A 288358-nucleotide genomic window follows, 5' to 3' on the forward strand; every position below is an offset into this window, starting at 1 on the left:
GCCGGACATGGAGGGTTTGTCGGGGTTAATAAATTGGTAAAGAGGGACTTTGTTAGTGTTTTTTATTTCTAATAAAGGATTTTTCGGGTGTCTGTGTTTTTTAACTGTAATTTACAGATTAATCATGGAAGGAAACTCGGGGAGACGCCTGACATGATTAATCTAGGATTTAGTGGCAGCTATGGGCTGCCATTAACTCCTTATTACCCCGATTTGCCAACGCACTAGGGTAAATCGGGAAGAGCCGGGTACAGCCCCAGAACTGTCGCATATAATGTATGCGGCAATTCTGGGCAGCTGCTGACTGATATTGTTAGGGTGGGGGGCTCCCCATAACGTGGAGCTCCCCATCCTGAGAATACCAGCCTTCAGCTGTATGGCTTTATCTGGCTGGTATTAAAATTGGGGGGACCGCACGCCGTTTTTTTTAATTATTTATTTATTTTACTGCACAGTATAGACCCGCCCACCGGCTGCTGTGATTGGGTGCAGTGTGACACCTGTCACTCAGCGTGGGGGCGTGTCTCACTGCAACCAATCATAGGCGCCTGTGGGCGTGGAAAGCAGGGAATATGAGATGGCTGTGTACAGAGCACAGCGCGCCCGCCGGTATAAAGGCTCGGTCACGCTGTGCGGGCCGGCCAATCACTGCAATTCCACAACTAACAGGGCTGTGGCATTGCAGTGGTCTGCCAGCCAATCCCTGCATGAGGGCTGGCTCTCAAAAGAGCGCCAACATGCAGGGATGAAGACCACGAGTAAAGCACGAGTATTGCAAAATTACTCGGTACCCGCCGAGTAGCCCGAGTACAGTCATACTCGTGCAAGTACCGAGTAGTAACAAGCATACTCGCTCATCACTAGTTGGCACTATAGAAATAAATATTTTGTAATAATATTATTATTATTATTATTATTAAATTTTATCTCTTAATATATTAGTTAAAAATGGATGAAACTAGGATGTAACTGTGATGTTTAAAGTATGTCTTCCTAGTTTCATCTCATAGACTTTAAGACTACGTTCTCATGATAAACTTTTGTTTAGCCTTGTGCACATAATGACTATTTGGTGAGTTTTACCTTAAGGGCGCTTTACACGCTACAATATATCTTACGAAGTGTCGGCGGGGTCACGTCGTAAGTGACGCACATCCGGCATCGTAAGTTACATTGTAGCATATAACAGCTACAGTTAGGTCCAGAAATATTTGGACAGTGACACAAGTTTTGTTATTTTAGCTGTTTACAAAAACATGTTCAGAAATACAATTATATATATATAATATGGGCTGAAAGTGCACACTCCCAGCTGCAATATGAGAGTTTTCACATCCAAATCGGAGAAAGGGTTTAGGAATTATAGCTCTGTAATGCATAGCCTCCTCTTTTTCAAGGGACCAAAAGTAATTGGACAAGGGACTCTAAGGGCTGCAATTAACTCTGAAGGCGTCTCCCTCGTTAACCTGTAATCAATGAAGTAGTTAAAAGGTCTGGGGTTGATTACTGGTGTGTGGTTTTGCATTTGGAAGCTGTTGCTGTGACCAGACAATATGCGGTCTAAGGAACTCTCAATTGAGGTGAAGCAGAACATCCTGAGGCTGAAAAAAAAGAAAAAATCCATCAGAGAGATAGCAGACATGCTTGGAGTAGCAAAATCAACAGTCGGGTACATTCTGAGAAAAAAGGAATTGACTGGTGAGCTTGGGAACTCAAAAAGGCCTGGGCGTCCACGGATGACAACAGTGGTGGATGATCGCCGCATACTTTCTTTGGTGAAGAAGAACCCGTTCACAACATCAACTGAAGTCCAGAACACTCTCAGTGAAGTAGGTGTATCTGTCTCTAAGTCAACAGTAAAGAGAAGACTCCATGAAAGTAAATACAAAGGGTTCCCATCGAGATGCAAACCATTCATCAATTCCAAAAATAGACAGGCCAGAGTTAAATTTGCTGAAAAACACCTCATTAAGCCAGCTCAGTTCTGGAAAAGTATTCTATGGACAGATGAGACAAAGATCAACCTATACCAGAATGATGGGAAGAAAAAAGTTTGGAGAAGAAAGGGAACGGCACATGATCCAAGGCACACCACATCCTCTGTAAAACATGATGGAGGCAACGTGATGGCATGGGCATGCATGGCTTTCAATGGCACTGGGTCACTTGTGTTTATTGATGACATAACAGCAGACAAGAGTAGCCGGATGAATTCTGAAGTGTACCGGGATATACTTTCAGCCCAGATTCAGCCAAATGCCACAAAGTTGATCGGACGGCGCTTCATAGTACAGATGGACAATGACCCCAAGCATACAGCCAAAGCTACCCAGGAGTTCATGAGTGCAAAAAAGTGGAACCTTCTGCAATGGCCAAGTCAATCACCAGATCTTAACCCAATTGAGCATGCATTTCACTTGCTGAAATCCAGACTTAAGATGGAAAGACCCACAAACAAGCAAGACCTGAAGGCTGTGGCTGTAAAGGCCTGGAAAAGCATTAAGAAGGAGGAAACCCAGCGTTTGGTGATGTCCATGGGTTCCAGACTTAAGGCAGTGATTGCCTCCAAAGGATTCGCAACAAAATATTGAAAATAAAAATATTTTGTTTGGGTTTGGTTTATTTGTCCAATTACTTTTGACCTCCTAAAATGTGGAGTGTTTGTAAAGAAATGTGTACAATTCCTACAATTTCTATCAGATATTTTTGTTCAAACCTTCAAATTAAACGTTACAATCTGCACTTGAATTCTGTTGTCGAGATTTCATTTCAAATCCAATGTGGTGGCATGCAGAGCCCAACTCGCGAAAATTGTGTCACTGTCCAAATATTTCTGGACCTAACTGTACGTGTGATTGCGCATTGAACGGTAAAACGTTCATCGCATACGTCGTTCATTTCCTAAAAGTTGAACGTCAGGTTGTTCATCGTACCCGGGGTAGCACACATCGCAGTGTGTGACACCCCGGGAACGATGAACAGATCTTACCTATGTCCTGCGGCTCCCGCAATGCGGAAGGAAGAAGGTGGGCGGGATGTTTATGCCCTGCTCATCTCCGCCCCTCCGCTTCTATTGGCCGGCTGCCGCGTGACGAACGTCCCTCTCACTCCAGGAAGTGGATGTTCGCCGCCCACATCGAGGTCGTATGGACGAGTAAGTACGTGTGACGGGGGGTTATTCGTTTGTGCGACATGTTCAACAAATTGAACGTGCCACACATACGATGGGGGCGGGTACAATCGCATACAATATCGTATGCTGGATCGTATGGTGTAAAGCAGGCTTTAGTATTGCAGCCTAAAACCAGGAGTTGAACAGTCAGACGAAAAGTATAATAGACATACAGACACCATTTCTGTATTTATCACCCACTCCTGGTTTTGTTTCACAAATACTGAGGTAAATACCGTATCTCACCAAATAGTCAATGTGTGCATGTCGCCTTATGTAAATTATATTACTTGTGTTTTTTTACATGCGTTTTTGTCTGCAATTTTTTTGTGTTTTCATCATAATTATGACACTATTTTTTGTCTTTTTTTTGTTTATTTGTCTGTCATGTTTTTAATTAAGCTGGTTTGTTTTTGATATTTCATGGCTTTTGGTTTTGAGAAAACTTTACATGTTTTTTATGGGTTTTCGCTACAGAAATGAACTAAAAACACGTACATTTTTTACCTGCGGATTTTCTACATTTATTGCAATTCTATGGGAAACATCTGCACATAAAACTCAGCTTCCCCGCTTGAGTAATTGACATTGTGTATTTGAAATGCACACCACAGGTCACTTTGCGCTGAGTAAAAAAGAAGTACAGTGGACATGAGATTTCTGTAAATCACACCTTCTTTGCCGAAACTGTAAGACGCAGTGTGACTTAAGGTGGCTTTACACACTGCAACATCGCAAACGACATCACTGTAACGTCACCGGTTTTGTGACGTAATAGCGACCTCCCCAGCGACATTGCAGTGTGTAAAACACATCAGCGACCTGGCCCCTGCTGTGAAGTTGCTGATCGCTACAAATCGTTCAGGACCATTCTTTGGTCCTTTGTTTCCCGCTGTGCAGCATGATCGCTAGAAAGTTTCAGTGTGTAAAGGGGACTTAAAACACTGGAAACGAGTGATGTGTCACAATATCTGTCAATCACTATTCTCTGTCAGTTGGTCTCTCCCTCTCGGTCTCTATTCTCTCTCTGTCGGTCCGTCACTATCTCTGTCCCTCTGTCACAGTCTGTCGGTCATTTTCCCCTCCTCTCTCATACTCACCGATCCCCGATCCCTGGCGCGGCGCTGCACGGCATTCACACTGCTGCGGCGGCTTTTACTATTTTGAAAAAGCCGGCCGCTCATTAAACAATTTCGTATTCCCTACTTTCCCCGCCCACAGGTGCCTATGATTGGTTGCAGTGAGACACGCCCCCACGCTGAGTGACAGGTGTCTCACTGCACCCAATCACAGCAGCCAGTGGGCGTGTCTATACTGTGCAGTGAAATAAATAATTAAATAATTTAAAAAAACAGCGTGCGGTCCCCCCCAATTTTAATACCAGCCAGATAAAGCCATACGGCTGAAAGCTGGTATTCTCAGGATGGGGAGCTCCACGTTATGGGGAGCCCCCCAGCCTAACAATATCAGTCAGCAGCCGCCCAGAATGGCCGCATACATTAGATGCGACTGTTCTGGGACAGTACCCGGCTCTTCCCGATTTGCCCTGGTGCGTTGGCAAATCGGGGTAATAAGGAGTTATTGGCAGCCCATAGCTGCCAATAAGTCCTAGATTAATCATGTCAGGCGTCTCCCCGAGATACCTTCCATGATTAATCTGTAAATTACAGTAAATAAACACACACAACTGAAAAATCATTTATTAGAAATAAAAAACACAAACAAATTCCCTCATCACCAATTTAATCAGCCCCAAAAAGCCCTCCATGTCCGGCGTAATCCACGGACCTCCAGCGTCGCTTCCAGCTCTGCTGCATGCAGGTGACAGGAGCAGCAGAAGACACCGCCGCTCCTGTCACCTCCACGCAGCTAATGAAGACAGCCGTGCGATCAGCTGAGCTGTCACTGAGGTAACCTGGATCCAGCGGTGGATGCAGCGGTGGCCGCAGGTAACCTCAGTGACAGCTCAGCTGATCGCGCTACTCACCTCAGTTGCTGCGTGGAGCTGACCGGAGTGGCAGTGAGTAGCGCGATCAGCTGAGCTGTCACTGAGGTTACCCGCGGCCACCGCTGCATCCACTGCTGGATCCACCGCTGGATCCAGTGACAGCGGGTAACCTCAGTGACAGCTCAGCTGATCACGCGGCTGTCTTCATTAGCTGCGTGGAGGTGACAGGAGCGGCGGTGTCTTCTGCTGCTCCTGTCACCTGCATGCAGCAGAGCTGGATGCGACGCTGGAGGTCCGTGGATTACGTATGTATATCGAATCACAATTACCAAATCAAGTGCAAACAAAAAAACAGATGGTACAAGGATGGTGTGTGTGCTATCCAATTTTTTACTCGCACCCTTAAACGTGCATTAGTGAGTCTCATGTGATATACGCATATAGGTTCTCAGCTAGAACCCTCCTGGCAACAAATAATACAAAAAATACCGACAGATAGATAGATATGTGGCACCCCTGAGTGTCAGGTTCCACAGGGTACTACATCTAACCCCGGATTCCTGGAAGACCAGTGCCGGTAAAACAACACACACACACAAATCCAGACTGGGTAGCAGGCTAGAGACGGAACTGATGGATGGCCACCCATTGGTCGAGACTCCAATCCAAGGGAATATCAGATTGGTAGAGACCAGCATCAGCCAGGTTGCAGACACTCCAAACCAGTGAGTTAAAGCACAGCTCCTGTGTTCTCTGAATTATTCCTATACGTTTGTATAACCATACTACAACCATCATCATCCTCCCCTGGGACCTAGCTCTACTTGCGGAGAGCCATAATATCTAAGCTGCCCAATACCACCAACCCCAGCAGAGAGAGACTTTGCAGTGGCGGCTTTACTCATATAGCAGCATACCGCAAGTGGCGTCATGAATAACACTTTAATTTTATTTTTCCCTTGTACAATTCCCCTTTTTGTGACCCCCAGGGTAACGGAACCGGGCAACGGCCACCCAGTAATATATAGCCCGGGACCGAGTGTCCCAAAACCCTGGATAGATAGATACAATAGATAGATAGATAGATAGAAATCCTGCTGCTATAATGTCATAAACCCCCAACATATTCTCACATTTTAGTGCCTTTCATTTGGCACTAAAGGGTATTTAGCTTGGTTTAACTGAACAAAAACATACTGTAAGTCACCACTGAGTTGTCCTAACTGCGTGCTATATTCCTGGCCTTTCTGTAACATGTCTGTGATCTGTTAAAAAAATCACATTGGGCCCAATATTTCTATAAATCCTATCCACTTTGCTACAATTGTAGGATGCTGTGTTTTTGCAAAAATAAGCTGAAAAAAAGCTCAACAAAAGTTCAATGTGGGCACACAGGTTGAGGGTCAATTCTGAAGTGAAAATGGATGAGATCAGGACACGCTCTGAATCTCAATGACCAGGGCCAGGGACCCATTGTTTAAGCTGATGCGTGTATGGCTCATCTAGCCAAATCAGATCGTTTGCTTTACACTGAGTAGGGGTAAGGCTATGTGCACACGGTGCGTTTTTCTCGGCGTTTTTGCGCGTTTTTCGGGTGCGTTTTTGGCCTCAAAACTGCATGACTTTGCTTCCCCAGCAAAGTCTATGAGTTTTCATTTTTGCTGTCCCCACACAGCGTTTTTTTTCAGCTGCGTTTTTGTGGTGACCACAAAAACGCAGCATGTCAATTATTCCCGCGTTTTTCACTGCGCTTTTCATCCATTGAGTTCAATGGGATGTTGAAAGACGCAATGATAAACGCAAATAGCTGCGTTTTGGTGCGTTTCTAAGACCAAAAACGCAGCTATAAGCGCAGGAGGTGGATAGTAAAGTGACGTGTACAGGAAGAGGATTCCTTCTGTCAGTATAGACAGAAGCATGAATCCTCCCGGTACCGTCACCGCCGCGTCCATCTCCCGTCCTGTGCATGTATGCTGCCGTGCGGCGCCATGTACAGGCAGGAGGTGGAAGCGGCTGCGAAAACAAAAGTTAACAGTAGAATAAAAAAAAAAAAAGTTATACTCACCTGTCTGCAGCCTCGCGGTGCCATGCCCGCTCCCAGCTCCTGTCACGGTATCGCCGCTCCCGCTCCGGCTGTGTGCAGTCTCCCCGGGGCAGGACCTTGCTTGCAGGACCTGGCGATGGATCACCTGATGCAGTCACCTGACGCATCAGCTGATCGAGTCTCGGGCTGACGCGGGCGCCCGGCCGGTATCAGCGGATGCGTCAGGAGACTTCATCCCTGATTACCGGCAGCTGCTGCAGCGATCGGAGGGGATCAGACTCCCGCCCCATCGCTCCGGGAGCTGCCGGTAATTCAGCACATAAGTGAGTATTATTTTTTTTTTTTTTTCTACTGATGCATCAGCTGATTGTATAATCGGCTTTTATACAATCAGCTGATGTGTGATGGGATTCAGGCCCTAGAACCTGACACATCATCTGATCGCTTTGCCTTCCAGCAAACCGATCAGATGATATTGGATCCTGATTGGACGGCGCGGGACCCTGACCCAGGATTACTGCGGAGGGGGGTTTATTTCAATAAAGATGGAGTCACTAATTGTGTTGTGTTTTATTTCTAATAAAAATATTTTTCTGTGTTGTGTTTTTTTTTTATCTTTACTAGAAATTCATGGTGGCCATGTCTAATATTGGCGTGACACCATGAATTTCGGGCTTAGGGCTAGCCGATAATATACAGCTAGCCCTAACTCCATTATTACCTGGCTAGCCACCCGGCATCAGGGCAGCCGGAAGAGTTGGATACAGCGCCAGAAGATGGCGCTTCTATGAAAGCGCCATTTTCTGGGGTGGCTGCGGGACTGCAATTCACAGCGGGGGTGCCCAGAAAGCATGGGCACCCTGCACTGTGGATTCCAATCCCCAGCTGCCTAGTTGTACCCGGCTGGACTCAAAAATGGGGCGAAGCTCACGTCATTTTTTTTTTTAAATTATTTCATGAAATTCATGAAATAATTTAAAAAAAAAGGGCTTCCCTATATTTTTGGTTCCCAGCCGGGTACAAATAGGCAGCTGGGGGTTGGGGGCAGCCCGTACCTGCCTGCTGTACCCGGCTAGCATACAAAAATATGGCGAAGCCCACGTCATTTTTTTTTTTTTGGGGGGCAAAGAAATCCTGCATACAGTCCTGGAAGGAGGATGCTGAGCCTTGTAGTTCGACAGCTGCTGTCTGCTCTCCTGCATACACTATTGGATGGAGGATGCTGAGCCTTGTAGTTCGACAGCTGCTGTCTGCTGTCCTGCATACACTATTGGATCGAGGATGCTGAGCCTTGTAGTTCTGCAGCTGTCTGCTCTTCTGCATACACTAGTGGAGAATGAAGAACACATTGAAGAAGGAAATGACATCAGACCTTTTTTTTTTTTGTTCACTGATAAAAAACGCAGTGAGCAAAAACGCAGCAAAACGCAGCAAAAAAACGCACCAAATCGCGGCAAAACGCGTGCGTTTTTTGCCGCGTTTTTTCGACGCAGGTGCGTTTTTCTGCGTTTTTAGCGGCCAAAAACGCACAAAAACGCAGCGTCAAAAAAACGCAGCGTGTGCACATAGCCTAACACTTGGAAACGTGTATGCAAATGGAGTTTCTGATTTGGCTTTATATACTAAGTCATGTGGCAAGGCTCATTAAATGGTTGATATGAGGAAGCTTACACCCAATAGATGGAACCAGGGTCAAATCCTCTTTTTTCTGAAGAGGCTATTTGCATGCTCAACTTAATGGAACTTGAAGTATTAGTGTGCTATCAAGAAAATGGACAGCACTAGATTTGTCATGTGCATGTGTGAATGTTACCTTCCAACTATGAATATTTGGGCTGCTTCTCACTTGCGAGTTTCTCGCAGTAGAGCAATGCGAGAAAAACTCGCATTGGAATCGGACACATGTTAGTGAATGATTCAGCTCTCATCTGCGATTTTTTTCTCAGTCCAAATCGGACCGAGAAAAAAATCGCAGCATGCTGCTTTTTTGCGAGTTTCTCAGACCATTTGTCTCAATGATTCCCTATGGAAGCGTGTTTTTTGAAGGCACACACACGCACAACACCGTTCAAATATGCGAGTTGGGCTGGTCCTATTTTAAATAATTAATTAACACATGTCTGTGCCATCGCACGTCATTGTTTTAATTAGGTTGCACTTGTGTATATTACCTCTCCAAAAGCACATGGCAATTGCTCCACGGATGCATATCCAACATGGCTAGGTACATCAATGTTGAAATGCTCATAATGCTCGTTCAGGAACGTCCGGAATTATGGGACAAGCGGGACAATTCGTATGCAGACCGGGCTGCACGCGATGCCTCCTGGTTATGGATCTGTCGCAAAATGTTTCCGCATTTCAACAATAGTACCCCAGATGCACAACTGCGAATGAGTGAGTTTTTTTTTTTTTTTATAGTTTAAATTCCCATTTTTTATTGTATAAATGATTTGTTAAAAACGATTAGAGGTTTTTTTTGTTTTCAGTGAAATATAATTTTTTTTTTGTTTAATTTATTTTTCAAATCTAAAAAATTAAAAAACAAAGTTACAGATATCACAAAAAGATGGCGAAGTGTACGGGACCAATTCAGGAGGGAAAAGCAAAGTCGTGCAGCAAGTGGTTCAGCAGCATCTAATAAGAGGCCATATATACATTATGAGCGACTTAATTTCTTACATCAAATTGTTGATTTATGTCCGTAAGTTTTTTTTTTCATTTATAGTTAAAAATAGCGTTTGTAAATTAATTTATTTCCTTTTTTTTTTTAAAAAAAAAAAAAATGTTAAATAATTTTGAGTCAAACAATCCAAAAAATCCTATAAAAAAAAAAAACATTGCTCAGATCATGAACATTCACTGGTAATTAGGCCGTTGCGACATTGTTAGCGATCTCGTTCACATTGTGAAAATAAATTTCGCAAGTGCATTTTTTTTTTTTGGCCCAAAATATCTTTGTACAACGTCAAACACAAGCACATGCAAACATTATTTTCACATCGAGACAAAGAATGCTAATAATGTCGCTGCATGACAAATGGCACTAATTGTGATGAACATAATTTAGTAATTGTAAAAATCCTTGTTTTAATTTTTCACAAAATTAAAATGTCTCCATACATTACATTTTCAGCACGGAATCAAATTTGACAGATAAAGACACAATATCAGAATCTGACACACAAAGGGAGACAAATCATGAGGATGGAGATGTACAAGATAACATGCATGAATTTGAAAATGAAGCCTCATCAGGACCAATTGTGGCTGGATCCCAGGAAAACAATGATTGTAATCCAAATGATGTAACTAATGAAAAAGATGATGATTTTGAAACCTCAAATCAAAACAGTGCACTAGATATCTCGACACATCATGCACCAACATACACCAGGGGTAGAAGGCGCAAAGGAAAAAATGTCACCAATACTCGTAGAGAGGTTGATAATGGGGTGCTTGATTACCTGTCTCGAACCATCAATGACGATGGAGAGGAGGCATTTTCACGCAGCCTTGCTCAATATTTGCGTCAAATTCCACGTGGAGTAAGGCTGCGTGCAAGAAGCTGTATGCAAACCATAATTGACGCATGTACCCCTCCCAATACACCACATTTAATTTTCAATTACATCGAACGCTGGCAATTATCTGAAGAAAATAAACTAGACAATACCCCTCCAAATATAGATGCTATAACATCAAACACCCTGCCACAGCCACCACACATACCAAGTGTCTGTGTGTCTAATCGCGACAATATGTCAGGATATGAACATACAAATGAAATAACACACAACCTACACATGAATATTGTTGATAATGCCCATAATGTAGTAAGACAAACATACAATCCAAACATCAATTCAAATATACATTATAGTAACCAAAGAGAACAACATTATGACCATACTCATGCATCATCCAATGCTAGAGAAATTTCATTAAGAAATTTCCCAGAACCAGCATACAGCCATCAAACTCCAAGCAGTTACACGAGCAAGGACAACAATCTAGTTCAACCAATCAGCACACGCCCTGAACAGCATCAGGACCACAAGATGCAAACCCCAGCAAGCCAGATGCAAAGATCTACCAATGTAACACCTAGATACATGAATTTATGAGTGTAACATTAGTTATTTATTTGTGAATATAACAAATAAGTGTGTTATAAAACCAAACAATATATCTTCCTGCATTTATGTATACCAAAACATATAGGTGAAGCAAAACATTTGTTATTTAAACCAAGAATCAGTTTATTAAGGGAAATTTGAACATTATACCTTATGTATCTTATTGGATAAGAAGTATTATCTGCATGATACCGTTTATTAGTTTTAATTTGGATTTGCATGTTTTTTAAAAGGACCAAAAAAAAAAATAAAATAAACATTATTTGGTTAACCATCATAAGTTTTTTTTATCATATTTTTTAAACGTTATTTAAGTTTGGTTGCCATGGAATTGATCCAGAAGCTGTAGTGAAGTAATTACATAGATGATTGCGCACTCTTATCCCTGACCAAAGTTGAGCAACATTTTGTGAACGAATTAACAAATGGGGATCTTGAAAAAAAGGAATATCTTGATTTACTGCATCAAGACATTCTTTTGTTCGTGTCACATTATGCAGAATTACTATTGCTTTAATTACTTTAATAACATTTTGTTCATTTAGCTGGATATGTGTGTACAGTATTCGCCATTTAGCACACATTATCCCAAAAGCACATTCAACTACCCTTCTGGCCCTCGAGAGTCTGTAATTGAAAATGCGTCGCATAGGAGTTAATGTACGTCTGGGATATGGTCGCATCATATTGCTTGACAATTTAAATGCCTCATCACCAACAAAATAATAAGGTATGGCGGGTCCCTGAGTACCCTCTAAAATTTGTGGAAAAGGAATATGTAAAGTAGATTGCAACATACGTGCACACATAGTGGATTGTGAGAAAATTTGGGAATCCCCAGCACCACCATAGGCACCAACATCCATTAAAGTAAATCGGTATGTCGCATCGGCAACAGCCAGAAGAACGACAGAGAAATAATGTTTATAATTGTAATAAAGCGATCCTGAGTTTGGAGGCTTGCGAACTCGGACATGCTTGCCATCAATTGCTCCAATGCAATTTGGCATTTGGCAGTTATTAGTGAAGCCCTTTGATATTTGAAGCCACATTTCTACTGTTGGTTCAGGCATCATTGTATTGTGCAGGTTATCCCAAATTGCTGCACAGGTTGTTGACACAATCGAACATATAGTGGACTTTCCAAGTAAAAATTCAAGATGCAAAGCAGCATATGAAAGTCCAGTAGAGAGATATCTGTATATAGAGAATATGGATTAATTAATTGTGTTATATTTTATCAATTTAAATTTGGCATCATTTGTATCGTGATGTTAATTTATAAATGATTTGCTAAAAAAATAAAAAAATACCGTAATGTAAGCAATAGCCGTTCCTCTGGGCATATACTTTTTCGAAAACGGGTGTTCTGTCTGGTTATATCAGGACGAATTTCTGTGAGGATGAAGTCAAATGTAGTCAAATCCATGCGACAGTAGGCATAAAACTTGTCACTGTGTTCGCGTAATTTTTCATAAAGACGGGTAAAATGACCTCTTGTTGCACGGCGACGGACAATTGGATGGAGCCAATATCTTCGCATAGATGTAAGGGATGGTTCATGATAGTATGTTCCAAAACGGCGTGAAAGTACCCAATGAAGCAATATTCTTTCTGTTGTATTGAATGTCAAATGATTTGACATTGTTCCTTTTTTAGATGACAATAGGATATTGCTTCAATGCAGAACGAAATCCAGAGTCTTGCGATGAATACAAAGCACACATGAGACCCAAAGCCACGTGGGGGGCTGGAACATTTAAATAGGCAAATTCCATGTGTCGATCATTTAAATTAAGTGAACTCTTGCAGATAACTCGCATCACAATCGCAACACACACGCGTCGCACACGCGAGCAAAAAGCATCGCACTTGCGTTGCACTCGCACCTAACGTGAACTAAAATCAGCCGAGTTTTTTTCAGCCCAGTCGGACCGATTTTACTCGCATAGATGTGTTTCCACCCTTTAGTGCATTTTTGATGCTGCAGATCTTCTTCTTTTTTCTTCCTCTTCCTCTTCCTCTTCTTCTTCTTCTTCTCATATTTTTATTGCAATGTTTCTCTTGTGGTATTTGTTTAATTTTGGCTTAAAACCACTTTGTGTTGGTAATTTCTTCCTTTCTGAGCTTTCATAAAACTTTACTAATTATTTATTATACATAACATAATGCACTAATTTTGGCTTTTTACGTTGTCTCTTCCTGATTGCCCTGGTGCTGTGCCATTTGGAATAATGGTTATTGGTGTTGTTGTATTGTCCAAAAACACTGCCTGCATCAAGTCCTGGTGTTTGTAATGGAGCAGTGTCTATCAGACATGCCCATTACTAACCAAGTAATAAAAAAAATGAAACACACACACCCAAAAATATAAGCTATTAAAAATAAAACATTCCTTGCCACTTTCCTTTCCCTATTTCACCACTTTATAAAGAAAAAAGACAAAACAAAAACAAGCAGGTAATCTTTGCACATCTTTAACACATGAAAAAGATTAATGTTTTTAATGCACTTAATTCTGGTACGTGTCACATGGATGGCACACAAATGGCACACAGATGTCATCCGTGTGCCGTACATGTTTTTCAAAGACCCATTGATTTCTATTGACCCTTCTCATATGTGCTGTTTGTAAAAAACGGACATGTCTCTGTGCGCATCGCATGAACAAGTGTGTGGTTTGCAGGGACACATAGTCCATGTGGAAACACGGAGATGCGAAGAGAGTTTAGTGAGTATGCATGTGAACCTGTCTCCAGTACATATGAAAAGGAATGTCACATGTAATGGAAACACTGATGTGTGAAGGGGCTATACCGATTATCATCACTATCCCCATTGAGACTCTCAATCTAAAACCTCTATAAGGCTACAGTCACACTTGCATATGACTCGCAAGAGCGCAATGTGAGAAAATCTTGCATAAAAGGCCCCATGTAAAGCAATGCTGCAGCTCAAATCTGCGTGTTTTTCCTAAGCCTAATTGGACTGAGGAAAAAAATCGCAGCATGCTGTGATTGTCTGCGAGAGCCATGTCACTCGCACCCATTCAAGTGTATGGGTGCAAGACAAACATCAGACTGCACTCGGATGTCATCCAAGTGCAGTGCGATATACGCACAGACTGACAATGGAGAAGATAGGGAGATAAATCCCTCCATCTTCTCCACAGCGCCTACCTTCAGCTTCACAGTTGTGACCCGATCGTAAGATGAAGTCGCATGACACTCGGCTCACGCTCCCAGCAGAGCCTGAGCCGGGGGTCATTAGCATATCGCATCCATTGCTCTCGCATTGGATGCCATACACTAATGTGACTCCAGCCTTATTATGTCTTTGGTGTGTGGGAGAAAGTTGCAGCACCCAGGGGAAACCCACACAAACACAAGGATAACATTCAAACTTTTGTTTTCTTTGGTGGGATTTAAAGGTAACCTGTCATCATGAGATGCATTCTAAACTGCAGATACTATGATATAGAGGAGTAGAAACTGAGCAGATTGATATATTGTTATATATAAAATGCAGAAAAAATGTACACAAAAACACAGAATTTCACTGGTGTTTTCTGGCTATAGCCTACAGAAAAAGAAAAATGCATCAAAATAGCTAAATGTGAACATTCTCTTAAGATGTATTTTAAATGTATTTTAAAATATTAAGTTTATGCGACAAATGTTGATAAGTGTTTTAAAAGTTTTTGGAAAATTTTGTTAGATAGTAAATTAATATCTTTGATAATTTCATTATGGCAATCGCAATGCATTGGTTTATACCTAGTATTAGTAAACCATATGACATAGTAATGATAGAGTAAAAATTATACTCTAATGACTGGATTGACTTTGTTGTATTATGGGTTTCTGTCTTCAAAAATTCATTGACTTATTTTCTTCATTAAGTCTTGCTGAGTCAGGTTGAAACTTTGCAAAAGCATCTAATTAGTTTCCTGGGCCTCTGGTTATAAATAGCAGCCACCATCATCATTGCCAGTCCTGCTACGTTTCATGATGTTTAAGATTTCATTGGAAGCGTAAAACCTCAAAAGTCAAACTATTTATCACAAACAATTATGGCGTGTTTAATCAGCTTTGTGACCTTCTTAATAGAAATTAAGTAATTTCTTCAGGAATGCTTTCAATTTAAATAAACGATCTATACTGGACTGCAGTATCCCTTTCAGCCATATTCTGGTAAATGAACTAAGCTACGTGCGATACCATGTCAAGACTAAATACACATATACAGTACGTCTCAGACACAGTCACACATCACTGACGACTGAAAAGTCTGTATCCTTAATAATGCATTATTGTACGGCAGATTAAAATAAGTATTGAACAGGTCACACATTTTTTAAGTAGATACATTTCTAAAGGTGCTATTGATATGAATTGTATGGCTAGAGTCCCTGCCTACATGCCTCTAATACACTATGCCTGCTCCAGAAGCTTACCTTACACTAAATGCAGAATAAGAGCAGTATTATTAGAATAGATTATTTTTTTTAGGTATCAACAGCATGCTGTGTAGGGTTTAAATCACTCCTTACAGCCTGTGATACACAATTCTTACTCCAGAATCTCAATCCAAAATTAATTACAATCTAAGTTCGGTATTATTAGAGAATAGAATTAATTTTTAGCTAGCAGCAGCATGGTGTGTAAGGCTACAATCCCTGCTTATATGGTCCTAATACACTATAAAAAAAAACCAAAGAGAAAAATTGTATGAAAAATACCCTGAATAATAATGAATAAAATGCAAGTGCTTAATAACAGGGTACTTAGTATATACATTTTTGCAAAAATGTTTTTTTTGTTACAGCTCAGTTTTTTGGTGTTTTTTGTCTGCTATCTTGCTTTGCTGCAGGTTGGGGGTGCAGCCCTCCTTGTGCTGAGGCTGGACGGCCAGTTGCTTCCCACTTTGTTGTGTGTTTGGTCTGGGACCCAGCTGACCACTTGTTACCATCCACATTGGAGTTTTGATAGACACAAGTCGGGTATGTGTGGTGGTTTTAACTTTAGTTGGTTAGGGACTGTCCCAGATGGGTACACCGTGACGAGGTGGGACGGCTTCTTACCTTTTTGCAAAAATGTATATACTAAGTACCCTGTTATTAAGCACTTGCATTTTATTCATTATTATTCAGGGTATTTTTCATACAATTTTTCTCTTTGTTTTTTTCTTGTCTAAAGGCTGCCATTTACATGCTTGGAACGTGCATGTTTACGTTTTTTTTTTTTGTTACAGCTCAGTTTTTTGGTATTTTTTGTCTCCTAATACACTATGCCTACTCCAGAAGCTTACCTTACACTAAATGCAGAATAAGAGCAGTATTATTAGAGAATAAATTGATTACATTTTGTAGGTATCAGTAGCACACTCAGTAAGGCTTGAATCACTGCCTACATGTCTCTAATACACTATGTCTACTCCAGAAGCTTGCCCTAGACTAAACTCAGAATAAGAACAGTATCCTTAGAGAATAGAATAGCTTAAAATTATCCTTGAAAAGGACTGCTTGTCTACTGTTGTGCCTGTGCTACTTTAGATGCTGTCACACTGTATCTCACTGTCCTTTCTGAAGCATAATCTCTTCCTAGTCCATACACTATTTCCGGAGTCCAGCAGAACAATCTCAATAATGCCAGTAGCAACATGGATATGGCATTACCATGGTTAGCAGGCAATCCCCCCATGTGTACTGGGTGATAAAAAGCCAGGGCGGGGACACGAGCATGGAGCCCAAGTACCAGAATACCTGATCCAGTATTGAGCATCTCAAGCACAGTCATGGTCGATCTAGTACTCAGCAATGGCAAGCACTTTCACCCATCACTAGTGATAAGTAATAATGAGAAAGGGCATGAAAAAAGGTATCGAACATGCTTACTGAAATGTATTTAGTACTTTATAGAAAAGCCTCAGCATCAAGATGCCTCCTGTATGGAAAAACTAATCATATGTGTGATTTTGGCCTTTTCTTCCACACAGACTCTCTTCAAATTCTGAAGGTTCCATGGGCTCTTTCTATAAACTCAGAGCTTTAATTTCTGCCATAAATTTTGTATTAGATTCAGGTCAGGTGATTGGATCAGCCATTCTAACAGCTTTATTTTCTTCCTTTGAAACCAATTAAGGCTATGTGTCCACGTTGCTTTTTACCTGCTTTTCACCTGCTTTTTTGCTGCTTTTTCAACTGCAGCGTTTAATGCCAAAATAGATGTGTTCTGCTTTTCAACCAAAGTCTATGGGAATTTGGGTTTCTTGTGCCCACTATGCAGTTCAAACTGCAGCCTTTTTGTGGCAGAACTTTGGACAAAAACTCAGCTTTGCAGTGCAAAACCCAAATGGCAAAAACAATTGACATGTCATGTGAATTTGTCTGAATTCTTGCATGGGGAGCACCTGGCCAGTGGGTTCTTTCCACTTTTGGATTATGGACCCAGTAGTGCTCACTGGAACCTTCACTAGTTGAGATATTCTTCTGTAACCAATACCATCAGCATGTTTTTCAATAATAATGTTGCAACGGTCTTGGGACAGGTCACTTCACCCATCATGAGATATTTCTTGTGTGGTAGATTGGTAATGACACATTTTTATAGGGCTATCAGTTGAACCAACTTATATTTCACTAAGGACATGATTGTTTTCTTATTAATAATAGATTTCAGCTGGTGTCACGACTTCCATGGCTTTTTGCTTCTCTCTTTCTTAATGTCTTCAATACTTTTTTTCCTGTGTCATTTCTCATTATTATACATAAGTTAATTTGTGGACATTTAAAGTTTTATTTCTTTGTATGTGGATTGAATGGGTTGATACTGACACATAATCAGAAATTCATATCCATAGCACCTTTAGAAATATTTTTACTAAGAAAATTGCTGACATATCCAGTACTTACGGTATGTCAACTGCTTTATTTCTTGATGCTGGCAAGGCTAGCTAGAATAGCTCCCGCCAGTCAAATATTACAAGTATAGTCTTTTTAGCAGAGTCGCAGTTCAAAATTAATATTTTAAATGTTTGAATTCAATGATTTTTCTTATAAAAAACTGTAAAATAATTCTTCTTACAAATTCTTCTAATTAGGTAAGTACAATCCCAGATGAACTTTGACTTGGCTTGAACTTTGACTGGGCTATTGCAATAGAGGTGAAGAAACAGAGGTGAAAAAAGCCATGAAAGTCATATCATCAGCTGAAATCTACCAGTAAACAGAAAGCAATCCTGCCACTTGATGAATATTAATACCAAGTTCAACTGATGGCCTATAAAAGGTGTCTCATTATCAAGGTGTCACGAAAGAAACATCTCACAATAAATAGGAAAACCAATGAGCTGTCTCAAGACCTTCACAAAATTATTGTTTCAAAATATGCTGACAGTAGAGATGAGCGAACTGGTCGTGGTTCGGCTCGAGTTCGGAGGTCTCGTTCGAGTTCGATTCGGCGAACCGCTCGAACCGCATAGGAAACAATGGGAGGCAATCACAAACACATAAAAACACCTAGAAAACACCCTCAAACAACAACAACTCACAACGTAACACAAACACATGGGAAAGTGACAAGAACAAATTCTCATGCGAAAACAAAACAGCGTTACGAGGAAAAAGAGGAGACACAGATATGAGTATATGCAAGGGAACATCGATGCCATTACTGTGCAACTTTAGCCTTGCTCATTTTAGGCTTCCAATCTGGATAAATTGCCTGAGCTCGCCATGTACGCCTTGGGGATCTTGTCGTGTCCTGCAGCCAGCGTTCTCTCGGAACCTGTCTTCAGTGCTGCTGGGGGTCTGCTGACAGATAAGCACACGCGTCTGTCCACTAACAATGTGGACATGGCTCTCAGAGGACTTTTCTTCCCCTGGGTCATCCAGGGGAGGCGAAAGGCACGCGTATTTTTGAGAGTGCTTCATGCAAAGCATCTTTTCCATTTTCAAAAGGGGGGTCAACTGATGACAGTCAAGTGGGGTGTGTGTGGCCCAAGTAGTGGCAACGAGGGAGACTGTGGTTGGAGTCCCCTCGCTGTTTTTTACATGATTTTCGAAGTGCATGACATGCCTAAGAGGTTTAGTTTCAGCATCTCTAACTTGTTGGCTACAGAAAGGCTGCCTTTACACCCTTTTGTCACCGAGGATTTTCGAGACCTTATGCCCATTGCAGTGCCCCAAGAGCCGATGGCCATTTGACACTCCTTCTCCAAGAAAGGGGTGCCCGCGCTAACACAGCAGGTCGCACACAACATCACCGCTTCCTTGAGAAACTCTGTGTGTGACAGGGTGCATTTCACCACAGATACTTGGAACAGTAAGCATGGACAGGGGCGTTACATGTCGCTGACTGGGCACACTATGGTGATAGATGGAGAAGTGTCTGCTGTACAAGTCTTTCCGTCCCCACGAGTTGTGTGTTTCAATCTTTCCTCTATATGTACAAGTTCCTCCACTGCTTCTGCCTCATCAACCTCGTGTTGTTCCTGCACATCAGCTCAAACCCTGTGTGGTCAGGCCACCCTTCCTTGTAACTGTGTGTGTTGTTGATCAAGGAATCCAACACACCTCCTTACTATGCTGGCAGCAGAGCTCAAGGCCATCAGGCGGTCAAATGTTTACTTTGAAATGTAGGGGAAATGTGAGACACCGCTGAGGAGTTGTTAGCTCTGTAGAGTGAGACTGAGTTTCATCAATGGTTGTCTCCACTCAACCAGCAGCCAGGGAATGCCGGGTGCGACAATGATGCTAAACAGTCTGCGGCCCTTCTTCAGGGCAATGTGACACACGTGCCTTGTATGGCTCACGTGTTGAATCCGAATCTCCAGCAATTTTTAAAACACTATCCGGCCTACATGTCCTTCTGTCGAGGGCACGGTGTAACGCCTGCCTGGATCGACACACTCAGACGGGCTGTAAAGGATTGGCTAGAGGGAACCCACTCACCAAGCTGGACCCCCAGAACCCTGAAACCCTTTAACCCCTATACAGTGATTTTGAATGACACAGGGCCCAAGTTGATCAATACCTGTGGAAGGCTGCAGTTCCAGAGAATAGTAGTCATGCAGGGTCAAAACATTAATTGAGGAAGAGGAACAGAATGGGAGGGACAGGACTTAATCAGAAAACAAGCAGAGGTGAAATGCAAATCTGCCAATGAGGTACCTAAACAGCAAGCAGGAAAAGTAGTCAGGTAACAAGCACACAAACTCATAAAACTAAACTGGGGATAACAGTAACCAGAGGTTCATAGCTATGTCTGGCAGTGGTCTTCAGACAGGAGGGGCCTAAAAAAAGGGTGTTGTGTCTTCCCATTGGTTGTAGCTGAATGATGGTACTTCATCTGTGAGATACCCACCACCTGCATTCAGCCATTGGTTCTGCATATGTCAAGGTAACACAGACCAGTGGGTGACCATAACCTGCATCCACCTGCGCCGATGGCGTCAACTCCTCTCCCATCATCAGCACTATGCACGAAAGGAACACGTTGTCACCTTGCGACAGGAGTACAAATTGACGTAGCGGACTATGGTGGTGACTTAACAGCCGTGTGCGGCAATGATGCAAACATCGCAGCGTGCCTTCGTCAGGCCAATGTGACACATGTGACTTTTATGGCTCACGTGTTTAATCTGATTCTCGAGAAATTTTTAAAACAACATCCCGGCCAACATGGCTTTGTACAGCGGGCACGCTTGCTATGTGCTGACTTCCATCGTTCGCACCCAGTAGCTCAACAACTTTCACCGCTCCTGAAGTCTTAAGGTCTGGCAGTTAAACGTCTGAAATGCGATGTTCCGACACGCAGGAATTTGAATCTGCACATGTTGCAGCGTCTGTGGCAGCACCACAGAGCCCAGTTGAAATACGTTATGATGTATACCCTGCGCTAACTTGATCCAGAGGTGGTGAAAATCACGCTACTGGAGTGGTGTCAGATCAAGGACATATGCACCGTTCTACACAGTTTACAAATGATGACGCAGATATTTAACACTGGCGATGACATTCTCAGCGTGACAATTTTGGACATCTACATTATAGAGCACACTGTAAGCATAATTCGTAGTCAGGTATTGGTCCAAGAGGAAGGGAGGAAGTACTGGAGGAGTCATATGCAAAAGGGATAACAAGATCTACAAGGTCCAGACGGTCAGCGGCACCTTGGCGGCAGTCATGGTACGGTAGGGGAGAGGGATTATCAAGGGCGCATAGTATCAGCAAAACAGTTCAGAAAGTTGCAGGAGCCCAGGAAGAAATAGAGGACGAACTGGCGATGGGCATGGAAGACTCAGCAGATTAGTGAGAGCTTGCTCACATTTCGGTTGTGCGAGGTTGTGGGGAGAGGGCAGAGGAAGGAGGCACGATTCTCACCTCTCCGCCACCAACACACCAAGGACTTGGTCCTCCTGGATGCACAAGGCACATGAGCGCCTTCTTGCTGCACTACCTACAACATGACCCTCGGATTGTACGAATTCCAAGTCATGCTGACTACTGGGTTGCCACACTGTTAGATCCCCGGTACAACACAAAATTTTGCAAAATAACTCCTGCCATAGAAAGGGACGCACGTATGCAGTAGTATCAGCAGAAGGTGTTATGCAATCTTACATCTGCTTTCCACTAAACACCAGTGGTGCACAGAGTGAATCTCAACGCTTTTTCATCGATTGGAGGAAATGGTCTTACTTGTCCACATCTGAGGGACCAAGGGCTTGCTGCTGTGCTGAGACGGCGTTGAGTACGGTGTCTCTGCAGAGTTGCATTTTTGGTCATATACAAACTGAGTTGAAAAAGGACAGATGCTGGTGGAAAGGGGAACAGGTGTGTTTGAAAGGGTAAAAAAGTTTGTGTCCGTGGGTTTGGTGGTTAAGCAACATTAACATTTGCTGAAGAAACAACATCTGGTATGGTGGGACTGGCAGATTTGGATAAGGTGGTATATACTATGTTACCGCTATATTAAAAATATTAAGAAGAAAAGAAAGAGAAAGGTAGATATCCTAATCGCCATTCGGTGTCCACCGTGTTCACAGATGGAAAAGGAGAGGTTGGCAACTGGAAGGTTAGGTGGAGGATACAGAGCAGGTTGACTCTCAAACAAATAGTAGCCTGAACCGAGTTAGACGCCACTCGGATCTGGAGACTTGGAGGCCTGTTAGCGTGACAGGGTCCACACGACCACCCAGCCCCGGAACTCCCTGTTAACAACACAGGGGCCATTGGTTACGCTGTCCGTGTGCATAGGGGACACACCTGTGGAAGCAGGCGCATCAGCAGCAGCAGGCCTGTTTATGCCACTGGGCTGCACTAGCAGGACTGGTAGGACAGGAGCTGTTCTTAAACGTTCTGCGTTAACAACTGTGGTGGCGGCCTGCATCGATGACCTATCCCTGCCTACCTCTGGCCTAAAGCCGCAATGTGTTCAACACATAAAGGTGTGCTCTTTCGGAGCATAATAGAAGACTGGGCAGGCACCTTCTTGTTGGCTCCAGCCCCTTTTATAACCGGGCTCCGCCCCAAACCAGGGTGGACCACAATGCACCTCCTGGAGACAAAAGCAGAGTGACACGTCATGAGTGGCATAACTAGCGTCCTATTTTGAACCGCCACTTGAATGATGACCTCATGGCTGCCACAACCAAAACACCTCAACAGTCAGCGTCTGACCAACAACAATGAGGTGACAAGTCATAGGGACGGGCCTCTGCAAGCCTGTTGGGAGTGGCCTGGCCAAATTGTCAGGACACCTGATGCCCTGTTGTCTATATGGGTGCCCCACATCAAGGGCAGGGACAAAGAGTTCATTACCCGACCTAGCCTCTGATGCAGTAAGTGCCTGAGCATGCTCAGTAGCATGAAATACAGTTTCTGAAAAAAAGACTATCCGCTTCAGCATGCTGTCTAGGCACAACACAGGACTTAGACCCGGCACGGAGTGCAAGTACCTGTGCAAAGAGGCTTTTCTCAGTCAGTGTGAAGCCCCACAGGTGTTGTGTTGGTGCATTACCTTCAGGGACTCCACGTGGAGGAAGAGTCTGGTCACACTTAGGTTGCTTCTTTATATGTATTTGCGTGACTCCACTCTCGGTACTGCGGTCAGTGGGGACCGCCACAGCAGTGTAAGGGGATACCTGGGGTTGATGTTGTGTGCAGTTAGTTTTAGTGGCCTCCCGAGAGTGACTCAAGTCCCAGGGCCCTGTGTAAGTGTGTTGAGCCGCAGGTCGCAGAATGACTCAGGCACAGTCCAAACAAGCAAGCGCTGTAGCCCAAAATTAAGACTTTGCCTCAGGAATGACACAGTCAGGCAGAGCATACTTAGTTGGTAAATCGGCACACAGGAAGGAGCAACTGCTGAAACACTTCGTTCAATTGTGAGGGGAGTCATTTTGGAGTTTGGTGAGGAGTACCGTAACGCCAGTGAGCAGTATCCTGTGCCACAGACCAACATTCTTCCAGTGCTCTCTATACTGTTAACCATGATAGGAGCGTAAAGTCTGTATTTATGGCAACTGGACATCACAGTACCCGGGTACGGTAGGCTGTGCAGCAAAGGAACAATAACTTAGTATTTCAGACAATTTTAGGATGGCAGAAAAAGTGTCAGCTCTTTGGGCAAATTAAATAGCGTGGCAAAAGTGGGCAGGTGGGTACAGTGGCCGTGTTCTGTGTGTACCAGGACAGTAAAGGAAGCCTCACTTTATATCCCTCCTAATGATTAAATGCAGCAAGGAATTCCCTGAGTTTGCTATAAAAATAGCGAACCAAAATGTGCTTGAGGGTGCAATGCAGAGGTGCTAGAAATAGCTTAGCACCAGTGGGGCACAAATGAAGTACAACAGCCACTTTTTGGATGCCACTAACTGGCAGCATTTTTTGCTATTATTATAGCTTATTAAAAAACAGAGCAGGAGGGAGGGTGTCATGCACAGGTGCTAGAAATAGCTTGGCACCAGTGGGGCACAAATGGAGTACAACAGCTACTTTTTCGATGCCACTAACTGGCAGCATTTTTTGCTATTATTATAGCTTATTAAAAACAGAGCAGGAGGGTGCAATGCAGAGGTGCTAGAAATAGCTTGGCACAAGTGGGGCACAAATGGGGTACAACAGCCACTTTTTGGATGTCACTAACTGGCAGCATTTTTTGCTATTATTATAGCTTATTAAAAAACAGAGCAGGAGGGAGAGTGTCATGCAGAGGTGCTAGAAATAGCTTGGCACCAGTGGGGCACAAATGGAATACAACAGCTACTTTTTGGATGCCACTAACTGGCAGCATTTTTTGCTATTATTATAGCTTATTAAAAACAGAGCAGGAGGGTGCATTGCAGAGGTGCTAGAAATAACTTGGCACCAGTGGGGCACAAATGGAGTACAACAGCTAATTTTTGGATGCCACTAACTGGCAGTATTTTTGCTATTATTATAGCTTATTTAAAACAGAGCAGGAGGGTGCAATGCAGAGGTGCTAGAAATAGCTTGGCACCAGTGGGGCACAAATGGAGTACAACAGCTACTTTTTGGATGCCACTAACTGGCAGCATTTTTTGCTATTATTATAGCTTATTAAAAACAGAGCAGGAGGGTGCAATGCAGAGGTGCTAGAAATAGCTTGGCACAAGTGGGGCACAAATGGGGTACAACAGCCACTTTTTGGATGTCACTAACTGGCAGCATTTTTTGCTATTATTATAGCTTATTAAAAAACAGAGCAGGAGGGAGAGTGTCATGCAGAGGTGCTAGAAATAGCTTGGCACCAGTGGGGCACAAATGGAATACAACAGCTACTTTTTGGATGCCACTAACTGGCAGCATTTTTTGCTATTATTATAGCTTATTAAAAACAGAGCAGGAGGGTGCATTGCAGAGGTGCTAGAAATAACTTGGCACCAGTGGGGCACAAATGGAGTACAACAGCTAATTTTTGGATGCCACTAACTGGCAGTATTTTTGCTATTATTATAGCTTATTTAAAACAGAGCAGGAGGGTGCAATGCAGAGGTGCTAGAAATAGCTTGGCACCAGTGGGGCACAAATGGAGTACAACAGCTACTTTTTGGATGCCACTAACTGGCAGCATTTTTTGCTATTATTATAGGTTATTAAAAACAGAGCAGGAGGGTGCAATGCAGAGGTGCTAGAAATAGCTTGGCACCAGTGGGGCACAAATGGAGTACAACCGCCACTTTTTGGTTGCCACTAACTGGCAGCATTTTTTGCTATTATTATAGCTTATTAAAAACAGAGCAGGAGGGCGGGTGCAATGCATAGGTGCTAGAAATAGCTTGGCACCAGTGGGGCACAAATGGAGTACAACAGCCACTTTTTGGATGCCACTAACTGGCAGCATTTTTTGCTATTATTATAGCTTATTAAAAACAGAGCAGGAGGGTGCATTGCAGAGGTGCTAGAAATAACTTGGCACCAGTGGGGCACAAATGGAGTACAACAGCTACTTTTTGGATGCCACTAACTGGCAGCATTTTTTGCTATTATTATAGCGTATTAAAAACAGAGCAGGCGGGTGCAATGCAGAGGTGCTAGAAATAGCTTGGCACCAGTGGGGCACAAATGGAGTACAACAGCCACTTTTTGGATGCCACTAACTGGCAGCATTTTTTGCTATTATTATAGCTTATTAAAAACAGAGCAGGAGGGTGTAATGTAGAGGTGCTAGAAATAGCTTGGCACCAGTGAGGCACAAATGGAGTACAACAGCCACTTTTTGGATGCCACTACGTTTCCTCAGTGTTTGCTAGTATAATGGCTTAGTAACAATGAGCTTGAGTGTGCAATGCAGAGGTGCTGCAAATAGATTTGCACCAGTGGGACACTAATGGAAGTCCAACTGCCACTTTTAGGATGCCACTAAGTTTACTCAGTGTTTGCTAGTATAATGGCTTAGTAACAATGAGCTTGAGTGTGCAAAGGGCAGGAGGGTACAGTGGCCAGTTGTGGGTCAGTGGACAGGGAAGGAAGCTTCACTTTCTATCCCTCCTAATGGTGAAATGCAGCAAGGAACTCCCTGACCTTAGCTACACAGACGCTCTTATCTGTAGCTGTTAAAATCTCTTTCCACGGACCTGACTGTCACCTATGGCTCTGAGCCTGCTGGAATTAGCCCTTACAAGGACTGATAGAAACTTCTATCCCTATTCTATATAGCGCTGTGTGTAGAGCGCACACAGCAGTATCGGAGACAGTAGCTGCGCCAGCGGTGACTGACACCCAGACGCAGAAGGCAGATAATGGCGTCCAGACGGGAAAATGGCCGTTTTTATAAGGCAAGGGCATGTGACATGGACAGCCTATGACACATGCCCTTGCTTGTCTGGCAAAAGTCCACTTAGCTGTGTGTGTGTCTAGGATTGGCTGACATGCTGGACCGCCCCACTACACGCGCGCTTAGGGAGGGAAGGAGAATCAGAAAAAAAAAAAATGGCAATCGCAGCATGGAACCTTCAGGATTTAAAGAGTAAAAATGGACCAAAGTTAAACCTGAGCAATGCATGTGAATAGCAGGGATGAGCAATGCTCGAGGTTCACCAATTTCATGTTCGAGTGATTTTGGGGGGTGTTCGAGACGTTCGATGAACTCGAGCTTTTTACTAAAAGCTCGAAAGTTCGAGTTACGTTCGAGAACGGTTCGAGCACCAAAAACGTGGCTTTTCACAGTAAGGCTATGTGCACACGTTGCCGTCTGCATGCGTCCTGCGTCCCCAGCACAATCCTTCTCTCTTTCTTACTCACCGATCACGGGGGTCTCGCTGCACGGCTGTCACAAATCTCCAGCGGCATTTCCTCTTTTGAAAATGGCTGCCGCTTCATTATTCAATTAGTTATTCCATGTTTTCCCACCCTACGGCGCTCATAATTGGTTGCAATCAGACACGCCCCCACGATAAGTGACAGCTATCTCACTGGAACCAATCACAGCCGCCGGTGGGCGGGTCTATATCGTGCAGTAGAATAAATAAATAAATAATAATAAAAAAAAATTCGGTCAGGATGGGGAGCTCCACGTTATGGGGAGCCCACCACCCTAACTATCACCCAGCAGCTGCCCGGAATTGCTGCATCCATTAGATGCAACAGTCCCGGGACCCTACCCCGCTCATCCCGAATTGCCCTGGTGCGGTGGAAATCGGGGTAATAATGAGTTAATCATGACAAGCGTCTCCCCGAGATACCTTCCATGATTAACCCCTTAAGGACGAAGCCAGTTTTGTACTTAATGCCCAGGCCATTTTTTGCAATTTTGACCAGTGTCACTTTATAAGGTTATAACTCTGGAACGCTTCAATGGATCCCGGTGATTCTGAGATTGTTTTTTCGTGACATATTGGGCTTCATGTTAGAGGTAAATTTAGGATGATATTTTTTTATTTTATTTGTGAAAAAATCTGAAGTTTGACAAAAAAAATAAAAATTTTGCAATTTTCAAACTTTTAATTTTTATGCCCATAAACCAGAGAGTTATGTCACACAAAATAGTTAATAAATAACATTTCCCACTTGTCTACTTTAGATCAGCGCAATTTTTGAAACAAAATTTTTTGAGGTTAGGAAGTTAGAAGGGTTCAAAGTTCATCAGCAATTTCCCATTTTTTCAACAAAATTTACAAAACCATTTTTTTAGGGACCACATCCCATTTGAAGTGACTTTGAGAGGCCTGGGTGACAGAAAATACCCAAAAGTGACACCATTCTAAAAACTGCACCCCTCAAGGTACTCAAAACCACATTCAAGAAGTTTATTAACCCTTCAGGTGCTTCACAGGAACTAAAGTAATGTGGAATGAAAAAAAATAAAATTTAACATTTTACCTAAAAATGTTGCTTTAGCACTAATTTTCTTACTTTTTCAAGAGGTAACACCAAAACTTGGACCTCACACTTTTTTACCCACTTTCTTATGAGCGCGCCGATATCCCACATGTGGTCAGAAACCTTTGTTTGGGTAAATGGGAGAGCTTGGAACGAAAGGAGCAATATTTGAATTTTGGAAAGCAAAGTTGGCTGAAACAGATTGCGGGCACCATGTTGCATTTACAGATCCCCTAAGGTACCTAAACAGCAGGAACCCCCCTCAAGTGACCCCATTTTGGAAACTAGACCCCTTAAGGCTTCTATCGAGGGGTATTCTGAGCATTTTGGACCCACAGGTACTTCACAGATTTTGATAACGTTACATTGTCATATTGAAAATTGTCATTTTTTTCTCAAAAATGTTGCTTTAGCATCAATTCTCTCACTTTTTCAAGAGGTAATTCCAAAAAATTGACCCAAATCTTTGTTATCCACTTTTTTATGAGCGCGGTGATATCTCACATGTGGTCTGAAACCTTTGTATGGACAAATGGGAGGGTTTGGAACGAAAGGAGCAATATTTGAATTTTGTAACGGAAATGTGGCTGAAAAAGATTGCGGGCACCATGTCGCATTTGGAGGACCCCTAAGGTACGTAAACAGCAAAAAACCACCACAAGTGACCCCATATTGGAAACTAGGCCTCTCAAGGAATTTATCTAGATGTTTGGTGAGTACCCTGAACCCCCAGGTGCTTCACAGAAGTTTATAACGTTGAGCCATGAAAATAAAAAAATAAAATTTTACCACAAAATTGTTACTTCAACCAGGTAGCTTTTTTTTGACAAGGGTAACAGGAAAAAAAATCACCATGAAATTTATTGTGCAATTTCTCCTGAGTTTGGTGATATCTTATATGTGGTGGATATCAACTGTTTGGGCACACGGCAGGTCTTGGAAGGGAAGGAGTGCCATTTGACTGCAAAATTAGCTGGAATCAATTGCGGACGTCATGTTGCATTAGGAGAGCCCCTGAGGTGCCTAAGCAGTGGAGGTCCCCCACAAGTGACCCCATTCTGGAAAATAGACCCGTCAAGGAATTTATCTAGATGTTTGGTGAGTACCCTGAACCCCCAGGTGCTTCACAGAAGTTTATAACGTTGAGCTGTGAAAATAAAAAAAATAAATTTTTACCACAAAATTGTTACTTCAACCACATAGCTTTTTTTTAACAAGAGTAAAAGGAAAAAAAGCAGCATAAAATGTATTGTGCAATTTCTCCTGAGTATGCTGATACCTTATGTGTGCTGGAAATCAACTGTTTGGGTGCACAGCAGGGCTCGGAAGGGAAAAAGTGCCATTTGACTGAACATTTGGCTGGAATAATTAGTGGACGCTATGTCGCATTTGGAAAGCCCCTAAAGTGCCTAAACAGTGGAGGTCCCCCACAAGTGACCCCATTTTGGAAACAAGACACCTCAAGGCTTTTATCTAGATGTATATTGAGCATTTTGAATCCACAAATACGTCACAGAATTTGATAAGCTTAGGTTGCCATATTGAAAATTTTCATTTTTTCACAAAAAGGTTTCTTTAGCATCACATTTCTCACTTTTTCAAGTGGCAACAACAAAACGTGGACCCCACAGGTTGTTATCCAATTTTTTGTGAGAGCAGGGATACCCCATATGTGGCCAAAAACCTCTGTTTGGATTAATGGGAAGGCTTGGAATGGAAGGAGCACCATTTGAATTTTGGAAAAGTTGAAATAAATTGCACGCACCATGTCACATTAGCAGGGCCCCTTGGGTACCTATACATCAGAAACCCCCCACAAATGACCCCATTTTGGAAACTGGACCCCTCAAGGATTTTATTCAGGAGTATAGTAAGCATTTTGAATCCACAGGTACTTCACAAAAATGTTGCTGTAGCAACAAATTTCTCACTGTTAGGCTATGTGGCCATGATCCAGCGACACGGCGTCTAGTACACAGTGCCAGCCTTCCTGCAGAGATGTGAGTGTTGTCCATGGGAGAACGCAGCTGCCCATGCCTACGATTTGGGTTCAGGCTGCTGTGGACTTTAGCTCTATTCTATCTGCACAGAACACTCATCTCCGCAGCATAAATTGACATGCTGAGGCTCGGGAAGCTGCACCACAGGTCGGTTTATGCTGCGGAGAAAAGAAGCACAGTGGGCATCAGATTTCTAAAAATCCTTCCACTGTGCTTCTACTGCACAACGCAGCGTTATGGACGCAGGGAAAACACTCTGCGCCCAAAATGCTGCAAACCCCGATTGTGGGCACACAGCCTAAAATGCTACAATGGATGAATGGATAGATGTCAAACATGTATACAACGTCCCACCCCCTGCATATTCTAAGCTGACGCCCTTTAGTGCCTTTCATGTGGCACTAAAGGGTGCCTAGCCTTGTATGTAGCCCAAAAAAAATAATTAAAATAAATGACGTGGGGTCCCCCCTATTTTTGATAGCCAGCTAGGGTAAAGCAGACAGCTGTAGCCTGCAAACCACAGCTGACAGCTTCACCTTGGCTGGTGATCAATTTGGAGGGCTCCCCAAGCTGTTTTGTGTTTTTTTTTTAATTATTTATGAATAAATAATTAAAAAAAAAAACAAACGTAGGGTCCCCCCAAATTAGATCACCAAATTAGATCACCAGCCAAGGTGAAGCTGACAGCTGGGGTCTGGTATTCTCAAGGTGGGAAGAGCCATGGTTATTGGACTCTTCCCAGCCTAAAAATAGCAGGCCGCAGCCACCCCAGAAGTGGCGCATCCATTAGATGCGCCAATCCTGGCGCTTCGCCCCAACTCATCCCGCGCCCTGGTGCGGTGGCAAACGGGGTAATAAATGGGGTTGATACCAGATGTGTAATGTCACCTGGCATCAAGCCCAGCAATTAGTTATGTCACGGCGTCTATTTGATACCAGACATAACTAATTGACAGTAATAAAAAAAAAAAAATTGACAACAAAAAAAAAATTTATTTGAAAAAACACTCCCCAAAAACATTCCCTCTTTTGGCCAATTTATTGAAAGAAAAAAAAAAAAAATCGGGTCCCTGTAATCCATTGTGAAAGTCCCGCGGCGATTCTGGACCTTCTAGAATATGATTTCTAGGAGTGCAGACCCTCCATTTGAGGTGAGTGGGTGCAAAGAATTTGCACCCACCCTCCCCGGGTCACAGCTGCAGACTCCGTGCAGCAGCAGCAGCCAGCGTCTCTGAACACAGGAAGCTGACAGCTGCGCTCTGCACATGTGACCGGCGTCTGCTGAGAAGGAGCCGGAGGAGGGGGCCGCGGGGGATCAGCGCTCCGACAGGTATGTAGGACACCGGGGAACACCGGAGTGGGGATAGGGGGTGACCTGGCAGGGCCTGGGGAGCAGGTTTCTGTCGTATGTGTCATAGCACATGCGACAGAAACCATAGGAAAGGGGGAAATGCGGCCGGCACGCTGCTGTGCGCGCCGGTATGTGCGGCGCCATGTTAGATTATCGGGAGGAGGGGGGGTGGGGGGACACTTTGGTGACACCGGGGGACCGGAGAGGACCGGGGGATGAGATTTATCTCCCATCTGACATGTTTGTTTATGCCAGATGGGAGATAAATGATTTTTTACCGGCGCTGTCATTTACTGTAACCTGATCATCGGTATACGGTGTATACCGGTCATCAGGTGAGCGGGGACCGGAAAAACCGGCCAAAATCATGATCTCCAGGGTCTCAGCTACGCCCGGCAGCTGAGACCCCGGATTTTTTCTGACTCTGGGGGGCGCTAGACCCTTTTTTCCGACCGCCGTTAAAAAGCGGCGGATCGGAAGAAGTACCCTAATTTGTCGCCGTTAAAAGGCGTATCGGCGGTCGTTAAGGGGTTAAACTGTAAGTGAAAGTAAATAAACACACACTAAGAAAAATCCTTTATTTGGAATAAAAGACAAAAATCACCTCATTTACCTCTTTATTAATCCCAAAATAACAATCCAGGTCCGAAGTAATCCACACGACACTGTCAGCTCTGCTACAGGAAGATGCAGGGAGCAATCTGTGCCCTCTCCACGTAGCACCTGAACTGAACCGCGCTGTAATCTGAGACTTCAGACTGAAATGCAAAAGTCAAGATTACCAAATCTGCCAATGTTTTTCATTAGAGCCAGTAGCTCAATGGTTAGAGCGCTCGACTCAGAAGCATTAGTTAACAAGTTCTAGTACCGGTAAAAAATTTGCCTTCCAGAAAACCGATCAGATGATATTGGATCCGGACTGGACGGCGCGGGACCCTTGACCCAGGATTACTGCGGAGGGGGTTCTTTATTTCAATAAAGATGGAGTCACTAATTGTGTTGTGTTTTATTTCTAATAAAAATATTTTTCTGTGTGTGTGGTGTTTTTTTTTATCTGTACTAGAAATTCATGGTGGTCATGTCTAATATTGGCGTGACACGATGAATTTCGGGCTTAGGGCCAGTTGATAATATACAGCTAGCCATAACCCCATTATTACCCAGCGAGTCACTCGTCACCAGGGCAGCTGGAAGAGTTGGATACAGCGCCAGAAGATGGCGCTTCTATGAAAGTGCCCTTTTCTGGGGCGGCTGCGGACTGCAATTCACAGCAGGGGTGCTCAGAAAGCTTGGGCACCCTGAGCTGCGGATTCCAATCCCCAGCTGCCTAGTTGTACCTGGCTGGACACAAAAATTGGGTGAAGCCCACGCAATTTTTTTTTTTAATTATTTCATGAAATTCATGAAATAATTAAAAAAAAAAGGGCTTCCCTATATTTTTGGTTCCCAGCTAGGTACAAATAGGCAGCTGGGGGTTGGGGGCAGCCCGCAGCTGCCTGCTGTACCTGGCTAGCATACAAAAGCATGGCGAAGCCCACATTATTTTTTTGGGGGGAAAAATCTCCTGTATACAGTCCTGGATGGAGTATGCTGAGGCTTGTAGTTCTGCAGCTTCTGTCTGCCTGTATGGAGGAGAGCAGACAGCAGCTGCAGAACTACAAGGCTCAGCATGCTCCATTTACTAGTGTATGCAGGAGAGCTGACAGCAGCTGCAGAACTACAAGACACAGCATACTCCATCCAGGACTGTATGCAGGAGTTTTTTGCCCACCAAAAAAATGATGAGACCATGATTAAGACAACTTGTTGAAACGCGTCGCTCTGAACTGGGGCTAGAATTTACTTTTGCATGTCCCTGGATTTTTTATTCATTCTATTATGCCAATAAAGAAAGAAAAAACTTTTTTATTCAATATAAGTCTGCGCTGGATTCATACATCTTTATAGAGATTCTTAATGTTAGGCAAGTTTGACCCGGCCATTAAGAATCTCCAATAAAGGATTAAAAAAAAGACACCACACAGAGAAAAAATACTTTAATAGAAATAAATACACAGACACACTTAGACGCTATGTTTATTACTCCCTGTCAGCCCTCCACGATCCATGGTCTTGTCTTCTTTCTCCTTCAACCCATGCAGCTCTGCTACATCAGACAGTGCTGCATGGGAGGAAGCGCGCTGGTGCTCCCTGTGCAGTCTACTCACTCAGACTCTGTAAAGAGCGCCCACATGCAGGAACGGGGAGTCGACCATGTGTCAGAGTATTTCGCCGATACACGGACATGCTGGAACGATCACAGCGTACTGGAGAGATGCACTGACAGGACCTAGCATGACGTCATAGCCATGTGACCAGTCTGTAGCCAATGAGATAATAGACACGTGACTGGTCACATGCTATTTTGACGTCATGTTAGGTCCTATCATCAGTGCTGGTTACCGGGAGAACACAGTGATTATCGGAAGGAAAAGCGGCGGGAGACAGAGTGCAGGACGCGTCGCGGGGACCTATAAGTGTAATGGCAATGTTTATTAACTGTATGTTTACATTTATAATGTGTTTTTATGTGTTTGTGTTTGCCTCCCATTGTTTTCAATGGGGTTCGAGAGGTTCGTCGAACGATTCGTCAAACCGAACTCGAACGGGGCCTCCATTCGATGAACCGAAATCGAGCTTTCAGAGGCTCGCTCATCTCTAGTGAATAATGTCTCTATGTAGGAGACATCTGTATTTCTTGTCACTGGCAAGGCTAGGTTAGAATGGTCCAGCCAATCACCTGACCTGAACCCAAAAGACAATTTATGGAAAGAGGTAAAGTTCAGAGTTTATAGAAGAAGCGCATGGAAGCTTCAGAATTGGATTAGTGTTTGTGTGAAATAATGTGCCAAAATCACACCTAAGCAATGCATGGGACTAGTTTCTCGATACTGAAGGCATCTCAATGGTGTCATCATCAACAAAGGCTTTTGAACAAGGCATTAAATTCATTTCAGTAAGCATTTTCAATGCTTTTCCATGTGTTATTTGTAATTATTATACATTACAAAATTTAACAGCCTCTATGGTTTGATTTCTTTGCCTTTGTGGATTGAATGGGTAGTTACTGACATTTGGTGAGAAATTCATGTCAATAGAACCTTCAGAAATATACTTGCGTAGAAAATTAGTGACATGTTCAACACTTATTTCACCCGCTGTTGGGAGGGCAGGCATAGGTATCATTGGAGGAGGGAGTGAAGAGTTCAAATTGCCTAGGAACTGCCGCTGGAATAGTTTGAAGAGAATGACAACTTCCAGCAGTCCATATTCAGATCCCTGTCCCACAATGCCAACAATTGGTACTTTGAAAAATAATTTACAAACAATTGTTTTCCTCAAAATGTTAAAACCTGGATTTTGGTGTGTATTTGGTTTTGGATGTCAGATCTATTTTCAAATGTCCTATACTTAGAACAATCTGTTAAGCATGCACACTCAACTGATATGGTTGAAATCTTTACACGTATTGCAAAAAATGTGATGTAATGTCCTTTGTAATGTCATGCTAAATCGTTTATTGTCTATGATGTCTCATAATTGTAAAGTGATAGCAATTACTATTGCCATTTGGAATTTACCTTTACAGCAATAAAGCAAGTGTGTAATTTAGATGGATGGTTGTTAGAGTTGAGCGAGTACCTAACTATTCATACTCGCTATACGAGTACTGTCTAATACTCGCGCATTCGTTTCGAATAGCATGTGCAATTCAAATCAATGGGGAAAAACTAACAATGTCATGAGTAACACAAATTCCGCACTATTCGCTACTCGCACTAAGAGTACGGCATTCGGGTTGTTCATTACTTTGTGAGTCTTTCCCCATTGACTTGCATTGCACACGCTATTCGGAATGAATACATGAGTATTAGACAGTACTCGTTATGAGTATAGTCAGTATGAATAGTTAGGTACTTGCTAAACTCTAATGGTTGTCAAATGTGGGAATGGGGTGGACACAGACAAAAAAGGGCCTTGTGCAAAAACAGTCAAAAAATGTCTTTGTGAGAGAAGCTGCTCCTTGATTTGTGGGTCAAAGTGGGCCCCTCACTTACAGGGCCCCTGTGCAGCTGCACTGGCTTTACCAATCTTGTATCTGTCCCTGATAGGAGTCTTGCTTTGTAAAATCTAGCTTCAAAGTCTTAAGGAGAACCACTGAATTGGATATCTGTGGTCTTCTATTGCCAAAACTCACATTAACAATGGCTGTTAGTTTTAGGTAGTATTGTATCGTTTTATCCAATAACCAGCTTAAAGTTTACATTGATGTCAAACATTTTCGACTTCCTTCCTATCTCTGATATTACAAATGTTTTATTTATTTCTTTACCACAAAATACTTTAACTACATTTTATTTTATTATTCTCAAAATCCTGAAATCCATTTGTCTGTTTAGCTGCATGTACTTCCTAATGAAAATCTGAAAGGTTTTTTGGCAAAAGTTAGACTTTTATTTCCCAGTGTTTTATGTACTGCAACTAAAAGATGATTTATATGAAATACTTGGGATTGTGCATGGTGCATAACAGTAAATGGTGAGCCAAAATAAAAAAATGAATTAAAAAAAAGGTCTGCAAAAAATGACTATATATCATAAAGTATTTCTCATAAAGTTTTTGAGGAAATCATTTCAATGAGAAAAAAATGAAAATTGGCAGAAAGTAAATGTTAAGTTGCAAGAGCTTTTATTTTAAAACTGAGCGCCCAGGACTTGCATTTGTTGTCAAAACTCACACCTGCTCCATTTTGTGTATGTTATTGCCAATGCACGGGATGTGAAGGCAATCATCCAAACTTGGCCGCTCCACACATATAGCCGTTTCTAGCAGGTGTTGTTTTGGAATGCAGGAAGCTGAATAATAATGCTCCAGTGTAAAATTACAGTATCCAAAATGTATGATTCACCCATATAACTCATGTTAGTCCAGGATGAATTTTGGACTACGATATAATGCAGGATAGTTCAATTTTATGGAATCATTTTGGCAACTTTAATTGGATGCTGGACTTTAGTGCAATATACTGTAATTACATACATTTTTTCACGGAATATAATGAGTTTGGAGCTACAGTGTTGTAGAAATATCTATACATGTGGTTTTCGTCTGAAACTCTAGGGATCAGCTGATACTTCACTGGTCCAAGCTTATGATGAGATAAAATGAAAAGCAACATACCTAGTGAGGTCTTCACAGTAAACCTCAGCTGCAGATCACATAATGTTGGTGTAACGCCTGCCTGGATCAACAGACTCAGATGGGATGTAATGGACAGGCTAGAGGGAAAACACTCACCAAGCAGGACCCCCAGAACCCTGAAACCCTTTAACCCCTATACAGGGATTTGGAATTACACAGGGCCCTGGAGATCACTACCTGTGGAAGGCTGCAGTCCGATGAGAGTAGTCGTCAGGCAGGGTCAAACCATGAATAGTAGAACAGGGACAAAATCGTCAGGCAAGGACATAATCAGAAAACTTAGCAGAGGTCAAATCCGGATCGGGCAGCGAGGTGCAAAAACAGCAGGCAGAAGGGTAGTCAGAAAACTCGCAGAAGTCAGCACACAGGAATCACAAAACAGAATATCTTCAGGAGCCAGGAAATCAGAACTACCTCTGGCAGAGGTCAGCAGACAGGAGGGGAACTAAGAAGGGTGTAGTGTCTTCCCATTGGCTGTAGTTGAATGCTGGCAACTTCAGCTGGAAGACACACACCACCCACAGTCAGCAAGTGGTACTGCAGATCCCAAGATAACCCAGCCCAGTGGATGATCGGAGCCTGCACCCACCGGTGCCACTGGCATCGACTCCTCTCCCATCACCAGCACCATCCACGGCAGGAACACGGTGTCACCTGGCGATCGGAGCAGAAGTCACTGGAGTGGACTCCGGTGGTGACGTAACAGTTGGGTGTTTATTGAGTTTTGTTAATGTTCCTAACAAATAATCTGTTAGAAGTTTTTGAGCTAATTGACTTGCCCCGCTTCCTTCCAAAAGTAACTGATTATACCACCTCCTCAAAATTAAACCGCTGCCTCCTGCAGGGCTAAATATTCAGTTTACCACTAGTGTTGAGCGAGTAGTTAACTATTCATATTTGCTATGCTGTTAGTGAGTATTGTCCACTACTCACTAGAGTTGAGCGCGGTTCGTGGTTCGTGGTTCTCCAGTTCTAGGCTCGAGTGATTTTGGGGCCTGTTCTAGATCGAACTAGAACTCAAGCTTTTTTGCAAAAGCTCGATAGTTCTAGAAACGTTCGAGAACGGTTCTAGCAGCAAAAAAACAGCTAATTCCTAGCTGGCTTTCTGCTGTAATAGTGTAAGTCACTCTGTGACTCACACTATTATGACATTTCAGTGTATAGTGTGCGTGAACAGCGCCTTCAGATCACTCCTGTTTGTATAATGGCGATCGCCATTTTTTTTTTTTTTCCTTGTCTTCCTTCTCTAAGCGCGCGCGTCTTGTGGGGCGGGCCAGCATGTCAGCCAATCCCAGACACACACACAGCTAAGTGGACTTTTAGCCAGAGAAGCAACGGCATGTGTGATAGGATGTCCATGTCACATGTCCCTGCATTATAAAACCGGACATTTTCCTCCAGCACGCCATTATCTCTTCTGCGTCCTTGGTGTCAGACATCACTGGCGCAGCTCCGTCCTGACTGAGTCCTATCGCCGATACTGCTGTATACACAGCGCTGGACAGCTTAGGGAGAGCACTTTCTATAAGTCCTTTTAAGGGCTCATACGGGCAGGGTCAGAGCCATAGGTGACAGGTCCTGAAAACAGAGTAGGTCAGGGATTTCGTCGCTGCATTTCCCCATTAGGAGGGAATAGAAAGGCAGGCTTCCATTCCTCTACCCAGAGCCCCACAAACCTGGCACTGTACCCTCCTGTCCTCTGCACACTCCAACTCATTATAACTAAGCCATTATACTAGCAAACACTCAGTGTACCTAGTGGCATCCTAAACGTGGCTATTGGACTTTGCTATAGTCCCACTAGTGCAAAGACATTTGCAGCACCTCTACCTGCATTGCACACTCCAACTCATTATAACTAAGCCATTATACTAGCAAACACTCAGTGTACCTAGTGGCATCCTAAACGTGGCTATTGGACTTTTGTCTAGTCACACTAGTGCAAAGACATTTGCAGCACCTCTGCCTGCATTGCACACTCCAACTCATTAAAACTAAGCCATTATACTAGCAAACACTCAGTGTACCTAATGGCATCCTAAACGTGGCTATTGGACTTTGCTATAGTCCCACTAGTGCAAAGACATTTGCAGCACCTCTACCTGCATTGCACACTCCAACTCATTATAACTAAGCCATTATACTAGCAAACAGTCAGTGTACCTAGTGGCATCCTAAATGTGGCTATTGGACTTTTGTGTAGTCACACTAGTGGAAAGATATTTGCAGCACGTCTGCCTGCATTGCACACTCAAACTCTTTTTAACTAAGCCATTATACTAGCAAACAGTCAGTGTACCTAGTGGCATCCTAAACGTGGCTATTGGACTTTTGTGTAGTCACACTAGTGGAAAGATATTTGCAGCACGTCTGCCTGCATTGCACACTCAAACTCTTTTTAACTAAGCCATTATGCTAGCAAACAGTCAGTGTACCTAGTGGCATCCTAAACGTGGCTATTGGACTTTTGTGTAGTCACACTAGTGGAAAGATATTTGCAGCACGTCTGCCTGCATTGCACACTCAAACTCTTTTTAACTAAGCCATTATACTAGCAAACAGTCAGTGTACCTAGTGGCATCCTAAACGTGGCTATTGTACTTTTGTCTAGTCACACTAGTGCAAAGATATTTGCAGCACGTCTGCCTGCATTGCACACTCAAACTCTTTTTAACTAAGCCATTATACTAGCAAACAGTCAGTGTACCTAGTGGCATCCTAAACGTGGCTATTGTACTTTTGTCTAGTCACACTAGTGCAAAGATATTTGCAGCACGTCTGCCTGCATTGCACACTCAAACTCTTTTTAACTAAGCCATTATACTAGCAAACAGTCAGTGTACCTAGTGGCATCCTAAACGTGGCTATTGTACTTTTGTCTAGTCACACTAGTGCAAAGATATTTGCAGCACGTCTGCCTGCATTGCACACTCAAACTCTTTTTAACTAAGCCATTATACTAGCAAACAGTCAGTGTACCTAGTGGCATCCTAAACGTGGCTATTGGACGTTTGTCTAGTCACACTAGTGCAAAGATATTTGCAGCACGTCTGCCTGCATTGCACACTCAAACTCTTTTTAACTAAGCCATTATACTAGCAAACAGTCAGTGTACCTAGTGGCATCCTAAACGTGGCTATTGGACTTCTGTCTAGTCATACTAGTGCAAAGATATTTGCAGCACGTCTGCCTGCATTGCACACTCAAACTCTTTTTAACTAAGCCATTATACTAGCAAACAGTCAGTGTACCTAGTGGCATCCTAAACGTGGCTATTGTACTTTTGTCTAGTCACACTAGTGCAAAGATATTTGCAGCTCGTCTGCCTGCATTGCACACTCAAACTCTTTTTAACTAAGCCATTATACTAGCAAACAGTCAGTGTACCTAGTGGCATCCTAAACGTGGCTATTGTACTTTTGTCTAGTCACACTAGTGCAAAGATATTTGCAGCACGTCTGCCTGCATTGCACCCTCAAACTCTTTTTAACTAAGCCATTATACTAGCAAACAGTCAGTGTACCTAGTGGCATCCTAAACGTGGCTATTGGACTTTTGTCTAGTCACACTAGTGCAAAGATATTTGCAGCACGTCTGCCTGCATTGCACACTCAAACTCTTTTTAACTAAGCCATTATACTAGCAAACAGTCAGTGTACCTAGTGGCATCCTAAACGTGGCTATTGGACTTTTGTTTAGTCACACTAGTGCAAAGATATTTGCAGCACGTCTGCCTGCATTGCACACTCAAACTCTTTTTAACTAAGCCATTATACTAGCAAACAGTCAGTGTACCTAGTGGCATCCTAAACGTGGCTATTGTACTTTTGTCTAGTCACACTAGTGCAAAGATATTTGCAGCACGTCTGCCTGCATTGCACACTCAAACTCTTTTTAACTAAGCCATTATACTAGCAAACAGTCAGTGTACCTAGTGGCATCCTAAACGTGGCTATTGTACTTTTGTCTAGCCACACTAGTGCAAAGATATTTGCAGCACGTCTGCCTGCATTGCACCCTCAAACTCTTTTTAACTAAGCCATTATACTAGCAAACAGTCAGTATACCTAGTGGCATCCTAAACGTGGCTATTGTACTTTTGTCTAGTCACACTAGTGCAAAGATATTTGCAGCACGTCTGCCTGCATTGCACACTCAAACTCTTTTTAACTAAGCCATTATACTAACAAACAGTCAGTGTACCTAGTGGCATCCTAAATGTGGCTATTGTACTTTTGTCTAGTCACACTAGTGCAAAGATTTTTGCAGCACGTCTGCCTGCATTGCACACTCAAACCCTTTTTAACTAAGCAATTATACTAGCAAACAGTCAGTGTACCTAGTGGCATCCTAAACGTGGCTATTGTACTTTTGTCTAGTCACACTAGTGCAAAGATATTTGCAGCACGTCTGCCTGCATTGCACACTCAAACTCTTTTTAACTAAGCCATTATACTAGCAAACAGTCAGTGTACCTAGTGGCATCCTAAACGTGGCTATTGTACTTTTGTCTAGTCACACTAGTGCAAAGATATTTGCAGCACGTCTGCCTGCATTGCACACTCAAACTCTTTTTAACTAAGCCATTATACTAGCAAACAGTCAGTGTACCTAGTGGCATCCTAAACGTGGCTATTGTACTTTTGTCTAGTCACACTACTGCAAAGATATTTGCAGCACGTCTTCCTGCATTGCACACTCAAACTCTTTTTAACTAAGCCATTATACTAGCAAACAGTCAGTGTACCTAGTGGCATCCTAAACGTGGCTATTGTACTTTTGTCTAGTCACACTAGTGCAAAGATATTTGCAGCACGTCTGCCTGCATTGCACACTCAAACTCTTTTTAACTAAGCCAATTATACTAGCAAACAGTCAGTGTACCTAGTGGCATCCTAAACGTGGCTATTGTACTTTTGTCTAGTCACACTAGTGCAAAGATATTTGCAGCACGTCTGCCTGCATTGCACACTCAAACTCATTGTTACTAATACATTGTAATACCAAAAATTGAGTAAACTTAGTGGCATACAAGAAGTGGCTGTTGTACTCCATTAATGCCCCACTGGTGCAAATCTATGTGCAGCACCTCTGCATGACACCCTCCTGCTCTGTTTTTAATAAGCTATAATGATAGCACAAAATACTGCCATTTAGTGGCATCATAGAACTGTATGTTGTATTTCATTATTGTCCCACTGGTGCCAAGCTATTTCTAGCACCTGTGCAGGACACCCTCATGCAGATTTTGCTACGCTAATGTTATATCAAACTCAGGGAATTCATTGCTGCATTTGATAATTCGGAGGGATAGAAAGTGAGGCTTTCTTTAGCTTTTCCTTCTGTTCATAGACAGCATCTCCAAGTCCACACCCGAAGAGCAATTTCTCCTCCACGTGTAAGTGTGGAGAGGCAGGTAGTGCGCATGCGTGTGCCGATTTACCCCAGCTGCAGCCTAACTACAGTGTTTCGCCTAGTGAGTATGCTCAGCCTGACTGTGCCATTCCTGACGCTAAGTCTTCATTTCGGGATACAGCGCATGCTCCCACACTTAGTGTGAAAACCCTCTTTGCACAGGTACTTGCATTCCGTGCCGGGTCTAAGTCCTGTTTTGTGCCTAGACACCATGCTAAAGCTGATAGTCTTTTTTCAGAGACTCTATTTCATGCAACTGACCATGCTCAGGCACTTACTGCATCAGAGACTAGGTCCGGTAATGAACTCTTTGGCCCTGCCCCTGATGTGGGGGGGCCCATATAGACCACAGGGCATCAGGTGTCCTGACGCTGTGGCCAGGCCACTCCCAAATGGCTTGCAGAGGCCCGCCCCTATGACTTGTTACCTCATTATTGATGGTCAGACGATGACTGGTGACGTGTTTGGGTCATGACAGCCATGAGGTCATCATTGAAGTTGCGGTTCCAAATAGGACGCTAGTTATGCCACTCATGACGTGTCACTCTGCTTTTGTCTCCAGGAGGTGCATTGTGGTCCACCCTGGTTTGGGGCAGACCCAGGTTATAGAAGGTGCTGGAGACAACAAGGAGGTGCGCAGTCTTCTATTATGCTCCGAAAGAGCACACCTCCATGTGTTGAACCCATTGTGGCTTTAGGCCAGAGGTAGGCAGGGATAGGGCGTTGATGCAGGCCGCCACCACAGTTGGTAACGCAGAACGGTTAAGACCAGCTCCTGTCCTACAAGTCCTGCTTGTGCAGCCCAGTGGCATTAACAGGCCTGCTGCTGCTGATGCGCCTGCTGTTCACAGGTGTGGCCCCAATGCACACGGTCAGCGTACTGAATGGCCCCTGTGATGTTAACAGGGAGTTCCTGGGCTGGGTGGGCGTGTGGACCCTGTGACGCTAACAGGGCTCCCAGTCTCAAGATCCGAGTGGCGTCTAACTTGGTTCAGGCTACTATTAGTTTCATAGCCACACAGCTCTGTATCCTCCACCGAACCTTCCAGTTGCCAACCTCTCCTTTTCCATCTGGGAGCACGGTGGACACTGACTGCTGATGGGGATATATACCTTTATCTTTCTTTTCTTATTAATTTTCGTTATATAGCGGTAACATAGTATATACCACCTTATCCAAATCTGCCAGTCCCACCATAACAGATGGTGTTTCTTCATCAAATGTTACTTTTGCTTAACCACCAAACCCACGGACCAAAACTTTTTTCCCCTTTCCAACACACCTGTTCCCCTTTTCACCCGCATCTGTCCTTTTTCAACTCATTTTGTATATGACCAAAAGTGCAACTCTGCAGGGACACCGTACTCAATGGCATCTCAGCACAGCAGCCAGCCCTCGGTCCCTCAGATGTGGACAAGTAAAAGACCATTTCCTCCTATCCATGACAAACCGTTGAGATTCACTCTGTGCAGCACTGGTGTTTAGTGGAAAAGCAGATCTAAGATTGCGTACCACATTCTGCAGATACTCCTGTATACGTGCGTCCATTTCTATGGCAGGAATTATTTCGCCAAATTTTGTCTTGTACCGGGGATCTAACAGTGTGGCAACCCAGTAGTCAGGATTACTTTGAATTCGTACAATCCGAGGGTCATGTTGTAGGTAGTGCAGCAAGAAGGCGCTCATGTGTCTTGTGCATCCAGGAGGACCAAGTCCTTGGTGTGTTGGTGGCAGAGAGGTGAGAATCGTGCCTCCTTCCTCTGCCCTCTCCCCACAACCTCGCACAACCGAAATGTGAGCAAGCTCTCACTCATCTGCTGAGTCTTCCATGCCCATCGCCAGTTCGTCCTCCATTTCTTCATGGGCTCCTGCACCTTCCTCAACACTTTTTGCTGATACTATGCGCCCTTGTTAATCCCTCTCCCTCACCATGACTGCCGCATAGGTGCCGCTGACCATCTGGACCTCGTAGATCTTGTTATCCCTTCCGCATATGACTCCTCCTGTACTTCCTCCCCTTCCTCTTGTCCCAACACCTGACTCCGAATAATAATTACAGTGTGCTCCATCATGTAGATGACCAGAATTGTCACGCTGAGAATGACATTGCCAGTGCTAAACATCTTCGTCGACATTTGTAAACTGTGTAGCAGGGTGCATAGGTCCTTGATCTGACACCACTCCAGCAGCGTGATCTGCACCACCTCTTGATCAAGTTATCCCAGGCTATATGTCATAACGTATTGCAGCAGGGTTCGGCGGTGCTGCCACAAACGCTGCAACATGTGCAGATTCAAATTCCTGCGTGTAGGCACATCGCATTTCAGGCGTTTAACCGCCAGACCTAAAGACTTCTGTAGCGACGAAAGTTGTTGAGCTGCTGTGTGCGCACGATGGAAGTGAGCACATAGCGAGCGTGCCCGCTGCACAAGGCCATGTAGGCCGTGATGGTGTTTTAAAAATTGCTGGAGAATTAGGTTCAACACGTGAGCCATACAAGGCACGTGTGTCACATTGCCCTGACGATGGCCCGCAGCCAGGTTTGCATCATTGCCGCACACGGCTGTTAAGTCACCAACGGAGTACGCTCCGTCAATTTGTACTCCAGTCGCCAGGTGACAACGTGTTCCTTTCATGCATAGTGCTGATGATGGGAGAGGAGTCGATGCCAGCGGTGCAGGTGGACGCAGGTTATGCTCACCCACTGGGCTGCATTACCTTGACAGATGCAGAATCTCTGGCTGATTGTAGCTGGTGGGTATCTCACAGATGAAATACCATCATTCAGCTACAACCAATGGGAAGACACCACACCCTTTTTTTGCCCATCCTGTCTGCAGACCACTGCCAGACATAGCTCTGCTTTTACCCCCAGTTCAGTTTTATGATTTTGTGTGCTTGTTACCTGACTACTTTTCCTGCTTGCTGTTTATGTACCTTGTTGGCCGATCCGCATTTCACCTCTGCTTGTTTTCTGATTAAGTCCTGGCCGTCTCATTCTGTTCCTGTTCCTCAATTAATGTTTTGACCCTGCCTGACTACTATTCTCTGGAACTGCAGCCTTCCACAGGTATTAATCACCTTGGGCCCTGTGTAATTCCTAATCCCTGTATAGGGGTTAAAGGGTTTCTGGGTTCTAGGGGTCCTGCTTGGTGAGTGGCTTCCCTCTAGCCTATCATTTACAGCCCATCTGAGTGTGTGGATCAAGGAAGGCGTTACACCGTGCTCTCTGCAGAAGGCCATGTGGGCCAGGATAGTGCTTTAAAAATTGCTGGACAACCAGGTTCAACACGTGAACCACACAAGGCACGTGTGTCACATTGTCACAGCGAAGGGCCGCACCCATGTTTGCATCATTGTCGCACCCGGCCTTCCCTGGCTGCTGGTTGAGTGGAGACAACCATTGATGAAACTCGGTCTCCAGAGCTAACCGTCCACAACTTCTCAGCGGTGTGACTCACATTTCCCATACATTTCAAAGTAAACCTTTGACCGCCTGATGGCATTGAGCTCTGCTGCCAGCATAGTAAGGAAGTGTGTGGTATTCCTTGTGCGCAGTTACAAGGAAGGGTGGCCTGACCACACAGGGTTTGCGCCAAGGTGGAGGACCCACACGAGGTTGAAGAGGCAGAAGCAGTGTATTAACTTCTACATACAGAAGAAGGATTGCAACAACTCGTGGGGACGGCAAGACTTGTACAGCAGACCCTTCTCCATCTCTCCCCACAGTAACCCATTGCCCAGTCAGCGACATGTAACGCCCCTGTCCATGCTTACTGGGCCAATTATCTGTGGTGAAATGCACCCTGTCACACAGTGTTTCTCAAGGAATCAGTGATGTTTAGTGCGACATGCTGGTGTAGCGCGTGCACGCCTTTGTTGGAGAAGGAGTGGCGCCTGGGCATCGGCTCTTGGGGCACTGCGATGGGCATAAGGTCTCGTAAATCCTCGGTTCAAAAGGTTGGAAAGGCAGCATTTTGGTAGCCAACAGTTTCCAGATGCTGAAAGTCAACCTCTAAGCCATGTCATGCCCTTCTAAAAGCATGTAAAACACAGTAAGGGGACTCCAACCACAGTCTCCCTCGTTTCCACTAACTGGGCCACACACACCCCACTTGACTGGCATCGGTTGAGCCCCCTTTTGAAAAAGAAAATGATGCTTGGCATGAAGCACTCTCAAAAATACGCGTGCCTTTCCCGTCCCCTGGCTGACCCAGGGGAAGAAAAGTCCTCTGAGAGCCATGACTTGTTCATCTTGGTTCTTTTAGAAACACAGCGAGGGGACTCCAACCACAGTCTCCCTCATTGCCACTAACTGGGCCACACACACCCCACTTGACTGGCATCGGTTGACCCCCCTTTTGAATAAGAAACAGATGCTTTGCATGAAGCACTCTCAAAAATACGCATGCCTTTCCCGTCCCCTGGCTGACCCAGGGGAAGAAAAGTCCTCTGAGAGCCATGACTTGTTCATCTTGGTTCTTTTAGAAACACAGCGAGGGGACTCCAACCACAGTCTCCCTCGTTTCCACTAACTGGGCCACACACACCCCACTTGACTGGCATCGGTTGAGCCCCCTTTTGAAAAAGAAGAAGATGCTTTGCATGAAGCACTCTCAAAAATACGCGTGCCTTTCCCGTCCCCTGGCTGACCCAGGGGAAGAAAAGTCCTCTGAGAGCCATGATTTGTTCATTTTGGTTCTTTTAGAAACACAGCGAGGGGACTCCAACCACAGTCTCCCTCGTTGCCACTAATTGGGCCACACACACCCCACTTGACTGGCATCGGTTGAGCCCCCTTTTGAAAAAGAAAAAGATGCTTTGCATGAAGCACTCTCAAAAATACGCGTGCCTTTCCCGTCCCCTGGCTGACCCAGGGGAAGAAAAGTCCTCTGAGAGCCATGACTTGTTCATCTTGGTTCTTTTAGAAACACAGTGAGGGGACTCCAACCACAGTCTCCCTCTTTTCCACTAACTGGGCCACACACACCCCACTTGACTGGCATCGGTTGAGCCCCCTTTTGAAAAAGAAAAAGATGCTTTGCATGAAGCACTCTCAAAAATACGCGTGCCTTTCCCGTCCCCTGGCTGACCCAGGGGAAGAAAAGTCCTCTGAGAGCCATGATTTGTTCATTTTGGTTCTTTTAGAAACACAGCGAGGGGACTCCAACCACAGTCTCCCTCGTTGCCACTAATTGGGCCACACACACCCCACTTGACTGGCATCGGTTGAGCCCCCTTTTGAAAAAGAAAAAATGCTTTGCATGAAGCACTCTCAAAAATACGCATGCCTTTCCCATCCCCTGGCTGACCCAGGGGAAGAAAAGTCCTCTCAGAGCCATGACTTGTTCATCTTGGTTCTTTTAGAAACACAGCGAGGGGACTCCAACCACAGTCTCCCTCGTTGCCACTAACTGGGCCACACACACCCCACTTGACTGGCATCGGTTGACCCCCCTTTTGAATAAGAAACAGATGCTTTGCATGAAGCACTCTCAAAAATACGCGTGCCTTTCCCTTCCCCTGGCTGACCCAGGGGAAGAAAAGTCCTCTGAGAGCCATGATTTGTTCATTTTGGTTCTTTTAGAAACACAGCGAGGGGACTCCAACCACAGTCTCCCTCATTGCCACTAATTGGGCCACACACACCCCACTTGACTGGCATCGGTTGAGCCCCCTTTTGAAAAAGAAAAAGATGCTTTGCATGAAGCACTCTCAAAAATATGCGTGCCTTTCCCGTCCCCTGGCTGACCCAGGGGAAGAAAAGTCCTCTGAGAGCCATGACTTGTTCATCTTGGTTCTTTTAGAAACACAGCGAGGGGACTCCAACCACAGTCTCCCTCGTTTCCACTAACTGGGCCACACACACCCCACTTGACTGGAATCGGTTGACCCCCCTTTTGAATAAGAAAGAGATGCTTTGCATGAAGCACTCTCAAAAATACGCGTGCCTTTCCCGTCCTCTGGCTGACCCAGGGGAAGAAAAGTCCTCTGAGAGCCATGACTTGTTCATCTTGGTTCTTTTAGAAACACAGCGAGGGGACTCCAACCACAGTCTCCCTCATTGCCACTAACTGGGCCACACACACCCCACTTGACTGGCATCGGTTGACCCCCCTTTTGAATAAGAAACAGATGCTTTGCATGAAGCACTCTCAAAAATACGCGTGCCTTTCCCGTCCCCTGGCTGACCCAGGGGAAGAAAAGTCCTCTGAGAGCCATGACTTGTTCATCTTGGTTCTTTTAGAAACACAGCGAGGGGACTCCAACCACAGTCTCCCTCGTTTCCACTAACTGGGCCACACACACCCCACTTGACTGGCATCGGTTGAGCCCCCTTTTGAAAAAGAAAAAGATGCTTTGCATGAAGCACTCTCAAAAATACGCGTACCTTTCCCGTCCCCTGGCTGACCCAGGGGAAGAAAAGTCCTCTGAGAGCCATGTCCACATTGTCAGTGGACAGACACGTGTGCTGATCTGCCAGCAGACCCCCAGCAGCACTGAAGACAGGTTCCGAGAGAACGCTGGCTGCAGGACACGACAAGATCCCCAAGGCGTACGTGGTGAGCTCAGGCAATTTATCCAGATTGGAAGCCTAAAATGAGCAGGGCTCAAGTTGCACAATAATCGAATCGATGTTTCCTTGCATATACTCATATATCTGTGTGTCCTCCTCTTTTTCCTTGTCCAGCTGTTTTGTTTTTGCATGAGTATATGTCCTTGTCACTTTCCCATGTGTTTGTGTTGTGTTGTGAGTTGTTTGTCACCTTTTGGATACCTTTGAGGGTGTTTCCTAGGTGTTTTTATGTGTTTGTGATTGCCTGCCATTGTTTCCTATGCAGTTCGAGTTCGGTTCGTCGAACGTTCGACGAGCTGAACTCAAACGGGACCTCCGTTCGGCGAGCCGACCTCGAGCCGAACCGGGACCGGTTCGCTCATCTCTACTACTCACATATTTGATACAACTAGCGGGCACAATGTAAGTCAATGGGAAATACTAACTAAGTAGTGAGTAACCCGAAAGCCGTAGTATTCGCTACTCGCATGAAAAGTACGACTTTTGGGTTACTTGATACTTGGCAAGTATTTCACATTGACTTACATTGCACCTGCTACTTGTAACGAATATGCGAGTAGCGGACAATACTCACTAACAGCATAGCGAGTACGAATAGTCAACTACTCACTCAATAGTCAACTACTCACCATCCTAGTTCTTTATCCAAATACCCTGACAAATGGAGGAAGGCATCCATTGTAAAGCAATTATAAGTTTATACCATAGGTTTGACCCTCAGAATAATATACTTTATGGGCACAAGTCTGGTACTGTTTAAATCATGAACGCTAAAACCAATGCATATTGTTTTGTGGCATAGAGATACAGGTGAATTTATTCAAGTGGAATTTAATTCTTTTTGTATTTTACAAGAATCCATATTTTCCAGAATGAAGATTATTTTGGGGTATTTTCCCTTGGTGAATGCAACAAAATGGCGGCTTTGTTTGTTGAACCATAGATGAATGGCAACCATAGAGGCCTCTGCTATTTTCTCTTCTTGGTTCTACTTATTATTGTTGCTTTACACTGAAACAATCAGCTTGAATTCATTTCCACTAAAACTCTTAGTGAGTTTGATGCTGTTGGCTTTGTTTGGTGTGGCAGATGGTAAGGGCACATTAATCTTTTCAAATGCAATGGCATCATACTCACAGAAGTAGTAGAAATACTGGATGGAAATGTCAAATAGATCCAGAATGCAGTGCTTGTGCAGAGCAAAGTGCAACACTGCAAGAAGCTGAAGCTCTGTGTCATCATCCAGGACTAGTATTCTCCGCTCCAGAGTTTCACAGACCCAGCCTGGTCAAGTAAGGGGTTAACTCCCATCAGCCTCATTCAGGATTCAGAAGACACTAGATCTAGTAGCTGCACTTGCATTCCTGTGCTGGTTATAGTTTTGCTCTGCAGCCTGTGACTGACTCTGGTGAGATTTCCTGTTTGATCTGACTCCATGTTACCGTGCCCTCACTTCTACCCTCCCCTGTTCATCCATCTGTCCCAGTCCATGACTTCATACTCCTGCCAGTTGTTTACCCATCCTGGTTCATCCTCATTTCCGTGTTTGTGTCTCCTCACCCTCCGGTCTTGGCTTTTGTTCCCTGTGCCCTTTGTGTTTCCCTCTGCATACCTGATCTTCTAGCATCCGAATTCTGTTCTGTTTTCTGACCTGATTTTTATCCTCCATTTACAGTGACTTAACTTTCCTGGCTAGACCCTGACTGCTTTAATACTCTATTGACTCCTGGTGGTTCGCCTGTGAACTGCTTGCTGAAGTTACTCTGCTGTATTTCAGCCTCCTTTCTGTTACAGTGTTACTTTGACTCTCCTTCACTACTCTGCTGCCACCTAGTGGGGAATATGCTGTACTACGTCTTATCAGCCCTTTGTACAGCATGACACTCTGCTTGCTTATCATGTACATGCAGGTGCAGTATAGCCTCTCTTCTTTGAAGAGCTGAAAGTAGATCACGACAATCCGAGGCAGTGGTGGACAAGTAGGATCCTACTCCTTATATATTGAAGAACTAGACACTAGGTAGTTAAATAAAGGTGATGTTTATTTGCAATCCAACATGTTACATTTTTGTGAGTAACTCAGACCTTATTCAGATATGAATATAGGAAAGGCACGTATGATAGAGAGAGAAGCATTAGGCTATTTGCCCACGCTGCGGATTTTGCGCGGATTTTGCGCGGATTTTGCCGCGGATTTGCCGCGGATTTCCCGAAAATCTGCAGCAGCGGCACTTCCAAGCCATTTCAATGGCATTTTGGAAATGCTGTGTCCATGCTGCGGATTTTTCCGCTGCGGATTTGCCGCGGATTTTGATCCGGAAAAATCTGCAGCATGTCAATTGTTTGGTGCAGATTTGGTGCGGATTTTTGGTTTTGAATGGGGAAAAAGGCTGTGTCCACGGTAGAATGTACCTGCGGATTTTTCTGCCTGAAAATCCGCGACTTTCGTGGCAAATCCGCACCCGCGGATTTGCCGCGGATTTTGATGCGGATTTTTTTTTTTTTTCCCATTCAAAACCAAAAATCCGCACCAAATCTGCACCAAACAATTGACATGCTGCAGATTTATCCGGATCAAAATCCGCGGCAAATCCGCAGCGGAAAAATCCGCAGCATGGACACAGCATTTCCAACATGCCATTGAAATGGCTTGGAAGTGCCGCTGCTGCAGATTTTCGGGAAATCCGCGGCAAATCCGCGGCAAAATCCGCGCAAAATCCGCAGCGTGGGCACATAGCCAAAAAAAAAAAAAAATCCGCATCAAAATCTGCGGCAAATCCACGGTAAATCCGCGGCAAATCCGCGGCAAATCCGCGGGTGCGGATTTGCCGCGAAAGTCGCGGATTTTCAGGCAGAAAAATCCGCAGGTACATTCTACCGTGGACACATAGCCTTAGTGGTAAGGCAGCATAAATGCAATGGTGAGGCACTTAGAAGGAGCCTGCAGCTTCAGTGTGGGTCTCCCAGCTCCTCTGTGATTGATTTTTATCTCTACAATTTACACACATAAATGTACTGCTAAAAAAATGCTATGTATCAAATCTATTCAAAGAAAACTCATCACAAATATAAATAAATTTGATTTTCCGATTTAGAACTGATTCACGGCCGTTTCACACATCCGGCTTTTTGCTTGATTCCTGGATTTGTCGCACTCCAGTACAGTGTATACAGTACAATGGCAGCGCGACAATGTCTGGTCACATGACAGCATGTGACCGGAGCATGTGACCCGGAAGTTGTCACGATGCCATTGTACTGTATCACACTGCACTGGAGTGCGCCAAATCAATACGCCGGCAAGCCAGATGTGTGAAACTAGCCTTACGCCTGCTTTACACGTTGCAATTAGTTGTACAATCGCATTTGCGATGTGACACGCCCAGGTTGCATACGGGACCTTATGAGATTGCACGTAGGTCGTTCATTTGCTGTCACACGAGCGTTAGTAGTCTATGTTAAATTGATCAATTTTGTGTGCGATCCTTTAGATCATGTGTTCTGTGACGTATGCATTGGGTACCTTTTTTTTTATTTATTGACTTGCCAAGCGTGTGTAATGTGTAGGGATGCGTTTTTACTATGTCATCTGCCATTCAGCTCTGCTACATGGCCTCTGACAGCAGACACAGACAGCCATGTAGCAGAGCTGAATGGCAGATGACAGCAGACACAGAAAGAGCCGCACGATCAGAATGAACTCTGGTTAACTTAACCCGACTTCATGGTCATGCTGCGGCTCTGTCTGTGTCGCGTCCTGATTAGTGGTCACCAGTAAAGGACTCACCGGTGACCGCTTAACTCCTGAGTAACTGAATTGAGCAGCCCTCTCTCATACTCACCGATCCCCGGCGCGGCACTGCACGGCATTCACACTGCTCCGGCGGCTTTAACTATTTTGAAAAAGCCGGCCGCCCATTAAACAATCTCGTATTCTCTGCTTTCCCCGCCCACCGGCGCCTATGATTGGTTGCAGTGAGACACGCCCCCACGCTGAGTGACAGGTGTCTCACTGCACCCAATCACAGCAGCCGGTTGGCGTGTCTATACTGTGCAGTGAAATAAGTAATTAAATAATTAAAAAAAACGGCGTGCGGTTCCTCCCAATTTTAAAACCAGCCAGATAAAGCCATACGGCTGAAGGATGGTATTCTCAGGATGGGGAGCTCCACGTTATGGGGAGCCCCCCAGCCTAACAATATCAGCCAACAGCCGCCCAGAATTGCCGCATACATTAGATGCGACAGTTCTGGGACTGTACCCGGCTCTTCTCGATTTGCCCTGGTGCATTGGCAAATCGGGTTAATAAGGAGTTATTGGCAGCCCATAGCTGCCAATAAGTCCTAGATCAATCATGTCAGGCGTCTCCCCGAGATTCTTTCCATGATTAATCTGTAAGTGACAGTAAATAAACACACACACACGAAAAATCCTTTATTAGAAATAAAAAACACAAACATATACCCTGGTTCACCACTTTAATAAGCCCGAAAAGGCCCTCCATGTCCGGCGTAATCCAGGATGCTCCAGCGTCGCTTCCAGCTCTGCTGCATGGAGGTGACCGGAGCTGCAGAAGACACCGCCGCTCCTGTCAGCTCCACGCAGCAACTGAGGTGAGTGGCGCGATCAGCTGAGCTGTCACTGAGGATACCCGCGGCCACCGCTGGATCCAGTGACAGCGGGTAACCTCAGTGACAGCTCAGCTGATTGCGCGGCTATCTTCAGTTGCTGCGTGGAGGTGACAGGAGCGGCTGTGTCTGCTGCAGCTCCGGTCACCTCCATGCAGCAGAGCTGGAAGCGACGCTGGAGGTCCGTGGATTATGCCGGAGATGGAGGGCTTAGTCGGGCTTATTAAAGTGGTTAACCAGGGTATATGTTTGTGTTTTTTATTTCTAATAAATGATTTTTTCAGGTGTGTGTGTGTTTATTTACTGTCACTTACAGATTAATCATGGAAGGTATCTCGGGGAAACGCCTGACATGATTAATCTAGGAGTTATTGGCAGCTATGGGCTGCCAATAACTCCTTATTACCCCGATTTGCCAACGCACCAGGGCAAATCGGCAAGAGCTGGGTACAGTCCCAGAACTGTCGCATCTAATGTATGCGACAATTCTGGGCGGCTGTTGGCTGATATTGTTAGGCTGGGGGGCTCCCCATAACATGGAGCTCCCCATCCTGAGAATACCAGCCTTCAGCCGTATGGCTTTATCTGGCTGGTTTTAAAAATTGGGGGGGACAGCACGCCGTTTTTTTTTAATTATTTAATTATTTATTTCACTGCACAGTATAGACACGCCCTCCGGCTGCTGTGATTGGGTGCAGTGAGACACCTGTCACTCAGCGTGGGGGCGTGTCTCACTGCAACCAATCATAGGCGCCGGTGGGCGGGGAAAGCAGGGAATACGAGATTGTTTAATGGGCGGCCGGCTTTTTCAAAATAGTAAAAGCCGTCGGAGCAGTGTGAATGCCGTGCAGCGCCGCGTCGGGGATCGGTGAGTATGAGAGAGGGGGTAAAAGGGATAGACTGACATGGACAGAGAGAGAGAGACAGAGATAGTGACCGACTGACAGAGATTAGTGAATGACAGACATTGTGAGGCGCTTCAGAATGCAGCTTTTCAGCTGCGCTCTGAAGCGGACCTTTTTGTAAGCTGCGGTGCAGAGCGCACACCTGCGCACATAGCCTCAGACATCAAAATCGTATGAGGGATGTCACACGTTTCAATTGACTAGGTTCGTGCAACAAAACGTTCAATTCTAGACAAAGATACGATGTGTTTGCGATCAACGGTTTTGCGTTAAATCCTGATCGCACGTAGATGTCACACGCAGATACCTCACAAACGATGCCGGATGTGCGTCACTTACAACTTGACCCCACCGACGGATTGTGAGATATATTGAAGCATGTAAAGCGGGCTTTAGAAGTTCCTTTATCAGCCCGCCTAAACAGATGATGAAAGAGCAAAGTGCTCATTTGTTGGGTGAGATGATTTTTATTTCAGCTGGCGAGGACATGTTGCCCTAATCAAACATCTAACATTTATTAATATGAGCATACAGGTTATAGACTGCTGAAAAATGTCATACCTTTCTGCCTCATATCAGCTGTCTTGTTGTGGATAAATCATCTTTTATCTCTTTATATAAATGAGCTCTTCCAGGCTATGGGCGGATGCTGCCTGGAAGATAACTCCGCCTCCAGAGATTATTTTAAATAGAAGGGGTGTTACCAATGTTAAACAACTAACTGGTACAGAATGGGAAATAAAATTTGACTTCTTGTAAACACATTTTTTGCAGCTCGCTGAGCTCTGCTTTATTCAAACAATATTGCAGCACTGTCTGCCTGTGAGCTGGAGGCTGAAGCTGAGAGGATCCTGCAGAAGTTTCAGTTATAATCACATACAGCTCAGTAGTGAGAGCAGAGAGCAGCCATCACACTGGTAACGCCCCTTTTATTTAAAACTAGCTGTACTACCCAGCTTCACCCGGGTTAATAACTGCTGTTAACAAAATAGAATGTATTAAGAAAAAATTATTCTGCACACAAAAACCACAAAACAAATAGAAATGTAATTATTAAAAGGCAAAAACTAAGCTAATAGAAGCATTTCACAACATATATTTCAACACCCCAGATATTCCACACAGATTTAACTAAATTGGCCAAGTAATGTGCTGCGTCTGTCTCTTTCCAGGTCTGTCTCTTTCCCTGTCTGTCTCTTTCCCTGTCTGTCTCTTTCCCTGTCTGTCTCTTTCCCTGTCTGTCTCTTTCCCCATCTGTCTCTTTCCCCGTCTCCCCACCGACATCTTATTACCTCACGTATAAGCTTCTTATACTATACATGTCTTTTGTTCCTATAGCAACCAATCACAGCTCCTACTAATAACCTGTAATTCCAGGCTCCATTTACTTTAATGGAGGCATGTTTTTTGGAGCGTAACTGTAAAACGCGGGGTTAAATTTTCCTGTCAAAACATAGTCTACGATGTTCCCTGGGTCACATGAGGTGTCTGTGCAAAATTTCGTGATTGTAAATGCGACCATGTGGATACACTTTTCGTTTCACTTTTTCCCCATTATGTAGATTAGGCAAAATTGATTAGTAAATTGGAACGCGCGGGGTTAAAATTTCACCTCACAACATAGCCTATGACGCTCTTGGGGTCCAAACATGTGGGTGTGCAAAATTTTGTGGCTGTAGCAGCGACGGTGTAGATGCCAATCCCGGACATACATACCGTGTTTTTCCAAAAATAAGACACTGTCTTATATTTTTTTTGCCCCTCAATAAAGCACTAGGGCTTATTTTTGGAGGAGGTCTTATTCTTGGAGAAACGCGGTTAGGGGTAAGTTTACCCCCCAAAAAAGCAGACCCCCCCACTTCCCAGGAGACTCATACTCACCAGACCCGGACGTCTGCGTGGCTCCCAGGTCCTCCCTGTGATCTCCGGTCGGTGATTCACGCCGTACTCCCCTACTGCTAGCTGACATACTGACACACACAGCAGATCGCAGACAGAAACAGCAGATCACACACACACAGCAGATCACACACACACAGCAGATCGCAGACACACACACAGCCGATCGCAGACACACACAGCAGATCGCAGACACACACAGCAGATCGCAGACACACACAGCAGATCGCAGACACACACAGCCGATCGCAGGCACCCACAGCCGATCGCAGGCACACACAGCCGATCGCAGGCACACACAGCCGATCGCAGGCACACACAGCCGATCGCAGACACACACAGCCGATCACAGACACACACAGCCGATCGCAGGCACACACAGCTGATGGCAGGCACACACAGCCGATCACAGATACACATACCCGAACGCAGGCACACACAGCCGATCACAGAAAAACACAGCTGATCACAGACACAAACACAGCCGATTGCAGACACACACAGCAGATCACAGACACACAGCTGATCGCACACATACACAGCCAATCACACACACACACACAGCTGATTGCGCGCGCACACATCACATCCAGCACTTACGGCCGCAGGGAATGATGAGAGCAAGTCACGTGTCCCGCGCGCAGGTCCTGCTCATTGCGGTCCCCCGCACAGCCTCTCAGGATTCTGCTGGCGAGAAGAGATCGATGTTGCTGCATGTGGTGAGTAGAGATGAGCGAACCGGTCGCGGTTCGGCTCAAGGTCGGTTCGCCAAACGGAGCTCCCGTTCGAGTTCGGTTCGTCGAACGTTCGACGAACCGAACTCGAACTGCATAGGAAACAATGGCAGGCAATCTCAAACACATAAAAACACCTAGAAAACACCCTCAAAGGAGTCCAAAAGGTGACAAACAACTCACAACACAAACACATGGGAAAGTGACAATGACAAATTCTCATGTGAAAACAAAACAGCGTTACGAGGAAAAAGAGGACGAGACACAGATATAGGCATGGCATGCCCTTCTAAAATCATGTAAAACACAAAAAACACCGCAAGGTGACTCCAAGCGGAGTCTCCCTTTTTTCCAAAAATTGGGCCACACAGACACCCCTTCAGTGGCAGCACTTGTGCCCCAGTTGTACACTTCACAGCTAGATTTGCATCAAGCACATTCAAAAATACGCCATACTTAACCGTCCCCAGGATGACACCGGGGTAGGTAGCAAACTCTTTCCTTATCCCAGCTCTGTTCATCTTGGATCATTTATAAAAAACACAGCAAGCAAGGGTTACTCCAAGCGGAGTCTCCCTTTTTTTCCAAAAATTGTGCCCCACACACACCCACCCATTCAGTGGCAGCACTTGTGCCCTAGTTGTACACTTCACAGCTAAATTTGCATCAAGCACATTCCAAATCCACAAGCATTTACTCTCCCCAGGATGACACAGGGGTAGTAAATTCCTGGTGGATCCATGACTTGTTCATTTTGATGAATGTTAGTGTGTCCACATTGTCACTGGACAGACGCGTGCGCTTATCTGTCAGCACACACCCAGCAGCACTGAAGACACGTTCAGAGACAACGCTGGCAGCTGGCCACGACAAAATCTCCAAGGCGTAACTGGAGAGCTCTGGCCATTTTTCTAGATTTGAAGCCCAAAATGAGCAAGGCTTCATTTGCAAAGTCATGGCATCAATGTTCATTTGGAGATACTCCTGTATCATCCTCTCCAGCCGTTGACTATGTGTCAGACTTGTTGTCTCTGGTGGCCTTGCAAAGGGGGGTCTAAAAAAATTATGAAAAGATTCCATAAAATTGCTGTTACCAGCACCAGATACAGTCCTACTGGTACGGGTAGACTGTTGAAGATGACGAGACCGTCCCATGTTTGTCAAGTTACAACTGGGAGAATCACTCTGTTACGGTTGCTGCGAGCACTGGAGACTAAGTCCAGATTTCTTACTACTGCACATGTGCGAGCGCTGGAGACTAAGTCCAGATTTCTTGCTACTGCACATGTGCGAGCGCCGGAGACTAAGTCCTATCTTGGAGCCATTGCACATGTGCGGGTGACATCATCGCTGACACGAGGTCACATGTCTCTGACACCTTCTATGCCGATTGGTCGCTGGTCATGTGCTTGTGATGGCTTGCTCGGTGATAGGCCAGCATGACGTCACTCCTGTCGTTCTGGCAGCGGATTGGCTCTGGTGTCCTCCATCTTGGATGAGGCACAGAGTCTATATAAGACCCTGACACACGCCGCATGGCGCTCAGTCCTCTTGGTTCATGCATAAGAGTAGACGCTCTGTGCACGTTCCTCTAGGCATTCCTCTGTCTATGCTAGGTGAGCGCTACCGGCAGGGTAGCGTTCTTATACCTTACAGCTTTGGCTGCTGTCCGTATCCTTACCTCTTAGGGGAGCGGACATAGGCAGGTGCCTGAGGCACATGGTCTGGCTGGGCCTTGTGGTTCGACTCGTAGGTGGACGTTGCCGCTAGGGTAACATTCCTTATACTGCGTCTGGCAGTTGTTCGTATCCTCGCACACTAGGGGAGCGAACAGAGGTAGGAGCTTTGTGCGGCTTACGCTGCTGTTCATCTCTTTTGCACCACTAGAAGAGCGGACCTAGGCAGGTGCCATATCTAGTGGTTCGTGTCCTCGCACACTAGTGGAGCGAACGCAGGTAGGAGCTTTGTGCGGCTTACGCTGCTGTTCGTCTCTTTTGCACCACTAGAAGAGCGGACCTAGGTAGGTGCCATTTCGCACACATTGCCTTTGTCTCTGTGATTATTAACAGAGATCATTCCACACACCCTCCAAGTAAGGGAGGAATTGCTTTACTTACTTATTATATCCTTCTGTGAGTTAACAGAGGTATTGCACTCTTCCATAGTCTGCAGCAGAGTCTTTGCACGGTGGACCCTGACTGTCTGATACTCCTTTAGGTTATCAGACAGCCCCCCGTAACACACTCCCTGCACCTGCACGGTTGTTTTGTGGAAAAGCCGAGCTAAGATCGAGTAACAGCTTCTGCTGATACTCCGGCATACGTGCATACCTTTCTATGGCTGGAATTATGTCACAAAATTTGGACTTGTACCGGGGATCTAATAGTGTGGCAATCCAGTAGTCATCATCACTTCTAATTTTGACAATACGAGGGTCATGTTGGAGGTAGTGCAACAAGAAGGCACTCGTGTCTTGCGCAGCCATGCGGACCAAGTCCACGCTGTGTTTGTGGCATAGAGGTGCTACCCGTTCTTTCTTCCTCTTACATCTCCCCCCAACCTCTTTCAACTGAAATTTGACCAAGGTCTCCCTCATCCGCTGAGTCTTCCATGTCCATGGACAGTTCGTCCTCCATTTCTTCATGTTCTCCTGCACCTTCCTCAACATTTCGCCTGCTACTATGTGCCCTTGTTGATCCCTGTCCCCCATGGTCCCATGCCTGCTGCGTTGGTGATGATGAACGTCTGGACCTTGGTGATGTTGTTGTCCCTTGCGCATATGAATCCTCCTGTAGTTCCTCCCCTTCCTGTTGTCCCACCCCCTGACTCCGAATAGTGTTTAGCGTGTGCTCCAGCATGTAAATGACTGGAATTGTCATGCTGATAATGGCATTGTCAGCGCTAAACATATTCGTTGCCATGTCGAAACTGTGCAGAAGGGTGCATAGGTCCTTTATCTGAGACCACTCCATCAGGGTGATCTGCCCCACCTCTGCATCTCGTTGGCCCAGGCTATACGACATGACGTATTGCACCAGGGCTCGGCGGTGCTGTCACAGTCGCTGTAACATGTGGAGAGTCGAATTCCAGTGTGTCACCACATCGCATTTCAGGCGATGAACCAGCAGGCTGAAAGACTTCTGGAGAGATGCAAGTCGCTCAGCTGCGGCGGTTGAACGGCGGAAGTGAGCAGACAGTTTTCGTGCCCTGGTCAGAAAGCCATCTAGGCCGGGATAGTGTGTTAAGAATTGCTGGACAACAAGGTTCAACACGTGAGCCATACAAGGCACGTGTGTCACCTTGCCCAGGCGAAGGGCTGCACCCAGGTTTGCAGCATTGTCGCACACGGCCTTACCAGGCTGCAGGTTGAGTGGAGACAACCATTTATTAAACTCGGACCGCAGAGCTGACCACAACTCCTCAGCTGTGTGACTCCTATTCCCAAGACATGTCAAGTTAAAGACCGCCTGATGCCGTTGCGCTCTGCTGCCAGCATAGTAATGAGGCGTGCGTGATTCCTTCTGCGCAGTGAGAACGCTGGTGGCCTGACCAGACAGGCTTGGGGCGGAGGTGGAGGACCCAGATGAGGTGGAGGAGGCAGAAGCAGTGGCGGAACTTGGACAGACAGAGGATTGACACACAAATCGTGGGGACGGCAAGACTTGTGCAGCAGACCCTTCACCATCTATCACCATAGTTACCCAGTGCCCAGTCAGCGACATGTAACGTCCCTGTTCATGCTTACTGGTCCAAGTATCGGTGGTGAAGTGCACCCGTTCACACACAGAGTTTCTCAAGGAAGCGGTGATGTTGTGTGCGACATGCTGGTGTAGCGCGGGCACACCTTTCTTAGAGAAGTAGTGGCGACTAGGCATCTGGTACTGGGGCACAGCGACAGACATAAGGTCTCTAAAATCCTGTGTGTCCACTAGGCGGAAAGGCAGCATTTCGGCAGCCAAGAGCTTACAGAGGGATAGAGTCAACCTCTTAGCTTTGTCATGGGTCGCAGGAAATGGCCTTTTATTTGACCACATCTGAGAGACAGAGATCTGGCTGCTGTGTGTAGACGGTGTTGAGTAGGGTGTCCCTGGAAAAATGCAGGTTTGTGAGGAAAGTACAGGCGGAGACATGATGTTGCCTTCATCCAACGTTGGTGCTATCGATGTCTGAGAGAGCTGTACACACTCGCTTGTTTCCCCTTCCAAACCAACTGACGACCTACCAAGCAAACTGCCTGTTGCGGTTACAGTGGTGGAAGTTGTGCGTGGAAAACCAGGTGTGACAGCTGTCCCCTCAGTCCTAGAAGATGAAGAGCGCGCGGATGCACTGGAAGGGGCGGGCCGTGGATGGTTCGCTCCGCTAGGCCGCATTGCAGCACGGTGAGCTTCCTACCGGGACCTATGATATTTATTCATCTGACGATTCATGGAAGAAGTTGTCAAACTGCTGAGGTTTTGACCTCTACTAACAGAATCACGACAAATTTTACACATCACATAATTTGGGCGATCTTTTTCTATGTCAAAAAAGGACCAGGCTAGGCAAGGGTTAGAGGGCATGCGACCTGCTGAGCCCCCCCGACTAGTGCTCAGAGGCAGAGTGGTGGCTGATGATGCAGTTGTAGATGTGCTACCAGTGCTCTGACTCTGTCCAGGAAGGCGCAAGGTAACTTCGTTGTCGGTTGCATCCTCCTCCACCGCCTCTGTTGACCTCCTCGAGTGCCTGACTGGGGGTTGACAGTAGGTGGGATCTAGAACTTCTTCATCAATTGTTGTGTCTGCACTCCCCTCCCCCTCAGACCGAGCCTCTTCTTGCCCTGACCGAATATTTAAGTTGTCATCCCAATCTGGTATTTGGGTCTCATCGTCATCAGTATGTTCCTCATTGTCTATAACCACAGGTGTTACAGTTTGTGACAAAGGGTCAACATTACGCTCAGAAACCTGGTCCTCATGGCCTGAATCAGAGTCACAAAGGTTCTGGTCATCACTGCAGACAATTTCCTGATCTGTACTCACTGTAGCTTGGGAGCAGACCTCTGATACCCAGGCTATAGTGTGACTGAACAGCTCTGCAGACTCAGCCATCTCAGTTCCACCATACTGTGCAGGGCTGATGGAGACTTCAGAGCTGGGAGAAAGCAAGTTTGATTGGGATGACAACTCAGAGGACTGGTGATTTTTGGATGCGGTACTTGAAGTGGCTGAGAGGGCACTTGTTGGACCACTTGAGATCCATTCAAGCATTTTCCTTTTTTGGCCATCATCTAGCTTTGTTCCTGTTGTTCGTGTCCGTTAAAAAGGGAGCACATCGGATTGTCCACGTTAAGTAGTAGACATCTTACTTTTGCTGGTAGATGGTCTATCTTCAGCAGATGATAATGGAGCTTTGCCACCTTCCCCACGGACAAACCCTTTTTTTCTTTTTCCACCACGCCTCTTCCCCTTTCCACCAGCATCTGTCATTTTGCCACTCATGTTGATTGCGACAAGATTGTGCACTGAAAATGTGGTAGTAAAAACTGAGAGGTGGTGTAGATTGCAGCGGTGGTCTAGCTTTATTAACAGCAGAATAATAAAGAATAAATATCCCTGACAATGAAACTACGGCCCTTAAACTGGCAGCATAAATTGCTAGTATAATGGCTTAGTAACAATGAGTTGGAGTGTGCAATGCAGGCAGACGTGCTGCAAATATCTTTGCACTACTGGGGCAATACAGCAGCCCAACAGCCACGTTAAGGATGCCACTAGGTTCACTCAGTGTTTGCTAGTATAATGGCTTAGCTACAATGAGTTTGAGTGTGCAGTGCAGGCAGACGTGCTGCAAATATCTTTGCACTACTGGGGCAATACAGCAGTCCAACAGCCACGTTAAGGATGCCACTAGGTTCACTCAGTGTTTGCTAGTATAATGGCTTAGTAACAATGAGTTTGAGTGTGCAATGCAGGCAGAGGTGCTGCAAATATCTGTGCACTACTGGGACTATACAGAAGTCCAATAGCCACGTTTAGGATGACACTAGGTACACTCAGTGTTTGCTAGTATAATGTCTTAGTTATAATGAGTTGGAGTGTGCAATGCAGGCAGACGTGCTGCAAATATCTTTGCACTAGTGGGACTATACAGAAGTCCAATAGCCACGTTTAGGATGCCACTAGGTTCACTCAGTGTTTGCTAGTATAATGGCTTAGTAACAATGAGTTTGAGTGTGCAATGCAGGCAGAGATGCTGCAAATATCTTTGCACTACTGGGACTATACAGAAGTCCAATAGCCACGTTTAGGATGACACTAGGTACACTCAGTGTTTGCTAGTATAATGGCTTAGTTATAATGAGTTGGAGTGTGCAATGCAGGCAGACGTGCTGCAAATATCTTTGCATTAGTGGGACTATACAGAAGTCCAATAGCCACGTTTAGGATGACACTAAGTTCACTCAGTGTTTGCTAGTATAATGGCTTAGTTATAATCAGTTTGAGTGTGCAATGCAGGCAGACGTGCTGCAAATATCTGTGCACTACTGGGACTATACAGAAGTCCAATAGCCACGTTTAGGATGACACTAGGTTCACTCAGTGTTTGCTAGTATAATGGCTTAGTTATAATGAGTTTGAGTGTGCAATGCAGGCAGAGGTGCTGCAAATATCTGTGCACTACTGTGACTATACAGAAGTCCAATAGCCACGTTTAGGATGACACTAGGTACACTCAGTGTTTGCTAGTATAATGGCTTAGTTATAATGAGTTGGAGTGTGCAGAGGACAGGAGGGTACAGTGGCAGGGTTGTGGGGCTCTGGGTAGAGGAAAGGAAGCCTGCCTTTCTATCCCTCCTAATGGGGAAATGCAGCGTTGAAATCCCTGACCTTAGCTACACAGACGCTGTCTCTGTTTTCAGGACCTGTCACCTATGGCTCTGACCCTGCCGGTATGAGCCCTTAAAAGGACTGATAGAAAGTGCTATCCCTAAGCTGTCCAGCGCTGTGTATGGAGCGCATACAGCAGTATCGGCGATAGGACTCAGGACGGAGCTGCGCCAGTGATGTCTGACACCAAGGACGCAGAAGAGATAATGGCGTCCGGACGGGCAGATTCTCGTTTTTATAATGCAGGGACATGTGACATGGACATCCTATCACACATGCCGTTGCTTCTCTGGCTAAAAGTCCACTTAGCTGTGTGTGTGTCTGGGATTGGCTGACATGCTGGCCCTCCCCACTACACGCGCGCGCTTAGGAAAGAAAGACAAGGAAAAAAAAAAAAAATGGCGATCGCCATTATCCATACAGCAGTGATCTGAATGTGCTGTTCCCGCACACTATACACTGAAATGTCATAATAGTGTGAGTCACAGAGTGACTTACACTATTACAGCGGAAAGCCAGCTAGGAATTAGCTGTTTTTTTGCTGCTAGAACCGTTCTCGAACGTATCTAGAACTATCGAGCTTTTGCAAAAAAGCTCGAGTTCTAGTTCGATCTAGAACAGCCCCCAAAATCACTCGAGCCGCGAACTGGAGAACCACGAACCACGAACCGCGCTCAACTCTAGTGGTGAGTATGTATGCGATTCGATGTGTGTGCGATCCGATGTTTGTGTGTGTGATTTGATGTTTGCATGTGATCCAATGTTTGTGTGTGCGATCTGATTGTGTGCGCAATCTGATTGTGTGTGCGATCCGATGTTTGTGTGTGTGTGTGTGTGTGAGAGATCTGATTGGGTGTGTGTGTGTGATATCTGATGTGTGCGATAGCTACAGGTCCTTCCGCTCAGCGTCGGGTGAGTGATTTCGGGGTGCCGCTGTCTATAATGAAGTGTCCTGAAGTATCTCTAACCTTTTTAGCTGCACGGACACTTCATTATTGATTCACGACTAGGGCTTATTTTCAGGGGAGGGCTTATATTTAACCCTTGCTCTGAAAATGCTGAAAATATCTGCTACGGCTTATTTTTGGGGGAGGGCTTATTTTTGGAAAAACACGGTTCATACATACACACATTCAGCTTTATATATTAGATAAGCTCTGGAGGAGGAGTTATCTTCCAGGCAGAATCTGCCCCATAGCCTGGAAGAGCTCATTTACATAAAGTGATAAAAGAGGATATTTCAGCGGCAAGGCATCTGATATGAGACAAACAAGTAGGACTGTATTCAGCATCCGATAACCTGTATGCCCATATTAACAGTTTAAAAAGGTCAAAGTGGTGACAGATTCCCTTTCATGATATTTCTGGGCACATGGAAGTACAGTTGGCCTGTCTAACTATACCATTAAATAGTTGTCAATTTGCTTGCCTGTAGCTTATCTGTGTTCATTGTAGAAGGGACTTAGTAGGTCAATTTATTGAGTGTTCATATCAAAGAAAAGCATTCATAGTTTCCAAGAACAGACAATTTCTTTTTAAATCTATTTTTGGAAACATTTTAGAATAGTTTGTATACGTGTAACGTGAATCACTGAATCCAGCACATTATTCTCTGTTCTTGTAATTGGAAATACATACAGTATCTGTGTACCACTACATTTCTTTAAACTGACACTAAAGGGGTCAATATATTACATTTACAGGAGTACTAGCAATAGTTATCACGCTGATTTTCTGTACAAACGTGAGAACCATAATACTGTATGTTGCAGTAGAGTGTATTTCTAGTCCCTGGAGGCGGCACTGTGAGAATGTTCTGTTCACGCTGGCACACTTTAATCACAGCCCTCGCAACACAGTCAGGCAAAAATACAATAGTTTTACGCACAGGATGCTCCTGATGAAGAGTGTAGATCCCAAAGTCAAGGGTTGTTCACAGTTTGTATGTTTTTCAAGGAAAAAGTCCTGATATCTATTCAGCTCAGCATCCTGGAAAAGGATGCTTCAGGTCAGCGGTAGGAAGGAGTCTCCCATCCTGAGGAACAGAGATGGCGATAATGTTGAACACACTACATTAATTGCATGGAGTTAGATAACTTTTAACAAATTAAGCATTTTTCAGAGAACACTTAAGCATGCACGGAATAAGCACAAAATACAACTGCTGATCCATTTTTTAACTGCACACTTCTTGAATCGTCTTGCTGGTTAGAATGTTCATCTAAAGAGTGTCAGAAATAAAATACAAGTAACTGAAAATTGGGCAAATTCCAATTAACTCTTTCTTAGTTGTCACTCAGGTTTCTCTGAACCTTAATAATGTTTTGTTATGCTGAGCAGATACTATTCAGTATTCTGGTAAACCAGGATGGCAACTGATGTGGGAACTCTAAAGGCAGTCATTTTTCTTCGCACTAAAAGCTAATGAGACTGCGATCATACTTTGCAGTCATGTTTTCATTTCTTCTATGATCATGGCAAAAAAGCATGCCATGTTCACAAAGTGAAGTTACTTTGCACGCTGCGACATCGCAAGCCGATACTGCGATGTCGAGCGTGATAGTCCCCGCCCCCGTCGCAGCAGCGATATCTTGTGATTGCTGGCGTAGCGAACATTATCGCTATGCCAGCTTCACATGCACTCACCTGCCCTGCGACGTCGCTCTGGCCAGCGAACCGCCTCCTTCCTGAGGGGGCGGGTTGTGCGGCGTCACATCGACGTCACATGGCAGGCGGCCAATAGCAGCATAGGAGCGGAGATGAGCAGGACGTAAACATCCCGCCCACCTCTTACCTTCCGCATTGCAGCCGGGACGCAGGTAGGAGATGTTCCTCGCTCCTGAGACTTCATACACAGTGATGTGTGCTGCCGCAGGAATGAGGAACAACATCGTACCTGTCGCTGCACCGGCATTATGGAAATGTCGGACCCTACACCGATGATACGATAACGACGCTTTTGCGCTCGTTAATCATATCAAAGAGGATTTGCACACTACGATATCGACTGCGACGCTGGATGTGCGTCACTTTCGATTTGACCCCACCGACATCGCACCTGCGATGTCGTAGTGTGCAAAGCCCGCCTAAGAGTTTAATACAGTGTGAATTTTTTTTTTTCCCTAGAGGATTATGCTAAAGTCTTTAAATGGATCTCACTTTTTAAAGCAAAAGTGCTCTTCTTTTATAAATATAGGATCTGACCTTCATGGAAGCTCAGTTAGATGATGGTGTGTCAAAGATGGGATTCCACTGTTTGTTTGTTTTTCCGTGCCAATGTTTCAGATGCATAGTGCCTCCCATAATAATAATAGTAGCCACAAACCATGGTGTACTGCCAATGGCAGCAGTTCACACGGCCCATGAGTCGGGGAGGCCCAGTATAAGTACCAACACCAGGCCCCTGGGGCCATCGTCATATGTACAGCTGTATCGGCATCCTAGATACCAATGCAGCTGACAGCAATAATGAAATAGGAAGAAGTCTGCTCCCTCCTCATTTATTATCCTGCTGCGTCGGAGATCTGATGTCTCAGTTCAGCAGGCATGATAATGTCACTACAGCAAACCTGCTGTGCTCAGATAAGCAGAATTGAAGAAAACTCGCAATGGAGACAGGAGCAGTGGAGGACTGAGGAGAGGTTTATATATTTTTTTTTATTTTTTTTAATTATTGGGGGCAAAAAAACTATTTGGAGGACTATGGAATTCATTATACTATGTGGAGGACTATGTGGTGTGCAGTATACTATATGGAGAACTATGGGGTGCCTTATACTATGTGGAGGACTATGGAGTGCATTATACTATTTGGAGGACTATGCAGTGTGCAGTATACCATATGGGGGACTATGAGGGGTGCCTTATACTATATGGAGGACTATGGAGTGCATTATACTATCTTTGAAGAACTATGGGGAGCATTATACAATAAGGTGCACTATGAGGAGTGCATTATTCTATATGGAGGACTGTGGAGTGTGCATTATACTACATGGGGGACTTTGGTGGGCATATTATAATACATGGAGGTTTGTGCATTATAATATATGGACAATGGGGTGTGAATTATACTATATGGAGGACTGTTTGGTGCATTATACTATATAGAGGACTTTGTGAGGCCCATTTTACTATATGGAGGTCTATGGGGTGCATTCTACTATATGGAAGGCAATGGGGGTCCATTATGTATTATGAAGGATTATAGAGGGTGCATTATACTATTTGGAGGCTATGTGGGAGTAATTATAATATTTAGAAGGCTATGTGGAAGCCATAATACTATTTAAAGGGCTATGTCGGGACCATTATAATATTTGGAGGGCTACAAAAGAGCCTTTATACAATATGGAGGGCTATGTGAGGGCCAATATACTGTATGCAAGCAAATATAAAATGTGAAGGTTTGTGAGGGGTCCATCATACTTTGCGGAGGCTAATATACTGTTTGGAGGGCTACTGGGGCCATTATATAGTGTGAAGAGGTGTTAGGGCCATTATACTTTATATAAATACACATTCAACTGCATGAAGGGCTGTGTGGGGGAGCCACAGTTGGGGATCATACTGTGTTGGGGTCAACATACTTTCCTGGGGGGGTACAATAGGGTCATCATACTGTGCGTGGGGGGTTACTGTAGAGGAATTCACTGTAGGGGTATCAAAGTGTTTATGGGGCACTTTTGTTGGCATCATACCTTATGGGTGCAATGAAAGGGGAATTTAGGGACTTCAATATGAGGAGCATAACTTTTAATGGCTGTAAAGTTGTGAGATATGCTCTTCTTTGACCTCAAAGAATATTTTTTTTTCTTTTGGGGCTCCCAATTAGAATTTCTGTTATGGGGCCTCATGATTTTTATGTATGCCTTCGCCTTATTCATAGACATGCTTAAGGCACTGATGCAAATGTATTTTTAATTGTCAAATTCACTTTGAAGAATAGCACAAGTCTCTATTAGAGCTGAGCGCGGTTCGCGGTTCGCGGTTCTCCAGTTCTAAGCTCGAGTGATTTTGGGGGCTGTTCGAGATCGAACTAGAACTCGAGCTTTTTGCAAAAGCTCGATAGTTCTAGATACGTTCGAGAACGGTTCTAGTAGCAAAAAGCAGGGCTTTTTACAGCTACAGTGTGCAGGAGCCATCGCTGGCAGCCTGCCACAAGCTGGTAACCAAGATAAACATCGGGTATCCAAGCAAAGCGCTTTGGTTAGTAACCCGATGTTTATCTTAGTTACGTGCAGGAAGCCCACACTTCCCCGCTCAGCTCGCTCCGCCCCCTCCTGCCCGCGGCATGTACACATACATACATACACACACACACACACACACACACCCCGCTCGGCTTACCTGCGGTGATGAAGTCCCGCCATCCCGACCTCAGCGCTGTCACTGTCCTCCATGGCCGCCGCTTGTCACATCACCTCTCGCTTCCGACCCGAGACTGACTAGCGGTGACGTCACGGACCTCTCGCGATACTTGGTGTGAAGGCGCCGGTCATTGAACTCAGTGACAGGGGCTGTCAGTGTGCTGGAGATCAGCGCAGGTAATGTACCTCGCTGACAGCAGCACTTGTCATGCCCTGCAGTGACCTGGGCTGACCCATTGATGTTAGCTCAGGTCACTGCATTGCTCTCCCAGCCAATGGGGAACATTCTGCTCTTCATTGACTGGGACAGTGTGGATCGTCATGGCAACCCCTTGGATTACACCAGACCTGGATTTGTTTTTCATTCTAATAAATTGGTTAAAGAGGGAATGTTTTGGGGAGTGTTTTTTCAAATAAAAATGTGTTTGTCGTCTATTTTTTTTTATTACTGACTGGGTTGGTGATGTCGGGTATCTGATAGACGCCTGACCTCACCAACCCCAGGGCTTGATGCCAGGTGACATTACACATCTGGTATTAACCCCATATATTACCCCGTTTGCCACCACACCAGGGCGCGGGATGAGCTGGGGCGAAGCACCAGGATTGGCGCATCTAATGGATGCGTCACTTCTGGGGCGGCTGCGGCCTGCTATTTTTAGGCTGGGGAAAGTCCAAGAACCATGGACCTCCCTAGTCTGAGAATATCAGGCCCCAGCTGTCTGCTTTACCTTGGCTGGTGATCCAATTTTGGGGGACCCCTACGTGTTTTTTTTTTAAAATTATTTATTTAATTTAAAATAACAGCGTGGGGTGCCCTCAGTTTTGGATTACCAGCCAAGGTGAGGTTGCCAGCTGTGGTCTGCAGGCTGCAGCCGTCTGCTTTACCCTAGCTGGCTACAAAACTAGGGGGAACCCTACGTCATTTTTTTTTTCATTTTTTTGGCTAAATACAAAGCTAAGCACCCCTTAGTGCCACATGAAAGGCACCAAAGGGTGCTCCACTTTTTCTCCACTTTTTCTCCATTTTTTTCTCCACTTTTTCTCCACTTTTTCTCCACTTTTTCTCCACTTTTTCTCCACTTTTTCTCCACTTTTTCTCCATTTTTTTCTCCACTTTTTCTCCACTTTTTCTCCACTTTTTCTCCACTTTTTCTCCATTTTTTTCTCCACTTTTTCTCCACTTTTTCTCCACTTTTTCTCCACTTTTTCTCCATTTTTTTCTCCACTTTTTCTCCACTTTTTCTCCGTTCTTTTTCTATGGTCGGTCTACCCATTAGCTCTGCCATGCATACTGTAGCTCTACACCTACTGCACATGTTACTTTATGATTGACATCTCTTTCGTACCAGAGCTGTCTAAGCCTACTCTGACCCCATATTTGTCATTACTATATTGTCCTTGTACTGTATTATGACATTTGTATCATGTGTTTCATTTCTTGCTGTGTTGCAATTTTTTTGCTGCATCCCAATTGTACCTCTACATTGTTTGAGTTTATGTTATTGTTCTCTCACTCTTATGTGATACTGATTATTGTCATTTTTCATGATGACATGCAGATAAGTCCAATCTGACGAAGGCTCAAGCCGAAACGTCATTTGTAACTTGTTTTGGACAAAAACATATATGCTTATGAAAAATTTTTTTTTCTTAATACGGACCAATAAAGAGTGATTTTGCATTACTATCCGTTGTGACTTACTGACTTAGTCTGGGAGATTTAGAGTGCCGAGGTTACTCACTAATTTTATCTATTATTACCTCTGAGCACCTATATACCAGTGAGCAGAGCTTCCTCTACAGTAGTTCTCCTGATTAGGCATGCCCTTACCTCATGAGCAGGGCATTGCAGCTTTGGTAGCAACCATTACGACATGGACTCTGCTGCTGTGGACCCGAGAAGAGTGAGTGCAGATTCATTACACCCACACTCCTCACATGAAGGGTCCGCACTCCTAGAAAATGGGGTATACGTTCCCTGAGTGTCTCCCCCCCATATTCTAGATGGTCCAGAGTCGTCGTGGGACCCCTTTATTTTTTTTCTTACAATAAATTGGTGAAAGAGGAAATGTTTTGGGGACTGTTTTTTCAAATAAATTTCTTTTGTCGATTTTTTTTTTTTTTGTTAGTACTGACAGTTTATGATGTTGAGTATCTAATAGACGCCATGACATCACAAACTGCTGGGCTTGATCTCAGGTTACTTTACAGCTAGTATCAACCCGATTTATTACCCCGTTTGCCACTGCACCAGGGCACGGGATGAGCTGGGGTGAAGCGCCAGGATTGGCGCATCTAGTGGATGCGCCACGTCTGTGGTGCCTGCGGCCTGCTATTTTTAGGCTGTGAAGGCCCAATAACTATGGACCTTCCCACCCTGAGAATACCAGACCACAGCTGTCCGCTTTACCTTGGCTGGTGATCCAATTTGGGGGGGACCCTACTTTTATTGTGTAATTATTAATATTTATAAAATAATTATAAAAAAGAGCCTGAGGGGACCTCCACATTGGATCCCCAACCACGGTAAAGCTGCCAGCCGTGGTTTTCAGGCTACAGCCGTCTGCTTTACCCTAGCTGGCTATCAAAAATGGGGGGACCCAACGTCATTTTTTTTTTTAACTATTTTTTAAATAGAAAAAATTAATGGGCTTCCCTGTATTTTGATTGCCAACCAAGGTAACGGCAGGCAGATGGGGGTGGCAACCCATAGCTGTCTGCTTTATCTGCGCTGAGAATCAAAAATACCGCGGAGCGCTACGTCATTTTTTTAAAGATTTTTTTTTACAGCACTGTGATGTCCAGCAATCAAAATACAGGGAAACCCATTTTATTTTTAGTTATTTAAATAAATAATTAAAAAAAATATATATGAGCTCCCGCTGCATTTTTTGTATTGCTAGCTAAGGGTAATCCAAGCAGCTACTGGCTGCTAACCCCCACTGCTTGGTGTTACCTTCACTGGCAATGGAAAATCCAGGGAAGCATTTTTTATTTTTTTTGCCAAAAAACTACAAAAAAAGGACGTGAGCTTCGCCATATTTTTGTATGCTAGCCAGGTATAGCAGGCAGGTGCTGGAAGAGTTGGATACAGCGCCAGAAGATGGCGCTTCTATGAAAATGCCATTTTCTGAGGCGGCTGCAGACTGCAATTCGCAGCAGTGGGGCCCAGAAAGCTCAGGCCAACCTGTGCTGCGGATTCCAATCCCCAGCTGCCTAGTTGTACCTGGCTGGACACAAAAATGGGGCGAAGCCTACGTTATTTGTTTTCTAATTATTTCATGAAATTCATGAAATAATAAAAAAAGGGCTTCCCTTTATTTTTGGTTCCCAGCCGGGTACAAATAGGCAACTGGGGGTTGGGGGCAGCCGTACCTGCCTAGCATACAAAAATATGGCGAAGCCCACATAATTTTTTCAGGGGGCAAAAAACTTCTGCATACAGTCCTGGATGGAGTATGCTGAGCCTTGTAGTTCTGCAGCTGCTGTCTGTCTGTATGGAGAAGAGCAGACAGCAGCTGCAGAACTACAAGGCTCAGCATACTCCATCTAGGACTGTATGCAGAATTTTTTTGCCCACCAAAAAAATGACGTGGGCTTCGCCATATTTTTGTATGCTAGCCAGGTACAGCAGGCAGCCACGGGCTGCCTCCAACCCCCAGTTCCCTATTTGTACCCGGCTGGGAACCACTAATATAGGGAAGCCCGGTTTTTTTTAATTATTTCACTTATTTCATGAAATAATTAAAAAACAAATGACGTGGGCTTCGCCCCATTTTTGTGTCCAGCCGGGTACAACTAGGCAGCTGGGGATTGGAATCCGCAGCACAGGTTAGCCCGAGGTTTCTGGGCGCCTCTGCTGCGGATTTCAGTCCGCAGCCGTCCCAGAAAATGGCGCTCTCATAGAAGCGCCATCATCTGGCGCTGTATCCAACTCTTCCAACAGCTCTGGAGCCGGGTGGCTTGTTGGGTAATCATGAGTTAATACTGGCTTTGTTTTACTAGCCAGTATTAAGCCAGAGATTCTTAATGTCAGGCACGTTTGACCCGGCCATTAAGAATCTCCAATAAAGGGTTAAAAAAAACACCACACAGAGAAAAAATACTTTAATAGAAATAAATACACAGACACATTAGAGACTCCATCTTTATTACCCCCTGTCAGCCCTCCACGATCCTACTCTTCTGTCTTCTTTCTTTCTAGTGTAGTAGTAGTGACGATTGTAGTGAGGATGAGGTTCCCCAGCCCATCATGGGCCGAGGCATCTCATCCTCACTACAATCCTCACTAGTGTAGTAGTAGTGACGATTGTAGTGAGGAGGATGAGGTTCACCAGCTCATCACTTGGGGCTGGGGAACCTCATCCTCACTACAATCCTCACTACAATCGGGAAGCAGCGTGCAGCCTTCACTCCGTGAGTGATCAGTGCTGGCTGTCAGCGGTAACAGCGGTATCGCTGACAGACGCGTTACCATAGCAACGGTGCTCTCGAAGCCGCGGTTAGCGGTGACGTCACCGCTAACTGCGTTGCTATGGCAACGGTGATCTCCGTTAATGACCGGCTGTGTCAGCCAGTCCCTAACGGAACGGGGAGTCGACCGTGTGCTAGAGCATGTCGCCGGTACACGGCGATACACATATGTGCACCGTGTACCGGAGAGATGCACTCGCAGGTCCTACATGACGCGTCATAGTCATGTGACCAGTCTGTAGCCAATGAGATAATAGCCACGTGACTGGTCACATGGCTATTTTGACATCACGATAGGTCCTGCATCTCTGCTGGCAGTGCAGGTCACCGGGAGGATTAAGCGATCATCGGATGGAATAGCGGCAGGAGACAGAGTGCAGAAGGGATCGCGGGGACCGGTAAGTGTTATGGCAATGTTTATTAACTGTTTGTGTACATTTATAATGCATTTTTATGTGTTTGTGATTGCCTCCCATTATAGCCTATTGGTTCGAGTTCGGTTCGTCGAACGTTCGACGAACCGAACTCGAACGGGAACCCCGTTTGGCGAACCGGCCTCGAGCCGAACCGGGACCGGTTCGCTCATCTCTAGTCTCTATATTGTTTGCCAACAAGCATATATCTAAAAAAAAATTTGTGACAAGCATATGAAAACATAAACCCATAAGGAGGCAGTGTTTACACACTTCTGTCTTAGAGAGATCAGAAAATTTGTCTGATAGCTTAACATTAAGATCTATTGGTCCCCACCTTGAAGTCTACTAAATGCCCTATTTTTCTACCATTGCTTTAATCCCTTCATAACCTATGACATATTGGTACTTAATAGGTTGTGTCACTCCCTCTGATGCGGGCTTGCACATGTCGGCTGACTTGATTAGCTGTCATGTGCCTTGAACAGGCACAGGTGGATGCATGTATATGTCACCAAAACCATGATTAGTACATGAATTCATCACCAGAACCTCCATGTCATACTAGGTACTCGAGAAGTACCAAGCAGATGGCGAAAGGGAACGGAATCCCTGTGTTTAGGGAAGGGGGAGATGTGACCCCTGACCAAGCCTACTGCTCAGCCCTGGGTTCCCTCACCACCCTAGATAGGTTTCGCACCTATGCGCCAAGCCAGATACATGACCATAGGCTGACCCTGATCTACGCCCTAAGTAGGGAGCGGATGGGATGAGCTCTTTGTCAACCCCACTAGGCACTAAAGGACACACAGAGATAAAAAAAACATGGGAAAACAACACACAAATTTATCTCTAGATAACACAGTAAGAAGTTCAGCAAAGAGCAGCAATGAGCCAATGAGCCTACTGATGAAGGCAGGCTGCCTGTTTGCATTCAGAACTTGTGGAGGAACTGAATATCACCAGCACAAGTCAATGGAAAATGAGAGTATTTAAACACAAGGGGAAGTACAGCTAATTAGCAGCTGAAGAGAGGATCTCCCCTGGGTCCTAAAGGGAAAAGGATGAAAATTCAGCAGAAGAGATACCTAGTACACTGAATACTGACAACAGAAATAATAGAAAGTCAGGGAGCATTTTGCGTAGCCAAACGCTGTGATTTTCTGTTGCCGGACATCACATGATTGTCTGTCACCCGTGTCACACCCATGCCACATCATCAGTACATTAATGCATTACCAAAACTTCAATCAGTACATGAATACATCAGAAGAATCACCATCAGTAAATACAACAGCGGTACCATCATCAGTACATGTACATGTCACCAGAATCATCATCAGTACATGAATATATCACCCAGCTTAGTAAAGCAATCTATTGTAATGTCAAGTCAGTCACATAAACATTTTTATCTCACAAACCTACAGCTCCAAGAATGTCCTTAACAATGGTGAGGAGATGCTGAGAGTTGCTGTTATCAGTAATTATCAGACTGCAGACAACACAGGAACCACAGTACTGTTGAGACATGTCGGCATCAACAAAAAGAATTTGCATTCAGGTACTTAAGAGGACACCTTCTCTGAGTCATTTCTTTCAGTTTACTCCATCTTGTCCAGGTGCTATAACGACTTTTCACATCCACAGCTTACTCTCCAAATTCCCTCTCATCAGGTCTTCTGCAGAATATCCCCACATAGAAACCTTAGGTGTGTTACTAAAATGCACTTATCATAAGAATATCTGACCATATTATGATCTAAATAACCCTCCTATGGTATATGGCATTTACAATGTCTACCCTAATAATCTATATCCACCCCAGTGTCTGCCATTATCAGCTATAACCATTACACCGTCTGCCCTTATGAACCTCATCCTACGCCATCGTCATGGATGTTCCCTCTTCACTGTTTTCTCTTACACTATCTATATTTCCACACTGTCTGCCCACCATTCTACCATTACCAACAGCAAGCACCATATATGTTTCCACAACCAGCCACACACATATCCCCACAGCCAACCCCACAAATGTCCCAACAGTCAATTTCACAAAAGTCCCCCCAACCATCCCCATGAATGTCCCCACAGCCAGTCCCACATATGTCCCACAGGCAACCCCATGTATGTCCCCCAATAGCCAGCCCATGTATGTTTCTACAGCCAGCCCCTCATATCTGCCCAGCCAGCACCTACTGTCCACAAAGCAAGCTCTCATGTCTCCACAGCCTGTCCCACATATGTCCCCACAGACAGCCCCTCATCCCCCCACAGCTAGCCCCTCATGTCCCCACAGCCAGCTTCACATGTGTCTCCACTGCCGGCCCCATGTATGTCACCATAGCCAGCCTCACACATGTGCCTCCCACATGTCTCCAGTTAACCTCATGTATGTCCCCACAGCCAGCCTTACATATGTCACCACAGCCTGCACAACATATGTCTTCATAGCTAACCACATGAATGTTCCCACAGCCATCCCCTCATATCCCCACAGCCAGCCGCTCATGTCACCACAGCCAGCCTCACTTATGTCCCCACAGCCAGCCCTTCATATCCTGACAGCCAGCACCATGTATGTCCCCAGAGCCAGCCCCTCATGTCCCCAATAGCCAGCCCCCTCTTATGTCACCACAGCCTGCCCCACATGTCTCCACAGCCTGCCCCATGCATGTCTCAACAGCCAGTCCTACATATATCCCCACAGCCAGCCCCATGTTTGTCTCCACAACCTGCCCCATGTATGTTTCCTCAGCCAGAGTGGGATGCCTTCTATTTTTCAAAACGAATAATGGTACAGCTGAGGATTGCGGCTGCTGCTGTACGTTTGCTGGCTATGAAAATTAGTGGGAATCTCATGTGGTTTTTTTCTCACATTTTTTACCTAACTCTGCTAAATACCTGTACCTGTACACGTACAAGCTCTCTCTTTATATATCACTTTATTATCTATCTATCTATCTAGAATATCTACTATCATTTTTCTGGCTTTGCCTAAGTAAAAAAACATTCATTTTAGTATCATGCGTTTATTTCCTGTACCGGTCACACAGATGTCACATGGATCTCAGACGGATGACACACAGATGACACAAATGGACACACGGATGGTCATACTGGTGTCCAAAACGGACTGTGCAACACATACATTTTTTACACGGAAGTGTGAAGGGGGCCTAATATATAAAGCACTGTATTAGCAGTTTTGCTTGCTTGACAATATTTTCCAGTGCCTTTTTTTTCCCTTTTATTTGGTTTCATTACTTTCCAGAAAATAATACCATTATCAAACATAGTGCATAGTAAAACCATCTGGTGAAGGAATTGCAGCAGGATATCTCCTTTCTAACGACCTGCCATATTCACAATAGAAAGTGTAACTGATATTTACCATTTATCTAAACCATTACAGCAGGTGGATTGGCCCATATTTTTGTCATTTTTTATCTTGTTCAGTGCATGGTGCCCAGTGGTTAGTACTGGGGTCTGAGTTCAAATCCCACCAAGGACAAAATCTGCAAGGAGTTTGTATGTTCATGTGTTTCTTGTTGTGGATAATTTCCTTTGTATGAATTCCAGATCTGTATATTTATTGCAGAACTGCCAATGATTAGCAATGCAGCATGGATAAATGCTTATTCCCGTAACACAGGCAGTACTGGTGTAGTCAATTTCCATTTTCATGAATATTCCACCTACAAAACACATTATTCAACATAATTATACCATGTACGATGACAAAGTCAAAAACCATCAATATTATTTAGTCACAAAAGATTTTACAACTTGTTGTAAAATCTTAAAATGATTGAGCAAAGGAGGAATTGAACTCCCACTGATCAATTTAGTAACATTTTCTAGCTGTCTAAACATGCTTAGCGCTCATGTCCCACTTGTGAATTATGCACACTTATAGACTAACGCAGCTGTGAAATCTAAAGAACAGAAAAATATTGCAGCTTATTTCTAAAAACTGTGCCACATCTGTGCTCAGGTGAATTATAGAATAAAATCTGGAGGAGATAAAATGGTGCAAATGGTGTATTATCCTAGTGGAGCGGGAGAAAGGATGTTCGGAAAAACTCAACTCTGGGAGTTGTGAGGGTCACAACTACCATAGGAGCATAAAATCAAACCATGTAGGCTGCCGCATACCCAGTGGATGCGAGTTTATAGCAGGAGACAGTAAAGGGTTAATCGCGCAGCCGTGGAGTTGTGTCGCCCCAGGGCTATGGGGTTCTCGGTCCCGGGCGATGTATTGCTGGGGGAATGTTACTGGGTGGCTGTTGCCTGGTTCTGTGACCCTGGGGGTCGCTTTTAAAAGGAGTAATATTTGCAGAGGAGATGAAATAAAAGTTTTTGTCATGACGCCACCTGTAGTGCGTGGCCAGGTAGGCGTCCGCCACTGCAGGGTTCTTCTCACCGGGTGTCGAAGTTGATTGCAGCCAAGATGGAGTCACTCCCCACAGGCGGAGTGGGTGCCCCAGGAGGATGGCCGGCTGGCTGGTAGTGGGTCGTGGGCGCTGGAGCACGGGACGGCGTCACCGGTAAATAATGGAAATGAGGCAAGAGCTCCAGTTCAGGTGTTTACTCACCGGTTAGGAGATTGCCCGAAAGCGTACTGGTTCACTGCTGGTAAGTCTCTGGTTATCCGGTGCAAGTTCCAGGTGGTTACCGGTGTCAGTGTAAATGTCCTGTTTGTACTTGTTATCAAACTATTGCGAGAAGGAACCTGGGCTTAACTCCAGCTCACAGGCCCCAGGCTCCACAATGGCAAGATAAGCTGTGTGTCTCACCAGCACTGGTGCTCTCGTGCACCCAGTCTGGTCTCAGGGGACTCCCCTCCAGCAAAGCTCACTATGTGTCATGGCTACCTCCTCTTATACCCCATATGGCACCCACCCCCAGTGGTTGTTCTGGTGACCGGGAAGTCCCATGCTACTGGATGGCTGACTCTCCCTGCCAACCCCAGTCCACTCCCCCTTGTGAGGAAGGCACCTAAGTGAATGTGAAATATGTCAGGTGTGAGCACTGGCAAACAACCTGTCACTTACCCCAGATAGATACTGCTCCTTAACTCAGTTGCAGTATTCTGTAGCGACTAGAGCCTCAGGGGCGCTACAGAGATAAATAGGAGATGAATCCAAGGGTTAATCTTCATGATTTGTATTATTCTACATGTTTCAGAGAATAAATCAGCCATCATGTGCAGGAAAAGATGTGGGCTCGGCCTGTGAACCTGCATAAAAATCAGGGACCCAGCATATTATGTACGAGTACACCATATGATGGTAAGGGGTTAAGTATAATAGTTGCGTTAGTCTTTACATTTTCAGACATTTTTTAATGTCTTTGACTTTTGAGCAACACTAAATTTAGTACAATTTATTTTAGTATCTTCTATATTCACAAAGGACATGTGCAAGACAAATATGTGGATAAAAGGAACAGACATGTATACTGTCATGGTCCTGACCTTCGGTGCGTTTCTGTACTGTGACTTCTATGGAGCCGGTATCTGCCTGTGTGCCGCATGGAATATCCTGCTGGTGTTCAGTGTCGTTCCGTAATACTGACACGGTCTGGTTCCCTGCGCCGGGTCACTTGCTGGTTGTGGGAGGGGCTTGCTCACATGCTCCGCATTCCGGGTGATTGCTGTAACTTATCTGGGAGCGTTCATGGTCGGGCGGTGCTAGTCGTATTTCTGTCTCGTGTATAGATCTTGGTACTAATCCTGGACTGTTTCCTGACTTTGTTCTGCCTCCTGCTCTGACCCTGCCCTACTGTTTGGCTGTTGACCTCTGACCTCGTCCTAACTACGTCTTTACTTGTCCTTCTAGTCCTTTAGGTTAACGATGGTCTGTACCTCGACCTCTCTTCTGTCTACACCTTGTGTTTACTTGTGTCTTCCAGGTTCTGACCTTGGCCTGCCTGACTTCCCCACTGCTCTCAGTATACACTTGCCATCTGGTGTATGATACCATATTTCACCCCCTAGTGTCAGACTCTCCCACCACAACGTGAGCATATTATCATTACATATTACATATACAGTTAATAGTGGGAAAGACATAAATACATTAAGGGAGTTGGTCAGTTAAAGTAAGTGAGCACCTTTCCCCTTGATAGGACGTGTTGATCGGTGAGTATCTCATTGGCAGACCAGAGAATTTTTATACCCAAGGATAATTATGTATCCTTGCTAAAAAAAACACAGTTTCATTTTCTGTGGGACTGCAAGAAAAAGCAGAGCACATCTCTCAACAGCGCCATAGGGAATGAATGGAGCAGCTGTTAATTATGTGCACTACCGCTCTATTTTAACAAAGATAAAAATTCCCCATTTTGCTGATTAGTGCCAATCCCAGGGATTAAAAATAGCCCATGTCCGGTGGAAAGATGACAACTTGCTTTCACCAACAACGCCTTTTAATATCATGGCATTTGAGTTATCTTTACATATTGCGTTCTTGTAATCACTTATATACACTGCATAATACCGTATTCTCCTACTTTACAGTCATTGGTTCTGTTTCATTTCCTACCATGCAGCCGTCCTGAGTATTGGTATGCAAGCTGTTTCCAGTCTCTGCTTAAAGCACTGCTTTGTTGCTGTTTATTTCCTGTACATTTTAATCACTGGAGAGTTGTTGAAGCGTTTCACATGAGCGATAAAAGTACCACAAGCATGGTCCAGGGGATGTGTAAAATGCATCCATGGGATAAGCTTCTCCATAGGATCCTATTATATTGCTATTACCCCATCACACACAATGTTGTAATCACTCTGACACACATTTTTCAACTGAATAAATTCCAATGAACCATCAGAACATTTTACCGGTAGCAATTAAAACGCAACTCAAATATCCAAAAGCTGAGCTGAAAAGCTACAAATATAAACACAGATGTGGACAACCACCCAGAAGACAGCAGAAGTAAGGCTCACACAGAGTGCCTTCTTTGTCTCCTTTGTACTTAATGGTACTGCTCCGTGAGACAGACACAGTCCATTTTATTAGTAGCCAGATTGCAAAACTTGGTAGAAGTCCTTTTAGCCTAACACATTACACTTGCAATTACATATATTTATAAATATTTATTACTTATGTATACATGTTCAGGAATATATGAAAGCACGCAAAGCTACATAAATATCAAAGTACATGCACAAATACATAACAAGATGCATAAATAACTACAAACATAAATAAATACAAATGTAAAAAAGATGCATTTATAACTACATATACTTATGGCAGGTGAAAAAAGTGTTGAAAGTGTTGAACATGTCACCAGTTTTCTAAGTAAATATATTTCTAAAGGTGTTCTGACATGAAATTCTCACCAGATGTTGTCAATAACCCATCCAATCCACACAAGCAAAAAATCAAACCATAGATGTCTATAAAAAAAAGCTATATATAATAATATAATATATTGTAATATATAATGTAATAATGAGAAATGATAAGAAAAAAATGAACACATAAAGAAAGAGAGGTGCAAAAAGCCATGGAAAGTCATTTTACCAGCTCAAATCTATTAGTATTTAGAAAGCAATTCTGTCACTCAGTGAAAAATAAAATCAGCTGGTTCAATTGATGGCCTATAACAAGGTGTGTCATTACCAAGGTGCCTCACAAGAAAAATTTCATGATGGAAAAAAACAGTGAGCTGTCTCAAGACTTTTGCAACCTTATTGTTGCAAACCATTCCAATGGTTTTGGTTACAAAAGAAATGTGTAGCGCTCGGCCCCGGTTCCAGGGTGGCGTCCACGCGTACCCCCATTTCCAGGCTCCGGCTGGGGCGTCCTCTCTCTCATCTGCCAGCAGCTCTGTAGCTCCCAGTTCCAGAGTGGCATCCATGCGCATCCCCACTCCAAGGCTCTAACGGGTGCATCCTGTCCACTTCCTACACAGCAGCTCCACAACATCTTGTCCTGTTATGGGGTCTGCTGCGACCTCTTCATGCTCTCAAGCCGCTCATACTGCTTCTGTAAATGCCCATAGGGTGTGCACGCACACGGCCACGCCCCCTTTCTTAAAGGGCTAGCGTCCCATTACCAGTAAGTAATTCCCAGAGGTCAATATATTGCTAAAAGGTATTTAAGACCGCCTCCCCCTACAGGAAGTGACTGAGCAACATGTCATGTTTGTCTATGCATTGCTATTCCAGGTCCCTTTAGTTACTGTGTCTAGTCTTGCTATTGAGTCCTAAAGCCAGTCTCCTGTTGCTAACCTCTGTTTCATCTTAGAGCCTGCTCTCTGCCATTGTCAGTAATCCATCATGTCTGAGCCATCACCAAAGTGCCACCACATCTGAGCCAATACCACAGTGTCATCACATCTGAACCATCACCAAAGTGCCACCACATCTAATCCAATACCATAGTGCCGTCTCATTTCAGCCTCCACCTCTGTGCCACCACATCTGTGCACTCCTGCATTGGACATTAAGACTTTAACCGTCTGTAATAGACTATCACCCCTGGTCCCTGGCTTCTGTGCATTTAGGCCTTCTGTTTTGAGCACCTCACACACCCTGTATAGGAGTTTGCTGCTGGCTGCTCCTTTGGGAGAGTCCGGTACAAAAGTACACGGTCCAGGGGGTCCACGCCTGGACAGTTGCCACCCCTTGGGGACCATAACAAAATGCTAAACTGCTGAAAATTCCAGTGAGCACTCTTCCAGCCTTAATTTGGAATCACCTGATCTGAAATAAATAGAAAATTTATGAAAGGAACTAAAGCTCAGAGTTCATAGAACGATCCCATAGAACCTTCAAATTTCTTGAGGTGTCTAGTTTTCAAAATTGGGTCACTTGTGGGGGTTTCTACTGCTTAGCCACATCAGGATTCTCCAAAAGTGACATTGCATCCACTAACGATTCCAAATAATTTTGTGCTCCAAAAGTCAAATGGTGCTCCTTCCATCCTGAGCTCTGCAATAACACTGTACTCAGGAGAAATTGCACAACACATTTTATGATGTACTTTCTCCTGTTACCCTTGTGAAAATGTAAAATTCGGGGCTAAATTAACATTTTTGCGGTAAAAAAGTAAAACTTTCCTTTTTTTCCTTTTACTTTCGTTTTGTTCCTGTGAAGCACCTGAAGGCTTAATAATCTAGTTCAATGTGGTTTTGAGTACTTTGAGGGGTGCAGTTTTTAAACTGGTGTCACTTTTAGGTATTTTCTGTCACATAGGACCTCAAAGTAACTTCAAATGTGTTGTGGTCCCTAAAAAAATGGACTTGTAAATTTTTGCTGGAAAAATTAGAAATTGCGAACTCTTTTTAACCCTTCTAACTTCCTAACAAAAAACTTATTTTTAAGAATGGTGCTAATGTAAAGTAGACATGTGTTAAATGTTATTTATGAAATATTTTGTGTCACATAAATCTCTGGTTTAAGGGCATAAACATTCAAAGTTTCAAAATTGGGAAATTTTCAACATTTTTGCCAAATTTCCGATATTTTACAAAATAAGTTAAAGCATCACATTGCAAGATATACAGAAGCGAGCATTTTGCTATATGAAAAGTCTAAGTTGCTGTCACGGTTCTAATGAATGGAGCATCTTGTGCTCTGTTGTGTTCTTCCATGCTCGTCTGTAGAGCCAGTACTTGCCTGCTCTGTCGTGCAGAACATTTTGCAGGTTTTTATGCTCTGCTGTTTGTCTTGAGCTCCGGTGAATGGGTTGTTTCTTAGCACTGGGTCATAGGCTGGTGCTGGGAGGAGCTTTCTCAGATGCTCCTCATTCTGCGTGATTGCTCTGCTTCCTTAGAGAGCATGCTCGCCTGGAACGTCGCCAGTCGTATTTCCTGGTTCTGCAGTAAGTGCTCTTGGCTCCCATTTGTGTACAGTTATCTGCTCTTGGCTTCTCGACCCTGGACTTTGGTTAACTTTTCTCTGCCTTCCCCCTGACTTTGTCGTTACTTCCTGGCTTCAGACCTTCTCCTGATCACATCTCCTCCTGTTCCCTGTGTCCTATACGTACTCTCCTGGAATACTGACCCTTGGCCTGTATCTTGATATTGTCTCTACCTGCTCCCTGTGTCCTGTCGTTTCCTTCTGGTTCCTGATCCTGGCTTGTTTGACTACCCCTCCATTCACACTGCACGCAAGTAGTATCTAGCGCCACCTAGTGACTAGCATCACGCTATGCCACATAGTGTCGATCATCACATTTCCTTATTAGATTTTTTGCACATGCATAGGTAATACATTTGTTATTGGGGAAAATCCAATTTAAGTACTTCTTGAAATGGTCGGATGACTTCTTTGCTCTTTGATCATTAATTGCTAACTAAGTACCTTATATTATTTACAGTGGAGTTCATGTATTGATTCATTGCAGTGTGCTACCACATGATGTTTGTATATATCTGTATATTGTTCATATAGTGTAATTGTTGCACCTGTAGATTAATTAATACTAAGGGGTACTTTGCACGCTGCGACATCGCAGGCCGATGCTGCGATGCCGAGCGCGATAGTCCCCGCCCCCGTCGCAGCAGCGATTTCCTTGTGATAGCTGCCGTAGCGAACACTATCGCTACGGCAGCTTCACATGGACTCACCTGTCCTGCGACCGTCGCTCTGGCCGGCGACCCGCCTCCTTGTTAAGGGGGCAGGTTGTGCGGCGTCATAGCGACGTCACACGCCAGGCGGCCAATCGGAGCGGAGGGGCGGAGATGAGTGGGATGTAAACATCCCGCCCATCTCCTTCCTTCCGCATATCCTACGGAAGCCGCAGTGACGCCGGTAGGAGATGTTCCTCGCTCCTGCGGCTTCACACACAGCGATGTGTGCTGCCGCAGGAGCGAGGAACAACATCGGACTGTCGCGTCAGCGTAATCATGGATTACGCCGACGCTGCACCGATGATACGATTACGACACTTTTGCGCTCGTTAATCATATCATCGAGCCTTTACACACTACGATGTCGCATGCGATGCCGGAAGTGCGTCATTTTCAATTTGACCCCACCGACATCGCACCTGCGATGTCGTAGTGTGCAAAGCCCGCCTAAGGGTGCGTGGACCTCATTTTTTTTTCTTGCATTGTCTAGGAGACACAAAAGAGGCAACATTATTTTGCAGGGGTATGACAATAAACATTATTTTTTCCATGTAGTTTCATAAAAGGAGTATTACTAATATGTTATGAAGGGAAGTGTCACAAAGTTGGTCATTATTGCTGTGTGAGACCTAATGGGGGCTTTATTATAGTTTGTGAGGAAGAAGATAAATATTAGTATGTGAGGACCCTAATACTGTGTTGAATGCAAAGGGTAACAGAAAAAGTTTGCAAGGTACAAGAGGACACTTTTACTATGGGCCTAAACTACTATCTTTGACACAATATGGTGCACTAGTTTTTACAGGGGTTTTGTCTATATTTCACAATTTTGGAGGTTGTTTTTGTTTTGACAACTTTTATTTACAAATACAGTATTTGAGGGCATTGTGCAACACAAAAGGTGCATTTAAGTGAACACATATAAAAATTTATGAGGTTTGGAAAAAGGTACTGTAGGTATGGTGCAGGAAAATTAGGGCATCAAAGATGTCCCTGAACTCTGCAGACACAAATCATGAGTCAGATGGAAAAGACTGGAAAAGTATACGTCTCAAATCAAAAAAACATTAACTGTGAGTTATTAGATGAAAGTGCAGTGCATTCACTAAAGGTAATTCCTGTGTAAAGCCTGCATTTGTCTATATGGTCACTGTAGGATTGTAATATTGATCTTTGTGTAGTGGTTTTTCATTCATTAAAAGTATAGGGATAATCGTAGAGCTTAAAATGTGATAACATTTTCACACCTTGTATTTTGTGCCATAAAAAAGTATTCAAACCACATGAAAACATTTTTTCATGTTATACCCAGAAACTTAAATTCATTTTAGGCTATGTGCACACTGCTTTTTTCATGCGTTTCAGCAGCGTTTTGAGCTGCAGCGTTTTAATGCAAAATTGCATGCGTTTTGATTTCCAGGCAAAGTCTATGGAAAATAGGGCTTTCTTGTGCGCACAATGCATTTACAAACGCTGCATTTTAGTTGCGGAAAATTTGTCAAAATCCCTACGTTTGAAGAAGCAACATGTCAAATGTTTTTGCCATTTTGGCAGCGTTTTAATAACATTGAAGTCAATGAGAAATGTCTAAACGCATATTTTTCAAGAAAGAATGCGTTTCACTTGCTTTTTACTAGCGATCTGCATGTGTTTTTGACGTAATAAACGCAGGTCTTTTGCTCTCTCTCTGTCGGTCAGTCTGTCGGTCGGTCTCTCTCTCTGTCTCTGTCTCTCTCTCTGTCCATGTCGGTCTCTCCCTCTCCCCCCCTCTCTCATACTCACCGATCCACGATCACCGGCGCGGCGCTGCACGGAATTCCCACTGTAGCGGCTTCACCTCTTTTGAAAATGCCGGCCGCTCATTAATCCATCACGTATTTCCTGCTTCCCCCGCCCACCGGCGCCTATGATTGGTTGCAGTCAGACACGCCCCCACACTGAGTGACAGCTGTCTCACTGCAACCAATAACAGCTGATGGTGGGCGTGTCTATATCGAGGAGTTAGGCTGCTTTCACACTACGTTTTTTAACATGCGTCATGAACGTTTTTTTGCTGCAAAAGCAGATCCTGCTTTTACAGCAAAAAAACTCATGCAAACGCATGTGTTATTTTGCAGGATCCTGTCACTTTAAGTTTATGGGCAGGCATTGGAGTCATGTGATCGGGAGTGAGGGGAACTGAACGTGAAAGACTGGGAGCCGGCATCTGACAACAGTGGAGGCTCGTAACCAAGGTAAACATCGGGTAACTTGCTTGGATACCCCATATTTACATTGGTTACGAGTGTCTGCAGCTGCTAGGAGCCGGGGTCCCTGCACACGTAACCAAGAAAAACATCGGGTAACTAACACCGCGGTTACCCGATTTTTACCTTGGTTACGAGCGTCCTCCGCTCTCAGGCAGGGGAGAGTGGAGAGAGAGGGAGGGAGAGGGAGGGAGGTGGAGAGAGAGACTGATCACGCGAGGCTGGTTTCTGTGCATGCTCAGTAGAGCAAGCAGGATCCTGTCTATCAGCATGCCAGTGTTCACATGTGTTTGCATGCTGTTTAGTCAGGATCCAGCAATTTGCAGTATTTGGACGCAGCTCAAAAACACTACAAGTAGCGTTTTTTGAAAAAAGTTAAAAAACTGCAAGTCGCTGGATCCTTACTATAACGCATGCAAACGCAGGTGTTGACGCGAGTTCATTGCAAATGCATTGAAATGAAAACGCATTTGCACTGGATCCGTTTTTTTGCGTTAAAAAACATTCATGACGGATGTTAAAAAAATGTAGTGTGAAAGCAGCCTTAAAAAAATAAATAAATAATTAAAAAAACGACGTGCGGTCACACCCCAATTTGGATACCAGCCAGGGTAAAACCACATGGCTGAAGGCTGGAATTCTCAGGATGGGGAGCCCTATGTTATTGGAAGCCCCCCAGCCTAACAATATCAGCCAGCAGCCGCCTGGAATTTCCGCATCCATTAGATGCGACAGTCCCGGAACTCTACCCTGCTAATCCCGAATTGCCCTGGTGCAGTGGCAAATGGGGTAATAAGGAGTTAATGGCAGCAGTTCATAGCTGCCACTAAGTCATAGGTTAATCATGGCAGGCGTCTCCCCGAGATACCATCCATGATTAACCTTTAAGTTAAAGAAAATAAACACACATCCAGAAAAACCTTTATTTGTAATAAAAGACAAAAAAAACCCTCTTTCACCACTTTATTAATCCCTCAAAAACACCTCCAGGTCCGACGTAATTCACGCAAGGTCCTACGACACTTCCAGCTCTGCTACATCGGAAGCTGACATGCAGCAACTGAAGTCAGTCACGTGATCAGCTGTGCTGTTACTGAGGTTACCTGCGGCCACCGCTCTCAGGTGGAGGACTGCAGCTGTGGCCACGAGTAACCTGAGTTAAAGCACAGCTGATTGTGCGGCTCACTGCAGTAACTCAGGGGATTTATGATCACAGGTGAGTCCTTCACGTGTGACTGCAAATCAGGCTGCCACACAGAGAGAGACGCGTGATGCAAGTGAAATCAGGTGAAGCTCTGACGTCACTGCTGCGGACTCCTGTGTCCCGGCACTGACCTCGGAGGTTCATCTGAGTTCGTGACAGCACACAGAGACAGAGCAGCGGGATGACAATGAAGTCGGGTGCAGTTCATCAGAGTTCATTCTCATCGGCCAACTCTTTCTGTGTCTGCTGTCAGCGGACACGTAGCAGAGCTGAATTGCTGCGGGAATGCACTGACAAAAATGCATCCAAAACGCATGTAAAATGCATGCAAAATGCATCCAAAATACATGCGTTTTGGATGCATTCTTTTTGTCAACATGCAGCGTCACGTCTGCCAGAGGGTGCATTCTTTTCCGCACTGGTCAGGACGCAATGTGCGCACATAGCCTTAATCTGATTTTAAGTGATATAAAAAATAATACAATGGTTTCTAAATATTTAAAAACATAAATCTGAAAATTGTGACGTGCATTTGTATTCAGCCCCGATTCAATACTTTATAGGACCATTTTTCACTGCATATACTGCTGCAAGTCTTTTGGGGTATGTCTCTACCAACTTTGCAAATTTTGATACTGAAAGGTTTACCTATTCTTCTTTTGAAAATTGCTGTAAAGGCCCCGTTACACGCAACGACATCACTAGCGAGATATCGCTGGGGTCGCGGAATTCGTCACACGCGTTCTTAGCGACGTTGTTGCGTGTGACACCTATGAACAACTGCTAACGATCCAAAAAGCGGCACAAATCATTGATTGTTGACACGTCGTTCCTTTCCCAAATATCGTTGCTCATTTGGGGCGCAGGTTGTTCGTCGTTCCTGAGGAAGCACACATCGCTACGTGTGACACCCCGGGAACAACGAACAACAGCGTTCCTGCATCCTCCGGCAACGAGGTGGGAGTAACCTTAATGCGGCTGCTCTCCGCCCCTCAGCTTCTATTGTTGGCCCGCTGTGTAACATCGCTGTGACGCCGCATGAACCGCCCCCTTAAAAAAGAGTTTGTTCGCCGGCCACAGCGACGTTGTTAGGAAGGTATGTGCGTGTGATGCGTACTAGCAATATTGTTCGCCACGGGCAGTTATTTGCCCATGACGCACGCACGATGGGGGCAGGTGCGATCTCTAGCGACATCGCTAGCGATGTTGTAGGGTATAAAGCGGCCTTTAGTCAGTGAGATTGGATGGAAAACGTCATTGAACAGCAATGTTCAGGTCTTGCCGCAGGTTCTCAGTGGGATTTCCGATCTGGACTTTGACTCAGCCATTCAGACACATAAATATGCTTTGATCTAAACCATTTCATTGAAGCTCCGGCAATATGTATAGAGTCATTGAAAATACTGTATACTCCAGCTTCAAGTCTTTTGCATAAGAGGTGTCATTAACAAGTCATTATTTTTGCATAAGTGTTTGTATGCCAAAGCAAAGAGTGAACCTTACAGTGAATAACTAATATTGAAAGATTGACACCTGTACTGTGTTTTGGAGACACTGATGTTTTTGGAATACAAATACTGATGTGTGAATGAGGCCAACCAGGTTTTCCTCTAGAATTGACCTGTACTTAGCTCCATCTCCGCATCAATTGTGACCAGCTTCCTTGGCCCTGATGAAGAAAAGCATCCCTACAGCATGATGCTGTTACCACCATGTTTAACGGTGGGAATAATGTTTTCAAAGTTATGTGCAGTGTTAGTTTTCCACAATACATAGCATTTTGAATTTGACCCAAAAAGTTCTACTTTAGTCTTATCTGGCCAAAGCACTTTCTTTCACATGCCATGTGGGGGACAAAGCTGGCATGAGGAAGTATGGGCTGTGCCATGCCTAAAAGAAAATTGTAGATATGAAATGTGAGACAAGTCTTTTAATTTTTGGAACAAATCATATAGAAAAGGCACTCTAAAATGACTATTGTATGAACAAGTCTGTTTGATACTTTCTAACATAGCAATTTTCCAGTTTTATGTTTTTTTCCTACTAAGAGCCATAACTTTTTTAGATTTCAATTCAAATAGACATAAATGGGCTTGTTTTTGTAGGAAAAGTTGTAGTTTTAAATTACACCATTAATTTTATTGTTCAATGTGCTGGAAAGTGGGGGGCAAAATATCCAAGCTCTGTGAAATTCTGCTAAATATGCAATTGTGAACTTGTTTTGTGTGTTTTGTTTCTGCAGCATTCATTGTTCAGTATTAACTACCAAATGTATAGTTTTTGAATTTAAGTGGTGAGAAAAAATTCAGAAACTCGTAAAAAAATGTTTTTATTTTTACAAGACCTGTAACGTTTTTACTACTTTGCCAACTGATCTTTGTAAGGGCTTGTTATTTTGCTTGGTGAACTCACTTTTTTATGAACCGCACAATTTAATCAATTTTATATTTTAATTTTTTATAGACCTGAATTTTACAAATGCAGATATACTGTATACTATATACTCAATATATTTTCAATTTTTAACTTTTTATATATTTTTATATTTTTATTTTATATATGTACAGTATATATATATATTATTATTATTATTATTATTTTATAAACTTTTTTTATTATTGTTTTGTAGTCCCCTTAGATTAAGTTCCCATCATGAGTTTTTGGCAAGTTTTTGATGCTGCATATTTTCAGTGTTCACAAATAACAGCATCTTACATTTACAGGAAGGTTTATGGGATTTACAAAAATGTCTTGCCCCCAGTGATCTATGCTGTATAAACTGACCTGTGGTGCCACATGTAAATTTCCTTTGTGAGTTCTCTGAGTTTTATCTGCACTAGATGAATAAAATATGCAGGTCAAAAGTGCATTTGTTTCATTTTTATGTGTTTCCACTGCATAAACACAGTAATCCGTACATGACTGTATCAATAAAGTTTTGTTAAAGCCAGTCTTGCAGCGCTGGAGTCCCGGGTACAAATCCCACCAAGGACAATATCTGCAAGGAGTTTGTATGTTTTCTCTATGGGTTTCCTCTGGCTGCTCTGGTTTCCATCCACACTCCAAAAACATACTGATAGGGAATTTAGATTGTGTGACCCAATGGGCGCAGTAATGATTACGTTTGTACAGCGCTGTGGAATTAATAGCACTATATAACTGAATAAAATAAATATTTAACAGGAAGTATAAAAAATGAGGCAGCTATATAAAGAATAGAGTGGTATGAAAAAGTGTTTGCTCCTTCGTTATTTCTTATTCTTTTCGATGTTTGTCACAATTAAATGTTTCAGATCACTAAGCTAACTTAAATAGTAGATAAAGATAACATAAGTAAAAACAAAACACAGTTTGTAAATAGTCTTTCTTATTAAGAGAAAAAGAAATCCAAACCCACAGGGCCCAGTGTGATAAATGTGATTGCCCCCTAAAGCTAATAACTGGTTGGGCCACCATTAGCAGCAACAACTGCAATTAAGCGTTTGTGATAACTGGCAATGAGTCTCTTACAATGATCTTGAAAAATTTTAGCTCACTCATCGTTGCAGAAAAAAAAGGCCAAATGGATCATTCTATATGAAGCTCAGGAAGGCTTAAGATACAATGCTAAAAACCATCTGTCTGTATTTTTTATAAGATTTACAAATCAGTAGGCGTATAGGGAAATTATAACAAATGTATCAATGTATTTTGTGATGTTTTTGCACATTTTGTTGTTAACTCACTTATGTTTTTAACATGTTAGTTAGGTGATTTTTTTTGATGTGTGGGCATAGGCTGCTTGAAAAAGAGGCCCAGCCATGTCACATGTTGCAGGACCTGTTGAAGCACTACCTGGCTGTAGTCCAAGTGTGCCCATCGCTCCCCCCACTTGTACTGTGTTATAAAGATGTTATAAAGACTATTAAATACTGCAACACATGATGAATGCTGACATTAACTGAGGCAAGAGAGGCCTGCAGTTCTTCGGATGTTGTTGTGTGTTCTTTTGTGACCTCTTTGATGAGTCGTTGCTGCGCCCTTTTTGGTTATTTTGGTCTGCCAGTCACTCCTGAGAAGGTTCACCACTGTTTCATGCTTTCTCCATTAGTGGATAATTGCTCTTACTGTGGTTCTTTGGAGTCCTAAAGCTTTAGAAATGGCTTTATAACCTTTTCTAGACTGATAGATCTTAATTACTTTGCTTCTCATTTGTTCCTGCATTTCTTTGCAATGTGGCATGATGTCTAGCTTTTGAGAATATTTTGATGTATTTTACTTTGTCAGGCAGGTCCTATTTAAGTGATTTCTTGATTGAGAACAGGTGTGGTAGTAATCAGGCCTGGGTGTGGGTAGGGGAATATAACGTAGCTTCCCAAGATGTGATAAAGCACAGTTAATTTATGTTTAAATAAGTGAGGGGCAATCACCTTTCACACAGGGACCTGAAGGTTTGGATTTCTTTTTTCTCTAATAATAAATACCGTATTTTTCATTTTATAAGATTCGCCTGATTATAAGACACACTTCAAATTTAGAGATAAAAAGATAAATTTAGAGACAAAAAAAGGTAAAAAAAAAATGTGGTCCGTCTTATACTCCGGTGTTGTCTTGCCGGAGGTGGCAGCAGTGGTGGACTGGGGTCAAAGAAGGCAGAGGCTGTGCTGGCAGTGGCGGTGGGTCAGTGGTGGAGGCAGCGGATTAGTGGTGGCAGTGGCGAGTCAGTGGTGGCAGTGGTGGTGGATTAGTGGTGGCAGCAGCGGTGGCGGGTCAGTGGTGGCAGCGGTGATGGCTGGTCAGTGGTGGCAATGGTGGGTCAGTGGTGGCAGCAGAAGTTGCGGTGGTTTTGTGGTGGAGCACGCCGCTGCAGCAAGTGTCCAAGTCTGTCCACGGTCTGGGCTTCAAAGAAATGTCGCCCGGAGCGGCACGTGTGCAGATGGAGCTCTCATCCAAGAGCTCCATCTGTGCATGCGCTGTCTCTCGGAGCCATCATTTGAAGCCGGGACCACAGACAAACTAGGACACCTGCTGCACAGCCACCGCAGTCTGTACAGTCACCTGGCTACACAGAGTGGCAGCCAGCAAGCCGCCCACCCGCACAGAGAGGCACCTGGCCGCCAGGACAGAGAGGCAGCTGGCTGCCAGCACCAACAGGCACCCAGCCGGTCGCATGACCTGACAGGTACCCTGATCGCTGCACACAGAGCCACACAGGCAGCCCCCCAACAATTCATCTCCTGGTAAGCTACAGTATATTCAGATTTTAAGACGCACCCCTCATTTTCCTCCCAAATGTTTGGGAGGCAAAATGCGTCTTATAATCCGAAAAATACAGCACATTCTTTTATAAACTGCATTTTATGTTAATGTAGTGCCCCTGAGATCATCAGGGTGCTACAAGGTTCTGCATCCCCGCCATAATGCAGGGCCTCCCCCCTTAGGGACCCAAAACCCCAGTGCCGGTAACACCAAAAAAACAGGTAATCCCAGTTTTCCCCAATAATCCCCACTACAATGGTACCTAGCTAGGGTGGGACCATGGATGGCCGCCTAAAGGTGCAGCCACTCAAGTCCACTAGTTGACAAAGTGGGAGGGGCAGACTGTGGAGAGTAGTCGGGAACACAGGAAGTCAGTAGTGAGAAGGGAGACTGCAGTAAGACAGAATAGTCAGTAGTGAGAAGGGAGACTGCAGTAAGATAGAACAGTCAGTAGTCAGTTCAGAGTTGACTGTGTAAGTGTAAAGGTGGAAGTGAAGCCACTCCCTGACTCGGGTTGACAATGATCTGGTACCCAGGAGAGGTAGTTGCCAGTGGAGTACGGTGGAGTACTCCCAGAAGTACACACTGACGGAATGCAGGACCCCAGGACAGGAAAGAGCTTCAAGCCAACCTGTTAACACCTGCACAGCAAAGGGGACCATCAAGGACTTTGCTGACCCTAAAGAATCTGAAGACTCAGTAGCAAAGGGAGAACCAGGGATAGGACCAGAGACTCCATCCCCACAGGGTTCACAATACCATCAGGCGGACTGAGGTGGACAAACCACAGAACGGGGACCCCCCAGTGTTCCATACCACGGAGATCCACTTACCAGAGACAGGTGAAGGGGAAGAAGGTACCAGAGAACCAGACTGGCACTGGAACGACGGGGACCTAGAGGCGAAACCAGCCGGCCTCGGGCAACCAGTTAACAACTAAAGTGAGTAAATCAGTTGCACTGAATACCTGTCTGGACTCCTTCTTCCGACGTCCACTGCACCATACACCTGCTGGGGTAATACCCTACTTGCGGAGGGCCCAAGTCATCAGAGCTGCACATGTCATCAGCCAAATCAAAATCTGCAGCAGCGGCTCCCTACACTTAGCCGCATCACCGCAAGTGGCGTCACGAATAACTTTATTCATAAATCCCCTGTAAATATCCCCCAGTACAAAAAGGGCCCAGGGCACGGAACCGGGTAACGGCCACCATCATGACATCCCCAATAGAGACACTGCCTGGAACTGAGTACCCCATATCCCTGGGTGTTACATTTACTTGTTTTATCTTTGTCTAATATTTAAATTTGTTTGGTGATCTGAAATATTTATGTGTGGCAAACATGCAAAAGAATAAGAAATCAGGAACGGACAAACACTTTTCACACCACTGTATAAGGTACCAAATGCACTCTTGTGTACAGCACAAACAATCAAATGATCACAGCTTGAACTCCACTAAGGGGACTAGAAAATACACTAAAAAATGTTGGTTTTTTTCCAAAAAATAAAAAAAATAAAAAAAACACAAAAGTTCAAATCATCCCTCTTTGAAAATAAAACAATAAGAATAACAAATGCACATTTGGCATCACTGCATTCAAAAATATCTGATCTATCAAAATGTAAAATTAATTAATCCAATTGGTAAACAGCGCAACAAAAAAAAAATCAAAACTTCAGAATTACATTTTTTTGGTCACTGCAACAATACATCAAATATACACAAAAATAACAACAATAAATTGTCAGATTATAGAGCAAAAGATAAGATGTCACTCAGCCTCAGATCCCAAAAAACAAAAATGTTACGGTTCTTGGAAAATGGAACCAAAAGCTAAAATGTTTTTATTTGTTTTTTTTATTTTTTTTTTACAAACTCCTTAATTTTTTTCACTAGTTAAACTGAAAGAAAAATATGCTTGTTTGTTATCTATGTACTGACCCGATGAATCATATTTCTAGATACGTTTTGCCATGTACTGAGTAAAAGTAAAAAAAAAAAGAAAAACAATTGTGGAATTGCACTGTTGTTGGTAATTTGACCACACTTGGAATTTTATTTCACATTTTTCAGTACATTGTATGGTAAAATTAATGGTTTGATTCAGAAGTTCAAAATAGTTTCATTCAAAAATATTGATGTAAAAAAATGTTATGGCTCTTGGAAGAAGAGGAGGAAAAAACAAAAGTGCAAAAACAGAAAATCACTGGGTGGTGAAGGGGTTAAAACGCAAATCCAGCGGTGCAATAAAAATTGTGAGGGTGGTGCGTTATAATAATTTGCTTCCTGCTATATGGACAATGACACCTAATGTGTGATAATCACATAAATTTGAGTAAAATGTGGAAATATAATTTCTATTCGTACATGATGATTTAGCTGGAGTCTCATACAGTATATAGTAAGCAAAATGTAGGAGAGGAGAAATTATAAACCAGACTGTTGAAATGATCTGCATGTCATTTTATATTAAGTTTCAACTTTCTTAACTTTCTAGAAATGTTCTTCTCAAATCAAAGATTCCTGAAATTTTGCTCTTTCCTCATCCCATGCTGAATGTTATGGAAATTCCTTCTGATTAAATAAATGGACAGTCCCGCTGTGCGTAACTAACAAGTGGTACACAGATAGATTACATTGCTCTTTCCTAATGGCATTTGTAGCTGGCCCTTTCTTTGTGCGCTAACTCACAGCATTTCCCCAGTTTTAGGTTCCTGCAAATCTAGCGTGGCAAATGTCAAACAAATTGAAATATAAATGACAATTGGAAGTGTGCTCATGTTAAATATCACAGTGTGGTTCAGCAGAATAACCCATCCAAATGGATGTAGAAAGCATATGTTTTCTGCTGAGAGCAGTCGAAAGCAAGAAGCTATTTTGTGAGAAAGCTGATTTACTGCAAATGAAAAACTGTATATTTCTTTTTGTCCAGCATTAAAGGGACCTGGATTTTTAAAGGAATTATCCAGATAAAACATACATGTTTTTAAAGGGGTGTCTACCTTTTTGGACTTTTTTTTCTTACTTAAATGCATTAAAAATTGGCTGACTTCCTGTTCCTGCACTGAGATGTGAGGAGGGGGAAGAAGCAGCTCCATACAGCCCCTGCAATATACAGCGACTAACAGAAGCAAACAGAACCCTAGACCAACATAAAGAGACTGCACTGAATTACCAGCTGTCAGTGCATGGATCGTTATCTCCTCAGAAGTGGAGGAACACCATTCAAGCCCAGAGCAGAGCAGAGGGAGGAGGGGGGTGAGTGCAGATAACATGGCACCCACAGTGAGGAGGAAGGAGGGGGAGGAGGGAGAGGAACCACAAGGGCAGCTGCAGCAATGTGCAGGAGGCCAAGATAACAGTAGAATTCAGGGTATGCAGAGTGGTACAGAGACATTGGGCTTGGGGGAAAGATATGAGATTGATTACAAAAGGTTGGCAAAAGAAGTGGCAGATCATTTGACAGCAGACATCAGAGAGGCAATAGCAACCTCAGTGAAGAAGGCTTTGGCTGCGCTGCAGGAGGATGTGGAGCACCATGATATGAGACTGACAGAGGTAGAGCAAAGAGTTTCTGATGCTGAACAGAATCTGACAAGATTGGAGGGCAGATTTAAGGAGCTAAACACTAATGCTCAGCTTATGAAGGATAAAATAGAAGATCTAGAAAACAGATCGAGGAGGAATAATTTAAGGCTGGTGGGTCTGCCTAAGACAGTGACAACAAAATATTTGGACTCAATCTGTGAAAAAGAATTACCCCAGGCTTTAGGCTTACCACATAGCTGCCGTGTAGAAAGAGCGCAGAGAGTGGGACCCACAAGGGAGCAAAGAGATGGTCACAGTAACAATGATAATACCTCCAGGCAAGGTGAAATGTCCAGAACAAGACAGGTCATTATAAAATACCTGGATTACAAAGATAAAGAAGAAATGCTACGGGCCTTCAGGAATAGGAAACAGGCACTATGCATTCAGGGACACAAGATTCTATTATTTAGCGACTATTCGGCAGAAGTCACATGAAAAAGAAAAGCATTTAGCCAGATCTGCACTGCCCTCTATCACAAAAACATTAAATTTCAGCTTTTATACCCAGCAATACTAAGAGTAAGAGGAGCAGATGGGGTCACAAAGACTTTTCGGGATCCTTCAGAGGCGGAGCGAGAGATACTACAGGACGGGAGAACACGGCGACAGGAGAGGAATGGAAAAGAAGGGACTTTCACTGATCCGAAACATGCAGATCCTGCAAACATAACATCTGCAGTTAGACCCAACAACGAGCCAGAGTGGAGTCAATCGAGATCTAGACCAACCAGTCCGAAGGAAAAGCGACAGATGACGACTTCAGCTGGGAAAAGAGGAGGAAGAGGCAGCAGCTCATGAACAAGCAGGCAAGACAAGGACTTAATTTGGGACTGCTGAATGGAGCCATATGGTGACAAATGTGCCTTAACTCTCTAGTCTCGCCTACCTCCTTCTCTGTTTCTTCTCTATCTCTTTTTCTTTCGCTCCCTTTTTCTCTCTCTCTTTTTCATGCTTATCACTTTTTCCCTTTTATCATTTACTAATGCTTTTTTTTTTCTCTTCTCTCTCTCTTTTTCTTCTCTTAATGACGGTTTTAGGAGCTTGATAAATTTATAAAGGCTGTTTAGGGGCAAGGAGTTAATAGCCAATAGAGGGGGAGAGGTGACTTAGTGGGGTGGCTTCATGGAGAGCTTGACTTAAAGCAGGGGTTTGAAAGAAGTCTCAATCATCTCAGAAGAAATGGAAGACGTTAATTGTATTTGTAAAGTTGGGGATGGGAGGGGTTATCCACAGTTGGGGGAGGGGAGGGGAGGGGAAGAGAGGTGGGGAATCCATGCGACGTGGCCTGAAAAAGGAACTGTTGATTTTGGGGATTATGGTTAAGCTCATTACGTGGAATGTTAAGGGACTCAGATCGCCGCACAAACGAAATATGATACTACGTTATCTCAAGAAGCTTAAGGTTGATATTGCTTTATTACAGGAGACGCACTTGCAAAAGGATGAGTTCTTCTGTATGAACAAGATGTGGGTGGGAAGGGTATATGGGTTGGCCTCAAAAGGTAGGAAAGCAGGGGTTCTTATTTTGATCAATAAAAACTTTGCACACGAGGTGGAAACACAAGATTCAGATGAAGAAGGAAGATACATACATATAAAGATTTCAGGTACTCAAGGCACTTTTAGTATCCACAATATATATACACCCAATACGGAACAAAGAGTTTTTTTGAACATATAGCTAATAAGATTTTGCTGGATGGGGATATATGTAAATTGGTGGGGGGAGACTTCAATATAGTGGTTTCTCAGGAAGAAGACAGGAGGAGTCAGGGGAAGCAGGGGAGGAACACGGAGGGGTCGCTGATAGCATTGTTAAATAGAACTACACTACAGGATTCCTGGAGATTATATCACCCGCAAGAGAGAGAATTTACACACTATTCCCACCCACACGACTCTTGGTCAAGGATTGACCTTTGGCTGACAAGTGAGAATTTATTGCAGAGGGTAGAAGAGATAGTTATAGAGACTATGGTAATATCGGACCAAAGCCCAGTGGTAGTCAGTATAGCTGACAAAGTTCAGAGAGGACAGGATTATATATGGCGCTTCCCCTCATTCTTGACTTTGGACGAGAAGTTCCATAGAATACTGAGAGAATGGTGGGTGGATTATACATTGACGAATCAGGAGCACAGTGGGGAAACACTATTGTATTGGGAGACGGCCAAGGCAGTTTTGAGAGGAAAAGTGATAGGATATACGACAAAGGCGAAACGACAGACACAAGTAAAGTTTCAGGAGGCTAGCCGGGCAGTCAGGGAAGCATATACTGACTTCTTAGAAAAACCATCAAGGGTGACAAAAGCAAAGTGGGTGGAGGCGAAGGGCAATTTTGAGAACTGGGTAGAAAGGAAAGAAGGTATGTACAGGACACAACAAGAGGCAGAGTTGAATCGTTTCGGGAACAAGGCAGGGAAGTTATTGGCAAATCTGGCAAGGGGACGACGACCGATGACACATATTATGACACTGAGAAACGCTGTGTGGAGTAAAACGACAGATCCAAAAGAGATAAACGACATTCTTGGAGACTTCTATGCAGGTTTATATAAAGAGGAGGGGTTAGATGATAGGAGAGAAGGAAATGAGTGGTTAAAAGGAACAAAAATGCCTACACTCACAGAGGAAAATTTACAGGCTCTGAATAAAGAGGTGACGGAGAAGGAGGTGCTACAGGTTATAGGAGAGTTAAAAACGACAAAGGCCCCGGGACCAGATGGCTTTAGCGGCAGTTTTTTCAAAATTATGAAGGATCAAATCTCACCTATACTGACAGAGTTATTCAATAAGATAATGGACGTTGAAAGAATATCGGATACACTTAATACAGCCTATATAAAGCTCATTCCTAAAGGAGGAAAGAATTTAGAAGACCCATCTAGTTATAGGCCCATCTCGCTGATTAATCAAGACCTAAAAATTTTAGCGAAGTTGATGGCAAATAGGTTAGCGGCAGTATTGCCAGAGATTATAGATCTCCCCCAGGCTGGCTTTGTTAAAGGACGTTCAGTGGTGACAAACATTAGGAAAGTAATGCTAGCAATTGATGTAGTAAAGCAGACAAGAGAAGGGGGGAGGGGAATCCAGCCTTGATCACCTTGGACGTGGAGAAAGCCTTTGACAATGTGAGGTGGTCATGGCTGGAACAGGTGTTAGATCACCTGGGCTTACACGGAGCTTTTAGGAATTTTGTGAGAGTCCTTTATGCAAATCCTCAGGCAAGAGTGAGTACCCCGGGATTTCTGTCAAAAACATTTCCTTTGATGAAGGGAACCAGGCAAGGATGCCCGATGTCACCACTATTGTTTAACTTGGCTATTGAACCACTGGCTAGACGTTTGAATGAGGGGTGGTGGTTTGAAGGGATCAAGGTAGGGAGGAAGTCATTGCACTCAGCCTTATTTGCTGATGATATAATCCTGTTCATGAGCAAACCTAAAACGCAATTGAGTAGAGCCATAGAACAAATTGAGGAGTTTGGGAGGTTAGCAGGGTTTAGACTTAACAAAAACAAATGTGAAATTCTCTTCTTGGACGGAAAGAGAGCGGAGGGGGAGAGGGGTGCATTATGTGACATTCCAATAGCTAGAAATACCATTAAATACTTAGCAGTACAGGTTGGGAGGGATACTAAGACCATATATTCATTAAATTATTCCCCTTTGATCGAGAAAATTGAACGTGAACTGCAAGGTTGGGCAAATTTGCCGTTGACTCTTCTGGGAAGAAATCATCTAATAAAAATGATGAGCTTTTCCAAGCTTCTCTATCCAATGCAGATAATCCCATTGCTTCTTAAACACTTGGATGTGAACAGATTGACAAAAGCGTTCTCACGTTTTTTGTGGAAGGGATATAGGCCGAGGATTATTGCCAAAAAGCTAATGTTATCAACAGAAAATGGAGGGATCAGACTACCTAAGATCAGGGGGTACAATTTGGCCTGTATCTTAAGACATGTAGTCGATTGGATTAGATGAACAAGTAGGTATTCTGACTGGGATATGGAGGCTGAATTTTGTAAACCTTGGGACCTGAGTTCAATCCTACATACCTCCATTCCAAATTTGCCACCCAACATTAAACACTCACTGATTTGTAGAGACACAGTGATGACTTGGAAGGTGGTTAGGAAAAAGTTCGGGTTAGCCTGGAACATCTCCAAATTCCTTAATATATGGGCTTGTCCTGACTTTCCACAGGGAAGGGAGAGACAAGTTACCGAATCTTTTCCATGATATAGCAATGATAAGTAAAAGGGCTATTCTTCAGAAGTGGCTGGTGAAGGAAACACCAACAAAAGAAGAACTTGTTAATCAATTGGAAAAAACGCTCATGTTGGAGAAGGTGATGGTGGAGAGGTGTAAAGAAAGGATGACAGCAAAATTTTTCAGTAAATGGAGAAAGTTCATAAGCGTTATATGTTCTAGAGAAGAAACAATACAAATAATGTCCACATTTGTGTCTACGGAATGGTACATGAAGGAAGACCTGTCAGGGTCCCTGTGCGAGCTGAAAGTATAGTTGGCCAAATTCTGGGTTGTGTCGCATGGAGAGGGGGGAATGGGAGGGATAGTGTTTACAAGTAATGTTTGTAACAAGTTATCAAGGAATGCTGAAGGGGGGTAGCGGAGACTGAATAATGGAAATATACATTGACGAAGAAGGGGAAGGAGCAAATTTGATGACCGTGACAAATATTTGATCGATAAATTGTAGAGACTATGTTATTTGATATTTTGATTTGTTGACCCTTATTTTCTTCATTCTGTACCCTATTTTACCATTACAAGAAAAGAAATAAAAAATTTGGTTTAAAAAAAAAAAAAAAATTGGCTAAAAATAATTTTTGTAATAGGGTTCTCTTAAAAAAGGTGTTTTCTCAAGTGGGATTTTAAAGGGAACCTGTCAGGTGCAGTATGCATCTAAAACCACGAGCAGTTCTGCGTTCATATTGCTAATCCCTGCCTAACTGTTCCTGCATCTAGTAGTATACATAAAGAGAGCTATAAAAATGTATTTCTAAAGATTGTTTATTATATGCTAATGAGCATGGGGACTAGTCGCAAGGGTGTTACTTCCCTTGGCTAGTCGGCCCACATAGCATGTTAGCGCACCCCTGTGGGCGTACTAATATGCTAATGAATGCGCAGTGATGCCACATGTACTTCATTCTTAATGACTGATGAGTGGAGGATGGATGTACACTACGCATTATCCGGAGTCCCCAGCACTTCCGGTCATGTGCACTATACCTCACTGAAGCCAGGAAGCTTACAGCCAGCATCGGTTTATTGCACATAATCTGAAGTCCCTGGGACTCCAGATCATGTGCAGTGCGCATCCATTGTCCGCCAGCCGCCATCAAGAGTGAGGTATGTGCAGCGTCACAGCGCATTCATTAGCATATTAATATGCCCACAGGAGCGTGCTAACATACTATTTGGGCCAACTAGCCAGGGGAAGTATCGCCCTTGTGACTAGTCGCTGGCCTCATTAGCATATAATAAAATACTTTTCTAAAGATCTCTTTATCTGTGCTACTAGACATAGTCAATGTTAGGCAGGGATTAGCAATATACGCCCAGAACTGCTCCTGGTTCTGGGAGTATATTGCACCTGGCAGGTTCTCTTTAAAACAGAGGAGGCTGAAGGACTGGTGATCTGGTCACTTCTCCACCAGCAGCCATTTTATGGACTGGAGAGCTGTTCAGTCTGTGAGGAAAACTGCACTTAAAAGAGCTTATAACTTATATTATAGGAAATGACACAAAATCATGTGCTCAACACATTAAAATAAAGATAATGTGGTGAACCCCATTAACTCTTTCTGCAGTCAGCAATAGTCAGTAAAATACAGCAGCAATAGGAGTCAAACTGGGTAAGATTTTTACTACAACCCTACTGAAAAAAATGATTTTTAGCCCCCATTGCATGCATTTAAGTAATATAAAAAAAAGTTGACCACAAAGGTGGACAACTAGTTCAAGCAGTCATAAAATAACAAGTTATACAATGTTAACATAAAAGGAGCTTCAATTTGAAGGTATCCACTCTGGTCCCTCATCTTGTGAGGTCCATTCTTGCTTGAGCTCAACAAAGCTTGTCATCCTTACTTTGCAGGAAGCTGGTGCAGGTACTGTAAAGTATTGACACCCTTGAAATTGTTCCAGAAAATAGAGTATTTCTCCCAGCAAATTATTGTAATTACATTTGTTTTGTTATACACAGGTTTATTTTCTTTTTGTGTATTAGAACAACGCAAAAAAAGCCTGGGAAAAAAAGACAAAAATGGGCTGGACAAAGTTGTTGACACCTTCAACTTAATATTTAGTTGCACATCATTTGGGATAAATAGCTTCAATCAATTGCTTCCTATAATCATCAACAAACTTCTTACACCTCTCAACTGGAATTTTGGACCACTATTATTTTCCAAACTGCTCCAGGTCTCTCATGTTTGAAGGGTGCCTTCTCCCAACAGCATTTTTAGCATCTCTCTACAGGTCATTGTCCTGGAAGACCTCTGACCTAGGATGCAAATATAGCTTTCTGACACTGGGTACTACATTGCAAGCCAAAATCATTTAGTAATTGTTTTCATTATGCCTTGCACACATTCAAGACACTAAGTGCCAGAGGCAGCAAAACAACCCTAAAACATCTTTGAACCTCCACCTTACTTGACTGTAGGTACTATGTCCTTTTTTGTAGGCCTCATTCTATTTTTTAGTAAACAGTAGAATGATTTGCTTTACCAAAAAGCTCCATTTTGGTCTCACCTGTACACAAAACACTTTCCTATAAGGATTTTTGGTTACTCAACTACATTTTGGCAAATTGCAGTCTACTTTTTATGTCTCTGTGCCAGTAGTGGGATGTCTCCTGGATTTACTGCCATAGCATTTAATTTCATTCAAATGTTGATGAATAGTTTGCACTAACACTGATGCATCTCGAGCCTGCAGAACAGCTTGAATTTCTTTTGCACTTGATTGAGGCTGCTTTTCCACCATCCAGACTGTCCTACGTTGTAACCTTTCATCAATTTTTCTATGCTGTCCATGACCAGGGAAATTAGTACACTGCAATGGGTTGTATACTTGGTGATTATGTTGTGCACTGTATCCAAAGGAACATCAAGATCTATTGATATGTACTTGTAACCTTGAGATTGTTGCTGTTTTTCAACAATTTTGATTCTCAAGTACTCAGACAGTTCTCCTCTGCTCTTTCTGTTTATCATGCTTAATGTGGCACACACATGCACACAATGCAAATATTGAGTCAACTTCTCCCCTTTTAATCTGGTTTCAGGTGTGATTTTCTTATTTCCCACACCTGTTACTTGCCTTATTTAAGTTTGAATAAGCATCACATGATAGAAACAAAGTCATTTAGCCACAATATTGGAAAGGTGGCAACATTTTTGTCTGGCCTATTTTTATTGTTTTGTGTGACATTTTGTCTAATTCGCCTTTTTTCTCTTTTATTTGTGTTGTTCCAATACACACAAATCACATAAACATGTGTATAACAAAATATGTGTAATTTCAATAACTTTGTAGAAGAAATTCTTCATTTTCTGGAGCAATTTCACGGGTGCCAACACTTTTGCCTATGGCTGTATAGATACATAGATCCTGAAGCTACAAAAAAAGACTAGTGCAGTCATACTGCTTTGCACCACACAGAGAAATTGCAGTACTGGCAGTACAGAGATACTCTGTGGCAGCATACAAATTTGGTGTAGGTGTATTGCCCAAAAGGGGAGGTTGGAATTAATATCAGGAGACTACAAGACTGCAGGTGTTCAGAGAGGCACAAGAGGTGGTCAAAGAGTGTTACTGCAAGTGACTAGAGCAGGCAGTGTGAAAATGAACAGTGAGACTGCAAAGTGGAGCAAATCATCATCCACCAGAGATCTCTGGCCAAATAAAGGCATAAACAGAGCTGTTATAGCTACAGATAGAAGGCAGCATGGCTAAATGCTGCAGAATACAGAGATCATTGCAACAAAAGTTTTAGATGAATTCCAGGGGACCCATCCAAATCCGTAGCTACTGTGAGAACGCCATGACCAGAAGCCAAGTGAAGAGCAATGCACAGCTGACAACAGCAAGACCAAAAGCACCTGGTGTTCATCAGAAGAATCAACACAGAAGCACAAAGAATGTACTGTTTATCCATTTAAATGATGGACAGTCATCTTAATATTAAGAACTGTAAATGTATATAGAAAACATACTGAACTTTTTTCTGTATATATAGATATACTGTTGATTGTTATGCAATGTTATTGCCACAAAGATTGTTAAAAGTGTATTCAGCTTATGTTCCTGTTGCTTCCTAAACCTGTTACTTACAAGCTCTGAGTAAACTTCAGTTTATCACAACTTTGTGCCCCTGTATTGAGAAGCAATTCCATGAAAACCTGTGTATGTACCATATGTAGTGTAGTGTACATGCATTACTATACTCACCAAGCGAGGTCTTCCCCAATTTCCAGAATGGCTCTGGTCCTCTTCTCACGTGACTGCGATTCCAACTTGATGGATCATGCTGAGTTATATTTAACAACTGGACACTACTATTTAAGTCTTTGGAGCATCAGGTCAAGGGTAGACTTGCATTGTAAAACTGGCTTCCAGTCCGTAAATAAAACTTCATGTGATCCGGTGACTTGGAACTGCTGTCAGATGAGTAAGAAGAGGAACAGAGCAGCACTGGAAACTGGGAAATACATTGATCCATAAATATATTAATACACTTACACTTCATTACATACATACTTACAGCATAAAACATTTTATTCACATGCAATCTTATCCACTGACCTCATCAGAAGTGTAACTGCAGGGAAATTAGGCCACAGCAGGTATGGCTAGCTAAAATATATTAATAAATGGTATAACTTATTATTTTGATTAAATGGAGTACTTGCTTAATGTTATGCTTACAGGCTTTGTAAATTCTAGCTCCTTTTTGTAGTTCTCTGGAGGAATCATGATATTGGACATACTGAATCATCAGGTACCACTTAAGCTTTGTCTTTAAAAGATAGCATTTGTACAGATTAGCATGTGAATTTACACAGGTAAAATCATCAGTGGATTAAAATATCATGAAAGTGGATAAAATCCAAGTTACAGAACTAATGACAGCACAGTAACCTAAAATCTTAACAAATTAAGGGTCTCCAAACTTCCAGTGGCCAAACGCTCAACTTCCAACAGATATAAGAAGCAGCCCTGAAAGGCATTTAATGTATTCTTACATGTTAACAGCAATTACTTTAGTTTTTCCATGGACCTAATTTGCTGTGAACATGGGTAAATGGAATGGAAATTGCATTAAATATTTCAAAGATCAATGTCATATAAATTTACTAAATTATTCAACTGCTCAAATTTTCTAGACACCAAATTCTCTATTCTATAATACACCACAACATAACAGAGGTCATCATTGAGGGAGAATTCTAAGCATCTCCTCCAGAGTCAAGTATCCTAATTTATCATGATGATGATCATAGATCATTATTCTTAAATGGCTAAGTATGGCATAAAAAATTGAATTCCCCTTTAGTGACCCAGAGATAACAGATGGTAGATGCTGAGTGCTCGCATACCTCATCTTCATTAGGCTGTGGAGTCATTAATGACTTACAGGCTACAGAGGGTTCAGTTCCTTCTGAATAGTTAGAGGCCCCACAATGTGACCCCCATAGTTTTGCTAAGTGAGGTGATAGAATAATAATCTTAATGTACATTTTGACTAGGTTTTCACTCTAATCAATTTAGCAACCTTAGGTTTCTATTGCTACCATTGGAAATCTCTGATTTGTTTGACCATTATTTTTCTACAACGTCAAGCTCTCTGCATGAGATATTTCCCCACTCTGCTCCAAGTCTTAATTCGGTAAAGAATGGATGGTGCCTTTAAAACCCAACAGATCAAGTTCTCTTGTAAATGGATTTGTTGCTGGGTAGAATAAACATGCCAACTAGGAAATTCAATTTAGGGGATTTTGGGGTCTGGAATTAAAATGATGACACATTGATTAATGTAAGAATCCAACAATGGCGGAATTTGAGTTAAGTTGATTAATATACTGTAAAAGTATGTTAAAATCCATTATTCTTTTGAAACATCACAGAGGTTCGGTGGCCTGGCTATGTTTCATTAATGCAAGAATTCTGCTGAGAAATGTTTTGAACAAAGGAGAAAATGCTTGTTGTTGTTTAACTGTAGCATGTTGGCGTGATTGTGACCTCAAAATGAAGGATGTGGGTATGGGAAAATATTCTTCCTTTGTGTTCTTGAATGGCAGCATGCTGGATTTAAATACCAGCTGTCGCTGCGTGAATTTTCTGGGATATTTATTCAACCCGTCCATCATGTCAAAGCAGAACTTCACTGGTTTCATCTAAAAAAATTGTTTAAAAGAACAGAGAGTCCTCAGTGGTTGATACCTTTTAATGGCTAACTGAAAAGATGGTAATAATTGCAAGCTTTCGAGACTACTCAGGTCTGGTTTCATCTATAAACTTAACATGGCCATTATCACAGGACCTTAGTACATTTTAACATGAACATTTGTTTTAACTAAGGAAGCTCCATGGTAAATGATGGTTCAATGGAAAATATTTTATGGGTTGTCACTGGGGTCAATTTGACCCATTTATTCTTGTAACTTCAAAACATATGCTTATCAGCAAATTGTCAAACTGAAAAATATGTTTTCTTCGTATAAGTGGCTATTCCTATGTGGACAAGTAAAACTATCTCTAGATTAATTAAACACTAACCCAAGTAAGCTGAAAGAATGAGAAAAACTACATTTAATAGAAATAAAAATGGGTTTTGTAAAATCGAGTTACTTTTTTCGGACAAATTCTAGAATTTACTAAAGAACACATTTTTATACAGTAAGATATTTGAGATTCATTATTCAAATCACTACTGTAGAATAAAATCACTAAATTGATGGACAGGTTTCTTGTTTCAACAGCAGTATATAATTAGTACCATGTCTACATCTATATAGAGATAACTATAGACAAAAATTATCTTAAAAGATGTGAAAAGTTAAAAAGTTATAGTACCATGAATGGCCACCAGATGTCAACCCTTTATTTAAACTATTAGCACAATATATTGCCATTAGAATATTTAAAAATGTTTATGAATGATTTACAGGCAGCACATGAGAGCATTGTGGCAGCACACAAGAGCATTGCCCATGACGACAAGACACCCCCATTCCATGTGCTCCATTACCATGTATCAGTCTCATATGGGGATAGATACTAGCTCAGTCCTATCTCTATGAGAAGTAGAACACTGCGAATAAAGAACATAAAGCATTAGCACTTGCCCTTCAGCTTTTTAGAAAGCAGACATCTTATACTACATTTAGCTATGTTACAAAATGCTATGGCCTGTCGATTTGGTTTGAAACAGTTTTTGTTTTAAATGCGTAAGCCATTTAACAAATATGTGGAAGTTATGCATTAAGTGCTAAAAGGTCATCGTAATCACTCTTCTTTTTTTTTATTATTATTATTATTATTATTAAGAATTTATTTCAAAAGAACCATTGATTCCATGGTGCTGTAAAGTGTACAAGTAAAAAGGGGTTAGATACAAGATGAGAATATACATAGCACAGTGGACAAAACTAACAATGACTGGTACAAATGGGAGATGGCCCTGCTTCTGTTGGCTAACAGATTTTTTATTATTATTAATAATAATTTATTTTACTCACTTATATAGCGCTATTAATTCCACAGCACTTTAAATACATTATCATCCCTTCCCCATTGGGGCTCACAACCTAAATTCCCTATTAGATTGTCTTTGAAGTGTGGGTGGAAACCATTATACCAAGAGGAAACATGAGCAAACATGGGGAGAACATACAAACTCCTTGCAGATTACATGAATTAGGGCAAAATGTGACACCATGTCAAATAAATATATTGGACTACACCTTAGAATCAAAATTGCATAACAAGAGAACTAAAGGGGAACGTAGTCATGGTCCTAAATGACCAAATACAACAAAAACAAGTCAACAGCAAACGTTTTGCAAAAATATAAAAGTATTTATTACATGATATATCCAAAAAAAGTGACATACAGATACATCAAATATCAAATAACAATTATCAGGCTTTTAAAGAGTGTCTCTGATGACGACTCAAATAGGGACAGCAAACCACAAGTGGCAAGGGTATAAGCACTTGCTTTAGTGTTCATTCGACCCAATGTAAATATAATTTGGTTTCTAGAAATGTGAAAAAGTAGAAGGAAAACATGCATATGTCTATTACATCATCTTTACCACATATTGAAGTACAAACATAGGCTAGATTAGGGTCTCCGTGGGGAAACGCCCATATAATATTCACTCCAAATCATTGCAATGCTAATTTACTAAGCCTATGAGACAATCCAAAGCAGTAATATTCACTCACCCATCGTGGTTTGTGATGCCCAAGAAATGTGCCCCGACGCACACGTTTCGATGTCTTCTTCGGGAGCCGTAGTGTGATATGCAGGTTAATAGCAGGTTTAAAAAGCCCACTCAAACAGCCGCCATGACTACTATTGGCTGCAGGCAGGGCAGGACTCTGGCAGAGATCCGCATCATCGAGCACTTCTCGAAGTGATGCGGGCATTTCCTGTGTCGTCACACAGGTTGCACGCATAACGCTGTATGGAGGCCGGCCGACGCAAACATGCTTGGAGTGCCACTGTGCATGCACGCCGTTATGGCGGACATTTTGACTAAGGGCAAACAAATGGGCAAAGATATAAAAATAACATATACAAAGGAAGGTAACCAAGAGATGCGAATCACATCCCGGACATACCGGATGCATATTATAACAAATATATCATAGGAATTTAGCAGCCTAAAGAAAAAGATATATATGACTTATACAATCAACGGAGTATTCCATTAGTCATATGAAAGGGAGCAGGAAACACAGTTCTCAGTATTACCAATGTGTCCCTTCAACAATACCAGGAGTTAATCCAAGTTGACAATACAATAATTATCTACTCACATATTTTCCATAAAATCCTAGTATAATAAATATGAAAAGAACAAAACACTCCATAATTTCACATAAATAGGTTGCAAGTCCTCATTGGTTAATGTTCCAGCTGTATAATTCTTTTTTCCAAGGTTGACACACATCCCAAATTCTGATGTATCAATCAGTCCCATTTGATATTTATTCAGATTAAGAAATCCATCGATAGACGATGCAAGTTCATATATAAACCTGGTACAAAAAAAACCTAAAAATAAAAAAGGGAAAGACCTGCAAAGAAGAAAAACACATATACACCAAAAATTACTAAAAAGATACCAAGGCAGCAACTAAAATACGTCCAATCAATATAAATACCAACCAAAAGTTGAATCTGAAGAGATTCAAAGAAATGGAGAGAAAGAAAGTTTTTCATTTAGTCCACCGGGTAACATAGTACCCAGCGTGACTATGCACCTGCCTTCAAGGCGCGCCAAAGCCTGTTGGTAGTTTCCTCCCCTTGAACCCAGGTGGAGTTTATCTATGCCCCGTACACTGAGGGAAGATGGGTTACAATTATGATGCACCTTGAAATGTCAGGGGATGGTTTTCAGGGAGTCCAGATCGACAACATCTCTCCCTGCTAGAATGTCCCTGACATGTTCACGCGTACGTATACGCAGTTGTCTAGATGTTAGGCCGACATATGACAGGTTACATCCACATCTTGCCAGATAGATAATATAATCAGTGCTGCAAGAGATGTACTGTCTGATCACAAACTCCCTTTGACTATCCGCCGACATAAACGAAAAAGCCCTTTCAATATTTCTGCAGGACAAACATGAATTGCAAGTAAAGCATCCCCATTTTGGTTTTCCAGTTTTAAAGGGAAGGATATCCCTGTGCACATAGTGACTATGCACAAGGATATCCCTCAAAATGTTTCCCCTACTTGCCATCATCAAAGGCCGATCTGGGAGGGCATTCCTCAAAGTGGGTACTGTCTTCAATATGGACCAATGTTTTTCCAGGATGTGTCTGATATCACCCCACTGGTTATTATAGGTGGATATGAATCTAATTGCTGGAGTTTTAACATCCTTTTTAGCTGGTATAGATAAAAGTTGGTTCCTGGAAGTGGCTCTGGCTCTGGAATGGCTGTGTTGGATGTTACGTGAGCCATATCCTCTGTTTTTGAACCACTGGTAGAGATCTCTCGCCTGGCTATCAAAAAATTGATCTGAAGAGCATATTCTCTTAATCCTCAAAACATGTCCCACAGGAACAGCCCTGATGGTTGAGGATAAGTGAAAGGATGTTCCATGTAGCAGGCTGTTAACCGACGTCTCTTTCCTAAAGACGTCAGTTTGAACAGACCTGTCTGGCTGGACAATGGTCTTGATGTCCAGAAAATCTATGACCTCTGTAATACCCCTGACAACCGAGCACTTCCAACTATCACGCTTGCTGCTTATTAGGGATGATTGAATACCTCAAATATTCGGCTTCGCGAATATTTGCCGAATAGGTCGCCGCTATTCGAGAATATTCGATGCGCAATCTCTGGTCTATGGGAAACCCGAATAACAACTATTCGAAACTATTCGGGCTTCCAATAGACTTACATTGCACATCAAATATTCGCATAGTGGCGACCAATTCATCGGATATTCGCGAAACCGAATATTTGAGGTATTCGATCATCCCTACTTCTTATAGCTTTTAAACTCTAGCTAGCAGCGTGCAGCCACTGCAGCCCTAAGCTACTGATAAAGCAATACCTCCTTACTCAGCACGGCGAAGCAGGCATCAGAAAGCTACCTAGCGTACCGCTCGCAGTATCCTGCCTTCAGCCTTTCAGCCTTCAGCGTGGAACTGCAGCCTACATCACCTGCAGATTGTGACTTTTCGCCTATTATTCAGCACAAGGCAAGGGGCTCTGAGACAAATTTTATTCTTGTTTATATGTTCCCTATTGCAACTTGCACTAGGTATAATCCTTATCCACTCTATTAACAGACCGACAACTTTGCTTACAGCATGCTAAGGGATAAGCAACGTATAGCTGTCTAGCTTTCCGCCCTTAGCACCCTACACCAGCTGCACATTGTGACTCACATACAGTACAGCACAAGGCAAGTGATTCTCTGCCAAATCTATCTTATTACAAAATGCCTATAGATGCTCTATCCTAGTGTAAATTGTACGAAGTATAACCACCTTATGTAAACCCCTTTTTTTTCCCTCTAGAAGTGTGTCAGCACATTAGGTTGCAATAACTCCTGAGGGGCATCCACTCAGTCTGCACCAGGCTCCAAATAGGGTAGGCAGTCACCTGTGACCACTATCAAGTGAGGCTATCATGGATTAGCATTTTGTTGGATTACCCTGAAATATTAATTTTATTTAATATTTCATTAATTTATTATTTATTTTGTCACCTAGGAGCCAGCACCTACTTGCCGTCTGTTGATCCAGTGTACATTCGACTAAATTCGAACACGTAGCCTACATATGGCCAGGCAACTGTGACAACATATTTTATATCGGTCACTCTGTCTGAGGTTAATAAAACAGTAGTGCGGTAGTACTGATTTACTTTGTACACTGTGTGCATTAGGCAAATTAGTATTTTGATCACATGATACTTTTTATACATGTTGTCCTACTTCAAGCTGTATAGGCTTGAGAACCAACTACCAATTAAGTAAATCAGGTAATGTGCATCTCTGTAATGAGAAGGGGTGTGGTGAAATGACATCAACACCCTATATAAGGTGTGCTTAATTATTAGGCAACTTCCTTTCCTTTGGCAAAATGGGTAAGAAGAGAGATTGACGGGCTCTGAAAAGTCCAAAATTGTGAGATAGATAAGAATGAAAAGGGGCGGCACGGTGGCTCAGTGGTTAGCACTGCAGTCTTGCAGCGCTGAGGTCCTGGGCTCAATTCCCACCAAGGACACCATCTGCAAGGAGTTTGTATGTTCTCCCCATGTTTGCATGGGTTTCCTCCAGGTTCTCCGGTTTCCTCCCACACTCCAAAGACATACAGATAGGGAATTTAGTAGAGATGAGCGAACCGGTCGCGGTTCGGCTCAAGTTCGGTTCGCCGAACGGAGGTCTCGTTCGAGTTCGGTTTGGCAAACGTTTGACGAACCACTCGAACCGCATAGGAAACAATGGCAGGCAATCACAAACACGTAAAAACACCTAGAAAACACCCTCAAAGGTGTCCAGAAGGTGACAAACAACTCACAACACAACACAAACACATGGGAAAGTGACAAGGACATATACTCATGCGAAAACAAAAGAGCAGGACAAGGAAAAAGAGAAGGAGACACAGATATAGGCATGGCACGCCCTTCTAAAATCATTTAAAACACCGCAAGGTGACTCCAAGCGGAGTCTCCCTTTTTTCCAAAAATTGGGCCACACACACACCCACCCCTTCAGAGGCAGCACTTGTGCCCCAGTTGTACACTTCACAGCTAGATTTGCATCAAGCACATTCAAAAATACGCCATACTTAACCGTCCCCAGGATGACACCGGGGTAGGTAGCAAAGTCTTTCCTGATCCCAGCTCTGTTCATCTTGGATCATTTTTAAAAACAATGTAAGCAAGGGTTACTCCAAGCGGAGTCTCCCTTTTTTCCAAAAATTGGGCCCCACACACACCCACCCCTTCAGTGGCAGCACTTGTGCCCCAGTTGTACACTTCACAGCTAGATTTGCATCAAGCACATTCAAAAATACGCCATACTTAACCGTCCCCAGGATGACACCAGGGTAGGTAGCAAAGTCTTTCCTGATCCCAGCGCTGTGCATCTTGGATCATTTTTAAAAACACAGCAAGGGTTACTCCAAGAAGAGTCTCCCTTTTTTCCAAAAATTGGGCCACACGGACACCCCATCAGTGGCAGCACTTGTGCCCTAGTTGTACACTTCACAGCTAGATTTGCATCAAGCACATTCAAAATACACAAGCATTTACTCTCCCCAGGATGACAGAGGGGTAGTAAATTCCTTGTGGATCCATGACTTGTTCATTTTGATGAACGTTAGTCTGTCCACATTGTCACTGGACAGACGCGTGCGCTTATCTGTCAGCACACACCCAGCAGCACTGAAGACACGTTCAGAGACAACGCTGGCAGCTGGACACGACAAAATCTCCAAGGCGTAAGTGGAGAGCGCTGGCCTTTTTTCAAGATTTGAAGCCCAAAATGAGCAAGGCTCCATTTGCAAAGTAATGGCATCGATGTTTATTTGGAGATACTCCTGTATCATCCTCTCCAGCCATTGACTATGTGTCAGAATTGTTGTCTCTGGTGGCCTTGCAAAGGAGGGTCTAAAAAAATTATAAAAAGATTCAATAAAATTGCTGTTACCAGCACCAGATACGGTGCTACTGGTACGGGTAGACTGTTGAAGATGACGAGACCGTCCCATGTTTGTCAAGTTACAACTGGGAGATTCACTCCCTGCACCTGCATGGTTGTTTGGTGGAAAAGCCGAGCTAAGATCGAGTAACAGCTTCTGCTGATACTCCTGCATACGTGCGTCCCTTTCTATGGCTGGAATTATGTCACAAAATTTGGACTTGTACCGGGGATCTAATAGTGTGGCAAGCCAGTAGTCATCATCACTTCTAATTTTGACAATACGAGGGTCATGTTGGAGGTAGTGCAGCAAGAAGGCACTCATGTGTCTTGCGCAGCCATGCGGACCAAGTCCACGCTGTGTTTGTGACATAAAGGTACTAACCATTCTTTCTTCCTCTGACATCTCCCCCCAACCTCTTTCAACTGAAATTTGACCAAGGTCTTCCTCATCCGCTGAGTCTTCCATGTCCATGGACAGTTCGTCCTCCATTTCTTCATGTTCTCCTGCACCTTCCTCAACATTTCGCCTGCTACCATGCGCCCTTGTTGATCCCTGCTCCCCATGGTCCCATGCCTGCCGCGTTGGTGATGATGAACGTCTGGACCTTGGTGATGTTGTTGTGTCTTGCGCATATGAATCCTCCTGTAGTTCCTCCCCTTCCTGTTGTCCCACCCCCTGACTCCGAATAGTGTTTAGCGTGTGCTCCAGCATGTAAATGACTGGAATTGTCATGTTGATAATAGCATTGTCAGCGCTAAACATATTCGTCGCCATGTCGAAACTGTGCAGAAGGGTGCATAGGTCCTTGATCTGAGACCACTCCATCAGGGTGATCTTCCCCACCTTTGCATCTCGTTGGCCCAGGCTATACGTCATGACATATTGCACCAGGACTCGGCGGTGCTGCCACAGTCGCTGTAACATGTGGAGAGTCGAATTCCAGCATGTCGCCACATCGCATTTCAGGCGATTAACCGGCAGGCCGAAAGACGTCTGGAGCGATGAAAGTCGCTCAGCAGCGGTGGTTGAATGGCGGAAGTGAGCAGACAGTTTTCGTGCCCTGTTCAGAAGGCCATCTAGGCCGGGATAGTGTGTTAAAAATTGCTGGACAACAAGGTTCAACACGTGAGCCATACAAGGCACGTGTGTCACCTTGCCCAGGCGAAGGGCCGCACCCAGTTTTGCAGCATTGTCGCACACGACCTTACCAGGCTGCAGGTTGAGTGGAGACAACCATTTATTAAACTTATTCTCCAGAGCTGCCTACAACTCATCCGCTGTGTGACTCCTATTTCCAAGACATGTCAAGCTAAAGACCGCCTGATGCGGTTGCGCTCTGCTGCCAGCATAGTAATGAGGGGTGCGTGATTCCTTCTGTGTAGTGGGAACGCTGGTGGCCTGACCAGGCAGACTTGGGGCGGAGGTGGAGGACCCAGATGAGGTGGAGGAGGCAGAAGCAGTGGCGGAACTTGGACAGACAGAGGATTGACACACAAGTCGTGGGGACGGCAAAACTTGTGCAGCAGACCTTTCACCATCTATCACCATAATTACCCAGTGCCCAGTCAGCGACATGTAACGTCCCTGTCCATGCTTACTGGTCCAAGTATCGGTGGTGAAATGCACCCGTTCACACACAGAGTTTCTCAAGGAAGTGGTGATGTTGTGTGCGACATGCTGGTGTAGCGCGGGCACACCTTTCTTAGAGAAGTAGTGGCTACTGGGCATCTGGTACTGGGGCACAGCGACAGACATAAGGTCTCTAAAATCCTGTGTGTCCACTAGGCAGAAAGGCAGCATTTCGGTAGTCAAGAGCTTACAGAGGGATAAAGTCAACCTCTTAGCTTTGTCATGGGTCGCAGGAAATGGCCTTTTGTTTGTCCACATCTGAGGGACAGAGATCTGGCTGCTGTGTGTAGACGGTGTTGAGTGGGGTGTCACTAGAAAAAGGCAGGTTTGTGAGGAAATCGCAGGCGTAGACATGATGTTGCCTTCATCCAACGTTGGTGCTATCGATGTCTGAGAGAGCTGTACACACGCACTTGTTTCCCCTTCCAAACCAACTGACGACCTACCAAGCAAACTGCCTGTTGCGGTTACAGTGGTGGAAGTTGTGCATGGAAAACCAGGTGTGACAGCTGTCCCCACAGTTTTAGAAGATGAAGAGCGCGCGGATGCACTGGAAGGGGCAGGCGGTGGATGGTTCGCTCCGCTAGGCCGCATTGCAGCACGGTGAGCTTCCCACTGGGACATATGATATTTATTCATGTGACGATTCATGGAAGAAGTTGTCAAACTGCTGAGGTTTTGCCCTCTACTAACAGAATCACGACAAATTTTACAGATCACATAATTTGGGCGATCTTTTGCTATGTCAAAAAAGGACCAGGCTAGGCAAGGCTTAGAGGGCATGCGACCTGCTGATCCACCCTGACTACTGCTCAGAGACACAGTGGTGGCTGAGGATGCAGTTGTAGACATGCTACCAGTACTCCGACTCTGTCCAGGAAGGCGCAAGGTAACTTCGTCGTCAGTTGCATCCTCCTCCACCGTCTCTGTTGACCTTCCCGAGGGCCTGACTGTGGGTTGACAGTAGGTGGGATCTAGAACTTCCTCATCAATTGTTGTGTTTGCACTCCCCTGACCCTCAGACCGAGCCTCTTCTTGAAATACAACAGCAAATCTGCTAAGCAGAAAAAGTGATGCCCTATAGTCCAAAAAGTAACAGGAATTACAGCAGGGACTAAAACTTAACTTTTACTAGTACATAGATAAAATCAGTAATAACAATAATAAGGTGCTTGTGCATAAATTGTGCAAACAACAGCAAAGTGCCACATGGCAGCGTATAGGCTTGATCTCAGCCAAGCTTCATCCATGGGCTGGACTGCACATCGGTCCCAAGGTGAAAGGTCACAGGCCGGAAGGATCAGGTGGACAGGTATATTAAAAACCCTGTTGTGCCCCGTGAATGAACTTCCGCCCTGACAAGGGCAGCACCCAAGTAGAATGTCTGCCCCACAACCAAAAAACAACAAACAATTCCTCCCGACGCGTTTCCCTCTCAGGAATGAGAGTTCCTCAGGGGAGACGGAGGAAAAAATTGGGAGAGATCAACCTGCAGTGGCAGGGATCAGCACAGACCAACAAGGTGATGGACCTATGTGTGCTAGGCAAATGGTGGCGCTTTGCTGTTGTTTGCACAATTTATGCACCAGCACCTTATTATTGTTATTACTGATTTTATCTATGTACTAGTAAAAGTTAAGTTTTAGTCCCTGCTGTAATTCCCGAGCCTCTTCTTGCCCTGACCGAATATTTAAGTTGTCATCCCAATCTGGTATCTGCGTCTCATCGTCATCAGTATGTTCCTCATTGTCTATTACAACAGGTGTTTCAGTTTGTGAATAAGGGTAAACATTATGCTCAGAAACTTGGTCATCACGGCCTGAATCAGAGTCACAAAGGTTCTGGGCATCACTGCAGACCATTTCCTGGTCTGCACTCACTGTAGCTTGGGAGCAGACCTCTGATTCCCAGGCTATAGTGTGACTGAACAGCTCTTCAGACTCAGCCATCTCAGTTCCACCATACTGTGCAGGGCTGATGGAGACTTCAGAGCTGGGAGAAAGCAAGTGTAATTGGGATGACAACTCAGAGGACTGGTGTTTTTTGGATGCGGTAGTTGAGGTGGAGGAGAGGGCACTTGTTGGACCACTTGAGATCCATTCAAGCATTTTTTTTTTGGCCATCATCTACCTTTGTTCCAGTTGTTCGTGTCCGTAAAAAAGGGAGCACATCGGATTGTCCACGGTAAGTAGTAGACATCTTACTTTTGCTGGAAGATGGTCTATCTTCAGCAGATGTTAATGGAGCTTTGCCACCTTCCCCACGGACAAACCCTTTTTTTTTCCTTTTCCAACACGCCTCTTCCCCTTTCCACCAGGATCTGTCATTTTGCCACTCATTTTGATTGTGACAAGATTGTGCACTTAAAATGTGGTAGTAAAAATTGAGAGGTGGTGTAGATTGCAGCGGTGGTCTATCTTTATTAACATCAGAATAAACAACAATAACTATCCCTGACAATGCAACTACGGCCCTTAAACTGGCAGCATAGTTTGCTAGTATAATAAGTTTACTCAGTGTTTGCTAGTATAATGGCTTAGTAACAATGAGTTTGAGTGTGCAATGCAGAGGTGCTGCACATAGGTTTGCACCAGTGGGACACTAATGGAAGTCCAACAGCCACTTTTAGGATGCCACTAAGTTTCCTCAGTGTTTGCTAGTATAATGGCTTAGTAACAATGAGTTTGAGTGTGCAATGCAGAGGTGCTGCACATAGGTTTGCACCAGTGGGACACTAATGGAAGTCCAACAGCCACTTTTAGGATGCCACTAAGTTTCCTCAGTGTTTGCTAGTATAATGGCTTAGTAACAATGAGTTTGAGTGTGCAAAGGGCAGGAGGGTACAGTGGCAGGGTTGTGGGTCTGGGTAGAGGAAAGGAAGCCTTCCTTTCTATCCCTCCTAATGGGGAAATGCAGCGAGGAAATCCCTGACCTTAGCTACACAGACGCTGTCATCTTGTGTAGCTGTTAAAATTTGTTTTCACGGACCTGACTGTCACCTATGGCTCTGACCCTGCCGGTTTTAGCCCTTACAAGGACTAATAGAAACTTCTATCCCTATTCTGTATAGCGCTGTGTATAGACCGTACACAGCAGTATCGGAGACAGGAGCTACGCCAGCGGTGACTGACACCAAGACGCAGAAGGCAGATAATGGCGTGCTGGAGGAAAATGTCCGGTTTTATAATGCATGGACATGTGACATGGACATCCTATCACACATGCCATTGCTTCTCTGGCTAAAAGTCCACTTAGCTGTGTGTGTGTCTGGGATTGGCTGACATGCTGGCCCGCCCCACTACACGCGCGCGCTTAGGGAAAGAAGACAAGGAAAAAAAAAAAATGGCGATCGCCATTATCCAAACAGCAGTGATCTGAATGTGCTGTTCCCGCACACTATACGCTGAGATTTCATAATAGTGTGAGTCACAGAGTGACTTTCACTATTACAGCGGAAAGCCAGCTAGTAATTAGCTTGTCTTTTAGCTGCTAGAACCGTTCTCGAACATATCTAGAACTATCAAGCTTTAGCAAAAAGCTCGAGTTCTAATTCGATCTAGAACAGCCCCCAAAATCACTCGAGCCGTGAACTGGAGAACCTCGAACCGTAACCCGCGCTCAACTCTAGAATTTAGATTGTGAGCCCCAATGGGGACAATGTTCCCAATGTATGTAACGCTATTGAATTAATAGCGCTATATAAATGAATAAATTATTATTAAAGGATATGTTATAAAGTTTTTAAATGTTTCTACATCGCAATCGATATAATAGAGGGGTGGGATGCATCAAGGGTTAAGTTCTCACTAAAGCAGTCATTGGTCAGTTATGTTATACCTGCCTCTTTAAATAACACTCCCTAATCCTCATTTGTTATCCACCTGATGAAGATATTGGACTGTATTGAAACGCGTTGTGGTTTATGTGAATTAATAAAAACCATTGAACTTTTACATTCCTGTAGCCTTCATAGCGCTTCATTAGACCGTGCTTCTCTTTTTTTTCTGCAAAATTGTGAGATGTCTTGCAGAGGGATGCAGCAGTCTTGAAATTGCCAAACATTTGAAGCATGATCACCGAACAATCAAGCGTTTCATGGCAAATAGCCAACAGGGTCGCAAGAAGCGTGTTGTGCAAAAAAAGGCACAAAATAACTGCCCATGAATTGAGGAAAATCAAGCGTGAAGCTGCCGAGATGCCATTTGCCACCAGTTTGGCCATATTTCAGAGCTGCAACGTTACTGGAGTATCAAAAAGCACAAGGTGTGCCATACTCAGGGACATAACCAAGGTAAATAAGGCTGAAAAACGACCACCTTTGAACAATAAAGATAAGATATAACGTGAAGACTGGGCCAATAAATATCTTATGACTGATTTTTCAAATGTTTTATGGACTGATGAAATGAGAGACTCTTGATGGGTCAGATGAATGGGCCAGAGGCTGGATCAGTAAAGGGCAGAGAGCTCCACTCCGACTCAGACGCCAGCAAGGTGGAGGTGGGGTATGGTATGGGCTGGTATTATCAAATATGAACTTGTTGGACCTTTTCGGGTTGAGGATGGAGTGAAGCTCAACTCCCAGACCTACTGCCAGTTTCTGGAAGACAACTTCTTCAAGCAGTGATACAGGAAGAAGTCGGTATCGTTCAAGAAAAACATGATTTTTATGCAGGACAATGCTCCATCACATGAATCCAACTACTCCACAGAGTGGCTGGCCAGTAAAAGTCTAAAAGATGAAAAAATAATGACAGGGCCCCCTTGTTCACCCGATCAGAACCTCATAGAGAACCTATGGTCCTTCATAAAATGTAAGATGTACAGGGAGGGAAAACAGTACAACTCTCGGAAAAGTGTCTGGGAGGCTGTGGTGGCTGCTGCACGCAATGTTGATCGTAAACAGATCAAGCAACTTACAAAATCTATGGATGGTAGGCTGTTGAGTGTCATCAAGAAAGGTGGCTATATTGGTCACAAATTTTTTGGGGTTTTGTTTTTGCATGTCAGAAATGTTTATTTCTAAATTTTGTACAGTTATATTGCTTTACCTGGTGAAAATTAACAAGTGAGATGGGAATATATATATTTTTTTAAGTTGCCTAATAATTCTGCACAGTAATGGTTACCTGCATAAGCAGATATCCTCCTAAGATAGCCAAATCTAAAAAAAAACCCACTCCAACTTCCAAAAATATTAAGCTGTGATATGAGTCTTTTGGGTTGATTGGGAGCATAGTTGTTGATCAGTAATAAAAAAAATCCTCTAAAATACAACTTGCCTAATAATTCTGTACATAGTGTATTTCTTTTTCTTGATAGATCTTGACACTGTTCCTGTCCTCTTCCAGCGGCTACCCCACTCATATTCTTATGAAATAAATAAAATTTTGTTATATCTGCGCGCTAGTGGTTTTTATTTAATTTTTCGCCCCAACAAATATAATAGCATTCACACAGCTCTATTGACCAAAAAATGAAAATATTACGTGTCTTGGAAAATGACAACATATTCCCAAAAAATTATTAAACAAATTTGCAACTTTTTTTTTTTTACCACTAAAATAAAATAAAAAATAATAAGTTTGGTATTGCTATAATCAAAGTAATGATAAGAACCATATTGCCAGGACATTTTTACCTCTCAATGTATTCTGTAAAAACAATTAAAAAAAAAATTATAATTGCATTTTTCTTTGCTATTTCACTGTACTTGGATTTTTTTTTTTCATTTTCCCATTACACCATGTGATAAAATGAATGGTGCATTCAAAAGTACAACTCTCCCTACAAAAAAAGAGCGCATATATTTCTATGTGGACCAAAAAATAAAAAAAAGTTATTGTTACGGGGGGACCGGCAGATTAGGACCAGGGGGTATATATCCCAATCGCCAATCGGGGCCCACAGTGCTCCAGATGGCAATGGAGCTGCTGGCACCCTGTGGGTTTTGCGGAGACTATAGAGCTGATGACTCAGAGATAACCCAGGAGACCTGGGAAACGGCCACGTGTCCGTCAAACCAGACGACAACCCAGTTAACGTTTCGGTGGAGTGGGCGCTACTCTGACCACGTGTGAAGGGAACACATCAGGCCGGATGGTAACCAGTTAGTGTTGACCGAGTGTGGCCACCTGTGTAAGACACGTCAGGCCGAGTGGTTCTCCGATTAGCGTTTCTGGTCACCACTCAACTGGCCACGAGTGTGAAGGACACGTCAGACCAGGTAGTCACACCAGTAGCATTTGACTTGGAAGCCAAGGAGGGAAATAGGGTTCACACACCCAGTCCAGGAACATCCTGTTAACTCCACAGGAATTCTGGGATACGCTGTCCGTGCGCGTAGAGGGCACAACCAGACAGGTGGCGCATCAGGTATGCTGTCCGTGTGCGTAGAGGGCACTCTCAGACAAATGACGCAGCAGGTATGCTGTCCGTGTGTGTAGAGGACACAACCGGACAAGTAACGCAGCAGCCACAGCCCAGTTAACGCCGCTGGACTGCTATAGCATCACTGGAATGGAAGCAAAGAAGCACGGCGCCTGACCCTGACGTGCTGAGCCACGAATCTTGGCGTGACAGGCACTGTTCACATAGCCCTACCTACCGCTTCCAACAAAGCTTATGCCACCATGAACTATAAGTGAAGACTGCACACCTCCATGTTGTCTCCAGCCCCTTTTATAACCTGGGTCTGCCCCAAACCCAGGGTGGAACCACCAAGGTTTAATAGCAGAGTGCCATGTTATAAGCGACGTCACCAGCGGCCTATCCGAACCACCACGTTATTGATGACCTCATGGCAGCCACGCCCCAAACACTTCACCAGTCATCGTTTGACGACCAATGGTGAGGTGCCATGTCATAGGGGTGGGCCTCTGCGAGCCAGTACGGAGTGGTCACATCATCAGGGCACCTGATGTGTGTCGGCCTATCAGAGCCTGCCACCTCACGGACATGCCCGAGGTCCATACCGGACCTAGCCTCTGATGCAACAAGTGCCTAAGCATGCTCAGTAGCCTGAACAACAGTCTCGGAAATCAGACTATCTGCCTGAGCATGCTCAGTAGGCACAACACGATGTCCAAGTACCTGTGCAAAGAGGCTTTTTGCACTAAGTGTAGGAGCATGCTCAGGAGCCTGAACCGAGGACTTGGCCTCAGAAATGGCACTATCAGGCTGAGCATGCTCACTAGGCGAAACACTGGACTTAGACTCTGGCTGGGGTAAATCGGCGCATGCATGCGCACTAGCCGCCTCTCCACACTTAGACGTGGAGGAAGAAGCAGCCAGCTGGACGACCGGAGGCATGGCCAAAAATGGCAGCCGGCGCCTGGGCGCAACAGGGACGGCAGCAGGCTGCTTGCGGCTATGGCGGCGCCGATTTGTAACAGTTATGACTCTTGGAAGAAAGAGAGGAGATAATTAAACCACAATAATGGAAATTAGTAATATTGGAAAGCAGTTAATGTCCCTTGCCACATGACTTAGAGTATTAAGCAAAACCAAACACTTCATTCACAGACATTTATTTTGGGATTATTGCCAATTATAATTACAAAGGAGGAGGTCTGATTTTGCTAGATTAGAGGACTCTGACATGTGCTCAAAGGCAAGAGTCACACTTGCGAGGGACTCGTATGAGCCTCACATCGCATCACCCAGCACGGCCGCATACTCTCCTTAGAGGAATGGGTCGGCTGCATGTATATGTATGTAGCTGCATACTCATGTCCAGAGAGCGTCAGGCCATGCTGGGTGATGCAATGCGAGACTTGTGCAAGTCTCTCGCAAGCGTGACTCCATTCTAAAGGAGAATGTTCTTTCAATTAGACGCAACCAACCAAGTGAAAGGAGAGTTATAGACCATGCTATGTGCCTCTTCAAATTTAAATATGCTAATAGCGTTTTCATAGAAAAAAATATTTAAATAAAAATTAAAAAAAAAAAAAACAGACCAAAAGTTCACCCTCTTATTCATTAGTGATCAGACAGACTGTTGTGCGGAAAACTGATAATGCCTGACAGTGTCGTTGTTGGAAGTAACATCATCCTGATGTGAATAAGACTCCCCATTAAAATACTTTTCAAAAGCAAAGGATGCCATTTGTGAGTTGCGTTTGGTAGTTGTACTACCTGTTCACTTGTTACAAAAATGTTTGTGATTCTGCTGCTGTTACTGGCTCTAACTAACTTAGCAGTGGTATATGTTTTTGAATTTTTTTACTACTGCGTCCGTTGCTATTGTCACTTTTTTTTCTTTTACTATAGACCTTGTACATTATACTTAACCTTTGCAATCTTTTCAACCCCAATTATTCAACTCTTGCCAAAAAAAGACATAGCAAAAAATACTAAAACAAGTCTCCAAAACCAGACTTGCAAATTAAAATGTTTTAATTTTTTGTCCTTTTTTAACAAAATTAAACTTCTTTCCTAAAAATGAGAAAATGAGAAATGTTAGCTATGTAGACTTACAAAAATCCAACACTTTTCACAGGGCACTGAATTGGTAATACATGTACAAATATAACGTTTGACTAGTAAATCAGATGCGCAAAAAAAATTGTTTGCAACATGCACGATTTATGAAGTAGACAATTACAGTATTATTTCTGAATTTGGGAGATTTCTTTTTACATTTTTAACAACTATGCTCCTGTCATGTCCTAACCGGAGTCCGCTCCTGTAACTTCTGTTTCGGTCACCAGGCACCGCCGAATTCCCGCCATGGACTGTGCTGGTGATAGGACAGGAGTCAGTGTCAGTGACTCTGGTGTGCGCAGGCTCCGCTCATCCACTAAGCTGGTTTTCCTGCAACCTGCAGTACCACAGGCTGACTGTCGGTGGCATGTGTCTTCCAGCAGAAGTTACCACTATTCAGCTACAGCCAATGGGAAGACACCACACCTTTCTAATTCCCCCTCTTCTGCTGGTCATTGCCAGACATAGTTTTGTATTCCTGCTAGTGTCAGGTTCTTGTTCTGTTCTGTATTGATCCCGGTGTTTTGACCTCTGCCTGCTCATTGCCTACTCTCCTGCCTGCCATGCTTGTACCTCGCTGCCATCTCCGGTTTTGACCTCTGCCGGATTTCCTGACTCTTGCCTTCTGTTTTTGCTCCTTTTTGTGCCTCCTGGTTTGGACCCTGCCTGACAACCACTCTTTCATGGATTGCAGCCTTCAATAGGCAGCAATCTCCTGGACCTTGTGTAATTCCAAATCCCTGTACAGGGGTTAAAGGTTTTCAGAATTCTTGAGATTCTACCAACTTGGTGGCTAGCCCTAGTCTGTCCATGACAGTCATCCTGAGTCTGTGTTCAAGGACAGATGTTACATCCCCTTCATAAAAATTTGAATCAATAACTCAGTACAGTCACTTGTGGCAAACAAGCACACAGTCGCTGGCTGACACTAATTTCAGATTTTATTAGCTGTTTTGCTGTTGCTTTCTAGTGTATAAAGGAGTTTTCTCATCATCAAAGTTCATTTTAAAGTTAATTTTATTCAATAGACCTTGGAGTAATAATATTAATAATAATAATAGTAAGTGCCACAATTGGATGTGTTTAAATAAAATATGTTCCTGTGCTGAGATAATCTTATATACTGTATGTGTCTGCTATGTACTTTGTAATGGCCATGTCTGACCGTACAGGACATGGTCTGATCATACCACATCTCCTGGGCCAGGGAGGAAACAATAAAGTATAAATACATTGGAGCACGGGATCTTAGCTGTTTCTTTTTGTGGGGTAAAACATTTATGTTTGTTTTTAAAAAATGATTTACTTCAAAGAAACTGGTCTACTCATCCCTAATCAAATCACAAAAAAATTGAGTTCCTGGAGAGTACATTTTTTTTTAAATGCAAAGTCAAATGGATTTGCTTCTAACTAGTGATGAGCGAGTACCAAAAAGCTCAAGTGCTCGAGGCTCGGGCCGAGCATCCCAAGATACTCGTGTACTCGGCCCGAGCACCGAGCCCAATGTTATCCTATGGCAGACCCGAGAATTTTTATGAAATGACCCCCGGCAGCATGTAGAAACCCTAAAAATGTCACAAAAGTCTTAGAAGAGTGCTCAAATGACATGGCAACAGCACGGGGAAGACCCCTTGAAGCATTTATCACTCAAAAGTCACAGCTGTGAACAATTTTGTCCGAGTTTTACGCCATTTTTACAGACTCACCAGAAAACCTTCCAAAATGACACCAAAATGAATTTTCATTGCGGAAATGTTAAGGGCACATACCCAATAGTGAGATAGACCTGGTGTATGTTACTTTTTGAGATTACATGAAAGATTTTACGTGAAAACATTGTGTGGCACTCTGATGTCCAAAACGCACGTTTTGTGCTTTTTACTAGCGATGTCGGTCATTTTTTTTTCATTCTATCTCCCTCAGTCCGTCGGTTGGTCTCTCTGTCTGTCTGTCGGTCTCTCTCTGTCTTGCCTGTCCCCCTCTCACAGTCTGTCGGTCAGTCTGCCCCCTCTCTCATACTTACCATTCCCCGATCACTGCCGCGGCGCTGCACAGCTGTTCACTAAACTCCGGCGGCTTTTCCTCTTTTGAAAAAGCCGGCCGCTCATTAAACAATCTCGTATTCCCTGCATTCCTGCTTTTCGGCGTCTATGATTGGTTGCAGTGAGACATGCCCCCACGCTGAGTGACAGGTGTCTCACTGCACCCAATCACAGCAGCCGGTGGGCGTGTGTATACTGTGCAGTGAAATAAATAATTAAATAATTAAAAAAAACGGCGTGCGGTCCCCCCAATTTTAATACCAGCCAGATAAAGCCATACGGCTGAAGGCTGGTATTCTCAGGATGGGGAGCTCCACGTTATGGGGAGCCCCCCAGCCTAACAATATCAGTCAGCAGCTGCCCAGAATTGCCGCATACATTAGATGCGACAGTTCTGGGACTGTACCCAGCTCTTCTTGATTTGCCCTGGTGCGTTGGCAAATCGGGGTAATAAGGAGTTATTGGCAGCCCATCGCTGCCAATAAGTCCTAGATTAATCATGTCAGGCGTCTCCCCGAGATACCTTCCATGATTAATCTGTAAATAAATAAACACACACACACATGAAAAAATCATTTATTAGAAATAAAAAACACAAACCAATTCCCTCGTAACCAATTTAATAAGCCTCAAAAAGCCCTCAATGTCCGGCGTAATCCACGGACTTCCAGCGTCGCTTCCAGCTCTGCTGCATGGAGGTGACCGGAGCTGCAGCAGACACCGCCGCTCCTGTCACCTCCACGCAGCTAATGAAGACAGCCGCGTGATCAGCTGAGCTGTCACTAAGCTTATCCGCGGCCACCTCTGGATACAGCGGTGGCCGTGAGTTACCTGACTGACAGCAGCTGATCGCGCTACTCACCTCAGTTGCTGTGTGAAGCTGACAGGAGCGGCTGTGTATTCTGCAACTCCTGTCACCTGCATGCAGCAGAGCTGGAAGCGACGCTGGAGGTTCGTGGATTACGCCGGACATGGAAGGCTTTTTGGGGCTTATTAAATTGGTTACAAGGGAATTGGTTTGTGTTTTTTATTTCTAATAAATAATTTTTTCAGGTGTGTGTGTTTATTTACTGTAATTTACAGATTAATCATGGAAGGTTTCTCGGGGAGACGCCTGACATGATTAATCTAGGACTTATTGGCAGCTATGGGCTGCCATTTACTCCTTATTACCCCGATTTGCCAACACATCAGGGCAAATCGGGAAGATCCGGGTACAGTCCCAGAACTGTCGCATCTAATGTATGCGGCAATTCTGGGCGGCTGCTGACTGATATTGTTAGGCTGGGGGGCTCCCCATAACGTGGGGCTCCCCATCCTGAGAATACCAGCCTTCAGCCGTATGGCTTTATCTGGCTGGTATCAAAATTGGGGGGACCGCACGCCGGTTTCTTTAATTATTTAATTATTTATTTCACTGCACAGTATACACACGCCCACTGACTGCTGTGATTGGGTGCAGTTAGACACCTGTCACTCAGCGTGGGGGCGTGTCTCACTGCAACCAATCATAGGTGCCTGTGGGCGAGGAAAGCAGGGAATACGAGATGGCTGTGTGCAGAGCACAGCGCGCCCGCCGGTATAAAGGCTCGGTCACGCTGTGCGGGCCGGCCAATCCATGCAATTCCACAACTAACAGGGCTGTGGCATTGCAGTGGTCTGCCAGACAATTCCTGCATGAGGGCTGGCTCTCAAGAGAGCGCCAACATGCAGGGATGAAGACCACGAGTACCGCGAAATTACTCGGTACCCGCCGAGTAGCCCGAGTACAGTGATACTCGTGCGAGTACCGAGTAGTGACAAGCGTACTCGCTCATCACTACTTCTAACCTATGTATCTCTAGTCATTCCTATAACGTTTTAATATAGGCACACAAGAAGTAAAATCCTTTCAATATTATTTGAGGAACGGAGACAGTATTTGTGCATTGCTACTTTCTTAGCTCTTTTCTCTATGATATTAGGCAGCAATTACCAGAGATATAAATGAATAAAATTGTTGACATTGAGCTAAAGTGCATGTATTTTCATTCAACTCAAAACCTACAGATTTTATATGGACTATGAACTTATTCCAAAGAGTCGCATGTAGCACCTGCTAAGTATCAATCTCTGTTCTGTTCTGTACTACACAACCCTCTGCTCTGGCTAGACATTCAAATCCAATAAGTCAGAACACAGACCAGAATATGTAACAGATACTCATGCTAGATATTAAAAAACACACTAAACACAAGAATTAATTGTTAAAGCAAATGTGCCCATGGCAACTCAAAAAACATTAATGGAAATACTCGATAAAAACCATACAGGATAGAAAAGTAGTAAAACACCCTACAGGTTTTGTATAGAGTGATTCTGGCAATGTGCAACACTGCATGCACCTGTTAAACAGCCATCTGTTGTAGTGATGAAGCGGAAAAGATTTCCGCATTGCAAATTCTAATGTCCTACATAATCACTGAACTATATTTATTTAGAAATGAAGACACCGTAAACTGAAGCAGCCAATGTTTCTAATTCTTTAAAAAACTCTTTCAATCTTTCAAAGGTATAGTGCTTTTTAGTAATGTTGTGAAGTAGTTCATTGCACTGACTAATAAAAAATTAATACAGTGGGGAAAAAAGATATTTAGTCAGCCACCATTGTGCAAGTTCTCCCACTTAAAAAGATGAGAGAGGCCTGTAATTGACATCATAGGTTGACCACAACTATGGGAGACAAAATGAGAAAACAAATCCAGTAAATCACCTTGTCTGATTTGGCAAAATCGTTTTTGCAAATTATTGTGGAAAATAAATTTTTGGTCAACAACAAAAGTTCATCTCAATATTTTGTTATATATCCGTTGTTGGCAATGCCAGAGAACAAACGTTTTCTGTAAGTCTTCACAAGGTTGGCACATACTGTTGGGGGGGGGGTGTTGGCCCATTCCTCCATGCAGATCTAGACAAGTGATGTTTTGAACCTGTTGCTGGGCAACACGGACTTTCAACTCCCTCCAAATGTTTTCAATGGGGTTTAGATCTGGAGGCTGACTAGGCCACTCCAGGATCTTCATATGCTTTTTACGAAGCCACTCCTGCATTTCCCTGGTGGTGTGTTTGGGATCATTATCATGCTGAAAGACCCAGCCACGTTTCATCTTCAATGATCTTGCTGATGGAATGAGGTTTGCAGTCAAAATATCATGATACATGGCACCATTCATTCTTTCATGTACACGCATCAGTTATCCTAGTCCCTTTACAGAGAAACAGCCCAAAAGCATGATTTTGCCACCACCATGCATCATAGTAGGTATAAAATAAAGTAAACCAATTCTGTAGTGGCCGCGCTCCCCGTAGTAATGATTTTAAAAACTCTTGTCCTCAAATGGAATTTATTACTCAAACATACGGAAATAAAAAACGGATACTAAAAACGGATTTGCATAGTAGGTATGGTATTCTTTGGATGCAACTCAGCATTCTGTCTCCTGCAAACACGACGAGTTGTGTTTCTACCTTAACAGTTGTACTTTGGTTTCATTGGACCATATGACATTCTCCCAATACTCTTCTGGATAATCCAAATGCTCTCTAGCAAACTTCAGATGGGCCCGGACATGTACTGGCTTAAGCAAGGGAACACTCCTGGTGGTGTAGTGTGTTACTGATGGTAGCCTTTGTTACAGTGGTCCCAGCTCTATGCAGGTCATTCACTAGGACCCTCCTTGTGGTTCTGGGATTTTTGCTCACCGATCTTGTAATCATTTTGACTCCATGGGTAGAGAGTCTTCCATTTCTTATCATTGCTCCCATAGTTGATTTCATCACACCAAACTGCTTGCCTATTGCAGATTCCGTCTTCCCAGCTTGGTACAGGGCTACAATTTTGTTTCTGGTGTCCTTACCAGCTCTTTGGTCTTCACCATAGTGGAGTTTGGAATGTGACTATTTGAGGTTGTGGACAGGTGTTTTTTATACTGATAACAAGTTCAAACAGGTGCCCTCACTACAGGAAATGAGTGGAGAACTGATGAGCCTCTTAATGAAGAAGTTACAGGTCTGTGAGAGCCAGAAATCTTGCATGTTTTTAGATAACTAAATACTTATTGTCCACTGTAATTTGCAGAACAAATCTTGCCAAATCAGACAAGGTGATTTTTTTGGATTTGTTTTCTCATTTTGCCTCTCATAATTGTGGTCTCACTATGATGTCAATTACAGGCCTCTCTCATCTTTTTAAGTGGAAGAACTTTCACAATTGGTGGCAGACGAAATACTTTTTTCCCCATTGTATATCAATTATGTAGTGTTCAGCTTGTCTACTTTGTACACATGATACAAAGAAAGCAATCACTGGAGAAGGACATTATGGTCAGAAAAATAGAAGGAACAAGGAGAGGAGGAAGAAAAGCAACTTGATGGCTTGATACTATCAAGATAACAGTTGAGAAGATCCTGGTTTAACCTTGCACAAGATTGATCTTTTTACATAGAGTTCATCCATCAAGTCACCATGGCTCGAGATCGAGCTGAAGGCCATTAAACAATAATAATATTGTTATTTTAATATTAAAAACGTGACAAAGATCAATTCATCAAGACTGGCATAGTGCACACTCATACTACGCCAATCTTGATGGAATAGAAAAGGCAAAAAATTCATTAAGATGTGCACGCCACTTAATTAACTTGGTGCCACCTCTAAATGACGTGCACCTCTAAATGACGTGCACCTCTGTTCACTGCACCAGAAATGCCTCTCGAGTTGGACCAGAGCAGCATTTATGGCATAAAAAATGCCTTAAGTTTTCATTAATCAAATGGTCAGGCCCCAGACCCTAAGCAGCTCTGCCCATTTTGACAAAGCTATTTCAAGGAAGTGTGAAAATAACAAAAGTTGCAAAAGAAATTAACTTTTAAAAAATTTTAAAACAGTTTTGTGGCTTAAAATCTTTGATGAACTTGCCCCACAATGGCTTGGAGACTAGCTGTCATTTCAGGTCGGTTTTTTTAGCTGAAATGTCTGTATGTAAGGAATAACATTATATCTGGCCATTATATAAATTGTACCCTGCTTTCAGCAGCTTTCTCCTCTGCATGCTTTCTCTCAGATTAGTTCTGAGTAAGGCTATGTGCGCATGATGTGTTTTTTCTTGCATTTTGGTTGCATTTTAAACTGCACTGTGTCAATGACAAAATGCCTGCTTTTGCTTTCCCAGCAAAGTCAGAATTTCCATGCGCATGTTGCAGTTTTTTTGTCAGTGTTTTGTTTGACAAATATTTTATAAAATCTGCAAAATTTGTCAAAATTGCGTTTTGTCAACATTTTCCACCGATTGACTTCTCAATCTGAAAATGTACTGTCCAAAATGTGGGCAAAACGCAAAACAAAAATGCTGTGTTTTTGTTTCTCAAATGCAGTGTTTACATTTGTCAAAAGTCTGCCTGAGGGAGCAGTTTTGTTATCAAACCAGAATGCAGCATGCGCACATACCCTAAAGGCCGCTTTACATGCAACAACATCGCTAACGAGATGTCGTTGGGGTCACGGAATTCGTGACACATATCCGGCCTCGTTAGCGACGTTGTTGCATGTGAAACGCACGAAAGATCGTTAGCGATCAAAAATACTCACCATATCGTTGATCGTTAACGCATCGTTCCATTCCCGATTATCGTTGCTGTTGCAGGACGCAGATTGCTCGTCGTTCCTGCGGCAGCACACATCGCTACGTGTGACATCGCAGGAACCAGGAACATCACCTTACCTCCGGCCGCCCGCAATGAGGAATGAAGGAGGTGGGCGGGATGTTCGTCCCGCTCATCTCTGCCCCTCCGCTTCTATTGGGCGGCGGCTTAGTGATGCCGCTATGACGCTGCACGAACCGCCCCATTAGAAAGGAGGCGGTTCGCCGGCCACAGCGACGTCGCTAGGCAGGTAAGTATGTGTGATGGTTTTAAGCGATGTTGTGCACCACGGGCAGCGATTTGCCCATGACGCACAACCGACAGGGGCGGGGAAAGTGCCCTTTAGTGTGTAAAGACTAGCTGATATGATATCTCCCATACATAGTGCACAAAGACAAATCCTGCTCTCATTTCTCTTTGCAGTACATGTTCAATAGCAACATCAGCATGGGAGACATAATACAGCAGAACTGGGTAGTTTCACGTTTTAGTATAAAACACTTTAACTGAAAGTTTCTTGGACTTACTGTATATTTCAGTAATCCGCAATAAGTAATAAATAATAAGTAATCCACAGGTGAGTTACTTTTGACCCTCTCCGAGGAATACCCAGTGCAATTCTGTTTTATACGCTTAATGAATGTAGGCGTTTTGCGCATAAATGTAGGCATTTCTTATATGATAGCAAATTGCAAAATTCACATCTGCATAATAAGTAAAAGGCATTTCCTCTCTTCACTTAGTTACACCCTTCAATAGTATATTTATTGGAACATTTTTACGAGTACTACCAGAAAGACAAATTTAGATTTTCTGACTCCAAGGGCAAGAATTCAGTTTGGCTGTCATTTGACCGCTTATATTTGATTTGACAAAACAACAGTAAAACATGCGTCAGGTTTATGGTAGCTGTGCGTTCCATACTAAATGATCATGCTTGACTTATTAGATCCATTGTTAGTCATATAGTTTCCTTTTACTGAACACTTATTTATACATCTTAAATCCTTTATATCAAATTGCTGTTAATATGTGATCTATTGGGGTACCCACACTCACTTATCCCCTACTTGTTTATCCATGCCTGTGTTAGTGGAATTAATTACATTTAAATTGGTTTTATATATTGTATTTAATAAAGGTTAATAATATTCCAATTATTTGAATTCGAAACTGTGGAATATATCACAAAAAACACCATCAGTACATTAATGCATCACCAGAGCCACCATCAGTACATGAGTACATCACCAGAACTACCATCAGTCAATGAATACATCACATGAGCCACCATCAGTACATGACTAAAACACCATAACCAATATCACAAAATGAATGAAGCACCAGAACCACCATCAGTACATGAATACATGACAAGAACCACCATCAGTACATGAATATATCACCAGGTCTACCATTAATACATTATCAAATAACAGGAACCACCATCAGTACATAAATATATCACCTGTAACACCATCAGTATTTAAATACATCACCAAAACCACCATCAGTACATGATTCTATCACCAGAACCACCATAATTACATAAATAAATCACAAGAACCACCATCAGTGCATTAATGCATTCCCTGTACCACAATTAGTACATGAATATACAGTTGTGCTAATAAGTTTACATACTCCGGCAGACTATTTGCTTTCTTTAAGAGAATATGAATGATAACACAAAATCTTTTTTTCCACTCATGGTTAGTGGTTGGGTGAAGCCATTTATTGTCAAACTACTGTGTTTTCTCTTTTTAAGTAATAATGGCAAACAAAAACATCCAAATGACCCTGATCAAAAGTTCACATACCCTGATGATTTTGGCCTGATAATATGCACAGGAGTTGACACAAATGGGTTTGAATGGCTAATAAAGGTAACATCCTCACCTGTGACCTGTTTGCTTGTAATCAGTGTGTGTGCATAAAAGCTCAATGAGTTTCTGCGATCCAGACAGACTCTTGCATATTTCATCCAGCCACTGATGTTTCTGGATTGTGAGTCATGGGGAAAGCAAAACAATTGTCAACGGATCTATAGGAAAAGATAGTTGAACTGCATAAAACAGGAAAGGGATACAACAAGATATCCAAGGAGTTGATAATACCAGTAAGCAGTGTTCAAACTGTGATTAACAAATGGAAAATCAGGGGCTCTATAAAAACCAAACCACGATCAGGTAGATCAACAAAAATTTCGGCCACACTGCCAGGAAAATTGTTCAGGATGCAAAGAAAAACCGACACTGAAACACAGGACTCACTGAAAACTAACAGTGTGGCTGTTTCAAGATGCACAATAAGGAGGCAAAGAAGGCAGAAGAAAAATGGGCTGAATGGTCGAGTCACCAGAAGGAAGCTATTACTGCGCAAATGCGACAAAGTATTCAACCTATAATACACCAAACAGCACAGAGACAAGCCTCTAAACTTTTGGAACAAGGTAATTTGGAGTTATGAGACCAAAATCGAACTTTTAGCCACAACCATAAACGTTACATTTGGAGAAGTGTCCACAAGGCTCATAATGAAAAGAACACCATTCCTACTGTAAAGCTCGAAGGTGGATCACTGATGATGTGGGCATGTGTGAGCTGCAAAGACACAGGAAACTTGGTCCAAGTTGAAGGAATGAAGAATGCAGCACATTATCAGCAAATACTGGAGGCAAACTTGCACTCAGCCTGGAAGCTGCGCATGGGACGTACTTGGATGTTCTAACATGACAATAATCCAAAACACAAGGCCAATTCGACCTGTCATTGGCTACAGCAGAACAAAGTGAAGGTTCTGGAGTGGCCATCTCAGTCTCCTGACCTCAATATCATTGAGCCACTCTGGGAAATATGAAGCGCGCAGTTTCATGCAAAAAAGCCCCGTAAGTAACAGGAACTGAAAGCTTTTTGCCAAGAAGAATGGTCAGCTTTACCATCTGAGAAAATAAAGAGCCTCATCCACAACTACCACAAAAGACTTCAAGCTGTCATTGATGTTAGAGGGGGCAATACATTAAGTATTAAGAACTGGGGTATGTGAACTTTTGATCAGGGTCATTTTGATGTTTTTGTTTGTCATTATGATTTAAAAAGAAAAAACAAAGCAGTTTGACAATAAACGGCTTCAACCAACATGAGTGGAAAAAAAGATTGTGTTATTATTCATATTCTCTGAAAAAAAGGCTAAGAATGCAAAAAATCAGCAAAGGTATGTAAACTTTTGAGCACAACTGTACCAGTAGGACCATCATTCATTAATTAATTCAATACGAGAACCAGAACCAACGTCAATTCATAGTACATCAAGTATAATGTCAGGACAAAACCATCAGGCTGAGATATTAACCCCTTCACGACCATGGACGGAAAGATCCGTCATGGTGCCCTGGGCCTTAAAGACCAAGGACGGATCTTTCCATCATGGCGGAATCGCGGCACCGGAGCCCCCGGCGACTGCGATCGGTTAACACAAACCGCAGATTCGGGGAGGAGTGGACCTGTACCTGACCTCAGGAGGGGTGGTGCCTCCTCCCCGGGTCTACGGAGGCTGTGATTGGCTGACGAACGCTGCTCAACCAATCACAGCCACTGTAATGTTCCAGCCATTTAAAGTGACTGAAACATTGAAATCCAGCCATGGTCAGTGCAGCTGTAGCACTGGCCATTGGCTGGAGCTGCGTGACATCACTGGATCACCCTCACCCAGCTCCAGTAGCTCTGATTGGAGAGATCGGCCTTTTGACCGATCTCTCCAATCACAGTGGACCTGTTGCCGGTAACCGCCCCAATCAGCTTCACTTGTCGGTCCCTGCAGCACACCAGCACAGTGAGTGTATACATTGCAATGGCAGGGCAACAAGCTCCGGTCCCATGCTGTTATGTGACTGGAGCATGGGACCCGGAAGTTGCCGCGCCGCCATTGCACTGTATGAAACCAGTGAAAAGCCTCCCGATCCGCCGCCGCCCTCCATCTGCCACAGTGAGACCGCTCCCCCCGATCTGCTGCCCAGCCCTTCCCCCTCATGATCGGTGCCCGCCCCCTCTCCTCCGTTATGTGCTGCGTGCTCCCTCTCCTCCATTATGTGCTGCCCGGCCCCTCCCCCTCGTGATCGGCTGCCTGCCCCCTCTCTTCTGTTATGTGCTGCCCGCCCCCTCTCCTCCGTTATGTGCTGCACGCTCCCGCTCCTCTGTTATGTGCTGCCCGGCCCCTCCCCCTTGTGATCGGCTGCCCGTCCCCTCTCCTCCGTTATGTGTTGCTTGCCCCCTCCCCTCCGTAATGTGCTGCACGCTCCCCCCCACCTCTCACCCCTGTGATCGGCTACCCGCCCCCTCCCCTGTCACCCCCATGATCTGAGCTCCCTCCCGTCACCCCCGTGATGTGTGCTACCTCCCCTGTCACCCCCGTCATGTGTGCTCCCTCCCCTGTCACCCCCGTCATGTGTGCTCCCTCACCTGTAACCCCCGTGATGTTTGCTCCCTCACCTGTCACCCCCATGATGTGTGCTCCCTCCCCTGTCACCCCCATGATGTGTGCTCCCTCCCCTGTCACCCCCGTCATGTGTGCTCCCTCACCTGTAACTCCCATGATCTGTGCTCCCTCACCTATAACCCCCGTGATCTGTGCTCCCTCACCTGTCACCCCCGTGATCTGTGCTCCCTCACCTCTCACCCCCGTGATCTGTGCTCCCTCCCCTGTTACCCCCGTGATGTGTGCTCCCTCCCCTGTCATCCCCGTGATGTGTGCTCCCTCCCCTGTCACCCCCGTCATGTGTGCTCCCTCACCTGTAACCCCCGTGATCTGTGCTCTCTCACCTGTAACCCCCGTGATCTGTGCTCCCTCACCTGTCACCCCTGTGATGTGTGCTCCCTCACCTGTCACCCCCGTGATCTGTGCTCCCTCCCCTGTTACCCTCGTGATGTGTGCTCCCTCCCCTGTCACTCCCGTGATGTGTACTCCCTCCCCTGTCTCCCCCGTGATGTGTGCTTCCTCCCCTGTCACCCCCGTGATGTGTGCTCCCTCCTGTCACTCCCGTGATGTGTGCTCCCTCCCCTGTCACCCCCGTGATGTGTGCTCCCTCCCCTGTCACCCCCGTGATGTGTGCTCCCTCACCTGTAACCCCTGTGATCTGTGCTCCCTCACATGTAACCCCCGTGATCTGTGCTCCCTCACCTGTCACCCCAGTGATCTGTGCTCCCTCACCTGTCACCCCCGTGATCTGCTGTCCACTCTGCCTCCACCTCTCACCCCCGTGATCTGTGCTCTGCTCACCTGTCTCCCCCCGTGATCTGCACTGCGCTCCTTCTCCCACCTCTCACCCTCCCTGATCTGCTGCCTCCTTCATCTCCTGTGATCCTGCTGCCTAGATCCATCCTGTAGGGTAACTATCCCCAATCTCACTGCCCACTCCCCTTCCCTCCCATCCCCCCATCCCCCTTCGCCCCATCCTCTGCTGCTCCTGCATCCACTGTGCCCTCTCCCATCTGCCCCCACCCTATCCCAGCCACCGCCGTCTCACATTCACAGATGCTCCCTTTATACGCCGCTGCCCCCCATCTGCCGCTGTTCTGATCCATCCTGTAAGTATTGTTCGTGGCTCTTTTCTAACTATCCCCAATCGCATCTCCCACTCCCTCTCCCCCCTCCTCCCCCACCTGCTTGCCGCCAAGTGCTGATCAGCTACGTGATTGGCTGATCAGGTACATAATTGTTGCTCTAGTTTTTGGGTTTTTTTGTGCACCTCAAATAAAAAAAACAAAAAAAACAAAACTTGATCAATTAGGTACCTGATCAGCAATCGTCCTGCAGTCGTACTCGACTTTGGACAGGACTTCTTTTTTCCATCCCACCCTTTTTCGCAGAACATTTGTGTGTGCGCCCTATTTTTTTTCTATGCCATGGGGGTCTAGTTTCCAAAATGGGGTCACATGTGGGGGAGCTCCACTGTTTCGGCACCTCAGGGGGTCTCCAAACACAACATGGAATACGCTGATTATCCCAGACAATTTTGTGTTTTAAACGTCAAATGACGCTCCTTGCATTCTGAGCCCTGCTGTGCACCCAAACATTTGATTTCCACCACATATGAGGTATCTGTGTACTCAGGAGAAATTGCACAATACATTTTATGGTGCAATTTTTCCTGATACCCTTGTGAAAAAAAAGCTACCTGGTTGAAGTAACAATTTAGTGGTAAAAAATTTTTTTTTTATTTTCACGGCTCAACTCTATTAACTTTTGTGAAGCCCCCAGAGGTTCAAAGTGCTCAATAAACATCTAGATAAATTCCATGAGGGGTCTAGTTTCCAAAATGGTGTCACATGTGGGGGAGCTCCACTGTTTAGGTACCTCAGGGGCTCTCCAAACGCAACATGGTGCGGCTAACGATTCCAGCTAATTTTCTGTTCAAAAAGTCAAATGACGCTCCTTCCCTTCCGAGTCCTGCCGTGCGCCCAAACAGTGTTTTTTTGCCACATATAAGGTATCTGCGTGCTCAGAAGAAATTGCCCAACAAATTTTGGGGGTTCATTTAATCCTGCTACCCTTGTAAATATGCAATATTTGACGCTAAATTAACATTTTTGTTGCAAAAAGTAAAATGTTCCTTTTTTCCTTCCACATTGCTTTAGTTACTGTGAAGCATCTGAAGGGTTAATAACCTTCTTTTTTTTTTTTTTAAAAAAAGAATTTAGGCACCTAAATCCCTTCATTCAGTGGTGGAAATTTGTTTGTAACCCCTTGGATGCTGGACAAGAAAAAAAACAACAACAAAAACCCAAACACATCTGAACAGGTGGCCATTCCTTCCGGCAGGAGATGGCAGGGATTGTGAAGGGGCTATATATGCAGGAGGATGAGGAGGGGGGACGGAGGGGCAGACACACATTTACAAAATATATATATATATGCTTCTTCATATTTACACACTGTCACACCGCGGGAGCCCTGCACGTGTGAGGGACGGTGGGGTAGAGGCACACACACACCGCGGGAGCCCTGCACGTGTGAGGGACAGTGGGTTAGAGGCGCACTCACACCGCGGGAGCCCTGCACGTGTGAGGGATGGTGGGGTAGGGGCACACTCACACCACGGGAGCCCTGCACGTGAGAGGGACGGTGGGGTAGGGGCACACTCACACCGCGGGAGCCCTGCACGTGTGAGGGACAGTGGGGTAGGGGCGCACTCACACTGCGGGAGCCCTGCACGTGTTAGGGATGGTGGGGTAGGGGCACACTCACACCGCGGGAGCCCTGCACGTGAGAAGGATGGTGGGGTAGGGGCACACTCACACCGTGGGAGCCATGCATGTGTGAGGGACGGTGGGGTAGGGGCACACTCACACCGCGGGAGCCCTGCACGTGTGAGGGACGGTGGGGTAGGGGCACACTCACACTGCGGGAGCCCTGCACGTGTGAGGGACAGTGAGGTAGGGGCGCACTCACACTGCGGGAGCCCTGCACGTGTTAGGGACGGTGGGTTAGGGGCCCACTCACACAGCGGGAGCCCTGCACGAGTGAGGGACGGTGGGGTAGGGGCGCACTCACACCGCGGGAGCCCTGCACGTGTGAGGGACGGTGGGGTAGGGGCGCACTCACACCGCGGGAGCCCTGCACGTGAGAGGGATGGTGGGGTAGGGGCACACTCACACTGTGGGAGCCATGCATGTGTGAGGGACGGTGGGGAAGGGGCACACTCACACCGCGGGAGCCCTGCACGTGTGAGGGACGGTGGGGTAGGGGCACACTCACACTGCGGGAGCCCTGCACGTGTGAGGGACAGTGAGGTAGGGGCGCACTCACACTGCGGGAGCCCTGCACGTGTTAGGGACGGTGGGTTAGGGGCCCACTCACACAGCGGGAGCCCTGCACGAGTGAGGGACGGTGGGGTAGGGGCGCACTCACACCGCGGGAGCCCTGCACGTGTGAGGGACGGTGGGGTAGGGGCGCACTCACACCGCGGGAGCCCTGCACGTGTGAGGGACGGGGGAATAGGGGCATACTCACACAGCGGGAGCCCTGCACGTATGAGGGACGGTGGGGTAGGGGCACACTCACACTGCGGGAGCCCTGCACGTATGAGGGACGGTGTGGTAGGGGCGCACACACACGGCGGCAGCCCTGCACGTGTGAGGGACAGTGGGGTAGAGGCACACTCACACCATGGGAGCCCTGCATGTGTGAGGGACGGTGGGGTAGGGGCACACTCACACCGCGGGAGCCCTGCACGTGAGAGGGACGGTGGGGTAGGGGCACACTCACACCGCGGGAGCCCTGCATGTGTGATGGACGGTGGGGTAGGGGCACACTCACACCGCGGGAGCCCTGCACGTGTGAGGGACAGTGGGGTAGGGGCACACTCACACTGCGGGAGCCCTGCACGTGTGAGGGACGGTGGGGTAAGGGCGCACTCACACTGCGGGAGCCCGGCACGTGTGAGGGACGGTGGGGTAGGGGCGCACTCACACCGCGGGAGCCCTGGACGTGTGAGGGATGGTGGGGTAGGGGCGCACTCACACCGCGTGAGCCCTGCACATGTGAGGGACGGTGGGGTAGGGGCGCACTCACACCGCGGGAGCCCTGCACGTGAGAGGGATGGTGGGGAAGGGGCACACACACATCGTGGGAGCCCTGCTCGTGTGAGGGACGGTGGGGTAGAGGCACACACACACCACGGGAGCCCTGCACGTGTGAGGGACGGTGGGGTAGGGGCACACTCACACCGCGGGAGCCCTGCTCGAGTGAGGGACGGTGGGGTAGGGGCACACTCACACCGCGGGAGCCCTGCATGTGTGATGGACGGTGGGGTAGGGGCACACTCACACCGCGGGAGCCCTGCACGTGTGAGGGACAGTGGGGTAGGGGCACACTCACACTGCGGGAGCCCTGCACGTATGAGGGACGGTGGGGTAAGGGCGCACTCACACTGCGGGAGCCCGGCACGTGTGAGGGACGGTGGGGTAGGGGCGCACTCACACCGCGGGAGCACTGCACGTGTGAGGGACGGTGGGGTAGGGGCGCACTCACACCGCGGGAGCCCTGGACGTGTGAGGGATGGTAGGGTAGGGGCGCACTCACACCGCGTGAGCCCTGCACATGTGAGGGACGGTGGGGTAGGGGCGCACTCACACCGCGGGAGCCCTGCACGTGAGAGGGATGGTGGGGAAGGGGCACACACACATCGTGGGAGCCCTGCTCGTGTGAGGGACGGTGGGGTAGAGGCACACACACACCACGGGAGCCCTGCACGTGTGAGGGACGGTGGGGTAGGGGCACACTCACACCGCGGGAGCCCTGCTCGAGTGAGGGACGGTGGGGTATGGGCACACTCACACCACGGAGCCCTGCACGTGTGAGGGACGGTGGGGTAGGGGCACACTCACACCGCACGCATGCCCACGCTACTATGGAATGTTTCCAGTTTGGCAAAGAAGAACATTGGCAGTCACGCGCCCCTTACCTGGGAGGGCGGAGGGTAGGCGGTTACCCACGCCTGATGACTGGCATGAGCAATGCACACAGCCATGAATGTGGTTTTGAGTAGCCTGTGGGGTGCCGTTCTTGGAATTGTGTCACTTTTGGGTGTTTTGTGTCATGTAGACCTTTTAAAATCGCTTCAAATGTGATGTGGTCCCTAAAAAAAGTGGCTTTGTAAATTTTGTTGTAAAAATGAGTAATTGCTCATAAACTTTGAACCCCTATAACTTCCTTAATTTTTTTTTTCACAAAATTTTTCTGATGTAAAGTAGACATGTGGGAAATGTTATTTACGGTATTAATTATTTTGTGTCATATGTCTCATTTGTTTTAGAGCATAAAAATTAAAAGTTTGAAAATTACAAAATTTTCAAAACTTTCGCGAAATTTCCGTTTTTTTCACAAAGAAACGCAAAAAATATTGGCCTAAATTTACCACTAACATGAAGCCCAATATGACACGAGAAAACAATCTCAGAATCACCTGGATCCGTTTAAGAGTTCCAGAGTTATAACCTCATAAAGTGACACTGGTCAAAATTGCAAAAAATGTCCTGGTCTTTAGGGTCAAAATAGGCTTGGTAAGTAGCAAATTTTTCACTTACTCCGGAATTTTTTTTTTAAAATTTAACTTTTAATAATTCCACTAAAATGAGCGATAAGCACGGCCGCTCCAGCCATATGCATGGTTTATAGGCTATGGGTCCATAATTGTTAGGACTGAAATTGGATGCGTCACAGATTGGTTATGTGATGAGTTCATACTAATTGCATGTCATGCGGATGATGGGTTCATTTTTTATGTGACCCTAAAAGGATGTGATACTTTTGAGACTCCCCTGAAGAGTTCTATACCTGAATGAAACGCGTCGGGAGGCAGGACTGATCAATAAGGGGCAATTCTTGACCCCAGTAATTGTATTAGATGGCATCCAAAATAAATTTGGTGAGACCAATTCATTTTCTATTGTGGAGTGAGGTAAGACTTATCCAATTATTAGTGGACGCTAATGTTAATTGGCACCGATAATTATGGTTATTGAAGTCCGATTACATTGGGGGTGAAGGTCCAAGCAATTTCTTTGGCTTACATAGATCCTTTGAAGTGACTGGAGGGCCATATTCTTTTATGTCAATTGTTTGTTGCTTGTGATAATTTATCACATTTTAGTGGATTTATTAAAAGTTAAATTTTAAAAAAAAAATTCCGGAGTAAGTGAAAAATTTGCTACTTATCATTGATAAATTGTATCTATACCCAGTGGCTATTTATTTGTCAAAATAGGCTTGAGGCTGAAGGGGTTAAACAGGCACTTTTCATCTGTATTCATCAAAGTAATAACTGTTCCTAGGATCATTCAACAAGGCAAAAATCAAAGTTCACCACCTAATATAACTAGTTTAACAAAAGGAGAAGAATGTCTTCATCTGAACAGATTAAACATTCATCCACGGATATTGAAGGAATTGAGCTCAATAATTGATAGCTCACTGTATCTTATCCCCTTAGATTCTCTTTTAACAGGGAAGGTGCCACAAGTTTGGAGGATGGCTGATGTGGTACCAGTTTTTAAGACAGGTAAGGTGGATCGAGGAAGTTATTGAGGGCATTATAAAAGATGACCTGCAGAATATTGCAGAGAATGATATAACTGAGTGGGGTACTGCAAGGATTTGTGTTAAGACTGATTATTTTTAATCTCTTTATTAATGATGTATGGGATTGAGAGTAATTTGTCAGTCTGCAGATGATGACAACAAACTATGTAGCATATTGAAAACAGAACTTGACAGTAGAATATTACAAAATTATCTTCTGGATTTGATGTCTGAAAGGGCAAACACCCGCCTTTAGACAGGGGTCCAACTAGCATACCCCATCCATTGTGAGAGCAATGGATCCCATATGCTAATCACATCACCAAGGCTCTGCTATGAGCATGAGCCGAGTGTCAGGCAACCATGATTCGATCTTGCAATTGGATCACAGGTGAGGCGAAGAGGGAGAGAGTAGTCTCTCTATCTTCTCTGCTGCCTGTCTCTGCATATACCGTACTGCTCTTGGATGACATCCAAGTGCAGTATAATGATTGACATGCACCCATACACTTGTATGGGTATGGGTGATGCGAGACTCACTGTCAAATGTAGCATGCTGCAATTTGTTTTCTCATGCAGATATGACATGAGAAAAAAATAGGTGATGTACACTGCGTCATTGTTGCAAAATTTTATCGAATTACACTCATACATGTCAATCTCAAGTGGGGGCAAGGCCTAATGTTGCCATATGTACAGTAATGCACCTAAGTTCGGTGCCTCGGAGTGACCTTTGACTCTGCCCTGTCCTTCATACCGCACATCCAATCCCTCACCACCTCCTGCCGTTTTCAACTCAAAAATATCTCCAGAATCCGCCCTTTTCTCAATCCCCAATCTACAAAAATTCTAGTGCACGCCCTCATAATCTCCCGCATCGACTACTGCAACATCCTCCTCTGTGGTCTCCCTGCTAACACACTCGCCCCTCTCCAGTCCATCCTTAACTCTGCTGCCCGACTGATCCACCTCTCTCCTCAATACCACCCCGCTTCTCCTCTCTGCAAGTCCCTCCACTGGCTCCCAATCTTCCACCGTATCCAATTCAAATTACTAACACTGACCTACAAAGCTATCCATAATCTGTCTCCTCCATATATCTCTGAACTAATCTCTCGCTACACTCCAAAACGTAACCTCCGGTCCTCCCAAGATCTCCTTCTATCCTCCTCTCTCATTCGCTCCTCATGCAACCGACTCCAAGACTTCTCCCGAGCATCCCCAGTCTCCTGGAACTCACTGCCTCAACACGTCAGACTATCTACTACACTCGCAAGCTTCAAACGGAACCTAAAGACTCATCTGTTCAGAAATGCCTATAACCTTCAATGACCTCACTGCTTCACCACCGTGCGGAGCTGCCGCCCCACCACCGTGCGGAGCTGCCGCCCCACCACCGTGCGGAGCTGCCGCCCCACCACCGTGCGGAGCTGCCGCCCCACCACCGTGCGGAGCTGCCGCCCCACCACCGTGCGGAGCTGCCGCCCCACCACCGTGCGGAGCTGCCGCCCCACCTACACCCCACCTACTGTCTCCTCCCCAAAATCCTTTAGGATGTAAGCCCGCAAGGGCAGGGCCCTCTTCCCCCTGTGCTAGTCTGTCTATTGTAACGTGTACATGTATTCTGTATGTAACCCCCTCATGTACAGCACCATGGAATCAATGGTGCTCTATAAATAAACAATAATAATAATAATAGGAAAAATTAATTTTATCGCTGCATATACATTAAATGAAATATACTTGGAATTACAGAACAGGATTAGGACTTGGGTATTATGATTACAAATAAGCTGAACAGCAATGCTCAATATCAAGCAGCAGTGGCAAAAGAAAACAAGATTTTAGGGAGTACATCTTTATAAGTCACTTGAAAGGTCACATCTTGAATATGGGATCCAGTTTGGGTTTCACATTTTAAAAAGGATATTTAAAAGTTAGAGTCAGTTCAAAGGCAGGCAACTAGACTATTACAAGGGATGGAAGGCCTCCTATACGAGGAGAGGTTAGTAAAGTTGGGCATTTTTAACTAAGAAAAAAGACATCTCAGAAAAGAGGCTACTCCAGGACCTTGAAATGCTTCTTACAGAGCCACTGCTTAGTTGCCCTGGTCATTGTCTTGTTGGACCCAGTCCAACCAAATTCAATGGTCTTACTGAGTGAAGGAGATTGTTGACTTAAATCTTGCGATAAATGACCACATCCTCCCTTCAATACGGTGTAGTCGTCCTCTCTTTGAGTTCCCTTTGAGAAAACAGGCCTGTGAGAGTCAAAAGTCTTGCTGGTTAGAAGGTAAGCAAATACTTTTTCCATGCAATAAAATGCAAATTTATTATTTAAAATTCATACAATCTGATTTTCTGAAATTTTTTTATTCTTTCTGTCACCGGTGAAGTGTACCTATGATAAAAATTACAGACCTCTCCAAACTTTGTAGGTGTGAAAATGTGCAAAAATTGTTAGTGTATCAAATACTTATTTTCCCCACTGTATAGCCCCCTTTCATGCTCTTCATACTATGTCTACACAAATCCCTCTCACTCAGCATCCTGTTTCCTCTACATCCATCCCCCCTTCTCACTCCCCATACTGTGTTCACACCTATCCCCAAATTTCATTAAATCTTTAAATCTTTAGTGTCTTCAGCTCCAGTGGATCCCTTACAGTACTGAATAAATTATCTTCATGACTATGCAGAGCCAGCATATCACATCAGCAACAGGAAAATAATCCGATGAGAAAAATTAAGGTTAAGCACTCAATTATTAGATAAAAAATTGCACAAAACATTTATATGCAAAATTGAATAAAACAGAACATTCCCAGTACTATAGAAAAATATTAACTGTGAGAGCTTTTCCTAGATGTTTAAAAATTAATTTCAGGCCTCACTCATTCATGAGCACTGAGAATGTTCTCTTTAAATGAATTCTACATGGTTATGTCCCAAGTTTGGGCTCCTTACGATATCTCTAAACACACAGTACACAACTGCTTTTGTGTGCCTATCATATATACGGACAATATAGTTAGTCCTTAGTATCGTTTACCTCTTCTAGTATATCTATTCAATACTTGAGTAGGGGGGGATGCTGCCGGTACGGACTCATTGACACTGTGTATTGTCCCAAAATTTTGGACATAACCATTGATCCTTCCTACATACCGCGGCTTGAAATCTTCGTTTCTTTGTCTATAAATGTTGCTGTGTCTGGCAATAATGTGCTGATTTTATTGCACTTTGCACTTTTGTATCTTGGTGGTGGCTATTCAATCAGGTAGTTAGGAACAGTGAGGGCGAGCCACCGTTGAATGGGGGCAGCACAAATCTAGGGTGCTTAAAGCCCCAATGGTAGGTAGGACACAGATCAGGGACAGATATAACCCTTCCTAGTCCATATTATCAATACTTCATCTATACCACCCTCAGACCCTTCTATAAGCTTTCCTACTCCTGGCCACTCAGTGTGCACCTTCACACTACATGCACTTATGTATGTTTGATGTTTTGGTTGATTGACAATCTTTTAATTGATTACTAATAAAGTTATTATTTTTATGGGTATAAAAATCTAGTCTGTATACTAAGGTACCCTAGCCTATACAATTCTGTTTTATTTTTTTTTAATAACATGTTATGGTTTGGATAGTATTGTGGTGCTGTAGGATGAATGGAGCTATGTGTTTAACCCCTTCAGCCCCCGGGCTCTTTCCGTTTTTGAGTTTTTGTTTTTTGCTTCCCTTCTTCCGAGAGGCGTAACTTTTTTATTTTTCCATCAATCTTGACATTTGAGGGCTTGTTTTTTGCGGGACAAGTTGTGCTTTTAAATGAAACCATAAGTTTTACCATATAGTGTACTGGAAAACGGCAAAAAAATTCCAAGTGCGGAAAAATTGCAAAAGAAGTGGGATTGTACAATAGTCTTTGGGATATTTTATTCACCGTGTTCACTATATGGTAAAACTGATGTGTGGGTATGATGCGTCAGGTCGGTGCGAGTTTGGAGACACCAAACATGTATAGGTTTACTTGTATCTAAGGGGTTAAAAAAGATTCACAAGCTTGTCCAAAAAACGTGGCGCACGTTTTGCGCCATTTTCCAAAACCCGTAGCGTTCTCATTTTTCAGGATCTGAGGCTCATTGATGGCTTATTTTTTGTGTCTCGACCTGACGTTCTTAACGGTACCATTTTTGCGCAGATGCTACGTTTTGATCGCCTGTTATTGCATTTTGCGCAAAATTTGTGGCGACCAAAAAACGTAATTTTGGCGTTTGGAATTTTTTTGCCGCTACGCCGTTTACTGAGCAGATTAATTGATTTTATATTTTGATAGATCGGGCATTTCTGAATGTGGTGATACCAAATATGTGTGTATTTTTTATTTTTTTAACCCTTTAATTTTCAATGGGGTGAAAGGGGGGTGATTTGAACTTTTAGGTTTTTTTAATTTTTTTAATTTTTTAAAACTTTTTTTCTACTTTTTTTTTTATTTTACTAGTCCCCCTAGGGGGCTATTGCGATCAGCAATCCGATCGCTCTGCACTATCTGCAGATCTCAGCTACAGAGCTGAGAACTGCAGATTTGCTGCTTCACTTTCAATGCCGGCTGTATTCCGGCATTGAGAGGAAGTGACTCATGTTAGCTACAGGCATCATCACATGACCCTGTGCTACCATGGCAACCGCCGAAAGTCACGTGATCATGTCACGTGACTTCCGGTGGGGGCGGGGTAAGTCACTGTCATGGCGGCGCCCATATATATATCGCTGCCAAGACTTTGGCAGCGAAATGTAAGGGGTTAATGGCCGCGGGTGGAAGCGATTCCACCCGCGGCTAGCAGGCACACATATCAGCTGTTGATAACAGCTGATATGTGCGCGTCTCGCCGCCGCCTGCCGGCGGCAGGGGGCGGGGCTTACCGGCACACGATCCATGACGTATCTAGTACGTCATGGGTCGTTAAGGGGTTAATGAGTGGAGGGGACAGAGACTCGGGAGAAGTCTGATACATGAGGCGCCATTTTTTTTAACTCAACTTATTTGCTGACGTTTTTTCTGCCACTCACAGTGTAGCAAAACATCCACAAGGTTCAGACACAAGGGCTTATGTCATTGGCTGCCTAGGGCACATTCTGACAATTTTCTAGTAAGCAAGCTAAAAAGGTCTCGGCACTTTTCATTGCCCGCTCAAAATTATGCACCACATTTCTAGTTATTGCCTTCACAATATTGCCAACTCAGGCAGGAAATAAATAATTTATCTTTTATGTCAGTTGCCTGACATGTGGGGGCATAAGGTTATGAAACACCTGTTTGAAAGAGGAAGGGTACATCAACCATGAATGGTAAATCACAACGAGGTTGTGGTGGAGGAGTGTATAGGCAGGGTGTTGTAGGTCTATGTGTGGGAAGTTCTGTTAGGCAAAGGTCTACTGAGCAAACACCAGATCATCATATCTGAAGAGAAATGAGTACAATTTCCATTACTGGACAGCCTACTCCAATAGATTTCTTTGGCAGCTGCACATCATTTGAACTTCTAAATGAGGCTGATAAACAGCATGTGCTAGAGTGAATGGCAAGCACTCCATCAAGTGGCCTGTCCTACTCTTCCTGCACCTCAACATCACAAGCAGTTCATTCCTCAGAGGTGCCACCCCAACTACACTTGTTTCCCCCTGCTTCACAAATCTCCCACTGGGAAACTGACTGTGGGAAACTACACATGAGTGAATATGCAGAGATGTTCACACATTCTATTCCATAGTCATCACAGGTCCACTCCAAAGACTCCTAGACTGTTGGGGAGGAAAGCAATGCACAAAATCTTTGTGAGTTGGATCCTGGCTAGGACAAAGTATAGTCCCAGCAGGATCCCCATCTGATGTGGCCAACTATGGTCACCGGTCTGCAGTTTGCAGTAAGAGTTGTCTATCCTGGGCCTTTTTGAAACTGCAAAGGATGACCCAACTTTTATTACATGCCAACATTGAAGGCAAGAATTCAAATAATTTCACTACTACATGCATGAACCCTCACATGCGCAAGCAACATGCATTATTATGGGAATCTTACAGCACTAAAATACGAACCCCCGGGCTTACCCAACCACCGACCTTGTCTGCTGCTTCTTTCTCCTCCTGTTTCACTGTCAAAACTATTCTCAAACAGGTCTCCGACCGCAGAACCTCCACTTGTTTACCCGCTACATATTCGGCATGACTGAGAGCCTGTCAGCTGTTATGGAATTGACCATGCTTAATGTTTTTGACTCATATGAGACACTGAGGCCATATGCTGTGTGTTGCATTGACCATACCTCATTGCTGTGCAAACACACTATGAAGAAATGGAGGGTAATTGATGCCACTGTCCTGCTGTCTGACTGAAAGGTTTTTAATCTGAAGACTCCAAGATGGGTCTCCAAATTGTCTTTTGTCTGTACTGCAAGGGTTCCAGGAGCAAGAGGCCCACGACTATCACTCTTGCAGCTCCTGATTTTTAAAATAAAAATGCCAGGCTACATTATGGAAGTGTTCAATACTTAAGTGCCTTTTTGATGCAATATCTGCAATATGATATCCGCGTTGTTAGCATTATAAATAGTGCTGTTTAGTGGATTGCCACTCTGTTAGATCCACGGTACAAAAGTAAATTTAGCAAGATGCTTCCCACTGGAAAGAGATGCAGTATCAAAATAAGCTTTTAAAACATCTTAACAGTAGTTTTCCACAAGAGAACAGTGAGGCACACAGCGTGCATTGTTGAATTCCACCAAGAAGAAAAAAAAGCGATCAACCATCTTTATTATTAAATAGATTTTTTTATTATAATTTATTCATATAAAAACAAGTGCACGGTGGAAAAAATAAGGAGTATGCTCCTTATTTTTTCTACCGAGCACTTGTTTATATATGAATAAATTAAAATAAAAAAATATATTTAATGATAAAGATGGTTGATCTTGGTTTCTTCTTCTTGGTGTGTATACCTGGTGCGATTTGTCTGCTGCTTCTACGTATCACATACCTTCCTTAGGGGCACTTTGCACACTACAACATCGTTGCTGCGATGCCGAGCGCGATAGTCCCCGCCCCTGTTGCAGCTGCGATATCATGGTGATAGCTGCCGTAGCAAACATTATCGCTACGGCAGCTGCACATGCACTCACCTGCCCTGCGATGTCGCTCTGGCCGGCGACCCGCCTCCTTATTAAGGGGAGGGGTCGTGTGGCATCATAGCGACGTCACACGGCAGGTGGCCAATAGAAGCGGAGGGGCGAAGATGAGCGGGACGTAAACATCCAGCCCACCTCCTTCCTTCCGCATAGCCGGCCGAGAGGCAGGTAGCAAATGTTCCTCGCTCCTGCAGCTTCACACACAGCGATGTGTGCTGCCGCAGGAACGAGGAACAACATCGTAAGATCGGTCCTTCCCAATTCATGGAAATGACCGACGCTACACCGATGATATGATTACGATGCTTTTGCGCTCGTTAATAGTATCAAAAATGCTTTACACACTACGATGTCAACAGCGATGCCGGATGTGCGTCACTTTCGATTTGACCCCACTGACACCGCACCTGCGATGTCGTAGTGTGCAAAGTGCCCCTTAGATTGGATTGTTAAATAACATTATAACTATCATGTTGGTGTGATTGTCAAAAAGTACTTATATTGTAGAATTCCAACCAGGGAAACGTTGCATTGTCAATGCAGAAACTTTAGTAGCAGCAGTTCAAGTGGCAGGAGTAATTTCTGTGAGGTTTGTCACTCATGCCACTGTCACTCATGCATCTCTTGATTTTTTAAATGAAATGAAAATTCCAGCCGACAACCTGTGTGTAAGTCAATACAATCAGGCAGTGCTTAAATTAATATGCATTGGAAAATGCAGTCAAACAGCTGCAGAGTTGTGGTCCACTATCCATTCCCAGTTTGATCAATGTCTCCACTGAACCTAGAGCTAGGGAAAGCCATTTGCGGTAACCGTGCAAACCTGGTGGCGATAGTACACCTGGGGGACAGCACATGTGCATTGCAAGGCTCACATGCTCAACCTGGTTGTACAGAAATTTCTAGGACACTATTCCGGCCTTGATGTGCTGCTGCAGAAGGAACAATTGCTGTGTGCTCACTTTTTAAAATAAAAATGTCAGGCCACATCCTGTGTGTTGCATGGACCATACATCCCTGCTTTGCAAAGATGCTATAGAGAAATGGGGAGGGGGAAATGATGCCACTGTCCAGATATCTTCCTGCAATGTTTTAGAATATCTAGGAATACTTACTGAGCTAGAATGCAGACTACAGGGCCTACCCACCCATATGTGGCCAAATCAACCACGTCTGCTGTTTCTTCCTCTTCCTGCATCACCATTAAAACTACTCTCACACAGGTCTCAGACCATAGAACCTCCACTTGTTTACCTCTTACAGTCTGGGTAAGTGAGAGCCCGTCAGCTGTTACTGAAGTGACCATGCCTGGTGTTTTTGACGCATGTGAGACACCGTGGCTACATACTGTGTGTTGCATGGGACATACCTCATTCCTGTGCAAACACACTATGGGGAAATGGAGGGGAGGCAATTGATACCCTTGTCTTGCTGTCTGCCTGCAATGTTTTCAAATATTAAGACTCCAAGATGGGTCTCCAAGTTGTGTCTTGTCTGTACTGGCAGAGGTGTGGGAGCAAGAGTCCTAATCCTTTCACTCATGCACCTCTTGATTTTTAAAATTGAAATGCCATGATAAATCCTGTGTTTTACATGGATCATACCTCCCTGCTGTGCAAAGACACTATGGGGAAATGTTGGTTAGGGCAATTCATGTCATTGTCCTGCTGTCTGCCTACAATGTTTTTAAATTTCAAGACTCCAAGAAGGGTCTCAAAGTTGTTTCTTGTCTGTACTGGCAAAGGTGTGGGAGCAAGAGGCCTAATCCTGTCACGCATTCCATTTTATTTTTAAAATTGAAATGCCAGGGCACATCCTGTGTGTTGCATGGACCATACCTCCCTGATGTGTAAAGATAGTATGGGGAAATAAGAGGGGTGGGAGATAATTGATGCCACTGTCCTTCTGTCTGTCTGAAAGGATTTTAAAGCCTAAGTCTCCAAGATGAGTCTTTAACCTGTGTCTTGTTTGTCCTGGCAGTGGTATGGGAGCAAGAGGCCCAATCATTTCACTCAGCAGCTCTTGATTTTTAAAATTGAAGTGCTAGGCCACATCCTTTGTGTTGCATGGATCATACCTCCCTGCTGTGCAATTACACTGTGGGGAAATGGGGGGGGGGGAGAATTGATGCCACTGTCCTGCTGTCTGTCTGACAGGTTTTTAAATCTTAAGACACGAAGATGGATCTCCAAGCTGTGTCTTGTCTTTACTGGCACTGGTATGGGAGCAAGACACCTAATCCTTACACTCATGCAACTCTTCATTTTTAAAATTGAAATGCCAGGCTACATCCTGTGTGTTGCATGGACCATAACTCAGTATTGTTCAAAAACACTATGGGGAAATGGGGAGGCAATTGATGCCACTGTCCTGCTGTCTACCTTAAAGGTTTCTAAATCTCAAGACTCAAAGATGGGTCTCCAAGTTGTGTCTTCTCAGTACTGACAGGGGTGTGGGAGCACCAACCCTATACCTGTCACTTATGCACCTTTTATTTTTTAAATTGAAATGGAAGGTTATATCCTGTGTGTTGCATGGACCATACCGCACTGCTGTGGAAAGGCACTATGGGGAAATAGTGGGGGGAAATAATGCCACTGTTCTGCTGTCTACCTGAAATGTTTTTAAATCTCAAGACTCCAAGATCGGTCTCCAAGTTGTGTCTTGTCTGTACTGGCAGGGGTGTGGGAGCACGAGCCCTATATCTGTCAGTCATCTACCTCAATATTTCTTATTTCAATAATCTAGGGAGCTAACGCCTATGCCAAATCAGTGATGCTGCACTGTAAAATGTATGTTTGGTGTTTGGAAGCTTTTTGACCCCCCCTAAAGGTGTTTTATTTGCCTTAGGTTTGGCCTCCCATTTAATCCAATGGGGTTCAAAAAGGTTCGGAGTTCAGTTCGAGGAACACTCCAGCCACCGTAGGGTTTGTTCGGTTAGCCTCAGGGAATTGAATTTTGAAAGGTTCCCTCATCTGTAGTTATAAGATAATCGTTTTATGCTGCTAACTTTGCACTGACCTGGTAGTGCTGGTGACCAGTGATTCAATTGTACTTGCATTTGAAAGATGCGACTACAATTAATTTACTGGTAGTTGGTGTCCTACGTCGTCTCTGAGTTGCTGTCAGCTGGACAGCCTGCTCAGAGAATGCCAAATCTTACTATGGCAGCGGCAAAATGTAGCCATTGGGGAGACCTTCGACCACCTAATTAGATTGTCACCCCCTGCCAGCTTCGCATGGGGCAAATGGCCTGCTTTCTTCCTCCTAAATACGCCTCTGACTACCACACCTGCACTGTTAGTTTTAATAGGCCTGAAAAGAAAATCAGGATTCTCAACCCTGCTTATGCATTTCCCATTTATTTATGCCAAAACATTAGAATGTAGAGAAATAGCGTCCTAAGGATATTTCAGTGTTATTATGCCTCATCAGGGCCCTTGTCAGCTAAGCATGAATGAGTACATTGATTTTCCTCATTACATATGCATTATTCATTGGAATATTAAAACTTGTCTTGCTCATTGGGCACCACTAGTGATGGGCGAACCCCCCAATGTTTGCGTTCTAGAGCCCCGCCCGAATGTTTTGTAAAGATCGAGTTCGGGTTCTGAGATAACGCGAACTTGCGTCCGATAACCGAACTTGGATTTTACAGTTATGGGATAAAGAATATAGTTAATAATAAACATTGTCATTACACTTACAGGTCCCGTGACGTTTCCTCCAGATTCTGTCTCCCGGCAGCTTCTGCTTCCATGTCCGATCATTGCTGTGCCCCAGGTTACAGGACCTTCCATGATATCATAGCCATTTGACCAGTCTGGTGTGAATGTTGTACAGACATTGGGTTACAAACTGGTCACATGGCTATAATGTCACGGAAGGTCCTGTAACCCACGAGGTATCAACATTCACACTAGACTGGTCACATGGTTATGACGTCATGGAAGCTCCTGTAAGTCAGATGTAACAGAGCTGAAGATGCTCGCCCGCCTTTGGACTACGTCAGAGATTCTTTTTTGAGTAATAAAGATATACTGTAGTCCTAAATGTCTTCTGTTTTATTTCTAATAAAATATTTTTTCTTTGTGTTGTTTTATTTTGCTGTTAAAATAACAATCACAGACGCTGTCACAGAGTGGGTGTCTGTGATTGGATGCTGGAGTAACCTGAAACCAGCCCATACATTCTAGCATCTAGAATGTATAGGAGAGGAATAATTAAGAGCATTAAGGCTGAATGCATAAAAATGTATCTTTATCACAAAAAGTTAAAATGGATCACACACATAATGTAAAGACAGAAAAGTGCTGAATGTTAAAAAAGGATGAACACCCACATGCATGTAAAGGACAGAAAAAAGCTTTGTTTACAAATGAATACATAAGACGAGATGTGTATTGGCCAAATTTCTATGTATATCATCTAGAATGTATGAGCAGATTTCAGGTACCTCCAATAGCCAATTCCAGACAGCCATTCTGCATGACATCGTCTGTGATTGCCTGTTGGGTCCCTCGTGCATATAGTAGTGTAAAAATAAATAAATAATTTAAAAAAATTACAGCACTCTGTGGTATTTTTGATTCTCAGCACAGATAAAGTGGACGGCTACGGGCTGCCAACCCCATATGCCTAGCTTTATATTGGCTGGCAAACAAAATACAGGAAGCCCATTCATTTTTTTAAATGTGCTCCTGCCATAGTTTGATCGTCAAGCCGGTAAAGCCAGGCAGCTGGAGGTTGGGATTCTCAGCATTGTAAGGCCCATGCCTTCTGGGCCCCCCACACTAAAAACCGCAGCCACCCCTGGAAATGGCACATTATTTCTTAGCACCATTTCCAGGCACTTTACTCGACTTGTCCAGCGGCCTTAATTGCTTTGTATTTTCAGCTGCTACTCAGCCCGAAATTCATGGTCTCACCATACATTAGACATGGTCCCCATGAATTTTTAGTGAACAATAAAAAAAACACAAAACATAGAAAACATTTTTTTATTAGAAATAAAATAAAAAAACATTTAGACACTCCGTCTTTAGTATAAAAAAATCCTTTGTCCGACGTAGTCCACAAGCAGAACAATGTCAGCTCTGCTTTATCACTCTGTACAGATAAATGTCTCTACAGAGTGAGAAGCAGGGAGAGCCATGTCAGCTCTGCTTCATCACTCTGTAAAGAAAAGCGTCTCTACAGAGAGAGAAGCAGAGAGAGCCATGTCAGTTCTGCTTCATCACTCTGTACAGACATATACAGAGCGAGAAGCAGGGAAAGCCATGTCAGCTCTGCTTCATAGCTCTGTACAGAACAAGAAGCAGGCTGACACTGAGGGTATGATTCCACTTGTGTATGACTCGTGTATTCTCGCTTTGCATTACACCACACGGCCTGACACTCTCCGAACAGGGGCAGCTCAGTTGCATTGAAATAAATGCAGTTGACCCGCTCCTGTCGGGAGAGTTTGTGCCATGCCGGATGATGCAGTGCAACACTCGCACAGTGACAAAGTTCAATCCAGTCATGTCACCAGTCTGTAAGCCAATGTCTGTACATCATTCACACCAGGCTGGTCACATGGCTATAACATCATAGAAGGTCTTTTAGTCAGTGGTGGTTACTCGAGGGCACAGCAATGATCGGACGCGAAAGCAGAAGCGGCCAGGAGACAGCGGCTGAGCGGGTCTGCAGGACATGTCGTGGGACCTGTAAGTATAAACAGAATGTTTTTTAATAGTGTGCTTTTTTCTTTTTACAACCCATGGACTTGAAATGGACCCGAACTCTAACATGAGCTTCTCAGGAAAGTTCGTGTTTGGAATCGTGTGCACGGACACTATGTAGTCGGTATGAAACCCGAACTTTACAGTTCGCGTTCGCCCATCACTAGCACCACGAGTGCTACAAGCAGCATCTTCATGAGGTGAATGTCTTGATGAACATTATTATTACAGAATATCAGTGCCTGTATTTCCTTAACTTTGCAAACTTGATAACAGTACCCAGTACCTTCCTTGCTTTATAATCCAGGACTGGAATGAGATAAACACTTACAAGACTGCATTAGCAAGAGCCAATGTGTGTTTTTCTGTTTCCTTCTTTCTCTCTGCTCTTTTTTCCCTCTCTATAGATTTCTATGGGAAGCTCTAATCTGATATTTCAGTGAGCTAACTGTCTATCTTGTCTTGAGGAGCAAAACTAATTTTAGCTTTAGTTTGTTAGTTTAAAAAAAAAAATGGGTAGAAGTGGCCAAAAGTGTTGAGTCCATATTTCTTTAATTACATATATTACAAAGTTTCCTTTTATTTGTTTTTACTACTTATTTAGGCAAAGTTTGCTGAAATGACAATGAGCATTTAGATGGTGAACTGAATACTAAACCACACATGAATAGGAAGGACTTGGTTCTCATGCATTACATTGAGAGGACAAGCACACAAAAAAAGAGTAGACTGGAATTATCATGCTTAGCATTACCTTATTCTATCCTCGGCTACAAATAGGTGTTGATTTTCCCTTTAACAGATTGGTTTAACAATCAATACCCTACATACACTCATGTTGGGCGAGACTCAGCTCAGTATAGACTGGTTTTCAAATGGGAGATAGTAATAAGATGCTACAAAGTTAAGCAATAAGGCAAAGACACAAAAAAAATTGGCAATATAAAATAAAAAAAAATATTCACTCTTACCATACTAAGATTTAGTATGCAAAACACAGCCCGGATATTTGGCCATATATGCCCAGCATTATGCATAAGTACTGCTCTACTGGCCACTGTCTCTTCCCTGATGAGTGTAACGAAACGTGTTGGAAGGTCCAGGAGCTTCGGTGACTGAAGTCAGAGGGTTGCCACTAAGAAGGGTATGGTGTGGTGTTAATTTGGGCCTCCTCTGCTTTATGGTGACCTTTTTCTCCTATTGCTTATTGTGCATATAATTTCTATGGTTGTTATTGTCATCTCTGTTGGGAGCCTCTAGGGGATTTGGTTGTAATAAAGACATGACTGCCAGCCCCCTTCCTATATCTGAGATGGACAATTTGAGTGTTTATTTAACCATAGGCTTTGTTTTATGTGTGTAGCTGTTTATTTTTCCTTACAATTTTTATAGAGGCATTTTCTCACTCATACATTGATCCAACCTACAGTTTGTGTTTTAATCAAGGAAATAGGCTTAGAGTGGGATAGCTTGTTTAGGCTATACTCATAAATGTGTTTTTTTTTGCTGTTATGTGTGCTTTGAATTAAACTACATTTCCCTCTGGATTCACATACACAAGGCCAAAGTGTTAGCACCCTTGAAGTTGTTCCAGAAAATGAAGTATTTCCCCCACAAAATTAATAGTACAACCCCTACACATTGCCTCTCCATAATACATCCCATACATCACCCCTCTCCATAATACAGCTCCCACACTACCCCTCTCCATAATACATCCTTTATTCAGCCCCCCTTCATAATACATCCTCTACATCGCCCCTCTTCCTAATATCTCTTCCACACTGTCCTTATGTATAATATCCTCCCACACACTGGCCCTCTGTATAATATCCCCCCTACACACACTGCCCCTCTGTATAATATCCCCCACACACACTGCTCCTCACAACACTTTGTTAAGAATGAAGTAGTGGGCACCATAGTGTAATAAATATAAAGAAAGGAGGAGTGCTAACAAAAACTATGCAAAAAATGAATTGTATCATGAGAGGAACAAAGGTGCATAGTAAAAATTGTACACACCCAGCTGTTGATATATAAACGTGGCTTTTATTAATGAAAAACATATAAGACTGACAAAAGCAAAGTTAAAAACATGATTGATAAGAGAAAAATAATGGATGAAATAGGGGGATGGACATAATAATCATCTACTTATCACCAATGAAGTATCATAGCACTGATAATAGAATGCCCAATAAGTATATAAACAAGGCAGTGTCCGCAGATAAATAATCTAATCCCAAAACACACAATACCTGGCTGTAAAGTCTCATTTTAAAGGTAATGTGACAGTAAGTCACTAGAGGGAAGGTTTTAAACCTTTGTTTTTGTCAGCCTTACATATTATTTATCAATAAAAGCCAAGTTTATATATAGGTCTAAATATTCTCATCCTGTGCCACTTCTGGTATATATGTCCTCTTCCTGATATATATGTCTCCTTTCTGGTATATATGTCCACTTCCTGGTGTATATATGTCACCATCAAGGGACCTTCATGGTGTGTATTTCATGCTCCTGGTGTATATGTCACCCTCCTGGGCGCAAACTGGTTTATATGTACCCATCCTGGTTTAATTGTCCTTTTCTTAGCATATATGTCCTCCTCTTGGTATATATGTCTTGCCCCTCATGGTATATATGTCCCTATCCTTTTTTTATTTGTTCTTTTCCTGTTATATATCTCCTCCTTATGGTATATATGTCCCATTCTAGGCCCCTCCTGGTATGTATATTCTCCTCCTGGGCACATTATGGTATATATGTCCCCATCCTGATTTCTGTCCACTTTCTGGTATATACAAGGTGGGCCATAAGTATGGATACACCCTGAAAAAAATGGAAGTGGTTGCTGATATCACCTTACCATTTGTGGCATATTAGTACATGGGAGGGGCCACTAAAGGATGTGCTCAAAGTACTGCCCATTGTGTTGAATTGTCAATGTGATGCTCCTCTCCAACTCTTGACACAAACGGTAAGGTGATATCAGCAACCACTTCCATTTTATCACGGTGTATCCAAACATATGGCCAACCCTGTATATATATATATATATATTGTGAAGTATCAACCGGCTGTATTACAAAGGGCCGGTATGTTTTGCAGAAGCGTGGGTGCTCTGCAATGTGAAGTTAGCTGGGACCTGTGGTTCCACAGGATTGCATTACATGCAGAGCCATGGAAGGGTGTGTGATGCTGATTACACACTCCTTACCACATGTGTGGCTCTAGGGGTTAATGCAATCCTGTCTCTGAACCTGGGTGGAGTATGTCTAGGGCAGTCTAGAGAGAGACTGGCTCTAGACTTCCAGTGTGTGTGCTGGAGACGAGTGAGAGCAGAGAAGGGAGCTTTGGTTGTATCAGCCTGTGTGGAGGCTGAACACAGGGCTCTGAAATTGAGTCTGAGTTGAGACTGAGGTGAGTGCAGCCAGGCCAGGACTATAGGGCCGAATCTCTCCTGGAGGAGAGACAGACAGGGGTCGGCAGAGGGCCCTGGGTGCTGGAAGGAACCTTGGCTAGAGCTGTACGCTGGCAGGATCCAGAGGGTGGGGAAGTTGCTAAAACTTCCACTATGGACTTATAATGGACTGGATGCCCACGGTACGAGAATCGTTTATGTTAAGAGCAGTTTATGCTGAGAGTGTTTTTAAATAAATTGCCGGAATTTTTATAAAGAGACTGTGTACATATGTTGCTGAAGCTACCTCACACCGCTGCAAGCGAGTGGAACCCCCAGGGTACGGGGTGGAACGTTACAATATATATATATGTCCTCCTCCTGGTATATGTGTCCCCATCCTTGTTTATTTGTCCCTTTCCTGGTATATATGTCCCATTTTGGGCCCAATCTGGTATGTATAGCACCCTCCTGGGTACATTATGGTACATATGGTACATATGTCCCCATACTGGTTTCTTTCCCCTTCTTGGTATATGTATGTCCTCCTCCTAGTATATATGTCCCCATCCTTGTTTATTTGCCCCTCTCCTGGTATATATGTCCCGTCCTGGACTCCTCCTGGTATGTATATTCCTCTCCTGGTCACATTCTGGTATATATTTCCCCATCCTGGTTTCTGTCCACCTACTGGAATATATGTCTCCATCCGTGTTTATTTGTCCTTTTCCAGGTACATATGTCCCATCTTGGGCTCCTCCTGATATATTTGTCTGCTGCAAAGAGAAAAACAAACAAAAAAAAACATTTTACTCACCCTCTTTGGCTCTCACGTTGCATGGCGTCCTCTCTGAGCCATGATGCATTTCAGCTAGATATGCACATCCAGCTGAACAAAGCAGGAACCACCCCCAGCAATTTCCCTCTCCTGTCTTCAGCTCAGGGAGTGTTTACCTTTCTTTGCCAGCTTCCACATCTTTGCCACCTCTTCATTGCTTGTAGCAGTGTTATAAGGTGGTAGAGTGATGACCTCATCACGCTGCTGCACGCTGGACCGCAGAATGATGCGCTTGGGTCCTGCTCTGCTCCACTGATATTTACTTGGAATCAGCACATGACTATGATGTCTGCCCAAAACCACAGCCCTGGGATGGCTGTCATTGACAGACTAGAGGCAAGCTACTCACTCGGCAGAATCCCGAGAACCCTGAAACACTTTAACCCCTGTACAGGGATCTGAAATTACTACAGAATCCAAGAGATATATTAGGCAGAAAAAAAGGATCAAAATGGATATTCAATGATATGTAAAGGGCCACTCAGAATAAAGTTACATGAAAAAGGAGGGGAGCTGAGTTTTTTATGGCCGCACATAATAAATAAATAGAAGGTGCAACTATAGTAATGCAAAGTATTTATTAAGAATTACAAAATTACAACAAGAAGCACTATCATATTTCATAAGACAAGGGTAAAGCACACACAAGTGAATGGAGATAGAGAATCAGATTATTCCCTGCTTAGGACCTCAGCAGCATATAACAATATGAGGGTATATAGCATGTCCCCATGTATTTGATAGTTGGCCAAAAACATACACGGAATATCTATTGGGGAAGCCCAAAAGGGCCTAAGTGAGAGGGAAGACTTTTTCTCAGCCCTATAAGTCACAAGGGACAACGCTTACCCATCAATAAAGTGCAAGTGCCGTTGCTGGATTGAGAGTCCTATGGGGAGAGAGGAACGCCCCGACGCGTTTCACAATGCTTCCTCGGGGGGCCTATGGAAGGCTGCAGTCCAGAGAAGAGTAGTAGTCAGGCAGGGTCAAACCTAGGAGGTACAAAAAGGTACAAAAATAGCAAGCAAGTGCATAGTCAGGAAATCAGGCCAAGGTCAAACCAGAGACCGGAGCGAAGTACGAAACATGGCAGGCAGGAGAGTCGTCAGTGAACAGGCAGAGATCAAAACATGGGAATCAGAATTCAGGATCAGGGTGTGAGCCAGAGACCAGCAGAATACTATAAGACTATATCTGGTGGTGACCAGCAGACAGGACAAGAAATAAGAAGGGTGTGGTACCTTTCCATTGGCTGCAACTGAAAGGAGGTACTTCAACTGGAAGGCTCACGCCACTACAGTCAACCAGCCAATCTCAGGGAAACCCAGCTTAGTGGAAGGGTGGAGCTTGCGCCAACCAGAGCTACTGGTAATGACTCCTCCACTTTGACAAGCACTGCCAATGGTGGGAATATAACGGAGCCTGGTGACCAAAGCAGAAATCGCAGGAACTGATTCTGGTGGAGACATGATAATGGCTAATTTGCATGTGATGCCCTTTTGCATGTAAATTAGCCATGTGTAGTGGCCAAAGTGACATGGCTGGGCCCCTTTGCTGGGGCTATGACTGGGGCCCGGTGACTAAGAGGACCCTGCCTGGGGCTTGATAAAGCTAAATAATTACCCTGGGCCTGGGCAGGCCCCCCTCTTCACATGGCTTCATACACCAGTCAAGGTTGTCATGTCCTGATGGCGACCCTGCATCCTACCATACTGCTAAAAAAATTGGTAAGGAAACTTTCTAACAGAAAAACTGTCTTTGTTGCCAATGACCTTCATACTATGAGAATCAAAGAGAAATGTAAGAATTGTTCATAGTGTATTAAGATGAAGATGTCTTTAACTGTATGTTTCTGTATTTTTTTTCCTCTATCACTGACTATGGCTCATTTGTCCGGGTTTACCTCTTCAGTTCCTTTGAAGGTCTTTTTATCCAGTAAATTGTTGTATGAATAACTTGTACAAGTATGTGAAGAAATCAGTTATATATTCAAGGAGGACACATGTACTTGACATATAGAGACAAACATCTTATTACAAGGACTCTCTATTATTTTCATTATTTTACTTGCATTCTATAAATCACAATCAATAGATGGAATATGTATGAAGAAAGATATCACCGTATATAATATTTTATTGATGTGTAAAGTTTAAAACAAAATTCCAGTAATAAATATTTTGAACTTAATAAATCTCCTATGCTAATGTAAAAAAAAACACTAGGTCTAACCTGGGTGTTTATATGATGCATAAGAAATATATAGCTATTACCTTGCCAGGCTCTCTATAAAAATACAATCCCTATATTTTTTGTGTGGGCATTTTCATAATTATTGATTTAGAGCTTCAGTCAAGTTTGGGCACAGCTGGGAGAAATAGTTGGGCATGTGACCTCAACACTTGCTCCCTTGTATGTATGAGAGTGTATGTGTGTGTGTGTGTGTGTGTGTGTGTGTGTGTGTGTGCGCGTGCGTGCGTGCGTGCGTGTGTGTGTGTGTATAGGTGAAGTTGGTGACTTTGCTTTGGCCTGTGTATTTAGATATATGATTACAGACTCAATCTGATATTTTGGTCAGGGTGAAAGTAGGTTTAGCTATGATTTTGTATAGATACAAGTTACAAACAAAAGGATAGCAATGTTTTGAAGTTTTGACTTTCAGGCTCCATATCTCACCATCCAACTATCCACTACAGCTTTGACCATGACACTACTTTCATTTTTATAGACAATCATCCTGGCTATCTCGTGTATAAAGTTGACTTGCTACTATTTGGCATATGATTAGTTATGCAGATTCTTGTCATGTCAATGCAGTTATTGTTTTGCTTCTAAAAATCTAAATTTTCATTTTTATTATTTTTTTGTATTTGCCAAATCAACCTTTGGCTTTGAACACTGCCTAAATCCTACTAGGCATGCTCTTGATCAGATTCAAGCATGTCTCAACTGAAATCTGATTCCAGGTCTTTTCTACATGCTCCCAATGTTGGTGCATACGGGTCTACTCATTTGGGTATGTACACAGATTTTTCTTCAACTCTGCTCACAAGTGTTCCATTGAATTGAGGTCTGGGGAGCCAATACAGAACCTCTTCTTCATTGTCTTTGAACCAGTTCTTCACTAATCTCGACCTATGCTTCGAGTCATTTTCCTGCTGGTTCACTGTGTCATAATTTTCATACCCATAGTACTCAAGTATATGAAGTTACTTGTCTTGTAGGATACTCACATATAGCTCAGAATTGAGATCACCATTAATCCTTGTCAAGTATCCATAGCCTTTCTTGATCTGTTAGTCCTTTTTTCCCTTGTTTCTTCCAGACAAATTTGCCCCATCAGAGCCTAGTCTATTGACTTTCATCTCATTACTCCAAATCACCTGTTTCTAAAGTTCTACTGTCCAGTTTTCATACTTTTTTTTACAAACTTGAGACAGCTTTTTATGTTGATATTTGTCAGGACCGGGAGGACTGGTAGACCCAGGAGGTGGATCCGCTGGACCGAGCACCCCACTGGGGGGCAGGGTACACGGCAGCCGGAGCACTGGCGTGGCCAGGATGGGAGCCGCGTCCCACAGGGGACGGGAAGAACAAAGTCACTGGGGTCACGGAGTTCCTAAGACTGTACGGTATACTGGTACAGGTGCCGGGTAGGAAAGACAAACAGTAGTCCAGGACATGGCACAAGGGGACCTGAGCACCTAGCTCACAAGACAAGGCTTCAAGACACGTTGATCAGGTGCTGCCCACATGGAAAGGCCAGTCTTATATACCCAGCACAGCCTCATGTCATTTCCTGCTGCAGGTGTGCTGGGCCTATAAGACCAGGAGAGTGGGATCGGCCTGGTCCTATGCAGAACCATGTGGCTAAGACTCAGAGTCAGACTCATAAGACCAGGAGCAGGACACAGGAGAGCACGAGCGGGAGCGGCAGCCATGACCGGTGGACACGTGGACTGGATCAGTGGTTAAGGAGCAGTGCAATGACGGTGAGGCCTGATCAGTGGGTACAGAGCGGTGCCGGGATGGTGCGACCGGATCAGCGGGTAAGGAGCGGTGCCGAGGCATCGGGAGCGTGACAGTACCCCCCCTTTATGCCCCCCCCTCCGTGCAAAGTACCCCCGGGGCACACTGGATCGAGCTTCCGGACCATAACCCAACGCAAAGGTAAGGAAGGACTGCTGACCCCGTGCCACCTTCTTGACCGCACCATGCTTAGCCGAAGAACCCTTGGCAGTGGCAACAAAAAGAAGAGGCGGACGGGCAGAAGCAGGACGGGAATCGTGGATGACCGGATCGGTAGTACAGGCGGTAGAAGAGAAGGTATCAAGAACGACCGGCTCGGGTGCCTCGGACTGGGCACAGGATATTGTCACATCATCAGAAGTCGGTAGTATCAAAGTCTCAATTGCCAGGGACGGTGGAACGACGCTGGACTGCGTCATCTCTTCTTCTGGTTCCGGTGGTACCACAGGCACAAGTGCCAGGAGCTGTGGTACAACGCTGGACTGCGTCGTTTCCTCTTCTTCTTGCGACATGACAGGGTCAGGTGCCAGGGGCTGAGGAACGGGCTGTAGACAGTTATCATGGCATGAGGGACTCCAGTGAGTGATTGCGCCAGAGCGCCAACTGATGTCAGGGTCATGGAGTTGTAGCCAGGGCAGACCCAGCAAGAGCGCGGGAGCCATTCTTGGGATGACATATAAAGCAATAGTCTCAGTGTGCAGAGCACCAACACAGAGTCTCACGGGTTCGGTTGTATATACGACGGGTTCGTATAACGGTTTTCCGTCCACGGAGGCGAACCAGAGGGGTTTTGCTAGCGGAATGACCGGTATCCGATAACGGTCCACGGTAGCTTGTAGGATGAAATTACCCGCTGCCTCCGAATCAATGTGAGCCTCTGCCGTGAACCGGGTCTTCTCAGTCGTTATCTGGACAGTCTGTGTAACTGGGACTGAGGGGATTCCGGTACCAAGGGTGACGGTTCCCACCATCCCTTTTACTCGTGGTCTTCCTGGTCTCTCAGGGCATGAGCGGAGCAGATGTGAACTGCTTCCACAATAGAAACACAGGCCCTGGGCGAGTCGCTCTGCACGGCGTTGCTCAGCTTGGCTCAGTCGGTCGATTTGCATTGGTTCAGGAGTAGAATCGCAGAACGGCAGTGGCGGGGGAACGGTAGACCTCTGCGGAACGGAGATGTGATGGATTGGTTGCTTCTCCGGGGATACTTCCTTGGTTCGCTCTTGGAAACGGAGGTCAATCCGGGTGGCTAGGGATATCAGAGCGTCCAAAGTACAGGGAACATCACGACCGGCTAATTCATCCTTAATGCGGCCCGACAGGCCCTCCCAAAAGGCTGCCGTCAATGCCTCGTTTTTCCAGCCTAGCTTGGAGGCAAGCGTGCGGAATTGGATGGCGTACTGGCCCACCGTCAGGGTTCCTTGGCGTAGCCGGAGGAGCAAGGAGGTATCCACGGTGGTGCGTCCTGGTTCATCAAAGGTATCACGGAAGGCCTGCAGGAATTCCAGGAGGTCGGTGGTCACTGGGTCCTCATTCTCCCACAAAGGATTCATCCAGGCCAATGCTTCGCCTTCCAGATGGGACATTAGAAAGGCCACCTTAGCTTGGTCTGAAACAAACAAATGGGGAAGCAACTTGAAATGCAGGGAGCACTGGTTCAAGAAGCCTCTGCAGGTCTTGGGATCCCCCGCATAGCGAGGCGGAGCAGCGAGGCGGAGTTGCGAAGCCGAGGGGACAACAGGTTCGGACTTAGATGCTGTCTGCTGTGTCGACGGAGACAAGGCGGCGGTCTGTAACGTGTACAACCGGTGGTCCACAGACGTCAGGAACTTCAGTATGCGGTGTAAGGTGTCACGCTGTTGCACCAGTTCCTGGCGTAGTTCAGCCAGCTCAGACGTTTGTGCTCCAGCAGGATCCATGGCCTGATCAATCTGTCAAGACCGGGAGGACTGGTAGACCCAGGAGGTGGATCCGCTGGACCGAGCACCCCACCGGGGGGCAGGGTACACGGCAGCCGGAGCACTGGCGTGGCCGGGATGGGAGCCGCGTCCCACAGGGGACTGGAAGAACAAAGTCACTGGGGTCACGGAGTTCCTAAGACTGTATGGTATACTGGTACAGGTGCCGGGTAGGAAAGACAAACAGTAGTCCACAACATGGTACAAGGGGACCTGAGCACCTAGCTCACAAGACAAGGCTTCAAGACACGTTGATCAGGCGCCGCCCACATGGAAAGGCCAGTCTTATATACCCAGCACAGCCTCATGTCATTTCCTGCTGCAGGTGTGCTGGGCCTATAAGACCAGGAGAGTGGGCGCGGCCTGGTTCTATACAGAACCATGTGCTAAGACTCAGAGTCAGACTCATAAGACCAGGAGCAGGACACAGGAGAGCACGAGCTGGAGCGGCAGCCATGACCGGTGGACACGTGGACTGGATCAGTGGTTAAGGAGCAGTGCAATGACAGTGAGGCCGGATCAGTGGGTACGGAGCGGTGCCGGGATGGTGCGACCGGATCAGCGGGTAAGGAGCGGTGCCGAGCCATCGGGAGTGTGACAATATTGAAGTAAAGGCATCTTCATCTTTCTTTGGCCGACCATTCCAGACTTGTGTAACATGCATTGCATAGTGCTTATGTGCATGTATGGGATGTCACTATTATGAAGCATATGCGACACCTCCACTGTCATGTTTTGCAACTCCAGAACTGATAGACCCTGTGATGAGCCAACTTGTTAACGAGGATATTTTGATAGTGTGTCAACCTCTTGGCTTTTGAATGGATGGACTGACTTAATTTCGTATTCTTCCAACTGTCATGGTACTCATATGATGCAGTTTGGCACATTTCTTGGCAGAGAGATGATGGCCGAGATCAGCTGGATGATGCTGTTTCTCTTTTTTCTGGAAATCTTCTTTATAATTGCACCTTGATTTGGACTAGGGACCTTTTCGCTATGCAATAAACCTAATAAAACATTTAACTATTAGAAATATGAGAACAGGTTGTAATTTGTAGTATACAGGAAGAACTTTTTTTCAAACACCAGGAGCAAAACACTAACAATGCAGTAACATGACAAGAATCTGCATAACTAATCATATGCTAAACAGCTGCAAGTCAAATTTATGTATGAGATAGTCAAAATGATTGTTTACAAAATGAAGGTAGTCTCATACTCAAAGATATAATGGATAGTGAGATATGGAGCCTATAATTTAAAAGTTCAAAACATTGTTACCCTTATGCTCATCACTGTAAATTTGTGTTTGCTATTTTTTTTGTTCTACAATATGATCTCCATATTTGCTAACTTTATATAGTTGACTAAGACCTTTTTATTGGAAAACTTACACTTAGGGGTACTTTACACACTACAGCAGGTGCGATGTCGATGGGGTCAAATCGAAAGTGACGCACATCCGGCTGTCGCTGTCGAAATCGTATCATCGGTGTAGCGTCGGTCATTTCAATAATTTCGGAAGGACCGATGTTACGATGTTGTTCCTCGTTCCTGCAGCAGCACACATCGCTGTGTGTGAAGCCGCAGGAGTGAAGAACATCTCATACCTGCGTCCTGCGGATCACGCTGGCTATGTGGAAGGAAGGAGGTGGGCGGGATGTTTACGTCCCGCTTATCTCCGCCCCTCCGCTTCTATTGGCCGCCTGGTGTGTGACGTCGCTGTGACGCCGCACGACCCGCCCCCTTAGGAAGGAGGCGGGTAGCCAGCCAGAGCAAAGTCGCAGGGCAGGTAAGTGCATGTGAAGCTACTGTAGCGATAATGTTCGCTACGGCAGCTATCACAAGATATCGCAGCTGCGACGGGGGCGGGGACTATCACGCTCGGCATCGCAAGCATCGGCTTGCGATGTCGTAGTGTGCAAAGTACCCCTGAGGGTAAGTTCCCACAGCAATTTATCTCTTTGTAAATTACCATACTGCAGAATGATGTTTACTATAGTCACTAGTGATGGGTGAATAGTAACTATTTATGTTTGGATTTTGAGTAACAAATTCCAAAGTTCTATTCTGATATTCATCATGAATAACAAACCTAATGCAAGTCAAAGTGGAAATGGAGCATTTTCCTTGCCGTGACGAATACTGGAGTAGTACTCAGTATTTGGTAAGCATTATCCAAACATGAATAATTACTATCCACCCATCTGTAACAGTCACTTAGGCACATGCACTTTTGCACATGCATATTGAAGAGTGTAAAAACCATATATTAGAAGAAAATACAAACATTTTTAATATCTAAAAATATTTCCCTGCATATATCCTCAGGGAAGCGTTTACGAAACGCGCATTGGAGTGTATAGCGGGGAAGCAGGATCACACTCTGGTTCACAAATGACATCAAGTATCTGGTAGGGACTTCTTTCATGGCATTTTCCTTTAATTAAGCTTGGGGATCTTGATATATGCAAATACAAGATGTTGTGGATAGTGACTAATATTGGATTTTGAACAGTTGATCTGCATTGTCATGATTACCCAGCTGAAGGAAAGAATATAAATTGAAATATAGAGGAAATAGAATTGAATTGTATATTTATTACCCCATTTTGAAATACTACTATATTTATGTATTGAATATAATTATTTGGGTCTTGAGTGTGACCTGTTTCCTTGCCATATGGTTTTGTTTTATGTTTTTTTAAAAGTCTTTTTTGGTATATGTTTTTATCTTTTTCTCCCATCAATAAAGATTTTGAATGTGATTATTAATTATTATCATTGTGAGTTTTACTGGGATATTTGGTCGGATTATATGTTGAAGAGAGTGACTGCCCAATTTTGAATATCATCATTTCTATTTGCCATAATTTATGTGCCTTTTGATGACATTGTAGTCATAGGTTATGTTTTTGCTATGAATTGAAACAAGAGATAATATTGCAATCCGATGCAAGATTAGAGGGACTGTTATTTGGACTTTTCCTTTCCCCACTGTGATATTGGGATTTTTAATGTGTTCAAATTTTTACATGAATAAAGCTGTTATTGTTTATGAATATGGTGCTCCAATTGTGTTTTGTTACAGACAATTTATATACTGTACATATATGAGGCTGAGTGTTACGCGGGAGGACAGTTAGAGCTGAGAATAGTAAAAGATCAAACGTCTCCCAATGTCCACTAAGCAGGTGGTAAGTCTTCAGATGGATAAATGCACGGAAGACACAGCTTCGGAGATCACAAAATATACAAGGTTGTGTTAACGTCACACATGCTGGCAAACAAGACCTCTCTTGTTAACTGCACAGAAAGGATCCTGCAGGTGACTATGCATGTACAAAAGGAGCACACCTGGACAGGAGATACAGCTCAGTTAACTCCACTGAGCTGCCACTGAAGGACTGGATTGGTGGAGGAAAAGCGGGGTGAAAAACACTAACTGAGGCCAAGACTGTGATAAATATTTAACCCCCTTATGTACTGGTCCATCCTATTTTTAGGGTTACTTAACGGCCAAAAACATACTCGTACATCCTAGCATTCATGTGATCACAGTGGCCAAAGAAACGGCAAGGGACTTTTGCTTTACTCCAGGGGGTGGCATCTCCACCCCACAACCACGATTGCTGTTCAAAAATTATCTATGCTTGTCATTGTTGTCTGTTGTACCTTGACTGGTTTCAAAAAATGGGGGGACCCACGTTTTGTTTTGTTGTTTTTTTTAAAAAATCAAATAATTTAAAAAAAAGTGTGGGATACCCTCTATTTTTAATAACCAGCCAAGATACAGCAGACAGCTGAGGGTTGCAGCCTGCAGCTGCTGCTGTACCTATGCTGGATATGAAAAATGGGGAGGACCCCATGTCATTTTTTTACCCCCCAAAAATTAAAAAACAGCTGGCCAAGCTAGCTATCCCTCCATCGAGCTATTCTGTTCTTTCTTTCTTTCTATACATTCTATCTGTTCTTTCTATCTATTCTATGTTCTTTCTATCTATTTTTTCTATGTAATTTTCTATCTACCCATCTATTCTAACTATCAAATATCCTATCATATTTTCTCTTTTAAAAAACGCATTAGCAAAAATGCAGCAAAAATGTAGCAAAATTGAGGACAAAGAATTGCTGCACAAACAGGATCAACCAGTAGACAGAATAAAATATAAATACATTTTATTGGTACAAAAAGTTTATGCATACACAAAATTAACACACAAGAAAGTGATTAATTAAAAACAATTAAAAAGTCAAATGGACTATCAGAAAACATCCCATGTCTGAACCCATGATGGGGTACTAGTACAGAGATCCTTATTCACAATACAAAGAAATGCACCAAAAGTAATATGTTGTAACACACAGCTATGTAAACGCCGTGCACAATGGATCCTTCAAATAGAAGCTATATGGTGCTAATAAAATAACATTGCCATATCTGGCACCACCTTCTAGACCCCAATTCCTAAGCCCAGCTAAATGATAGCAAAAAAGACCCTATAATAAGGAAAAATATAGCAAAACCACCACATGTATGCATTGATCCTTGTCTTTTACACCTTCTAGCCCTCTTTGTTTGCCAGCAGGTTGTATTATAAGTTCACACACTGCGTTTTTTTGACGCTTCGCTTTTGTGCGTTTTTTGCCGCAAAAAATGCACATAAACGCACCACGGCAAAAAAACGCAGCAAAAAAATGCATGCGTTTTTACTGTGTTTTGGTGCATTTTTTGCTGTGTTTTGCTCACTGCGTTTTTATGCATTTTTTATCAGTGAACAATGCCTTTAAAGTTTGTTGAAAAAAAAAAAAAAAAAGGTCTGCTGTAATTTCCTTCTTCAATATGTTATTCATTCTCCACTAGTGTATGCAGGAGAGCAGACAGCTGCAGAACTACAAGGCTCAGCATACTCCATCCAGGACTGTATGCTGGAGGGAGAGGCAGGGGGAGCAGAACTACAAGGCTCAGCATACTCCATCCAATAGTGTATGCAGGAGAGCAGACAGCAGCTGCAGAACTAGAAGGCTCAGCATCCTCCATCCAGGACTGTATGCTGGAGTTTTTTGCCCCCCAAAAAAATGATGTGGGCTTCACCATATTTTTGTATGCTAGCCAGGTACAGCAGGCAGGTACGGGCTGCTTCAACCCCCAGCTGCCTATTTGTACCCGGCTGGGAACCAAAAATATAGGCAAGCCCTTTTTTTTTTTAAATTATTTCATGAATTTCATGAAATAATTAAAAAAAAAATGACGTGGGCTTTGCCCAATTTTTGAGTCCAGCCACATACAACTAGGCAGATGGGGATTGGAATCCACAATGCAGCGTGCCCAAGCTTTGTGGGCACCCCCGCTGCGAATTGCAGTCCGCAGCCACACCAGAAAATGGCGCTTTCATAGTAGCGCCATCTTCTGGTGCTGTATCCAACTCTTCCAGCTGCCCTGATGCCGGGTGGCTCGCTGGGTAATGATGGGGTTAGGGCTAGCTGCATATTATCAGCTGGCCCTAAGCCCGAAATTCATGGTGTCACGCCAATATTAGACATGGCCACCATGAATTTCTAGTAAAGATAAAAAAACACAAAACATAGAAAAATATTTTTATTAGAAATAAAACACAACACAATTAGTGACTCCATCTTTATTGAAATAAAGACCCCCCCTCCGCAGTAATCCTGGATCAAGGGTCCCGTGCAGTCCAATCCAGATCCAATATCATCTGATCGGTTTGCTGGAAGGCAAAGCGATCAGATGATGTGTCAGGTTCAAGGATGTGAATCACATCACACATCAGCTGATTGTATAAAAGCAGTTTATACAATCAGCTGATGCATCAGTGCAAAAAAAACCCAAAAAACACATGTCTGTGCAGACTAACGTCCGATGCAGGACCCGGCGGTAATCAGTTGATGAAGTCTCCTGACGGCATCAGCTGATAGTTTAAGAAGGCCGGGCGGTAAAAAGCCAGCGTCACCGCTGCACTTATACGTCAGTCAGGTGCCGCATCAGGTGATCACCGTCAGATCCTGCAGCTATCGGACGTGTCCAGGGAGTCTGCACACAGTCGGAGCAGGGATGGCGGTACCGGGAAGAGGAGCTGGGAGCGGACATGGCAACGGGAGTCTGCAGACAGGTGAGTATGGCATTTTTTTTTCTACTGTTCACTTTTGACTTCGCAGCTGCTTCCACCTCCCATCCGGACATGGTGCCGCACGGGAGCGGATATTGCATCGGACGGGAGGTGGAAGCAGCGGTGGCGGTATCGGGAGGATTCACGCTTCTGTATTTACCAACAGAAGGAATCGTCTTCCTGTACATGTCAATTTACTACCCACCCCTTGCATTTATAGCTGCGTTTTTAGTCATAGAAACGCACTAAAATGCAGCTATATTTGCAATTTACGGTTTTCATTTTTTTGCATTTTTGAACATCTCATTGAACTCAATGGGTGGAAAACGCAGTGAAAAATGCAAAAATAATGGACATGCTGCGTTTTTGTGGGCACCAAACGCAGCTAAAAAAAAATGCTTTGTGCAGACAGCACTTCTGAAAACCCTAAGACATTTCTGAGGAAGCAGTCATGCAGTTTTCTGAGCAAAAAATGCACCCGAAAAACATGCAAAAATGCTGCAAAAAACGTACTGTGCGCATATAGCCTTAGGTAGCATGTTTATATACCTTTTTTGAAAAGCTCTGATTTGGATGTGGTCCATATGTGTTTAGTGTTGTACTGGTTTTGCTATATTTTCCCTTATTATAAGGTCTTTTTTGCTATCATTTAGCTGGGCTTAGAAATTGGGGTCTAGATGGTGATGCCAGATATGGCAATGTTATTTTGTTAGCACCATATAGCTTCTACTAGAAGGTGGCCCGATTCTACGCATCGGGTATTCTAGAATTTACGTATTGTGTAGTTAATGTATGATTTTTGTTATATATATATATATATATATAGATGTTATTGTGTGTAGTTACTAGAGATGAGCGAACTGGTCGCGGTTCGGCTCGAGGTCGGTTCGCCGAACGGGGGTCCCGTTCGAGTTCGGTTCGTCGAACGTTCGACGAACCGAACTCGAACCAATAGGCTATAATGGGAGGCAATTACAAACACATAAAAATGCATGATAAATGTACACAAACAGTTAATAAACATTGCCATAACACTTACCGGTCCCCGCGATCCCTCCTGCACTCTGTCTCCTGCCGCTATTCCATCCGATGATCGCTGAATCCTCCCGGTGACCGGCACTGCCAGCAGAGAAGCAGGACCTATCATGACGTCAAAATAGCCATGTGACCAGTCACGTGGCTATTATCTCTTTGGCTACAGACTGGTCACATGACTATGACACGTCATGTAGGACCTGCGAGTGCATCTCTCCGGTACACGGTGCACATTTGTGTATCGCCGTGTACCGGCGATATGCTCTAGCACATGGTCGACTCCCCGTTCCGTTAGGGACCGGCTGACACAGCCGGTCATTAACGGAGATCACCGTTGCCATAGCAACGCAGTTAGCGGTGACGTCACCGCTAACCGCGGCTCCGGGAGCACCGTTGCTATGGTAACGCGTCTGTCAGCATTACCGCTGTTACGGCTAGCAGCACTGATCACTCACGGAGTGAAGGCTGCACGCTGCTTCCCGATTGTAGTGAGGATTGTAGTGAGGATGAGGTGCCCCAGCCCCAAGTGATGGGCTGGTGCACCGCATCCTCACTACAATTGTCACTACTACTACACTAGTGAGGATTGTAGTGAGGATGAGGTGCCCCAGCTCATCAAGTAATGGGCTGGGGCACCTCATCCTCACTACAATCCTCACTACAATCCTGAAGTGCAGTTTCTTCAAATTCATTTAAAGGCACTTGAAACGCTGAAATTGCTGCTTATAATTTAAGCCTCTATTAAAAACCTCTTATCAGCGCTGGTTTATTGGGGATTTATTGGGCTGACAGGGGGTAAAAAAGATGGAGTCTCTAATGTGTCTGTGTATTTATTTCTATTAAAGTATTTTTTCTCTGTGTGGTGTCTTTTTTTTAACCCTTTATTGGAGATTCTTAATGGCCAGGTCAAACATGCCTGACATTAAGAATCTCTGGCTTAATACTGGCTAGTAAAACAAAGCCAGTATTAACTCATGATTACCCAACAAGCCACCCGGCTCCAGGGCTGTTGGAAGAGTTGGATACAGCGCCAGATGATGGCGCTTCTATGAGAGCGCCATTTTCTGGGACGGCTGCGGACTGAAATTCGCAGCAGAGGTGCCCAGAAAATTCGGGCTAACCTGTGCTGCGGATTCCAATCCCCAGCTGCCTAGTTGTACCCGGCTGGACACAAAAATGGGGCGAAGCCCACGTCATTTGTTTTTTAATTATTTCATGAAATAAGTGAAATAATTAAAAAAAAAGGGCTTCCCTATATTTTTGGTTCCCAGCCGGGTACAAATAGGCAACTGGGGGTTGGAGGCAGCCCGTGGCTGCATGCTGTACCTGGCTAGCATACAAAAATATGGCGAAGCCCACGTCATTTTTTTGGTGGGCAAAAAACTTCTGCATACAGTCCTGGATGGAGTATGCTGAGCCTTGTAGTTCTGCAGCTGCTGTCTGCTCTTCTCCATACAGACACACAGCAGCTAAAGAACTACAAGGCTCAGCATACTCAGCATACTCCATCCAGGACTGTATGCAGAAGTTTTTTGCCCCCTGAAAAAATTATGTGGGCTTCGCCATATTTTTGTATGCTAGCCAGGTACAGCAGGCAGGTACGGCTGCCCCCAACCGCCAGTTGCCTATTTGTACCCGGCTGGGAACAAAAAATAAAGGGAAGCCCTTTTTTTATTATTTCATGAATTTCATGAAATAATTAGAAAACAAATGACGTAGGCTTCGCTCCATTTTTGTGTCCAGCCAGGTACATCTAGGCAGCTGGGGATTGGAATACGCAGCACAGGTTGGCCTGAGCTTTCTGGGCCCCACTGCTGCGAATTGCAGCCTGCAGCCGCCTCAGAAAATGGCCCTTTCATAGAAGCGCCATCTTCTGGCGCTGTATCCAACTCTTCCAGCACCTGCCTGCTATACCTGGCTAGCATACAAAAATATGGCGAAGCTCACGTCCTTTTTTTGTAGTTTTTTGGCCAAAAAATTAAAAAATGCTTCCCTGGATTTTCCATTGCCAGTGAAGGTAACACCAAGCAGTGGGGGTTAGCAGCCAGTAGCTGCTTGGATTACCCTTAGCTAGCAATACAAAAAATGCAGCGGGAGCCCATATATATTTCTTTTAATTATTTATTTAAATAACTAAAAACAAAATGGGCTTCCCTGTATTTTGATTGCTGGACATCACAGTGCTGTAAAAATAAATCTTTAAAAAAAATGACATAGCGCTCCGCGGTATTTTTGATTCTCAGCTCAGATAAAGCAGACAGCTATGGGTTGCCACCCCCATCTGCCTGTCATTACCTTGGTTGGCAATCAAAATACAGAGAAGCCCATTAATTTTTTCTATTTAAAAAATAGTTAAAAAAAAAATGACGTTGGGTCCCCCCATTTTTGATAGCCAGCTAGGGTAAAGCAGACGGCTGTAGCCTGAAAACCACAGCTGGCAGCTTTACCGTGGTTGGGGATCCAATGTGGAGGTCCCCCCAGGCTCTTTTTTTATAATTATTTTATAAATATTAATAATTACACAAAAAAAGTAGGGTCCCCTCCAAATTGGATCACAAGCCAAGGTAAAGCGGACAGCTGTGGTCTGGTATTCTCAGGGTGGGAAGGTCCATAGTTATTGGGCCTTCACAGCCTAAAAATAGCAGGCCGCAGGCACCCCAGACGTGGCGCATCCACTAGATGTGCCAATCCTGGCGCTTCACCCCAGCTCATCCCGTGCCCTGGTGCAGTGGCAAACGGGGTAATAAATCGGGTTGATACTAGCTGTAAAGTCACCTGAGATCAAGCCCAGCAGTTTGTGATGTCATGGCGTCTATTAGATACCCAACATCATAAACTGTCAGTACTAACAAAAACAAAAAATCGACAAATGAAATTTATTTGAAAAAAACAGTCCCCAAAACATTTCATCTTTCACCAATTTATTGTAAGAAAAAAAATAAAGGGGTCCCATGACGACTCTGGACCGTCTAGAATATGGGGGGGAGACACTCAGGGAACGTATCCCCCATTTTCTAGGAGTGCGGACCCTTCATGTGAGGAGTGTGGGTGCAATGAATCTGCACTCACTCTCCCCGGGTCCACAGCAGCAGAGTCCATGACGTAATGGTTGCTACCAAAGCTGCAATGCACTGCTCATGAGGTAAGGGCATGCCTAATCAGGAGAACTACTGTAGAGGAAGCTCTGCTCACTGGTATATAGGTGCTCAGAGGTAATAATAGATAAAATTAGTGAGTAACCTCGGCACTCTAAATCTCCCAGACTAAGTCAGTAAGTCACAACGGATAGTAATGCAAAATCACTCTTTATTGGTCCGTATTAAGAAAAAAAATTTTTCATAAGCATATATGTTTTTGTCCAAAACAAGTTACAAATGACGTTTCGGCCTGAGCCTTCGTCAGATTGGACTTATCTGCATGTAATCATGAAAAATGACAATAATCAGTATCACATAAGAGTGAGAGAACAATAACATAAACTCGAACAATGTAGAGGTACAATTGGGATGCAGCAAAAAAATTGCAACACAGCAAGAAATGAAACACATGATACAAATGTCATAATACAGTACAAGGACAATATAGTAATGACAAATATGGGGTCACAGTAGGCTTAGACAGCTCTGGTACGAAAGAGATGTCAATCATAAAGTAACATGTGCAGTAGGTGTAGAGCTACACTATGCATGGCAGAGCTAATGGGTAGAACGACCATAGAAAAAGAACGGAGAAAAAGTGGAGAAAAAGTGGAGAAAAAGTGGAGAAAAAATGGAGAAAAAGTGGAGAAAAAATGGAGAAAAAGTGGAGAAAAAGTGGAGAAAAAGTGGAGAAAAAGTGGAGAAAAAATGGAGAAAAAGTGGAGAAAAAAATGGAGAAAAAATGGAGAAAAAGTGGAGAAAAAGTGGAAAAAAAATGTAGAAAAAGTGGAGGTAAAAGTGCAGAAAAAATGGAGAAAAAATGGAGAAAAAGTGAAGAAAAAGTGGAGAAAAAATGGAGAAAAAGTGGAGAAAAAATGGAGAAAAAAATGGAGAAAAAGTGGAGAAAAAGTGAAGAAAAAGTGGAGAAAAAATGGAGAAAAAGTGGAGAAAAAGTGGAGAAAAAGTGGAGAAAAAATGGAGAAAAAGTGGAGAAAAAATGGAGAAAAAATGGAGAAAAAATGGAGAAAAAGTGGAGAAAAAGTGGAGAAAAAGTGGAGAAAAAATGGAGAAAATGTGGAGAAAAAGTGGAGAAAAAGTGTAGAAAAAGTGTTGAAAAAATGTAGAAAAAGTGGAGAAAAAGTGGAGAAAAAGTGGAGAAGAAGTGGAGAAGTGGAGAAGTGGAGAAGAAGTGTTTGTTCATGCCAGATGGGAGATAAATAATTTTTTACCGGCGCTGTCATTTACTGTAACTTGATCATCGGTGTACGGTGTATACCTGTGATCACGTGAACGGGGACCGGAAAAACCGTCCTGAATCATGATCTCCAGGGTCTCAGCTAGCCCTGAAACCCCGGAGATTTTCTGACGCTGGGGGGCGCTATTCACTTATTTCTGCCTGCTGTTTATAAACGGCAGATCAGAATAAGGCTACATTAACACGACCGATCCATTTTTGTGGTCTGCAAAAAACACTCCGTTTTTTTTCACGGGTGCATCAGTGTGGCATCCGTTTCCGTTCCGTAGATGGTCCGTATGTCATCTGTTTGTCATCCGTGTGCCTTCCGTTTTTTTTGTGTACTGCAAAAAAACTGAATGAGGGTAAATGCATAAATTTACCCAGGATCCATAGCTTCATCCTACATGAGGCGGTCACATGTTCACTCCAGTGCCATTTTCTACTGCTTTTCACAGCGTAGAGCGCTGTGGTGATTTTCTTGTGCTTGTGCACTTCATATCAGTCTTTTCTGTCATTATAATGGCAGAAAGAAACATAATGTCCCACTCTCCTGCATTTTGTAATTTTGCACCCTTTGGTGCCTTTCATGTGGCACTAAGGGGTGCTTAGCTTTGTATTTAGCCAAAAAAATGAAAAAAAAATGACGTAGGGTTCGCCCTATTTTTGTAGCCAGCTAGGGTAAAGCAGACGGCTGCAGCCTGCAGACCACAGCTGGCAACATCACCTTGGCTGGTAATCCAAAACTGAGGGCACCCCACGCTGTTATTTTAAATTAAATAAATAATTAAAAAAAAAAAACACGTAGGGGTCCCCCCAAAATTGGATCACCAGCCAAGGTAAAGCAGACAGCTGGGGTCTGATATTCTCAGACTAAGGAGGTCCATGGTTATTGGACTCTGCCCAGCCTAAAAATAGCAGGCCGCAGCCGCCCCAGAAGTGGCGCATCCATTAGATGCGCCAATCCTGGTGCTTCGCCCCAGCTCATCCCGCGCCCTGGTGCGGTGGCAAATGGGGTAATATATGGGGTTAATACCAGATGTGTAAAGTCACCTGGCATCAAGCCCTGGGGTTGGTGAGGTCAGGCGTCTATCAGATACCCGACATCACCAACCCAGTCAGTAATAAAAAAAAATAGACGACAAACACATTTTTATTGGAAAAAACACTCCCCAAAACATTCCCTCTTTAACCAATTTATTAGAAAGAAAAACAAGTCCAGGTCTGGTGTAATCCAAGGGGTTGCCATGACGATCCACACTGTCCCAGTCAATGAAGAGCAGGATGTTCCCCATTGGCTGGGAGAGCAGTGCAGTGACCTGAGCTAACATCAATGGGTCAGCCCAGGTCACTGCAGGGGATGACAAGTGCTGCTGTCAACAAGGTACATTACCTGCGCTGATCTCCTGCACTGCTGACAGCCCCTGTCACTGAGTTCAATGACCGCCGCCTTCACAGCCAAGTATCGCGAGAGGCCCGTGACGTCACCGCTAGTCAGTCTCGTGTCGGAAGCGAGAGAAGGTGATGTAACAAGCGGCGGCCATGGAGGACAGTGACAGCGCTGAGGTCGGGATGACGGGACTTCATCACCGCAGGTAAGCCGAGCGGGACCATGTGTGTGTGTGTGTGTGTGTGTGTGTGTGTGTATGTGTACATGCCGCGGGCAGGAGGGGGCGGAGCGAGCTGAGCGGGGAAGTGTGGGCTTCCTGCACGTAACTAGGATAAACATCGGGTTACTAACCAAAGCGCTTTGGTTGGATACCCGATGTTTATCTTGGTTACCAGCTTCTGGCAGGCTGCCAGCGATGGCTCTTGCACACTGTAGCTGTAAACAGCCCTGCTTTTTGCTGCTAGAACCATTCTCGAATGTATCTAGAACTATCGAGCTTTTGCAAAAAGTTCGAGTTCTAGTTCGATCTCGAACAGCCCCCAAAATCACTCGAGCCTAAAACTGGAGAACCTCAAACCGCGAACCACGCTCAACTCTAGTAGTTACCAAGTGTTTGTGTAGGGCGCTGTACATGTTCTGGGTGTTGTCTGGGTGTGGCAGGGGTGAGAGCGGTGTTTGTGTGTTGCGTGTGCTGCGTTGTTTGTGGAGCGCTGTGTGTCTGTAGCGTTGTGTGTGTGTGTTGCGCGGTTTGTGTGGGTGTGGGGTGTGTGTGTGTGTTTTGGGGGGAGGTATGTTTTGTGCTGTGTGTGTGTTGTGCGGTATGTGCATATATTTGTGTGTGCTGCGGTGTTTGTGTCTTGGGTGTGTGTGGCGTTGTCTGTGTGTGTGGGTGTCTGTGTAGGGCAGTGTTTGTGGTTCCCAGTGTGTTGTGCAGTGCGTGTGTGGTGGTGTGTGTGTGTGTGTGTGTGTTTTGGGGGGAGGTGTGCACTCCCCATCGTGCTCCATCCCCCATACTGCACACCCCCCCATCATGCTCCATCCCCCATGCTGCGCACTCCCCATCGTGCTCCATCCCCCATGCTGCGCACCCCCCATTGTGCATGCGCACTCCCCATCGTGCTCCATCCCCCATGTTGCGCACTCCCCATCGTGCTCCATCCCCCATGCTGCGCACTCCTATTCGTGCTCCATCCCCCATGCTGCGCACCCCCATCGTGCTCCATCCCCCATGCTGCGCACCCCCCATCGTGCTCCATCCCCCATGCTGCGCACCCCCCATCGTGCTCCATCCCCCATGATGCGCACTCCCCATTGTGCTCCATCCCCCATGCTGCTCACTTCCCATTGTGCTCCATCCCCCATGCTGCGCACTCCCTATCGTGCTCCATCCCCCATGCTGCGCACCCCCCATCGTGCTCCATCCCCCATGCTGCGCACTCCCCATCGTGCTCCATCCCCCATGCTGCGCACTCCCCATCGTGCTCCATCCCTCATGCTGCGCACTCCCCATTGTGCTCCATCCCCCATGCTGCGCATCCCCCATCGTGCTCCACAGTCACACATCAGACAGTATACACGCTCACATCTGATCGCATACACTCACACACACACCCCACTTCTCCCTGTGCCCACAGGTGGGCGGTCCCAGCAGCTGTGCTGCACGCCGTGCTCCTCTGCCGACACTCACAGATCCGATCGCATACACTCACACACACACACACACACTCACACATCAGAACACACTCACACACATCCGATCACATACATGCACACACACACTGATATCGCACATACGCGCTCACACAATCACAACATCCGGAGATACCACATGCTTCCGGCCATGTGATCCTCCGGCAGGTCCTGGAAGGTCACTGCACAGTATCGCCGCCGAGAAGCAAGCGATATCACGGGATGTTGTGAGTATGTGGATGCGATCTGATGTGTGTGTGAGGTGTGTGTGTGAGTGAGTGTGATCTTATGTGTGTGTGTGTGTCTGTTCTTATGTGTGTGCGTGTGTTCCGCCGCTGCAGGACCTTGATGCGCTCACCTCGGGGCGAGAGGCCATTCCGTGGGGGGGCGGAGCCTGGGCGAGCGGCCAATCCGTGCGGGGGGGCGGAGCCAAGGCGAGCGGCCAATCCGTGAGGCCGAGCGGCCAATCCGTGCGGGGGGGCAGGGCCATGGCGAGCGCAGCGGCCAATCCGCTGTTTGCCACCGTAAGGACATGGCCAATCCGTGCGGGGGGGAGGAGCCGAGGCGAGCGGCCAATCCGTGCAGGGGGCGGGGCCATGGCGAGCCCAGCAGCCAATCCGCTGTTTGTCACCGTAAGGACATGGCCAATCCGTGCGGGGGGGGCGGAGCCGAGGCGAGCGGCCAATCCGTGCGGGGGGAGGAGGCGAGGCGAGTGGCCAATCCGCTGTTTGTCACCGTAAGGACACAATTTTGGAGCAAGACAGACAGACAGACAGACAGAATAAGGCAATTATATATATAGATTTGAAGGATCCATTGTGCACGGGTTTTACATCAATAGCTGTGTGTTACAACATATTACTTTTGGTGCATTTCTTTGCATTGTGAGTAAGAATCTCTGTACTAGTACCCCATCATGGGTTCAGACATGGGGTGGTTTGTGATGGTCCATTTGATTTTTTAATTGTTTTTAATTAATCACTTTCTTGTGTGTTATTTTTGTGTATGCATAAACTTTTTGTACCAATAAAATGCATTTATATTTTATTCTGTCCACTGGTTGATCCCGTTTGTACAGCAAATCTTTCTCCTCAATTTTGACAAATCTCTCTGTTGCTGGTGGAGATCCCAGTAGGGGAAAGGTGCTCCCTATTCCTTGAAATTTAAAAATGCAGCAAAAAACTCATGCGCTTTTACCATGTTTTTTTTGTCAAACACACTGTTTATAGTTGTCAAAGTCTGCCAGAGGGTGCAGTTTTGTTGTCAAACCTAAAACGCAGCGTGCGCACATACCCAACATTGGTCCTGGTATTATATTTTGGCTCTTCTGGTTATGTGAATCCTTCAAGCCCAAGGTCCGGATGGGCACATGGTCCATGGACATCGGTGCAATAGGCAGGTGAAGCACATGGGAAACAGATAGAAGCAGTGGAGGCCATATGGCGGCAAGACACGGGAAACTGAAACTCCTAATAACAATTTATTGGTGTGTGCCTTGTTGGGCCTTATGTAGGCCCAGGAAGATGATCATATGGGAGCATGCCAGGCCATTCTAAAGTCGATGTAGAGCACAGTAGACTTCAGTGAACTGGGAGGATGGAAAGAAAGTCCAAATCCAAGACAGGTGTGTAGCATACACCCTGTTTACTAAAGCACAGTAATATTGAATGGATTCTGCATCACCAGAAAATTTTCTTGCTATTCCATGAGTCTAGGTGGATTCCATTTTTTCAGACGTCTCCAAGAAATTTTTGTAGACTTGCCAAGTATGATAACTCATTTACTTAGAGTACTTTAGTAGTTTACCTGCAATTTAATGGAGAACCTTTTATATTACGTTTTTTATTACTGTGAGTTTGTTTGTATGACAAAGTCAGCGCTACTACTCTTTTGCTAAATGTTATTTCCTAATTTGTTGGCTTTTTTTAATGTTATTATAATTCGTTTGCTCTGACATATAGATAAAATAGTTTTATAGTTAGATGACCAATGATCAGTACAAAACTGCTTGGTTTAATTGGTAACGGGGCATGAAATATCACGGTGACTGCAGAGTGTTTCTTTAAAAACAAGCAACATTTCTTGTATTAGAGGACCCGGTAGCTATAGCATGATATACTTCCTGCAGTATTCACTGAAAGCGTTTCTTTTGTGAAGTGATATAATTGTCGAAGCTCAGATTGCAGTAAATATATAGCTACAGGCAATGTCCTCATCAGCATTTTCAGGATTGCAAGGACCTGCAAACTGAGAACTTCTAGCTATCAACACAAACCTCTAATTAGTATATTTTCTCAAATTGTTCTGTGTGGGAAAAGTGCACATGAAATGACATATTATAAGGAACAAAATAACCCAAAGCACCACTTTCTCATACATAGCAATTTGAAAACATTTAGGGATAAATCTCTCTATGCAGACACACGGTTTTATTATAATGTGTGATAGCTCACTGTTCCTATTTTAGGTAGAAATGCAAAAATGCTGAGGTGTCCCAGAAGCACTGGCGAAGTCTAAGCTTAAGCATCGATTGGATTTTATTGCCTAAAGAAGACAACTGCATTGTTTATAGAAACCTGCCTGCCCTGTACACTTTTACATACTGGAGCTTAAGGCCAAATTACTATGTTATTGACCTACTGTATGTTGTTGGTCATTTTCATGTCCACCTTAGAATCCTGAGATACTTTTTTTTTTCGGATAGTAGTGGAGACCATTACTGGTACTCAATATTAGGAATTTTTCATAAATCTTTTCCCCTTCATCAGTATTAAATCTTGAAATATATTTTGAGGAACTGAATTGCCTTTAGATTATGAGAGACTTAGGCGGGCTTTGCACGTTGCAACATCGGTAACAATGTGTTACCGATGCTGCAGCAATAGTCCCGCCCCCGTCGCACCTTCGATATATAGTGAAAGCTGCCGTAGCGATTATTATCGCTACGGCAGCTTTACACGCACATACCTGGCGTGCGACGTCCCTCTGGCCGGCGACCCGCCTCCTTCCTTAGGGGGCGGGTCGTGCGGCGTCACAGTGACGTCACACGGCAGGCGGCCAATTGAAGTGGAGGGGCGGAGATGAGCAGGATGTAAACATCCCGCCCACCTCCGTCCTTCTCATTGCAGCCGGGAGGCAGGTAAGGTGATGTTCCTCGCTCCTGCGGCTTCACACACACCGATGTGTGCTGCCGCAGGAACGAGGAACTACATCGTACCTGTCGCTCCCCCGGCATTATGGAAATGTCGGAGGCTGCAGCGATGATACGATGACGACGATTTTGCGCTCGTTCATCGTATCATCTAGGATTTACACACTACGACATCGCAAGTGACGCCGGATGTGCGTCACTTTCGATTTGACCCCACCGACATCGCACCTGCGATGTCGTAGTGTGCAAAGCCCGCCTAAGGCTACTTTCACACATCCGGTTTGAGCAGTGCGGCTCAATCCGGCTGTGAAACCTATGCAACGGATGCGGCGAAAACACTGCATCCTTTGCATAAGTTTTTACATGCGGCCGGTCCGTTTTTTTCCGGTTGTGGCACGCTACTGAGCATGCGCAGTGGAAGAAACGGCATGCGGCGGCCGGATGCGTTTTTTTCCGCATCGCGCCGCATCCAGCATCCATAGGCATGCATTGAAAAATGCGCCGCAGCGGCCGGATGCAGCGTGATACGTTTTTTTGCCGGAGCAAAAAACCTTGCAGGCAACGTTCCATCCGGCCGCGGCATCGGCTAAATCTGCCGCATGCGGCAAAAACCGGACAGAACGCAAGCCCATGGGGCACAATACGGCACTAATGTAAAGGCCACTTTACACACAGAGATAAATCTGTGGCAGATCTGTGGTTGCAGTGAAATTGTGGACAATCAGTGCCAGGTTTGTGGTTGTGTACAAATGGAAAAATATGTCCATGATTTCACTGCAACCACAGATCTGCCAAAGATTTATCTCTGCGTGTAAAGTGGCCTTAAGTCTATGCAAAAAAAAACCGCAACCGGCGGCAAAAAAACCGGTTGCGGTTTTTCTGCAGAGCGCCGTATTGTGCCACAGAGCAAAAACCGGATGTGTGAAAGTAGCCAAACACATTTTATATTGCAAAGACAGACCATTAAATGAATAATGAGAGAATTATTGTTTATCAAAAATATAAAAGATCAGATGAATAAGAATTCACCACAAAATGTATTTTAGAAAATTAGCGCAAAGCTATCAATTGCATGCTGTTGTTTCTGTACCTGTCTATATGGTGAACATATTTTCTGCTTTTTGGTTACCCAAATCAGTCCCTTTACAAAACTGAACAAGAAAAAAAGGAGACCATATATACTATATATACAGTTGTGCTCAAAAGTTTACATACTCCGGCAGATTTTTTGCTTTCTTGGCCTTTTTTTCAGAGAATATGAATGATATCACAAAATTTGTTTTCCCCACTCATGGATAGTGGTTGGATGAAGCCATTTATTGTCAAACTACTGTGTTTTCTATTTTTTAAATCATAATGACAACCAAAAACATCCAAGTGACCCTGATCAAACGTTCACATATCCCAGTTCTTAATACTTAATGTATTGCCCCCTCTAACATCAATGACAGCTTGAAGTCTTTTGTGGTAGTTGTGGATGAGGCTTTTTATTTTCTCAGATGATAAAACTGACCAATTCTTCTTGGCAAAAAGCCTCCAGTTCCTGTAAATTCCTGGGCTTTCTTGCATGAGCAGCACGCTTGACTTCTCCCCAGAGTAGCTCAATGATATTGAGGTCAGGATACTGATATGGTTACTCCAGAACTTTCACTTTGTTCTGCTGTAGCCAATGACAAGTCGACTTGGCCTTGTGTTTTGGATCATTGTCATGTTGGAACTTCCAAGTACTAATTAAAGAATGTACGTCTGGAACTCCATGGTGTGAACAAGGTGCAAGACTCAAAAATATACAACTAAACAATAGGATAAAGTGTTGCACACCAGTCACAATGTATAGGGGAATAATGAAAAGCAGAACTGCTATGGGAATACTAGACTAAAAAATAAAAGATTACCTTGGCGTTTGGTTTTGGGGCTCCTTTGCATTGATCAATACAATGGCTAAACATCTCTCATTCCTATTATTCATAGCAAATATGCACATAACATTTTCATGTTTTTCATTTTTTTCACATAGTCCATTGTATTTTTCAGTCTAGTATTCCCATAGCAGTTCTGCTTTTCCCCTATACATTGTGACTGGTGTGCAACTCTTTATCCTATTGTTTAGTTGTATATTTTTGAGTCTTGCACCTTGTTCACACTATGGTGTTCCAGATGTATATTCTTTAATTAATATGCATTTTCTGTCTGAGAACCCTGCCCCACCCATAGCCATGTATCTTGTTTCACATATATAGCTTGGTCCTTTGCTTCCCATACAGAGCAAGTTTTTTAACTGCAGGTGAGGTTACACATAAATTAGGGACCCCAAAAATTGAGATTACCTTGGTGTTTGGTTTTGGGGCTCCTTTGCATTGATCAATACAATGGCTAAACATCTCTCATTCCTATTATTCATAGCAAATATGCATATACCATTTTCCTGTTTTTCACTTTTTTCACATAGTCCATTGTATTTTTCAGTCTAGTATTCCCATAGCAGTTCTGCTTTTCATTATTCCCCTATACATTGTGACTGTTGTGCAACTCTTTATCCTACTGTTTGGAACTTCCAAGTACGTCCTATGCGCAGCTTCCAGCTGATGAGTTCAAATTTGCCTCCAGTATTTGCTGATAACGTGCTGCATTCATCTTTCCTTCAACTTATATCAAGTTCCCTGTGCCTTTGTAACTCACATCAGCTATCCACCTCCATGCTTTACAATAGGAATAGTAGTCCTTTCATCATAGGCCTTGTTGACACCTATCCAAATGTAATGTTTATGGTTGTGGCCAAAAATTTGATTTTGGTCTCATCACTCCAAATTACCTTGTTCCAGAAGTTTGAAGGCTTGTCTCTGTGCTGTTTGGCGTATTGTAGATGAGATACTTTGGGGTATTTGCGCAGTAATGGCTTTCTTCTGGCAACTCGACTAAGCAGTCCATTTTTCTTCAAATGTTTTTTTATAGTGCATCTTGACACAGCTACACCGCTACGTTCCAGTGAGTCCTGTATTTCAGCTGATGTTATTTGTGGGGTTTTCTTTCCATCTCGAACAATTTTCCTGGCAGTTGTGGCCAAAATATTTGTTGGTCTACCAGATCATGATTTGGTTTTTACACAGCCCCTAATTTTCCATTTGTTTGAACACTGCTGACTGGCATTATCAATTCCATGGATATCTTTTTGTATCCCTTTTCCTGTTTTATACAGTTCAACTATCTTTTTTCCCACAGATCCATAGACGATTCTTTTGCTTTCCCCATGACTCACAATCTAGAAATGTCAGCGGATGGATGAAAGATGCAAGAGTCTGTCTGGATCCCAGAAACTGACTCAGCTTTTATGCACACACATGGATTACAAGCAAACAGGTCACAAGTGATGATGTTACCTTTATTAGCCAGTCAAACCCATTTGTGTCAACTCCTGTGCATGTTCTCAGACCAAAATCACCAGGGTATGTGAACTTTTGATCAGGGTCATTTGGATGTTTTTGTTTTTCATTATGATTAAAAAAGAGAAAACACAGTAGTTTAACAATAAATGGCTTCACCAAACCACTAACCATGAGTGGAAAAAAAAATTGTGTTATCATTCATAGTCTCTGAAAATGGCCAAGAAAGTAAATAATCTGCCGGAGTATGTAAACTTTTCAGCACAACTGTAAAATAAATTCCTTAGTTCCTCTTCCTTATCATTGCCTTAAAATATACTTGCCATTTAGGCACGGAGCCCGTTATCTCTCTGTACCACCATATGTTGCAACTTGCCATAGAGTGCTCTGTGGTTTCATACTTAGAAGAGAGAAGACCACATAGTAAATATTAAAATAGACCTTGACATTACAGGTCTATTCCACCTTGATTGTTTGGTTCACACGTGATCATCTACAAAGAAAAACAAAAAGCAAAGGTTTGTTTAGTAAGTAAAATGTCCTTTTTCAATAACATTCTTAGGCTAGGTTCACACACCGCGTTTTTTTGACGCTGCGTTTTTGTGCGTTTTTTGCGGCAAAAAACGCACAAAAACGCACCCGCGTCAAAGAAGCGCGGCAAAAAAACGCACGCGTTTTTTCCGCAATTTGGCGCGTTTTTTGCTGCATTGTACTGCATTTTTGCTCACTGCATCTTTATGCGTTTTTTATCAGTGAACAAAAAAAAAGGTCTGATGTCATTTCCTTCTTCAATATGTTCTTCATTCTCCACTAGTATATGCAGGAGAGCAGACAGCTGCAGAACTACAAGGCTCAGCATATTGGATGGAGATCCAATAGTGTATGCAGGAGAGCAGACAGCAGCTGCAGAACTACAAGGCTCAGCATGCTCCATCCAGGACTGTATGCTGGAGGGAGAGTAAGGGGGAGCAGACCTACAAGGCTCAGCATCCTCCATCCAATAGTGTATGCAGGAGAGCAGACAGCAGCTGTCGAACTACAAGGCTCAGCATCCTCCATCCAATAATGTATGCAGGAGAGCAGACAGCAGCTGTCGAACTACAAGGCTCAGCATCCTCCTTCCAGGACTGTATGCAGGATTTCTTTGCCCCCCCAAACAAAAAAATGACGTGGGCTTTGCCATATTTTTGTATGCTAGCCGGGTACAGCAGGCAGGTACGGGCTGCCCCCAACTCCCAGCTGCCTATTTGTTCCCGGCCGGGAACCAAAAATATAGAGAAGCCCTTTTTTTTTTAATTATTTCATGAATTTCATGAAATAATTAAAAAAAAAAAAATGATGTGAGCTTCGCCTAATTTTTGTGTCCAGCCGGGTACAACTAGGCAGCTGGGGATTGGAATCCACAGTGCAGGGTGCCGATGCTTTCTGGGCACCCCCGCTGCGAATTGCAGTCCGCAGCCACCCCAGAAAATGACGCTTTCATAGAAGCGCCATCTTCTGGCGCTGTATCCAACTCTTCCAGCTGCCCTGAAGCCGGGTGGCTCACTGGGTAATAATGGGGTTAGGGCTAGCTGTATATTATCAGCTGGCCCTAAGCCCGAAATTCATGGTGTCACGCCAATATTAGACATGGCCACCATGAATTTCTAGTAAAGATAAAAAAACCACAACACACAGAAAAATATTTTTATTAGAAATAAAACACAACACAATTAGTGACTCAATCTTTATTGAAATAAAGAACCCCCCTCCGCAGTAATCCTGGGTCAAGGGTCCCACGCCGTCCAACCCGGATCCAATATCATCTGATCGGTTTGCTGGAAGGCATACCGATCAGATGATGTCAGGTTCAAGTGCCTGAATCACATCACACAGCAGCTGATTGTATAAAAGCCGTTTATACAATCAGCAGATGCATCGGTGCAAAAAAAAAAATACTCACTTATGTGCTGATTACCGGCAGCTCCTGGAGCGGAGTCTGATCCTGTCTGATCGCTGCAGGAGCTGCCGGTAATCAGGGATGAAGTCTCCTGACGCATCCGCTGATAGGTTAAACCGGCCAGCCGCTGGCGTCACCCCGAGACTTACGATCAGCTGATGCGTCAGGTGACTTCATCAGGTGATCCATCGCCAGGTCCTGCATCATGCAGGCATACGTATTCAGGGAGACTGCACACACCCGGAGCGGCGGGACCGGGAGGAGATGGGAGCGGACATGGCACCGGGAGTCTGCAGACAGGTGAGTATGACTTTTTTTTTCTACTGTTCACTTTTGATTTCGCAACCGCTTCCACCTCCTGCCCGTACATGGCGCCGCACGGCAGCTTGACATGCACAGGACGGGAGGTGGACGCAGCGGTGATGGTACCGAGAGGATTCACGCTTCTGTGTTTACTGACAGAAGGAATCCTCTTCCTGTACATGTCACTTTACTACCCACCTCCTGCGTTTATAGCTGCGTTTTTGGTCTTAGAAACGCACTAAAACGCACCAAAACGTACCTATTTGCGTTTCTCATTGCGTCTTTCAACATCCCATTGCACTCAATGGATGAAAAGCACAGTGAAAAATGAGGGAATAATTGACATGCTGCGTTTTTGTGGCACCACAAAAACGCAGCTGAAAATAAACGCTGTGTGCAGACAGCAAAAATGAAAACTCATAGACTTTGCTGGGGAAGCAAAGTCATTCAGTTTTCTGAGCAAAAACGCACCCGAAAACTGCGCATAAACGCCGCGAAAAACGCACTGTGTGAATTTACCCTTAGATGCTTACAGAATTTGTATATGGCTGATCAACTAATTTAATATTAAAAGTCTCTAAAGCAAAATTATAGAATTACCAATGTTTTCAAGAGTGTTTCAGGCACACACAGGCAAGCCAGGTTCAATAATTTTGCCATGTCTAGAATAAAGAGTGCCATTCTCAAGCTTCATCTTTCTCTGATGTGGTACCGATATTTAAGAAAGGTAAGAGGGTAGATCCAGGCAACTACCGTCCAGTAAGCCTGACATCAGTAGTATGCAAAGTTTTTGAGGGCATTTTAAGGGATGACATGCAAAAATATGTTGCAGAAAATAATATAATAACTGACAGACAGCATGGATTCATGAAAGATAAATCGTGTCTAACCAACCTGTTGGGGTTCTATGAGGGGGTAAGTGCAAACCTGGATATTGGAAATGCAGCTGATGTGATTTATTTGGACTTTGCAAAGGCATTTGATACTGTACCACATAATAGCCTTATACTAAAGCTCCAGAAGCAAGGACTAGGGGAAACTATATGCAACTGGGTAAGGAATTGGCTAAAAGAGTAGTCATAAATGGAACATTCTCTAAATGGGCTATAGTCAGCAGTGGGGTGCCGCAGGGATCTGTGCTAGGACCAATTCTTTTTAATCTCTTTATTAATGACCTTGTGGATGGGATTAATAGTAAAGTGTCAGTCTTTGCTGATGACACCAAACTATGTAGGATATTAAAAACTGACCTTGATAGTATAATATTACAAAAAGATCTGGATAAGATGTCAGAATGGGCAGATACTTGGCAAATGAGATTTAATGTTGATAAATGTAAAGTAATGCACCTAGGACGGAGTAATCCTATAACTGCGTATACATTAAATGGAAGTAAACTCGGGACTACAGAACAGGAGAAGGACTTGGGTATTCTCATTACAAATAAGCTGAGCAGCAGCACTCAATGTCAAGCAGCAGCTGCAAAAGCAAATAAGATTCTAGGGTGTATAAAAAGAGAGATTAGATCCCGTGATCCCAACGTATTGTTACCCCTCTATAAATCACTTGTAAGGCCACATCTGGAATATGGGATTCAGTTTTGGGCTCCACATTTTAAAAAGGACATTCAGAAGTTAGAGTCAGTTCAAAGGCGGCTAACTAGACTACTACAAGGAATGGAAGGCCTCCCATATGATGACAGGTTGAAAAAGTTAGATATGTTTAGCTTAGAAAAAAGACGTCTCAGAGGAGATCTCATTTATATGTATAAATACATGTGTGGTCAATATAAAGGACTGGCACATGACTTATTTCTTCCGAAGACAATACTAAGGACCAGGGGACATTCACTGCGAGTGGAAGAAAAGCGATTCCGGCAGCTAAATAGGAAAGGGTTCTTTACAGTTAGAGCAGTCAGACTGTGGAATGCCCTACCACAAGAGGTAGTAATGGCAAATACTATAACAGCTTTCAAAAAAGGCCTGGATGATTTCCTCAGTACACACAACATTGTTGGTTATAAATGACTTAGTGACTAAATGTAGAACTGGTGGAGGAAGGTTGAACTAGATGGACCTAGGTCTTTTTTCAACCTTAGTAACTATGTAACTATGTAACCCCTTCACCCCCAGCCCTGTTTTCACCTTTCTGCAAAGGCCGAATTTTACAATTCTCAAAAAGGTCACTTTAGAAGGTAATAACTCTTGAAAACTTCAATATTTCCCAATAATTCTGAGATTGTTCTTTTTTTTATAAATATTGTATTTTATATTAGTGATAAATTTTAGGGATGAGCGAATTTTTTTGCCACTATTCGTTATCTGATGGATAACAGCCTATTCGCACCATTCGGTATCCGACGAATGAAACAGCATCCACTCCGATACTTTCAGTTTAATTTCTGACTTCCTGGTGCCTTTTTTGCCAGCCAATGAACACATCTGATGTTGCTTGTCCTCACAGCAACACCGCAGCCATCTTTGTTGTGGTGTTACTGTGATTGGCTTGGCCGCACAGCATCAAAGAGGCTATAAAAGCCAGCGGCCATTTTGTGAACACACAGTCATTGGGGAGCTGGCGGTGTATATAGCCTGCATTGTGTGCAAGGGAGCATCTGTAGATCCAACTAATAAATAGACCTTCTAAGGGCTGAAGACAGTGTCCAGTAGCTGCTAGGAGCTCCATAAATCACCAGACCGCAAATCTGTGAATGTGGACCCAGCTATAGGGCCCGTGACAGTGCAGTGCCTTGTAAGTGATAGCGTTCATGCTGCAAACTCCTAAATAGTCCTTATAAGGGCTGAAGCCAGTAGTCAGTAGCTACTAGCAGCTCCATAAATTGTCAGGCTGCAAAATTCTGAATGCAGACCCAGCTATACGGCCAGTGTTAGTGCAGTGGTTTGTTAGTGCATTTGCACTGCATTTTTGTTGCGTTCTACATGCTTTTTTGACAAACTGAACGCAGGTTTATTGGTCTCTCCCTCTGTTTGTCAGTCTCTCCCCCTCTCCCCCTTTCATACTCACCGATCACTGACCGATCACCGGCGTGGTGCTGCACAGCTGTCACAAAGCTCCAGCGGCTTCTCCTGCTTTTAAAAATGCCAGCTGCTCATTATTCCATCTCGTATTCCCTGCTTCCCTCGCCTACCGGTGCCTAAGATTGGTAGCATTCAGATGAACCCCTACACTGAGTGACAGCTGTCTCACTGCAACCAATCACAGCCGCCGGTGGGCAGGTCTATGTAGTGCAGTAAAATAAATAAATAAATAATTTAAAAAAAAAAATGGCTCACGGTCTCCCCAATTTTGATACCAGCCAGGGTAAAGCCACACAGCTGAAGGGTGGTATTCTTAGGATGGGGAGCCACACGTTGTAGGGAGCCCCCAGCCTAAAAATATCAGCAAGCAGCTGCCCAGAATTCCCGCTTCCATTAGGTGCGACAGTCCCGGGACTCTACTCGACTCATCCCGAATTGCCCTGGTGCGTTGGCAATTGGGGGAATAAGGAGTTAATGGCAGCCCATAGCTGCCATTAAGTCCTAGGTTAATCATGGCAGGCGTCTATGAGACACCCTCAATGATTAAGTGATAGTAAATAACCACAAACACCCGAAAAAAATCCTTTATTTGGAATAAAAGACAAAAAAAACTCCACCCTCTTTCTCCACTTTATTAAAATCCCAAAATACCCCTCCAGGTCTGGCATAATCCACACGAGGTCCCACAACGCTTTCAGCTCTGCTACATGAAGCTGACAGGAGCAGCCAAAGACCAAAACCGCACTCTGTGAGCTTCACGCAGCAACTGAAGTGAGTCTCGCTGTCAGCGATGATGTCACTCAGGTTACCCGCTGCCACCGCTCTCAGGTGAAGGACTCCAGCTGACTGTGGGTAACCTGAGTGACGGCACTGCTGATCGCGTGGCTCACTTCAGTCACTCAGGGAATATGTGGTCACCGGTGAGTCCTTCACCTGTAATCGCAAATCAGGCTGCGGCACACAGACAGAGCCGGACAATGACAATGAAGTCAGGTCATCAGAGTTCATTCTGATCGCGCTGCTTTGTCTCGCAGCCAGCCATGCTCTATGGGGATGTAGCAGAGCCAAATGGGACCGCACTATCAAAAATGCATTCAAAATGCATCTAAAATGCAGAGTTTTGGATACATTTTGAAACACACATGCAGTGACAAAGCACTCCGTTTTATTTGTCACGACAGTACACACATACCCTTAAAGTGATTAGGCACTACAAACTGTTTCTTATCTATTTCCCTTCTTTTACTTTGGTTTGAGAGCTGTTCTGGCGACTATGTAAACACCGCGTGCTGCTCTGAGCATGTTATTCCAAGACACCAGAAATGCAGTCACGCACCTTCTACAGGCTGTACCCATACTGTTTCTGCCTTTTCCCATCCATTTCAGCCTTTTCCTCAGTCACCACAGCTCGCCATTAGGTCCAACGGGAAAATATTTCCCATGCACTTACATTGCGCATCGCATATTTGCGAATAGTCGAATAGTGGCGACCTATTCGTAGGATATTCGCAAAGTCGGATATTTTGGTATTTGATCATACCTAGTAAATTTGTCCAAATGATTAGCGTTTATTTATAAAAATATTGACAATTTTACAAAAAGTGTGAAAATTTTGTAATTTACAAGCTATGAATTTTTATGCCCTTTAGATAGATGGATATATCACACAAAATCATTAATAAACAAGATTTGCCAGATGTCTATTTTATATAAGCACCATTTGTGTAACATTTTTTTTGTTAGGAAGTTAGAATGGTTAAAAGTTTATCGGTAGAGGTGAGTGGGCCAGTCAAAGTTTGTTTTTGAGGGTTCAGGCAGAGTTTAGATAAAGTTCTGTTCTGGATTGATCTTGACCCGACCTCAATGGAAGTCAATGATTGGGCAGTTCGACCCTCCACCCACATACAGTTAGCCCTCAAGAGAACGCTTCCTGAGGAAGGCGGGAATTTTATTTTTTATTTTTTGTACACAGTACATCTAATAATCTTGATTTTATCCTCAGTGTGAGCCATTCAAACACTGCAAGCAGGTGGCACTGTGCCGTGCACAGCGCATACCCGAGCACAGCGATACGCGCTTGGGTGATTATTATATGTAGAGCACCCAAACTTCAAATTTGAACATTGATTTTTTTGTAAAGTCTTTGTTCATTATGAATAAGGCCGCTTTCACATAGCGTTTCTACCTATGTTCACTGGTCCCATCGGGGCATCTGTCCGAACCCCTCCTCCCTCCTCGAAAATTGTGTTTCGTGTGCATGCACTGACGGGGCCATTGACTATAATAGATCAGACAGTCTGCGTGTGCTTTGTCTTGCACCATTTTTGGGCATATACGTTTTATGCAGGCGGACACCCGAACGTAGTCTGCTACGTCTGGGTGTCTGCCTGCAGAAAACGTATATACACGAAAATGGTGCAAGACAGAGCACCCGCTGACTCCGTCTGCTCCATTATAGTCAATGGCCTTGTCGGCGCTTGTGTCCAAAACACATTTTGCGAGGGTGGGAGGGGGGTTCGGACGGATGCCCCGACGAGATCAGTGAACATAGGTAGAAACGCAATGTGAAAGCGGCCTAAAAAACTTTAAAGTTTGTGTCTTTCCAGCTCTATTTATCAGCAGTTTCTGATTTTGCAACAATATTACAAAACCAAGTTTTTTAGGGACCACATCACATTTTAAATGACTTTAAATATACCAAAAAGTGATACCATTTTAAAACCTGCATCCACCAAGTTTAATAACCCTTTAGGTGTTTTAAGACAATGATCAGGCCCTCATCATCATGCCGTGAGGTCCTGATCGTGTACTCCCAGTCCCCTAAAAGCTGTGATAACTATTGATCCTGTGCCCGCATGAATTCCATGATACAAGTTTACATTAATTTGCAAGAACCCCTTTCTGAACTTGACATAAACTTACGTCAAATGTAATGAAGGGGATAAAGCATAATTGTCATTTTAATTTTTATTTCACAAATCAATCATAAACTTAAAAGTAAGCAATTTTGTAATATGTCTTATTAGACAAATTTGTTTCCTTCTCTGTCAGAATTGATCAATCACTATCAAAAATTCTCAATTTTGAGGTAAAATCTGTATTCAGTGAAGACTTCCCCATTACTGAGATAGAAGATGGCAGATGTTACTGATGAGATTCTATGATGATGGGAGGAGGGAGGAGCTAAAGCCAGATCTCCTCCCTCCTTTCGCCCTTGTATCTAGGTAGAATCTTATCAGTAGCTGCTCTCATCTCAGTAATGGGAAAGTCTTCACTGAATGCAAATTTTACCTCAGAACTGAGAATTTTGATAATGAGTGATCAATTGTGGCAAAGAAAGAAGGAAATTTCTCCGATAAGATATATTACAAAGTTGCTTAGTTTCATGTATATTATTGATTTATGATATAAAAGTTAAAACATTGGTTACTCTTTAAGCTTAAGGGGTAACTATAATGTTAAGTAGCTTTTCAAAATAAGCTGACCAGCATGTAAAAAATACCACCATTTCTTGACGTTATATGTCTAATATCCTGCAGTGTCACCAGTTTTCCCTCTGCAGGCTTTGTCTCTTGTTAGCAATGGACTCTGAGCTAGTGAGTGGAGACCAGCTGTTAGGCCTAAGCCACACGGTATGAAAATCGGTGCGAGTGCAGTGCGATAAAAATAGAATTCCACTCGAACCAATATTAGCCTGTGTGTCAGCGCACATCAGCGATTATTTTCTCAGCCCTAATCTGACCAAGAAAGCAATCGCAGCATACTGTGAGTGTAATGAGAGACTCTTTCTCTCGCACCCATTCAAGTGTTTGGGGCGAGAGAAAAATCACACTGCATTCGCAGTACACTGGTGTACCGTGAGTGCAGTGCGAGAATGGCAATAGCCGGCTACGGAGGAGAGAGGGAGATAAAACCCTCCCTCCCCTCCTCAGTGCCAGCCCGCCCCCCTGCAGCTGAGGTCCGTTCGCACGGTCAGACCTCAGTCGCAGGGACACTCGCATGACACTCGGCTCTGCTGTACTGCCAGCGTGAGCCGAGTGTCATGCGAGGGGATTGCAGTAAGGCTATGTGCGCACGTTGCGTAATTACATGCAGTTACGCTGCGCTTTGCAGCGCAGCGTAACTGCATGCGTCCTGCGTCCCCTGCATAATCTATGGAGATTGTGCAGGGGCCGTGCACACGTGGCGTCTTAGAGCGCAGCGCTTCGGCTGCTGCCCGAAGCGCGCGTTTTAAGAAGTGACATGTCACTTCTTCCGGGCGCTTTGCCGGCAGCCCCTGCTCTGTCCATGGCAGGAGCTGCAGGCAGAGCGCACGTTCTCTGCCGGCACCATGCGCTTCAGAACGGAGCTTTCAGCTGCGCTCTGAAGCGCACCTTTTAGGTGCAGTGCAGAGCGCACACGTGCGCACATAGCCTAATCCCCGTGTGGCCTCAGCCTTAAGATGTGTCTCATACACAGTACGCAAAAAGGGTTCTTGCTTTATTATCCCTTACTAGTGATGAGCGAGTACTAAAAAGCTCGGGTGCTCGAAGCTCGGGCCGAGCCTCCCAAGATACTCGTGTACTCGGCCCGAGCACCGAGCCCAATGTTATCCTATGGGAGACCCGAGTATTTTTGTGAAATGACCCCCCGGCAGCATGGAGAAACCCTAAAAATGTCACAAAAGTCTCAGAAGAGTGCTCAAATGACATGGCATCAGCATGGGGAAGACCCCTTGAAGCATTTATCACTCAAAAGTCACAGATGTGAACAATTTTGTCCGAGTTTTACGCCATTTTTACGGACTCACCAGAAAACCTTCCAAAATGACACCAAAATGAATTTTCATGGCGGAAATGTTAAGGGCACATACCCAATAGTGAGATAGAGCTGGTGTATGTTACTTTTTGAGATTAATACATGAAAGATTTTACATGAAAACCTTGTGTGGCACTCCGATGTCCAAAACGCACGTTTTGTGCTTTTTACTAGCGATGTCGGTCATTTTTTTTTTTTTATTCTATCTCCCTCAGTCCGTCGGTCTGTCTCTCTCTGTCTTGTCTGTCCCCCTCTCACAGTCTGTCGGTCAGTTCCCCCCCCTCTCTCTTACTTACCGTTCCCCGATCACTGCCGCGGCGCTGCACAGCTGTTCAAACTCCGGTGGCTTTTCCTCTTTTGAAAAAGCCGGCCGCTCATTAATCAATCTCCTATTCCCTGCTGTCCTGCTTTTCGGCGCCTATGATTGGTTGCAGTGAGACACGCTCCCACACTGAGTGACAGCTGTCTCACTGCAACCAATCACAGCAGCCGGTGTGTGTATACTGTGCAGTGAAATAAATAATTAAATAATTAAAAAAAACGGCATGCGGTCCCCCCAATTTTAATACCAGCCAGATAAAGCCATACGGCTGAAGGCTGGTATTCTCAGGATGGGGAGCTCCACGTTATGGGGAGCCCCCCACCCTAACAATATCAGTCAGCAGCCGCCCAGAATTGCCGCATACATTAGATGCGACAGTTCTGGGGCTGTACCCGGCTCTTCCCGATTTACCCTGGTGCGTTGGCAAATCGGGGTAATAAGGAGTTAATGGCAGCCCATAGCTGCCACTAAATCCTAGATTAATCATGTCAGGCGTCTCCCCGAGATTCCTTCCATGATTAATCTGTAAATTACAGTTAAAAAACACACACCCGAAAAATCCTTTATTAGAAATAAAAAACACTAACAAAGTCCCTCATTACCAATTTATTAACCCCGACAAACCCTCCATGTCCGGCGTACTCCACAGTCCTCCAGCGTCGCGTCCAGCTCTGCTGCATGGAAGTGACAGGAGCTGCAGAAGACACCGCCGCTCCGGTCACCTCCACGCAGCTAATGAGATGAGTATAGCGATCAGCTGATCTGTCACTGAGGTTACCTGGATCCAGCGGTGGATGCAGCGGTGGCCGCGGGTAACCTCAGTGACAGCTCAGCTGATCGCGCTACTCACCGCCGCTCCAGTCAGCTCCATGCACCAACTGAGGTGAGTAGAGCGATCAGCTGCTGTCACTGAGGTTAATCGCGGCACCGCTGGATCCAGCGGTGGCCGGGAGTTACCTGACTGACAGCAGCTGATCGCGCTATTCCCTTCATTAGCTGCGTGGAGGTGACCGGCGGCTTTTACTATTTTGAAAAAGCCGGCCGCTCATTAAACAATCTCCTATTCCCTGCTTTCCCCGCCCACCGGTGCCTATGATTGGTTGCAGTGAGACACGCCCCCACGCTGAGTGACAGGTGTCACACTGCACCCAATCACAGCAGCCGGTGGGCGTGTCTATACTGTGCAGTAAAATAAATTAATAAATAATTAAAAAAAAACGGCGTGCGGTCCCCCCCATTTTAATGCCAGCCAGATAAAGCCATACGGCTGAAGGCTGGTATTCTCAGGATGGGGAGCTCCACGTTATGGGGAGCCCCCCAGCCTAACAATATCAGTCAGCAGCCGCCCAGAATTGCCGCATACATTATATGCGACAGTTCTGGGGCTGTACCCGGCTCTTCCCGATTTGCCCTGGTGCTTTGGCAAATCGGGGTAATAAGGAGTTAATGGCAGCCCATAGCTGCCACTAAATCCTAGATTAATCATGTCAGGCGTCTATGAGACACCCTCCATGATTAATCTGTAAGTTACAGTAAATAAACACACACACCCGAAAAATCCTTTATTAGAAATAAAAAACACACACACATTCCCTGGTTCACCACTTTAATCAGCCCCAAAAAGCCCTCCATGTCCGGCGTCATCCAGGATGTTCCAGCGTCGCATCCTGCGCTGCTGCATGGAAGTGACAGGAGCTGCAGAAGACACCGCCGCTCCGGTCACCTCCACGCAGCTAATGAAGACAGCCGGCGATCAGCTGAGCTGTCACTGAGGTTACCCGCCGTCACTGGATCCAGTGACAGCGGGTAACCTCAGTGACAGCTCAGCTGATCGCACGGCTGTCTTCATTAGCTGCGTGGAGGTGACCGGAGCGGCGGTGTCTTCTGCAGCTCCTGTCACTTCCATGCAGCAGAGCTGGACGCGACGCCGGAGTCCGTGGAGTACGCCGGACATGGAGGGTTTGTCGGGGTTAATAAATTGATAATGAGGGACTTTGTTAGTGTTTTTTATTTCTAATAAAGGATTTTTCGGATGTGTGTGTTTTTTAACTGTAATTTACAGATTAATCATGGAAGGAATCTCGGGGAGACGCCTGACATGATTAATCTAGGATTTAGTGGCAGCTATGGGCTGCCATTAACTCCTTATTACCCCGATTTGCCAACGCACCAGGGTAAATCGGGAAGAGCCGGGTACAGTCCCAGAACTGTCGCATATAATGTATGCGGCAATTCTGGGCAGCTGTTGGCTGATATTGTTAGGGTGGGGGGCTCCCCATAACGTGGAGCTCCCTATCCTGAGAATACCAGCCTTCAGCCGTATGGCTTTATCTGGCTGGTTTTAAAAATGGGGGGAACCGCACGCCGTTTTTTTAAATTATTTAATAAATAATTAAAATTAATAATTAAAATTAATAAATAATTAAAAAAAACGGCGTGCGGTTCCCCCCATTTTTAAAACCAGCCAGATAAAGCCATACGGCTGAAGGCTGGTATTCTCAGGATGGGGAGCTCCACGTTATGGGGAGCCCCCCACCCTAACAATATCAGCCAACAGCCGCCCAGAATTGCCGCATACATTATATGCGACAGTTCTGGGACTGTACCCGGCTCTTCCCGATTTGCCCTGGTGCGTTGGCAAATCGGGGTAATAAGGAGTTATTGGCAGCCCATAGCTGCCAATAAGTCCTAGATTAATCATGTCAGGCGTCTATGAGACACCCTCCATGATTAATCTGTAAGTTACAGTAAATAAACACACACACATGAAAAAATCCTTTATTAGAAATAAAAACACACACATATTCCCTGGTTCACCACTTTAATCAGCCCGAAAAAGCCCTCCATGTCCGGCGTAATCCAGGATGATCCAGCGTCGCATCCAGCGCTGCTGCATGGAGGTGACCGGAGCTGCAGCAGACACCGCCGCTCCGGTCACCTCCACACAGCAAATGAACACAGCCGCGCGATCAGCTGCTGTCACTGAGGTTACCCGCGGCCACCGGTGGATGCAGCGGTGACAGCGGGTAATCTCAGTGACAGCAGCTGATCGCGCGGCTGTGTTCATTTGCTGTGTGGAGGTGACCGGAGCGGCGGTGTCTGCTGCAGCTCCGGTCACCTCCATGCAGCAGCGCTGGATGCGACGCTGGATCATCCTGGATTACGCCGGACAAGGAGGGCTTTTTCGGGCTGATTAAAGTGGTGAACCAGGGAATGTGTGTGTTTTTATTTCTAATAAAGGATTTTTTCGGGTGTGTGTTTATTTACTGTAACTTACAGATTAATCATGGAGGGTGTCTCATAGACGCCTGACATGATTAATCTAGGACTTATTGGCAGCTATGGGCTGCCAATAACTCCTTATTACCCCGATTTGCCAACGCACCAGGGCAAATCGGGAAGAGCTGGGTACAGTCCCAGAACTGTCGCATATAATGTATGCGGCAATTCTGGCCAGCTGCTGACTGATATTGTTAGGGTGGGGGGCTCCCCATAACGTGGGGCTCCCCATCCTGAGAATACCAGCCTTCAGCTGTATGGCTTTATCTGGCTGGTATTAAAATTGGGGGGAACCGCACGCCGTTTTTTTAATTATTTATTTATTTATTTTACTGCACAGTATAGACACGCCCACCGGCTGCTGTGATTGGGTGCAGTGTGACACCTGTCACTCAGCGTGGGGGCGTGTCTCACTGCAACCAATCATAGGCGCCTGTGGGCGTGGAAAGCAGGGAATATGAGATGGCTGTGTACAGAGCACAGCGCGCCGGCCGGTATAAAGGCTCGGTCACGCTGTGCAGGCCGGCCAATCACTGCAATTCCACAACTAACAGGGCTGTGGCATTGCAGTGGTCTGCCAGCCAATCCCTGCATGAGGGCTGGCTCTCAAAAGAGCGCCAACATGCAGGGATGAAGACCACGAGTAAAGCACGAGTATTGCAAAATTACTCGGTACCCGCCGAGCAGCCCGAGTACAGTGATACTCGTGCGAGTACCGAGTAGTTACAAGCATGCTCGCTCATCACTATCCCTTACATAACACAGAGACAGAATCGGCAGCATGGAGATAATTATACAGCAGTAATGACCAATGTAGATGAGAATCTAGCTCTAGGGCATGGTAACACACTTGTTAGAAATCTTAGCTGCTGTTTCTGTCTCCATCTGTTTGTTCTGCACTCTGATCCTCACTCCTTCTCCACCCTCTTCTCTTCATTTAGTATACTACTCTGTGTAACCTAACACTTCAATGAGCTTATAGTCTGTCCTTTCTTGAGCAAGATGGATTTAATCTTTTTTCTTTTCAGATGGGATGGTGAATTCGGAAGGCAGCGGTAAGGGGATGAAGTGTCTCATAAGTGGAAAGAGAAAAAGATTTCTCTGATAAGATATTTTACAAGTTTCTTACAATTTCCAGTACTATTGATATATTCAAAGTTTGTTGAAAGTACGGCTTTCATTTATGCACAGCAGCTATTTCCATTCTCCTCTTCTTTCTTGCTCATTTTCTACATATGGCTCCATTCCAGAATCATTTTTTAGCTGCTTTGCAGTCAACGTGATAATTGCATGATGCGCTATCACAGAAATGTTGGCATTTATCTGTTTCTTTAATTTCAACTTCACTACCTATTCTTTGAAGTGATTTGGCTGGAGATTGCATGCATACACTAAAAAAGGCTATTTCAGTTGCCAGTTTCCCAAAAAACAAGTAGATAAAAAAATTCTATAAAAGAAATAAATACTAAATTGAATGATGCTGTTCCAATATAGTTGAAATTAGCTTAACAATGAAATAGTTTTTCCCTAATAAATTCAATATTAGTAATAAATTATACAGAACTTCACACACCAAATTAGAACTGGCTAATAGGATTTTTAAATAGAAGTTTGGAATGCTGATTTGTAATTCATTTTAATGATTTCAGATACCTCATTCTTCAAAGCACTGTAAGCGTGCTCAGTAATATGCTATAGTTTTGTCAAGATGATTACTCCATATGCTAATAAGAAATGCTGTTGTGGCCTGAAAAATAGCTGTATTTCTAGATTTAAGCATTCAGTATCTACAAAAGTAAATAACAGCGGTAAGTAACAAAATATAATGTTTGAAGAAATGAATTTATTTAATTAGAAATTGAGGAAATATTTACTCACTTGAAGACTATAAGTAACGACTCCTGCAATTAATTACAGTTCATTTACATCAGGAGGTACCAAAGCATAATTTGGAATGGATATCTCCTTAGGAGACACAGAAAACAGAAAAGGTTCAGGCTTCCGTCCAAAGCCGAAGTTTAGCTAAGGACAAAGTGGATGTTTGATAATTAAAAAGAAAGTTTTAAACTTATGCATAAGTTAAGTTGTAAGTGGTTTTCACCAATGTAATTACAAAAAAACTCACTAAAAATCCCCTGCTGGTGCCTACTGCTACAATTAATCCCTTAGTGACAGAGCTCATTTTTACCTTAAGGCCTAAGTCACACGGCATGAAAATCGGAGCAAGTGGAATGCGATGTTTTATTGCATTCCACTCTGACCAATATTAACCTATGTCCCAGCACCCATGAGCGATATTATTTTTTCAGCCCTAATCGGATGAAGAAAACAATCACAGAATGCTGCGATTGTAATGCGAGTCTTGTTTCTCTCTCACCCATTCAAGTCTATGGGGCGAGAGAAAAATCGCACTGCACTCTCAGTACACCGGTGTAGTGGAGGGCGAGAATTGCAATAGCCAGCAATGAAGGAGAGAGGCAGATAAATCCCTCCTTCCCCTCTGCAGAGCCGGCCCGCACCCCGCAGCTGAGGTCGCAGTGTCACTTGCATGACACTCAGCTCCTGCTGTGCTGCCAGCGTGAGTCAAGTGTCATGCGAGGATTGCAGTAGATTCCCATGTGGCCCCGGACTAAAGAACAGGCTACATTTTGGAAATCCGACTATGGTCACTTTATGTGGTAATAACTCGAGTACGCTTTAACAAATTCCAGTGATTCTCGAAATGTTTTTCATGACACACCGTACATTGTTAGTGGTAAATTGACATCAATATTGTTGGGTTTATTTGTGATAATATTGGATTTATGGTGAAATTTTGAAAATTTCTCTACTTCAAAATGTTAATTTTTAGATCCTGAAACCAGTCATGTTGTACAAAATAATCAATACATAACATTTATCATATGTCTACTTTACATCTGCATCATTTTTCAAATGTCATTTTATTTTGTTAGCAATTTGAATAGTTTTTCTAGAAATTCACAAAAACTGCTTCTTTAGGGATCTATTCAGATTGAAATGGATTTTGAGGGGCCTATATATTGGAACCTCCCCAAAAGTGATAACATTTTAAAAACTGCACTCCTCAAATACTTCAAAACTGCTGTCAGGAAATGTCTTAAGCCTTCTGGTGCTACACAATAATTGATGCAAAAAGGAATGAACAAAAAGAAAATATTTTCCCTCTATATGCAAAAATATATTGCAGAAAATAATATAATAACTGACAAACAGCATGGATTCATGAAAGATAAGTCGTGTCTAACCAACCTGTTGGCGTTCTATGAGGGGGTAAGTGCAAACCTGGATATTGGTAATGCAGCTGATGTGATTTATTTGGACTTTGCAAAGGCATTTGATACTGTACCACATAATAGCCTTATACTAAAGCTCCAGAAGGAAGGACTAGGGGAAACTATATGCAACTGGGTAAGGAATTGGCTAAAAGATAGGAAACAAAGAGTAGTCATAAATGGAACATTCTCTAAATGGGCCATAGTCAGCAGTGGGGTGCCGTAGGGATCTGTGCTAGGACCAATTCTTTTTAATCTCTTTATTAATGACCTTGTGGATGGGATTGATAGTAAAGTGTCAGTCTTTGCTGATGACACCAAACTATGTAGGATATTAAAAACTGAACTTGATAGTATAATATTACAAAAAGATCTGGATAAGATGTCAGAATGGGCAGATACTTGGCAAATGAGATTTAATGTTGATGAATGTAAAGTAATGCACCTAGGACGGAGTAATCCTATAACTGCGTATACATTAAATGGAAGTAAACTCGGGACTACAGAACAGGAGAAGGACTTGGGTATTCTCATTACAAATAAGCTGAGCAGCAGCACTCAATGTCAAGCAGCAGCTGCAAAAGCAAACAAGATTCTATGGTGTATAAAAAGAGAGATTAGATCCCATGATCCCAACGTATTGTTACCCCTCTATAAATCACTTGTAAGGCCACATCTAGAATACGGGATCCAGTTTTGGGCTCCACATTTTAAAAAGGACATTCAGAAGTTAGAGTCAGTTCAAAGGCAAGCAACTAGACTACTACAAGGAATGGAAGGCCTCCCATATGATGACAGGTTGAAAAAGTTAGATATGTTTAGCTTAGAAAAAAGACGTCTCAGAGGAGATCTCATTTATATGTATAAATACATGTGTGGTCAATATAAAGGACTGGCACATGACTTATTTCTTCCGAAGACAATACTAAGGACCAGGGGGCATTCACTGCGAGTGGAAGAAAAGCGATTCCGACAGCTAAATAGGAAAGGGTTCTTTACAGTTAGAGCAGTCAGACTGTGGAATGCCCTACCACAAGAGGTAGTAATGGCAGATACTATAACAGCTTTCAAAAAAGGGCTGGATGATTTCCTCAGTACACAAAACATTGTTGGTTATAAATGACTTGGTGACCAGGTGTAGAACTGGTGGAGGAAGGTTGAACAAGATGGACCTAGGTCTTTTTTCAACCTTAGTAACTATGTAACTATATATAATATTAGTTTAGCACCAATATTTTGGATTTTGCAAGGCATAGCACAAGAAAATAAACCTGAAAATATGTTACCCAGTTTATTCGCTGATACCCCGCATGTGGAAAGAAACCTCTGTTTGGACAAATGGCATGACTTAGAAGGGAAGGAGCAATATTTGAATTTTGGAACACAAATTTGGCTGAAATAGTTTTTGGGCACCACGTCGCATTTGCAGGGCCACAAAGGTACCTAAACAGTAGAAACCCTCACAAATGACCATATTTTGGAAACTACACCCTTCAAGCATTGAAAATTGTGTTGTACTGATTATATCCAGTGCTGTCTTACACTTTAGGACTATATGTTATATATTCCCCTCAAGGATTGAAGGCATATAGAAGCAAATCAGGTTAGTCTGACATGATTTATTGGTCATAAAGTCATGTTGGCTCTAGTTAATTAATTGAGAAGCCCCAGTGGCCTAATGGATAAGGCACTGGCCTCCTAAGCCAGGGATTGTGGGTTTATGTCCCATCTGGGGTGTTTGCGCATCTCTTTAACAGCATCTGGTTAATTAATGCCTACTCATCCAGGTACCTAAGGGGTGCTTCACACACAGCGAGCTCGCTGCCGAGATCGCTGCTGAGTCACGCTTTTTGTGACGCAGCAGTGACCTCATTAGCGATCTCGCTGTGTGTGACAATGAGCAGCGATCTGGCCCCTGCTGCGAGATCGCTGCTCATTACACACAGCCCTGGTTCATTTTCTTCAAAGCCGCTCTCCCGCTGTGACACACAGATCGCTGTGTGTGACAGCGAGAGAGCGACAAATGAAGCGAGCAGGAGCCGGCATCTGACAGCTGAGGTAAGCTGTATCCAAGATAAACATCGGGTAACCACCTTGGTTACCCGATATTTACCTTAGTTACGAGCCTCTGCAGCTCTCACGCTGCCTGTGCTGCCGGCTCCGGCTCTCTGCACATGTAGCTGCTGTACACATCGGGTTAATTAACCCGATGTGTACAGCAGCTAGGAGAGCAAGGAGCCAGCGCTAAGCAGTGTGCGCGGCTCCCTGCTCTCTGAACATGTAGCTGCATTACACATCGGGTTAATTAACCCGATGTGTACTGTAGCTATGGTAGGAGAGCAAGGAGCCAGCGCTCAGTGTGCGCGGCTCCCTGCTCCCTGCACACACAGCTGTGCGCTGGTAACTAATGTAAACATCGGGTAACCATACCCGATGTTTACCTTAGTTACCAGTCTCCGCAGCTTCCAGACGGCAGCTCCGTGCAAGCGCAGCGTCGCTTGCACGTCGCTGCTGGCTGGGGGCTGTTCACTGGTCGCTGGTGAGATCTGCCTGTTTGACAGCTCACCAGCGACCATGTAGCGATGCAGCAGCGATCCTGACCAGGTCAGATCGCTGGTCGGATCGCTGCTGCATCGCTAAGTGTGAAGGTACCCTTAGGAAATGTTCCTTGACAATTTGCTCAAAGAGTTTTCCTTTTATGCAAGTCAGGCTTACTGGCTTGTAATTCCCTGGATCCTCCTGTTCACCTTTTTGTAGATAGGAACCACATTTGCCCTTTTCCAATCTAGAGGGACCACTCCAGTTTCCCATGACTTATTGAAGATTATGGCAAGTGGTACTATTACTTTCTCAGCTATCTCTTTCAAGACTCTAGGGAGTAAATCGTCTGGACCTGGGGACTTGGTTTCCTTTAATTTGGCTAAGTGTTCTAATATCAATCTTTTGCTTATTGTCAACTTGGACTCCTCCTGACCATTATTTTAATCATGATTATTGTTGATGCTTTCATTTGATTTTAGGGAGAAGACAGATATGAAATACAAATTTAGTATCTCCACCTGCTGTTCCACCTTGTTGACTGTTTCACCTTTTTGATACTGCAGGACTCCAATGATCTCCTTCACTTTTCTTTTGCTTTAAACATACCCCAAAAATCCTTCTAACTTACTCTTGGCCTCTTTTGCAAGCCCCAATTTGTGTTCGGCCTTAGCTCCTTTGACACTTGTCTTGCAGAGTTTGCAAACTGTCATGTATTCTTCCCTAGGTATAACCCCCATCTTCCACTTTTTGAATGTTTCCATTTTCTTTTTAAGCAGCTAATGTAATTGTTTTGGTTCTCCAACCTGGTTTCTACAGGTCTTACCAATTATTCTTCATTTTAGGTATCGTTAGTTCTTGGGCAATAAGGATTTCCTTATGGAAGATTTCCCATTCTTCGTGTTCAGTTTTGTCCTTAAGAATTATATGCCATCCTGCCAACCCTTGCCTTTAGACCCCTGAAGTCTGCTCTGCTAAATTCAAGCCTTAAAGTCTGTGTCCATACATTGTGCCCAGCTTGTGCTTCTGGAGATGTGCACCCTATAAATTGTTAAGTGCTACAATAATGCCAAAAGAAAAAAGTTTTGGTACCGTGTTAGTCAGTTGAAAAATGATTGATTGCTCTCAATGAAAGAAACAAAATTATAATTTACTTATTATAATTTTGTTTCTCTCACTGAGAGCAATCAATCATTTTTCAACTGGCTAACACGGTATCAAAACTTTTTCTTTTAACCACCTGCACTTCTTTTAACTATAAACAGAGGTTACCAGAATGTACCACACAACTATGGAACTAGTTAGCCATTAAAAAGTATCACAAATACAAAATTATTATTTTGTTTCTCTCACTGAGAGCAATCAAACAATAATGCCACACACATGGCTGCTTATTTTGGGCTTGCACACTGTGGGGCTCAAAAGGAGGGGGGTATTTGGATTTTGTGCAGCAGATTTCACTGGATTTTATTTGGGGGCTGGGATCTGTATCTTTTCCAGAGTCTTTGTTCTACCAGTACTGTGTTCATAGCAGAATATAACATATTCATGGATCATCATATGGCCTCAATGAACCATCACAATGATCAGAACCCACAATTACAATATTGGGGGACTGGTCCTACCAAATGGGATCTTTTAACCACCTTTAAACCACTTAGTTACCACAGTTGACAGCATTGTTTAAATCTGTAACCAGGTTTTTGTCACCTAATCCAGAAGCAGCATAATGTAGAGACAGATACTCTGATTGTGTCACTTTCTGAGCTGCAACATAGCTGAAGAAAAAGACATAAACCGCATATCCAAAAATCATACTTTGATCTAATGTCGCTAGGCATTTATATACCGTCCTGAACATGAGGTTCTTGGTTTAATATTCTGATCAGACTGTATGAAGCCACTGCCATGTCATGGCGAACCTCTGAGTGAATTAAATTAAAGAATCTGGCACTCAAATGTATTGGATGAAACAAAAAGAAACTTTTAATGGGTCACACTATGCAAAGTGTATAAAATATTATAACGTTTCGGTCTCACCGACCTTTATCAAAAAATATACTGTCAAAAGTGCCCACAGTGGATGACGGCTCTGGCGGTGAACGGTGCACAATGTTGGGATGCCATGCCATATTCCCTAGCAATCAGATGCATTACCTAGGCATCATCGCATTCTCTTCCATGACACAGCGATCCCAACATTGTGCACTCTTCACAGCCAGAGCCGTCATCCACTGTGGGCACATTTGATAGTGTATTATTTGATAAAGGTCGGTGAGACCGAAATGTCATAATATTTTATACACTTTTCATGGTGAGAACCCATTAAAGGGATCTTTTTGTTTCATCCAATACGTTTGTGTACCGGGTTCTTTCATTTAATTTTACGTTGGACCCTATCCTGGCACCAATCATATCTCCAGTAGTGTCGTTCCTCCATTTATACTGAACATCTGAGTGAGTCTCTAACTTAGTTGAAGCCTTAAAGGTGCGGCACCGCATGACAACCTCCATCGCCAGCAAAGCAGGTGACATGGTGCCTCACAACACCCATGTTGCAACGCTGAGCCCCCATAACTCCAGGCCAAACCACCACACTAACACAAAACCACCACAACAATGGCCGCAACACAGCACCAGCACATTATGAAAGGAGATGAACACCTAATGAGCTACTTAGTGTAGTTTTGAAAAAATCATTGTTTAATCATCAGGACATTATCATTAGAGGACTACTGGGCCTGCTGCCAGTTAGTCAAGCATAATCATGAACTCAGCATAACCCAGCCCCCACCACTGATTTGAAGCTTTCTATGTACACTTTATATGGACAAAGAGCTGCCAATCATTATTGTCGGTGGGGATATAAAGCTTTACATTCAAATAACTGCTAGATCCGCAGCAAACTGTGATTTCAATAAAAAATTTAAAAATCGTTAAAAAATAAAGTAAAAATTTTAAATTAAATGTTTTAAAAAGGAAAAATATATATCTTCACAACTGCGTCGTGTGCTTTGCACATCTCAGCACAGCAGTGTGCAGTAGTTAAGTCATTGCGCTCCGCTGTGCTGAGCGGTCAGAGTGCCACAATCACATTTGTGATGCTGATACAACTGAAAGTGCGATTCTGTGTGGGGGGGCCTGCAGGAAGGGGGCCCAGTGCAGGCACTGACACCGGGCACCCCTGACTCACAGGTCCAATAGCAACAATGTGGTCTGCCACCATTGGCGATACATTACTGTATTACAAGTTTAAATCATCATACTTTTCTACCTTTTAAAAATACAAAAAAATATAAATGTATAAAAACATATATTGAATCATGTTTCCAAAAAATCAGATGTAACATTTTTTAAGTTGCACACTAAATACCAAAAAGCAAAAAATTTAAGTAACCAAAAATGGTCACAATATCAACGTCAGTTCAGAATGCAAAGAAATAGGTCCTCACTCATGCTATAATTTTACCAACCTGAATAATCATATTGCAGTGTAATTTTACTGCAGAATAGACAGAGTAAAAAAAAATAATAACAGAATTGAGTTTTTTCAACCACTTCAGCCCTATTGGAATTTTTTTCCTGTTTTCAGTATGATAATGAATGTCATTGAAAAAATACAACTTGTCCTGCAAAAAAACGGCCTCAAATTGCTCTGTCAACAGTAAAATCACAAACACAAAAAAAGTCTAAGGGGTACTTCTCACATAGCGAGATTGCTGCTGAGTCACAGGTTTTGTGGTGTACCAGTGACCTCATCAGCGATCTCGCTGTGTGTGAAACTTAGCAGCGATCTGGCCCCTGCTGTGAAATCGCTGATCGTTACACACTGTTCTGGTTCATTTGTTGCTCGTGGGTCTCCCGCTGTGCAGCACGCATCGGCATGTTTGATGGTGGGAGACCAACGAGCACCGACTCTGTGTAAGCAGTGTACACTGGTAACCAGGGTAAATATCGGGTAACTAAGAAAAGTTCTTTGCTTGGTTACCCGATATTTACCCTGGTTACCAGCATACATGCCTACAGGCTGCCAGTGCTGGCTCCCTGCACACGTAGCCAGGGTACACATCGGGTTACTAAGCAAAGCGCTTTGCTAGTTACCCGATATTTACCCTGGTTACCAGCATACACCACTAAGCTCTGGCTCCCTGCACATGTAACCAGAGTAAATATTGGGTAACTAAGCAAAGCGCTTTGCTTAGTAACCCGATGTGTACCCTGGCTATGTGTGCAGGGAGCCAGTGCTAAGCGGTGTACGCTGGTAACAAGGGTAAATATCGGGTAACCAAGCAAAGCGCTTTGCTTAGTTATCCAATATTTATCCTGGTTACCAGCGTACACCGCTTAGCGCTGGCTGCCTGCACACGCAACCAGGGTACATATCAGATAACTAAGCAAATCGCTTTGCTTAGTAACCCGATGTGTGCCCTGGTTACCAAGCGCAGAGTCGCTAGTGGCTGGTGGCTAGTCGCTGGTGAGATCTGCCTGATTGACAGCTCACCAGCGACCATGTAGCAACGCACCAGCGATCCTGACCAGGTCAAATCGTGGTCGGAATCGTTGGTACGTTATTTAGTGAGACGGTACCCTAAGTTTTTAAAGGGTTAAAAATTAATATAAAAGAAAAATCTAGATTTCTTACAACTGCTCACTCACAGGAAAACAACATCATTGGTTGATGAAACATTGACATTTTAATTTCATCATACTCTAAGCTATAATTAGTAGAAAAAAATGTTAAATGTTTTCGAAATGTTAAAATTTGAAATTGTGATTTTTGTTTAATTGTTTGGCAGGCACAGTGAAAAAAAATAAAACTGCCCGAGTCATAAAAGCAGGAGAATTATACTCCTTGAGTTTCCTGTGACTTTCACACTGCTTCCAGGTCCGGTCATTAACATTTATGAATATTCACTGCTTACCCATGGCCACCCTCTGTAACAGTGTCAGTGACTGGTTGCAGTCCTTCTTCCCCACCCTCTGTGCCGGCATCTGATTAGTGCCTCTCACACTAACTGTCTGGGTCAGGAAGTGGAGTGTAAAACTAAACAAATAATTGCAAAAAAAATGGTATAGGGTCCCTCGTATTTTATTTTTATGCCCAGTGCAGATAAAGCAGAAAGCAAGAGGCTGGTATTCCCAAGCTGGGAATTTCCATGGTTATTGGGCCCTCCTCAGCCTACAAATAACAGCCTACAGCCACCCCAGAATTGTCGCATTCATTAGATGCACTTATTCCAGTGCTTACCTGGCTGATCCGATTGCCCTGGAGTGGTGGCAATTGTGTTAATTTAAGGGGTTAATGACACCTGTGATTTGTCAAAAAATCATAGCTGCCACAAAGCCCTAGATTAATAATGAGACCCTATGAGACCCTCCATTACTAATTGTGTAAGTAAAAAGAAATAAACGCAAAGCAGAGAGAATAAACATTTATTTAAAAAAAATAAATAAATAAAACACCCTATTTCTCCAATTTATTAACATCCAAAACACCCCTACTTGCCCAATTTCATCTTCATGAAGTACCAATATGATCTCAGTTCTGCTACTTATGAGATCACACTGTGACCGCTCACTGGGATCTCCAGGACACACTGACAATGCGGCAGCTGTGAATGGTGACGTCACTGAGTTCACCTGAGGTCACAGCTGGGATTCCCACGGTACGCCAGCTGTGACTTTAGGTGAACTGACCTCAGTAGAACTCAGTGAACTCACCTTATATGAGCTCAGTAAACTCCCCTCAGCTAAGTTCATTAAGTTCACCTGAGGTGAGATCACTGAGTTCACTGCATCTCCTAGCAAAAAAAACCCAAAACCATATTAAAAACATATATGGTTTTGGTGAGTTTTTTGGTTGCAAACAGTTCTGAATAAACAGGATATATATGATACAGCATCACCTTGATATGAACCTCTGAACCCTGTTATCCCTCACAAACCATCTGTTCTGAGCTGAATTTTGGCGTGGGTTGAACACTGTTTGGCACATGCACAACTGTCCTTATCCTCATGTGTTTTTAGAGTAGAAAGAGAGAACATCCCTAGTGTTCTGATTTTAGAATATTGAATAAAGTATATATATTTTTATAAGAGGTGTTGAATCAGGTGGTTTTTTGGATTAATTACTACCTCTTACATTGTAACTGTGGTTATAGTTGCAAACAGTTCTGCAGATAATTTGCATCTCCTTGCAAAAAATGCATTAAAAATCAAAGCTGCATTAAAAATGCATGTGGGTTCAGTGAGCTTGCAGTTGCAGTGTCTGCAACTATATACTCAAAGTACGCAAATAGCCTAATCTGGTAATCCGGCTTTGAGTTCAATGAATTCACCTGAGGTGAGGTCCCTGATTTCAATGAGTTTACAACAGGTTACTTCACTTGATGTCATAGATGGGGTTCCATGGAAATCTCAGCTGTGACCTCATGGTGAAATCACTGACATCACCACTCACAGTTTAGGCTCAGTGTGTCCCTGATGCCGCAGTGCTACATTAGGTTTTCTAATGTGACTACACACTGTGACCTCAGGAAGTAGCAGAGCCAAAATTGTTGAGGAATCTCGTATGTATTATGTTGGACCTGCAGGGGTGTTTTGGGAGATAAATCGAAGAAAGAGTGTGTTTTTTTGTTGCGCTTTTTATACTAAGGATTTGTGTTTGTGTTTTGTATTTATTACTTTTTACTTATACTGTTAGCAATGGGAGACTTCTTAGACCGCTATCCATTACTTATCTAGGGCTTACTGGCAGTTGTGGGCTGTTATAAACCCCTTTTTGTTTGACAATTCAGAGCTGTCATTAACTTAGATTTCATCGATTGCCACCGTACCAGGGCAAATCGGGAAGAGCCGAGCAATATGCCAGGACAGCCCCAAGTTGTATGCTTTATCTTGACTGAATATCAAAAATGGGGGGACCCCACAATTTTTTTTTAATTACTTATTTAAATCACAAGATAACTCAAACATCTGCGGACTGCAGCCTGTAGCAGTCTGCTTTTTCTGTGCTGGGTATCAAAACACGGGGGACCCTAAGGAATTTTTTCCAATTATTTATTTATTATTACACTCCACTTCAGTGACCTAGACAGCTACTGTGAGATCAATCAATCACAGACACCAGCATAGAGGGTGGTCAGAGAAAGCATGACTGCAACCAATCACAGACAATGTTACAACAGTGAACATTCATAATGGTTAATGATTGGGCCTGGAAGCAGTGTGACAGTAGTGGGGAAACTCGGTAAGTATAATCCTCCTGCTTTAAAGTCAGTAATACTCTGACAACGCTATTCCCATTAACCAACTGTAAGTCATAAATGCATCGAGGTATGTTCCCATTCAATTTCAGCACTTTTTTTTCCATTGCAGCATTTTTACAGCACTCCCAGTTCTCCTTGGAAGGTGCTCTGGGAAAATATTTAAGTTTCCCATTGACTTGTATTAGGTTTGTTATTCATGACGAATACATGAATAGTGCAAATTATTCGGTATGAATATTCCAAACCCGAATAGTTTACTTTTCCCCCATCACTAGTAGTCTGTGATATTTTTTTTTTACTTTGGATTAATCAATGCAATTTCATAAATAATTTTTATAACCCATTTAGGCAGGGCTGCACCTGTCTCCCAGATCAGTTGCATGAATATTCTATGTGTTTCTGTAAACACAAGGTAAGGAACACAATTTGCAAAAAAAGAAAAAAAAAATCTTGACTTTTATTGCTCATATTAATGTATAATCGATTATTATATTGTTATTATTATGTATAAGCATTCTAGTAAAAGATGTATGTAATAAAATCACAGATTATATATTGAATAATTAGATATATTTTTCCACATTTAAATTACTTACCTACATCATTTCTTTTATAAATTGGATAGCTTTTTTATCTATATTTCTTATTTCATTCTAAGCCATAAAGTAATATTAGTTATTTTCTGACACTAGGATAATGTTCTTCTCACTACTTAAAATTAGCAGCTCTGGCTGATCATATAAATGCAATATTTGAATAAAATCACACGGGCGACATAGAAAAATGCATTTAGTATTTATTTATTATTACTTATACACCTGTTGCTTATATAACATGTCTATTTTCCATTCTGTTTTCTTTATCAAAAAATACACATACATGCACATTATGGATAATCAATGCCAATTAAGTTGGGAGAAAACTGAAAAAAGATTACTATTCAAAAACAATTTTATCGCTATTATTTATTATTTTAGTTTAGTAGAAATTGCAATATGCTCTCCTTGAATCGCTAAATATATCCACCATAATTATGCACAACTGGAGGATTATAATAAATCAAATGCCGGTCAATATACAGTATATATATATATAGTGTGTGTATATATATATATATATATATATATATATATATATACACACACTAGCTGTTCTCAGCCAGCTAACGCTCAGCCCACGGGTATACAGCTTTCCTCCCCCCAAGGGTGTAAACCTCACCTCCCTGGTATATAGCTCCCCCAAAGGTATACAGCTGTCCTCCCCCAAGGGTATACAGCTGTCCTTCCCCCAAAGCGTATACAGCTCCCTTCCACCCAAGGGTATACAACTCCCCTCAACCCAAGGGTATACAGCTCCCCTCCCCCCAAGGGTATACAGCTTTCCCCCCAAGAGTATACAGGTTCCCTCCCCCAAGGGTTAACAGCTCTCCTCCCCAAGGATATACAGCTCTCCTCCCCATGGGTATACAGCTCTCTTCCCCAAGGGTATACAACTCTCCCCCTAAGGGTATACAGCTCTCTTCCCCCACAAAGTTATACAGCTCACCTCCCTGGCATATAGCTCTCCAAAAGGTATAGGGCTCTCATCCCCCCAAGGGTATACAGCTCTCCCATCAAGGCTATACAGCTCCCCTCCCCCCAAGGCTATACATCTTTCTTCCAAGGGTATACAGCTCTCTTCCACCCAAGGGTATACAGCTCACCTCCCTGGTATACAGCTCTCCCCCAAGGGTATTCAGCTCTCCCTCAAGGGTATACAACTCCGCTTCCCCAATGGTATGCATCTGTCCTACCCCCCAAAGGTTTTCCCGGCGTGCTGGCGGTGTAAGGGTTAATCACTGTGACGGGTTAATCACCGAGACACTACACTGCAGTCTTGAATATTGGTGGGATTGCCGGTTGGTGCACGGCAGGCGGCGGGTGTCCGAAGCTCAGGAAAGCGGTCAGGAGCAGGCGGGCGGATCCACAGAAGAGGAGGTGTGGCAAGAGAGGAGGAGGCGGTGGTGGTGCATGCGAGTTTATGTTGGGTGCACGGCAGGCGCGGGTGCATGAAGCTCGGGAACACAGCCAGGACAGATCCACAGGAGAGGAGGCATGGCATGAGAGAAGGAGGCGGTGGCGGCATATGCGAGATTATGTGTGGGACGGCTCGGCTGTGATGACGGAGGGGAGGGATTAGCGAGTAACCACAAGTAATCACAATGGCTCTTATATTTATATAGATTCAGGGAGATCAAAATTAGAGCACAACACACAATTTCCTAAATGTTAAGGTCATTGTGTAGTCCTATGTGATTACATTCTAAAGGCCCCGTCACACTAAGCAACATCGCTAGCAACATCGCTGCTAACGAACAACTTTTGTGACGTTGCTAGCGATGTTGCTGTGTGTGACATCCAGCAACAACCTGGCCCCTGCTGTGAGGTCGTTGGTTGTTGCTGAATGTCCTGGGCCATTTTTTAGTTGTTGCTGTCCTGCTGTGAAGCACAGATCGCTGTGTGTGGCAGCAAGACAGCAACAACTAAATGTGCAGGCAGCAGGAGCCGGCTTCTGCGGAGGCTGGTAACCAATGTAAACATCGGGTAACCAAGAAGCCCTGTCCTTGGTTACCCGATATTTACCTTTGTTACCAGCCTCCGCCGCTCTCACTGTCAGTGCCGGCTCCTGCTCTGTGCACATGTAGCTGCAGGACACATCGGGTTAATTAACCCGATGTGTGCTGTAGCTAGGAGAGCAGGGAGCCAGCGCTCAGTGTGCGCTGCTCCCTGTTCTCTGCACGTGTAGCTCCGTGCACTGGTAACCAAGGTAAATATCGGGTTGGTTACCCGATATTTACCTTAGTTACCAAGCGCAGCATCTTCCACGCGGCGCTGGGGGCTGGTCACTGGTTGCTGGTGAGCTCACCAGCAACTCGTGTAGCGACGCTCCAGCGATCCCTGCCAGGTCAGGTTGCTGGTGGGATCGCTGGAGTGTCGCAGTGTGACATCTCACCAGCAACCTCCTAGCAACTTACCAGCGATCCCTATCGTTGTTGGGATCGCTGGTAAGTTGCTTAGTGTGACTGGACCTTAACATTAGTAAACTAGAAGTATTTTAAGCTTATTTAAAAAAAATTTACTTATTGTAAAGCACATAATAAAAATGTAAATGAGATAAATGAAAACGAACACTGATCAAAATTAGAGAACACTTTTTAAGACCTACAAGTTATAGTATTGTTGTTAATCTGGCACCTGGTGCTAATTTCTTTATTTATCTGACAAACCCTATTTAACTGAAGTCAATCAAAGCAAATACCTGTACACTTACTACTGATTGGGGACTGTTGCTACCTTCAGAAAATGTAGTGCTAATCATTTCTGTTCTCTGATTTTGATCATCACGTTTTTGGGCAAAATAAAGGTTTTATGTTGATAAACTTTGGATCTTTTGTAAAACACTGTTCTAGTGGCATGGTGTACCCATCCCCTAACAAAATTTTTTTTTAAATTTAAATCAATGTAGATTACATTATATCATGTGTGACAAATGTCAACTTCATTGCAGGAGTATTAAAAGACACATAGAGCAATTACAATTTTTGTAATATACTTGGAATAACGTTCGACTTTTTTTTGTCTTTTTCATTTTGCCCTATATACATTTCAATCCACAAGAAAGAATGTTTCCTGACATTTTTTCCTGTAAACTTCACTTTATCTTTGGTTTTGTATGTTTGAGGCCTCTTTCACACGTCATAATATATGGAGAGAAGGTATGCACACCAGTGACTATGTAAGGGGAATATATGAAAAGCAGAAACTGCTGTGTGAATACTGACATGAAAAATCCAATAGCTATATGTAAGAATTAAAGTATAAAAAATGGAATCTGCATAACTGCCATGAACATATAAATAAAGAGAAATTTAGCTATTGAATTGATCAATGCAACAGAGCCCCAACACTACGCCAAAGTATTTCTCTACGTTGGGGTCCCTAGCTAGTGTGTGTCCTCTCATGCAGTTAAAAAAACTTACCGTGTATGGGAAGCTGAGACCGAGGCTATATATGCGTATAATGTGGACTGGCTATTGGGTGGAGCCGGGTTCACAAACGAAAGACTACAAATCAATCAAGAAATAACGTCTGGAGCTCCATTCTGAGTCTGAACTGGGTGCAAAAAACAAAAAAAATGTCATGCTTTCATTCTTACATATAGCTATTGGATTTTTCATATCAGTATTCACACAGCAGTTTCTGCTTTTCATATATTCCCCTTACATAGTCACTGGTGTGTATACCTTCTCTCCATATATCATACACTTGTACCCTCTAGGGCCTTTCAAGTGGCACTAAAGGATCTTTTCATCCTTGTTTAACTTATTAAATAAATAAATAATTTTTAAAACATGACGTGGGGTCCCCCTTATTTTGATAACCAGCAAAGGTAACACAGAGAGATCGGGGTTAATATGATCAGGCTTGAAAGGTACATAGTTATTGGGCCCATCCAAGCCTAAATATACAAGCCAGCAACAAACCAAGAAGTGGCAAATCACATTAGGTGCTCCAATCTGACACTTTGCTTGGCTCTTTCTGATTGTTCTGGTGTGGTAGCAATTGGGGTAATATGCGTCAGCTGTGTAGTGTCAGCTGGCATTAAGCCCAGGGTTAGTAATTAAGAAGTGTCTATCAGACACCCCATTACTAACCCAGTAAGTAAAAGGAGCAAAGCACACACACACAAAAAATATTTTATTTTAAAAAACACTCCTTGACTCCTGCCCTGGTTCACCAATTTCTTAAAAAAAAAAAAGCCATGAATCTCCGAAGTAGTCAGTAGAATCCGGCATACTCCACAAAGGGTAACCTGTAAAATATAAAAGAAGAGAGGTAAAGAAATAAAAACAAGAGACTGTCCTTTATTTACTAATTTGTTTTACTAAAAAATTCCCTCAGCTGTGATATAGTCCATGGGGTTCCAATGAAGGCCACTGATTCTATAGCATAAGCTACGTAGCTTCATTCTGAGAATGACGCCTCATAGGTCACTTCCATTCAAGCTGCGCTCTACACAGTCCATAGTCATTTGGCTCTTCCCAGCCTATAAATACCAGCCCACAGCCGCACTATAATTGGCATATCACATTAGATGTGTTAATTCTAGCGCTTTGCCTAGCTCTTCCCAATTGCCCTGATGTGGTGGCAATCGAGTAATATTTTTTAGCGTTTATGTCAGCAGTGTAATGCCAGCTGGCATCAAGACCATGGTGTTTGTAATGAAAAGGTATCTATCACACACCCCAATACTAAACTAGTAAGGAAAAACAAAAAAGATACACAAGAAAAAAATCAATTTGCATGAATTTGAATTATGATTCGACCACACTATACCTCATTCACCAATTTATTATCAAAAATGTTCCCACTAAGTTCCGTCGAAGTCAACGATCCATAAATGCAATTCCAGCGACTGAGAATAGCATAAGCTATTCAGAGACGCTGAGTAGTGAGACAATGTTCATCAAAGTCGCTTGCGTGATGCTGATGAGCATTGTAATCACTGCCCAGCACCTGTGAATAGCTGTACTTTACTGCTATTCACAGGCGTCATAGCTGCATTTGTGAAGTGTGGATTACAATAGAACTTCATGGGAACATTTTTTACAATAAATTGTTAAACGAGGGTTAGTGTGGGTAAGTCTTTTTTCAAATAAGCTATTTTTTCCTGTGTGTGTTTTATTAGGGGGATTACTGAGTAGAGATGTGCGAACCGGTCGCGGTTCGGCTCGAGGTCGGTTCGCCGAATGGAGCTCCCGTTCGAGTTCGGTTCGACGAACCGAACTCGAACTGCATAGGAAACAATGGCAGGCATTCACAAACACATAAAAACACCTAGAAAACACCCTCAAAGGTGTCCAAAAGGTGACAAACAACTCACAACACAAACACATGGGAAAGTGACAAGGACAAATTCTCATGTGAAAACAAAACAGCGTTACGAGGAAAAAGAGGACGAGACATGGCATGCCCTTCTAAAATCATGTAAAACACCACAAGGTGACTCCAAGCGGAGTCTCCTTTTTTTAGAAAAATTGGGCCACACAGACACCCCTTCAGTGGCAGCACTTGTGCCCTAGTTGCAAACAGGATGTTTTGATTTGCATCAAGCACATTCAAAAAAACGCTATTCTTAACCGTCCCCAGGATAACACCGGGGTAGGTAGCAAAGTCTTTCCTGATCCCAGCTCTGTTCATCTTGGATCATTTTTAAAAAACACAGCAAGCAAGGGTTACTCCAAGCGGAGTCTCCCTTTTTTTCAAAAAATTGGGCCACACAGACACCTTATCAGTGGCAGCACTTGTGCTCTAGTTGCAAACAGGATGTTTTGATTTTCATCAAGCACATTAAAAAATACGCTATTCTTAACCGTCCCCAGGATGACACCGGGGTAGGTAGCAAAGTCTTTGCTGAACCATGACTTGTTCATCTTGGCTCCTTTTAAAAAACACAGCAAGCAAGGGTTACTCCAAGCGGAGTATCCCTTTTTTTTCAAAAAATTGGGCCACACAGACACCTTATCAGTGGCAGCACTTGTGCCCTAGTTGCAAACAGGATGTTTTGATTTGCATCAAGCACATTCCAAATCCACAAGCATTTACTCTCCCCAGGATGACACAGGGGTAGTAAATTCCTTGTGGATCCATGACTTGTTCATTTTGATGAACGTTAGTCTGTCCACATTGTCACTGGACAGACGCGTGCGCTTATCTGTCAGCACACACCCAGCAGCACTGAAGACACGTTCAGAGACAACGCTGGCAGCTGGACACGACAAAATCTCCAAGGCGTAACTGGAGAGCTCTGGCCATTTTTCTAGATTTGAAGCCCAAAAGAAGCAAGGCTCCATTTGCACAGTCATGGCATCGATGTTCATTTGGAGATACTCCTGTATCATCCTCTCCAGCCGTTGACTATGTGTCAGACTTGTTGTCTCTGGTGGCCTTGCAAAAGACGGTCTAAAAAAATTATGAAAAGGTTCCATAAAATTACTGTTACCAGCACCAGATACAGTCCTACTGGTACGGGTAAACTGTTGAAGATGACGAGACCATCCCATGTTTGTCAAGTAACAACTGGGAGAATCACTCCCTGCACCTGCACTGTTGTTTGGTGGAAAAGCCGAGCTAAGATCGATCAACAGTTTCTGCTGATACTCCTGCATACGTGCGTCCCTTTCTATGGCTGGAATTATGTCACAAAATTTGGACTTGTACCGGGGATCTAATAGTGTGGCAATCCAGTAGTCATCATCACTTCTAATTTTGACAATACGAGGGTCATGTTGGAGGTAGTGCAACAAGAAGGCACTCATGTGTCTTGCGCAGCCATGCGGACCAAGTCCACGCTGTGTTTGTGGCATAGAGGTGCTACCCATTCTTTTTTCCTCTGACATCTCCCCCCAACCTCTTTCAACTGAAATTTGACCAAGGTCTCCCGCATCTGCTGAGTCTTCCATGTCCATGGACAGTTCGTCCTCCATTTCTTCATGTTCTTCTGCACCTTCCTCAACATTTCGCCTGCTACTATGCGCCCTTGTTGATCCCTGTCCCCCATGGTCCCATGCCTGCTGCGTTGGTGATGATGAACGTCTGGACCTTGGTAATGTTGTTGTCCTTTACGCATCTGAATCCTCCTGTAGTTCCTCCCCTTCCTGTTGTCCCACCCCCTGACTCCGAATAGTGTTTAGCGTGTGCTCCAGCATGTAAATGACTGGAATTGTCATGCTGATAGTGGCATTGTCAGCGCTAAACATATTCGTCGCCATGTCGAAACTGTGCAGAAGGGTGCATAGGTCCTTGATCTGAGACCACTCCATCAGGGTGATCTGCCCCACCTCTGCATCTCGTTGGCCCAGGCTATACGTCATGACGTATTGCACCAGGGCTCGGCGGTGCTGCCACAGTCGCTGTAACATGTGGAGAGTCGAATTCCAGCGTGTCGCCACATCGCATTTCAGGCGATGAACCGGCAGGCCGAAAGACTTCTGGAGAGATGCAAGTCGCTCAGCTGCGGCGGTTGAACGGCGGAAGTGAGCAGACAGTTTTCGTGCCCTGGTCAGAAGGCCATCTAGGCCGGGATAGTGTGTTAAGAATTGCTGGACGACAAGGTTCAACACGTGAGCCATACAAGGCACGTGTGTCACCTTGCCCAGGCGAAGGGCCGCACCCAGGTTTGAAGCATTGTCGCACACGGCCTTACCAGGCTGCAGGTTGAGTGGAGACAACCATTTATTAAACTCTGACCGCAGAGCTGACCACAACTCCTCAGCTGTGTGACTCCTATTCCCAAGACATGTCAAGCTAAAGACCGCCTGATGCCGTTGCGCTCTGCTGCCAGCATAGTAATGAGGGGTGCATGATTCCTTCTGCGCAGTGAGAACGCTGGTGGCCTGACCAGGCAGGCTTGGGGTGGAGGTGGAGGACCCAGATGAGGTGGAGGAGGCAGAAGCAGTGGTGGAACTTTGACAGACAGAGGATTGACACACAAGTCGTGGGGATGGCAAGACTTGTGCAGCAGACCCTTCACCATCTATCACCATAGTTACCTGTTACATCTCGTGGCTCTCCTCTTGCAAGGAATGAGGTGGTCCCCCATTCCTTGTCTTCCGCGAGCCTTCTTGCTCAGCAGCGCCAAAGGCCTGGGAGACTGCAGGAGTTTCCTCCTCCTAGATGCAGCAGAAGGGTGACACCTAGTGGTTTACTCCTTGTAAGGAATGGAGTGGTCTCCCATCCCTTGCCTGCCACGTGTCCTCCTGCTCAGCATCGCAGAGGGTCGGAGTGGTTGCACAGTGTGCAAAGGATAGATGCTCAGGGAAGCAGCAAGACTTCCCTTAGCTCTGCACATTGTGAAACCGAAGATCCCGCCTTTATGACCCAGAGGCAGGAGGTTGAGCATGTGCCCCACGTGACGTCTTCTGATTCGCTCACTGGTATCACACGGCCAGATAACGAGGCTGGTGATGTGCTGAATCCTGACTGGCCGGGCCAGGACGTCACAGATCATGATTGGGTCACATCCGTCTCGCGCCCGCCCTTGGCTGGAGCTACATCTCCATAAAAACCCCTCCTGCCATCATGGCGGCGCGCGACCGTCCTTCTATGTTTGGATGTCTGGCAGCGTGCTGCCACGCCACTGTACAGACGTCATTGTCTTTCGTGGGCTTTGCCCTTGCTGCTCAGGCAGTACCTGGTTTGCAGGCCGTGTTCCTGCCTTGCTGCTCCGGCAGTATCTCCTTCAACAGGCCGTGTTCCTGTCCCAGGTGAGCTCCTCGAGTCTCCACCGGACTCACCTGGTTATTGAAAGCACACGTGCGTGGGCACCTCTGTGCTACCCTCGTGCCATATCCTGTGACTCCCGCTGGCACACGTGCGTAGGCACCTCTGTGCGTCCCCGTGCAACAGGTACACCGTACAAGAAGCCCCGAGCCATACAACCCTCACGGGTTAGGGCGTACCGGTGTACATAGATCGTCTGTGACGTTCCAGACGATCACTAGTAGCAACCCGCTCACTCTTTCCTGACCATAGCAGCGGTCCCTTACACCGCACAGTGGACCTTGACCGGCGGAAGCTGTCCATTTCCCATCTTGGCACGCTTCCCCGGGTCCCCCTCGTAACATTACGGTCGCGCCAAAGGTCTGGCTATGGCAGAAGAGCAGCAGCAGTTGCTGCGTTATGTGCAGCAGTTGGAGTCACGATTGGCAGCTGTGGAGCGGTCTTCCCCCGATAAGGCTGCTCTAGCGACAATTGCCACCCAAGCGGCTACTCAGGCTGTGGAATTGAGCGGAAAGTCGCCTCGCCTTGCGCTCCCAGAGCGCTTCAACGGGGACAGCTCCGAATGCCGTGGTTTCATAAACCAGGTTACCACCTACTTGGAGATGTCCGCCACTCTTTATGCTACTGAGAAGGCGAAAGTAGCATTCGTCCAGTCCCTGCTCACAGGGAGAGCGCTAAAATGGTCCACGCCGTTGTGGGAGCGCGGAGATCGGGTGGTGAATCACCTTCCAGTTTATCTTGAGGCCATGAGAAAGGTGTTCCTCGGGCCTCAAGTCACCCACGACTCCGCGCTGCGACTCCTACGCCTTCGGCAGAAGTCCACTTCAGTCGGGGACTTTGCGGTGCAGTTCAGGACACTCGCCGCAGAGCTGGACTGGCCAGATAAAGTCCTTGTCCCTGTGTTCTGGGAGGGTCTGGCAGGGTTCGTCAAAGACGCACTGGCCACGCGTGATGTTCCGACCACCTTAGAGGCCTTGATACGGCTTGCTTCTCGCATAGACATCCGCCACGCGGAGCGGAGGCTCGAGGTCTCTTCAGCACCCACGTCTACCTGGCCTACAGAGCCTCTGACTCTCCTTCCCCACCAGACCAGTCTCCCAGCCAGTTCTGTTGATGACTCTGTGGAGCCCATGGAAGTCTCCAAGGTGGTCTCCTCTACCACAGGCTCTCGGCCGCCGGTCGTTTGCTTTGCCTGTGGGCAGAGGGGACATGTAGCTACCCGATGTTCAAAACCATCGGAAAAGAGACAAAGTCTGGTTTCCATCAGAGGAGGAGCCCTAGACGCTGCCTCTCCTTCTAAATTAACCCTCAGCGCCCAGTTGCAGTTCGGCACCACTGTCTTCCCTGCCCTGGCTTGCTTAGACACTGGCGCTGACGGCAATTTCATTTCAGCCTCCCTGGCAACTAGGTACTCTGTTCCCCTGGTCCTGTTGCCTAAACCAATCAGTGTCCAGGTAGTCAACGAGTCCCTACTTGCCAAACCAATTACCCAGATCACCGTCCCTCTAAGGATGGATGTACCACCAGGCCACCATGAGCAGGTGTCCTTTCTGGTGCTTCCAGAAGGGACGGATGAGATCCTACTAGGACTCCCCTGGTTGAAACGGCATGCTCCGATACTCAACTGGACAACAGGGGAGATCTCGTCCTGGGCAGGGTCATGTAAAGAACACCTCGGGACCACCGGGTCACCCACTCCCCTAGACCTGGTGCCACCTGGCCAGACCCTCGTTCCCCCTAGGTTACGGAACGATGTACTTTCCTGGGACCATACCTCCAAGGTCGTGGGCCTCTTCAGGTCCAAAAGGACCAAAGTTCTAGAGGCCAGGCATGATTGGTGGCCGACGGCCGACTCCTCGTCAGACAACCCTGAAGTAGCGAGGTTGGTTAAAACAAAAATCGTTCAGGGCAAGAGGTACTTCCTCGTGGAGTGGGTCGGTCGTGGACCGAAGCATAGGACCTGGGAATTGGAGGATCATGTCCACGCTCCGGGTTTGGTAGCAGCCTTTGAGCACAGGCGGCGCGGGGGCCCTAGACGGGGGGGTAATGTTACATCTCGTGGCTCTCCTCTTGCAAGGAATGAGGTGGTCCCCCATTCCTTGTCTGCCGTGAACCTTCTTGCTCAGCAGCGCCAAAGGCCTGGGAGACTGCAGGAGTTTCCTCCTCCTAGATGCAGCAGAAGGGTGACACCTAGTGGTTTACTCCTTGTAAGGAATGGAGTGGTCTCCCATCCCTTGCCTGCCATGTGTCCTCCTGCTCAGCATCGCAGAGGGTCGGAGTGGTTGCACAGTGTGCAAAGGATAGATGCTCAGGGAAGCAGCAAGACTTCCCTTAGCTCTGCACATTGTGAAACCGAAGATCCCGCCTTTATGACCCAGAGGCAGGAGGTTGAGCATGTGCCCCACGTGACGTCTTCTGATTCGCTCACTGGTATCACACGGCCAGATAACGAGGCTGGTGATGTGCTGAATCCTGACTGGCCGGGCCAGGACGTCACAGATCATGATTGGGTCACATCCGTCTCGCGCCCGCCCTTGGCTGGAGCTACATCTCCATAAAAACCCCTCCTGCCATCATGGCGGCGCGCGACCGTCCTTCTATGTTTGGATGTCTGGCAGCGTGCTGCCACGCCACTGTACAGACGTCATTGTCTTTTGTGGGCTTTGCCCTTGCTGCTCAGGCAGTACCTGGTTTGCAGGCTGTGTTCCTGCCTTGCTGCTCCGGCAGTATCTCCTTCAACAGGCCGTGTTCCTGTCCCAGGTGAGCTCCTCGAGTCTCCACCGGACTCACCTGGTTATTGAAAGCACACGTGCGTGGGCACCTCTGTGCTACCCTCGTGCCATATCCTGTGACTCCCGCTGGCACACGTGCGTAGGCACCTCTGTGCGTCCCCGTGCAACAGGTACACCGTACAAGAAGCCCCGAGCCATACAACCCTCATGGGTTAGGGCGTACCGGTGTACATAGATCGTCTGTGACGTTCCAGACGATCACTAGTAGCAACCCGCTCACTCTTTCCTGACCATAGCAGCGGTCCCTTACACCGCACAGTGGACCTTGACCGGCGGAAGCTGTCCATTTCCCATCTTGGCACGCTTCCCCGGGTCCCCCTCGTAACAGTTACCCAGTGCCCAGTCACCGACATGTAACGTCCCTGTCCATGCTTACTGGTCCAAGTATCGGTGGTGAAATGCACCCGTTGACACACAGAGTTTCTCAAGGAAGCGGTGATGTTGTGTGCGACATGCTGGTGTAGCGCGGGCACACCTTTCTTAGAGAAGTAGTGGCGACTAGGCATCTGGTACTGGGGCACAGCGACAGACATAAGGTCTCTAAAATCCTGTGTGTCCACTAGGCGGAAAGGCAGCATTTTGGAAGCCAAGAGCTTACAGAGGGATAGAGTCAACCTCTTAGCTTTGTCATGGGTCGCAGGAAATGGCCTTTTATTTGACCACATCTGAGGGACAGAGATCTGGCTGCTGTGTGTAGACGGTGTTGAGTAGGGTGTCCCTGGAAAAATGCAGGTTTGTGAGGAAAGTGCAGGCGGAGACATGATGTTGACTTCATCCAATGTTGGTGCTATTGATGTCTGAGAGAGCTGTACACACTCACTTGTTTCCCCTTCCAAACCAACTGACGACCTACCAAGCAAAGTGCCTGTTGCGGTTACAGTGGTGGAAGTTGTGCGTGGAAAACCAGGTGTGACAGCTGTCCCCCCAGTCCTAGAAGATGAAGAGCGCGTGGATGCACTGGAAGAGGCAGGCCGTGGATGGTTCGCTCCGCTAGGCCGCATTGCAGCACGGTGAGCTTCCCACCGGGACCTATGATATTTATTCATTTGACGATTCATGGAAGAAGTTGTCAAACTGCTGAGGTTTTGACCTCTACTAACAGAATCATGACAAATTTTACACATCACATAATTTGGGCGATCTTTTTCTATGTCAAAAAATGACCAGGCTAGGCAAGGCTTAGAGGGCATGCGACCTGCTGAGCCCCCCCGACTAGTGCTCAGAGGCAGAGTGGTGGCTGAGGATGCAGTTGTAGACGTGCTACCAGTGCTCCGACTCTGTCCAGGAAGGCGCAAGGTAACTTCGTCGTCGGTTGCATCCTCCTCCACCGCCTCTGTTGACCTCCTCGAGTGCCTGACTGTGGGTTGACAGTAGTTGGGCTCTAGAACTTCATCATCAATTGTTGTGTTTGCACTCCCCTCCCCCTCAGACCGAGCCTCTTCTTGCCCTGACCGAATATTTAAGTTGTCATCCCAATCGGGTATCTGCGTCTCATCTTCATCAGTATGTTCCTCATTGTCTATAACCACAGGTGTTACAGTTTGTGACAAAGGGTCAACATTATGCTCAGAAACTTGGTCCTCACGGCCTGAATCAGAGTCACAAAGGTTCTGGGCATCACTGCAGACCATTTCCTGGTCTGTACTCACTGTAGCTTGGGAGCAGACCTCTGATTCCCAGGCTATAGTGTGACTGAACAGCTCTGCAGACTCAGCCATCTCAGTTCCACCATAATGTGCAGGGCTGATGGAGACTTCAGAGCTGGGAGAAAGCAAGTTTGATTGGGATGACAACTCAGAGGACTGGTGTTTTTTGGATGCGGTACTTGAAGTGGCTGAGAGGGCACTTGTTGGACTACTTGAGATCCATTCAAGCATTTTCCTTTTTTGGCCATCATCTACCTTTGTTCCTGTTGTTCGTGTCCGTAAAAAAGGGAGCACATCGGATTGTCCACGGTAAGTAGTAGACATCTTACTTTTGCTGGTAGATGGTCTATCTTCAGCAGATGATAATGGAGCTTTGCCACCTTCCCCACAGACAAACCCTTTTTTTCCTTTTCCAGCACGCCTCTTCCCCTTTCCACCAGCATCTGTCATTTTGCCACTCATGTTGATTGCGACAAGATTGTGCACTGAAAATGTGGTAGTAAAAATTGAGAGGTGGTGTAGATTGCAGCGGTGGTCTAGCTTTATTAACAGCAGAATAATAAAGAATAAATATTACTGATAATGCAACTACGGCCCTTAAACTGGCAGCATAAATTGCTAGTATAATGGCTTAGTTATAATGAGTTGGAGTGTGCAATGCAGGCAGACGTGCTGCAAATATCTGTGCACTAGTGGGACTATACAGAAGTCCAATAGCCACGTTTAGGATGACACTAGGTACACTCAGTGTTTGCTAGTATAATGGCTTAGTAACTATCAGTTTGAGTGTGCAATGCAGGCAGACGTGCTGCAAATATCTGTGCACTACTGGGACTATACAGAAGTCCAACAGCCACGTTTAGGATGCCACTAGGTACACTCAGTGTTTGCTAGTATAATGGCTTAGTTATAATGAGTTGGAGTGTGCAATGCAGGCAGAGGTGCTGCAAATATCTGTGCACTACTGGGACTATACAGAAGTCCAATAGCCACATTTAGGATGACACTAGGTACACTCAGTGTTTGCTAGTATAATGGCTTAGTTATAATGAGTTGGAGTGTGCAGAGGACAGGAGGGTACAGTGGGGTTGTGGGGCTCTGGGTAGAGGAATGGAAGCCTGCCTTTCTATTCCCTCCTAATGGGGAAATGCAGCGAGGAAATCCCTGACCTTAGCTACACAGACGCTGTCTCTGTTTTCAGGACCTGTCACCTATGGCTCTGACCCTGCCGGTATGAGCCCTTAAAAGGACTGATAGAAAGTGCTATCCCTAAGCTGTCCAGCGCTGTGTATGGAGCGCATACAGCAGTATCGGCGATAGGACTCAGGACGGAGCTGCGCCAGTGATGTCTGACAGCAAGGACGCAGAAGAGATAATGGCGTCCAGACGGGCAGATACTCGTTTTTATAATGCAGGGACATGTGACATGGACATCCTATCACACATGCCGTTGCTTCTCTGGCTAAAAGTCCACTTAGCCGTGTGTGTGTCTGGGATTGGCTGACATGCTGGCCCTCCCCACTACACGCGCGCGCTTAGGGAAGGAAGACAAGGAAAAAAAAAAAAATATGGCGATCGCCATTATCCATACAGCAGTGATCTGAAGGCGCTGTTCCCGCACACTATACACTGAAATTTCATAATAGTGTGAGTCACAGAGTGACTTACACTATTACAGCGGAGAGCCAGCTAGGAATTAGCTGTTTTTTTGCTGCTAGAACCGTTCTCGAACGTATCTAGAACTATCAAGCTTTTGCAAAAAAGCTCGACTTCTAGTTCGATCTAGAACAGCCCCCAAAAACACTCTAGCCACGAACTGGAGAACCACGAACCTAGAACCGCGCTCAACTCTATTACTGAGTTATCAATAGGGTGTCTGATAGACAAATTTGCATTACTAACACCTTGGCTTGACAGCAGCTGACATTACGCAACTGATGCAAACCCCCCAAAATAATAATGGAATGTGCCACTTATGGGTCGGCTGCATGCTGTTGTTTTTACCCTGGGAAGGGGCCAATATCCATAGACCTTTTCTACCGTATAATATCAACTCCATCTGTCTGCTTTACATTTGCTGGTAATCAAAGGTAATTTTTTAAAAATTCATTATTTATTTAGTTCCCAGCAGTGTCCTGGTAGTCAGAGATGCATCTCTTTGTCTTTCCCATGCTGTTCCCATTTCATTTGAGCGCTGTTTCCTCAATTTAAGTGGTTCCCCCCCCCCCAGCCCTCCTGTTAGGGTCTTCTGGATAAATGCTATAGTTCCCCATTGACTTCCATTACACCTATTACTCGAGTATAGCCCGTCCAAGTTGCTTGATTTGAGTAACTAGTACTCAACCATTTTAATGCTCACTCATCACTAATCTTAATGACTTTGGTTGTATGCCTGGGGTCGTTGTCCTGTTACAGAATAAATTTGGAGCTAATCAAAAGTCTCTCTGATTGTATTACATGATGCATAAATATCTGCCTGTATTTCTCTGCAATAAATATACTTTTAATCTTGACCAACATTATTTTGTGAAATGCAGCTCCAAGCTTGCAAGGAACCTCCACCGTGCTTCACTGTTGCATGCACTCATTAGTGTGCTGTAAAAGTAAACAAACTACTGTACCTTCTGTTAAGGCTAGATATTTAAAATTTTATAAAACTTTAGAGTACTATTATGCCATAAAAAAATAATACTCAAACCAAGTACCTCACCAAATAGGACCCATGGCTAGAGTCCAATCACCGACAAACTATACAGCCCAACTGACGTTAAGGGAACACTAACCATATCTGAGAAATACAAGCACACTAATAATTCCAGGCTTCAAGCACTAGTCTTTGATTTCTCCTTGATCTAAAACTCACTAGAATTATATGTTACGGAAGCCATGTCAGGAAGTTGTTAATTTTATTTGTTATTTAGTTATTTGTTACAAAAAGTTAACTCATAAGCAATTGATTTGACCAACAAAATATACTGCTTGATGTATCAACACTAACAAACTGGGGGGTCTAAATATGTAAATTATCTTAACCTTGATCTTACTATCTATATGTCCTTACATTTTCAAACACATGATTTCAATATTTGTTAACTACAAAACCTAACAAAAATCATTTTATTGATATTTCAAATTTTGACTCATTGGTCCAGAGCACCTGATGCCTTGACTGCATCCTGTTACTATGTTATTGTGCAAAATGGAGTCACTTGGTCTGCTTTTCATGTCAAAGTATGGTTTCTCCTTCAGGATAACTATTCATGGCCAGATTTCCCTGCACGGTACATAAGAGAAACTGTGTCCCAATGCTGTTACTAAGCTGATGCATCCACTGGTTTCTAAGTTTCCTTGGCTGACCAATACTGTGCAAAAGTTGTATGTAGGTGTTGTGAGACTGTGACCGGGGTTATCTATGACGGCCGGTATGTCTCGCCCCGGTTGTGCTCACTCCATGATAGAAAGTAAATCCACTCTAGGGTTAATGCTGTTTCCCTACAGGCTGAAGGAAGGGTTAAATGGAAACAGGAACGAGGGCAGGTGTGCTGGGTGTGAGGGAGTGAACAGAACTCCCTGAGTTCTCTGCTGGAGAGGCACATGTATATTGGTGTGGACTTTTGTTTGGACATTAAACCGTGTGCTGTGAACCTTAATGTCTGGATCCCGTGTCTTCTGCTGCGCAGCCGACCACGCTACCTCACATATGGTGGAGAATCGGCGGGCATCCCAGCCGGTGAGGTGTGGCTTCCTTTTCTGGTGACCCGGTAGCACATGTCCTGGATTCAAGCGGCTATACTACGGCCCAAACCCAGCGACGCCATGGAGGACATACTAAAGCATTTGGCTCAGGCTAATGCACAGCAGCAACAGACCAATGCACACCTGCTCCAATCCTTGAAATCGCAGGACCAAAGACACCAAGAACAGCTGGTTCAGGCCAATGCACGTCAGCAGCAAGCCTTACAATTGCAGGAACAAAGACATCAAGAACAGATGGTTCTCCTGGCCAAGTCGATCCGTGCCGGACCGGCAGCAACAACCCCGGGACCGGGTGATGACGGCAGCGTCCGGAAAGCGGTGAGACAAGCGTTGCAAAAGATGACCCCGGGGGATGATGTGGAAGCATTCCTGGCGGTGTTTGAGCAGGTGGCCGAGCGGGAAAAGCTGCCGACCCCCCAGTGGGCTGAGGTATTGTCGCCCTATCTGACGGGGGAACCCCAAAAAGCGTACCTGGACCTCTGTACCGAGGACGCCATTGACTATGTGACCCTAAAAGCCGAAATACTGGCACGGTTGGGGGTGAATACCTATGTACGGGCTCAGCGGGTAAATCAGTGGTTCTATGAGGAAGCCAAACCCGTACGCTCCCAGGCTTATGACTTATTGCATCTTGTAAAAAAGTGGTTGCAGCCTGACACTCTGAGCCCGGCGCAGATGGTGGAAAGGGTAGTAGTGGATCGTTTTGTGCGCAGTTTACCAGTCACCGTTCAACGGTGGGTAGGACAGGGTGACCCGAGTACCCTGGACCAATTAGTGTCCCTGGTAGAGCGGCATGTGGCTACGCAGGACTTGATATGGGACACTGAGACTTTGCGTACCGCCCGTCGGTCCGGCCCCTCCAAGCCTAGGGCCAAGGACCCACCGCTGACAACGGTGCAGGAGTCCCCTACCGTCCCGTCTGAGGCCGCGGCCGCCAATCCTGAGGTCCGGAAGGTTCTGTACCCTAAACGACAACCCGTCAAGGGGGTTTCCGTCCCCATTAGATGTTGGCGGTGCCAGCGGGTGGGACATATGGAAGCCCAGTGTCCACTCACCACGGAGCCCATGGATTGTGGGGTTACCCGGCGGGGTTCAATGTATGCTCAGGTGGTGTGTACCGCTGACCTGGTCTCCCCAGAGACGGAGCCCCACTTGTGCCAAATACAGGTGAATGGATGTCCGGTTACAGGATTGTTGGATTCCGGAAGCTTAGTGACCCTTGTGCGATCCACCTTGAGGGCTAAAGTAAAGGCCACAGGACGTACCGTGGGGGTGGTTTCCATACATGGGGACCGCCGAGACTATCCCACAGGGATTGTCACCATCACAGCACCTTGCGGTCAAGTGCAACATGAGGTGGGACTTCTTAACACTCTTCCCTATGACGTGATCCTAGGAAGGGATCTGCCCTATTTTTGGACTTTATGGAAGGGACCCCCTAAGTCTCCTCAGATATTGGTCAGTCCGGGACCTGAGCCCTACAATCCTGAATCCGGGACACCTGCCGTAGGGGTCCCCATGATAGGGACAGAATGTGAACCCGATAGGTCGCCCCTAGAGATATTGGCAGGAGGGGCTGAGACGGTCGAACCCATCCCGGAGTTGGAGGCGTCCCCGGATACGTTTGGGACTGCCCAACTCCAGGACCCTACATTAATACATGCCCGGAGTCGGGTGACAGTAATTGACGGGGTGGCACAGCTGCCCGGTGCCCAGGTAAGGTACCCCCATTTCGCTCTTAAGCAGGATTTACTCTACCGGGTAGATGAAATACGGGGCGTGGGGGTAGAGCAGTTGGTGGTGCCGCAGCCGCATCGTCGGCGGGTCCTCGACTTGGCTCATAAACACCTGATGAGTGGCCACCTAGGGGTCAAGAAAACGCAGGAGCGAATATTGCAAAGGTTCTATTGGCCCGGAGTCTTTGGGGAGGTAAAACGGTTCTGCGAAACCTGCCCGGAGTGTCAGCTTACCGCACCCCTGACCCATTTTCGCAGTCCGTTGGTACCGTTACCCATTATAGAAGTCCCTTTTGAACGGATAGGGATGGATCTGGTGGGGCCCCTCGTAAAGTCCGCTCGAGGGCACCAACACATCCTAGTGATCGTTGACTATGCCACCCGGTATCCCGAGGCGATACCTCTCAGACATACTGCAGCAAAGCTTATAGCTCGGGAGTTGTTTGCTGTGTTCTGCCGGGTGGGGTTGCCCAAGGAGATCCTTACGGATCAGGGGACCCCATTCATGTCTAAAGTGAGGAAAGAGCTGTGCCGGCTACTCCAGATCAAGCAGTTGCGTACGTCTGTGTATCATCCTCAAACGGACGGTTTAGTGGAGCGTTTCAATAAAACCCTGAAAACCATGCTCAAAAGGGTAATTTCAAAAGACGGGAAAGACTGGGATATGATGCTTCCCTATTTGATGTTTGCCATCCGTGAGGTGCCACAGGCATCCACGGGGTTTTCGCCTTTTGAATTGTTATACGGGCGACATCCCCGGGGATTGTTGGACCTGGCAAAGGAAACATGGGAGCAAGAGCCCACCCCCCATAAAAGTGTGATTAACCCTTTCACGACCGGCCGATTTTTCGCTTTCCGTTTTTTTTTTTCGCCATTCTTTTTCTGAGAGACGTAACTTTTTTATTTTTCAGTCAATATGGTCATGTGAGGGCTCATTTTTTGCGGAACGAGCTGTACTTTTAAATGAAACCATCAGTTTTACCATATTGTGTACTAGAAAATGGCAAAAAAATTCCAAATGCTGAAAAATTGCAAAAAAAGTGCGATAGCACTATGGTTTTTGAGATATTTTATTCACTGTGTTCACTATATGGTAAAACTGATGTGTGGGTGTGATGCCTCAGGTCAGTGCGAGTTCGTAGACACCAAACATGTATAGGTTTACTTTTATATAAGGGGTTAAAAAAAAATCGGAAGTTTGTCCGAAAAAAGTGGCGCACGTTTTACGCCATATTCCGTGACCCGTAGCGTTCTCATTTTTCGGGATCTTAGGCTCAATGACGGCTTATTTTTTGCGTCTCGAGCTGACGTTTTTAACGGTACCATTTTTGCGCAGATGCTACGTTTTGATCGCCTCTTATTGCATTTTGCGCAAAAGTTGTGGCGACAAAAAAACGTCGTTTTGGCGTTTGGAATTTTTTTGCCGCTACGCCGTTTACTGATCAGATTAATTGATTTTATATTTTGATAGATCGGGCGTTTCTGAACGCGGCGATACCAAATGTGTGTATATTTTTTATTTTTTTAACCCTTTAATTTTCAATGGGGCGAATGGGGGGTGATTTGAACTTTTAGGTTTTTTTGTTTTTTTTTAATTTTTTAAAACTTATTTTTTTACTTTTTTTTTTTATTTTACTAGTCCCCCTAGGGGGCTATTGCGATCAGCATTCCGATCGCTCTGCAGTATCTGCTGATCACAGCTGGAAGGCTGTAAACAGCAGATACGCTGTCTTTCTCTTTTGCTGTGCCCCGGGCACAGCGAAAGTGAAACCAATTCATGTGTAGTACAGGAGTCATCACATGACCCTGTACTACCATGACAACTATCGGGAGTCACGTGATCGCGTCACGTGACTTCCGGTTTCGGCGGTAAGTAAAAACTTTACCGCGATTGCGCTTATAATGGCGCTGTCATGTATTGACAGCGCCATATAAGGGGTTAATCGGCACGAGCAGATAACGATTCTGCTCGTGCCTAGCAGGCACACATCTCAGCTGTGAAAATCAGCTGAGATGTGTGCCGATCGCGGCATGCTGCCGCCGGAGGACCGCGGGCAGTAAGATTATGTCATTTAGGACGTAATTTTACGGCCCGCGGTCGTTAAGGGGTTAAACACATTTTGGGTATGCAGAACCGCATAAGCGCGGTCATGCCAATTGTGAAGGTGCATTTACAGGAGGCTCAGGCCGCGCAAAGCGGCCGCTACAATAGACAAGCCACCGTGCGGACCTTTAAACCCGGGGATCGGGTGTTGGTATTAATCCCCACGGCGGAGAGTAAATTCCTGGCTCAGTGGCAAGGCCCCTACGAGATAAAGGAAAGAGTCGGGGTGGTCAACTATAAAGTATTGCAGCCCGGTAGGCGGAAACCTGAACAAATATACCATGTCAACCTATTAAAACCTTGGCAGGAACGGGAAAGCCTGATGGCTGTTTTTTCCCCATCTCCCTCCTCTTCGGGTCGTTCACCTCCGGCTCCAGCGACCTCCGGAGAGGACGAACCGGAAGTAAGGATTGGAGAAGCCCTCACCAAGACTCAGAGGCGAGAGGCCAGACGGTTGGTTCAGCAGAACCCCGATGTCTTCTCCGAGCTGCCCGGTAGGACCAGTCTGATACGACATGATATTGTCACCGAGCCCCACCTGAAGGTACGCCTGAAGTCATACCGGGTACCGGAGGCTCGACGACAAGCCATATCGGAGGAAGTAAAGACAATGTTACGCCTGGGGGTCATCGAAAAATCCCAGAGTGAATGGGCTAGTCCGATTGTCCTAATACCAAAACCCGATGGCTCCTTAAGGTTCTGCAATGACTTTAGGAGATTGAACGAAATATCCAAGTTCGATCTCTACCCCATGCCCAGGGTGGATGAGCTGATTGATAGGCTGGGACAGGCGCGGTATTTTACCACGCTCGACCTGACCAAGGGGTACTGGCAGGTGCCACTGACGGAGTCCGCCAAGGAGAAAACCGCTTTTGTTACGCCGGAGGGTCTCTTCCACTATGTTGTCTTGCCTTTTGGGTTACATGGCGCTCCGGCCACGTTCCAGAGGTTGATGGACTCAGTGCTGGAACCCCACCAGGCGTATGCATCAGCGTACCTTGATGACATCATTATTTACAGCTCCGATTGGCAGACCCACTTGGAACAGGTACAAGCGGTGGTGGACGCGCTTCGAACAGCCGGATTGACAGCCAATCCCAAGAAATGTGCGTTGGGACTCACGGAAGCCCGCTACTTGGGCTACGTGATAGGCCAAGGAGTGATTAAGCCCCAAATTAACAAGGTTGAGGCGATCCAGAAGTGGCCTAGACCCCTGACCACGAAGCAGGTTAGGGCCTTCCTGGGTATCGTGGGGTACTACAGGAGGTTTGTAAAGGATTTTGCGGGACTATCAGCCCCCTTGACGGACCTTCTCAAAGGCAAGAAGTCCGTCATGGTGTGCTGGACTCCGCAGGCCGAGGACTCCTTCCGGGCCTTGAAGGGGGTCCTGTGCGGACAGCCCGTTCTCGTACACCCTGATTTCCGGAAGGAGTTCATAGTACAGACTGACGCCTCAGAGGTCAGCCTGGGGGCAGTGCTGTCTCAGGTGGTTCAGGGGGAGGAACACCCCGTCACCTTCTTAAGTAGGAAGCTCACCCCTCCCGAGCGGAATTATAGCGTAGTGGAGAAGGAGTGCCTGGCGATCAAGTGGGCCTTGGAGTCCCTATGCTATTACCTGCTGGGACGGCAGTTTCGCTTGGTGACGGATCACTCTCCACTGGTCTGGATGAGGTCCGCCAAGGAACGGAATGCCCGGGTTACCCGGTGGTTCCTTTCTCTGCAGAACTTCCGGTTTACGGTTGAACATAGGGCCGGTGGGTTGCAGGGCAACGCCGATGCCTTGTCCCGCGGCCCGTGTTTGATGGCGGGAGTTCAACCCCGCACGCTTGAACTGAGGGGGGGGTATGTGAGACTGTGACCGGGGTTATCTATGACGGCCGGTATGTCTCGCCCCGGTTGTGCTCACTCAATGATAGAAAGTAAATCCACTCTAGGGTTAATGCTGTTTCCCTACAGGCTGAAGGAAGGGTTAAATGGAAACAGGAACGAGGGCAGGTGTGCCGGGTGTGAGGGAGTGAACAGAACTCCCTGAGTTCTCTGCTGGAGAGGCAGATGTTTATTGGTGTGGACTTTTGTTTGGACATTAAACCGTGTGCTGTGAACCTTAATGCCTGGATCCCGTGTCTTCTGCTGCGCAGCCGACCACGCTACCTCACAGTGTGGAAAAAATGTTGCAAAATAACAATGCTTTCAAAACTAGAAAAATGAACAGTTTAAATTTTATCACTCAAAATTAAATTGATTAAACAATAGAGAAATGTAAATCAAATCAATATTTGGTGGGACCAACCATTGCTTTCAAAACATTATCAAAGCATCTATTCCTCTAGGTAAACTTGCTCGTAGTTTTTGACGGGACTTCGCAGGCAGGTTGCTCCAAATATCTTGAAAAAAATCACCACTAATCTTACGTATATGTAGGCTTGCACAAATCCTTTTTCTCTTCATGTAATTACAAACATAGTCAATAATTTTGAGATCAGGGCTCTGTGAGGGTCATATTAACACCTCCAAGACTCCTCATATTTACTTACATGCAAAATAATTCTGTTTTTTGGATCATTTTTCTTGTGCATATTACATTAGGAGTAAATCAGATGATTTCCTGAAGGTATCGTTGCTTTTTTTTCTCATTTTATCTTAGATAGACATTAGATATATAGTTTGTGTTATTTATTGGCTTTGAGCTAGGCCAATATATTGTTTACCATCTGGGTCCTCTCTTGTGGTCTTGTATGACCTCCCTTGTTTCTTTATGACCTTAGGCCGGCTTTGCACACTACGACATTGCAGGTGCGATGTCGGTGGGGTAAAATCGAAAGTGACGCACATCCGGCGTCACTTGCGATATCGTAGTGTGTAAAACCTTTTTGATACGATGAACGAGTGCAAAAGCGTCGTTATCGTATCATCGGTGTATTCTCCGACATTTCCATAATGCCGGTGCAGCGACAGGTACGATGTTGTTCCTCGTTCCTGAGGCAGCACACATCGCTGTGTGTAAAGCCGCAGGAATGAGGAACATCATCTTACCTGCGTCCCGGCTGCTATGAGAAGGAAGAAGGTGGGCGGGATGTTTACATCCTGCTCATCTCCGCCCCTCCGTTGCTATTGGCTGCCTGCCGTGTGACATCGCTGTGAGGCTGCACGGCCCGCCCCCTTAAGAAGGAGGCGGTTCGCCGGCCAGAGCGACGTCGCAGGACAAGTGAGTGCATGTGAAGCTGCCATAGCGATAATGTTTGCTACGGCAGCTATCATAAGATATCGCACGTTACGACGGGGGCGGGGACTATCGCACTCGACATCGCAGCATCGGCATGCGATGTTGTAATGTGCAAAGCCGGCCTTAGTCACATTGCCTGATGCATAGCGCTTCCTGCTCACTCAGTTTTAATAGTGCAGACTGTTACATGAGTTTAGAGTTGGGTTTTTGTACATGGGTGGATGATAAACCTATGTTGTTTCTTGCCACCCTTCACCACATGAAATAGTGGTTTGTCACCTTTGATTTAGGGATGTCCCCGTTGTTTCCCTTGGCTGCTGTAAGCATTTTTATTCTTGCTTTATTTGCAAGTTTTAAAATTACCTAGATTATTTTAGATCTTAATGTGAACTTTAATATCTCTTTGATTGTATTCTTTTAATTATTTTTATATTTTAGCTTTTTATTACACACATTTTAATTACTGTGATTTTCGTTTTAAAAGGCGCACTGCATTATAAGCTGCACCTCAAATTTAGGGGAGAAAAAGGTAAAAATCAAAATGAGGTTATAATCCAGTGGTGTCTTACCAGGGAGTGGGTGGCAGCGGTGGGGGAGCGGGGTCACAGGAGGCTGGGGTGGTGGTAAATTAAGGCAATGCTGCAGCCTTCCTTGTCCTACTGAACAACCCTGATCAAGTGGCCTCCCTCCATCCAGAAGTGGGCCAGGACAGGAGTGGTTAATCCAACACAAGTAAAAATACGGGGAGAAAAACAAAATTTAAACTCACAGCAATCACTCACAGAGGTATAGACAATACGTGATCAGGAGAAAACAAAAGGAATGAAGTAATAATCAGGCAAGAGTATTTAAACAACTCATCAAACATCATACAGAAAATCACCAGCATTTAGATAACAAAGCACTAGGACAGGGATCGCATAAGGCTATTATCAGCATGGGAGAACATGCTCTACCATCTTAAAAAGGGCAGTGGCAACTGTGATAAGTCTCCTGCAACATGGGACTCAAGCAGTAATCCAAAGGCTAGCAGAAATTAAGTTCTGCTAGCCTGTGGATTACTCCTATTACTAAGAGCACAGATGGTCAATGCCCGAACCTGTCTGTGCAAATCAAAAGCAGCATAGTGTGGAGTGTCCGGACTCTGCTGTGTGAACTCACCCATCATTACATACAATAAATATCCACACATTACAAAAAATGATACTGTTCTATGTAAAATAGCTGGGTACAATAAAAATAGACATTTAGTTGAAAGCTGTAGATATACCTCTCCCTCTAACACAATAAACTTGCTGCATTAGGTTGAGCAGCAAAGCATTACCTATGCTATGGTAAACTCCATGTCTGTGTGTGGAAAGGTGCTGTGGACCTTTATTAAGGTGGAACAAAGAGTTTTGTTAAGGTAGGACAAGCAGTCTTACCAGTGACTGACAGTGCTACCTCAATAATGAGGGGAGCAATTATCTGCCAACAGAGCAATATCATTTCTCTGCTTTGCTTGCTGGTAGCTGTTGCTGGCTGCCAATGGTGTGTCCCTTTCCCAACCCTATGGAACTGTTGCAGCTGTGTAAGGTCTGGCAGATGCCATTGGAGTAAGAGTCTTATGGGCCCCTGGGCAAAATTTGCACCAGCCTCCCCCCTCACACACACACAGATACCACCACCAGCATATTGATCACATATTTGAGTCCAAGGGAGGTTACAAGCATCAATGTCACTATTACTATATCGGAACCAGAGAAAACCCACTATACCAAGACGAATATTACCAATATTACCACATACAAAGGACATGATCATATATTACCAGAACATAGTATGCTTACAGACTAATACCATTGTAGTAATCATTAAGAAATTCACTGTAGCTAATACCAATATTACATATAGAGGAAGGAAAAAAAATATTTCTTCTGTTCTGCTGTGGAAGACTTCAGGATGGAAGAGTCCAGGAAATATCAATAGATCAGATGCAATTTATTCCACACGTTTCAAACCTGTCAAGCTTCTTCCTCAGGATTCTGAGGTCCTAAGAACCTGAGGAAGAAGCTGGAAAACATTGAAGCCGCACAAGAAATTGCATTCGATCTATTGATGTTTTCTGGACTCTTCCATCCTGAAGTTTTCCACAGCAGTGCAGAAGAAACATGTTTTTTTTCCCTTTCACTATTACCGTAATGAGTGTACACATGTGAATCTGCAGCAGCTACATCTCTTTCGCTCAGGTATTGTTGTGTGTTACACAACTGCAGCAGGTAATTGCTACCTCTAATTGTCTGTACAACTTTTCATCGGATAAAAACCTATTTGTGCCTTCATCCCCCAGTGTTTTCTTCATACTTAATATTACACCTTTACAGTGACTGTATAATGGTAGAAACAAGACACAGGCACTCTGACTGTATATGTGTATACTGTACCAGATAGATCCAGTCATTTTGGCGTGACCTGGCCAGTTTCAAGTAATTTTTTAAGCTTTTCTTTTTCTTCAAGGGCAGACCACTACGACGTCTTTACAACTCATATACAACTCATTTCCATGGAATGTAAGTTACAAGTGAAAAGGTTTTGGTACCGTGTTAGCCAGTTGAAAAATTATTGAATGTTCTCAGTGAGAGGAACAAGATTATAATCTTGTGATACCTTTTAATGCCTAACTAAAATAAAATAAAGTGATGTTACAAAGCAAGCTTTTGAGACATCTCAGGTCCCTTCATCAGGCATGGTATGACAAAATATCTGAAGAAGCACAAATATATGCACAAACAGAGCAGAGGGATGGCATAATAAAAGACATTTAAATAAACAAACACTGAGCTTAGAAAGTGAATCCTTATTTAGCTTTGATTAGTGGTGTGAGAGTTTTATTGTCCCAATATCCATGTAGGATCAGAGGTCTGGTGAGTCTCTGGAATGACTCCTCAGATTTTGTAATGGGCCATGAATCCTCCTGACAGATTGAGTCCTGTGTCCACAGAGTTAAACATTGTGATTAATTTGTATTCCCAGACCCTGCGATGGTCCTGTGATCTGAAGTTGCCTTTTAATATGACAACTTTGATATGGTTTATGTTGTGTCATGAAACACAGAAATGTTTGGCCACAGGTACGGAATGTAATACACAGAAAACTTATGGCTTAATCCTTTTATGCCCACTTTTTGCCCCACTTTTAGGCCTGCGACACACATCCGTGCCGCCGGCACGTGTTTGTCATTTTTTACACGTACCGGCGGCACGGAGACACGTTAAGCAATGCTACCCTATTGTAGCAGGCACACACACGTAAAACCACACGGAACGTGTGTCCGTGTGCATTTTTACGTGTGTGCGCTTTTCAAAGCGCTGACATGTCAGTGTTTTCTCCCGCAGAACGGGTGTCACACGGCCCGCACCCGTACCACACGGGTGTAGTGTGGATGCGGTCCAGCGTGACACGCGCCGGAGAAAACACACATGTCAGTGAAAAAAAACAAAACATTTACTCATCTTCTCTAGCCCTCCTGTCTCTGCCGCTGCTGCCTCTTGCTGCCGACCGCCGCTCATTAATCTCATAGAATATTCACTTCACTGCCTGGCAGCAGCAGCAGAGGGGAGATGGGAGTGCTGGAGACCAAGGATCAGCACCACGGACAGCAGCGCGGACAGCAGGAAGGACCAGGTGAGTATGTTAATTACCGGTTCTATGTGTGCTATCGCGGATAGCACACGTAGAACACACGTGTCCCGCACGTACCAGAGACACGTACTTACCTGCACGCAACACGCAGGGGAAATACGTGTCTGTCGGCACGTGCGTGATTTTCACGTGAATGTGGCAGAGGCTTTACACAAAGTTCCTACAGCACAGGAATCATAATTAGTAATGTCACAGTACATGGTTAATTAACAGTGATGTCACACTATACCCATAATATAAAGAGTGATATCAAAATACAAGGATAATACACATAGTGACAGATAATACACACTGTTGTCATTCTCAGAACTGAGATGAGCACAGTAATGTTACAATACAGTATAATACACAAAGTGATATCACAGAATAGGAATAATAATACCCACAGTGATGTCACAGAACAGGCTATTACACATAGCGATGTCTCACAATACAGGGATAATAAACACAGAAATACACACTGGCATGTCACAAAATAGGGATAATAAACATAATTATGTCATCAAGTATTAAGAAAAACAACAACTCGCCTCTGACCTGTACCTACTCCAATAACGAACAACCTTTTAGAAAAAGTTGCTGTCACGAGTATGTCGCACACTGCTGAGATCTTGGGGTGATCTGGAATAAGAAGGCAACAGTGTTTAGTTGATCACATATTCTTTTTAAAACCCATAGTTTATCCTGAACAGTAGAGTATTTAATTCTATTCAGTGCTAAACAGGTTAAGGTTTTTTTTCTATCCTGCTGAGTCTGACCTGTAGCAGTTAATCTCATCCACTCCCTTCCACTAAATAAACTCACTTTTTACTCACTCCTATGCCAGCTATAGTTCATTTTATGCTGACCTGTGAAGGAGTTGTCTCTGGAGAGAGCTGTAATTTTCTTTCCAGCGGATTCAGTGGAGTCCCTTTCAGGAGAAGAATTGGAGTTTTTTTCTTTTTCTGTCACCCTTGTTTGTCTTACCTTCCTCATGTTGTCTTTATATTAGCAGTAAGACTAGTGTCTTGCTGGCCTGCTCTCTAGTCAGACCTAGCACAGGGTCAGCCAGGGCCTAGGCATGTGATCACACAAGGGGAGAGGACCCATCTAGGGACTTTAGGGAGCTCAAGGATCAGCCACAGTTGAGTTAGGTGGTGACCCCTCTCCCTATCATCAAGGCCTACCTGTAAGGTTCCAGGTTCCTCATGAAATTTGTTGTCTGTTTGCCCTCATCCAAGATGGAGTCTGTTGCCATGGCCAGCCCTTGAATTTCCTGTCTGCCCTGCCTATAAGTCCCGGTCTGGGGTCCATTCCCTGCCTGAGTATTTTGTGCTACTGGTTCCCAAGTCATGCTGGCTTGCCCTGGACTTTCTGCTACTACTGCATCTGCATCTTAATCCTGTGTTCTGCCAGATTACTGTTCGTTATCCAGGTCTCATTCATCACAGGCTGTGTGCTGGACTTTTGCGGGGCTTAGTTCTGTACAAGGTAGTATACTGAAATGGCTTGTTTTCTGTGCACTTTATTATGGACATTTTTTGTCTGCTGCTGTGCTGATAATATCCTGGACATTCACCACCTGTTTGCTGCGAACATTACCCTGGACGTTCACAACCTGTTTGCTGAGTTTATTTCTCTGAACATTTCACCTCTGCTTGCGGTACTTACAATATTCTGGACATTCATGCACTAGTTTATTGCAGATTCATATATAATAATAGACTTCCGTGTATTGGTCACTGTCTGTGCGCGTTATAGTATTTTCTGTCTGAACAGTCACATAATAGTGCGGTTGCATTTACATTTAATTTGTAGTTGCATTCTTTTAGTCTTTGCCTTTTACAGTGTGCTTATTGTTTGTTTAATACAGAATATTCACCCAACCCTTGTCTCAGTTTTGTTATATTTCACGCTATTAAGCCCGCTACACACGCTTCAATATATCTCACAATCCGTCGTTGGGGTCAAGTTGTAAGTGACGCACATCCGGCATCGTTTGTGAGGTATCTGCGTGTGACAGCTACATGCGATCAGGATTGAACGCAAAACCGTTGATCGCAAACACATCGTATCATTCTCTAGAATTGAGCGTTTTGTTGCACGAACCTAGTCAATTGTAACGTGTGACATCCCTCATACGATTTTGTTGTCTGATGCTATGTGCGCAGGTGTGCGCTCTGCACCACAGCTTAAAAAAGGTCTGCTTCAGAGCGCAGCTAAAAAGCTGCGTTCTGAAGCGCCTCACAATGTCTGTCATGCACTAATCTCTGTCAGTCCGTCACTATCTCTGTCCCTCACTCTCAGTCCATGTCAGTCTATCCCCCTCTCTCATATACTCACCGATCCCCGATCCCTGGCGCTGCACGGCATTCACACTGCTCCGGCGGCTTTTACTGTTTTGAAAAAGCCGGCCGCCCATTAAACAATCTCGTATTCCCTGCTTTCCCCGCCCACCGGCGCCTATGATTGGTTACAGTGAGACACGCCCCCACTCTGAGTGACAGGTGTCACACTGCACCCAATCACAGCAGCCGGTGGGCGTGTCTATACTGTGTAGTGAAATAAATAATTAAATAATTAAAAAAAACGGCGTGCGGTTCCCCCCATTTTTAAAACCAGCCAGATAAAGCCATACGGCTGAAGGCTGGTATTCTCAGGATGGGGAGCTCCACGTTATGGGGAGCCCCCCACCCTAACAATATCAGCCAACAGCCGCCCAGAATTGCCGCATACATTAGATGCGACAGTTCTGGGACTGTACCCGGCTCTTCCCGATTTACCCTGGTGCGTTGGCAAATCGGGGTAATAAGGAGTTATTGGCAGCCCATAGCTGCCAATAAGTCCTAGATTAATCATGTCAGGCGTCTATGAGACACCCTCCATGATTAATCTGTAAGTTACAGTAAATAAACACACACCCGAAAAAATCCTTTATTAGAAATAAAAACACACACATATACCCTGGTTCACCACTTTAATCAGCCCCAAAAAGCCCTCCTTGTCCGGCGTAATCCAGGATGATCCAGCGTCGCATCCAGCGCAGCTGCATGGAGGTGACAGGAGCCGCAGCAGACACAGCCGCTCCGGTCACCTCCATGCAGCAAATGAAGACAGCCGTGCGATCAGCTGCTGTCACTGAGGTTACCCGCGGCCACCGGTGGATGCAGCGGTGGCCGCGGGTAACCTCAGTGACAGCAGCTGATCGCGCGGCTGTGTTCATTTGCTGTGTGGAGGTGACCGGAGCGGCTGTGTCTGCTGCGGCTCCGGTCACCTCCATGCAGCTGCGCTGGATGCGACGCTGGATCATCCTGGATTACGCCGGACAAGGAGGGCTTTTTGGGGCTGATTAAAGTGGTGAACCAGGGTATATGTGTGTGTTTTTATTTCTAATAAAGGATTTTTTCGGGTGTGTGTTTATTTACTGTAACTTACAGATTAATCATGGAGGGTGTCTCATAGACGCCTGACATGATTAATCTAGGACTTATTGGCAGCTATGGGCTGCCAATAACTCCTTATTACCCCGATTTGCCAACGCACCAGGGTAAATCGGGAAGAGCCGGGTACAGTCCCAGAACTGTCGCATCTAATGTATGCGGCAATTCTGGGCGGCTGTTGGCTGATATTGTTAGGGTGGGGGGCTCCCCATAACGTGGAGCTCCCCATCCTGAGAATACCAGCCTTCAGCCGTATGGCTTTATCTGGCTGGTTTTAAAAATGGGGGGAACCGCACGCCGTTTTTTTTAATTATTTAATTATTTATTTCACTACACAGTATAGACACGCCCACCGGCTGCTGTGATTGGGTGCAGTGTGACACCTGTCACTCAGAGTGGGGGCGTGTCTCACTGTAACCAATCATAGGCGCTGGTGGGCGGGGAAAGCAGGGAATACGAAATTGTTTAATGGGCGGCCGGCTTTTTCAAAACAGTAAAAGCCGCCGGAGCAGTGTGAATGCCGTGCAACGCGGCGCCGGGGATCGGTGAGTATATGAGAGAAGGCTGCTAACTTCAGTTACTCAGGAGATTAGCGGTCACCGATGAGTCTTCACTGGTGACCGCTAATCAGGACGCGACACAGACAGAGCCGCAGCATCACAATGAAGTCGGGTGAAGTTCACCCGAGTTCATTCTGACAGTGCGGCTCTGTCTGTGTCTGCTGTCATCTGCCATTCAGCTCTGCTACATGGCTGTCTGTGTCTGCTGTTAGCGGCCATGTAGCAGAGCTGAATGGCAGATGACATAGTAAAAACGCATCCCACATTACACACGCTTGGCAAGTCAATAAATAAAAAAAAAAAAAGGTGCTCAATGCATACGTCACAGAACACATGATCTAAAGGATCGCACACAAAATTGACCAATTTAACATAGACTACTAACGCTCGTGTGACAGCAAATGAACGACCAACGTGAAATCTGATAGATCCCGTATGCAACCTGGGCGTGTCACATCGCAAATGCGATTGTACAACTAATTGCAACGTGTAAAGTGGGCTTTAGATTCCAGTGTATCTACATAAGTTTTAAGGGCACTTTACACTCTGCGATCTTGCTAGCTAGATTGCTAGCGAGCATAACCGCCCCTGTCGGTTGTGTGACATGGGCAAATCGCTGCCCGTGGCGCACAACATTGCTTACACCCGTCACACGGACTTACCTTCCCTGCGACGTCGTTGTGGCCAGCGAACCGCCTCCTTTCTAAGGGGGCGGTTCGTGCGACGTCACATGGCAGCCATCTAATAGAAGCAGAGTGGCAGAGATGAGCTGGCGGAATATCCCACCCACCTCCTTCCTTCCTCATTGCCGGTGGACTCAGGTAAGGAGATGTTCGTCATTCCTGCGGTGTCACACATAGCGATGTGTGGTGTCAAAGGAATGACGAACAACCAGCGGCATGCCCACCAACGATATTATGAAAAGGAGCGACGTGTCAACGATCAACGGTTTTTGAGGTTTTTGTGATCATTGATCATCGCTCATAGCTGTCACACGCTGCAATGTCGCTAATGATGCCGGATGTGCGTCACAAACACCGTGACCCCGACGATATATTGTTAGCGATGTCGCAGCGTGTTAAGCACCCTTTACACTACCTTTATGACTTCCCTGATGTACCCTCCCTAATTGTGCCGCTTGCCGAGCATTCCCTTACCCAGGTGTGACAGGTGTCTCTGGGCACTTAGCCAGTTTGCATCCTATCGATAACATTAGCACTTAATATCTTCAAGATAACTAGTTGTGATAGCACAAGTGAGTTTTAGATAACTTCTTGTGACATCTTGACATATGCATTAATTGCAAGAGCCTACTGTAACGTCACAAGTGTTTGTGTTAGGAAAACTACTGTGACATAACAACTAGCTTCAGTTAGGTGAAGCCAGGGGTGTAGATGTATTCAAATTAGCTTTTACAAAACTAATAACACATATACTTTTTGATCAAGGGGATCATTGTTGATGGGGCATCACATTTTAAAACATATTTTCATCTGTCTGTTTTTTAAACTTTGGGAAGAATAATCCACTTTATGTCTCCATTTATTTTTGTAAGACATATACTTTAGACTTGTTTTGAAATAGTTCAGCCATTGTTATCAACATAGAGCATCTTATACCTGTGAGCTGAAGACTATTAGTGAATCTGGAAGGAGCACAGTTGCATTACAACTATTATAATTATGGTCTGGGACTGCTGCCAACATCATGGACAATTACTTCATTCCTACTAGGATAAGCTGGTCACGGGGACTCAGGTTATAATAGTGGAAGTTATCCTGCATTTCATGCTTCTATGCCTTAGCTATATATGCCCACTGCTAAAATGATAGTAATAGCTAGCAGTGCTGTTTTACCACTTTTACATTAAGAAAGGTTTGTCCATATTTTTCAATTTGCTTCTAGTTTATAACTCACTTATATAACAAAAAAAAGTCTTCAAGATATTGATGGCTATAGTCTCAACTGAATGTTGAAAAATGATTACCCATCCATAAAAATACCCATATCAATTTACCTATAGTCATTTTAATAACTTTATTGGGTATCTCCTAGAACCTCTGCCACATATTAACCCCTTTCTAACATTGAACATACTAGTCCCCATCTTTGATCTAGGTCAACAATTATTGCCTGAATCATTGCCAGAAGATGCCACTGTCAATCTTTAACATTGACATTTACAGCATGCGATCCAGGGAACCATGACAGCTGGGTGCCTTCTCAAGGCCTGTCATGGGGGTGGTACTGACAGACCAGGGATTCTTGAGCTGGCCATAAGATTGGTGCCCCTATGCTCACCCTCATACTTGGGGTACTCTTAGTGGTAGGGAGGCCTGGGTCTCCAACCTGGCCCTGTCTCTTGTCTGGCCCTAATCTTGCTCCTCCCAACCCTGGGAGCGGGCCAGAAACCCAGAAACACAACCCCACAGAAAAGACATGGACAAGGCACACCAAAATCTTGTACAAACTGAACTCATACACAAAAGAGAAACAATATGAGTGATTGAGGAATAAAGAAAAGAGCTGGAAAAAACTTACAACAAGGAAGCGTTCACACCACGCAACAGAGCTACTGCTGTTCACCATAAACAGAGCTTCACAGAGACCGCAATAGCTGATGTTTTCTTTGGCAGCTTCTTTCTAAACTCCCCAGCCCTAAATAGGGAGAGACCAGCTGGAGTTGGTAATTAGCAGCCTGGCTCATAGAAGAGTAAAACACTGCTCCAAAAAGGATTAACTCCTGAACAGCTGAAAGCAGTGAAATAACTCAGCCAACAACCAGCCAAACTGAGTACTAACAGAGACCAGGCTGCATGACAGACTCTGCAATGTGAACAGAGTCCAAAGCTGTAGTAGCAATCAGCATGTGTAGAACCAGACAGCACACGACAAGATCTTCTAAGGCTAAGTTCACACATTGTGTTTTTTTGACGCTGTGTTTTTGTGCGTTTTTTGCCACAAAAAACGCACATAAACACACCCGCGGCAAAAAAAAACCGAGGCAAAAAACGCATGCATTTTTACTGCATTTGCTGTGTTTTTGCTCACTGCATTTTTATGCATTTTTATCAGTGAACAATGCCTTTAAACATTGTTGAAAAATAATAAAAAAATAAAGGTCTGATGTCATTTCTTTCTTCAATATGTTCTTCATTCTCCACTAGTGTATGCAGGAGAGCAGAAAGCTGCAGAACTACAAGGCTCAGCATGCTCCATCCAGGACTGTATGCTGGAGGGAGAGGCAGGGGGAGCAGAACTACAAGGCTCAGCATACTCCATCCAATAGTGCACACAGGAGAGCAGACAGCAGCTGCAGAACTACAAGGCTCAGCATCCTCCATCCAGGACTGTATGCTGGAGTTTTTTGCCCCCCAAAAAATGACATGGGCTTTGCCATATTTTTGTTTGCTAGTCAGGTACAGCAGGCAAGTACAGGCTGACCACAACCCCCAGCTGCCTATTTGTACCCGGCTGGAAACCAAAAATATAGGGAAGCCCCTTTTTTTTAATTATTTCATGAATTTCATGAAATAATTTAAAAAAAAAAAATGACGTGGGCTTCGCCCAATTTGTGAGTCCAGCCAGGTACAACTAAGCAGCTGGGGATTGGAATCCGCAGTGCATAGTGCCCAAGCTTTCTGGGCACCTCCGCTGCGAATTCCAGTCTGCAGCCGCCCCAGAAAATGGTGCTTTCATAGAAGTGCCATCTTCTGGCACCATATCCAACTCTTCCGACTGCCCTGATTCCTGGTGGCTCACTGGGTAATGATGGGTTTAGGGCTAGCTGTATATTATCAGCTGGCCCTAAACCCGAAATTCATGGTGTCACGCCATTATTAGACATGGCCACCATGAATTTCTAGTAAAGATAAAAAAAACACAACACACAGAAAAATATTTTTATTAGAAATAAAACACAACACAATTAGTGACTCGATCTTTATTGAAATAAAGAATCCCCCCTCTGCAGTAATCCTTGGTCAAGGGTCCCACGTCATCCAATCTGGATCCAATATCATTTCAGCGGTTTGCTGGAAGGCAAAGCGATCAGATGATGTGTCAGGATCAAGGTCCTGAATCACATCACACATCAGCTGATTGTATAAAAGCCATTTATACAATCAGCTGATGCATCAGTGCAAAAAAAATCCAAAACAGATATCCATGCTTACTCCTGTCTGATCGCTGCAGCAGCTGCAGTTAATCAGCTGATGAAGTCTCCTGACAGCATCAGCTGATAGTTTAAGCCGGCCGGGCGGTAAAAAGCCGGCGTCACCGCGAGACTTGCGATCAGCTGATATGTCAGGTGCCGCATCAGGTGACCACATCAGGTGATCACCGCCAGGTCCTGCAGCCATCGGACGTGCCTGGGAGCCGGCACACAGCCGGAATGGGGGTGGCGGTACCAGGGAAGGAGCTGGGAGTAGGCATGGCACCGGGAGTCTGCAGACACGTAAGTATGACTTTTTTTTCTACTGTTCACTATTGATTTCGCAGCTGCTTCCACCTCCCTCCCAGACATGGCGCCGCACGAGAGCGTACATGGCGCCGGGCGGGAGGTGGAAGCAGCGGTGGCGGTAGCGGGAGGATTCACGCTTCTGTGTTTACTAACAGAAGGAATCCTCTTCTTGTACTTGTCACTTTACTACCCACCCCTTGCGTTTATAGATGCATTTTTAGTCATAGAAATGCATTAAAATGCAGCTATATTTGCAATTTGCGTTTTTCATTGCGTTTTTGAACATCTCATTGAACTCAATGGGTGGAAAACACAAAAATAATTGACATGCTGCGTTTATGTGCGCACCACAAAAACGCAGCTAAAAAAACGCTTTGTGCAGACAGCAAAAATGAAAACTCATAGACTTTGCTGGCGAAGTAAAGTCATGCAATTTTCTGAGCAAAAACGCACCTGAAAAATGCGCAAAAATGCCGCAAAAAACGTACTGTGTGAACTTACCCTGTTTGTGGCTGGAGTTTATAAAACATGATTTTTAGTAAAACATAATCAGATGATCACACTTTCAAGTCCATTATGTGCCGCCCCCGTGGAAGCAGCCGAGCATCTCGGATCTGGGTTCGCTGTGGCTCGAGGGTCTCCAGATCCGGGGTCGTGTGGCAACTCAAATGAAAGGGGGGTATTTACAAGCGAATTGATATACAGTTCGTGACGCCACCCGTGGTGTACGATAATTTGGGAAGTTTCGACGCTGCCGTTGGGAGTACTCGGGGTGATGAAGTGGGGAAGCAAGGTATCGTAGCCTTCCATGGGTAGGGAAAATGCCTCGGGACTCAGTGTGGGGTGCCGTGGGATGCAGCAGTCACTCTCGTACTCACTCTCTGGGTGCCACTGCAGCGGAGGGGAGATCGTCTAGGTCCCGTCCCCTATAGTGTTGCCTGGTGATCTGTGACCTGCCTCCTGACACTAAGTTTAACTTCAAGTGGTGGCCCAATAATATGAAACTTGCATGGCCCCGCTCCCCACTGTGGCTAAGTGTGAGAGCTTGCTCTCAGGGTCACACGCTTGGGATTTTCTTGACAGTTTTGGATTGTAAAGTCCTATCCCCCTCGTTGTGCTAATGCCCCGATTCTGGAGCGGGTAGGAACAGATCATAAAGGCTCCGTTCTCCTCAGGTGAATTGTCGGGTTGCTTGAAGCTACTCCTTGACCTATTCAGTTATATGTAGTTTTTTTTCTGAATGTGAACACAGCTCTGCCCCTTTCGGCCATGTTTTTTCCATCTCCTATATAGAAAGTCCTTAGTTACCCCTCTCCACCCACAGCAGTTTTTAATTGCAATGAGATGACACACAGTTAGGGTCACAGAGCTAGGGGCCCCAATATAGAGATATACCTTGACGAGGTTTTGGGGCTCAGTTACATTGATCAATGCGATTGCTAAATATCTCCTTTTCCTATTATTCATGGCAGGTATGCAATTCATTATTCACATGTTCAAGTCAGCAAGTAGCATTTTTCATTGTATTTTTCAATATTTATCCATATGCTTGAGGCATTATACTATTATCTAAGTTTGATGTGCAGCCTTATCCGTATATAGTATGTAATTTTTGGCTTGCACTCATAATATATATATTAGTGCTCACTTCAGTTATCCTATTCAGTTATATGTAGTTTTTTTTCTGAATGTGAACACAGCTCCGCCCCTTTCGGTCATGTTTTTTCCATCTCCTATATAAGAAAGTCCTTAGTTACCCCTCTCCACCCACAGCAGTTTTTAATTGCAATGAGATGACACACAGTTAGGGTCACAGAGCTAGGGACCCCAATATAGAGATATACCTTGACGAGGTTTTGGGGCTCAGTTACATTGATCAATGCGATTGCTAAATATCTCCTTTTCCTATTATTCATGGCAGGTATGCAATTCATTATTCACATGTTCAAGTCAGCAAGTAGCATTTTTCATTGTATTTTTCAATATTTGTCCATATGCTTGAGGCATTATACTATTATCTAAGTTTGATGTGCAGCCTTATCCGTATATAGTATGTAATTTTTGGCTTGCACTCATAATATATATATTAGTGCTCACTTCAGTTATCCTATTCAGTTATATGTAGTTTTTTTTCTGAATGTGAACACAGCTCCGCCCCTTTCAGCCATGTTTTTTCCATCTCCTATATAAGAAAGTCCTTAGTTACCCCTCTCCACCCACAGCAGTTTTTAATTGCAATGAGATGACACACAGTTAGGGTCACAGAGCTAGGGACCCCAATATAGAGATATACCTTGACGAGGTTTTGGGGCTCAGTTACATTGATCAATGCGATTGCTAAATATCTCCTTTTCCTATTATTCATGGCAGGTATGCAATTCATTATTCACATGTTCAAGTCAGCAAGTAGCATTTTTCATTGTATTTTTCAATATTTGTCCATATGCTTGAGGCATTATACTATTATCTAAGTTTGATGTGCAGCCTTATCCGTATATAGTATGTAATTTTTGGCTTGCACTCATAATATATATATTAGTGCTCACTTCAGTTATCCTATTCAGTTATATGTAGTTTTTTTTCTGAATGTGAACACAGCTCCGCCCCTTTCAGCCATGTTTTTTCCATCTCCTATATAAGAAAGTCCTTAGTTACCCCTCTCCACCCACAGCAGTTTTTAATTGCAATGAGATGACACACAGTTAGGGTCACAGAGCTAGGGACCCCAATATAGAGATATACCTTGACGAGGTTTTGGGGCTCAGTTACATTGATCAATGCGATTGCTAAATATCTCCTTTTCCTATTATTCATGGCAGGTATGCAATTCATTATTCACATGTTCAAGTCAGCAAGTAGCATTTTTCATTGTATTTTTCAATATTTGTCCATATGCTTGAGGCATTATACTATTATCTAAGTTTGATGTGCAGCCTTATCCGTATATTGATTAAAATGAACTTTGTTAGAAGAAAATTTTTTTAGTATTCAGATTTTATTTTATTTTTCTTAAATTTTCTTAACAAAACTCTATTGTTTTAAAAAAAATTGCATGACATGAAAATTTAGGCAGGTAAAGTCCAAAAAGCCAGCACCTGCAATAAGGCACTGTTTAGTGAGGTGTGTTTAAAAATTTGGAAATCAGAAGTGTAAAAAAATTTGCAACACGCATACTTTGTGAGGTCGACAATTAAAGTCTGCATTTTGGACAATTTTCTTAAAAAAAAACAAACAAAAAAAATCTATTATTTCTCCTAACAAAAAGGATTGGAAAAGAAATATGAAAACTCAGTACAGTTTCTTGTGACATGCAAAAGTAACAAGATTCAGGACTCATATAAGGAAAAAATAAGAAGGAGAAGATGTTTTGATTTTGTCTGCTTTCATTGTAGTTTAGGCTCAGAAAAATGACAAATCCGATGTTTCGGCTCAATAAGAACCTTTATCAAGGAATGTGAGTGTAAGAGAATAAGGATGCAATAAGAGCATGCGTTCTTTGAAGCTTGTTACTTTTGATTATTCAACATTTTTTCCTTCTGAGCACCAACCAAGGCAGTAGAGCCAGGCTTTATGTATTTTCTTGTGACAAGCAAGCACACTATATCCTGTGTAATTGTAATTCAATAGCAACTGTATAAATGCAGCTACACCGTATCATTGATCAATCACATTGAGTCTTGCCCGCTCCCATCTCTCTCTTTTCCCCATTTGAATCTTTGAATTATTTGCAGACCATGAGACCACATGCACATTAAGTATTTGGTGAATTTTTTATCTGAGTATTTGTAGCCAAAACAAGGAGTGGGTGATAAATACACAAGTGGTGTCCATGAATCTATTATATTCTGACTGTTTCACTCTTGGTTTTTGCTACAAATATTGAGGTAAAAAACTCACCAAATACTCAACATGTACATGTGGCCTTACACTCATCATATTCAATGCTGCACGTGAAAAACATATTAGTGTATGGTATCTTTTTTAACTGTTTTATGGTTTTTCTCTTCCTATTTGTACCGTTAGGGTGTGCTCATATTAGCATACAGCGTGTAATTCTAGAGCATCGGATGCGATATGCTGCGAGTGTGAGCCTTGTGTCATTCACTGTGCTCCGATTCTCTCACATGCTAGAATCAGATCACAGGTGCAGAGAAGAGGGCAAGATTAATCTCTCCATCTTCTCCATGTTCTGTCTCTGCGTATAAAAGGCTGCTCTCCAATGACATCCGAGTATATTCCAGTGTTTCACATACTCATAGACTTGTAACGCTGCCAAACACAATACGATATTTACTCACATTGCACTCCTCCGCATTATACGCCAGTGTGAATGTACCCTTAAGCTGTGAACTCTGACCTTCATGACCAAAATCATCCTAAAAAGGCTGCTGCACTCACTGTCTTGACTTTTATGTTGGCTAAGATGGTCCCATCCAATTGATTGTGCTATACACCATGTGCAGTGCTACCTGCAATGCAATATGGTGAAGCCTACACAGTAGTACTCAAAAGGTAAACCTTTTTTAGTTGAAATTTTCAACAATGTGTAAAATAGAGGCAGCCATTATTTTGGGGATTCACAAACTGTTCCAAAGTACAAGGACTTGCAAATCTCATAAAATTCAGCACAAATTAAATTAGTATCAATTCAATTCTCTCATCTCTTCTTATAAACTATTTTTATATAAGACTACGCTCCCACAATGAGCTTTTAGTGATTTATTTATGTTGCTGAGTTTCTGCACCTAATATGTAACTTAAATTAGGTTACATGCATTTTTGAGTACATTTTTTGCGAGTTTTTATTTTTTATGCTTCATTTTTTTGTCTCTTGTTAGTATGTCATGTTTTAAATAAAGCTGTTTGCTTTTAAAACTTCGCGGTATTTGGTTTTGACAAAACTTTATTGATATGTATGGAATTACATTGATTTTTTTTTCTTCATTTTTGCAGTGGAAACGCACTAAAGACGCATGCGAAATTTTTACCTGCAGATTGTCTGCATCTAATGCAAAATCTATGAGAAAAACCTGCACATAAAACTCAATGTACCGGCAGGACAAATTGACTTCTACACTTTCGAGACACACACCGCAGGTATGTTTGTGCTGAGTTAAAAAAAAAATGCATAGTGTGTGTGAGATTTCTAGAAATCCCATCCACTTTGCTGGCTCTGTAAGGCCACGAGCACACGTGTTGACTATTTGGTGAGATATTTACTACAGTATTTGTAGCCAAAACCAGGAGTGGGTGATAAATACAGAAGTGGTGCCCGTATTTCTATTACACTGATTGTTCCACTCCTGGTTTGGCCTTACAAATACTGAGTTAAAACAGTCACCAAATTGTCAACAATCGCATGTGGCCTAAGACGCTATGTTTTTGAAGCAGTGAACATATGCAGGGTCAAAAACTCACTAAAAACTCATCGTAGGCACACAGCCTTATAGTGCTGTACTATTTTTAATGGCAACAAGATTCTCTTTAAGCAGGTTAGATACATTGGTGTAGTGGCTAGACACATTGATAAATTCTGTTACAATACTAAAAAACCAGTGTAAAGCAGAAATAAATGAGAATTTAGCCTCTTTCCACGGTAAGAAATGGGCAGATTCTGCTGATGTTTTTAAAACTAAATATAGTGACCAAAGAACAGATGATATGTTGGCCATACACATTAGGTTGATAGTCAAACAATCATTTGGTTGTCTGCTCTCTCCAGACCCATGAACAGGAATACACCGCCTCCCTCAGCTGCGGGTTCCTGGATTTTCCATGCAGAATCATCTACGAGTGACTCAAGGCCACAATGAACAACGATTGAGGTGACTGAATTACAACCACCCTATCATTGTCTACCAACATAATCTTTGGGGAGACAGTTAGGAGGCCCTCATACACATTAGATGGTGGTCCAGTCATGCCAATATCAGTGAGTTCAGATGACTTTTATCTGATTTTATATAGGGGTCTTTAGTCAAATATATCCCTCAAGACAGCACGCATACTTCCTTATAATTTAGCATGTGCCCTAGGATGCGTGCCAACAGGCCACTCTACTTTGGCCATGACTGTTAAGGTATAACACATCTCAGCAAATAAGGGCTAACCTTTGTTAGCGACGCCATTAAAAAGGTGCTAATGACAATGTGTCAATTTCATTAATTCAATATTCATTCTACTAATTGGTCTCCCTCATATTAAGCTCCCTCCTTTGCATTCCATACTGAAAGCAGCAGCCAGGGTAATATTACTGTCCAACCGCTATATTGATGCCTCCACTCTGCTCCACACTCTGTTCTAGTCACTGCATTGGTTGCCCATCTGCTACACAGTACAACATAAAGTTATTCCTTTCACTCACAATGTGTTCCACAGTTCTACACCACAATACATTTCCTCCCTTATCTCTATCACCCTAACCATGCTTTCCATTTTGCTGATGATCTAAAACTACTATCTGTTATGATCTGAACCTCCAAGTCCTGTCTCCATGACTTCTTTTGTGCTGCGCAAGTTCTCCGGAATATACTACCACTGACAATCAGGTACTTTGCAGTATACTCAGTTCTAAGAGTACTATTAAAACAAATTTCTTTAGAAAGGACTATTATCTCACCATACTAAATGTATTAATTAGTGTGTTCTACCTTCTTACATTTTCTTCAGAATCTGGTCCCTTCTGTCATCTATTTCTACACACCCCATGGACTCATTGACACTTTCTGACTGTACTTGTACTGATACTGGCCAATGACCAACTTAAATAACTTTATTTGAATTCTGCAATTTATTATAATGAAAATTGGACTTTAGAAGACAAGAACTTTTTAACTTTTCTTTCTCTCTTACTTCCTTATAGATTGTAAGCTTGTGATCTAAGGTTATGTGCGCACGTAGCGTTCTGCCCTGCAGAAATTTCTGCAGCGATTTGAACAGCACACGTGCTCTTCAAATCGCTGCAGAAAGAGTCCGTAATGAAAAAAAAAAAAAAACAATTCCGTGCGCTCTGAGTGCAGCCCCTCCCACAGACAGAGCGGGTGCTGCATGCAGAGCGCAGGAAAGAAGTGACATGTCACTTCTTAGAACGCGTGCTTTGGGTAGCAGCCGAAGCGCTGTGCTCTAATACGCCACATGCGCACATCTCCTGCATAATCTTCATAGATTATGTTGGGGACACAGGACACATGCAGTTACGCTGCGGTGCAGATCGCAGCGTAACTGCATGCAAATACGCAACGTGCGCACATAGCCTTAGCCTGCACTCTGCTTGGTAATTGTTGAGTTTTGTTTCAATCTGTAATGTAATGTGTTATATTGCTTGTACATGTCACATCTGATTTGTAAAGTGCTGTTGAATATGTTGGCACTATAAAAATAAAATAATAATAATCATTAACCCCTTCACCCCCGGGTGAGTTTTCATTTTTAATTTCCATTTTTTCCTCTCCTTCTTCCAAGAGCCATACTTACTTTATTTTTCCATCAATATTGCCATATGAGGGCTTGTTTTTTCCACGATGAGTTGTACTTTTGAATGAAAAAATTAGTTATTATTATTATTTATTATTATAGCAACATTAATTCCATGGCGCTTTATAAGTGAAAAAGAGTATACATAAAAACTAGTATAACAATCATAAACATTACAAAACAGACTGGTACAGAAAAAGAGAGGATCCTGCCCACGAGGACTCACAGTCTACAGGGAATGGGTAAGGATGCAATAGGTGAGGATACAGCTGGTTGCACAGTGGTGTACTGGACTGAGGGTTACTGTAGGTTGTAGGCTTGTCGGAAGAGATGGGTCTTCAGGTTTCTCTTGAAGCTTTTTACTATATAGTGTACTAGAAAACTAAATAAAAAATTCCAAGTGCGGTGAAACTGCAAAATAATGTCCAATTGCACAATAGTTATTGGGGTCTTTTATTTACAACGTTCACTATATGGTAACCCTTATGTATCAGTATGATATGCTACGTTAGTACAAGTTTCTAAATACCAAAGTATTAGAATACTTAGTATACTAAGTATATAAGTTTACTTTTATCTAAGGGGTGAAAAAGAATTCAGAAATTTGTCCAAATAAAGAATAGTGCATTTGTCACCATTTTCTGAGACCCATATCGTTCTTATTTTTTGTGATCTGGGGCTCAGTAATGGCTTATTTTTGCATCTTCAGATAACATTTTTAATTATACCATTTTTGCATAGATGTAACATTTTGATCGATTGTAATTATATTTTAATGTAATGTGGTGACCAAAACATGTAATTTTGGTATTTAGAATGTTTTTGTCGGTACGCCGTGCACTGATCAGATTAATTGATTTTATATTGTGATGGATAGGGCATTTCTGAATGCGGCGATACCAAATATGTGTGTTTTTGTATTTTTTTATTGTTTTATTTTCAATGGGGCAAAAGTGGTGTGATTTGAGCTTTTAGGTCATGATCCTGAGCTGCCATGGCAACACCATGGCACCCTGTGACCGCATCATGGGGCCACCTATGTTGGCGGGGAATGGCGAGCTCCCCGCCACGGCCATTTAAATAAAGTTATCAGATTTTAAAAGCGTGATCTAAGTGATTAGCAGGCACATATCTGATCCACCCATGCCTGTTAGCCACACATATCTGCTCATTGGATCAGCAGACATGTGCGGGGATTACCGAGGGCTTACCGCAGGAGCCCGCGGTAACTGGGGGAACACAACCTTGGACACATATTTATTCTTACTGTCTTTCTTTTTATTTATTTATTCATTTATTACCTGGATGGCCAGATCTGGATCATTACCTAGAGTTTCCTGAGAACTTCAGGCCTGGGGTCATTGCTTGTGTTCTTTTGAACACGCTAGGATCCAGACTTTTACAATCTAGGTTTGCCCATCATTTCTGATGATGTTTTGAGTTTGCAGTTTTTTTGCTTTGAAACCTCAAAATACATTATATTTGTAATCAAAAGTAAAATTGTGCAGCCTATTGTTCTTTTTTGAACATTAATTAGGGGAAAAAAGAGATACACAACTGTCACAATGTACTGAGAATATTTACAGTGGAATTTCACATTTTATTAATACTCGAATCATGAAATACAATGCACCAACCAATATAATATGTAAGGATACATTTAGGGAATCATTATTTTATTTCATTTATTAAGTTTAACATTCCTTATTTTGCTTTATATTAGTAATGCCTAACGAAGTAGCCATTTTATTTTACGTAACCATCTGTGCTGGTTTAGACACAGCATTTTCAGGGATAAAAGCCAAAAAAACATGGAGATGATCAAATAGGTTGTGAGGGCTAAGCAGACTTTATGAATAAACAAGGTAGCGGTGATACAAGCAGCTATTTAACTCTGGTGACGGCTGCAAATCACTAGAACTCGTGGTTTTAAAAAATGGAATTTGAGAGGAGAAACAAGGGATTGATTTATATACTTAATTTCACATACTGCAGAGGTACATTCTTCCAGACAACAGTTTTATATTTTGAACTTGTTCTGTAGAAGTGCTGTAGTCATTCTATTTTCAAAGGTTAGATGTACACATCAAGAAGAGCCTGGCAAAGGTTGTTATGATATAGTATTGAAACCATCACCTCTCATAGTCAATGCATTGCTTTGCGCTGAATGAATGGAGACCAAAGGAGAGATCCATAAAATTTTGTTCACAGGACAAGTAGGTCATTTGCCAACAACAACAAATCTGAACTCTATTTTAACATTGAAAATGCAATTGTTGTATCGCTTGCTATAGCAATATCTGTAGCACTTTTAGATTGCAATGTAGACAAAATATTTAATGATGAAGCCCAACACCCCCAAAAAAGAAAGCAAATATATATATTTTTATATATATACAGTACAGACCAAAAGTTTTGACACACCTTGTCATTCAAGGAGTGTCTCAATGCGCTTCTCAATCCCATTTTAATCATTTAATGTTCCCATAAAATTCTTTCCTTTTTTCCCCTTATCCTCCCCCTCCCGTTTTTTTTTATTCTATACCCTTCATGCCAGGTTTTAAAATATTAAACACCCGTTTTTAGGAATTTTGTGACCTCCCTTAGATATATATAGATATATATTTATAATTCCATATTTTTATAATTCCATATTTTTGGTTCGTATATATATTAATATATGGTTTTCTCATTTATCACTTTTCCTCCTTAAGATATCACTGCACAGGTGCAGAGAAATACATATTATATATTATTTATTATTTTTCCTACACTGTTGAATTTTCGCACCCACCTTGCACTGGTACTTTATTGAACCTCAATTAACCCTGTTTGGACACCGCTTAAATGTGCGGCTTCCTGTCCCCTACTACGTTCCTAAATCATATAACCTAATAGAAACTTCTTCTGGTATGTTCAGGTTATTGCCAGCAGAACAAAAGATCATGACATGGAGTAAATCTTTTTTGCGGCTATAAGTCCCGCTTCATACTGTTTATATGTTGCTTGGTTTATGACCGTTCCTTACTGAAATGTTATTTTTAACTGGAGACATGGATTCTCCCACCTCTATAGTAATTTATTTTACATTTCTGTTCAGAGCCAATTCAATCATGGTGGTGCAGACAGACTTAGGGGTACTTTGCACGACATCGCAGGCCGATGCTGCGATGCCGAGCGCGATAGTACCCGCCCCCGTTGCAGCAGCGATTTCCTTGTGATAGCTGCCGTAGCGAACATTATCGCTACGGCAGCTTCACATGCACTCACCTGTTCTGTGACCGTCGCTCTGGCCGGCGACCCGCCTCTTTGTTAAGGGGGCGGGTCGTGCGGCGTCACAGCGACGTCACACGCCAGGCAGCCAATCGGAGCGGAGGGGCGGAGATGAGTGGGATGTAAACATCCCGCCCATCTCTTTCCTTCCGCATATCCTACGGAAGCCGCGGTGACGCCGGTAGGAGATGTTCCTCGCTCTTGCGGCTTCACACACAGCGATGTGTGCTGCCGCAGGAGCGAGGAACAACATCGGACCGTCGCGTCAGCATAATCATGGATTACGCCGACGCTGCACCGATGATACGATTATGACGCTTTTGCGCTCGTTAATCGTATCATCGAGCCTTTACACACTACGATGTCGCATGCGTTGCTGGAAGTGCGTCATTTTCAATTTGACCCCACCGACATCGCACCTGCGATGTCGTAGTGTGCAAAGCCCGCCTTAGTTTGTTTCCACGTCTTTGAACTTAGTTCACCCTTCTGGCACTAGTTCCGTATTTTTTCTTTGAAAGTAGTTTAACACACAGCTCTCTGCCACCCGCGGCGTTCTAGGAATTCCTTGATAGTATCAGCGGTTCTATCAATAAAACCATAGGAGATCTGTTTTAGCAGTAAGCATCCTAAGAATATTGGATGATTATGACACGGGGCGGCGGTCCTGTCATCTAATTCTCTTCCTTTCTATGGCATTGTGCTACAATTCTCTTTTTTTCAGGTTCTCATCACATGAATGTTTCACCATTTTTTTATCATTTATTTATTTTTTAACTATATATATATTTTTTTATTTATATATATTTTTTTCTGCACATTGTTCCTATGATAATCAGTTGCATGTATTTAATTAGGATTTCACGTATTTGTTTGATTACAATCCTATTTTCCAATGTTCATTATAACGTCACAGGATTCTAGAATGATCATGATCCCGCCTGCAATTTGTTTTTTTCTGTGATGGGTGGTCCCATGACGTCAATGCATGCTTTTTAAAACCACACAAGTCCCCATTGTAACAGATTTGATGTTTTTCTGCCTGTTGTCCTGAAGAAGGGAGTTGCGTCTCCTGAAACGCATAGACCTGTGCATGATATTAAAAGAAGCATTAATCTCTTCATTGGAGCTATTGAGTCCTTGGCGCGGATATTAGACCCTTCCTCCACTACTCTCTGTTATCAGCTTTCCTGGGGCTGCTGCCTTGGACCCGGATTCTTACATGCTTATATAGTGGTTGTGACTGGCACAACCATCAGAGGTGAGTGTGACACCCCATTTTTACCCCCTTCCATTGTTGGGGTAAGACCCTATTGCGCTTTGTTTTTCCACAGTTTCTGATCATAGCAATATCTGTAGCACTTTTAGATTGCAATGTAGACAAAATATTTAATGATGAAGCCCAACACCCCCAAAAAAGAAAGCAAATATATATATTTTTATATATATACAGTACAGACCAAAAGTTTGGACACACCTTGTCATTCAAGGAGTATTCTTTATTTTCATGACTCTAAAAATTGTAGATTCACATTGAAGACATCAAAACTATTAATGAAAATATGTGGAATGAAATACTTAAAAAAGTGTGAAACAACTGAAAATATGTCTTATAAGCTAGGTTCTTCAAAGTAGCCACCTTTTGCTTTCAATACTGCTTTGCACACTCTTGCCATTCTCTTGATGAGCTTCAAGAAGTAGTCACCGGAAATGGACTTCCAACAGTCTTGAAGGAGTTCCCAGAGATGCTTAGCACTTGTTGGTCCTTTTGCCTTCACTATGCGGTCCAGCTCACCCCAAACCATCTCGATTGGGTTCAGCTCTGGTAACTGTGGAGGCCAGGTCAGCTGGCGTAGCATCCCATCACTCTCCTTCTTAGTCAAATAGCCCTTACATAGCCTGGAGGTATGTTTGGGGTCATTGTCCTGTTGAAAAATAAATGATGGTCTAACAAAATGCAAACCGGATGGAATAGCATGCCGCTGCAAGATGCTGTGGTATCCATGCTGGTTTAGCATGCCTTCAATTTTGAATAAATCCCCAACGGTGTCACCAGAAAAGCACCCCCACACCATCACACCACCTCCTCCATGCTTCACGGTGGGAACCAGGCATGTAGAGTCCATCCGTTCACCTTTTCTGCAAAGACACAGTGGCTGGATCCAAAGATCTCAAATTTGCACCCATCAGACCAAAGCACAGATTTTCACCGGTCTAATGTCCATTCCTTGTGTTCTTTAGCCGTGGTTTAGCAGTGGTTTCCTAGCAGCTATTTTACCATGAAGGCCTGCTGCACAAAGTCTCCTCTTAAGAGTTGTTCTAGAGATGAGAATGTGTGTCCAAACTTTTGGTCTGTACTGTATATATATATATATATATATATATATATATATATATTTATATATATATATATATATATATATATATATGTATATATATATATATTAATATATATTAATATATATATATATATATATATATATATATATTGTGAGGTAGCGTGGTCGCTGCGCAGCAGAAGACACGGGATCCAGGCATTAAGGTTCACAGCACACGGTTTAATGTCCAAACAAAAGTCCACAACAATATACATGTGCCTCTCCAGCAGAGAGCTCAGGGAGTTCTGTTCACTCCCTCACACCCGGCACACCTGCCCTTGTTCATGTTTCCATTTAACCCTTCCTTCAGCCTGTAGGGAAACAGCATTAACCCTGGAGTGGATCTACTTTCTATCATGGAGTGAGCACAACCGGGGCGAGACATACCGGCCGTCATAGATAACCCCGGTCACAGTCTCACATACCCCCCCCCCTCAGTTCAAGCGAGCGGGGTTGAACTCCCGCCATCAAACACGGGCCGCGGGACAAGGCATCGGCGTTGCCCAGCAACCCACCGGCCCTATGTTCAACGGTAAACCGGAAGTTCTGCAGAGAAAGGAACCACCGGGTAACCCGGGCATTCCGTTCCTTGGCGGACCTCATCCAGACCAGTGGAGAGTGATCCGTCACCAAGCGAAACTGCTGTCCCAGCAGGTAATAGCGTAGGGACTCCAAGGCCCACTTGATTGCCAGGCACTCCTTCTCCACTACGCTATAATTCCGCTCGGGAGGGGTGAGCTTCCTACTTAGGAAGGTGACGGGGTGTTCCTCCCCCTGAACCACCTGAGACAGCACTGCCCCTAGGCCGACCTCTGAGGCGTCAGTCTGTACTATGAACTCCTTCCGGAAATCAGGGTGTACAAGAACGGGCTGTCCGCACAGGACCCCCTTCAGGGCCCGGAAGGAGTCCTCGGCCTGCGGAGTCCAGCGCACCATGACGGACTTCTTGCCTTTGAGAAGGTCCGTCAAGGGGGCTGATAGTCCCGCAAAATCTTTTACAAACCTCCTGTAGTACCCCACGATACCCAGGAAGGCCCTAACCTGCTTCGTGGTCAGGGGTCTAGGCCACTTCTGGATCGCCTCAACCTTGTTAATTTGGGGCTTAATCACTCCTTGGCCTATCACGTAGCCCAAGTAGCGGGCTTCCGTGAGTCCCAACGCACATTTCTTGGGATTGGCTGTCAATCCGGCTGTTTGAAGCGCGTCCACCACCGCTTGTACCTGTTCCAAGTGGGTCTGCCAATCGGAGCTGTAAATAATGATGTCATTAAGGTACGCTGATGCATACGCCTGGTGGGGTTCCAGCACTAAGTCCATCAACCTCTGGAACGTGGCCGGAGCGCCATGTAACCCAAAAGGCAAGACAACATAGTGGAAGAGACCCTCCGGCGTAACAAAAGCGGTTTTCTCCTTGGCGGACTCCGTCAGTGGCACCTGCCAGTACCCCTTGGTCAGGTCGAGCGTGGTAAAATATCGCGCCTGTCCCAGCCTATCAATCAGCTCATCCACCCGGGGCATGGGGTAGAGATCGAACTTGGATATTTCGTTCAATCTCCTAAAGTCATTGCAGAACCTTAAGGAGCCATCGGGTTTTGGTATTAGGACAATCGGACTAGCCCATTCACTCCGGGATTTTTCGATGACCCCCAGGCGTAACATTGTCTTTACTTCCTCCGATATGGCTTGTCGTCGAGCCTCCGGTACCCGGTATGACTTCAGGCGTACCTTTAGGTGGGGCTCGGTGACAATATCATGTCATATCAGACTGGTCCTACCGGGCAGCTCGGAGAAGACATCGGGGTTCTGCTGAAACAACCGTCTGGCCTCTCGCCTCTGAGTCTTGGTGAGGGCTTCTCCAATCTTTACTTCCGGTTCGTCCTCTCCGGAGGTCGCTGGAGCCGGATGTGAACGACCCGAAGAGGAGGGAGATGGGGAAAAACCAGCCATCAGGCTTTCCCGTTCCTGCCAAGGTTTTAATAGGTTGACATGGTATATTTGTTCAGGTTTCCGCCTACCGGGCTGCAATACCTTATAGTTGACCACCCCGACTCTTTCCTTTATCTCGTAGGGGCCTTGCCACTGAGCCAGGAATTTACTCTCCGCCGTGGGGATTAATACCAACACCCGATCCCCGGGTTTAAAGGTCCGCACGGTGGCTTGTCTATTGTATCGGCCGCTTTGCGCGGCCTGAGCCTCCTGTAAATGCTCCTTCACAATTGGCATGACCGCGCTTATGCGGTTCTGCATACCCAAAATGTGTTCAATCACACTTTTATGGGGGGTGGGCTCTTGCTCCCATGTTTCCTTTGCCAGGTCCAACAATCCCCGGGGATGTCGCCCGTATAACAACTCAAAAGGCGAAAACCCCGTGGATGCCTGTGGCACCTCACGGATGGCAAACATCAAATAGGGAAGCATCATATCCCAGTCTTTCCCGTCTTTTGAAATCACCCTTCTTAGCATGGTTTTCAGGGTTTTATTGAAACGCTCGACTAAACCGTCCGTTTGAGGATGATACACAGACGTACGCAACTGCTTGATCTGGAGTAGCCGGCATAACTCTTTGGTCACTTTAGACATGAATGGGGTCCCCTGATCCGTAAGGATCTCCTTGGGCAACCCCACCCGGCAGAACACAGCAAACAACTCCCGAGCTATAAGCTTTGCTGCAGTATGTCTGAGAGGTATCGCCTCGGGATACCGGGTGGCATAGTCAACGATCACTAGGATGTGTTGGTGCCCTCGAGCGGACTTTACGAGGGGCCCCACCAGATCCATCCCTATCCGTTCAAAAGGGACTTCTATAATGGGTAATGGTACCAACGGACTGCGAAAATGGGTCAGGGGTGCGGTAAGCTGACACTCCGGGCAGGTTTCGCAGAACCGTTTTACCTCCCCAAAGACCCCGGGCCAATAGAACCTTTGCAATATTCGCTCCTGCGTTTTCTTGACCCCTAGGTGGCCACTCATCAGGTGTTTATGAGCCAAGTCGAGGACCCGCCGGCGATACGGCTAGGGCACCACCAACTGCTCGACCCCCACGCCCCGTATTTCATCTACCCGGTAAAGTAAATCCTGCTTAAGAGCGAAATGGGGGTACCTTACCTGGGCACCGGGCAACTGTGCCACCCCGTCAACTACTGTCACCCGACTCCGGGCATGTATTAACGTAGGGTCCTGGAGTTGGGCTGTCCCAAACGTATCCGGGGACGCCTCCAACTCCGGGATGGGCTCGACCATCTCAGCCTCTCCTGCCAATACCTCTAGGGGTGACCTATCGGGTTCCACTCTGTCCCTATCATGGTGACCCCTACGGCAGGCGTCCCGGATTCAGGATTGTAGGGCTCAGGTCCCGAACTGACCAATATTTGAGGGGACTTAGGGGGTCCCTTCCATAAAGTCCAAAAATAGGGCAGATCCCTTCCTAGGATCACGTCATAAGGAAGAGTGTTAAGAAGTCCCACCTCATGCTGCACCTGACCGCAAGGTGCTGTGATGGTGACAATCCCCGTGGGATAGTCTCGGCGGTCCCCATGTATGCAAACCACCCCCACGGTACGTCCTGTGGCCTTTACTTTAGCCCTCAAGGTGGATCGCACAAGGGTCACTAAGCTTCCGGAATCCAACAATCCTGTAACCGGACATCCATTCACCTGTATTTGGCACAAGTGGGGCTCCGTCTCTGGGGAGACCAGGTCAGCGGTACACACCACCTGAGCATACATTGAACCCCGCTGGGTAACCCCACAATCCATGGGCTCCGTGGTGAGTGGACACTGGGCTTCCATATGTCCCACCTGCTGGCACCGCCAACATCTAACAGGGAAGGAAACCCCCTTGACGGGTTGTCGTTTAGGGTACAGAACCTTCCGGACCTCAGGAACGGCGGGCGCGGGCTCAGACGGGACGGTAGGAGACTCCTGCACCGTTGTCAGCGGTGGGTCCTTGGCCCTAGGCTTGGAGGGGCCGGACCGATGGGCGGTACGCAAAGTCTCAGTGTCCCGTATGAAGTCCTGCGTAGCCACATGCCGCTCTACCAGGGACACTAATTGGTCGAGGGTACTCGGGTCACCCTGTCCTACCCACCGTTGAACGATGACGGGTAAAGTGCGCACAAAACGATCAACTACTACCCTTTCCACCATTTGCGCCGGGCTCAGAGTGTCAGGCTGCAACCACTTTTTTACAAGATGCAACAAGTCATAGGCCTGGGAGCGTACGGGTTTGGCTTCCTCATAGAACCACTGATTTACCCGCTGAGCCCGTACATTGGTATTCACCCCCAACCGAGCCAGTATTTCGGCTTTCAGGGTCGCATATTCTATGGCGTCCTCGGTACAGAGGTCCAGGTACGCTTTTTGGGGTTCCCCCGTCAGATAGGGCGACAATACCTCAGCCCACTGGGGGGTCGGCAGCTTTTCCCGCTCGGCCACCCGCTCAAACACCGCCAGGAACGCTTCCACATCATCCCCCGGGGTCATCTTTTGTAACGCTTGTCTCACCGCTTTCCGGACGCTGCCGTCGTCACCCTGTCCCGGGGTTGTTGCTGCCGGTCTGGCACGGATCGACTTGGCCAGGAGAACCATCTGTTCTTGGTGCCTTTTTTCCTGCACTTGCAAGGATTGCTGCTGACGTTCCAACGCCCGGAGCAGGTGTGCATTGGTCTGTTGCTGCTGTTCATTAGCCTGTTGTTGCTGTGCATTAGCCTGTTGTTGCTGTGCATTAGCCTGTTGTTGCTGTGCATTAGCCTGAGCCAGCTGCTTTAGTATATCCTCCATGGTGTCACCGGGTTTGGGCTGTAGTATAGCCGCTCGAATCCAGGACATGTGCTACCGGGTCACCAGGTATGGATGCTACACCTCACCGTGCTGGCATGCCCGCATTCTCCACCATATGTGAGGTAGCATGGTCGCTGCGCAGCAGAAGACACGGGATCCAGGCATTAAGGTTCACAGCACACGGTTTAATGTCCAAACAAAAGTCCACAACAATATACATGTGCCTATATATATATATATATATATATATAAAATAAATTCATACATTTATAGGAAATACATTAAAAGTAGGGATGAGCGAGTAGTGAAATCCTCGGACTCGCTATACTCGTAACGAGTAGGTCCTAATACTCGGGTACTCGTTATGAGTAGCGAGTCCAATGCAAATCAATAGGGAATGCGAGTAATTGTCTGCTGGACCCTACAAAGTGGTCTGGGGGCTGAGTAAAAGGCTGAAGTGGATGAATGATTGTTTAAAAGCCGGGCGGTAAAAAGCCTCCAGCTTTTTTAAGCAATCAGCTGATGCATGTTCCCCGCCCGGGTCCTTCACTCCCTGGTGCAGTGCTCCTCGCAGCTCTATGCTTCCCTTCCCGCCCCCTGGTGCTTTGATCCCCACTGCCCTGTAGTTCGCTCCCTTTTGCACTGTAGTTCGCTCCCCGTTGCCCTGTGCTTTGCTCCCCGCTGCCCTGTGCTTCACTCCCTGCTGCCCTGTGCTTCACTCCATGCTCCCTGGTGCTGCGCTCCCCATCCAGTCCTAACTTAGGGGGAGCGAAGCACCGGGCAGCAGGGAGGAAAGCACCAGGCAGGGGAGCGAGGCAGTGGGGAGGGAAACATTGGACTGGAAAGCCATCGTTGAAGTCTTACCTGGCTTTCCGCTGTTGTCCACAGTGCTGTTCCACTACTTCCGGTGCCGCTCATTACACCTAATGTAATATACACTGCATCGCCCCACCCACTCCATGTGACAGCCGAGTGTGTAAATAAATAAATAAATAATTAAACAAAAAACGACATAGGGTCCCCCCAATTTTGATAGTCAGCCAAGATAAAAAAGACAGCTGGGGGTTGGTATTCTCCCCCTTGGGGGGGGACATAGTTATTGCCCCCCCAGGGTAAGAATAGCAACCGCCAGCCACCCCAGATTTTGAATAAAGGTGTTTTGAGTGTGTGTAATTTTACTTTACTATAAGTGAATTAATAAAGTCTGGTTTCAAGCGAAGCTGAACTTTATTAATTCAGGGATTAATGTCACATGATAAAATTCAGGTGACATTAACCCCTTCGAAACCTAAATATTACCAATCCAGGTTTAATTACAGGTGTCAATTATCACCTTTCATTAACCCCTTCAGTTACCCCGATTGCCACCACACACCAGGGCAATTGGAATGAACCTTGATAAATGCCAGATATGGCGCATCTAATGGATGCGCCAAATCTGGGGCGGCTGGCGGTTGCTATTCTTACCCTGGGGGGGCAATAACTATGTGCTCCCCCAGGGGGAGAATACCAACCTTCAGCTGTCTGTTTTATCTTAGCTGACCATCAAAATTGGGGGGATTATATGTCGTTTTTTTAATTTATTTATTTATTTACACATTCGGCTATCACATGGAGTGGGTGGGGCGATGCAGTGCATATTACATTAGGTGTAATGAGCGGCTCCGGAAGTAGGGGAACAGCACCATGGACAGCAGTGGGGAGCCAGGTATGACTTCACCGATGGCTTTCCAGTCCGATGCTTCCCTCCCCGCTTCCTCGCTCCCCTGCCTGGTGCTTCCCTCCCCGCTGCCCAGTGTTTTGCTCCCCACCCGGTCCTAACTTAGGATGGAGCAGGAAGGCAGCAGGGGAGCGGGAAGTGAAGCATAGGGCAGCGGGCAACGCAGCACCAGGGAGTGAGAAGTGAAGCACAGAGCAGCAGGGAGTGATGCACCAGCAAGCGGGGAGCAAAGAACAGGACAGCGGGGAGCACAGCACCAGGGAGAGAATTACTTACATTGGACTCGCTACTCCTAAGGCTCGTTTCACATGTCAGTGAAAAACAGACGTTCTTCACTGACATGTAAAACACGCACATGTCCCTCCGTGGTCCGTGATTCACGGCACACGTGGATTGTCCATGTGCAATCTGTGATATGTAATCCATTATCCGTGATTGCACATGGACGTATGCTCACCTGTCCCATTCCTGCTCTTCATGGTGCTGAAGTCTGCAACTCTGTAGCGTCCGGCCACCGCTCTCTGCAGCCACTTCCGGGTCGGCTCTGACTGCATTCATGAATATTCATGAGCCGGCCAAGAGGCTGCACAGAACGTCGCTGGAGAAGGTGAGTTGAAAATGTTTATTATTTTAAATGTCCGTGTTTTTCTGGTATGTGTTTGACGGATTGCACCACTGTGTGGTCCGTGGGACATCAGTGATACCAGAAAAAAATGGACATCTAACGGGCAGCAATCATGGACATGCATGTACGCCGCACGGAGACACGGTCAGTGAAAAATCACTGATGTGTGCGCAGACTCATTCATTATAATGGGTCTGCGTATGTCAGTGATTCTGGTACATATAAAAAAACCACAAATGTACCAGAATCACTGACGTCTGAAACAGGCCTAGCGAGTAATTACAAAGAAGCTCGCGGAGTAACGAGTAGCCCGAATACCGAACTATTCGGCGAGTACCGAGTAGTAACAAGTATACTAGCTCATCCCTAATAAAAAGGTCTTATCTTTTATGGATCTGTCTAATGTTAAGCTTTAGAACTATATCAGTTTTTATTTTCCTCTCTTCATTTGTGCACCTGTTCTATCAGGAATAAAAAAATACACATATGTAGAAAAACTACATAGAAGGAATGTGCACACAAAAAAAAAAAATTGATGCTGTATAGCCACCGAGTCGTCATAGGTTGAGTGACTTCAGGAAAATAGTGGTGGTTGTTTTCCTGAGACGGCATCATCAGCTGCTTTACCTGTATAATCTCAATATACACTGTGGGCAGCTTCTTATGGGAAGCCATTCATAGATTGAACATGGGCTTCTTTGAATCGCTTCATGGTTTACCCAGAAGTGGAAAAAAGGAGTGACATGAAATGAGACGTGCACAGCAATGTTTTTTTTACATTACTAAGCACTTTTTTAGGCAGATTCTGATTGGAATAGACCTGAAAATAACACGGTGTATACATACTCTTGAGCTCTTTCTTTGTGCTATGCATGAGGTATCTACATTAATTCCATTTTCAGGATTCTCCAGCACTCTGTAATTTAGGGGGAATATGTAAATGCAATTACATTGATATCACAACATTTTGCATACTTCACATTTATAGTCCTAGCCCCTTTTTGTCATTCCTTCCCACCTCTGTGATACATATCTCCCATTCATTACATGTCTGGTGGCCATCTTGAAGTGCTCTGACTTAAGCTACTTTCACATGTCTGTGCTTAATGGTCTGCGTACGGACTGCAATGCTCAGACTGACTGCAGATCTCTTGATCCAAAACATGGATGTGGGAATACAAATACAGAAGGGGTGCACATGTTTCCATTAGACTTTTTCTTTGATTGTTCCAATCCTGATTTTGGATTAAATATAATAATGTAAAATTCTGACCAAATACTACCTGTAACGATCATTTTTAATAGTTATTACACATTGGAGTCACATCGTATTAATATGCTGCAAATCTCTACACAGAGAGAAGTCCTTTAGGTATTCATTATTTGGTAACAGTAAAATCGTAGTAGTAGCCAATATAAGTGCATTGCTCAAGAACCAGCTTTTGTGATTGCTCTGCAGTATATGCCTGGGGAACATAAACTGATTACCTTTTATTATTTCTCACATTATTAAGCCTGTATGCAGTTCAAAAGTTGAAGAACTAAAACCAAGGCTATGGTGTCTGTCCCATCAGAAATGGCACCAGCTTTGTGGAGGCAATTGGTAAAAATTTGGGGACACCAACTTTTCAGGTTACTCTAGTGAAACAAATTTTCTTTCCTTCTTATTAAGCATATCTATATTCTTATATTATGTCTATCACTTTGGCATGCTACAGATGGTACTTTTTATAACTTTGCAAACAAGTATCCTATTAAAAATATTATTTTTCACAATATTGTAGGAAGAAAGAGTTAAATCCACATCTCAGAGTTATATCTGATGGAATCTTTGCTTTGAATTCACTCTTCTAAATAATTATAGAAGCTACTAATTTCCTCCAAGTACTTTGTATACTGGTCTGTAGAAAAGAAATGTAATGAAATGTGCACAGAAATTGCCCATTGACTTCACTTGAAAATCACATTAACATTTTGAAAATGAGAACTTCCAATTTAAAATGAACTACCCAAATATGCTTTATTTCCAAAGTCCAGCAGGAAACCTTTTTATTAACTTTATTACCTCAGCCTTCACAAAATTTTGAGATTTCTGCCTAAGTGAAGTGCCTCTTGGAGCACAACACTATAGTGTTTGAATATCAATCAGATTAGGTAATAAAAAGTGCACTCTTGGCAGTACAAAGATTAGACAAAGATATCTTCTGTGTTGTATGATCATTCTTTGAGTTAAAATTTGTAGAAAATAACAATTGTTAACCAGAGATCAGTGGATCTGGAAACATTCAAAATTGTATTGGGAAATTTGAATCGCAGCAAAGATATATTCTGTCAATTGAATTTTCCCTATTATTGTGTGTTCTGAGGTCTAGAAAACTATAGACTGATGATAGATGATGATGATGATGATAGAATGATAGGCAGCAGCACTGCCCCCTGATGATGATTCATTTGATGTCAGTGATTGAAGTGGTGTCACTCATTCTGCTTCTATCACCACCCCAATGATATACAAACAAAAGAATAGGGCAGCACTTTGTAAGCGCAGGATATATGCAAACATTTAATGAAATTTGATCTGTGTTACTGCTTTATAGAATACACAGGGTGGGCCATAAGTATTGATACACCCTAGGTGGGCCATAAGTATGGATACACCCTGATAAAAAAAAATTGTAAAGTTGAATTCAAAATGGTGGCTTTGCAGATGACCGCCATGGGCATCACCCAGCCACAAATGTTTTGCCCCTCCCATGAACTAATATGCCACAAACGATAGGGTATATCCATACCAATGGCCCACCCAAGATGTATCCATACTTTTAACCCTCCCTGTACAGCTGCGTTTATCCCAGTTGCTTGTGCACCTTTTTCTACCCCACTTTTTCCATCCACTGAACTTTCCATTAATTTGCTTGGATACAGCACTCTGTGAACAGCCAGCTTCTTTAGCAATGACCTTTTGTGGCTTACCCTCCTTGTGGAGTGTGTCAATTACTGCTTTCTAGACATCTACATCTGTCAATTCAGCAGTCTTCCCCATGATTTTGTAGCCTACTGCACCAGACTAAGGGACCATTTAAATGCTTTGCTGATGTTTTGTGGTAATGATTCTAATTTTCTGAGATAATGACTTTTGGGTTTTCATTAGCTGTGCGCCATAATCATCAACATTAACAGAAATAAACAGTTGAAAAAGATCACTCTGTGTGTAATGACTATATAATATATGTGTTTCTCTTTTTGTATTAAATTACTGAAATAAATTAACTTTTTGATGATATTCTAATTTATTGAGATGCACCTGTACTCATACAAATAAGGGTACTTAGGCGGTCATGATTTGGCCAATTTATCAGCCATAACAAAGCAACCTTTTTTTGATGAGACCCAAACCTAATATTTATCAAACTTGCTTCTATCAGGCTAAAAGCCTATGAATCTGAAAGGGTAAATAGCATTCAGCCCTATTTATAAACAGCCTTAGGGGCACTTTGCACACTACGACATCGCAGGTGCAATATCGGAGGGGTCATGTCGAAAGTGACGCACTTCCGGCGTCGCACTCGACATCGTAGTGTGTAAATCCTAGATGATACGATTAACAAGCACAAAATCGTCGTAATCGTATCATTGGTGTAGTGTCTGGGAATTCCATAATTACGCGACTGCGACAGGTACGATGTTGTTCCTCGTTCCTGTGGCAGCACACATCGCTGTGTGTGAAGCCGCAGGAGCGAGGAACATCTCCTACCTGCGTCCTGCAGCTCACACTGGCTATGCGGAAGGACAGAGGTGGGCGGGATGTTTACGTCCCGCTCATCTCTGCCCCTCCGCTTCTATTGGCCGCCTGCCGTGTGACGTCTCTATGATGCTGCACGACCCGCCCCCTTAATAAGGAGGCGGGTCGCCGGCCAGATCGACGTCGGGTGAGTCAGGTGAGTCCATGTGAAGCTACCGTAGCGATAATGTTCGCTACGGCTGCTATCACAAGATATCGCTGCTGCGACGGGGCGGGGACTATCGTGCTCGACATCGCAAGCATCGGCTTGCGATGTTGTTGTGTGCAAAGTGCCCCTTAGGGTGATAGGATAATTGCTCAGTTAGAAATGGATGCTGTCAAAATCTGCAACAGTATACAACAAAAAACTGACCAGCGCCTCTAAACAGAATAAAGCAAACATGACCAGGTGCAAGTTGCCATGTCTCATTTCAGGGAAAGAGATGATAGTGATAGAAGCAAGGACTGTGATGACGACCAATGAATATGTGGGCAGTGGGCAAATATGACGTGGGACAATAATAATGGCAAAGCTGTGGCAAGTGGCTGCAGTGCCGCCTCTGATGACATTGTGTTTCAGAAGGCGTCATAGAACCTGCAGGGCTATTCTTCTATGACATCCTGCTTGAAACACGTATCTAACAAAATGAGCCTAGGGCATAACAAATATATTTATAGAGGATTTTATAGATAAGGGACACGTCTTTAAGATTTATAGACACATTGGGGGGATTTTTCTTTGTATTTTGTGTGAAAAATAATTATTTGCAATTCATATACTTTAAAAAAAAAACACTCATTGGCTTCTGTAGCCTGTTTTGCATTGTATATTGGAGGCAGTAAATTAGTTATCTAAGAATCTGTAAGTGATCTCGTTCAAAAGAGAAAATTTGTAACTGAAAGGTTTAGAAGATTGTATAGAAAATTATTTGCTTTTCGATCAGAGAACTTAGACTATTGCCATCTGTATTCAATCCAAGTGTCCATTTTTTTCATTCATATGGTATCCTTATTTAGACAACAGTTTAAAAAGTAAATGATCAAATACAGTTTCCAAGGTTAATAATGTTAATGTATCAAATTGGAAGCCATACAGTTCAGTATGGGATCTGGGTTTTTTTTCGCACACCTATAGACTTGAATAGGCAAATCTCATCCAAATTACAGAAGAAAATGGTGCATGCTGCAATTTTGATGCACATAACACTGTCTTCTAGAAGCAGTTCAGAGAGAGTTGATGTGGGAGAGAGAGCTTAGGTTAAAGCAGAGTTTGTACACTTGCACCCTTTGTTGCTTTTCATGTGGCACTAAAGAGTATGTTTAGCCTTGTTTAACTTAATTAATCAATAAATCATTTAAAAAAATAAGTTGAGTTCCCAACTTTTTTTGATCCAAAGCCAAGGTAAAAAAGACAGATGCAGGCTGGTATTAACAGGCTGGGAAGGCCCATGGTTATTTGAACCTTCCCAGCCTATAAATAGCCTGCAGTCACCTCAGAATTGGTGTATCACATTATCACAAGTATCACAATTCTGGTGCTTCACCTAGGCTCTTCATAATTACCTTTGTGTGGTGACAATCAGGGAAATATTTTGGTAGGTTGATGTCAGCTGCTGGCATCAAGCCCAGGGTTTAATAATGGAAAGGTGTCTATTAGACATCCCAACTTCTAACCTTGTAACTATAAAGTCAAAAAACACACACACACACACACACACAAGAAAAAATAATTTATTTGAATAAAGACTAAACCACACAATCCCTCATTCACCAATCAATGTATTAGTTTTAAATCCATGATGTTTTCATGTAATCCATGGTTTACTGGAACCTGATTCAAATAATTTCTCACTTGTGATGATGACAGTAGCTCAGTGACTTCACCATGGCTGAAACATTTCAGGTTTGATGTTGATCGGGAGAGACCTATGAAAGCCAGACCTAGAATTTCACTTTCGCGGTGATGTCAGTAACTCTGAAAGCGGTGTCATAGTTTGAAGTACCGATTTGAGGGATGTTGTGGTACCAGTACATCATAGATTATGTTGGAGCTTTGTGGATTTTTTGGGAAATAATAAATTAAATGAAGGACAGTTTTGAAGTCTTTATTCAAATACACAATTTTTCCTCTGTTTGTGTTTTTGTGTGTGTGGGTGTATGTGTGTTTTTCTATTTACACTTACTGTGTTTGTAATGGGGGTGTCTCATAGACAGCTCTCCATTTCAAACCTCTTGGCTTGATGCTAGCTGACATTACACTCCCAAAAATATTAGCCCAATTACAACAGCACCAGTGCAATCAGGTAGAGCTGAGGCGAGGCGCCAGAATTGGCTCATCTAATGGATGCAACAATTTTGGTGCAGCCACTTGGTGGTATTTTTAAGCTGAGACGGGCAAAATAATAATGGACCTTTCCAGCTTGATAATACCAGCTGACAGCTGTTTGCTTTACCTTGGTTGGTTATCAAAAATAGGCCAGATGTTTACATTATTTTACTTCCCAGCAGAGATCTGGACGTCAGAGATGCATCCAGGCATCTTTTCCATGATGTTTCCATCCTCCATTTCAGCAATTTTCCAGCCTTCTGAGTCCTCCTAAGGGGGGTCTGCTGGAAAAGTGATCAAGTTCTCTATTGACTTTCACTATACTCATATAGGACCTGACTACTCAATTCACAATTCATTGAGAGAAAAAGGCCTTTTGTGTAAATAGAAAAAGTTAAAGATCTCTGAGTTCAGCTCATGAAAAATGGAAGCAAAAACAAAAGTGTTATGTTTAATATTTTTACGCCATGTATTTTGTTTGGATGGATCCATTAATTTTTAACAAACTAAGAAATTGTAATTAAATTGTGCTGTTCGACTTCGTTTTCCCTTCATAGCATAATGGCTGATTAAATTAGCTGAAATGTATGGTGAAAGGTGCAGGTTCGGCATGCGGGTCCGCATCAAAGGCAGGGACACGACATATGATCTACACATACGTCATATGTTGTGAAGGGGTCAAACATGTTAACCTGCTAATTTTCCTAAAGAAGCACTTTTATGAAAATGTTTATTGTTTAATTGTGTGTGTATGAACATGTAATTTAGGAAAAGTGTTTTAATATACTCACCTATCACAGCTCTTTCCGAAATCCAGTACCGTTCTTCTGCTTTGCTTAACAATGTCACTGCACTGCAGACTCTTCAGGCTATGCTGCGCTCTGCATGAGCCCAGAAGTCTCATTTACAGTGAAAGCCTAGGGGGACTCATTCTGAGTGATGTAGGTGAGTATATTAAAACACACTACACTATATACACATGCACACATATTTAAACAATAATATAGTGGGAGTGCTTACTTAACGGTGCATTTCCATCTCCAAGATCCTATACCAATATATAGTAGGTGTAATACAAGAATATTAGCAAATATCTCCAATTAGAAATATAGTAAAGATCTCCTGAAAATCTGTCACTTACCTTATGTGCAGGGTATTACAGTAGCTTAGGAATCCATGGTTACAGCCACACATATAGTAACAATTATTTAGTTGCTAGTAGTCATAGGAATGGATACCTAAGCTACTGCCATGTCTGCACATGAGGTAAGTGACATAGCTTATAAGGAAAACTAGACTATATTTCAACTTGGAGATATTTGCTAATATTCTTATTATTAGTAGTTGATGGTTGAACTGTGGAGCCCAGTGCCTAGTTGACACCAAATAATAGCTACATGTGTATTTCAATCTGTATAACATGTATTACCACCAGCTTTAATGAATTTGGGTTTCTATGTTGTTCACTACAAACATGCATTTGCCCACACTCCCTTACTAGGACTGTTCACTTGAGAAAATAACATAGCTTGAGTGTGCGCCCTAGAGGGAGAAAGGGGAGGAGCTTAGGTGTGAGGTAAATTCAGATAGTTGGAGTTGATGTTGGTGTGAGGTGAAGTGAGCAGTGTAATATGGAGATGGTCCTGTCCTCAGGTGACTGTTAAAACCTCTGAAGGGGCCAGCTACAAATTGGCAGGGTATCAGTCCCTAGGCCATGAGTACTTTCAAAGTCAGTGGCAAACTGAAAGATTGCTATTAGCCTTTTTACAAACAGTAGTGACTTGCCTGGGAGCACAGTGACACGTTTGAGTCTGGAAACTTCTAGAAGAAGTAGTGAGTTTTCCTTCAGGATTCAAGTCACCTGCTCGCTGGAAGGGAAGATCCAGAGTGTTCTTGGCTTGAAAATCCCAGGACTTCAAGACACCTATTCACAAGTAGGGAAACAGCAGCAGGAGGACTACACTACCACAAACAGCAGAGAAGCCAAACTCTCATTAGGGCAGGAAGAACCCCCATCATTGTGAATGCTGTGAGAAATGTTTTGGAATGTTCTGCAGAGCTACAGTAAAAGGTAAAAACTCCCTGTCCTGTCTCTGGCTAAATTATTCTCTGCTGAGCCATCCCCACCTCAACATTCTCAGGAACCAGCCCTATTTGGGAGTATGAGTGGACAACTCTCTGGCACTGCACATCCCCACCTAACTCCTGGGGACCTTCAGCCATGCTTGGCTATACCAAAGCCGAACATCCCAACTGGTGTCACAAACACTATTTATTTATTTATTTTATTTTATATTTCTCTCCCCTTTTTAATATTATTTTTAAACCCTCATTACAAAAGCCTGTCACTCGTGCCCGGTATGGCCACATTGCCACTCGGATCCTCCACTGTGACATCAGAGGTCTTCTGGGGGTGGCAGAGAACCACCATTGATCATTTGGTGACAAGTCTCTAAGCAGATTCAGACAGGTATATTGGAAGTTACAATTAACCAAATATGTTCAAACTCTGGGAAAAAAAACTAACAATCTCTGTGGGAATATTCTTTCAATGAAATATCACTTATGAATGAAAAAACCTTTTGATTTTTTTCTTCCTTTTATAAAACAAAAAAAGTTAAAACCCATTGTGATTGGCTAGTGAACCTGATCATTTATTGTTTATTTTCATCTGATAACAATTCGACAGGGTTGAAATAATTTGTATTTATTGGGGGAAGTACCAAAAAGTGAACACCAGAGTGGTTATGTTTAACTTATGAATAATTCTTAATACCATGCAAAATAATTCTATCTTACTCACCGGACAGAGAACATCAATGTTTTTTTTCTTTTGTTAATCACATCCCGGCCTTCCGCTGACTATGTTTTGGGGTCTTGAGAGATCTCAGAACGTAATATAGAACAATCTGTTTATTTTTGATTCAGATAGGATTTATTCAGACTAAATTGAATCTGAATTTAGTGAATGTTCCAGAAATTAATTTCAGGAGATTCCCTCATCTCTATTTGTAATGTATTCCGTAACATCTAGTTACAATGTGTTTTTATATTTAGGCCATTGTTTATTCATTATGTACGTTCCAGGCATTTGAGATGATGGTAAGTACAATAACACAACCCGGATAGTTTTATTAAAGATTTTCAATTTGTTCTTCACTTTCAGCTTAGATGAACTATAGCTGTATATTTGTCAAACAAATCACTGCAAATAAAACTCTACAACTAATGTGTTCGGAACTCATTAAACTTGCAATTCCAGTGCTGCCTAACTAGTTACTGATGCAAAACATAGCTGTCATTTCCTGCATTTGATTACAGGTTATCAATATTTAATTCTATTTACAGGTTAGAGAAAGAATGGCTTACCAAGATCGCAGCTGCGCTGGGTAAAAACACATTGATGTTCGTGTAATCCTGATGATTGCTATATTGGAGGAACCAAATGGCATTCTAAAACAGAACAGGTGATTTTTATTATCAATTACCAGGTACACGTTAGTGTTTGTCTCTCGTGCAGTTTTAAGCCATTTAATGTGTTGTCTCAGTCAGTTATTACACTTTTTTTGCCTCTTGTGCAAAGTTGGACTAACTTTTTGTGGCCTTTTTAGTTTGGAATTTTTTTCTAAAATGAATTTCATGTTCCCTTTTTTGTTATAATTATTTCTATATATCAGACATATTTATTTTCTAATGGCTAGGACTGGAAGTGACTTTTTTCTTTTTTAAATTAGGTTGATCAATTTTTTCTCATTTTTATTAAAGGGAACATGTCACCACTTTTTTGGTGTATAAGCTGTGGCCACCACCACCGGGCTCTTATATACAGCATTCTAACATGCTGCATATAAGAGCCCAGGCTGCTGTGAGAACATAAAAAACACTTTATAATACTTACCTAATGGTCGTGCGGTGGGCCTTATGGGTGTCTCCTTTCTCCAGTGCCGGCGCCTCCTCTTTCAGCCATTTTCGTCCTCTTTCTGAAGCCTGTGTGCATGACGCGTCTACGTCATACACACTCGCCGGTCCTGCGTAGGTGCACTACAATACTTTGATCTGCCCTGCTCAGGACCTGAATGTCAGCGAGTGTGGATGATGTTGGACGTGTCATGCACCACGGCTAGAGAAGAAGGAGGACAAAGATGGCCAAAAGAGGCGGCGCCGGCACCGGACAACAAAGACGCCCATAAGTCCCACCGCACGACCATTAGGTAAGTATTAAAAAGTGTTTTTTATGTTCTCACAGCGGCCTGGGCTCTTATATAAAGCATGTTAGAATGTTGTAAATAAGAGCCCAGTGGTGGTGGCCGCAGCTTATATGCCAAAAAAGTGGTGACAGGTTCCCTTTAATGATATTTTTACTTATTTCACACAATGTGGACCCTACATGATTCTAAGATACCTTTGGAGGGATTTTAAAAATTAAAATTAGAGATGAGCAGACCCATTGATGTTCGGGTTCGGCAGGTTTGGCCCGAACTTAATACCAATTAGCATGTAGGTGCAGACAAAGAAAAGACCTAAAACCTAACTTTTAATATATTTGAAGGATAAAATGACCGAGGTCATATTAAAAAACAAATACAATAAAGGAACCTGAAACATCACATCTGGACCACAAAGCTCCAACATGCATGCTATGACACACATAAAAGAGAAATGACCACAGTAATTAACTGCAAGACCTAGTGGAAGCTGTCTCTAGCACAGACTAAATCTTCACACCAATGTTTCTATAGTTATACAAGCGCACGGGAACTGCCCATCAGGCAAGTGCAAAACAATTAAGGTCAGCAAGAAAAAATACATACAGTCCCAATGGGGAGAGCAATCATCCTATGCATTACTTATAGATCCCATACAAGGATTAATAAAGGAACGCTCTCACCCAAATATGTATCTCCAGTCCAATCAGGATTCCACTTTTTTATTTGAACCCTATTCAGGGACAGATTTCTTAGATGAAAAAAAGCTCCCGACGCGTTTCCTCTGGGCCGATTCATTAGGGGAGCAGATACCCTTATGCGCAAGTATTGCGCTATTCATCACCATTTACCATGGTTTCAACTTCCTGGCCACTTCCTTCACTCCTTAGCTCATATGTGGTGTGCCGTGTCTGCTCGAACTTAACCCTGGATGCCAAATCCCATACAAGTCAATAGGAACCCGCACTTCTGTGCTAAAAACTGGCTGTAAAATGGTCATAGTGAGGGCTAGTGGACCGCAAAAGAAAGAAAAATGGGGTAAGAGCAGGTTAAATATACATACCGTGCTTCCCTGAAGATAAAAAGCATTCACACTAATTTCTGGCCCACTCATTAAATTACATGATTATTCTCCACTTCCCCCGTCCACCCTTTGTGCCAGCGTTAGTAATTGCTTGCAGTCAAACTGCTATAAATGCACCATGCCCTCCGTGATGGCATGTGTGATTGGTTGAAGTATATTTTATAGTATAAAAATAAATAAATAATTTTAAAAATTGTGTGGAGTCCCCCCACATTTTGCAAACCAGCCAATCAGAAGCTGCAGACTGATATAAGGCTTACAAGGGGCCAATATCCATCCCACTCTGATAATGGCAGCCCCCATCTGTCTGATTTACCTTGGCTGGTTAGTAAAAATAAGGGGGATCCAAAGTTTTAAATATATAAATAATTTTAAAAACGGCATGGAGTCTTCCCCCTTTTTTGATAAACAGCCAAGGTAATGCAGACAGCTGGGGATTAGTATTATCATGGTGAAAAGGGCTATGGATATTCTCTCTTCCCAGCCAAAATATACTGGCCAACAGCCATTCCAGAAATGGCACATTCATTAGATGTGCCAAATCTAGTGCTTTACCCGGTTCTTTCTGATTGCCCTGATGCAGTGGCAAATGGGGTAGCATATGGGGTTGATGATAATTTCTCAAAAATAACAGCTGCCATCAAGCGCTGGGCTGTAATGAAGAGGTGTCTATGAGACACCCCCCATTATTAACCGTGTAAGTCAAAAGAAATAAACACAAAGACAAGAAAATCCTTCTTTTGAAATAAAAAAAGACACAGACACCCTTTAATTAATCTCAAACCATCTCTGCAAGTCCAAAGTAATCCACAACAATGTCCCACAATGATCCTTGGCTCTGCTACATCTGGAGGCTGCAGTGAGCAGTCACATTAGAAAGGGGGATGTCTTCATCAAACTGTTTGTGGGCTTCCTTGTGCATCAGCTGTAGAAAAAACTTCCTTCTGAGACAACAGCCATGCATACCAATTTAATGCAGTGTGTGGCATATGATATGAGCATTGACAGGCTGTCCCCTCACCCTTTCAACCTCAGAAGCAATGATCTTGTGGTCCCTTAGTGACCTTGACTGCATTACCCCTGTCCCTCTTGTTTGTGCAAACCTCAGAAGCAATGCTGGCAGCACTCTTTTTGAAAAGACAAACTGTGGATATGATGCTGAGCACGTGCACTCAACTTCTTTGTTCAATCATGGCCAGGCCTATTCGGAGAGGAACCTGTCTTGTTAAACTGCTGTATGGTCTTGGCCACTATGATGCAGCTCAGTTTAAGTTTGATGGAAATCTCCTTATAACCTAGACCATCATTATATAGAGCAGCAATTCTTTTTTTCAGATCCTCAGAGAATTCTTTGCTATATGAGGTGCCATGTTTAACTTCTAGTGACCAGTATGAGGGACAGTTAGAACTATTACAGCAAATATAACACAGCTACTCCCAATTCACACCTGAGACTTTGTAACACTAATGAGTCAAATGACACAGGGGAGGACAAAATGGGTAGTTGGGCACAATTTGGCCATTTTCACTTAGGGGTGTATTCACTTTTGTTGCCAGCGGTTTAGACATCAATGGCTGTGTATTGACTTATTTGGAGGGCACCCCAAATTTACACTGCTATACAAGCTGTTCACTGACTATATTGTATGTGTCATATCTTCAGTGTTGTCCCAAGAAAAGATATCATAAAATACTTTACAAAAAAGTGTATTTGACGTTTATGATATACTGTATGTGTGTACTATATAAACACGCAGTCAAAATTAATGGTACCCCTCGTTAAATGAAAGGAAAACCCACAATGGTCACAGAAATAAAAAAAATCTATGAAAATGAACAAATTAAAGTCAGACATTGCTTTTCAACTATGCGTCCACAGAATTTTTAAAAAAGATAAGTCATGAAATAGGCCTGAACAGAAATGATGGTACCTCTGAAAATAATGTGACAAAAGGGACATGTTAAATCAAGGTGTGTCCACTAATTAGCATCACAGGTGTCTACAATCTTGTAATCAGTCAGTGCCCCTGTATATAGGGCTACAGATACTCACTGTGCTGTTTGGTGACCTGGTGTGTAGCACACTCAACACGGAGCAGAGGAAAGAGTTGTCTCAGGAGATTAGAAGGAAAATTATAGACAAGCATGTTAAAGTTAAAGGTTATAAGACCTTCTCCAAGCAGCTTGATGTTCTTTTGACTATAGTTGCACATATTATTCAGAAATTTAAGATCCATGGGAATGTAGACAATCTCCCTAGACGTGGCCGCAGAAGGAAAATTGATGACAAATCAAAGAGACAGATAATACGAATGGTAACAAAAGAGCCCAGAAAAATGTCTAAAGAGATTAAAGGTGAACTTCAAACTCAATTATCAGCAGTGTCAGATCGCATCATCTGTCGTTGTTTGAGCCAAAGTGGACTTCATGGGAAACAACCAAAGAGGACACCATTGTTGAAAAAAATCGTAAAAAGCCAGACTGGAATTTGCCAAACATCATGTTGTCAAGCCACAAAGCTTCTGGGAGAATCTCCTATGGACAGTTGAGACAAAAATGGAACTTTTTAGCACGGCACATCAGCTCTATGTTCACAGATGGAAAATGACATGATTATTCCCTACCTCTCCCGCCCACCCACAGTGTTAGTAATTGCTTGCAGTCAAACTGCTATAAACTCCCCTGTCCCTACTGTGAAACACGGAAGAGGCTCTCTTATGTTCTAGGGCTGCTTTGCTGAATCTGGCGCACAGTGTCTTGAATCTGTGCAGGGTACAATGAAATCTCAAGTCTATAAAGGGATTCTAGAGAGAAATGTGCTGCCCAGTGTCAGAAAGCTTGGTCTCAGTCGCAGGTCAAGGGTCTTGCAACAGGATAATGACCCAAAACATACAGCTAAAAACTCTCAAGAATGGCTAGGAGGAAAACATTGGACTATTCAGCCTTCTATGAGCCCTGACCTAAATCTTATTGAGCATCTTTGGAAAAAGCTGAAACATGCTGTCTGGAAAAGGCAACCTTCAAACACGAGACAACTGGAGCAGTTTACTCTTCAGGAGTAGATCAAAATACCTGTTGAGAGGTGCAGAAGTGTCATTGACAGTTAAAGGAATCTTTTGATTGCAGTGATTGCCTCAAAAGGTTGTGCAGCAAAATATTAAGTTAAGGGTACATCATTTCTATCCAGGGCTGGCTATTTCATGAGCTTTATTTTAAAAAAAATTCTGTGGAAGCATGGTTGAAAAGCAATGTCTGACTTTCATTTGCTCATTTTCAAAGATTTTTTTATTTATTACTACTTTGGTCAGATTCAAGTTATTTCTGTGACTATTGTGAGTTTTTCTTTCATTAATCGAAAAGTACCAACAATTTTGGTGTGTGTGTGTGTGTGTGTGTGTTTGTGTGTGTGTAATTATGGAGTACAATATCAACTTAAATGCATATAGCCACTTTGGAGGAACAGTCGTTTACCAGATGAATATTTGATCTACAGTTCTCTGTGAACCAACTTTTGTCTTATGTGTATGGCCCCATTGATGAGGTGCCTAATAAACAGTAGAAGAATTCTTAAGGTGAAATGCCTCATCTAGTTCACTGGCCTGTATACAACTTTACAAGGTCTACATGTGGTTTGTCTACTCCCTGTAAACCTGACCTAAAATGTAACTATTTTCTAGAGTTCAGAGATCCCTAAACATCACTTTTTTAAATCCCATGCAATTAACATCAGACTTAGCATGATTCATCTTGGTACTAGTCATACACAAATACCTGATAGATTTCAATCTGTAATTTTATCATTTATTATCATTGTTTTTAGTTTAAATGGTCTTGAAAAATGCCTGTTTGCATTAAGTGGAATCTTTTGCAGCTGTCAAAAGATTGCAATTTCATTTCATATATGTCATCGGGACAAATGTCCACTTGTAAACGCTGTGTACACTCATTTCCTTCCTAATCCTCCCTGTTAAATTTCAACCCAGTTCAAAGCAAGAATAAAGAAGAAGGCACTTCAGAGATCTTAAAGATTGCGTAAATGACTTATGACTAACTAGTATATAAACAATTATATACCAGGTAGATCTGAGTACTCAAAGTATGAGGTCATTGACTGCTCAAATATGAAAGTACGACAACATGAAATACACTTAAGGCATTTCTTTATCTATTACTTAAGATTTAAGCTGGTGTCACACGTAACGACGACGACAACGACGTCGCTGCTACGTCACCATTTTCTGTGACGTTGCAGCGACGTCCCGTCGCTGTCGCTGTGTGTGACATCCAGCAACGACCTGGCCCCTGCTGTGAGGTCGCCGGTCGTTGCTGAATGTCCAGCTTCATTTTTTGGTCGTCACTCTCCCGCTGTGACACACACATCGCTGTGTGTGACAGCGAGAGAGCGACAAAATGAAGCGATCAGGAGCCGGCACTGGCAGCTGCGGTAAGCTGTAACCAGCGTAAACATCGGGTAACCAAGGGAAGACCTTTCCCTGGTTACCCGATGTTTACGCTGGTTACCAGCCTCCGCTCTTGCTGCCAGTGCCGGCTCCTGCACTGTGACATGTGGCTGCAGTATGCATCGGGTAATTAACCCGATGCATACTCTAGCTAGGAGAGCAAGGAGCCAGCGCTAAGCAGTGTGCGCGGCTCCTTGCTCTCTGCACTGTGACATGTGGCTGCAGTATGCATCGGGTAATTAACCCGATGTATACTGTAGCAAGGAGAGCAAGGAGCCAGCGCTAAGCAGTGTGCGCGGCTCCTTGCTCTCTGCACTGTGACATGTAGCTGCAGCACACATCGGGTTAATTAACCCGATGTGTACTGTACCTAGGAGAGCAAGGAGCCAGCGCTAAGCGCGGCTCCCTGCTCTCTGCACATGTAGCACAGCGACGTTATGATCGCTGCTTCTGCTGTGTTTGACAGCTAAGCAGCGATCATAACAGCGACTTACAAGGTCGCTGTTACGTCACCGAAAATGGTGACGTAACAGCGACGTCGTTGTCGCTGTCGCTTAGTGTGACACCAGCTTTAGTGTAGGTTTAGAAAAATTTTACCATGGATTCATGCAGTAATAATAATGTCATACTACCCGGAATTTTGCCCAAAGCAGCTATTAGGAATTTCGTCACAAGGTCTCAAGTATAAAACGCTGTGAGGGCATTGTCTGTACTATATAGTACACTATCTTGTAAGACAGGGGACGATTGAGATAAGGAACATTTTTTCAGTTTATAAAACATTCACAGTCCCATTCTCTACCACAAACTGTCCATACTCATAATATACTTGGATGCTGAAAGTCTCTTTGATCAGAAGGAAAATGGAAACACAGATGGCTTCAAAATAATATATAACTTTTTTAATTACCTGTCCACCAAGAGAAGAGGCTTAAAGCCACATGAAGCCCCATGAACACATTATCTTGCCAGGTGGGTGCTCTAAAGAGAATTTCGGCATGAAAATAGTGTCATGACTCAGATTTGATTTACTAGTGTCCTGTGCTGCCATCCGTGAAGCCACAGTCAGGTTTAGTCGCTGTCCTCGTTCTGAATACTTTGTTTGCGTTTATTGCCTTTCTGCCAACAAGTGTTTCCAGTGTTGTAATTCAGTCTGCTCTATTATCCGACGGGTTTAACTATTGAAAGCTTCCCCAGGCTTGCATTTCCCACTGGTGACATTTCTAGAGTAGATTCCAGAGATGAGCC

This window comes from Anomaloglossus baeobatrachus, chromosome 1 (genome assembly GCF_048569485.1).
Source record: "Anomaloglossus baeobatrachus isolate aAnoBae1 chromosome 1, aAnoBae1.hap1, whole genome shotgun sequence".
Lineage (NCBI taxonomy): Eukaryota > Metazoa > Chordata > Amphibia > Anura > Aromobatidae > Anomaloglossus > Anomaloglossus baeobatrachus.